This window comes from Paramormyrops kingsleyae, chromosome 11 (genome assembly GCF_048594095.1).
Source record: "Paramormyrops kingsleyae isolate MSU_618 chromosome 11, PKINGS_0.4, whole genome shotgun sequence".
Taxonomy (NCBI): Eukaryota; Metazoa; Chordata; class Actinopteri; order Osteoglossiformes; family Mormyridae; genus Paramormyrops; species Paramormyrops kingsleyae.
The window spans coordinates 16,247,955-16,450,446 of record NC_132807.1 but is presented as its reverse complement, the minus strand read 5'-3'; the positions used below and the strand labels follow the sequence as shown (position 1 = coordinate 16,450,446).

The window sequence follows — 202,492 nt, the reverse complement described above, 5'->3', positions numbered from 1 at the left end:
TTTAGTTTAAATATACTTCATCACTATATTTCTAGTGGGGAAGAATGTAGAACATAATAGTTGTGTATTCCTGCAGATATTTATTTGAATAGTTGTATCAATATGCAAGTTGCCAAGGAAACTGCCTCCATTTTTCAAAAAATCCTGCGATGGAAGAAGTCATATTGTCCTCGTCGGTCCTCATTAGAAATTCGGAGTGCATGACGAGAGCTATCAAAATGAGTAATACTGACAAATGTGAATGGTTGCAGCCTTTTAAAGGAAACGTGTCCGGGTTCCCTAAATTTGGCTGCATGTGTCATAAAGTAAAGATCCCCTATCTTTAAATTCTGTAGCTCCTGAATTACATAAGTCCTGCAATGTTTTTGTCGCTCAAACGATATAACACTATTTGTGCCGATGATAAACCAATATTATATCTACACACACACACACATATAAAACAAAGTATTACTTTGAATATTATACTGAATACACTTTAAGGACCATTATATAATACAATTACTTTTATACAGATAATATCCACAACCATTATAAATATTACTCCCATCTGGTAGCAACAATGTTTAGCTGTTCAGAGAAATGAAACCACTTGCTCCCATAGCAACTATAAAACTCCAGCAATAAATCCTTTGTTTAGCTGGTGGTTACCCAAAATATGTACAATAAGACAGTCATGTAAAATGGAAAATTACCTCAAGCTGCTACAGGATGGTTATTGAGGTCTGTACAAATGAGCTCGCCTATGCATGACCAAAATTGTAATGTAATTTCAGATATCTTTGTTAAGAATAGCATGCATAAATAGGAAGGAGTATAACATGCACATGCTTCATGTGGGTTTCACAGAGCTATCGGACCTGGGAAGCAGCTGCTTTGCCTTCACCTTTTTGTATGCATGTATGTCATTTCTGTATATAAAAGAGTAGCCCACCCTGGGTGTGGGCATGTCACACCAAAATGTACACAAGTGATCTTACTTGATCTTACATCTCAGTGATTATTGCCATCAGTCAATGAAGCATGTGATATCCATCAAATATAAAATATTGTAATAATGAGGGTATAAGTCAAATAATGAACATAAACTTTATAAAAGCAGTGCTAGAATTCCTGTAGTCTAAAAATATAAATTAGGTTTCAGTAAAACTGTTCGGAAAACAATGGAAATGAGTTGGGAAACCTATGTGTAGCTGCCAGGGACTATATACGTCATGCCCTGTGTGTGAACTGGTAAGATATGTCATGCTGAAGTAATAAAACAGCACGCCATTGTCTGAGTGAAATATAGGGCAAACTATCCGTGCCATACATTGGATTCTGATTTTTAAGAGTCTTAAAAGGCAGGGCAGGAATTACACATCACCAACTGGTCCAACATAGTTGGCCAAATGGCGTATTGCTACTGACATTTTCTAATGTTGTGCTTTTGGTAGGAGACATTGCCAGCTGCTTAGCATGTTTTGCTAACACTTGTTTCTCCAAACATGCTTTAAGAATACAAAGGGCTGCATTAAAGACATTGTAAAACTAAGAGATTTTCTCCATCAGAGAGTAATTTTGCAGTACTCCAGCCAATATAACAAATACAAAACACAAAGCAACAGACACAGTTTATCCATCCATAAATGTGTGATGGATTAATTCATTCTACAAAAGATTAAATTAGTGCATGAATTACAGAATCATATTATATTTAATATCACACAATATGTGGCCCTGTATTGCATAAATGGTTACCGAACATGGGTTCATGGAATATGTTGAATAAACCAGGAAATAAATCATCCAAATACAGTGCTGTCAGAAAGTCTTAGTATGCTTGCTTAATTCAGTTAAAAAATGCTAATTTATTGTTTTTTTAACAGAAATCATTATTTGTTTCTTTTGTTTTTTTTTTTACAAAAATATATATGGAATTAGAATCAACCAGTAGTTTTAAGTAATAAATTGAAATCCAAATTAGAGTTACTGAAGTGCTAAGTTAAAAAGTTAATTGATAAGCAGTCTCATTGGGTGCTTTTTGATTAGTAACACCATTGCAATAACATAAAGCACCTAACATTTGTGTTTAGTATCCATTTGGGAGCCAATGACTACAATTGCAATTAATAAAAAAATGGCAAGAACAGAACTGAATGAGACAGTCAAAAAAAAAACAAAAACTGACACTTAAGAAGAAAATGTCTGTGCGGAAGATATGTGCAGATGTTACACATTGCTTGTCAATGGGCTTATGAAGCCAATAAATTTGTAACATTGTTACAAAATTAAGCCTCCCAAGACTTTCAGTGAGCACTGTATTGTTACTTTATCGCAATATTGCAGCTTAGAATAGTAATTTATGTTCCAGCCCCAGATCATGCTGCATTTTCTTATTGTTTTAAAAACTGAGGTCATCCTTAAACATGACTATTTTCAATGGCTATTTGTGGTGATTGTTTTTTTATTTATAGCCAGACCCCTCAAAAGAGAAAAAAAAAACCTAGAATACATATTACTACCCATTAATTAATTGTCTAAACGGTACATGAAATATAATTTTTATTCCAAGTATTGCCTTTACTTTACAAATATACAAGAATAACAAAGAATGCTCTTCTCTGTTCCACCAAATAGAAAACAGCTATCTGCTAAGTTTACCCTCACTTAAAACAGCCATGCATTAGCAGACAGCCTGGAAGCACAAGGCTAACAAAAGAAAAAAAACACAGGGTGTCACAGACATCACGTGCTGGGTGTAGCCAACTGGGGAACATCAGTAATCTAATCCTGCAGGCAACTGTTGAGAATGAACAGCTGAGAATAAACAGGCCTGGATTCACATGGATGGCAGGTGTAAACCACTTCTACTTCAATACCTAAAATGCTTTAGCATTTTGAACTACAGTATCTGAATATGGACTTTATATAGCAATTGTTGTTTAATATTCATACATTACCATCCATGTTTCAGTAACATCAAGCATAGTTACAATAGTGGAATAGTTGCTGCTGCAATGAAAATATTACCAGATTCTGCAAATAATACACCTTTTTGAAATTTTTATGTAAATTTAAATAGCTTACTTTAGAGTCTACCTTTTCCAAAATTGTGTTGTTTTTTAATTTTATTTTACATGTCATGGTATCGGCTATGGTTTATTCCTGCACATTTCTGTAGTGTGAAAAGACAGTTGCATCTCTATTTGAATAGCATATACACTCATTCGCAAGACAGCTGTGTCTACTGACCATACTGCAATGACATAACCGGCTGTGTAGGAGGATCTTCCCGGGAAGAGGACACTTCACACCAACATCCAGTTACGATTATGGCTATTACACGTGTGGTGGAGCCTACACGCGTAAAGCACCCGTCACACCTGTTTCCATCAATCAGTTGGCAAATGAAAATTTCTGTGCGCGAGTGACAACACTCTTATTAGTTTCCATTGTAGCACGTGTCTAAATGACTCACTCTGTGATCCTTTAATACAGTCTGTTCCTCCAGTTTCATATTTCCTTTGTAGTTTTTTGCCACCCTCTAGTGTTACGAAAATGTAGCCTATTTCTCGTCAGCACTTTCATGGACGCGCCATTCGATTCGTTATGTATACTGTTACACTGACTCATTAGATATTGCATGGCTTAGTATATTCGCTAATTCAAAATCACTGAGGAATTTAACTGGGAATAAGACTGATGAGTGAATGATATGAAGCACATATCTCTCCTTTAATTTACTGTTGTCGAGGGTTATTGTTGAAGTTACTAGTAATACATTGGAATAGTACAATTTCAAAGACACCTACCTTCAAACAAGAACCTAATTCAGATGCAATAGAGGCAATATGAATAAACTGACTCTTGTTTGTCTAACGACGTGTCTAACAGAAGTAAATATATAGGATATGTTTTAACGAAAATAATTGTTCGCTAACGATAACCATGTTCTTTTGAATGAATTACTTAAATAACGCCATCGCAAAATAGTTATATGTATTACATGACCTTTAGGATGTATTGCAGCTCGTTTTGTAGTCTGAAACTCGTGATCTGAATCAACAGCATCAGTTGTCGAAAGTTGATCGTAGTTAAGCGCTAGTGAATTTTATCTGCAGTACTCTGATTGGCCGATGCGAGGTGCTGTTTTTAAGCACCGTCGGTACTGAAATAGAGTGAGGCGCCATTTTATCCCAAATGCTCCTGCGGCAGCGTAGGCATGCAGCTGTAGTTGTTTTGTTTTAATGTGTGTAGGTTTTAAAGGTTTACTGGCTGTATATCGGTGGCTTCTTTTCTTACTAAAGTGCTCCAATAATGTCTGCGGAAGGATCGTCCGAGCAGGTAGGCGCCTTTGACGGGTTTTTTTCCCAGATTTTCTCGGTTTCTCCGCTATGGCACCGCCTGAGGCCTATATTCGCAACCATGGCGCGGCCTTGGCGGAGCGGGCACAGCACTTAAGTTCTGGTCAGTAATACGGGGTTACAGTTATTACTGTAGTCGTACTCCGCTTGTATATATACACATAATATAATATACATAATACCGGTGTTACGCGTGGCGAGAGCAGCGCGGGGCCGACCCGCACATTCTCCCTTCCTGCTCATGGCCGCCGTTTATTCTCTCTCCTTTATCGATCGCTTACTAAGAGTCGCTTTAGCGTTGTGATCCGGTTGGGTTTTTATCACCGGCTGGCTGCTGTATGATCCCCGAGTCCTCCGCGGCGTCCCGGCCGGCTTGTGTTTCAGGAAGCCAACTAGGCCGCGGCATTGGCCTCGGCCATGTAGGGGGCATTTCGCTAGGCGGCTCCCTATGATGCCCAGGTGCTTCCCTTTTCGTACTTTTTTTTTCTGTGCTACAGGGCTTTGCCGCCCAGCTTCCGCGCTCCTTGTCCTGCGGAACCTACTCCGCGATGCGTTTTCCGCTGAGCGGGGAGTTCAGGTCTAATCGTCCCGAGGTTCTTAATGGCCATCGCGTGTAGTTCCCTTACGGCCAGTGTACTCTAAAGTGTTTCTATGGGTTCTGAAACCTGTTATTTGCGTAATATCACGAAGGTTTTTTTTTTTCCTTTTTTGGGGGGGGGGGGAACAGCGTTTCAGGCCCAGAAAAGTGATTTCAGCTGGTTCAGTCTCTGCATGGTCATTTTGTCACATTTGTACCCATTAATCAGTTTTGTTTGTGTTGTCCCATGATGCAACACTGATCTTGCTGGCATCTTTTTCAGGCAGCGGAGTACATCCCCGAAAAGGTGAAAAAGGCAGAGAAGAAATTGGAGGAAAACCCATATGACCTTGACGCTTGGAGCATTCTGATTCGAGAAGCACAGGTTTAGTGACGCAGGATTGCATTTCCTTCTACCTGGGGTCACGGGTCAGGGGTGGGCCGTGTGTTTTTTGGGGGTGGGTGGCAGGGTGGCATATGATGGGCTCTACAAAAGGTGGGTGTGTCACACAGAATAGTCTGTGTGAAGAGTTAAATTGTGTAAATGCCCTCTGCTTTTTAGAACCAACCTATAGACAAAGCAAGGAAGACGTACGAGCGCCTTGTTGCCCAGTTCCCAAGTTCTGGCAGATTCTGGAAACTATACATTGAAGCTGAGGTCAATATATTTTTTTCCCTATATTTTCAATGTTGTGTGCATGGGTGTGTGTATCCTAACAGTATCAACAATGTGAATTTCACACTACTTTGACAAAATACAAAAAGGTTTTGGGTGATCAAGCCCCAAGGAGCTAAAGCTTAACCACCTCTTTCCACAGCAGATTGTAAATGTTTCTGGCATTCATCTGCCTATTTTACTGCTTTGCAGTTCATGGGGTCAAGTGCACAACAATGTTGCATGTTGGTTCTGCAACAGCATTAAAACTATTTTAATAGTATTGGAGTGCTTTAGCCTTTATTCACTTGTCGTGTCAATTTATTGCCTCCTGTGTCATTTCTTTGAGGTTTTTTTATTTATTTATTATTTTAGTAACCGTTTCAACTCCACACATGTTTAGCTCTCAAAGTGTAATAGCCAACACTTCTGCAGTTTTCAAACACGGGTCTTTGCAGTTCCTTTGACAAACTTGTTCTACTATAGCACCTTCAGCATTTTTCTCAGTACAGCATACCCATGTATCTACCCACACAATGTAGTAGTAATGTCAATGTGCATTCTTGTCCCTTTGATCAATGTAAAGCCTCCCTCCAACCAGCCGTGTATCCTGGGTTAATTCCTTTCTGACCTCTCACTTCTAGTGTGTGACACAGTCATATATTTACTTAAACTCTTGAATTTGTGCCAGCCTATTGTTAATGACGGCATATCTGATGGCATAAACCTTTGAAAAGCAGCTGTTTGAGTGAATATTCCTCATACATTTACTAGTCGATTGGATTGTTATATTTGAAAATTTATTGGCAGTCTTTCTAAATGAATAATTAGGCCTGTTCTGCGGAAAGTAGAAGGAACCTGGAGATGTTGAGCTGGTCAGGAACTGAGATTACTATCCCTGCTCACCATCCTTAAGTTTTGATTTGATTTTGCTCATAAGAACTGCTTTGTTATAAATACAAAGACATTGTTACATTTAAACTACAAAGGTGAATTTTTAATGATTAATTTAACTGTTGTATTTGTTTGGTTTGCCAAGTGTCTGATTGGGGATCATTTTAATTCCATATCAGATTTTGCTTTAAGTGTAAACCTTTATGCCAGATGGGCCTTGGTAAGTATATGGAAACTTAAAACCTTCAAGGGCTTTACTGGACGTTACTGGACAATTAAGCTTATCTGCAAAGGTAAGGCAAGTTGCTTTTCTCTGCATAGAGTGCATGCTTCTATTTACCTGACCCGTGTTAATCTCATGGGGGCCAGGAGAAAAGCAACTGGGCCAAACTCTAGTAACAATTCACATTTTTTTCTGAGGGTTCTCAAATTTTTGATAGTTTTTTTTTTTTTGAGAGTTTGTCATTGGTAAAATGATTTAAGAATGCTTAGAATACAGTTGTTCTTGAAGATTAGGACACAAAGCCCCCCTTCCCTAAAGTGTGTTTTGCTGATGGTAATGTCTAACCCATGTGCTGGTCGCTAGTATTTTTTGTGTGGATAGCTGTAGTTGGTACACATCTAAACCTGAATATTAAGAATGATTTAATGAAATTCATGGCTCTAAAAAGTTTCCTGGTTTGAGTTAACACTTGTTTTGTTACCACATCTTTAAAGACAGGAGACATCTCATTTTAAATGCCACAATAACCTTTTCATGGCCTCGGAAGAGCTGTTTCCTAAAATACAAGAGGCCGCTTGTATACGCTGATGCATCTCTTTGCACATTTCCCGTTTAATTGTTGCGATATCTGCTCGACTTTTACCCTAATACTTTTTTGCTACCTATGATGTATATAAGCTTCGGTATTAGTCCTCGTCAAGGACTTTTTCATTCAGTTTAAATCTTTTGCTCTAATATAAATGTGAGAAACAACTCAATTTTGTGTAATCTGTATACAATACAGTAGTAGCTAAACTGTTCCAATTTTACAATTCAAAATGGAATCTCTGCTCTGTCTAAAATGAACATGGATAGTTGGAGTTTAATTTTGAAGACTGATGTTAGTTTTTTATGGTTTTAAATCAGACTTTCTTATAGATCATGATGGGGAAAAAAGCATTTAAATCAAATTTAATTATTATAATCTTACATTAGCGCATCTTGTTAGTTTTTGGTGGTGTCTCAATTCTGGAGAATGAGTGGCAATCATGTTCCCTTCAAAACATGTCTAAGGTGTACTTAGAGTTAATTTCCCCTGGCAGAAATAACTTTAGATATGATCTTTCCTGTTTTGGTTAATGATGTGCATGTATTTCTCTTAAATGATTAAATATTCAATATACCATCACATATGCACATAATCATGAGTTTGATATGCATTAGGAAAGTTCTAAATGTGTCTTAGGGCATCTTCAGTGTTATTTGTTTGACAGTAAATATTTCTGAACTTTTTTTGTTTCACAATTTTTAAAAATATTTAGTTTTTTGCATCATTTGTTAGTTTTAACAAGAACAAAACTCACCTTAGAGTCCATTACATTTTACAGATTAAAGGATGTCTTTATCCTCATTCTATTTTGCATTTTTATGTGTGTAGTCGTATGTGTCCTTAAGGTCTTAACTGCAATGTCAGTTTGACGACGAGCTCTTCGCATGTTGGGTTCTCCGTCTCATCAGTCTCCCACCTTTTTGTGCTGTGGAGAAGCCCCATGCATGCATGATAGCTTTTCCGCATTGTGCATGACTTTATGGGAACTTTTGTTAGAATGCACAGCTGTTTTTTTTTATTTTTTATTTATAGGTTTAGAAGAAAAGTTTCAAAGTTACATGTAAAATTAGTTTTATGGTTCACAGCAATGCTGGGGTCAATCCAGGCATTTAATTGCCCAGTATTGGTATTGATTTATTTAATTTCCCGCATCCACCCTATGTGTATCAGTTGTGCAGATTGTGAGGTTACAGTAAGCCTGAGGCCCATGGCTTGAAACTACAAACCATTGAGATTTCAGCCATGCATAAATTATTTAAACTGAAAACTTAAAGTAGCTGAACAGCTACCTGCCACGTTTGCAATGCCATCCTTTTGAGAGGAGGCATCAACAGTGTTGTGAATCTTATTAGGTACTTGCAGATGGATGATAAGGAAGAATACAGCAAAATCACAAGGCTTACTCTGATGAATAATGCGCATATATATATCTAAAGATGGGCTCGGGATTTCCTATCTGCAGATATAAATATTAAATGCATCAGATGAGGGTACCAAAAAAGTATATTGGCACATCCCTATTTTTTATCTACACTCTCAAAGTCAACGAACTCTAGAGATGGACCTTGAATTGTACCTTCGCTGGGGTTTTTTTTTTTTTACACCTGAGCTATAGTCTCAAATCCATTCATCAATACAACTCTGTGTTCTGTGTACTGGAGCTTTTATTCTGTGTAGTTTTCTGGTTGCTACACATCCTTCCAAAGTGGGACTTAAGCTTTAGCAAATGCCAGACTTCCTATGCCTCCATAAGAACACACACACGCTCAGAATTATTGCGGGTCTGATTCTGAGTGTGGTGCAAGACACACATGAAATTCATCTTCCACACTAACCGCATTTTTTTTGGTGCTGCAATATTCTGTGAAATATGGGGATGTTTCAGAAATGCGTTGTAGTGTTTCCTGCCATGTGGTTTTGACCCAGGTAAATGTGTTCCTCAGCATCTTCAATACTTTTAATTGCACCCCCAAATCCAATTTTGCTGCCTCGTTGAGTTACTGCCAAGAAATGAAATTTGAATTATGACAGTGTAATAAAAAATTACCTCAATTCTGTACTTTGAATTATTGCATCTTGCTTTTTCTTTATGGTGTATAGTGGTAGTTTGCGGTGTGTGTGTGTGTGTGTGTGTGTGTGTGTGTGTGAGTATGATTGGAGGAGAACCCCACCTCCCAAACCCTGTAGTGATACCTTCATGGTGACGAGAGCAGCGATTTTAAAGTTCTCTGCTGTATTTGGATCTTGAAGCCCTGTTATGCTTTATTACTATAACTGCACTTTCAGCATATGGCTGTGTCTTATGTTAAATGTAGGTGTTGTAATTGGTGTGCTATTGTATAAAGCAGCCTGAAAAGCAATTGATGATTGCGATGTTGAAATGGCAGGTTCACGTGCTCAGTGCTCTTCCCTAACAGGAAGTGGAGCTGTGTGTGGCTGCCTTTGCATGAAACGGGGCAGCATTTACATAGCAAGTCATGGAGCTTCCCGCTAAGTTGCTTCACAGGAACAAGCAAATCATTGTGTCCTTTAACAAGGATGTCCGGCTTCTCTGTCTCCTGTACTACTGTAAGAGTCGCCAACCCTCGTACTTGCCCGTACATATATAGCTGCTCTCTGTTACCAAATGTAAAGTGCGTAACTGGCTGTAATTGTTTCTAAATATTGGTCAGTTTTGGTGAAGTAGTAAGTTTTTTTTTTTTTTTTTTTTGTAGCAATAATACTGACTGCGCTTTGCAATTGCTCTGATTTATTTATCCTTTTTTAAAAAAAAAAAAAAATTCAAAAATAAAATTTTATCCATCAGTTTTTTTTTACTTCCTATTAGTTTCCACATTTGTTACATTACATTTTTAAAGAGGTATTTTAAGGTAGATTATTCAGCATTTTGTTTTTTGAACATTGGCATGTCCCGTGGAAAAATACTAGTACTTGGCTTTTTCTAATAGTTTAGAAGTTTCCGCAAGTGTCTCAAGATAATCAAAATGTGTGAACTTTTTCTGACTTTGTGTTTCTGACATCTACGGAGGAAATTCTCTTCTGGTTTTCTTTGCCTGTAGTGTCTGACATTTACTGGTAAAAACAATATGTTTTCTCAAAGTGTTTTACAGTATCTCGTTCTGAGCACCAGGACTAGTGAAGAATAGATTTTTTTATTTTTGTTTTATTATTTTAAGTTATTGGCTTTGGCACTGTATTAAGTGTTAGTTTGCTGACCAAGCTTTGATTGTTTTGGTAAAACATTCTTTAAATGAGGAAAAAGCTATTCAAAATATAATGTAAAAAGTGCCCTGGAGCTTCCTGAAGAATACTATTTAGTTTCTAGTACTCTTTATGTGCAAGGTTTAATGGTACTGGCATCCCATCTGAGGTGTCTGTCTGTCCATGATAAGTGACATGGATGGATGGATGTTTTATTGGTGATGGAGACTGGGTTATCACTTTTCATTTTGGTTAGAATATCACTCTTGATGTTCTCAGAAGCTACAGGGAGCTGATATCATGTTATAACTCGTGCTGTTTATTCTGGTAACTTGTAGATTTGACTTCCTGGGGACCTCAGTTGCCTTGTGGGTAGTGGTGGGAATGAATGCTGGTGCCCAGGGGACATTGCTGACTGCGAGCTGGGGGGCTGCATCTGGCACAGCATCTCACAGCTGCTGAGCTCATCAAAACCTTACAAATCTTTGCCTGCTCCCAGATCACTTGTGACCCTGTAATCAGGCTGACACTGGTGCAATTTCACAGGTCAGTGGCACACCATGAAAAACTGTGATTTATCTAATTTCAAACACCAATCTAACCAAAATACAGCAAATTAAAACTAACATCTGGTTTGGACCTTAAATAAATAGTAAATTTCCTCTTTTTCCTAAAATAACCTGCACAATGCAGAAAGCTCAGGGCTTTTCCAAGTAAGGTGTATGTTGCAGTTTAAAGCTACTTATGCTACAGCAGCTTGTGTCTGTGTGAACATTTGTCATTTTTCAGTAACTATAAGGTTCCCATTTTCCTGAATGTGAAACCTACTTGCCAGAATAGTTTTCTGGTCCACAGCCGGAAAGTTCAACTGCTTGTAATTTTGTAAGCTGTTTTTTTTTATGTGCAGCAGTGAGTCCTTGAAAATTGAGGAGCATTGATATACTATCCTGGAATCTTGTCTTTTTAAGCAAAAAGCAATCTGTTCAGTTGTGGTGGTGGTGAACTGTTATGCTGCTCTTAGACATTAAAGAATTCTTCAGTCATATTGTCCTTTCTTTGTGAAAACGTTTTTGCCCAGCACTGTGTGAACTTCACCTTGTTGATCTGAGTGCGTGTGCGTGGGTGTGCGTGCATCAGCGGATGTGTATTCATTCTTTACACATGTAATGACAGCCTTAGCTTAGTGTATTAACACTTGATTTGCAATCTGTTCACAGATCAAGGCTAAAAACTATGACAAAGTTGAGAAGGTGAGTGGGATGCTGGTTGCGGATTAGGAGCAGGCTTCTGTGCTCTGTCAGTGTGTAGGATTGGCAGCACTCCCCTGCTGCTGCCCGTCTTAGAGGATTGTCCTGCATGGTCTGTAACCATCAGCAATCCGCAGAATGCCCACAAAGTGGAAGGGCATGCGGTTGCCGGCAAGCTTAGAAATGTCACCTGATACAGTCTCTGATCTTTGCACACAGAAAAATACGACAAATGCATTTATAATACATATAAAAAAAAAAGTAATTAATGCAGTTGATGAATGATGTTGGGGGCTTGTGTGGATCAAGTCTAGGCTGACAGGATCAGTCCCCATTTCCTCACACTGGAACTTGGTGCTCATACACAGATTTACATCTGGGATATTCTGGTGATTGTCAACAACTGCAGATTCGACTTCCCATCAGTTTAAAGCACAGAACTGGGCTGTTACTGCAAGCCCGTTTTTAAGCGGGAGTCTGGCGTTCCTGATTTTCAGACATTTGGCATCCATGTTTTCCATTATCAGCACAATCAATCATCTAGATCAAGTGCCTGCATGCATTGTTTTCCCAGATTAGGATTTAAGCAGTTTTCTTTGGAATTTTCTTGGAATACTTCTTTAGCCCAGCTTGGTGGTTAATTTAATAATCTTATAAATTGATATAGAGCCGTTCGTGTCCCCCATTCTGGGTACTCCTGCTCTGTCTGCTCGCTCTCCTGCGGCTGCTCTGAAATGGGCCTTGTTCTACACCTTTCCCCACTCAGCTCTTTCAAAGATGCCTCATGAAAGTGCTGCACATCGATCTATGGAAGTGCTACCTTTCTTATGTCAGAGAGACCAAAGGCAAGCTGCCAAGTTACAAGTAAGATGGCCACTCTTTTCTGAGAATCCATGGTGCTCATTGTATTCCCATATACACAGTGTCAGATGTCTTTTTGTGTTAAATCGAATTCCATTGTTCCAGAGAAAAGATGGCACAAGCATACGATTTTGCCTTGGATAAGATCGGAATGGAAATCATGTCCTATCAGGTACCATAGTCATGGTCAGTTACGGTTATCTTCATGCCAAACTTTTATGTCGGATCTTAATTGTGTCCAATTTCTTGTCAGATATGGGTGGACTATATCAACTTCCTGAAAGGAGTGTAAGTAGGTTTTCAGTCATAGTTATGTGAAATGACCAGTCTCTTCGTGATGATTGGGGGAAGAGCTGACAGTATATACCCCATATCCTCAGTGAGGCAGTGGGTTCGTATGCAGAGAACCAGCGCATCACAGCTGTACGAAGAGTCTACCAGAGGGGCTGTGTCAACCCCATGATCAACATTGAGCAGCTCTGGAGGGACTACAGCAAGTATGAAGAGGTAGGGCCCCCTCTCTGAGTGGGCTGTTGGCTGCTATCTTGGGTCTGAGTAACACAGTACGTCCTAGATATTTTGTGTAGCCTAATTATTTGTATGAGGCTTGATTATTGGTGGGAAAAGTCATGAGAGAATTTGCGAGAATGAATGTTTTGAAAATGTTTTGTTTTAGGGCATTAATGTGCATCTTGCCAAGAAAATGATCGAGGACCGTAGCAGAGATTATATGAATGCCAGGAGAGTGGCTAAAGTGAGTAGTCTTCTGGGTATTTTTTTCAGTGATCATTTAAAAACATTTATGTGTAATTATCTGTTGTTGAGCATTGATTTTTCCTAGTGAAGTGGGCCTGTTTTATTACTGTTCTTAACCATGTGGCCATGAGCTGATGGTTTAAATTATCTTAATGTCACAGGCCGCAAAAGTACATTTCTGGAGTCATAATCCAGGAATGGCGAATGGGGCTTTAAAAGGTATTGAGGCCCATTGCTCTGTGCATGCAGGAGTATGAAACTGTGATGAAGGGTCTGGATAGGAACGCCCCATCAGTACCCCCCCAGAACTCCCCCCAGGAAGCCCAACAGGTGGAGATGTGGAAGAAGTACATCCAGTGGGAGAAGAGCAACCCACTGCGTACTGAGGACCAGACACTCATTACCAAGAGGGGTAGGCTGCGTACTGAGGGCCAGACACGCATTACCAAGAGGGTTTGGCTGCGTACTGAGGGCCAGACACGCATTACCAAGAGGGTTTGGCTGCGTACTGAGGGCCAGACACGCATTACCAAGAGGGTTTGGCTGCGTAGTGAGGGCCAGACACGCATTACCAAGAGGGTTTGGCTGCGTACTGAGGGCCAGACACGCATTACCAAGAGGGTTTGGCTGCGTACTGAGGGCCAGACACGCATTACCAAGAGGGTTAGGCTGCGTACTGAGGGCCAGACATTCACTGCCAGGAGGGGTAGACTGTGTACCGCTGTTTGAAAACCTTATGGATGATACACTAATGTTAAGTTTATATCTGTGTGCTGTCCTTAGCCAACTTTTTGTCATTTGGAAAAAGGGTATGAACGAGCTCGCATGTAGGTCAGAATAACATGAATTTTTATTAACAAGTTATTTGAATGTGGATTTTTCTTCTTGAATCTTTCAGTTTTTCTGTATTCCAAATATTTGCAACGCTCCATTCTACAACAGTTGAGCCCAAATAAAGGTCCTTCAGCAAGCGTGTTGCAAGTTTAATACATAATAAAGATGTTCCGAGATGGTTCGGTGGGGTCATCGATTTGCTGTTGCTCTCGTAACCATGCGTTTTTCTTATGTAGAGTTGTAGAGTGAAGCTCTGTGGCACTCTGCTCCCATCCGCCAGCAGTGAGATCATGGGACTGAATGTGTGCTGTCATTAAAACCTTTGACTATTGCACTGTTTAGTGCTGCTCCCCACAAATGCTTGTTTATCACATGACCATCACGCACACCCATGAACATGTGAGATGCTGAAGAGCAGATAAACCCCAAAGCGTGTTTGCAAGCGACACCCCCCACATCCCTGTAAGTGGCTGCTTCTCCCACCCACAGTTATGTTTGCGTACGAGCAGTGCTTGCTGGTGCTGGGCCACCATCCCGACGTTTGGTATGAGGCAGCGCAGTACCTGGAGCAGTCCAGCAAGCTGCTGGCTGAGAAGGGGGTATGTGTTCCCCGCCGAGACTCCCGATGAGGCCATGCTTTATAGGCCAAGTGTAAACGGGTGCATTGTCCCTCCCCGCCCGCGTAGGACATGAACAACGCCAAGCTGTTCAGCGACGAGGCCGCCAACATCTATGAGCGAGCCATCGGGAACCTGCTGAAGAAGAACATGCTGCTGTATTTCTCCTTTGCTGACTATGAGGAGGTGAGATTTCTGCTTATGCCCAGCTGGGGGAATCTGTGTTCAAGCAAATGACTCTTTCCAGCAGTTCAGCATATTCGCATGCAACCAGTTACTGATAGTCTGGTTTAAACATGAAGCCGTACAGAATGTAGTTGTAAGTACGTCAAGTAGAACTTTATACCGAAATCGAAATTATTTCTAAGGTTACAATTTGATATGTCAGTTGCAATGACCCGAGTACATAGTATACTACATCTTTGTAACATTTCAGTGTTCCAGTTGGGTGTTGTGTGTTTTTACCTATTCGCTAAATGATGTGGATTCCTTAACTGTATAACCATACAGTTATGAATAACAAATACACCCCCCCCCCCCCCCCCCCCCCCCAGAGCCGGATGAAGTATGAGAAGGTGCACAGCATCTACAACCGCCTCTTGTCCATAGAAGACATCGATCCAACATTGGTAAGATGCTTGACCAAGTCCTTCAGATCATGCTTGTTATTTCACAGTCCTCTATACACCTGGATAATCAATCACTAAAAGCATGGCCATGTGTGGAAGGCCACATGATTGCTGGGTAGATTTCAAGGTGTTAAAATGCCATTTTCCATCTTATCTGAAGACATTTAAAACCTTAGATATTAGGACCTTCAGTGCTTCAGTGTAAATTACCTCGTTTCATGGCAGGTTTACATTCAGTATATGAAGTTTGCAAGAAGAGCTGAGGGCATCAAATCAGGCCGGACGATTTTCAAGAAGGCGCGGGAGGACGCGAGGACACGCCACCACGTCTACGTGTCTGCTGCCCTCATGGAGTACTACTGCAGCAAGGTGATCGTCTTTTGCAGGCCCGTCACCTCTGAGGGCCGCCTGAGCAAGATGCCTCACGCCCCAGTGGCAGGGGCTGCATGTCCTGGGGGGTCCGGGTGAAGTAATTTTGTGCTGGGCTCAGGAAGTATACATGGCAGGCCTGCTCTCACGCTTCTCCTCTAGAGGCAATCACTGGAGTAAAACCACTAAAGGCTGGTTCATAGCACATCCACAGTAGGTTTGGACCAGTCCTTAAAAGTGGAACGGGTGGTGTGTATGAGCTGTCTCTCAGTGTGGTAGGTTTCAGTGATAGGCTACAGCGGAGCATCTCTTAGTGGTTTTCTGTTCCTCTTTCATTCCTTACAATTTTGTGTTATACAGGACAAATCGGTGGCCTTTAAGATATTTGAGCTTGGCCTGAAGAAATATGGAGACGTTCCAGAGTACATACTGGCATACATTGATTACCTCTCTCACCTCAATGGTAAGTTGCCATATCATCATCTTGGATCAATCATGATTGCTTCAGGTCAGGTCCAGCATTCATGTCCGAAATTTGCACAGAGCTGGGTGTCTGTATTTCATCTGGCATGGACCCAGAACCTAGCCTTGCTCAGCCGATGGTAGATCATTTTGCCGAAGGCTCTGATTTGTCAGAAAGGCTGTCACTCATGTTGGTGGGGGCAGTAAATAAGAGCGCTTCCTCCTCTGTAAGCCGGGAAGAGCAGGAGGAGAGTAACACCAAGCGGAAAAGGCCGGGCATGTTAGACAACACGTTTATTTTTCCCTGTCATGATCCATCCCAACAGAGGACAACAACACAAGAGTTCTGTTTGAGAGAGTTTTAACATCTGGAAGCCTGTCACCCGAGAAGTCTGGGTAGGTGAAGCTCACAGCACGTCTGATGTATCACTCACTGACTGCTTTCAGTACAGAGGTTAACTTAGCATCCCCTAGTGGTTCCCTGTTGATATGGCATCTAATATCTGCTGTTTGTGTGTGTGTCGCAGGGAGGTTTGGGCCAGGTTCTTGGCCTTTGAAAGCAACATTGGTGATTTAGCAAGTATCTTGAAGGTGGAGAGAAGACGATTCACAGCCTTTAAAGAGGAGTATGAAGGCAAGGAGACGGCGCTGCTCGTGGATAGATACAAGTTCATGGACCTCTATCCCTGCTCTGCCAGTGAGCTCAAAGCCCTGGGCTATAAGGTATAAGCCTTGTGCCTCGGGCCTCAGTCTGCAACCATCAGTATGTCTCTGTGACCTCAGTTTCACCATATAGGGCGTGATCACATGACTGTTGAGCTCTCGGTCTGTCCCTTGAATATTCAAAAAATAAATCGGTTCCAACCGCCTTTGAACATACCCTCTGCCTTTTCGTTTCCTCAGGACGTATCTCGTGCCAAACTCGCATCTCTAATTCCGGAAGCGGTGGTAACGCCGTCTGTGCCGACGCTGAAAGACGAGGCTGACCGAAAACCTGAATACCCGAAACCCGACACTAATCAGATGATCCCCTTCCAGCCGCGCCACCTGGCCGGTGAGTCACCGTGGAGTTAATGACCGCAGATGCGTGGTTTCATTTCCCAGGGCTCTCAGGCAGACCTGCTGTAACATCATACCTCTGCCCCGCATGTAGCACCAGGATTGCACCCTGTTCCGGGCGGCGTCTTCCCCGTGCCCCCTGCTGCTGTCATCCTCATGAAACTGCTGCCTCCGCCCATCTGCTTTACGGTCAGACACGACACCTTCCTCCTCTCACGCTGAACGCTACGGACGCCGCGCCAGGAGATTTACATGCTGATTTGTTCTGCACAGGGTCCCTTTGTGCAGGTGGATGAGCTGATGGAGTCGTTCCGAAGATGCACACTTCCAGATAGTGAGTTTGATTGTTCACGTCTATCTGAACAGTTACTGGGTACAACAATGCATGATTTTGCAGAAATTGGCACACAGAACTGCTGCCTAAGTGAGATATTAAAGCATTAATCTATCATGCCCTTATTTTAACCTCACTGTGTTAAATTCTCTTCATGTATAATATGACAGAAGATTTGAGCCAAAGATTTTGAAAGGGCTGGTCTGCTCATCTTTGAATCGTATGACACGGCATCCTGCAGTTAGAGCCAGTGTTTAACCCAAATTTCCTTTCTGCTGCAGAGAAGCAGCTGCCTGAAAGCTTTGCCCTTTTTTTTGGGTTATGTATTATTATGTGACTGCTTGTTCAATGTGACCACAGCAGTCCTACTGAGTAACTCTGGAAATGCCCTGAAACAGCCCTCCAGTGAGGTGTTACACAGGCTGTGTTTAGCCACGGTGCCCCAACACTGCCTCTGTTGTGCCCAGCAGTGGAAGCCGCCGTGGAGATCATCACCGGAAGGCAGCCAGAGCTCGCCGGCGAGGGAAACGGCCCTGTGGAGAGCAACGCCATCGCTAGCAAGGCCCTGAAGAGGCCCAACGCCGACTCGGACGAGGAGGAGGACAAGGGCACTGCCGCGCCCCCCGTGCACGACATCTACCGGGCGCGGCAGCAAAAAAGGATCCGGTAAGCTGGAGGGCGGGGCGCCCTGGACCCAGCTCACCCCACGGGATTTGAGTAGCTGTTCAAGACCCAGCCATCATCTGGCACGAGGGCAGGCCGCTGAGAGGGACCATCAGCAGCGTCTGGTGCCGCCCGAGCCGGAAGCCTGGCATCTCATAGATCAGTTTTTCCCCAATCCAGTCCTCAGGAACCCACAGCCATTCCACATTTTTGCTCTCCCTACCAGACAGTCCACATTTTTGCTACCAGGAGCTGGGAGGGAGCAAAAACATGGACTGTCTGTGGATCCCTGAGGACCAGATTGTGAAACACTGTCATAGATGAAGATTACTTGACAAGGACATTTCAGAGTCTGTATGCTATTCTTTGCATCGAGCTTTTTTATTTTATTTTTTTTAACAGTTTCTTTTTAAAAAGACAGTGGCTTATTCTGTACAAATTTTTAAAATCACACACCTTGGTTTACACCGCGTTGGCCATCTCTGTGTAGTTCTGAAGCTGGTGGCAAGGTTGATTCTTTCCTGTCAAATGGAGCAAACTCAGTTCCTTCCAATAAAAAATGGAAAAAAGCTCAATGTGGTTGCATGTTTTTATTTTTTACGCTGGTTTAAAAGCCTCATTCGTATTATTCGGGTAAGCACTCCAGGCAGTGTCCATACAGTAAGAAATGGCAATGCACCCTCACCTGCATTGTAGATAAACAATATAAAACATACACTAAGCCTCAGGATAGCATTGGGCAACGTGCAAAATAATGTGCAAAAGTTATACAAATCAAAAAACTGGCACATGATGCCCACGTAACCACATCATTGAAACATATTCATATTACATAGGCCTCAGTGAAACAATTCTGAACTCAACATAGCCAATACATTTTAGATGGTTGGTATTTGATAGTGGATTGTGAGAACTTCATGTAGTCCAACTGAAATGTATAATTTTAAATGTACAATTTTACCAACACCTCTGAATTCCTGTGCTCACCTGGGAGGACACAGCATCCACTTACTGTTTTTTTGTCTTTTTTCAAGGTTTCATCACTAATTTTATAAATTCATTTATACTTAAGCTTTATGGGACACTGAAGTGGAGGTTTATTGTTCCTTGAATGTTTATCAGTGAAGTGAGTGGATCTGTTTTGTGTGTTGTGACACTGTTACCCTTCGTTTTTAGATCATAGGATTCTGAACAATCCTCTTCAAATTAGCAGCAAAATCTCCAAAACAGTTGTTCCACCAAAGTAAAATATGTAACTAAATGACAGTGTTTGTTTGTTTGTGCACCAGGGTAAACACCAACAGGCTTAGTTCAAATGGTGTGCATAACTAATCCAGTCCTGAACTTAATGTACAAAGCACCAGTCCACACCACTGATGGGATTCTGGACATGGATCAAATCTGGCAGCCTTATATGATGCAGAAACCGGGATCACCAAGTAAAATTATTTTTGTTAGTTCATACATTCTGATTAAAATATGGCACCACAATGCTGCTATAACTACATTAAAAAGCTTGGACATGTTTTAAATAGACCATGTTTCTGGTGTTAAGCTAAATTTAGTAAGAACTATTAGGAGTGCTACACTGTATTAAGCTGCTGTTTTTCTCTTTAGTAACAGTGGAGTTTTCCTGTAGTTGCTGATTGGCAATTCTCAAACACTGAGACTGATCCATGCCACTTAGCCTATTGAGGTCCCCGTCCTCGCCGCCTCTTCCAAGACGTCCTGCAGGATCTTCTGGTAATATGGGGCAAACACCAGCTTGTTGTAGTTGACCAGGCGGCTGAGCTTCACTGCAATCCCTTCCAACTCCTTTTGAATTGGTGCCAAGCCCCCAGGCAGAGGTGGAATAGACCTTTGGGAACTGGATTCCAGAAATCCCAGCAGGAAGGTGTGGATACGCGAGTCTGGCACAGGGGAATGTTTAAATATAATACATGTAACATTTGTAATGGTTAGATCATTGGTACTAACTCTACCACTCATTAAATGTTAATATGGTACAACTACTACAGTAACACCTTGCAATAAGACTACCCTTATAAAGGGTTTATGAATGGTTTATAATAAAGTTAAATTGTCTAATAATGATTTATAAAATGTTACTTATGGATATTATATATGGTAATTATAAGCAGTTTTTTTTTTTATTATTTTTGAGTTACTACCATTTACAAGTGGCAACAGGGAGCCTTATTGTAAAGGGGTACTACTACTGCAGTAATCACCAGAAGAAAAATGTACCGATAAGTTTGCGAATGGAGTTGTCTGGACATCGGACTGCAGTGATCTGACCCTTCAGGGCACGCTGGCCATCAGGGGAGAGCGGAGAGAAGCTATGCTGGACCAGACAGCTTGCAACCTCTGCGCACATCTTCTCTGCTATGGTGGAAAAGACCTCCTCAGCTTCAAAGGAGCTGGAGAGAGACAGATAAATTTAAACAAATGCGTCCATTAAATTTAAACACACCTTAGAAGGGAGTAAAAATACAATACTGAACTTCTTTAAAAATCCAGGACGAGAGTCTAATTAATAAACTTACCACTAGGGGGCAGCTGCTTTGTATGAATCATTTTTAACCAACTCGAGGAGCACTGATATGACTGGACGCTGGTGGCCTAGTAAGCTATTTTTTCACCAATGTCTCACTAAGGTATGACATTTTTATGAAATACTTATGTAATACCAAAACAGATTGCTAACCCCTTGGGTTTCTTGCTGTTGGACCCTTTTGAAATATTAACTGGATTTCTTAAGTCAAATAAGCTGTTGCATATGTGAGTGCAACCATACTGCAGCTGGCTGACAGTGAGAGGCAGCCAGTGCCTTAGGCTGCTTTTCACCCTCAGGATCCTGAAGACAGCTGCCAAGCTGATCAAATTTCCAGATATGATGATAACTGATATATTTTATAACACAACATGACACACCCAGCCTTACAGAGCATCTGCTTTATGAATTCTTTGTTTCTGACTTGCTTCGCTTGGTATTTCTCTAGTAAGGTGTGTGCCTTGCTCTTACGGAGAGTGCATTGCCGCCAGCAGCACCAGGGCGGCGCTCTTCAGCCGCCTCATGAGGTCGGGCAGACCCGTCAAAGCGGCGCCAGCACTGTTGTAGACAACGAGCAGCACTGCCGCTGTCACGCCCAGCTGCTCCAGCTCCAGCTGCATCTCCTGAAAGCGGCTCTGGTCCATCAGGAGGGTCTGTAACCCGCACAGGGTGGGGGGGGGGGAGAGAATCATCCTCTGTAATTTCCTGATTACATGATATGATGCAACACTCAACAAATACACATAAACATGTAGCTTAGCCAAAAAAATACTTGCACGAGTTTTGTGCAAATGACCTAACGATAGAATACTGGCTAAGCTTAATCTCTAATTAGACACCTTGTATGAGTCAAACTTGCCATGTATTTACAAAGAAAGTTCAAAAGCCTCTCTTTTTGTTTCCTTATTACAATTTCAACTGTGTTTATAATAGCACACCAGAGTTTACTAGCTGAGTATCTGGAATGTGCTTGCATCCCTATTTCACAAATCTCTTACATCAAATATGGCTTCTTGACCTTTGGCCTCAATCATCCTCCTTAGAACTTCCTTTTGAGACACCAAACTAATACACACACAAACTCTTGTGCACTACAGTGTAACCAGAACACTTAAATGGACCCTGATTCTTATGCTGAGCTCTCCCGCTATCTGTGGCCTGTCGTGTACCTCAGGGAAGGGCGCGGCAGCATGGTCCCACTTGAGCAAACGCAGGTAAGCATGATTATGTAGGCTGAGGGGGGGCAGCATAGAGGCTCTGGGGGCAGCAGCCTCCACCCCAGGGCCCTGCTCCTCCCACCTGCAGTTGAGCAGGACTTTGGCTGTGTCCTGAAGCCAGTTCTGGGTGAAATCGAGGGCATCTGAAAAGAGCAGCATACTTCACGGGTCGTTCCAGGAATCTGTACATGGAAACAACACTGGTGCAAAACAACTGTTTACTGTGGTAACACAATCATAATGGAAGTCACTGCTAAATATTTTACTTTCAGGATTAAATATTTTGAAAATATTACACTAGTTTAGTACCGATGGCTTTAGTGGGTCAATAACAGCTGGACAGCAGCATTTTGCATTCTGATTGTGATTTCTCACGTCTGAAAAGAAGCACGACTGACAAAAAGCAGAAGTTCCTCACTAGGCTGTTTATCGAGGAACTCCTGGAATTTTTTCCGCTCATACTCGACTGACTGCTGCACGAGGTGTGGCCGGATGCTGCTGACGGCAAAATTGGCCATGTCAATCTTCATCAGGTCCAGCACTTGGAAAATGGCCCTGTGTCGCCAACCACAAAATGACCATTCAATCACATCTTACACATCAGACAAATCTCATAACATTCATATAATGCAAAGGCAACAAGAAAAGTGATCATGCTGTTTTTTTTCAATGTTCTTGCATGTACTCATGACCATAAAGTCCATCTATCTTTCCATTTTCCACACAGGTCATCCATCCATGTGTCCAGGAACACAGTAACAAAAATCCATAAAAATAACTAAGGTAAGTTTTATTATAGTATTAAATACTCCAAACTGTTTAAGTTAACCAGAGATGGCGAGAGAGTTTAAAAACACACAAAAAGCATCAGGAAGAACTGCTTATGCTGTTGCAATCATTCTTGTGACACTGTCATACCTGAACAGGGGCACAATGCCTGTGATGGCCCGCAGCTTCTGAATCTCCTCATCTCGAGATGGGGCGCACAACATCCCCATCATGCCAATGATGAACTCAGCCACATTATTGATGTCCAGGGTGCCTTTCTCAGCCTGCTGCTGGATCAGGGCCAGGTCGAGTCCCTCCTCGATCTGGTTCCGCAGGCGCCTATGTCCTGGCAGCAGGAAGGACAGCAGCGTCTGTGAACGGCGGAGGGTGGGTAAAGGTGTCGGGTAAGAGGGGGGTCACCTGGATTTGGGTACAGAGATGGAGATGGAAAAGGTACCTGCTCACTGACCACAATGCCTGGCCCTTCATCACCGCAGCCTATATGTGTAACTGGATGTCGCCTTGGTGACAGGTACAGCGGGGGGTGAAATCTGAGCGATTAACCTATAGCTTCTCTCAATGGGGAGGAGATGCCAGGTTTCGCCTACCAACCAAGCACATTTGCACTAACAGCCTGTGGATGCCCTCACTCTCACAGAAAAGTCAGGATTAACCCTGATCTGTTCATTCTTTCTCCAGGCTTCCAGGTCACCCATTAGACGGTAAGATAGATGCCATTATCTCTATACAAAAAATCAGTTTACTTTCCTTTGTCTTTGTAATACTGCCACAATACTTTCACTTTTATTTAGTTCCCTCTACTTTTAACCTACCGCTTTTAATTTATTAAAAAGATTGCACTCTTATTTAGTTATTACTTGCATATTGATTTCATACTCTATTCTGTGTTCTGCAGTTCTGTGTATTTTATTATTATTTATTACATTGAATGATCTCTATGTATTAACTTGTGTTGCCAATTATAATGACTATAATATACGATGCTGGAGGACAGTGCACCTCCTTGATCTCTCCCAGAAGCTTGATGGCGTGGTCATACATCGGCGGGTCCTCCTTCAGCTGAGCTTCCAGGCAGTCCCAGAATGCTCTGTGCATTATGTCCTTCACTCTCTTCTGCAAACTAGTGGGACATTTTATTGTCCATAGATATCGTTCGGCATCAGATGCCACAATAACAGCAAAGAATTTTAAATACATACATAGCAGAACTTGTGGTGGCAGAAACTATGAAACCAAGATTAATTTTACCGTTTATCATTCACCTATATTATTTAAATTATAACTAACTAAACCCTAATAACTAAAGCCTACTTCAAATGTTTCTTCATGCAGAACATTTCTGACCCTTTCTGGTGTCTCCAAGCCTTACCTGCCCTCTGCAGGCTGTGTGGGCTTCACCTGAAAGCTGCCATTCACCACGATCTCATGGGCCAGGGCCAGGTTGGTGACGCCTTTAGCAGTTTCCATTAACTCCTCTACCGACACGAAGCGGGGGGGGCTGGCTGTGAGGGACACGCAGACATCACATGAGATGAACACTGAGCCACAGACAGGAGCAGCAGGAGGTGGAGGAGACCACACCACATGGATTAAGGACCTTTGATATGTGATATACACTACGGAAATAGTTTGATTTGCTTGGGTCATGGCTACTCTTCTGCCAGGTCTGTAATGCACAACAGTTTCAGACAACAGTTAAGCTGTGATAAGGTATGTGAGAGTACCGCTTACAGTGCGGCGTGCTTTGGCGATCCCTCTTTCTGAGGGACTGCTCAGACGGCTCATGGGCATCAGCGCCCCCCACAGCCTGGCCGGAGTCTTTCTGTTGCTCTTCTTCACTGGGCTTATCAGTGGAGTTTGGCATGCTTGTCTTCTGCCAAGGAATGCTGTTGACAAAACTGAAGAAAACACAGGGTCCTTCTACAGCTGATCAATGTATATCGTGTTTATGGTATCAGATTATTACACTATCATACATATGCAAATACAACTATAATAAAATATTTCGAAACTTAACAGTACACTGCCTGCAGTTACACACACTATTTGGCATCTCCAGCATGATATTACACAATTAAGTTATTGTATATGCTCCATAAGCTACATAACTTACAAATATTGGTATACTACAGAAACGTAGTAATATCCATCCATTCATCACCGTAACCGCTTAATCCCAACTGGGGTCGCGGAGGGGGGGGGGGGGGTGCCGGAGTCTATCCCGGGAACAATGGGGGCAGGCAGGAACCAACCCTGGGCAGTCATCAACACACCGCAGGGCGCACACACTCACACTCACAAAATTACGGGGCCAAGTTAGATTCGCCAATTAACTTATCGTGCACATTTTTGGACTGTGGGAGGAAACCGGACCCCCGGCGGAAACCCACGCGAACCCGTTAGGCATTAAGCGGTTACGGTGATGGATGGAAAGTAGTTATAACGTTCCCTATATTTATCATTAACAAAATAAGCAAGCAGTTTCATACTCTCTGTGTAGCATTCACATTATTAATATCGTTATGGCGTCTATTACACTTTTATAATGGAGAATTTATAACCCTGTAAGGATATTCATTTCAAATCACTTGTAAGAAAGTGCTGGATATTATGGACCGATGGAACATAAAATATAAATCCGGTGCCTGCATCAAGTACGATGAATCCCTCAATGAAAAAGAGCTTCGCTTTACCATACGAGAGCTATGTCGCCCGTTTACCTTTACTCACCTCTAAATTTGGGAGCGTGATTCAATAATGTCCACGCCTATAGTCAGCTAGACTGATGACTGGATGCCTGCAGATTTCGGCGGCAGAAACGCCTCACAGCCGCCGACAGCAATCAATCGTTAGCGGTCAAATTATGGTAGAGGACTTTATAGGTATCCATGTGCCCTTTGCCACAATATAGCCTAAAGCATTAAATATATAAATAGCATCGCCCTCCTTCATATGTTCTACATGCTGCCATTTCTGTTTACGGAAGTGATCAGTTTGACTCTTGTAGTTTTTTGCTCGGAGTCTCGGTGTTGCTTGAAACGAGAACTGAACTACAACTACCGGAGGGCAGCTGATCGTCCGGCCAGATTTCCGCTCATCGCAGGGGGATTTTTTATTGCAGGGGGCAACGGCGTGGCTAGGAGTCTTCAGAGTGGAAGTGGACGACGCCTGCAGTGATTATTAACGTAGACTCCCAGCTTCATTGCACTTAGGACAATGGCTGTTGTCCAGTTGACCTATCAAATGAGGGGATGGTAAATATTCAGCTCGGCATGTAAAGATCCCGGACAGGCTCTTCAGATAAAATGTCAGCACATTTTATAAACGCAAAAAAATTAGCAATTACCGCGAGTAATTAGAATTGAATAGCATTACGACATTGTCAAACTCACTTTTAAAATTTAAATCCATATATGCCGTATGTGGGGCATAACTGTGTATTGATTTATACAATCACTTTTCATAATTTGATACTAAACTTGTGTAGATTTTGTTGGACAAGCTAACCATCTTATGTGGAACTGAATGAAATACAGGGTATGTATGAGCAAAGCAGGACTACAGTTAAGTATGGATACAGCAGCTATAAAATACCATACATTCCGTATGTTCAGTTTTTCAGATCCTCGCAAATTTTAGAGCTTTAAACATTCACAGTATTAATTTACATGGATACAGCACTATAAAACATTTTATTCAGTTATAACTTTAATTTACACATTGACAAAAACAGTTTATACACACACACACACACACATTACTTTGTACAACATATACCAGTAAATTTAAATTACATATTGACAGCTGAACTTGTGATTTCAAAATACTGCATGAAAATCTCAGGATGCCCTTTGTAAAACTGCCCAAGCAAACGTTTTTTCTCCTTTGTAGAATGCTTTGGGTTCTCGTGAATAGTCCTGAGTAATGCCCATAGCTCCTCCTTTGTAGCTTTCTGAACATTTTCTGTGTAAGTTTTGCTTGAGACTCGCTGACAAAATGCAGAACCTGTAGGTACAAAGATGTGCATCATTTAATGCTGGTTTTCGACAAGGCACAATGTCCTATGCAAATGACCATGGGACATACCTGTTACTGAATCTGGTTCCTTTCCTTGTAGGCGGCTTGCAAGCTTTTCACTAACCAGCTTGTGCAATGATCCGGGTATCTGTTAGGAAACAAAGCTAATCATAAATGTATGAAAACATTAACCCTTTAGAAAGGACCATAGGTGTTTTTTTGTATTATTCCAATGCAATGTAGCTAGTCTTTGAAATGAACAAAAGGGTGTCGATATTCACATGAAGAGCAGGAAATGTGCTCACCAGAGCTCATGATTTACTGGAAGAGTAAACAAAAAAGGGGGGGACAAAATGCCCTTCAAATAATTCAAGGTCAAGCCCACTGTTTGATTTAGAATCTGCTTGCTACCCAGTGTAAACAATCTCTGCTCTCTGACTGAGCAAATCCTCTGGCTGCATAACGATCAGATACGAGAGGTGATTTGTGGAGTTCACGTGAATAAAGTACCTTGAATAAATCACAATGATTGTCAAGCATGAAAAGCACAAGCAGATCCACCTTTCCCTTCGCTAGGTTTTTGTGGTTGACGACTGCCCTGGAAAATGCCCGTTTCACCGCCATCCTGTTCTCGATCTAGAAAATACAACCAAATTACACTGAATAATTCTAGGAACAGTCTGCTGAAAATATTACATTAACCAGGTGTTTAAATATTTCAGCAGAGAACCTTCTACAGGTGAGGAATGAGGGACATCACAATGAGGTCAATAGTGATGTGATTCTGAAGTGAGCCCACATCGACGTGTTAATCAGGATTCACACTGGATGTGCAGCCTCACCTCCCTGTGCAGTCGGACTTCAGCTGGGTTTGCAGCTGCAGCCATGAAGCACAGCAATCTACGCAGCTCCTCACGGCTGCGTTCGTTGAGCAGCTTCAAGCATAGCTGCAAAGCCTCCAGGGCTTGCTCCAGCTTCCCATTCACTGTGGAAAAACCACAAGGCGAAAAGCAGAAGTGGAGATTTCAGGACCTGAAATCTCTACCTCTGCCTAAAAGATCTGCGGCCATGTCAGCTACAGAACATGTGCGGGTCAAACTCCTCTGCACATAGCAGCCATGTTACAGTCATGAGCTGAAGAATTAAACGATAGGCAAGTGACTCAGTGCAGAGTTCCAAGCATGGGGTCAACTTTGAAAAAACAATTTTACCAACAATTCTACCTGAGCTTCTAATGAATGCCCCAAGTTGGAGCAGTATTGGAGCAGGAACAACATTAAAAGGAAAAAACAAGACCCTTAAAAGACTACTGTTCAGTCAGCAGAAAGTGCAAAACTCAGGGCATTCTGGGAGCATGGTGTGCTATGACGCTAGCCAAAGTGTTCCTGGAACAGACAGGACTTGACCAAGTCATCAGATTTAGTAGTAGGTTTAAAGCCATTTCTGTAATAGTATGGGAGTAACCAAAATCCTACTGCATGCAAATCATGATCCCACATCAGGAAATCACAAAAAATCCAAAAAATGTTTAGTGTTCAGTGTTAATTTGCATGACTTGCTAGGTTACAGGTTATCAGTGGGGTTGTGACAGTTGAGAGGCACATGCCTACCCAAGATTTTGTAAAAATGCATCTCTTAACCCCCCCCATTCCTCTCCATATTTCTTTCATGTACTGATGACTCTACACATCAGGTTGTCACACTGACATTCACAGCAGCTCAGAGGCAGTAAACAAGGTTAGCTGGACATCTTTGAATGTATAGGCTACACAAAGTTCTTATGTCGTGTGTAGTTCTGAAATGGTGCCTATTCACAAATTTGGTTCGTGCAACGCTGCACAGGTTCCACTTCCTGTTTAAGTGAAGCAGCCCCTTTGTTTGTCACATCATCAAGTCTAGAGCAGCATCAAGCCTGCTTCCTGAATCTAGTTTATGCTCTTATATACTTTGCAGTCTAACATCCCTCATTTAATCGTTTTAGGCTAACCCGGGTAATTCCTTTTTTAAAAAAATATTTGTCTATTTCACTTATTTCCCTAAAATAGACTATAATATTATTCAAAACTCAATTGCAATGAACCCAAAATAAAATGATGGTAGATCTCATGCAATACAATCAAATCTTAACACACCCCAGACACCAAGCCGCCTGGAGATGGACTCCTCAGAGAAAGACGCCCTTACCCAGCAGCTCTGCAACACCAGTATGGATATCGAAGAGACGGTTGGTGAGTAGGGGCGGCTGCTGCAGGTGGCCGTAGTGCTTGGCGAGGACGTCAAACAGCAGCCGCTTGCACTGCTGGGTGTCGTCCGAGCACCTTGGCAGACCACGGCTCACCTCCACCACCAGCCGGTCGGGCAGGAACTCCAGGCAGTTGACGGCAGCCGAAAGCCAGCAGTCTGCCCTGCGGAAGAGGGCAAACTCCAGTACTGAGACGACAAAATAATCACAAGGCTGAAGGGTCCAACAATGGCATGTAGCAGAGAGCGAAGACAGCAACAACATGGCAGAGCACACTGGATTCAATACCCATGGTGCAATTTCTAGGTTTCAGTGTCAACTGTGGAATTCCAATATGTGGAGTGGCTGATGAAAATGACTATGTGCATTTAATGAACATGAACAAACCTCAGTCCAGCTTGAAGACCTGGCACTGAAACTACCCACAATGCTACCGATGGGTTACAGAATGGAACCAAACTGGCACATACTGAGAGTCACTGAAGGCCTTCAGGATCTCCCGGTCCAAGTAGTTGCTGGTGTACAACAAGTCGGGGTCACTGTCCATGCTGTGAAGTTGGGGCTGGGGGCCTGGCTTGCTTTCCAACAAACTATCCAGAAAGGGGAGCTCTATCAGCTGCAGTAACCGCAGGACTGTCTGCTCCTGCCACACTTCATTCACCACTGGGGGGGGAATGGGGTGGAAAGGCAGAAATCCTGACGTTACACCACAAGGTCACCAGGAACACGCTATCAAGCAGATAACCAGCATGCAGCACGATGCCAGAAAACAGCTAAACATTAAGAAGTGACCAGAACGCAATAATTGCATAAAGTTAATTTTGTATTTAAAAGGCACACAAAACAGAAGAGGCATAGGGTCAAATTACAGTTTGTGTCAATGGTGTTTCAGATAGTTATGAGCTCCAGTCAAGAGAAACACTCACATGGCTGAGATAATTCTGGGTTCATAATGTGCGCCGTATTGTTCGGATTCAGGTTTAAGTTTCCCAAAAGCTCTTCAAAAGACTTGTCAGTTTTGACAGGCGTGGTGTTTGAATATAATGATTCGTCTGACCTGGTGATTCAAGAGAACATACACAAGTCTGGGTGTCATATAGCCACTGATCATCTAGCCCAGGTACTATTACAAACTGAAATTCGTTTCTTGCTCCTAGCGGGCTGGTGCATACAATTACCTAGCTGAAATACTACAGCTACTCAGAGTAAAGCACCAGTCGTGTGTGACTTGACTTTGAGTCTATATCAAACATACATGTAAAATCTAAGAACCATGCGTTTGACCAGAATAAATAATTAAAAATTTCTAAAATGTAAAATAAAAGCAAAAAAAGTATCATACCGTCCAGATGCAGTAGTGCACACCGATTTCTGCACACCGGAAGAACAATGACTGTTCGAGGAGGTTTGCGTGTTCAGAAACCTATACAGACTGCAGCTGCTGTCCTCAAACGTCATCCGCTTCTTCTCCTTGCCAAAGCCTCGGTTGCCCACCGCTTCAAACACCTTGCAGTCCATCAGAGCTTGGCACACTCGGACCACCTTGGCCCGGGGAATCTCGGCATCTCCAAAGAACTTGCTCTGGATGAGGTGAGCTAGGATGACGTCCACGGCTTCCGAGCCCAGGAAACAGTCATTGTGGAACCTGAGGTTGTGTCGCCTCCGCTTCACCTCCACGTTTGTCTGCAGATTGCCGATGATGCTGCTCCAGATAAACGTCGCACGGAATGGCTTGTTGGCCATCCCGTGATCTTCTAAAGAGAAAGTTACAAATGAACAATGGAAAAAAAAAAAAAAAAAAACATGCCGTTTGTCTGTCTTACTTAGAGACCAATGAGTATTCCGCACACAAAACATAAATTTTCAATGTTTTGAACATTTTCAAGGAAAGCAAAGAACAGCATGGGTTCCAAGCCCGAAGTAAAGAATATTCCATGCCAAAACCAACTCCTTCCATGTCCGATGAGTGCACTAGAGGGCCATTTCAGGTCCTGCAGGCTGCTCTGTCATAAGAACCATCGAAATACAGTACAATGACGAGTCTGTAGCAATGTCTCTGAGGCTTTGCTCATGTTCCTCAAGGCAGCACACAGAACAGACACTCGCTACAGATTCAGACATCACTAAACCCACCCCATTTTGTACGCCCCTACAATGGATGGCCCCAGTTCAAGTTCATAACATCTACCCACTTGATCAGAGCTTTGCTCGGTCAGCCCAGGGTGGGTGGTGGTTATAATACAGGGGAGAAGAGGGTTTTAACTATTTGTATACTTTATATTTGGGGTATAACGTACACAGACCTATGCTGACATCGAACAGGGAGGAGGTACTGAAAATTGTGCAAAATAAAACAAGACATCACTAAATGCTTGTATACCAGGATAAGGAAGAGAAATTATCAAGATAAAATTTAATTAGCAAAGTAGGGTCATTGGCATTTCCTTCATCTTGGCTAAAAAAATTCGCTGTACAATATTAGCATATACAAGTGCATAAACTCACCAACGTCAATGAATACTGATGCAGTTTACAACCATTAAAACAATGTTAGCTCATCTACATTCCAAATACTTTCTTGATCCCGGGGGAAATTCTGTAAAATCTGAATGACCAGCCAGTTCAACAAGTAACCATGAAATATAATGAATATCATTTTTAAAAGTTGTAATCTCAAATTGGTAATTAAAGTTAAGCTTCAGAGCAGCTCTTCCCCCAGCTGCCCGGACTGAGGGATTTAACTCAGCCAGCCGGGATTTAAACGCTCAGTCAGGGGTAACAACGCGCGGTTTGTTTGCACAACTACGGGTAAATAACCGCAAAGGGAGCGAAACTGACTTCACCGTAATCCCATAAGCGTCCGGAGGTTTTAATGTCGCGTCCGTGTGAGACTCTGCTTTAAGAACCGTCGCACTTCTCGGTCACTTTGTAAAGGCACTTACCCAGCGCTCTAATGTCGCGTCCGTGTGAAATATATAAACGATCCGTTTCATCAAGTACCTCACTCAGGTCACTTTTCTTGTAACCTACAGGACTTCGCTGTCTGCGGCACTGGCCGCTTTATGGTTCTAGCTCAGGCTAGAGTGGGTTGCTGGGTTAAGTTTATGATGGGCGGGTTGATTAACACTACTTTCTCCACTGACCGCGACCGGGCAAACCGGTTTGGTATCTTATCATGGAAACGCCACGGTTCCCGGGGAAAGCACGTCCCGCATTAAACGCTTATCCATAAAAGTTCAACACTAGTTTGTTTTTTTCACACTATAAAATATTCAGTTGTATTTGAAATGACTGAGCGGGCGCAACTTTTCAAAGACACAAAAAGTAGGCAAAGTAATATATTTCACTCTTTTAGAGAGAAATAGCATATGACTTCACCTCTGATTTCTAATACATGCATTTCTTCTGAACAATCATTCTACAATTATATAATTTATTTGATTATACGGGTTACGCATAGAGTTCATACAGCGGCAGACAAACGGGAATCTACAGAAATCATTAAATAGTAAACGCGGTATAGTCCAAACCCGACAAAGTTTGTTGCGACGCAGCGTAAAAAATTAAATAAAGACAATTTACCGGGTGGTCTATGCCTGGGGCTGAAAAACGCTGCGGAGAAACTGAGAGCAGCCGCTTTCTCCCGTACTGAAGCCATGGGTCCGCCGACAGCGGCCGCTACAGCGCCTCTTATAGGGCGGACAGGGAGCCAGCGGCCCCTAAACTTACTGTACCCTTACATCCATTAAAGTCACAGGCATCCGTACACATCAGGAGATATTAAACAGCTTATGAGCAAGAGGCAATGGCTGGAAGTCTGAAGTGGGAAGATTTGGAAATTGTAATATTTAATGGATCAATAGATCTTTCTTCAGTTCTATGTTAAACCCGATAATTTTACCTTTTTACCACTTTTGTGGCAATTTTTCCTCTGTTCCTCCAAAGGGACACCCAGTTAAAAGAGCCCCTGTATATTTTGCAACATACCTAAGGATTTTAGGTAGCTCCCAGACAAAAATTTAACAAAGAAAAAGATAAAGTCAAAATCTGCACTTACCTCCCGATCACAAACAGCCCATTGATGACATAAAGGTGTCCTTAGGGATAGAAACTTCAGGCCTCTGAGATCATTAAGATTATGTTGCCGTTTATAAGGAAGGGCGGGCCTTTCTGACTTTATTTAGGAATAACAGACCAATAAGCGTCACTGTTACAGGTCTAAAGACAAATACAAAGGAAAAGGTAACATGCAGTAGAACTGGTCTGACTTGAGGCGTCCTGAGAACTGCCATTCCTTAGAGTGTCAAACACATTCCAGAGAAAGCAGACCAGACCTGTCAGTCTTCCAAAGAAGCAAAATAGCTACATTTCAAACCGAAAAAGACTGACTACATAAACCATATGAAAGCAATGTGTTTGTATAATATTTCTAGTACTAGTAATTAGTAATTAACATGCATGTATAATGTAAATATCATCACTATAAAATAATGCCTTTATTTTGCAGTTGAGTACTAGTATAATTAAACATATTGCAGTAAACTGAAACACCAAATAGCTGAAAGCATGAGCGGAAGCGCGGTGTGCGGCTTGGATATGTACCGTAAGTGACCCAAACTGGCTTGACAAGCTCTCTTAGCTGCTCCAGCCCAAACGGAGATGTTTTGTAAATCGGCTTGTCTGTGTTGTCATCAGCAGAATAGTCAGGCCTGGTTATGGCCCTGGGCACCGCATGAGTGCCATCGAACAGGACTGGAGAGACCTGTGAGAACAGAGCTTAGAACTGTTTGTACGAAACATTGTGAGCAGTTTCAGACAACAAGTGAGAGCCTGATTATCCAGTGTCATCACAATACACATTATGGCTCAGTCAAGTTCATGATTCTAACTAACATCCTCATATTTTAGTGTTTGCTCAGGACAGGACAAAGTACTGAAGATCTGTTAAAAGTCATTCCAACTGGTGCAATTCTCAAAACATTTTTTTGTAATTATCAGCAATTATCAGCGAAAGATTTGAATTACTGTTATGTTAAAGGCCAGTGCAAGCAAAGAAAAATCCACCAGTTCTACACACACCCACAAAAGGTTTGTCAGGTCAAGCCCACTTGAGAAACTATGTACAAAATCGATATTCATTCATGTTCAGCTTCATCCAGAAATTTGGCTTTTAACAAACATTCATTTCTTCCAGTGACATAGAGTGGAATTCTGAGCTGGGCACTTGGGCAGACATTACCATTAGTGACAGTGCTCTCGTTGATTTCTGAGCCCGACTTGACAGATGTGCTTTTGTGTGCAGGAACTGGGAAGCGGCTGCATTGCGCCATGCAGTCATATTTTATTTAGCGTGTCCCCAGAAAGTTCCCCATTTACGACAAGGAAACAAGAATGCATAAATCAATGGAAATTAACTGGGGAAGCTGTTGCAGAAGCACATTCTCTTTAACAATATTGCCTATTATTTGAGTAGATAGTGCAGGAAAATATCCATAGAAACATTATAAAAGCTTCTGTGTTCTTTTTTTATTTCTTACTAAGAAAGGTGACAACTAACACTAGCACTAACTGGATGGCAATAACTAACTTCATTAAGCAGTATTGTTTCTGCATGTTGAAAGTTACCTTCAGATTGGAAGGGTGAGAAAAGGAAAGAGGCCTAGCACAAAATGCTACCAGCATCACACAATGCTGACGTAACCAGTTAGTCTCTGTCAACCACCAAGTAACACTGAAGAGAATAAACGAATAGATAGATTAATTGTGCATTTAAAGCAGAACTATTCAAATCAGTCCTCAGGGGCCAAGCACTGCTGATTTTCCAGCTGTCCTTTACCTGTGGGCTAGGTGAGAAACCTCTGGCCAATCAGAATCAATAATTATTTAACTAACTGCCTGGGGAAAACTGAAAACACAGGCTGGATTTGGAATGGAGTGCCGGATTTGAATAGGGTGGATTTAAAAGGAGGGTCACATATCCATACACAGTGACAGACAGGGCATTCTCTCGGGTCATTGTGTCACATGAGGGAGCCCATGGCTTAGTTTTCCAGAAAGTTATGCATGTGATATTGCCTCCCGTCTTCCACCACGGCAAGCTGTCGATATCCGATATTTCTAGATATTTAACGTTTGCAAACAATCTGATGGTCAGATTGCATGCAGACAGTGCTAATGTGAAGAAACGTGACACCACAGTTAAAAAGAGATGACATTTGTCTACAGGAGGCCATAAAAACCTATAGCAGCTTTAGGAAAAAATGAGGCTCAGGTGGTCTGGTTTAGTAGGAAATTTATTTTCATTTATCAGAAAATAACTGCAGTGTGTAACAAGGCTACACTTGTAAAGCAAAACTAATGCAATACTGTAAGCATTTTCTGGTTAAAATTGAGGCCAACTTTTAATAACAAAGAGATTATCTTAAGATATATAGTGTACAATAGGAAATAGACATATAAATGTATAGGGTCTATAACTTCTCTGGAGAACAATAAAAGTGTATTACAAAGTACATGGAACAAACTGGACCACAATATTTTCTTCTGTGAAAAATACACCTATTAGTGAATAAAATGTACATTTTCAAAGTATAAATGATTTTTTTTACTCAAACAGAGAAAATAGTTCAGGTAATTGCATTTCATTACAATAAAAATACATCACAAAAAAGTGGTATTAGAATTGCACCAACTCCATTTTCAGGTGTATAACCAGTGTTATATAATGAAAGGAGTCTTTGAAGCATCTATATTACCCATTGTAAATTTCTCTCTTTGACAATATACTGACAAAACTTCTCTTTACAAAATATACAATATTCTACATAAATTTGGCACTCCATTGTAGGAATGGATGTCTTTCCATACATCATGTGTGTGTATTAACATTACACATACACAGGCATTTATATCTACACACAGTCCTCACTTTGACCTGTCTGGATAATACACTGTGATGAGACATACTAATATAAAACCAAAGTGTTGATTCCTATGCTTGATCCATCATGGCCATCAAAATAAAAAGTCTAACAACCCTCCTGAAATGTGATTTAATGACTTTTTTTCTGGCATTAAGGCCTCTAATGACTGAGGCCAATACCAAATTCCTAAGGGCACATAAGACCCGGACAGCAGCACGCCGAGTTGGACCTCATTTCGTGTCCAATAGTGCTTTCAAAAAGCCCCGTCAGAGTGTGAAGTGCCTGTGTCAGTCACGGGGGAGGGGCGTCCCCACTCGGCTGAACCTGTGTCAGTCACGGGGGAGGGGCGTCCCCACTCAGCTGAACCTGTGTCAGTCACGGGGGAGGGGCGTTCCTGCTCTGCCTACAGACACGTCTGCTGCACCTGGGTCAGTAGGTGGCCAAACTTGTCAAAGAGGCTCTCCACCCAGCGCCGGTCTCGCATGCACAGTTGCACGGTCTCCTCCTGGCCCAGGTCCTGCCCCCCCGTCTGCAGGGATGCAATCTGCCCGGAAAGGGGGCATAATAAGGTATTAATAAATACATCAGCAGGTCAATCCAGCGATCGAATCAGCTACATATACACTAGACACAGGGCAAGATATGCTAAAGCACGGATGAGGATGAGACACAAAGGGACCAGGACCGGGAGACTCGTGGGGCCCAGGAACATGAAACGGAGCCACAGAATGGAACATGCTCTCTCACCTCGTCTTTGCACAGCAGATATGTGTGGTACTTGTAGTGCTGAAGCGAGTGATACAGTGAGATCCACTGTATCTTCTCTTTGTCCACTGTGTATTCCTGTACAAGATGGAACTACTCTTAGGCACTTTTTTTTAAAAGATTACAAAAAATACCTATTTAGAAAAACATTCAGGGAAACAAATATTCAATGTTGTTAGCTTGAGTTCCAATATGGAGAACATGGAAAAATGTATTCAGAGACACGGCTGCCACCTAGAGGCCAGACCTTGTAGTACAGGTATGAGAGAGGAACAAAGGTGCTACATTTGGGCAGCCGCCAGAAGTGCAAATTCAGGCATGAGCAATTTGATGACACTTATAGTTTTGCAAGATTTTAGTGCTAAACTATATTTGTATTTATATATTGACAGCAGCAAAAACCATGGATTTGCCTACCAAAGTGAATTGTTTTGTGTTATTTACCAGTGGTACTTTGCTGGCGGCTTTGGAAGGCCTCATGGTTTTCCTGTTGTAGGCCTTTCCGCTTAATCGCACTTTAAAGGAGGGGTTGTCTTCATCCTTCTTTGCTTCGGTCACCAGGGATAACTCCGGGAAGTTGTCCAATGCACTCTAACGATACAACGTTAGTCAATTTAGTGGCGGTGGGTGGGTAAATATAGGTCTACTGAGAATAGAAAATCAGCTACTAATAATAGGGGGCGCCGCACCTGCTGCTGTTCCAAATTCATCAAAATCACGGGTTGCACATTGCAACCCGTGCCCAACTCTAAATGCCCGGCGAAAGCCTGCCCAGATCGGTCTGGCATTTGGCAAACTACTTCAAACATTTAGATATGCCATCCGACCAGGAGCAATTCTAGGGCGATCTGAGCGTGAAGATTCATTTAATTTATTTATCCGACACATTTACCTAAAGCATCTTTCGGTTGAGGGAAGGGATAAAATTTGTGCGTCGCCCAAATTAGTGCGCACTCCCTGGGATTTGAACTGTTAACCTTTGCACTATTAGCGCAATGCTCTACTTGTTGAGCTGCCAGTAGAGAGAGAGAGAGAGAGAGACACCTTGAAGAGCTGGCCAACGCGTAGTTTGGGCAGCAGCCTCCTCCTGTTGTCTGTGATCATCCCATCCACCTTCTTCACGTGAGGAAGTAGGAGCTCATCTAAGTGGAGTGTGGAGAGACCACAGTGGTCAGTGCAGCATGTGCCTTCATAATATAGCTAGTAGCTAAGCCTCAGTGTACCATGTCATGGCATACTCTCAGGAGCAACACCTACCGCTCTCCTTCTCCAGTGCATCCATTACATCAGGATCCAAGGTCACACTAATCAACAGCTCCACGAAGCTCTTGAAGGTCTCCTTCATGGTTCTGGTGTTCAGGAACCGTGAGGCAAAGGGGACCGGAGGTGTGAACTCTGGGACATAAAACAGAGGAAACATTATATAAAAACTATATGAAAAAGGTTTGTTTAAATCAATACAAGCCAAGTATAAAACATACATCCATCCATCCATCCGCACTCAGGGTTGGGGAAGGATGCCTAATAGCATGTCCTTGGACAGTGGGAGGAATTCTGGGTACCTAGAGAAAACCCATGCAACATGGGAAGAACATGGCGACTCCACACACAGAGCAAAAGGTGGGATCTGAAGCTCCAGCCCTGGCCACATGAGCCAATGATGGTAACATCCTCACCAACAAAGCACGACACACGCGGCCGCAAACAGAGTAGGAACGCGTCTAGTTCAGTGTATGGACAGAGGATTCACATCTGAAATGAAATATATCAGGTGACAGGCATTTTCCGTTACCCTCAAGCTGTAAATGCATCCTGTAATGTTACTCCTTTGTCAAAGATCCTTAGTCTTGATTTAATGAAATGAGACCTAAGATTCAGTACCCAGAGATGACTACTGAACTCACCATCATCTTCACTCAGAGCCTCCAAGGAGGATTCCGAGGGAGAAGGAGAGAACTCCTCCTTCCACCTTCTCCTCTTTTTGGGTGGTGGCTCTGCCTTCACTTTGCTCTGCTTGGTTTTGGGCCGTGCCGACGGCCTGCTGGGTACGGCTTTCGGCACAGATGCAGCGCAGGCTGAACCCACTGTAATCCTGTGACCAAACAGGGCTTTGGCCTGCGACCCTCTGAACAGAATGAAACTAAGTAAGATCGGAGATGGAGTGAAAACGCAAAGGGCTTGAAGACTGTACACAAACATAAGAAGGATGACATTTACCTCATTGAGTGCATCGGCTTGCACCGTGGTTTCCTGTTGCAAACACGGACATATTCCCTCTTGTTCACAGTATCAATGAACTTCACATACACTCGTCTATACATGGTCTTTGCGTCTCCAAAATAGCCTAAATACTACAGGAAGAAATGGTACAAATTAATACTCAGAGATGTGAACTTGGTTTTCCATATAGAAAAAGTCCCTTTGCATAAAGTGCAGAATTTTTATTTTAATCTATTTAGCATGAATCATATTGTAATTTTACACATTGGTATCTACATATACACTGAATGCGTAGCAGGCTGATCATGCAGCCAATATTTAATATTTAGCCAATATTTAATATTTAAATGTCTCTTAACAGGATCTGAAGAGTACATCATGTTGGAACAATGCTACACTCATCAACATGTTCTTCTACTTACGCTGTTAGTAGCTGAAAACACCCTGGATCCGTCCCTTAATTCTGGCACAAACTTTTGCAGCAAGGCCTTCTGCACTTTCCAGATGGCGGGTGGCTCTCGCCCTGCTTTAAGGGTCATCTGCTTAAACACAACAACCCAAAAATGGATCCAACAGCTAACAGAGGAGAGACTACAACAAAGGCGGTAGAGTGTGACTACTCCCATTGGAACCTTCTAGCTAGACCTTCTAGCTATAATATGTTTGTAGCTTCCATTTCTGAAGAGTAAAATTAATATTATTCCAGATGTTTGACCAAACTAATATTGCATGAAGTGAGAAAAAATACTGTGTGATCTTATATTGTGAAAACAGCTGCGAAAACATAGAGGCCTGGAACTTAAAAGTTTGCAACACTGCAGATCATAACTCCAAGAAAGCTGGGATAATACTATTGTTTGCATGAGGTGTGGGTCAGGAAGCTAGCAGACTCAAATATTCAAATACATACATCAAAATTCCAGAACAAGTAGCAGCAAGACCTGTAAATACGTACAACCCTAGAGTGGCCCCCAGAAATGTTTGGCTTCAAAGGGAAACTTTTAGAAATAGAATAAAACATTATGTCTAGATTAATTTCTTTTCTTTTTTCTTTAAAAAGTGAGAAATGGGACATAAGTTGGAGTTGAATTGACAAAAATCATTTTCTCCAGATGAAAATAAGTTGAGGTTGGGTGGGTGACGACACACGCAGGCATAAAAATCCATATTTGCATCCTGTTTTACTCTCTGCCACATGGTGAGATCATAAAATGCCATTAAACAAAAAAAGGTACACATTTTGTATTGCATTTGAAGTATCTCAGTAAATAGGATACTTACTACTTACAGTTTCTTACGTAGTGCCACAGCTTGGTATGATTTCCTTTTTAAAATGTAAAATGTGCAGTTATTTAAAAGCCCGTAGCCCTAGATTCAATGTATTTTACCTTCAGGCACTCAATGTCCTCGATTTTCACGACAAACTCGTCCCGCTCACGGTACATCCCCTCCCCGCCACTGTCAGACAGCTCCTCGTCTGTTAAGCCTTCGATGGCCACGGACGTCAGCTTCATGGCGAGCTGATCCAGGGGGACGTCCTTCAGGAACTCCTGCACAGGAGCTTCTGAGGCTGTAGCATGAAGCTGATCTTGGGCCATTTGTTCAGTGAGAGGCATGCTGGGAGATTTCTCTGGCTTTACAGCGGCGCCGGGAACTTTATCTGTAAAGTGAAACAGCACGTGTATAGAAGTGGAAGAAAGGTGTTCAACAGAGGAAATTATTCAAATAGGAGAATAAAACTTAAAAAGATAAAGATTGCATCCCTGGTTCCGTTCCCACAGAGAGAGGGGAAGTACATCTCAGATTACAGAGTTTGCTGACCTATTTAAAAAAAAAAAAAAAAGATAATGAACTAAATCAAATGGAGTTTCCATTGTTACCTAGCTTGCTTCTTTTATCTGCACTTTCATCCAGGGCAAAGAGTGCAGAATTGATGCTCTTCTGAAGATCCTGATTTCTGCCCATAGAATCGTCCTCATCAGAAGAGAAGGACGGTAAGGTCTCTAGGTTTCTGTTCAGCTCATCATCCAGCCGCTTGGATGGACTTGAGCTGCAGGTTTCTAGTGACATTAGTGGCGTCAGTGGAGGTTGAGGCCTGGGAGGCAAGGGCAGAGGGCAGGAGGCCCGCCTGGACGATGCAGAAGGCTTCCTGGATCTGTTTGGCATTCTTATCGGTGGAGATGAGAACTGCTGTTTCGGTCCAGATTTAAGGAAGTCTAAGAAGGATCCAATGAAGCCAGTTCTGACCTCTGGCTGTTTTTCCTCCACCTCTCGGATCTTCTGACGCATCCTCTCTTGCTGCTGGTAGCCATCGTAGCAGGTATCAGATGTGGAGGGGGAGTTGGTGTCACTCCCACGGGAGTTCTGCCGCTTGCCCTGGCCACTGCGCTTTATGGACTTCGGGTGACTGTTCTCCTCCTCATTAGCTAGCTTTGTGGAACCTTTACACTTGTTTTTCTTCTTGGGGTAACCATCACCAGAAGAATCCATCATGAGATTCTCAATTTCGGTACACTGACTGTGCTCCTTACCCAGAGCCGGCTTGGTTTTGCTCACATGTCCCATCTGATTGCTCTCCTCACTAGTGAGGTGGATGTCATTCTCAGACACCGGGCTCTTGTCACTACTACCCTTCCCAGTTGATTCTATGCCATTTCTGTGGTTCACAGCATGTTTTTCTGGCACATCCTCATTGTCCTCTACTGAACCATGGCTACTGCTTCGGGGCTTTTGCGAAGAGCTGACCACCCTCTCGCACATAGAGTTGACAGTGGTTGCCAAACTATGCGAGTTTAACAAATCAAGTGCTTGGTGATCTGTGACACCTCCTTTAGGCAGGGAATGGAGGCCCATGGGCAAGTGGCCTCCATTTTGAGACATGGTAATAGTCTGAGTGTTGGAAATAGCTGAATGCTGTGAAGAAAAACTGGGAGACATGTGTCTGCTTTCCACCATCTGAAAGTGTCCCTTTGCATCTGTAGGGCTTGCTAATGATGTCATTTCCCCTTCAGAGGAGGTGGCTTTGACAAAATCCTGAGGAGTGACTCCACAGGCAGCAGCAGTGGCAGCTAAAATGTCATCAACATTGGACAAGATGTTCCTCTCATCGCCCAGAAGCATGGAGTCAGAAAAGCAGATGGAGCTGAGAGCAAAGTGCTGCTTTCCATCCTGCTGATTTGGTTGGCTGAAGTTCTCTTTCAGCATCAGGTGCTGATGGAGTGACTTTGATGAATCGGAAAGGTCCATTTTCAGGACATCAGAGTTTTGAGGAACAGTAGGTTGCTGTTGGCTCTGCCCACTGTTGGGGCTAATAATTTGATTGTCCATATGCAAGTATTGCATTGGAATTTGCTGCATCTGATTTGAAACTTTGGATGGTTCTGTGCCTGGGTGAAGATTGGTCTGCTGCAATAGTATCATATGTAGGTCACGCTCAGGCTCCAGCAGGACCTGAGCATTGGGCAGGCGAATAAACTGTGCAAGGTGCGGCTGTGCAGCGTGGATCTGACCATGCTGGATGCCCACAGCCTCAGCCTCTTGGCCTTGAGGCTGCACTTCCTTACGTTGACTCATTTCCTCTGCGCTCATGCTCAAATGTGAAGTTTGTAATTGAGGGGAATTCTTCTTGGTATCTAGCTCTGCTTGACTGGTTGCACTTAACATGTGATGTCCATGATGGCTCATGGAAGCCATTCTATTGTTCTTTTTAGACTCTGCGAGTGCTGGGTTCATCTGGTCCTCTGGACGCAAGCTGCTCCTGATCACGCTCGGCGAGTTGTACCGGTCATCCATCTTAGAGACGACATATACCACATGCTGTGCTCCCATGTCGCCGCCCACAAGGGTTTGAGCTGATGCCTCCAAGGAAGTCTGCTGTAGGGTCTGCAAATCCGGAACAGAGAACTCTGTTCCCTCCTGTTTAGTTGCATCAAATGATTCAGATCCTACTTTTCTCCTGTTGTAAGATCGCTTATACTCATCGGAGGATCTGTTGTTCTGTAAGGCTTCAGAAAGAGGGGCAGAGGCAAAAGAGGGAGGCTGAACAGTCACATACTTCTGAGGCTGTGGGGACACTGTGCTTTCCGTTTTCCCATCAGTGGGTGGATGCGCAAGGATGTAGTCCTGGGCTGGCTGCAGTGTTGGCATATTATGACCACGGGTGGAGGAAAAGGTGAGGGACTGAGACGACTGGCCTGAATCGTAACTCTGAGAGGGACTCACTGTCACTAGACTCTGGGATGGTGCAGAGTAGCTCACAGCAGGCAAATCCTGAGAGTGACCAGAGGGATACCTCTGAGAGGGGTTCCCCGAACACAGCACCTGTGCCTGAACTCCATAGTCCTCTCGGTGTCCCACTGGAGCCAAGCCCTGCTGCTGACTGGAAGAGTAAACTTGCACCAGGTTTGCAGAAGAGACACTGACAGACTGATCAGCAAAAGTGGTAGGGATCTTATATAAAGGCAACTTCTCGGACTGACTGGAAGAATACATCTGTGAGTGGTTGATACTGTTTGGCAAACTCTGGGATGTAACGTAGCTCTGTGAGGGACTGACGGACATCAAGCTGGGCAGCTGCGCAGATGTGTAAGCCTGCGACTGGCTGGCAATCACTGGGCTCAGCTGCTGGGTGGGAGAAGGGTAGCTCTGCAGTGGCTGGTCAGGAGAGGTGCCAATGGATGTGGGAACCTCAGGGGGAAGCGGAGTCTTTTTTGAGGAAGAGTCGTTGACTTTTGCAGCGGACTGCACTGGGGAAAACTTTGGGGACGGGATAGAAGAGGCATAGGCCTGAGTTTGCTCCAGTGTGGCTTGAGATGTCTTCTGTTGTAGTCCACCACTGCTCACCTGAGTAGAATCTCCTGAGGGGCTGCAAGGAACGACCACCTGTCGTGAGGGGTCCTGGAAGGGGGTGTCACTCTTGTCAGCCAGGTAGCCCTGCAGGGAATGCTGGGAGCTGCCGTGCAGCTGTGCCTGAACCGACGGGGTGCTGGAAGGCCGCTGATGGTGCTTAATCACACTACATTCCCGCTGAAGCGCTCTCTCGACGGAGCCCGTAAAGACGGACGGGCTGTAAGGCTGTGGGGCTTGTTGAGGGCCGGCCATCGCTGAAGGCAGTACGCTGAACTGAGGCTGAAGGAGGTGCGGCGCCGACTCTTGCGCGGAGCGATAAGTGGAGGACTGCGGTGGAACGCTGGCACTCAGGGCCGTCGCACCGAGGCGCTCATAGGTCAGGGTAGAGCAAACTGCACCCTGGGTAGACTTAATCTGCAGCAGAGGATCATGGGAGGATAGCAAGCCATTGGAGGGCAGGCTGAAGGCGGCATCCTGTATGGCTAGAGATGAGGGGGCGGTGAAACTCCGAGCAGAGAAGGTGTTGGGGTGCTGATAGGAGGGGAACGTTCCTGATGAAGGCAGGGCTCCAGTGACAAACAGCTCTGTAGCTGGAGATGAATTCATGCCTGACAGGGACACACAATACACGTTATTTGTTTTCATATATGTGAGTAAGCAAGTCTATAGAGAGACATCCAAATCCTGCAGAACTTATGGAAGCATGTTTTACACACATGGAATATTCTACCTCAGACAAAGACACACATGAACACAGACACTCAAGCAGCCATGCAGGTGCTCGTCTTCACAGGCTTTCCTCCATACCTGTCTGCCATGATGGCGCCCTGAACTGGGGAAGGAGGGAAGCAGTAGCAGGTCCAGCCTGGGGGGTTCGGGGCTCAATAGCAGACAAGAAGCTCATGACGGACGTTTCGGTAGTGTTACTACCTGTGGTGTGCAGACCGGGATCAAAGATCCCAGACAGGCCTGGGTGGACAGATACAAACACAAAGCATCAACAAGGAAGAACTAGATATGGACCAAGGCCAATAAGATCCAGTAGATCTTGGGACACCTCACCGATGGGGTGGTGGGCAGCGGCGTAGGAGGGGATCTGAGGAGTGGAAGTGTAGGTCTGCCGGTGGATGAGCTCAGGTTCTGGGTGCGAGGATTCATAGTTCAAGCTGCAGAGAAGATGACATTTATTAAGCAATCACACATTTGTAGTACAGAAATGGCAGTAATTAAAGATGAGCTGAAAAACTAACTAGCATTAACATGAAGAACATAGCTGGGTCTTCAGACCCCAAGAGTGAGACACCTCAGTGACAGAGGTACTCAGCTCTACACCCCGAGAGTGAGACACCCCAGTGAGAGGTACTCAGCTCTACACCCCGAGAGTGAGACACCCCAGTGAGAGGTACTCAGCTCTACACCCCGAGAGTGAGACACCCCAGTGAGAGGTACTCAGCTCTACACCCCGAGAGTGAGACACCCCAGTGAGAGGTACTCAGCTCTACACCCCGAGAGTGAGACACCCCAGTGAGAGGTACTCAGCTCTACACCCCGAGAGTGAGACACCCCAGTGAGAGGTACTCAGCTCTACACCCCGAGAGTGAGACACCCCAGTGAGAGGTACTCAGCTCTACACCCCGAGAGTGAGACACCCCAGTGAGAGGTACTCAGCTCTACACCCCGAGAGTGAGACACCCCAGTGAGAGGTACTCAGCTCCACCAGCATGGATATGGACCTAGAGCCTCAAGGTCATGTAATCATAGATGAGGCAAGACACCCAGGGGAACATATGACAACTAATTTTTCTAATATTAGATTTCAATCAAGATGTAATGCATAAATCAGTAAACAATGCAACAGTGCACTGTAAACTGAATTAGAGCATTATGAGTATTAATAAGACCAATTTTATGGAAGCAAGACCTTCCTCACAGCCAATACGAAACTGAAAACCAGTTTCAGAGGTGAGTGACCTCAGCAGGCATGAGGGCTGACCTAGAGTATCACCCACAACGGCACATCACCACACCGATGTAGTGCCACCAGCAATCGCTGTGGAAAACTGAGCAAATAACTGCTACATTTTACCATCATTCCAGAATACACAGGGACATGGAGTAGTTTAGAGTTAATACCCCTAAAATGAAAATGAAATTGAGCTTCATTTGCCATTTGTACAGGCTCAGGTACATTGGAATGTGTTTTCACATATGCCGTCATGTCTTTGTTATGCATGTGTGTATGTTTCTCTCATAAGTCAGGTGGGGACAGAGGGCAGGGCCAGCCGTCCAGGCCTACTACTCTGCTAGGGACCTGAACTGGAAACCTTCTTATCACAGGGAGAGCAGCTTAACCCACTGACCTGCACACTACCCCTGTCTTAGGTCTTCTGATGAGGCTGGTCTTCAACTGTCCAGTTCATTTCATACCCCGACATAATTGCTAACATGCTACCAGCTGTACTCGTCCTTCTCTCTGCTGAAAAGTTTCAGGAACATGTCCCAAAGCATGCATGTGGAGCCTCAGCAATGCAAAAGAGATTTGGTAAAAACCCAAGTTTAAAGGGGTTACTGCAGCTTTCCTGGGGGCTCAACAGAGAAACGTTAAAAGATATGGAAGGCTGGACAGGATCTTAAAACAGTCTGATCCAATGCTACGCATCTACAATTAATTTTTCAACAGGAAAATATAAGTGAAATTCAGACTAGGATAGTGTCTGAAGTACAACAGAGTGTACTGGCCAGCATCAGGCAGATAGCAGGACACCAAAGATACAGGGGACTCATGTTTAAATACAAACATCTGCTCTTCCCAAATTAGCCTGGAAACCATTTTCCTACATGCATGTAAAAAGGAAAAAAAAAAGTAAACACTGACCAGAAATTTAGAGTAAATAAAGTTTTCCAGAAGACAACATTGTGTGTTGGTCATACTGGTACTTTCATACAGCGCCGACATCTTGTGCTTGACCGTTCTGGGAGTAGGAAGCCTTACGATACACACTGTAGTTAATCACAAGGTGCCTTTCAGGTGAGGAACCAAAAATGGATGAGCTATAATGAAACTACAACAGCTAACTTTCTGGACAAGCTAACTTCTCAATTCACGGTGCATGTATCACAGTTCTCTAAAAAAAAAGAAGCACTTGACCTTCCTATGAACAGCATGACAGGAATTAAAGGCATGAAAGGCATTAAATATATATTCTGGTCTTGAACCAGAACCATGAAGCCATCCTAGTCTCTGTGCTCCTGTATCTGAGCTTGTGGTCCCACATAGAGGACTGTACTGGTGAGCTGACCTCACTGTGCTCGCCTTCAACAATTACACCTTACCTGGGGGCAAACTGAACGGCAACCTAAAATCCAATCCTCATAATACAGGGCCCCCCATCTGAAGACACTGGTCTCGATCGGGGCAAACCCAGGCAGGACTGTTGGACACATTCCAGGTTTATTTTAAGGTCCCCAAAAAAGTCTGGTGAAGCAGAAGACAATTTCCCTGACTCCCTTTTCATGTGTAATAATATCAGGCAAATTATTGTTGTTTGCTCTACACAAGTTACGGACAGCATGTCACAGCTAAACGCTTCTGCACACACATTACCTCGGCAGACATGTTTGGACACACCTAATGGTGTATGAAGCACATGGATATACTTCTATGAAAATGGCCTGCCCCAGCTTAAAGCTGCCAGCACATTTATCGCAGTCTGTTCGTCAATTATTTCAGATTTAATTATGCTGAAACAGCAATCATTCTTGGGCTACAGACCCTAAAACACCTACCACACCACTGCTATAGTTAGAAAATAACCTGAGCACCCACTTAAGTATTTTACTGATCAAAATACTAAAAATTCTTTCCCTCAGAAAAACTTGCTGTCAAACAGAAGCGTTTGCCTTCCTGCCGTTTTGTCCGTAAAGCCCTGCAGGTCATGCGGGAATCATTCCGCCCACCCAATGTTTTCTTAAGAAATTAAGCTGTGCTTCAAAACCCTGTGCAATAGCTCTGATTCAGCAAAACAAAAAAAGCTCAGCACTATCTGACAAGATGCCCCGAACCAATTATTTGAATATGTTATTAAGCTATAAGTAAAACACAGTCATTGGAATACCGGCTCACGTTGGTCATAACAGTAGTCAGGCGACAGGTACACTGAATGGCTGATCTGCCCCCTGAAAGTGTAGTATCACATTTAATGAGTGATATTGTGCTGTGCATTATGCCCCAACCTCTAAACCAAGCTAGTGACCTGGAACTGAGTTATCAGTCAAACATCTCTAGCTCAAAAGAGACTGCAACAAATAGTTATTTTATTAGTTAAAACATAAAATAATGCCATGTGGTATACATAGTTTTGTATCGTTACTGTGACACATATTAGACCGCGATCATTTAACGCTGCAGCAGAACTCGACCACGTTTAAGGAGAATGAAGATCAATCATCGCCGGTATTAGACTATTTACCGATTATATGCTGCAAATAGACACGAACAAAAGGACTTCTATCGGAGTTTAAGTCTCACCACACATGCCTCTTATCTGCATGTAAAATGATCAAAAGTGGGTGTAAACATGGTTTTACGGATTTGCCACAAGTACTCAACCAAAGCTAATACACGACACGTCAGCTAATGAAAAATCGAAATAGTGCTACATTAGTGAGCTGCACGTTATAAGCAGCTGGTAACTTGTTTTCTTTAGCAATGGGCCAGTTCGGTGCACTTAGTGAAGCCTTTGCCTCTCAAGCGCAACAAAATAAAGACGCGGATACGAGCCCTTTATCTCTGCTAATCAAAGCAGGCGCATTATATTTATATATCACCCAATGCACAGTGCTCTTTGCATAATGCCAATCAACTTCCAGCACTGCTATACATGTGCTACAATGGGTATGCTACTTATTTCACCAATCCTCCCATTTCCTTTTGCAAATTAGTTATTTGCGCTTGTTAAAATAATAAAAAAGTGCATTGATACGGAACGCCGGATGCCCTACAAACTTCAAAAGCTCAACACATTAATAATTTGTTACGCTAGGCCCTCCATCACCGGGCTTTATTCGGCAACCACACGGCCCTCCGCTCTCCTCTCTTCCATCCCTCACCTCGGCTTAATGCCCGCGGTGCCCCGATCGTAGGCCCAAGCTGCGGGCTGTGCTGTTGGAGCTGCCGGCTCTGCGAAGCTGGAAACCGGGTAATTCCTGTCCATCATCCGGCAGAGATGTGGAGGGATGCGCTTCCCCGATCGCCCTTCCCGAAGCAGGCACACATACGATCGCTCCGGCGGCCAGGAGCGATCACATTCTCGGAGGATAAACCGGGAAATACGCGCCGGCTGTCCGGCAAGCTTGGGGGATCTGCAAGGTTCCTCCTAATATCAGATTATTCTATGATTATTATTATTACTGTCTCTCAGTCAGTCATGGTGTCGGTGCTGCATGGTGCGGCTTGGATCAGATCCCCATGTTGCTTTATTTCCCAGGATGCACCTCCTACACATTGAGTTGGAAGTTTCTTAAATTATGTCACTGAATATAAACAGGTAAATCACTGAATTGTGTGCGTTTCGGGGGTTAAGAAGTACAAATTGGGAAAAAAACAGATAGGTAAATCATGAAAATGTGTGCGTGGATTAAGGATTTTAAACAGGATAACAACCAAACAGGTAAATCATGGAAATGTGTGCGGGGGTAAAGGAGTACAAACGGGACAATGCGCATGGGATTTAGTAACGTTTCACATGTACAAGAACTTACGGTATGCCAAATCATACCTCCTGAAAACGATTTAATTAGCGATCGGTAATTAACGTAAGCAATCGAATCTTGACACAGATCCATATACACTTTAAACAAAAACTCTCATCTTTAGATTAAACCTTGTTAATATATAGTATTAATTTAATAATAGCTGCAATATATACGTGATACAGCTCATCTATGCTCAGCTGATGCCATCGGGTATGCGGTACGGTGAACTGATCAATTTACGTTTTGTTTAAAACGTGTGGAGTTCTTAAACATCTGTGACATTGCGGCTTTTATTTTGCTTTGTCCAAGTATAAAAATATATACTATGTAATTATCTAAAGGTACTGAAATATTGTATACAATTGTGTCAATTTAGACAGCAAAACAGTCACATCCAGTTTAAGGGCTATATATCTTACTTTACTCTTATTAATTATTCGGTACTCTGGCTTTTTACTGCAGTCCAAAAACGGCCATATGGTGAAGTTGCATCTCTAAATTGCATCTCAGAGTGTGTTGGTACATGTGTGCACCCTGTGATGGACTGGCATCCCATCCAGGGTTTACCCGTGTGTTGTGCCCTGTGCTGTGAGGGATAGTCTTCATGTCCTCATACCTGTGAAGTAGTTATTTTCAAAGATGTGGTGACAGTTACCATTCATCCACCCATCTGCCCATCTTCCAAGCACTTATGCAGTACAGGGTAACATGATGAAGACAACACATTCTGGTCAAATTCTGTAGCTTTCTGTTTGTGCTCAATGAGATTCAAATATAGTAGAATTAAATAATCCTCAAATAAACCTTTAGTACATCATTTGTTAGTCTCCATATTATTGTGAATTAATATGGATTATTCAAAAACATAAGCTAGAATAAAATCAACTGAATTATTTTCATCATATCAAGACAAAAAAAATTCATACTGATTTAATAACATTCTGTTTATTAAAAATTCTCTATAAAGGTCTACTACTAATTCTTTAGAACAAAACCAACTTTTAGATAAACCAGAAATTGTCATCCTCATTAGGAGGGCAAATATGATTTAATAATTTACACATCAAGTTATGTTCCACTACAATGGACTATAGAATAGATAAACCATTTGTTACAATCAGCCAACCTCTCTTCCTCAAAGCATAAGCAGAATTAACAAAAATGATGCTGAGCTTTGAATCCTATGCACTGTACATTTCCGATTCTACAGTAAGGAAACCTAACACCTGCAAAACCCTGAGCATTTCACACGGCACTATAACATTAATAAATTCATTTAAAATACCCTTCATCAAGCAGTAAAGCCTTGTACAATCCTTGTATTTAAAATGGTACACAGAACATCTACTGCCATGTTAGAAATGTTGGGTGTGGGGGGGGGGGGGTTCTTCATACTTAGTTTGAATCAGAGACCCTAAGGTGAGTAGTAGTGTTTTATAAGAGCCGTGAAAGAAAAAGAAAAGAAAAAAAAAAGAAATAAAAAGGAACTGCCAGAAACATTTTATAGAAAGAGCCTGATCAGCATCTTAAACATGCTTCCCATTCACCTCATGGAATATTCATTGATGTATCAAAGTTTTAGCAAATGTATATATTGAAGCATTTTTTAAAAACTGCACATATTTACACTCATTAATATAAAAAGAGACAAAACTGAAATCCTCCAAAATGTCGCTCCGAATCACATCATAGGCTTCATTCTGAAAGACTCCCTGGTCGGGACCTAGAACCAAACCATGAGAACCGTCAGTGAATTCACTCAAAGCGACCATGGTAGCCAGGTCTGCTAGCATAATCCTGACTCATCCTTTCATGTTTTCCATGTATTACATATATATCATCAAAAGTCAAAATAATATACAGCTGGCCCGCTACTACAGTAATGATCTTGGCATCTCCCCTATATAAAATTCACTTCTGATGCCGCAAGAAGACACAGGTGTCGTTTTTTACGGGAAGCATGCCGTTATATACAGTTTGCTCTGTTCCTACCCTGGGTATGGTGGCGGAGCGGCATCGTGAGGCCCGCACGTTGCCAGGGCTTGCTCGTAGGAGGGGAGCCCGGGGGGGTGCATTTCCTCTGAATGTGGACCTACAGGCTGCAGGGAGATCTCTTCCAGCCTCGTAACCATTAGGGAACCATTGTTCCGCTGCAGAGAGACCCTGGGGGAACTGTGTCCCCCACGTAATGGCCATCAGAGCTTCATCATCACATTCTCTTCATTCTGAGTGTTAATAAGCTTACAATGGCATCATACAAATGAGCAGTTCCAACATTAACACTTCAATCCCGAAAGCACATAGTACAATACTTACCGAGGGAAGGCGTTTTTGTACTGCAGCTGGCAGAGGTACCAGATCAGCAGACCAATGAGGAAAATGGAAACCCCAGTCACTACGATGCCAACCAAAAGAGCAGTCACATCTATCCTTGATGGATGAGACTCCTTGTGTCCTGGATCAGATGAAGTACTTCAGTATTTTTATACAATTTATGTGTAGCCAGAATCTACTAAACCACTTGTTTCAGAAGCGTCATAACAAACATTAACTATATCTTTGCCGACAAAAATACATCTATCCAACCAATCATCTAAGCTAAACGTAAAGTCCACCCGTTAACTTGTCCCTTGGCGACCATGTGACATCAGCAGTAACTTTCTATCATGGCTCCAGTGTGAATGCAAAACCATAACAGATTACCATGTCCGAGAAGGGCGGAGGGGACTTCTCCCCTTTATTCACTATATTGATATTAGTTGGGAGTAAATAATACCCGATATTTTACCATTATGGAAGACTGAGTGGGAATGAAAATTTCTCTGTACTCTGTAGTTTTTACCTGATACATTAACGGGTTTTGTATGTGAAAGGGGATCACAGACTGGGAGAGACATGCTTCCCACAACAAACCCACTAAGTTTGACTGAGTCACATACAGAGTTAGGTTGTGTGCAGTGCAGTTCTTATGTTGCTGAATGAAGCACTGGAGATGGGCAAACTGTTGAGGATTTAATTTACCAACCGCTAAAAAAACAACAACCGTTGCTGAAAAATGACTAGCCTATATTAATTGTTAATTCATATAACTTAAGTTTTTATCTCCATAGACAACTATATGCTATCACTAAAAATGATAAAAAAAAAAAACGTAAGTACAACAATGGTCTAGTGCAGGGCTCTTCAAATCTGGCCCTCGATTCCAAATCCAGGCCTTGTTTTCAGTTCTCCCAGGTAGTTAGTTTAATAATTACTGATTCTGATTGGTCAGAGGCTTCACACCTGACTGACAGGTAAAGGAAGGCTGGAAAACCAGCAGTGCTCGGACCTCGAGGACCGTGATTTCAATAATATGGGTCTAGTGTCTGCATTTTTGTCAGTAGTAACAATGCCGTACCTGGAAAGAATGGATTGGGTAGACTGTACAGATTGGGTAGCAACAAATATTTAACAAACGCTGCCGCTAAGGGATTACTTTGGTCTACATCAGAAGTGCAGTGCTTGCTGGAAATTTTAGCTGACAAGAGTAGGAACAACTGGACACAGAACATAAAAACTCCGAGATATTTGGTAAAATATCTTCTTAAACATGCAACAGGATTAAATGAAAACCGCTGCACTGCATACTCAATATATCTAAGAGGGCCAAAACTACTTCAAATAAACCACAAAATAAGGACATTAATCATGAACTCCATTGTACTGTGTGATGGCGCTTTTCTTTCTGCGTTTTCTTCAACACAAAAAGTGTTGAATTTGCTAAAACCAAAGCCTACATTTTTAATCCTCACAAATCCACTTGAGTGGTTGTCTGGGTGAGCGCGAGCTATTAATGTATCATAAGGTTGTTTGGTTGCGTTGTGTGTGGTGGACTCAGTATAAAGGTAGCTAACTTAGTTTTTCTAGCTTTTACCAAACAAAATGAATATCCAAAAATTGATTTAAAAAAAAAAACCCACGACAGAGGGACCCGGGGACTAGCATATCAACCAGCACTGACCATCCAACTGCTCAGGTCAACACAGAACGCAAGCCAGAAAAAATGACTTTGGGAGAGCTTAACCCGGTTGTTGCTTAAAACACTAATTTGCTTTATGTCAGTAAACATTGTTGGCTCTGTTGAAAATCAGAGTATCGTTATCGAGATGATGTGGATGGTATGCATTTCATGGAGATTGTTGATCTGTAAGAGTATGTGTTTTGTAATGATGCACTTGTTAAATAATAAAGCTGTGTGCACAGCTGTCACCGCCCCCTTTCTGCATTTTCCGCTTGCGTCGGTTCCGCTCTCACGCGTCTGAAAACATCCTGACATAGGGGTTTGAGGTTATTTGTTGACTTCACTTTGGCATTAATTACCATAATTCCACACAAACTGGGCAGCAAGCTCAGCAGACTGGGGCTGGGAAACTCATTATGCACCTGGACTAAGGACTTCCAATCAGACAGATCTCAGAATGGACTTATGCCCTATGTTGTCTGTGAACGTATGCATCAATACTGCCAAAATAAACTCCTAGTACATACAGTTGTACCTGGCCAATAAAGTGAATTGTGATTCTGATAGGAAAACTCACTTCTTCCACACTAATCCTGAACACAGGAACACCACAGGGCTGTGTACTAAGCCCAATCCTTTTCATTCTCTTCATTAGTAACTGCACTCTGATAATCCCAACCAGCACCATAGTCAAATTTATGGGCTACACCGCCATAATTGGGCCGATGTCCAGCAACAGAGAGACAGCTGACAGGGAGGAGGTACAACATTTAGCAAAGTAGTTCCTAGTGAACATCCTGGCTGTGAACACCACCAAAACCAAGGAGATAATGCTGCGTTCCATTTACCTCGGATGTTGGACCTCGGAACTGGGAATGACGTCACACATGACCCCTTAAATGGGGTTTATCTTCGTTCACTTACATTTAGCTTGGACTACTTTAAATCTGACAATCACACTAAGCATCAAATCCAGTTCTAGCCCACTTGTGTTAGTGTTAGCCATTGTTAGCAATATCAATTGATGATAACACATTACATGGTGTTTTGCGCATAAAACTCTGTAGCAACACGCCCAGACAGTATTGTGTGTACGCCTGATTTAAGGAACCACAGATAAGATGCAAGTGCTAATAAACAGTATAAAACTACAACTTTCACTTCCGTTGATAAAGGGTGCAGCCATCTTGGATTCTGAGCTTGGGGATATGTCTATTCCTTGGACTTCATGAGTCGGAATTCTGACTTCAGGCGGAGTTCCAGTTGAAATTCTCGGAATTTCTGAGTTACGAGTTCAAATCGAACGCAGCATAACTGTATACTTTAGGAAAATTTAGCAGGCCCGCCACCTTCCATGGAGAAAGGGTCAAAAGCATGGAAAGATCTAACACCTCAACCCTTGCTAAAAAAAAAAAAAAAACTCAACAAAGCCTGTTTTTCCTCAAAAATTGGAAAAATTCTCATCTGCCCTCTCATCTGCTGATAGGGCTGTGTACTTGCACAGATGCCCGATTCGATTCTGATTCACAAGCTAAAGATTCGATATCAGTTAAATAGTAATGAGACATGAAACACTATATAGCAGCTTTCCATATTTGGAGAGATGTTAAAAAAGCTCTAAATAGATCACAAATTTACAAATGCAGAGTCACTGGAAACAAATTGTGAAAGCCACTAAAGAAATTCCAAAGGCTTCTATACCAAAATCTTTTTATATGGGTATAGTTCCTTAAAAACAAAACCAACCAGTCTCTTTCAAAGCACAAAAAGATTAAAAAGAACAGCTGAAAATAAAAATGGGCAGGTCTAAAATGTTAACATGCTACATTTCAGAAGGACCTCAACTTAAAGATGCGTGCCAAAACATAAATCAGTAATTTTTTTGCATGAGGAGAAGGCCTTTTTGAGCGAAATGCAGCCACAATTCAGATCGTTTACCTTTAGGCATTTAACCGTGTTTATGGTAGCTATTAGCTAATGTTAGAATTCTGCTGACATCAGGGCAAGTGTAATGTTAACAAGCGATGGCACATCATGTGCAGTGATACTTCTGTTGTCTGAACACCACAGGGAAAAAATTTCAATCAACAGCTCGGCATCTAAGTGGCACCAAAACCGACGTTGCAATATGGTCCGGTGCAACCCTATGTTTAACCATTGCTGAAATTAACTTAGAAAACCAGAAAAAAATGCCTATTAGCCTAAAAGATCCATCCATTAATTTTACAGAACAATATAGAATCTGATACATTTCTAAAAACGATGAAAAAACAATATTTTTGCACACCCTTACTAGTCCACTATGGGAAGCATACTTCATTACTGTCTGGTACTCTAGCTACACAACCAGGGATCTGAGGGACCTACAACAAGTTCTGAAAGCAGCATAGCAGGTCATCGGATCAGAACTGCCAGAACTGGACAGTATCATCATGGACAAAAACCCACCCTGTACACAGTCTGTGTTGGTCTGCCTTCTAGCAACCGATTCACAGTAATCAAAGCAAGCACAAAGAATGAAACACAGCTTCTTCCCTAAAGCTGTGTCCTCCATCCAACCACCCCATCCAGCCAAAGACAATTACCGCTCTGTCAGTGTCCCAAAGAATGCAATTCTAGAAAAGCCAAATAAAGAGGTAGCATTTACACCTGTTTGCATTGTATTCCACAAGTATTACCTTCGATGTATCCTTTCCAGAAGACATCCTGGAAAAGATTAAAACATTAAAGGATTTTACTCTTCGCGACATCCAAATACCCTGAGCGATCTTTGATCGGAGCGGCCCCTACTGTGTCTGGGTAATTCTCAAAGACTTCCCGGGCCTCCTCATAGTTGCAGATCTCCTCGAAGCATTCCCTCTCCAGGTTCCCCGGCGTGAAGGCCTCCAGGTCGAATCGATTGAACAGCAGATGCCGCCTTAGCACGTTGTGTGCCCCAGCCTCCTCCAAGAACACTACAAGCCAATAGCTAAATGATTAGTTTATTCAGATTCAAATCAGATTTTTTACTGAAATTCCTTAAATATATGTAACCAGCGTAATATGGCCCAATCATTCTCTCACACACAAATCAAAAGGCATTCATTGCAAATACTGTGATTTAAACCTCAAGAATGACTACCCTAAGTGTCATACAACGTGTTATTTCCGCTTATTTAACCCGCAAACTAACATGCGCTAGCGAATTTTAAAAATCACAATAAGAACGAGGGTTTCAAAATCCATCGTTTGCAACATAACTTTACATTTGAAATTTAGAAAGTACCAGCTACAGAAACTAAATCAGTTATTACAGTGTTCATTGAAATAACTCACCATTATCTGACCTTTCCACTGAGTTTCTGATTTGAGAGAAATGTCTTGAACATGCCGTTTGTCCAGATGGAAGAATTTGACACAATAGAAATAAATATAATAGCATTTCTATCCACCTGCGAAGGATTAAAAATCTTAAACTGTATGTAACCGAAGAGTAATCATTTGTTGTTTTTCAGGTATTTAGACATCAGTATCTTATCAGCGTACAAAGTATCTAAAGCACTTCGGTAGTTACGCAGCTACCGCCCTCTTCGGAAAACGTAGGTAAAAGGCAAAGTAGGCGGTATCGAAACAAGTAAGTTAAGTCCATTTAAAAAAGCTATATTTACACAAGAAAAGATACATTTAAAGATGAAAGACGCGAAAATACCAAGTAGCCTATAATGATCGCAAATAAACAGATTGTTTACCTCCAACTCCGGTGACCTCACCACCTCGGAGCAAGTATTTGTTCAGACCTGACTAATTGAGGTTCCACCTGGATAAACGGATTGCGACATACAATTGATCTTCCAACAAAACATTGATTTAGGGCATCTTTGTTATTCCTGCAAAACTGAAATAACTGGAGAGAAATTAATAAAGGTAATACGCGTGAAAGTGTGCGACATTTAATTGAATAAAAAAAATAACCTGTCAGTGAAATATGCAAACCTATAGGCTATGTAGCCTACGCATTGAACGTGAGTCGGCTAGAGATGTCAGTCTGAAACTGGGTGTAATTGTTCTTGCACGTCCGTTTCGCACTTAAAAACACAGTACTTTTTATGAGAACAAGTCTCCATAATTTCCGTTTACCTGGAGAAAAAATACAATATTGCTCATTTTAATCATTTATGTAAAAGAGGATGGCTGGACATTACGCAGTACAATGGGACTGTTGCCTGACACCCCTGGAGAACACGGTTCAAGCCTCCGCCCTGCCTCTACATGTGTGGAGATTGCACGTTCTCCTCGTTTCGTCGTGGGGTTTCCTCCGGGTTCTCCGGTTTCCTGTCGCAGTCCAAAACATGCTAAGATGGACTGTGGCCTGTACTACGAAGCGGGGTTACTGGCTTATCGGGGTAACTTGTCGGATTTAAGGTAGTCTGGGTAAAATGTAAGTGAGCGAATATGAAGTCCATTTAAACTGTGGTACCTTAAATCCAACAAGTTACCCCGATAAGCCAGTAACCCCGCTTCGTAGTGCAGGCCACTGGAGTTGCCTGGGTTATTCCCTGCTTTCCGTTCCGCCCATTGCTTCCGGGATAGGCTCCGGACTCCCGCGACCTCGCACGCAGGACAAGCGGGTGCCATAATTAACTTGATAATGTGTGGATATTACGTAGGCTATTAAAACGTATATTCTCAAATTAAATTAATTAAATATATTGTATACATAGCAGTGCGTTTTTGTATATGTCTTGTCAGAAACCTGAAACCAACTGCAACAATTCTAAGTAATATAATACAGATATCCAAAAATGCTTGTTTTCTGCGTTTAATGCAGGTTTTCATATTTATTAAAACTGCTGTAAGTCTGTTTTGTTTAAAACCTCGGCAGGACTTGACTAGGATTAAAAATCGGGACTGGACTTTTGGGGTCCCTTGACGACTTTTGCCGAGCAATAAATGTCGGCAGCCCACTGGGAAAATGCCCGGTAGGCCTGACAACCAGTCCCGCCCTGCTCGTCAGCTAAAGCGATCTAAGATAAAATATATTTTCACCAAAGTGCTTCTCAATAGCCTACCTTTTTCTAACACAAGATGGCAACATTTAGCTTTTTTTTCGCCTCCTCCTTTAACTATTTTGTTGTAGGATGTGCGTTTACATCAGAAAATTATAAATGTGTTTGTTATTTATGGGGGGAAAGGAAAGCTTTAATCACTTTAGGGAGTAATGGTTGTTATCACATGCAGAAACAGTGCTTTTGAGACCGTACATCATTTAAAAACGAAGATTCGTTAAACTTCAAGTCACCATCTACCAGGCAGAAACCCTGAAATACCAGCCGCACGGCGGCGTACACGGAAAATAATCGACGGTGAATTTAGGCTATATAACAATTATAACAGTAGGTTTAATGTTACAAAGTTGTAGGTGGTTTCTTTAATATAATATTATCGGTCTCGTATTTTACCAACGCTTGTAACTTGTTACCCTGCAAAAGAACTGTAAATAACCTTTTGACGTATTACTCTATGATTAAACCCGCCAAAAGTGTTCTCGCGCTAAAATCGCTGTGTTGCTTGACATTTGAAGGTAACGTTTCTTTGACAAGGTAAATAAACCTAGTGAAACTTATTGAAATTATACATTGCATTTCGGAAGTATTTTAAGACAACGTTGCTGGATTACTTGTAACATAATTGTGAAGCGAAGGCAGTGGTAATAAAGCTTGTTAATGTAACTCAAAATGTGTGAAAATGTGTAGGTTGGACAACTCTTAGGCCTAAATATACCCTATCTGTGGTATATTTGTTTCAGTTAACCACCGTTGGTGAGTTATAATGGCTATCTATTGATAAAACCGTTAAATCATGCTACTCATGAAACGAAATACAAGTACATATAATGATAAAGTCATTAAATTGTTCATTTGTGGCTGTGTATGAAACAGTTTATGGCCACGGTTACTTGATAAGCTAATGAATGCGGTATTAGCATATTAGAGAGTTGAAGCTGGCCAAAATGTGCGCTTCATTTTACGAGCATTAGCACACATATTTGTGGTTATTATATATCGTTTTTAAGTAGAGTGTCTGGTTCGTTATTGGTGGTCCAGAGACGCGCCACATAAGCTGTGCGGCATTGCTTGACCACCCGCTAGGCTAGTTAATGGTGCTTCTTTCTGTATCTAGGCTAATTCAACTGTTTAATCTAATGACTACTGTATAGCTGGTTAAGTGTTTGAGATTGCATTAGAAAACGCCATTGCTGAAAACGCTGCCAGTTTTCTTATTTCAACTTTTATTTCTTTAGCATTAGAAATATGACATTGATGTACATGTTGGTTTATCGTCTGTTTAAAATCTTGTATCTGTGCCTCATACTACTTTTTTATCAAATGATAATATCTACAAGAAACACAGTGTTTTACAGTATCAGCTGGTATTGATAATTTTATGGTTATTTCTTTGAAATAATAACATTTAATATTTTAGAGGTCTAAATAAATTCTACATAACAATTAGCCGTGTTATCCATATTATTCTTACTGCCTAGTAGAATGTTTTCAAAAACGTTACTTATGAACTATATATATATATATATATATATATATATATATATATATAGTTTGTTTATCGTTTTTTATTACAATTAGCTTTCATGACAGATGGAATTTAAAATGTGCTTGAATACTTTTTGTTATTACGCATAGGACCTTGGATATGCCTGTCTTTTACCCTATTATAATGCAGTGCGATATAGTCATATAACTCAGAAAAGATAATACAGACATCATGTTGCTGATAGGAATTATTCAGCTTTATGGATGATGTCCTTTTAATTTTGCTGTTCATGGCTTATAAAATTGTTTAATATCTGCTGAAGTGAATCAGTGGAGAAGCAAATAAAGACATTGGCCTCGGGTCACAATGTCATTTGTGGTAGTAGCAAATTCTAACAGGATCATTTATTCCTGCACATGATTGATAACGGCATGGGTTAAATGGAGAAAGGTTCTCTTCTATTAAAGGATCATCTTGAGTGAAGACCTCCCACTTAAAAGTCAGAGATGATGAGGAGACAGGGGACTATCCATAGGTCAAATTAAATAACTTATATAATTTAAGAGAAATGACAGTGCAATTTGTTCATTCACTGTTATTACTCTGACCCCCATTAGATTCTTAGGCCGGCCTCCTTTCCACCTTGATAAACCAAAGATACAGCTTTCAAAGTAGTAAATAGTGAGAAGAACACACATGAAAAGACTTCCTATAAGTTGTTATTTAATTAAACTTTAGTCAGCATTAGCTCAATTTCATATGTTGTGCATAATCTTTATGTAAGAATTGTGAGGATTTCTAGGTGAACATGATCCTCAAAAAACTCAAGATGAGGCATTTCATATTTTACTTTCAGTTAACTAACACTTTGCTGGTCAGTAATAATGAAAAACCACAATCTAAGTGTCAACTTAGTATTTCATATAATAATACTGACCTGTGCTTGGGTTTAATCCTCAAAGGTTTCTCCAGCATTGTCTGAGGATGTCTCAAGAGAGTTGTATAATCAAACATGAGATGGACTTTCATGCAGAAACTGCCAAGCATGTTCCTGAAGACAAGGCAAGAATATGTTCATTTTTAAAATTAACATTATAGCAGTATTATTTATCCAAGTTAACATTTTGCTTATTCTTAGATTGGAGAGGAGGGTTTTGAATATCAGCTGTTGTTATCTTATGCCCCACATGAATTGGATCAGAGTGATTTGGCTGTTCAAGTTATACAATTTAAAGCCAGTCTTCTTGAAGCAATGGAAGAGCTACGTTTTCATAGGGTATGGATTTCAGCACCACAAACTCTGTTTAATTATATATTTAGTACTGTTATTTAGGTGCTGTTTAATGACATAATTTGAAGAGAATCTGAAGAGAAAGCATTAATATTTTAGAAGAAAATGTGTAAATATGGTCAAAAATGGTTTTCTATATTAAATAATGTCTTGCATTTTCACATTTTAAAAGTTTAATAATAGCAGGTAAGTGTTTTTCAATTTTTAAGAAGTGTTTTAAGTGGACAAAGAATGAATCCCACCTTTTAATGGCAAACAACATAATCTGAAAATACTTAAAAAATAAAGAGACAGGGAACCATTTGCTAATGTGTGTCTTTAGAAAGGACATCATTTTACCAGGTTTCACAGTGTAGTTTTCCATATTGTCATTCAGTAGTAGGAACTCGAGAGTTATGGGCTCAATTTGGGCAAGTCATGAGGAGCTGAGGGATGTCATATTGTGGGAGGTGTATTATGAGTTTTCGGATGAAGCTAAACCTACTTTTTTAGCAATCAGCTGTAGTCAGACATCACATCAGTATGTGGTCACAAACAAAGGAGTACCTATTTTTGCTTGTAAAATGGTACCCTGGAGCAAACACTTTAAAAGGCTCTGAACATGTTTTAAAGGTTATAACAAATAAATAAATGATTGAATCATTTCTCTTTTATTGTTATGGTCATCACAAAAAACCATGAACGATTAAATAACTATGATCCCGAGGCATGCATTAGAAAAGCACTTGACAGTTCATTGTATTGTTGATATAGACTTAAACAAGAAGTGTATGTCTAAGCTAAACTGAAGTATTTCTTAGCTACAGAGGGTGTTATTAAAATATTCCTCTACTTCGGATATAACATACTTCTGTACAAAAGAAGGTGATTCGCTATTTATTAACACAATGTGTGTGGAACAATGGGAACAAGGAATAAACAAATACTTCACTTGTACTAAAATGATTTGAAATGCAATATTTTTTGTATTTGGATAGCTCATGAGCTGTCGGCACTCTATGTACTTTTTATACTGTTATGTACCATTGATGTACATAGGTTCTGCTTAAATAAGTGTAAAGACACATTTGACTCAAATAAATTAAAAAATAAATAAATTACAAAATATGAAAAGTATTTATTTTTTGGGTAAGAAAAAACCAACTGACATACAGCAACAGTCCCAGTGCACTGTATTTTATAACTATATACATCTTGTATAACATTTCTAACAGAGAAGAGCTGATCATCAAGTGTAATAAACTTAGTAACTTTCTGAGTAATTGTCTGCACTGAATTTTCTTTTGCTATCAAACGCTTGCGTTACTGATGGACTACCTTTATTAGGCAGTACTGCAGCCTTTATAGGAACAGATTTTTTTTCAAGAACTATTCATACTCTTTATTGTCTCTCTTTAAGTTGAGCAATTGAATTTGTGTTGAAATGTTTATTATTTGACCCTCCTTGTGAAATTTTTGTGATGATTGCAAAATGCATTTCTAATGTTGTTTTCACTAACATTAAAATAGTTATACACAGCAGACATTTTTCTAACTGTTTAGTACGCAGGTATGCAAAGCATTATGGATCACCATTTTAAAGGGAATTATCGACGGTAAATATCGTTGGAGCCTTTGGCGGATTGCTGCTGTATCAGCCAATACCGATAGTTGGCAGATACAATTGGTGCATCTCCAATTGTTGGTTTTTGGCTTATTTATGTATTTTCACATAATATTTGGAATTGTATTTCACCATGGATTATATTCCACTAGATCAGGGTTTGTCACTAATATTTACAAGGATAACCAAGTTTAATGGTGTCTTTACAGGACAAAAAAAACATCTATTCATTATTTCACTCCAAACTGTTAACTGCTTTATCTAGTGTGCACTTCTTTAGCATTTTCCATGCTGGGAGCACACTTTAATGGGAACTTATAAATAAACCACACAAGCCCACTCCCACATACATATAAAAAGTCACTAGATAGTAGAAAGCAATTGACTTTTACCTACCTTTGAGAGTTGAAGGCGGATAAGGATGGCTATGTGCTAATATTACAGGTCTAATGTCCACTATTTCCTTGAATGAACAAAGTCATGGGCAAACATTACATTTTGGCTTCATGTCGTATGTGGATAATCTGAAAGATGTTGCTGAAAGCATCCAGAGTACCACACAAACTGTAGCACTTTTGTTTAAACCTTAAAATAATGTTAAAAATGCATAAACTAACATGTTCACAAATGATTTGAGCATAAGTGAAATATCTTAAGAATAATGAAGAAAAATGTTAAAATGTGTATATTTAGCATATTTTGTTTTTTGAAATATTTTTTAGCAAGCTGAAATGGATTTTGAAGAGCGAATCAGTCAACTTTTGTTGGAGAAGCAAGAACTGGAATGGCAAAAGGTATATGCATGTTATTGTAAAGACACATAGTTCTCTTTTTAGTTTTCAAAATGTATTTGTGTATTGTACTGTCAGTTATATCTCTTTCATTGAACTGCTGTATCTGATATGATGTAGAATAGGTCCTTGATAGCACCTTAAAGAAGAATTCACCCTGTACTTTTAATTATTTTGCATATGGCATTATTAGTCATTTGAGACCTTCTGCTTGCATTTCTTACCAATATCTTTACACCTTACCTCACCATTTAGTATGGGAAGATGGCCTGGTCTATGTACTTTTTTCTGAATTATTGACTTAATTGTGTTTTAAGAGACTTTCATTTGCTTTTGTATTGGTCCCATAATCTGTGGCTTTTTTACACCTCTAACATTTAGTGTGTGTTCTTTTTTTCAGGAATCCTTCCAACATCAAACTGACATGTTACTAAACCAAAATACTGAATCTGTAACTGCTCTTAAGAAGAAGGTGTTGTATTTGTCTTATATTATATTTGACCATCAACTACCGATTAAAGAAAATACAGTGGTAAATCAATAACTAAAGGTAGTTGGTATGCAAAAGTGATACTACTTGTTGGAACATGCTCCCTAATTATCATATCTGCCACTGTTAGGCAAGTCTAGATGTACCTTGCCAGCTCTGTCTGTTTTGTTCATTTGAGGCACAAGATATATCTTACTGCACTTAGAACCCCTACTGGTCAAAAGGCGTCAGCCACTCACAGATCAGTGGAGGAATATTAATATAATATACTGAAATATGTGTATTTAAGTATGTGTTTGTGTATCAAAGAAAGGTACATAAATGAGTGGGATGGTTTGCATGTGTGGTTGACAAACACCTTAGAGTCATCTTCCTATGAGGCATAATAAACTAGTGAAAATATTTTCTTTAGGTTACATTAAGTACATCCTGAGAATTTTAGAGGAGCTGACTGTTGAAGAGAAAGTAATTTGTTTAAGTTTTTGATTCTCTTTCATAGATGCAATAATGTTTTACTGACAAAATAAATTATAAAGATTTTACTTATAATCCTTACAAAAATCCTAACAAGCAGTTTCAGGCAAGAATCAAGGGGCTGGAAGAAGAGAAGGTATGGCTGAAATATTTAGTGTTCTCTGCTAATGAGCATACTCAGTAAAGAAGTCAAATATTACTTTGTAGAGGTTCAATAATGTTAGCTAACTGTCAGATTGAATAATGTGCTTGTATAGTGGCTCAAACACAAGAATTGAGAAAGGTATTGAAGATTGCTTTATATTACATTTTATATTACATTTTGTTGTTGAACTTTGACTTAATATCACTTTATTTCGAAGGGAAAATACCAGGTAACTGTTGAACTGAAGGACAAGGAGATCAGAACTCTTAAGGAAGAGCTTAAATTGTTGAAGGTAAAACCTTTGAAAAAAATAACAAGCTCCCTAAACAGCTGGGCTGAGTGCAATTGCCCTTCTTCATTAACTCTGATGACTGGGAAAAGTGCTCTCATTGGCAACCTTTATAGTGGAGGCTGCTCTCTTGGCTGTAGCATGGCACAGGATGGCTGCTGTACTCTGTCTCTTATGCTCCATTGCACATATGAGCCATACATAGTGCTGCACAATAAATTAATTATTTGGCTCTTTGATTTTTAGAATACCATAATTAAATTTTTGTATAATCAGTAGTATATAGTACAAATAAATGATTTGCTGTTGTATTCATATTATTGTGGCTGTTATATAGACATTAATTAAGGGTAAAAAAGTTCACATTTGATCAGATAATGCACAATAAATATTTTAAGGTTATAGAATTTCCAGATACACAGAAAAATATAAAATTGAAAAAGATAAAATCTTTTGCTACTGTTTTACAGTTGTCCAAGTGCAGTTTGCAGAAGACATTAAGTGAACTGGTAAGGATTTCAGTGATATGAATTGTGTGGGAGTGGGAGGAACACAAGAGGGAACGGCTCATCAGGAGTAACGGATAGGGAGTGTGTGACATTCTGTGAACCTCGGATGCAGCATAGAAGAAATCACTATCAAAATATTTTATAACTAAGGCCCGCTCTGCTGAACCTCTGTGGTGAAGGAAAAAACTGCCTGATACAGACAATCAAACAATAATGATAGATATTAATAATAAAAAACTTCTTAAGCATCTTGATAAAAGAAGTTGCTGGTTTAAATGTTAGACAAAGATTGTATAAGATAGAATAGCAGTGAGCTGTGTTGTCCCCTCTATATCTGTGGAGAATCGTCTCCAGTTTGTATTTCATTGTAAAATTAAATGTTATTTCAAGATTCAAGATATTTTATTCATTACATACAGTTATATAAGTACAAACTGCAGTGAATTGAAAATCTGGTTCCTCTTTATACTGTTCAAAAGAAATTTAAATTAATTTAAAATATAATGCAATAAAGGAACATATGAAGTGAAGGGGGGTGAACATGCACATAATATAAATACAGACGTACATAAAGACTGTATTGAAAATATACATTCAATAGTGCAAAGGAGACAGTAAAGCACAAGTGGCATAGTCTTAAACATGGGTGTGCAGATTGCAGTGGACATGGAATGTAGTAACTGATTAACAGTCAGCTGTGCAATGGCACTTTTCAACTGGCATACAGGAACCAAGCTATACCCAAACTACACTAGTTACAGCGAGGTTCCAGTTTGTGTCGATTTTCCCCTGCAGAAGGTTTAAGTTTGGTAAAAGCGTTGCCAGATTTGGATAGTGACAGTGATGTAAAACTGAAGAGAAGCTTGTTTACTGTTCACATCATGATTGCTATTTTCCTCTAGCATGTCTAGAATTGTCGTGTTATGTTAGCATCAAATGCTAGCAGAATTAGCATTAGCTTATATTCATTATGAATAATCTTTATTATGAATCCATTATCTTCTGTAGTACATTTTTAAGTAGGGGTTTGCAAATTTTTATTTTGCAAAATGTGGTACTACTAATAATGGATAACATAGAATATGCGCTTTTTTCCTTCAGATAATCCATGCATATCGACACAGTGATCTGTGTCGAAACTGTTTGTTTCGACCAGTCAGATGGTGGTAATGCAACGAGCATGGTTTAGTCATGCTTTTGGCTCTGCTAGTAAGCAGGGCCATGTCAGGATGGCTATGGGTTGGGTACGGCCAACATAATCTACAATGGAAAACCATCTCTGGAAAAGCACCACAACTACATTATATTGCCAAAAGTATTGGGACACCTCACCAAATCATTTAATATGGGTGTTCCAATCACTTCCATTGCCAAAGTTGTATAAAATCAAGCACCTAGGCATGCAGACTGCTTCTACAAACATTTGCAATGGAATGGGTCACTCTCAGGAGCTCAGTGAATTCAAGTGTGGTACCGTGATAGGATGGCACCAGTGTAAGTCCATTCGTGAAATTTCCTCACTACTGAGTATTCCACGGTCAACTGTTAGTGGTATTATAAAAAAGTAGAAGCAATTGGGAACAACAACAACTCAGCCACGAAGTGGTAGGCCATGTAAAATCACAAAGCGGGGACAACACATGCTGAGGCACACAGTGTGTAGAAGTCGCCACCTGTATAAAAATTCAATAGCTACAGACCTCCAAACTTCATGTGGCCTTCAGATTAGCTCAAGATAAGTGCATAGAGAACTTCATGGAATGGGTTTCCATGGCTGAGCAACTGCATCCAAGCCTTATTTCACCAAGTGCAATGCAAAGCGTTAGATGCAATGGTGTAAAGCATGCCACCACTGGACTATAAAGCAGTGGAGACGTATTCTCTGAAGTGACAAATTCCACTCCTCTGTCTGGCAATCTGATGGACAAGTCTGTGTTTGGCGGTTGCCAGGAGAACGGTACTTGCCTGACTGCATTGTGCCAAGTGTGATGTTTGGTGGAGGGGGGATTATGGTGTGGGGTTGTTTTTCAGGGATTGGGCTTGGCCCCTTAGTTCCAGTGAAAGGAACTCTTAATGCTGCAGCATTCAAAGCCATTTTGGACAATTTCATGGTCCCAACTGACTGCGCACCAATGTACAAAGCAAGGTCCATAAGGACATGGATGAACGAGTCTGGTGTGGAGGTACTTGACTGGCCTGCACAGAGCCCTGACCTTAACCCGATAGAACACCTTTTGGATGAATTAGAGCGGAGACCGCGAGCCAAGCCTTTTTGTCCAAAATCAGTGCCAGACCTCACAAATGCTTTCCTGAAAGAATGGTAAAAAATTCCTATAAACACACTCCTAAACTTTGTGGACAACCTTCTCAGAAGAGTTGAAGCTGTTCTAGCTGCAAAGGTTGGGCCAACTCCATATTAAAGCTTATGTACAGACGCTCCTCTACTTACGGTCGTTCGTAATTTGAAATGTTAGTAAGTCGTTATTCAACATAATTTTAAGGGTATACGCAAGTACTAAGAACTAGGATGCTGGGAGTACGCATGCTACGCTGCTGCGCAGTGGGAGTAGTGGCCAGAAGTCGTACTAGTACTAATTGGTGCGCAGAAAAAAAAAAATTGATGTTGCGGACAGGAAACGGGAGCCCAATGAACATGATTTGGACTTACAGTCCTCTTCGTTCGTATGTCTGAAAGTGCGTAAGTTGAAAGCTCGTAAGTAAAGGAGTGTCTGTATTAAGAATGCAATGTCATTAAAATTCATGTATGTTTAAAGGCAGGTGTCCCAATATTTTTGGCAATATAGTGTATCTTTAGGCATGTCCAAGCTGAGAAGCCAAATGGCCTTAGGATAGAGGCTCTTCTTGAGCCTCTCTGTTTTGGCCATCAGATAGCATAGACGTTTGCCAGGTTGCTGAACAGGCAGTTACTGGGATGGGTGGATTTGTTAAGAATTTTGGTGACTCTGGTCTTGCAGTAACTGATGTAGGTGTCTTACAGAGAGGGGAGAGCAGATTTGGAGGTGTGTGCCACTAGGCAGATCACTCTCTGCAGAGTTTTGCAGTCCTGAACAGTACAGTTACTATACCAGGATGCAATGTTCATGGACAGGATGTTTTCCATAGCACCAGTGTAGAAAGTTTTTAGGACTGCTAGGGAGACATTGAAGTTCCTCAGCTACCCCAGGTGGTATAGTCTCTGCTGTGCTTTTGAGATCTAGGCTTGGACATGCTGGGTCCATGACTGGTCCTCAGAGAGTGTATCACTGGTGCTGAGAGGGGTGTAGTTCCTTTGCTGTTTTCTGCTAAAGTCCACAATTAAGTCCTTATTTTTGTTGACATTGAGTGAGAGGCTGTTATTCTTGCACCAGGATGCCAGATTACTGACCTCAATGAGATAGGCCTTCTCATCATTGTTAGAGATGAGACCCATCACTACAGTGTCATCCACAAACTTAACAATATAGTTAATGCTGTATCTGGCTACACGGTTGTGAGTGTAGTGGGAACACAGCAGTAGACTCAGGACACACCCTTGTGGAGCAAGAAAGTTGAATGCATGTTAAATGTATTTGGCAGGAGCAGAAGTTGTACTTGCAAATGCAAACTAAAGACAGTCAGCTAAGGCAGCTAAAAGAGGTGGAGAGGCGCTTGGAAGTTGTGACTCATCAATGTGCCACAGTGAAAGAGGCCCACAGGAAACTTGAACAAAGCGGTAAACAATCTACTGCGACCAGGGGGACATACAACCTTTGGATACTCGATAACAAGCTTTGCTCCTTACCCTTAATGCGAACATTGCCTGGGATGCATGAAAAGTTACAGAATTTATGTTTCAGTGAAATGTGAACATTGACAGAGCATTCCACTATCAGGCAGTTGTTCTTGCTTGGCTTCTGTCCAATATTTGGTTACATTAATATTGTATTTATGTCAAGTGGAATTTTATAAACATGTGTATCTGTTATTTCTAAACCATAGTATCATTATTTATTTAAAGCAGCGATATCGTCACAGTTGTCTCAGTACAGATAGGGAACATTTTTTACATCTTGTAAAGCAGGTCTGGATACTATTGCACATTAATGTTTACTGTGTAGGTCTGACAGGGAGAATCAGTCTCATCTTTTACACGCCCAAGTGGATGGTCATGGCAAATGACATACCATAGAACTTTAATTTAAGGACTTGGGGTAAACTGTATATAATAATAATCATAATAATTCCCACTAACAATATGATTAAGTGAAGGAAGTATTAGAACATATATGACTATTGTATAAAACAGTTGAGAACAATTTGTATATTAAGTATGTATGTGTGTGTTTACAGTTGGAGAAACTGTGAAGCTTAATAACAACCTATCAGCTCTGAATTACAAACATGAAGCAACTATTAAGTGCTTAAAACAGGTAAAATATTTTCTATGAATGAATGTTTTCTATGAATTATTTTTTTGACTTACATTTTTAAGGGAGGAATTAAGTTTTGTTTGAAAATGGAATACATGTTGATCTGTATTCGGCCACATTAATGATTACTTAAGTAAATTGTGGAGATTTTGTAATTGTGATTGGAAGGAGGGTGGTGGTATCTTGTTTTGTTATATCTTGAAACCAGTTCCAAACCCTAGTGCTAAAAAGCCCATCTTTGCCTTCCCCTAGTTCTGTGTTCCTTTTTGTCATAAAAATGCTTTGTATAGGTTGATATTAGGGTCTGCGTTGGCCAGGGCAATTTTACTCTATCATTCTCACATCTCGAAATATTTGCACATTTGTAGTCAGCAAATATTGTATATCTAAGGTAAAATTATGTGGTTATATTTACTCATTAGTCATTTGTCTTTTACATAGTCAGATGATGATCGCAACAAACCTTTATATTAAGAGTAATTTGTCAAGTTTCATTTGTATGTGTTTCACCTAAATGTGATTTTGTATGAACTGTCACAATGCAAAATGCTTATTAATATCAGACTATGTTATATTAATGAAGTTGCCAGATAAAATGATTGATAAACTGCCACCTTTTCGCAGTTCGTCTAAGTCACCTCTCAGTATTCTGTAGATAAAGAAAACCAAGAAAGATGAGGAAGAACAATTTAAAGATACCTGCTCTTTCTCATTTCTTTTTTTCTTATGGTTTTTGAGCCTGCTACTGAAATGTGAGGAATTTCATATTAAGGATGAACTCAGAGAAAAGTTAAAAGGACTGCATCACATGCCAGACGGTTCTATTAGCATCGTGCCACTGTGCTATGGAGGGGAAGCATAGCTGCTATCAGCATGGAGCATGTCAGTGTCCTACAGGAGAGGGAGGGGATAGGAAACAGCCAGCTATGCAACACAGAGGGAAAACTGGGGGAAAAGAGGCTATATCTGCAAGTGTGCCCCACAATCAATTACCCTTTAGGGAGATCAAAGCCAGCCATATTTAATTGTTACACCTTTCTGTTCTGCATAGAAATGTCTTTTGGAAGGATTATGGCTTATCAAGAGAAGTTGTGTCACGGGAACAAATATTAATGTCATAGTTACATCCCATCTTCTGAACTTAGATCTTAAAGTGAACTTTTGCTCATGCCTTGATATTTTAAAGTATCATTTTTCGTTGCTGGAAGAAAACTTTTTACTTACTGAATTAATGTGTTTGTATTTTGCTGGGAAATATTTTCCCTCTTTTTTATTCAGGACATGGAAAAACTAAACTGTGAATTTGTTAAGTTTAAAGTCATGTCGGTGTGTAAATCTGGAGAAGAGAGAAGTTCAGTTAAAGACCAGAAACAATGGCTGCACAAGCTACATTTGGTAATTCTTCTGAATTGTTAACATGGAAACATGTGTGCTTATTGAACCAGAATACATTGAAGCAAAAAATTATAAAATTTTCAGTAGGCTTATAAGATTAATCATTTTATAACTAGTTCTGCATTTTTGTTTCTTTTCATACTTCAAGCAAGCAGAGATGAATAAAAAACTCTCTGAGGAAGTTTCTGCTGTAAGGGCTGAAAAACAGGTGAGGATGGCTGCTCACCCATCGCGGGTTTTTGGGGTCATGCCATGCTTACGGTGTCTAAAAGACAACATTGGCTAAATGGTAATTAAGACTGAAAGGTGCAGTTGGACGGTAGTGGGGCGAGTGAGCAGGCAGGGATGTATGTCATTAATAGGAATCCCCCTTGTTGTCAACTGTGCTCAAGGAGGTGATGAAGTTGTTCCAACAAGCCCAGCGGCTGTTGCAGATGCAGACTGAGGCCGTCAGCAGATTGGAGCTAGAGTTGATCAGGCAAAGGGAGGACTATCAGGTCAGGGTCTTCCAAGGGTCGTTTGTCTGTGTCTGTCCCAACTGTAAACGAAATCTGGCCTTTATTGGCAGAAAACTGCTCCTAACGACTCTTGTAAACAGGTCTTTTTAAACAAAGATTGTGCTGAGATTTTTGTGTTTTTCATGGTTGTTCTCAAGATTTTCTCTTCCATTTTGATTAATTTAGAGTTGCTGGGCATTTCAGTCAATACTGTTCATATGATAATCAAAATCTTTTTAGAATTATGTTTCATTATTTGGAGAAAAAATTAACGTGTTCACATTAACATAGCATAACATTGTGTGTAAAATTGATCTGAAACACTGCCACAAAATAATTAATTCTTTTCAGTAATATAAAGGTATTTACACTTGGTCGCTACCCTGAAGTGTGTTTATTTTATTTTGTATTATTCATACTAAAACAATTTAGTATTAAAATGTAGTTTTGTTACTTTGAGTAGCACTAAAGATGGGCATGCAGTAATATAATGTCACATCCTGCCTACTACTACTGCCTGACCTTCCGGTCTCTTCCCTCACATGGCCTGATGGGCCACACCTGATGATTATTGTGTTTAAGCACCTGTTTGTCTCATCCTCACCTGTCTGGTCATTAATATTGCTCCTCCTGTCAGTAAATGTCCGTCCTTGTTCTAGCCCTTAATCTCCAGTCCCTGTTTGTTCAAGTTAAATAAAACCCCTTTTGTTTCGCCAAACGCCAGCCCTTAAGTCATTCCTGCATGTTGTGACATATAATATAAGGTATGTCACAAATTAATGTGCATTTTGTCAATAACTAAGAACTTTCTGTGCCCTGTTGGTGGGCAGGACATGATTATAAATGTGTATTCCCAAAAAACCTTCAAATCAGTACTGTGCAGCACTTTGGATGACAGGTTCTGTGAGTACTTGACAGTGATTATGGCATGAATCTATAAGGAGCAGGATAATGAATGAGGCCACTGCACATAAACAGGGCTATGTGGCTTATATATCATATTATACTGCAAGTTGGGAACTATGAACTGCAACTGAATAATTGCTAATGTTTTTCTCTTCCCATTTACTGCCTCTTCCTCTATGGAACCCATGTCCAGTCCTTCTGCACTTGGTTTATAGCATAGAGTCCCCATATATTAATAATATATATTGAGTTTGTGATGGTGACACAACCTGATTGATTCTGTAGTGCTCTCTTCATGTTTGGAATCATCTGTCCAGGTTAAACAAACATATTAAAAATTCATTATTGTATAAAATTTTTCTTGGGTGATTAATTTTACGACAGACTCTTAAGAGAGAACATGAACTGCTTCAAGCGAGGACTAGAGAGAAGAATGATAGATTTGCAAGCCTGAGGGGAGAATATAAAAGCTCCAAAACAAAGCAGGAAGAGGTATGAAGAATATTCTTAATTTTATTTGATATTCTCAATAAAATGTTTCAACCAATAGACAGATTTCCAAAATGTTTCAGAACTGTTCAGTATACTTTTTATTTAAATACCTATGCCTGTACAAATTGCTAATATATGCTGAAACTTAGGTACCTATACATCACTTGCATATATGTTTGTGTGATGAGCTACAGCATAGACTTGGAGAAGTGAATGAGAGCCATATTATATTTATGGAGAAGCAGATTATATGGAGAAGCAGATATCGCATTGTAGCAAATAGCTCATGGAGCACAGGCTGACAGTGCAGGGGTGTCCTGACTTGCAGCTTGTGGATCACACACAGACAGTGCAGGGGTTTCCTGACTTGCAGCTTGTGGATCACACACAGACAGTGCAGGGGTTTCCTGACTTGCAGCTTGTGGATCACACACAGACAGTGCAGGGGTTTCCTGACTTGCAGCTTGTGGATCACACACAGACAGTGCAGGGGTTTCCTGACTTGCAGCTTGTGGATCACACACAGACAGTGCAGGGGTTTCCTGACTTGCAGCTTGTGGATGACACACAGACAGTGCAGGGGTTTCCTGACTTGCCGCTTGTGGATCACACACAGACAGTGCAGGGGTTTCCTGACTTGCAGCTTGTGGATCACACACAGACAGTGCAGGGGTTTCCTGACTTGCAGCTTGTGGATCACACACAGACAGTGTAGGGGTTTCCTGACTTGCAGCTTGTGGATCACACACAGACAGTGCAGGGGTTTCCTGACTTGCAGCTTGTGGATCACACACAGACAGTGCAGGGGTTTCCTGACTTGCAGCTTGTGGATCACACACAGACAGTGCAGGGGTTTCCTGACTTGCAGCTTGTGGATCACACACAGACAGTGCAGGGGTTTCCTGACTTGCAGCTTGTGGATCACACACAGACAGTGCAGGGGTGTCCTGACTTGCAGCTTGTGGATCACACACAGACAGTGCAGGGGTTTCCTGACTTGCAGCTTGTGGATCACACACAGACAGTGCAGGGGTGTCCTGACTTGCAGCTTGTGGATCACACACAGACAGTGCAGGGGTGTCCTGACTTGCAGCTTGTGGATCACACACAGACAGTGCAGGGGTTTCCTGACTTGCAGCTTGTGGATCACACACAGACAGTGCAGGGGTTTCCTGACTTGCAGCTTGTGGATCACACACAGACAGTGCAGGGGTGTCCTGACTTGCAGCTTGTGGATCACACACAGACAGTGCAGGGGTTTCCTGACTTGCAGCTTGTGGATCACACACAGACAGTGCAGGGGTTTCCTGACTTGCAGCTTGTGGATCACACACAGACAGTGCAGGGGTGTCCTGACTTGCAGCTTGTGGATCACACACAGACAGTGCAGGGGTTTCCTGACTTGCAGCTTGTGGATCACACACAGACAGTGCAGGGGTTTCCTGACTTGCAGCTTGTGGATCACACACAGACAGTGCAGGTGGGCACTTCAGCAAGAACATCATCATAGTAACATAACCACAATTTGTTTGTGTGGAGAATTTCATAGCTTAGAATGTTTTTGAGTCATCTTGAGAACCTGCCATATATATAATCCAAGACTGATCATGAAATTGACACCAAAATATTATTTTTGCTATCCCTTGCAATTATTTAAAGGACAGTATCCAAGACTACATATCTGATCAAAAGGACACATCTGATGACAGCAGCTGTGAAACAAAGAATAAAGAGAGTGAATGTGAGCTTTCGCAAAATGGCAAGGAGCTGGTCCAACAGTACTGTCCAGCAAGCACTAAAGAAGGTCCATCAGATGACAATGGTAAGATTAATGACTAGATCTATAACTGGTAAATCTCAAAAAACACATAGTCCCTAAGTATGACATAATCAGCCAGAAATAGAAATCAAATTGTACTGCAGAGAGCAACAGGTCATTGTGTTCATAAGTATTTGTAGAGCCATCTCTTTGAAAACATTTGTCAAAACCTATACTCTTCCCCCCTTCCGGAATATAATTTGGTCTCTTCTTGAGTATGTGCTGTGTGATTTATCCACACAGATGAAGGCAGGAATCCTGGTCCCACCAGGCTCAAGGAGACAGTGAGCGATAGGCTTCCACAGGCAGACTACCGTGTAGTTATCCAAGCACAGGACACCACTGTTTACACTTCTGGACATGCAGACATCGAGGGGACCGGAAGGGGCTGCTGTGACGCTGACCTTGCCTGCGCAGCTCTCCAGCCGCCAGAATGTCCCGCTCGTTTGGCACGGTTCCCTGCCAAAGGGCCTCTGTCTGCACATACTGCTGATGCATTGGGTGTCGGTGGAGGCAGTACAGGTCAGCAGGCTCCAGACTCTCAAAACCTGCAGCTCTGCATGGGTAAAAGTCATCCAGGGCACAGTATATTTAATGAGAACTGTGTTTCCAGCAGCTTCCCATGTCATGAAGGTGACTCTATTAGCAAGTTGTCTGACTGCAGCACTCCAGTTGCAGGTGATGGAGAACAAATAAAGGAAGGCGGGAGGCAGGAGCAAACCAAGTGCATCCCAGTCAAGAGAGAAGAGCTCACCATTATACACAGTGACATCAACCAGAAAAGAACCTGGGCTCTAGGTTTTGGCACGGTTGAGGCTGCTGGTATTAAGAGATATCCAAATGAAAACCTAGGGGAATCTCTTAACTCCTCAGATTCATGCCGACCTTCAGATTTAAGTGGAGAATATTATCATGGAGCTATTTCAGAAGAAAATAACACCATCTCTGACAACCATGCTACTGTGACTGCAGACTCCCATATCAATCCTGAAGAGTCACAGACAAAGCTATCTGACAAAAGCACACATCCGCAAATGGGGGTGAAACATGCTTATGGCATAACAGAAGCTGGAGGAAGTTCAGACAACTCACTGACTTCAATACCTGAAAAACACACTTCACTAAACATCATGGCAGAAAATAGGCATCAGTATGCATCATTATCAAATGACACAGATATTACTTCAGGTAACACTGAAAGCAAGGATGGCGCACCACTCTGTGAAACTGAAATTACTACTATTTTATCAGAGCCTCTCAAACATGACATAAAGCACAATTCTGCTGAAAGTGACTGTTCATTTTTTCCAAGAAACAAAAGGTTTAGGTCATCATTCGATTTAGGAGTACCAGAGAAATGGAAATGGACGCAACTTGTGAGAAATTCCTTTGGTTCCATGATGCCGCTACAAGGGATTCAGAGCAATCAGGAGATAAATATTTCCTCAGCACCAGTGGCAGCTTCTCTTTCACCAGAAAAAATAGGATTCCTTTTAAGATGCCAGGGTGTTCCTTCACCTCAAGCAATATCTGAGCCTGTACTTCAAGATAAACTGAACAAGAAAGGTAATTACTACTTACATGAAGAGGATACAAATGGAAATGGAAGATAATGTCTTTTGTTACAATGCTTTATCTGTTCTCTGAGAAGGCAAAGTCCAACATCCTTGGTTTAAATGGGGAAATTTAGGTGTTGGTGTATTCAAATCTCAAGTTCTTTGATCATTAAAAGATTGCTTTTAAGCATAACACTTATGAAGCAAGATCAAGTTTTGTAATGAACTTTAAATCCCTCATTGAACTGGGGAGCAAGAACTGGTATTTTGACGAGTGCAGATCAAAGCCCAGCTCTTCACATTTTACTGCTGCATGTACATTATACATTTAGACAAGTATTTCTGTAGGTTTAAGGTAAATTTCATCCTCTCTGGCTTCAGTTTTTAATATGGGGTTAAAATATAGAGAATAGCGAGAACAGGCTTCCTACAGTGCAAAAACAAGCATTAATACCATTCCTGCTTGGCCAGGTAGAATAAGTGCATTTAGCTACCATTTCCTCTTTGTCATTCTGATTCTCCTACAATTAAAAGGACTGCTGACATGTTGAATGCTTCCAGGATCCACCCTCATCACAAGAGAGATATGCAAGGGGACTGGAATGTAATCACACAGGCGTTTTGTGAAATCTCAGCAGAGCATGTAAGTTGACCAAAGGTATTACAGCAGAGGATGAAGTGAATTAATTCCTAAGATATGTGTAGTTCTGAATAGGTCTGGGCCTTTCAGTTTCCAAAAATATTTCTGTGATGCAAGATGGCAGTATTTTAAAGCTGATGAGGAACAGCAGGATAGTCACATAATATAAATCAAATAGATGCAAGCCAGCATTTAGGGACCATGAAGGAAGGGAAGGGCAACTTGTTGATCGTGCTGAAAGCGTAACTGCCAAGCAGAACATTTTAAAGCGTTGATTAAATTCTTCCTCTTAACAGCCGTTGCCAAAAAATGCTTAAAATGAAAACACACTGGGATATCTGTGTTTTTGGAACAATTTAAATAAGCCATGAGTAGCACCAGTTGGAGTAATTTCCCAAAAATACTTGGCATCTTGTACTTTTAAGAGACAGGAAAGACTTACTTTTAAACACTTAAAAAAACTCACTTGGAAGCTTCATAAAGACACCTCTGGATGCATTGCTCTGAGATGAAGCTTGCTGACGATGGATCACCTGTGGGGACTAGCTAGCCTATAACCCTCATTACTGCACTGGGCCCGGACTCTCTCATATCCCACCACACTCTGTCGCTTTGTGCTTTATTAGAGCCAGATGCTTCAAATTGCAAGAGCAATGGGAGAATTTTCTGTGGATGAGAAGACAGCCTTTGGCCATTTCCTCTGACTGTTTTGGCACGGTAGAAGCTGCTGGTATTAAGGTTAAAAGAGAAACTAAACTCTCTCTCACAATGGTCTATTATTGTGATGGATAGATACATTTCTTATAATGTTTTTTGCCTTAAGATAGAACAGCAGAGTTGATGGTTGTGAGGGATGGGTTTTTCTCCAAAGTCACTGTTAAAAGTGCAGTTAAAAATCATTAACGTAGCATCAAATGAATGAGGACTATTTTGATGGCCATGTTCCTTTATCCTAAGAGACCAGAACTCAGATTTCCAGCTCTACACAACCATGTGCATTTCCTGTATACTCATCTGAGGGCATCAGCTCACTGCCGGATAACAGTTTCATCAAGATTTCCAATTCCACTTGGTGTGTCACTAAACCTGGGTTTGCAAACATTTCTGATTGCCTACAAATCAGACATTTGTATCCAATGCTCAGACAAGCACGGCAGAAGACAGACCAGTTTACACTAATTTCTCCCCAAGAAGGAGAAATTAGCCAAGGAGTTTTTAACTCAGCTGTTTAACGTAATGAATAAAGAGAATAAACAATTGTTCTCGAAGCCACTTTTATTGAGTAAATATAAAAATGTAAGATGCATGAACAGAGGAGCTCTATGTGGTGGTGGAGAGGGCCTGCAGGCTGGTCTTGACAGTGGCCAGGTTCTGTTTCCAGGAGCTCAGGGTGTCATAGAGCTGTTGCCACTGCTGCTTCCCAAAGGTGCGGTGTGTGCTGTGGCTGAGGACAAGAGACACAGCACTGGGTTACAGCCCACAGACAAATCAGGACCTGCAGCTACTGCTGACCTGGCTGCTACAAACCCTGACAAGAAATGAGGGCAGTTTCTTCTCTATAATTATCTTTCTAACTAAAGCCAGTTTTTAGTTTTCACAATAGTGCAGAAGAATATAATCTCACTCAAAAGCAGAAAAATAAGCATTTCGAATCAATATCTAAGCATCGCAATACTGTTTCCAGGCAGGGTTTTATACACACAGGGAAAAATGCCCTCCTCACTTCAGACAAAGCAGTGAATGTGTTTGTTAGAAGAAAGAAGAGAATATGACAGCTGCATTGCCAGTGGGTACATTAATATTCCAGACCAGGCTCTGTCATTAAAGGAAGTGTGCTGGAAAGGCTGCTTTCATTATAGCGGCTAATTACATTCAGGCTTACACTTAATAAACTGATAAATTACCAACTACAGACCACTAAAGTAGCACTAACAGCAAAGTAAACTAAATAAAATGAAACAGGAAAAAATGACCTACCTCACCACAACTTTGCGCTGTGTCTGGTCAATTTTGCAATACACCATCTTAGTGCGCACAGCTAAAAATTGAAGAAGGGGGGAGTTAGGGTGGGATATCCTGTGACAATTTAGGCACATCTACAACAATGTAACATTCCCATTAGACAGCCCTCAATACAAAAATGACACCCAATGTTAAAACCATTTCACCTTTGGTCCCCTGCCTTCTTTTGCTATATACAGACACATCCTGTTGTTTTCAGAGACACACACACAGAAAGAGCTTTATCCATTAACTAACTGGCATTACCATCAATGACAAATGCCTCCACATCATCTGCACCAATCTGCAGCTCTTGCTGCATCGTGTCAAACGATATCTCTTTGAATTCGACAGCCATTCCCATAAAAGTAAGCAGCCTCATTTTGGCCATGTTCTGATCATGTGAGAGACCTAGGGGGAAAAAAAAAGTTTTGTGAACTATATGGCCATAGGCAGCTTGAATCGGCATGAAATTCTAAAATACATGCTTAAAAAAAATATATCAAATGTCCGTTTATCAGGAACTGTGGAAATGTAAGTAGGGAAAAAAAAATAAAATCATTCAACGCCCAAAAAAGCAAAGATCCTTGACATGTCATATTTCCATCTGTATTCTGAAACTAACCTGAGCAATAAATACAGGGAAAGCACCTCAGACTAATTTTACAAGTTAATTAGCACTAATTACATATAGAACAATTTGACTGAGCATCAAGAGAAATTTAGTAGGGAAAACAGATCATTTCCAGCAGGATCAGCATGCACACCTATAACTGGGCTTAATTAAAATATACAAGCAACAAGAATCAATTAATGCACATTAACCACAATTAACAAATGCAAATGAGCTGCTCATTGAGTTTATGCCCTCCAAGGAGGCCTTGGAGACCAGAAGACACATGTTAGGGCGATACACTTGACAAAATATATTACTGCACCTGGCTCAAGTTGTCAGGAGCAATAAGTTTAGATTATATGGCTAATCATAAATGAATTTTACCAGTAATTAAAAAAGACCAAAAAAAAGCAAAATTCTGGAGCAAAACATATTGTTACAATGCTTATTTTAACTATCTCTTGTTTAAAAGTCTTACACATAAAGTGTTCTCTGATACAGGAAACATTATTTGCTTTCAAGAAATATTTTGCTCAATGCCAAACAGGAAATTAATCTTTTTTTAATACACAACATAAAGCATATTAATTCAATAACTCCAAGTTATATTATTTTTGTTAGGAAAGGGGGAAGCTTTCTACACCTTAAGCTCATCAAAATCAGAATACACTAACTCATTATTAATATGTCAAAATATTAATGCCCTCATAAAGAACCCTTATGTGTTTCTATGGCTCTTCCAATAGGGTTGACCCTTATCTTCTAGTGGGGGGGGGGGGGGGGCAATATGGAGAGCGTAATTTTAACACACACTAGATTATGAAGCATGGCTCCTTTGAAACAGTCAATTACACAGCAGTGAGGGAGGGCCTCAGTGTTAATTACTAGTCCCTTTTTATATAGTGTGTAAATAGAGAGGCTGCTGACATTGACATTCCATCACTGCGACCTGAGTGCCAAAGCAAATTAGCCGGGTCCGCTGAATGCTCCGCTGGTCTGAGCGGACCCCTTCACCACTAGAATAACACTCAAAACCAACTGCTGAGAAGTGAAAAAAGGATCATGCTTCTATACTAGCATCTTTCCAATTTTCATTCTGACAAACCAAAGTCTATTTACCAAATTCAGTATTTTAATTACTAAATCAATGTAGAGGTGTCACATACATTTTTTTGGGTGTTTACAGTCCAATAAAATTAAAGACAATACAGTACCATTGCATAAGAGACACTTACCAAGGGAATCAATGAAATCCTTGTTGTTTTGGTAGAACTTCACATATGCTGCAAGCTTTGCACTCACAAAGATGGTCAAGAGCTACAGAACACAGAAAGTACTAGTGTAACAAAACAAGGATTCTTACTGCTGGTTCATCGCTGAATTAAACAGCAGATGTATTGATTTGTATTAATCTGCTGTAATTTAGTACGGTATACAGTCAAACCTCGGATTGCGAGTAACTTGGTTTGCGTTTTGTAAGACGAGCAAAAATTTGTAATAAATTTTATCTTGATAAACGAGCAAGGTTTTGCAATACGAGTATTACGTATACACTTTGTCTGCCTAGCGTTACGTGATCACAACTGAGCCAATGGTTCTTCTCTCTCTCTCACGCTGCGAGATTGTGGGTAATCATCTCCCATGCTCGGTCTCAGTCGGCATCCCTCACTCATATAGTCAAAATTTAGCAGAAAAGCACCACCCGAATAAGGGTGTAGCAGTGCGAGCGATGAATCTGTTTAACAACAATGCAATGTCACATTTCTGCGAAATCAAAAAGGGGGCGAAAGCAGCTATCATTGGATAGGTTCCTAGTTAAAGTCACACAAAAAAAAGATTTCAGTGAGCCAACAAATAGCAGTGATTCCGTTAGTTACAGTGAAAGTTGTCCTACAAAATAACCCTCCTCTTCTCCTCTCTCTTGTCTCCCCCACACCATCCATGATTCTTTTCAAAGGTAAAGTGCAGGTTAATTTGTTTCATTTTACTTTATATTTTGTATTAATAATTTTTTATGAATATTATTTGGTTGTGGAACGAATCATCTGAGTTTCCATTATTTCTAATGGGAAAATTTGCTTTGATATACAAGTGCTTTGGTTTACGAGCACATTTCCGGAACGAATTATGCTTGCAATCCGAGGTTTTACTGTATACACTTTCTGCATATAAACTCTGTAAAAGGGGTTTAACAGAAATAAACCAATCATCATAAAGAGTGCACTCACATCATGGATCAACTCCCCTTCTAAGAAACGCACTGGTTTCAGGACCAGAAGGTGATCAAACAGGAAAGTGTTTGGGTCTTTCAAAGCTCGGACAATGCACCTAGTGAAAAGCATGAACATGGCATATAGATCATGGCTGTATACACAGAAACACGCAATGTGATGAAGAGACATGATGAATGTTGCATCACCTGTGGGCATCAACGCGTGCCTGGGATGCATTATCCTCGGTGTAACTACCCAGGAGCTCCACCATCACCTTAGCTGCAGCTTCACTGTCAGAACAAATAGATGTGAAAAAAACACAACATACAAATCACTTATTTCTGTTCCCATGTAGGATTAGTAAAGGGAGAAACCTTTTTTTGCAGTCCACCAAGGCCTCGTAGACCATTCTAAGGAGCGTGTGCTTTTTCTCAGTGTTCAGGTTCCAGTCAGTTATCCACTTCCGAACCTGAAGCAGAGAACACTATAAATGTTATGGGCGAAATTCATTTACATTTATTTACTATAACAAACTGCAAGCAAACAAACAAAAGGATTGAGAAACCATCATGACCTGAGAACCACAAAGAAATGCATCTTTAATTTCAGTGTAACATTTAAGATAGTCTCACTTAAGCTCTTGACTGAATTTGTCAAATTGGATACAACAAATGCGTTGATCAAAGAATCCAAGAACATAATCGGCAATTTAAAAAATCTGGTTTAAAAATTTCTGAAACATTCATAACAGTTGTGTAACTATTTTTAATTGGGAAATTCTGTTAAAATCAGGTTCATTATGGTTAATTAAGAACTGTGGAAAAGACCTTCATTCCATTAGCACCAAGAAACATTACAGTAAAAATGTAGAACTGTTCTGCAATCACTTGGTAAAACTCAAGTCTCAAAACCGCTTGCAATTCTATGGTGAAACAATTCAGAATCAGAAACAAGGTTTATTCACCAAGCACAAACAGGCACAAGAAATTTTATTTGGTACAAAAGGCGCACACACACACACACACACATCATATCACTATGCATAAGATGGTGACAGGGTGCTTGTGATTCAATTTTCTGCACAGTGATACGATTGGTGTGTAGAGTTTGGCAGAAGAGACTGTCAAATAAGTTTGGTGTTGCTGTGAGTTGTGCCAACAGACAAAGCAGTGCTAACAAATCACTTGCTTTTGCTCAATTTCATTTCAGTGAAATACAAAGTATTTCCATACAGCGGAAGACCAATGTCATTTCATGACCAATTCTTGTTGGCTTTTCTCCTTTTCACTCATTTTTGCTTGATGTCTCATAAACATGCCACACTGAGTGATTATGGTTGTCTCAGAGAGCTCACGCAGAGCTCATGCAAAAGCAGCGGCAGTAAATTTTATACTTTGTTTTTAAAAATCATAGCAGATAATGCTGAAAATGATTAAATTGCAAAGCTTGCAAAATTTTGTTTTCTATGATTGAGTAAGAATGATTCAGCGTAACTTATTGATGGTCTCAACCCATCAGACTACTGAGGTCTTTGTGATGTGACAACTGCATGTGCATGAAATATACACTATATTGGCAAAGGTATTGGGACACCCCTCCAAATCATTGAATTCAGGTGTTCCAATCACTTCCACAGGTGTATAAAATCAAGCACCTAGGCAGGCAGACGGCTTCTACAAACTTTTGCAAATGAATGGGTTGCTCTCAGGAGCTCAGTGAATTCAATCGTGATAGGATGGCACTTAGCAATAAGTCCATTCATGAAATTCCCTTGCTACTATATATTCCACGGTCAGCTATTAGTGGTATTATATCAAAGTGGAAACAATTGGGGACAACAGCAACTCAGCCACGTAAAATCACAGAGAGGGGACAACACATGCCGAGGTGCACAGTGTGCAGAAGTCGACAACAGTCTGCAGAGTCAACAACAGTCTGCAGAGTCAACAGCTACAGACCTCCAAACTTCATGCAATGCAAAGCGTCGGACGAAGTGGTATAAAGCACGCCGGCACTGGACTCTAGAGCAGTGGAGACATGTTCTCTGGAGTGACGAATTAAGCTTTTGTGTCTGGCAATTCGATGGATGAGTCTGGGTTTGGCAGTTGCCAGGTGAACCGTACTTGCCTGACTGCGTTGTGCCAAGTGTAAAGTTTGGTGGAGGGGGGATTATGGTGCAGGGTTGTTTTTCAGGGGTTGGGCTTGGCCCATAAGTTCCAGTGAAAGGAACTCTTAATGCCGCAGCATTCAAAGACATTTTGGACAATTTCACGCTCCCAACTTTTGCACAGTACTGTATAATCACATGTACTAAACAGTGTGATCCAAACACTATTTAATCCCAACCATGTGATCAATCTATTATTGCACTTTCTGGTCTATACAACTCCTGCCCAATTGCATAGCTTTATATTTTTTTAGCTGTATTTTTCATTGTATTTTTCTGTCACCCATGTCTCTGTATATCTGTTATGCCTTCAATAAAATATTGCTGAAATAAAACAAATATTGCAAATTATGATATTTCTACCCTATGCATGCCTCCGTCTGGCAATTTTTTGGAAACAAATTAAACCAGATAGCATCTCACGGGAAGCTTGTGTTAACTGAATGTTTTGGATTTGAATTCTGGGATTCTGTGCAATGTCATGACCTAAACCGTCATGTTATTAATCAGGAAAGAATACTATAAGGGTCTATTAAAATATATGCTCATACTATTCTCCCATCTTGCTAACAAAATACTGTATGCATTAACGCGATCAAAGAAATAACACATTATGACTTGAATGCAATGCATATACACACACACACACACACACACGAATGGATATACAGGTAACATGAATAACATTGATTTTCTTGTAAAAACAGCATGTCAAGGTTTGGGACATATTAAATAGCAAGTCAACATTCAGTGGTGAATGCAGAAGAAATGGGCAGGAGTAAAAACCAGAATGACTTGTTATGGCCAGACAACTAGGTCAGACCATCTCCAAAACGGCAAGGCTTGTGAGGCGCTCAAGGTCAGCCATGGTGACTACCTACTGAGAGTGGTCCAAGGAGGGTAAAACAATGATCCTCTGACAAGGTGTTGGGTGGCCAAGACTCAATGCTATCAGATTGAACCAACAGAAGAGCTACTATGGCACAAATTACAGATTATTTTGATGGTGGTTATGGAAGTAATGTATCACAACACACAGAGCATCAAACCCTGCGGTGTACGATACTGCACAGCTGTGGATTGGACTTGTTGTTCCAACACATCTCACAGATGCCCGACACGTACCCAGTCGTCCACATGATATAACCAAAAATGGGTTTCATAGGGCCAGGTGACCTTCTTCCATTGTGCCAAGGTCCAGTTCAGATACTTCTGTGCCCATTGCAGGCACTTTTGATGGCAGGCAGTGATTAACATGGACACTCCAATGGGACTGTGGCTAAGCAGCTCCATATGCAGCAGGGTCATGCATTACTCCCATGACCATCAATATTATCTGCCGAATATGCCTCTCTTTGTTCATACCACACTGGATAGCCCTCATTCACATCCCACATTGATGAATCTTGGCCTTCCAACACCCTGTTGACAGCTGTTCCCTCCTCGGACCACTCACAATAGGTACGCACCAAGTTGACCATATGCAGCCCACAAGCTTTGCCGTTTTAGGGGTGCTCTGACCCAGTCGTCAAGCCATAATGATTTGATCCTTGTCAAATTCATTCTTTAAACCTGATGATTTTTACTGCATTCGACACTGACGATCAGTACTGCATGTTAGCTTACCATGATATCCCAGATATTAATCAGTACCATTTTTTAATCAACATTATTGGCTTCATGTGGGGATGGTCATATTATTATATTTTATACACACAGACACAGATACACAAACACAACTTATTTATATCTTTTCCGGGGACCATCCATTAATTTCTATGGGCAAACCTTAATCCTAACTATGACAACCTTAACCTGGCCCTACTCAGCCCTAACCTTAACCATAAGGACCAACTTTTGGCAGTTTCAGTTTTTTGATTGCTACAGATGTTTATAAAACTGATTTTCTCCTTGTGGGGACCAGAAAAATGTTCCCACAAGGTAAAAAGTTACAGGTTTTTAATCACATGATTAAAAATCTTATTGCCACAATGTAATAAATCCGACACATACACACAAACAGAATCTAAATAAATATATGCAAGTATATCAGCACATATAAGCACTTGGCTTATTCCACTGATTCCTGTACACACCTGATCCAGTTCTGTGGGAATGAACGCAATGGCATTGCAGGTAGCAGCCACCTTGATCAAGCTGTAGTACACTGTGTAGCGCACAGGGGTGTTCTCATCCATGCCATAGAAGAGGTTGCTCAGCCTAGACTCAAAAAGAGATTCCAATTAGCGAGTAGCATTAGATCTTTAAAAGCCAGGTTCCCAGGCTCAACAAAACACTATTTGAGAATATCCAGGGACATAAAGCTTAAAAACAGCTTTTCCCCCCAGGCAATCTGACTGCTAAATAGTCTGGCCCTAGTCAAAGACCAGATCTCCTAAAAGGACCAACCTTCTCCCAACTGGATCATAAAGCTGTATCAAAAAATCCATACTGCACATTCAATGCTGCAACCATAATCTATTATTGCACTTTCTGATCCATACAAGCAGTGGTGGCTTGATGGTTAGGGTAGCGCACTTGTAATTGAAAGATTGCAGGTTCGAATCCCCCACCAGCAAGTCACCACTTAGGTACCCTGAACAAGGTACCGTCCCCAAGCACTGCTCCCCGGGCGCTTAATTAGCTGCCCCCTGCTATGTCACGAAAGTCACATATGGGTCAAATGCAGAGGTCACATTTCGTTGTTGCGCACTGTGTGCTGTGGTGTGTTGACACTGATCACTAAATTCTAATTCTCCTGCCCCATTGCAGAGCTTTATATTTTTTAACTGTATTTTCCTCTCTTCACCCATGTCTCGGTATATCTTGTTAAACTGTCAGACTCTCCATGATTAAAATGTCATTTATATTCTATTTATCACTGTTTTTACTGCACTATGAACAAGAAGATCATAATTTCATTTTAGGATATTATCCATGCATCATACAGCTGACAAAGGCCATAAAGGCACTAACTTTTGAAAACCTCCATGTCAAGAGTGTTTCAAACCAGCACTTCAGTAACAATGTAGGTACAGATTTATATATCATATGTGAGATATTAAGTACTGTTCATTTTATTAACTGAGTGACCCCGTAGCTCCTGGAGATTAAAACAGGAAACCAGGATTATGATGACATATTGCTTTACACCTTCAAACAGGCCAATAACCAAGTGTCCACCATAGCAGGAATCCTGGAAATGGGGATTTTGATTGGACACCGAATCGAAGGAAAATGGCAACTATTGAAACACTCACAACTGCATCCTCAGTGAGGGACGCTCCCCCTCTCTGAACTTAACCAGCTTCTCACACAAGCTCTCAATCAGCGCCTCCTGCTTGTCTGGCTCCAGGATCAGCAACAGAGACACAATGCTGTTCATTACGCTCTCCACATCTGCAAGGAGGACAGTTTATGAATACGAAAAATTATACCATTTAAAAGCTTTTCACTGTGCACATGTTCAATGTATGTTTATGCATGTGACAAAATTAGAAACATAAAAGACAACATACATCAAGTTGTTTTATCATATTAGTGATAATTTAATAATTACTGCAATTTTCAGTTTTTTTAATATAACCTTAGTCTGTGTATGTCAGTCAAAGTACATATAGACACCTACCTTTGTCATCATCTTTGAGGCAAACATCACAGGCTTCGATGATCTGGGCCAAATCCACATGAAGTCCACCTTCTGAGTTCTCTTCCGAAATTTCAGCCCCTTTTGATTTGAGGTACGCTCTGAGCTCTGAAGCCTACAGGCCAAACACAGAATTCAATGGAAAAACACCTTCAGTCTATTTCTGACTATCAGTCTGGTTTTCATACATGATCACTGGCACCATCTGGCATTACCTTTGTTCATAAAGTCTCACTTACAGCCTGCATCTCTTACTGAAGACCTTTCAGCAATGGTTTGACTATACCACATTTCCTTAATTTTGCACAACACCGACAGAGAGGATGACGCTGTATTAAGGCATCTCGAGACTATCAAAGACGGTTCTTAGCTACACGAAACGAGGAAAATCATCACTTCATGGATGAATGATCACACAGACAGTGATTTAGCGCACACATATACACATACAGATAAATGTTATGCAGCAGGTTTCCACCAGCGCTAGGTATGGTTAGGCATTAGCATCATTAGGTGACTAGCTACGTAGCTGCATCCTCGCGAACTCACGCGGCCTGACGCACGCGAGGCGCAGCAGCTGTATAACAGACAGCTGTTCGCGTCTTAGGTACACCGTAAGCGCAGAGTTCGGTTCCCCTTTTCCTTTCATTGCCGCACCTGGTCCTCCTCGGTTATGTCGATGAATGCCGGAACGCTCATTTTTAAGCAGGTTCGTGAACCTCGATCCACCACCAAATGTAGCTGCTCCGATAAGGCAGCAAAAGGGCTCCCTCAGCGGTAATCCGGCCAGATGATGTACTTCCAGGTCACGTCGTTAAAGAAACAGTGCCGCTTCCGCTGGCGATTAAGGATAAAAAAATTAAAATGTTTTAACATGATTTTCCACGGGTATATGTTCACTACCTAACCTTTTATGGAAATCTCTCAATTGTTACTCGCCCTTCACATTGAATTTCAGAGGAATATTCGTACAACCTTATCAGATTATTATCAGATTTAATTTTTTGTAATGGTCACCAATGTATTTTAACTGGACTTCGCGTTTTTTCTTAGGGAATGGATACATAATGTATAATCTATACATCCTAGAGTGTCTGCTCATAATTCAGGAGATACTGCTGAGTCACATGAGGGCGGTGTAAAAATTGCCGAGTGACTATTTTTGTTGATCTTTGACTCCGCAAATTTAAGGTTCTCAAGTTTTTCAGCTGAATTCTGTTTGGACAGCCTTAATCTAATTACCATTTTAATATCTGGGAAAACAAGTGGCAAATGGAGTGGTATTTGGAAAGTGTAGGTAAAAAGTATTACCTGATTTTTTTTTATCATAATAGCGTAGACTTGATGAAAAAGTGATTTAACTTATAAAACGCAGGATGTACCCATTAACAAGTTTTATAGTCATTGTGACATTTTTCCTTATGGCAGTAAAAATAATTTCCGTGTACAAGAACATGAATAAAGAATTAACTTATCCCAAAATTATAATGACTGTGAGAGAAGAAAATAGGGTAGTAATATTTAGCTAATTCTGTAAGTCTTCTTAAAATGCTTTTCTATACCCTTTGGTTATAGAGCTCTTTTTGTCATAATATGCCACTTAACTTCAAAAGGCATCATAATAAATTCAGCCAGGAAATCTTATTAAATTGAAGTGAAAATGTCCTCCAAGAGAAGTTGAGTGCAGTGTTGGCTGTGCAAGCCCTTCGCCTGCTTTAGTGATAAACCACAGCTGCTGGCCTATAAAACACGCACATAAACTTTTCAAACCAACATAAAGTGATAGAGCCTCACAAAAAAGTTCATCATATATCGTCATAGCAGGGATTAAATGGATGTTTTGAGATATTTGATTTTCACTATACTTTTCACAGCAGTCAGTCAGTCTTTGATATTGCGCTGCCTTAAACTAGTTTGCTGGAGCCTCAATGTTATAGTAATCTCTTCAGCTATAATGTAACATATTCATATTAAAATAAAATCAGTATGCTTCCATTAATCGTCTAAACTCAGTTTAATTGTCTAGTTTATGGGAAACGTCAAAAAGTGCTGTGCGGTAAATGTGACACATCTCCCTACTCCCTATCTCATATTACCATTTTGCGCAGGGAAAAATAACCGTCTGTTCAGCGTAGGAAGAGGTCGTCAGGGTTTAAAGTTTACAGGTCAAGTCATTCATCTGCTCATAAATAAGTATCATCGCGTTTCTTACAGTTCTTTCTTGTTTTCGTTCAGACATTTGAAGTTAATGACTCTGATCAGTGCGAAAAGTGAAAGTAAGCATAATACTCAGTATTTTGGAATAAATTATACACAAGAAGCCAAAAGTTTTTTTTTTTCTCATTTCATTTCGTTGGCACACGGTTCCCCCATGACCGCCGCCTGGATCTGGTGGCGTATGCATGATGGACCAGACAATTTAACAGTGAGTGAAGGTGCAACCAGAGCTGGGCTTTGCACCCTTTTCTTAAAAGGCGGCAGCCCATAAATCTTCGCATTATGCCTTTGTTGGGCCCCCAGTAGGGCTAATTTACCGTCCCTTTCATTGGCTGAAAAGTATCGTTTTCTTATCAGTTTTACAACAATGCTTAGACTTGATTATGACTTCATTTACTACAAGATATTGTCTTTTTAAATGCTTATTTTGAATAATTAATAATTGTCAATAGTAGGCATAATATATAGTAGGTCTATTTTAAACAGCTAGTTGGTATTCATTTATATTATAGGCCTACTGTTTTGTTTCATTTTGTATAGATTTTATGCAAGATGATAAAAGTAAGTAAAAGTAACTGTATAAAACATTTAGTAGATCTATCAATATACTTATAAATGTTTCACTGCAATTCTGGTTGATTAATATGAAATTAAAGAGTACTGAAGGTGACCGCGGCGATACGGTTGTAGAAATAACATCTCTCCAATAATATTGGATAAACACAGCAATACGATATTATTATTTATTCAATTTTAATACTAGCTATCGCATCGTAAAACAATTATCATGTTGATTTGAGAAAAAAATCCCGAAATAGCATAGCATTTCATTAAAATTCAAGGTAGAACAATCCCTGATTAGTGCCCATGCAGTTATATGCGTTTGAAAGGGCTCATCACATTATTACATTAAAACTTGAAAAACTACTAGTATGGTTGCAATAATAGTAATAATAATAATAAAATTGATTGATTCATTCATTGATCTAATGGATAATTCGTTTTGTTATTTTCGAGCCGTATCTTTTTCACGGTTTTATTCTACGATTCGTTGATTGCTTAGAGGTATCCCATGCACTTAAGTCAAAATAACACGCAGGTGCTTGCTTTTTTCACTTAGGGGTGGATTGTCCCATCAAACACTTAGGCTACGTAAAAAAAGCGCATAAACAGTTACGCACTTTTGAGTTAAGTTGTTCTCCTCTTATCAGCACAGACACTCCCACTGCACTTAACCCGTGCAAGAAGTGTCGGCTGCACACGGGGGTGCTGACGTATTTCCGGTAAAATTTCAGCCAACTAAATCACTTCTGCTATCCATACAGTTGCTGTTTTTGTCAAAAATGTCTCAGAAAAATAAGTTTAGGTCTGCCGTGACTTTGATTCACGCCCCTGTCCAGTTGGTGGCGAGTGTGCCTATTAATGTCACATTAATGTCACAGCAGCCAATAATTGTGACAGCCTTGACAATCTAAGTAAAAAAAAATGAGATGCGGTGGAGGATGTAGGACAAGGAAGTAATACTGATATCGTTTATCAGGGAGCAGCAGCTAATGTTACTGGGCAAAATGATTTGTTCATAGGCTATTTGAATTGTAATTGTCTAATTCTGTAAAACTGCATTGTTCATGTTTCGCAATGACCGAAGTTTTTAGTGGCCTCTGCTGTCACTGCGGGGAAAAAAATCATTCATCTTCTTTGTGTGGTATTAACATGAAATGATTGCACGTTCAATATCTCTGTTCAATATTTCCCTGCATGCCCTTATAAATACATAATATATAAGCATGTAGGCTATAATAATCATTAAAAATAAAAATGACTGAATGAAAATTAAATGACGTCTTATTAAAACGAAAATTTAAATGACGGGAAAGAGACTATGACGGAATTTCAGCCTTGCAATTAGACATCACGGAACACGCAAAGCAAGAGTCAAAGTAACGCGAATATCAACAGAAAATATTCTAAATGTACAAAGTAGGGTTGGGCCGATAGCCTTATCTGAATAGGCTATATGTGCATCGTGGATTATTGCCGGAAAAATATCAAGATTATTGATAATATCTAAACACATGATCATGAATGAAAATATGTGTATATAGCGTATTTTGCAAGCGTAGGTAATGTTATTTGTTAAAAATGCCCTTCAAACAGTTGTGTACAGCCTACAATGTCTAATATTTGGTTCACATGTGTTTGTAAAATCTGCGTTTCTATGTTACAGGGCAGGGATACCGCGCAGAGCACGTTACAATCTATAGCGAGATTAGCAGGTGAAAGCCACTTTTATCATGACACGAGTGCAAAATTACTGAATACACAAATAAGGCTTTCTTTTCACCTTTTATTTTCCCCAGTTGAAACAGTAGCAGAAAATGTTTCCCAAATAAACAGCGCATCGGTAGTATTCATTATTTTATAATGAACATAAACGATGCCCAAAGACTAAATGATGGAGTTTAATAATAACAATAAGAATCATAAAAAAGACAGAAAGGTATGCTGTCATTGCCATATAGGGGAATTAAGAACGATCGCTGTCTGGAAGATGAACTGAAACAGTAACCAGTTTACTCACTTTCAGCAAGAAACACAAGCATGATTACTTTGCTATGGATTAGATAGATAGATAGATAGATAGATAGATGTCTGCCCATGCAGCAGACATTACACAATATACAGAATAGTGACATAATTTATGAACTATAGGTGACTGAGGTGTTATAAAGTCTGTTGGCAGATGGAATGAAGGACCTGCGGAAGCGTTCCTTCTTGCATGTTGGATGCAGTAGTCTGTTGCTGAAGGAGCTTCGTAATGTCCTCACTGTGTTATGCAGGGGGTGAGTGGGACTGACCATAATGGATGTAAACTTGGCCAGCATCCTCCTCTCAGCCACCTCCTCAGTGGAGTCCAAAGAGCAGCCCAGGACAGAGCCAGCGCTCCTGACCAGCTTGTTCAGTCTCTTCCTGTCCCTTCCTGAGCTCCTACACCCCTAGCAGACCACCGCGAAGAATATAGCAGATGCTACTATAGTGTCGTAAAAGGTCTTTTTTCCTACACACACCAAAGGACCTCAGCCTCCTCAGCAGGTGGAGACGGCTTTGCCCCTTCTTGTACAAGGCATCTGTGTTATGTTTTGGCGGAATGTGCTTATCAGAGTAGCCTAATGCAAGGGGAAAATGGATTTGTTTGTTTTTTTTAATCCAATAATGAAGTTTGACCCAATGAAAACAGAATTCTTTACACACATTTTTCAATTATATCGATATAGTTGGAAAAAATGGATAAGGAAAAATGTGCCCATCCCTAGTATAAAGCAAATGTAAACATAAAACAAAACAAATCCCGGACATTTCAGGCATTTTAGGTCCTAAGATGGATAATGTGATCTGGTACCCTAGGATATGGAGAAAGTCTAACTCTGTTTCTGCTTCAAATGTATGGTTTGAAGCCCTTCTTTTTGTTCCCTGTCTTATGGCACGGTGCTTGAATAATAAAATTAGTCTGGGTTAGTCTTCAAGCAACCAAGTGAAAGGGTGGGTTTCCCGAAACCTTCCTAACGGTAAGTCTTTGGTAAGTTCTACCTTAAGTTGTTTCTTAACGCTTGGACATTTTTCCCGAAACGTTCTTAGTTAAGTATATCTTCCATTCTTTCATAAGGTTGGCCTGAGTCTCTCTTAGCTGTCTCTTATCGCTGTTGTCAGCTCATATTGCTCATTTAAAATAAGATTAACGTAGTTAAGGCTACAGTTTTATAACCAAATATCACTTAACTAAAAAAAATTGATCCATAGGTTAAAATGATTTTGTTTGATTCATGACTACAATCTTTGTTAGGTTTCATCCTTGTCCTCTGAATGCGCAGTGAACTGGCCTTAGTAATGGGTGGATTCATAATGAAAGATAAACAACGTGCTGTTAATTATGTTTTTATTTATTGATTGGGAAGGAAGGGGAGGGGGTTCTGCTGATATTGGAGTGGACATGATCCCCCTATATCCAACACCAATGGAATGCAGACACATGTCAGGGTCAGCACCTGTACCCTTCGTGTTTCTTCCTTGTTTGGCCAGCAGGTGTCGCTGGCCATCCCGTCCTGTCACTCCTCATCACATCCTTGTGTATTTTCTCTTGTTTCCCTGACTGCCATATAGCTCAATAGGCTGAATGTGTGGTTCAGGCATGCTGATCAGGGGTTTGAAGCTGCCTTTGAACTAACTTTGTCTGTTTATATTTCTTGAATTTTGTTTTTCAGTGTCTATTTTCTATATTAGTTTTCTTGCCCTTGGTTGTACTTGTGTTCTGTTCCTTTCTGGTTCTGTTTGATTATCCTTGCATTTTATTCCCGGTGTTTAATTCCCAGTTAATGTTACCTAGTTTTTGGTATTTGTAAAGCTCCCTAGTTTCTGTGCCCATTAGTTATTAGTTCCACCTGTTGCCCGTTTCCTTGTGCCAGTGTTTGTTGATTGGTTAATTGATTGTCTTACACCTGTTCCTTGTTTGCCCCAGTTTTCTGTGTATTTAAGTGCCTGCCCTGCCATTGTATTAGGCTTCTGTGCTAATGGTGCTCTGCGTGAGAAAGTGTGAGAATAAAGTCACAAGATAAAAGTCACAAGATAAAAGTCACTTTTTTGGGGTGCGGCCATCCATCCATCCATCCATCCATCCATCCATCCATCCATCCATCCAGCCATCCATTTTTGTAACTGCTGGAGTGTGGCCTTTGGTGTTATTCCAAAAAATTATGACTTTTATAACTTTATTCATGAATTATTCTGACTTTATTCTCACAAATTACAACTTTATTCTTGAAAATTACGACTTTATTCTTGAGGTTTTATATGTTATTTTTATTAATTGTAGCCCTTAAATGTTGATTTTGCCTCTTGTAGTTAATCGGTTGTAGAGTAAAACAATAGACAATACAAGAAAACTGAAGAAATTAACGTACGTCTTACTATACTCATTGATTATCTATTAGTAGCAAAGTTGAAAGATTTAAAAACATTTTAACTAGTTTTGTGTTTTTTGATCTTAAAACCCTATTTGGGGAAAATGGCTGATGAATCATTAAATCAGTGTTATAAATTACATCATTTTAATTTACTGCACACAATTCAAACACTGTATTTCACTGTAACATTTTGTTTTTGTCAAAGGATTCTCACAATTTGTGAGAACACCCAAATATAACCATATAGTACGCTACATCTATGCTTTCAATTTCCAAATAATAGGGTTTTGTGGATTTCAGTTAGGTTCACAATGTTAGTGAAAAGTCCATGTTCCACATTTTGCTTGTTGCAAGAATCATTGGTTATTATTATACTTCTTGCCCGGCCACAGCATCTTTTTCAGGTTAAGTGTGGTGGGCGTGTGCATGCTGATAAGGGGAGAGTATGCGTAGCTCAAACGCACATATCTTTTTAAGCACTTTTTTGACTTAAGTGCTTTGTGATAGAAATGACCCCATGGTTTGTTACGTTATGACATTTCAGTTCCGCGGCCTAATTCTATTGTTTAATGACTGTTTTTTTCTTAGGTTCAACGTTACGGGTTCTTCAGGAAGTAAAGGAATCAAATGTTATTTTTACTGTTATTTAGGATGATTAAGTTAAAACTGCAATTGCATTTTTTTCTTCTCTTGTCAGGAAGTGTAATAATAAAACGATTCATTTATGGGAGAATTAATATAAAGAATCACAATCTTTGGTAGCAATCTTCATCTGCTGTACAAGTAGACTAAAGTCAAATTTGAGATAAATAACCTTGTTCCTAATAATATCCCCAAGCTGTCTGCTCTACATTGCTTAAATCAACCTTTTTGGAACAACAGGAAGTGTTTATTCATTTAATTCCCATGAGCTTTCTGAGACAATTCTAGATCTGGTAAAGTAATGTTTTGAGGGCAGTTTCTTCAGATGATCTACAATTTTAGATTCACTTTTACTATACTGGCTAAAAAATACATGAATTTTCAAAAATAGTGGAAATTAGCAGGATGAATTCCATTATTATAACATCAAAAGGCACTTTGGAAGAATTCCAATGTTATATTTGGCCTGCAGTTTGCTTTTGCACCTGGAAATGGAGCCTCGAAAAGCCAAACACATTTATAGTAGCCATTTAGATTTTTCACAGTGTTGTTTTTGCATAATTAATTTGTTTTTAATGTAAACTTGGAAGGCTCCAGTTAAAACACGATTATTTACAATAATTGCCACATGCATTCTAAATAAATAGACCCACATCTGACAGTAAAGAAGGCTGGGAAACAACCAGCAATTGGTTGTAAATTTTTGACTGTTGATTGTGACAATGACAGTGCTGAATTGAAGAAAGCCATCATATGAATTGGCGCAGCACTCCTTACCTCCCATTTCCACTGCTTGCTCTACACTCTTGTTCATAAACAAGTCCTCAAAAACTGAGAACACATTCCTTTTGCTATACCAAAACATTACTAAGGAAGTAACTCTGCAACAATACTGATAAAGAATGCCTGAACTTCTGTCACTGTGACTTCTAAAGATTGTAGTGATTGTAATGATAGTGTTTTTAAGTAGCATTGAGGGAGAACTGCTTACTTTTGAGTTCAATGGGATGAAATCTAAACGGAATGTAAAGATGATGCAGAGAAGTGCTTTGCACTATGCGTATCTGGCAGGACTAGCAAGCTGCGTGAGCAATTTCGCTGGTGCTTTGATGTTAAGCATGTTATATATGGAAATTTATGATGGTTTGCTTATATAACATAAAGTATTTCATAAAGTGATATTATCCGCTGTTGTCAAGTGACCTTATATTTAACTGAAAAGAGGCTTTTATTTGTAGCTCCAGGTGCTTGTCACTTGGTACACAGCCATTGTTTTAATGCCTTTGGAGTCAGTGAAAAATGTCTGAAATTTCTGGAGGCTATATACAGTGTAAGGTGTATCAGATTTCCTTGACAACATTTTATGCTCGTGAACTTAAAATTACCTTGAGACAAAATATATTGATAATGACATAAAACCTCTGTTAAATGTGACCTTAGTCTGAGTCTTTTTTAGTTTGACTCAGAAGTAAATCAAAGCAATTTTGTATATGGTGGAAAGGAAAAGTCTTTGCTTTGTCCCAGTTCTTTCAGAGTGTCGGAGTGTCTGCCTCAGGCTGTCGGTTTACTGCGTACAGCCATCATACTAGAATGTGCCTTCATGTGTGTCACTGGAAGTTACGTATATGTCACCCCATCACCTCCCTGTTCTTATGAGGTAATGTTGTAGTATGGGGTTTGTCAGATGAGTATTCCTCAGTAGGAAGCCAGAAATCCAGGGTAACACACACATCTGAAAAGATGTGTGTGTCACCCTGTTTTGTGGTAAACCTACAGGATTGGTGAGTTCTGTGATATATTGCGTCTTATGTTGATGTCATGCTTCGCACTCTTGCAGTTCAGTGACTGCGGATGGTCCTTTTATTGTTCTTCTGTTTATTCATTTTACATGAATAAAATGGAAAATGGGGCGAATGTTCTGTCATATTGAAAAAGACCTGAGATCACGACTCATGGGTGCCAAGCTGGGCATACAGGCTCATAACGCCATTTAGATAAGAATGATGCGCTGTTTTCTTTGTCACCATGAGACGACAGGGGTGGGGGGGTAGACTCTTTGTGCTCCCCATGTCGCCCTACTCATGCGCATCATTAGTTTCACCCAGCGACCCTTGACTGCCCCCGGTTGATTAATGGGTCAGTCGGGCCTCCTGATGTCACTGGGACTCCGCGGTCTCTTGCTTCCTAGGCCAGGGATTGACCCTGGATGGCCAGTCTGCAGCAAGGAAGATGTTACAAGCACCGCTACATGCAGTTGACACTCTGAGGTCCCGTGAGACCAAAAACATGGGCAGATGACATTGGTAAAACTGACCAGCTCTCAGCTCATTTGGTCATATTTTATTAGAACATACTGAGGTCTGTGGAGCATGTGGCCTCGGCTTTGTGAATCGTGAGAAAGTGAGAAGAAGTGTGAAAGTGCTGTGTTCCTTATTTTCAACGTGGAACACTGAACATGCATGATGACTCTTTTCTTATTGTAAAATATATAAATATCATTGATCAAATATTATTTGACCAAAAAAGACACCAAGCCAAGCTGTGATAATGGGGGAGGACAAGGGGCATAATGTTTGCTTTAAAAACCTGAAAAAAGTCCTGAAATGGGCAAATGGTGAAAGGAGGTGAGCTGGCCGGACTGTCCATACCGTTCTTGGGGTTCCACGACGGGCCTCAGGCTCTCTGTTTCCCACAATTGCTCTGCCTGCACTCCACCGCCTCCCAATTAGCTGAGTGGGTGTCGTTTTTCATTGGCATGGCCCTGGTCTCCAGGTTCCCATCATGCACGGAGGATTTCATCAGAAGATGCTCCATCTGAGTGAGCGGCCGGTATGCTGCGTGTGGAAGGAACCTAACAGGCCCGGGTGGGTGAGGATTAATGGTGAGGAACCAGCAAACCCTGCAGGTGCTTTCGCTTCCTCCAGTACACTTTGTGACACGGCCTGGATATGGCAGAGCTCTTATGGAGCATGTACAGAGCAATATTTCTCTAATTTTCTACCCAATAACAATGGCTGAGTAGATGTTTTCTCTCAAAGCACCGCAGAGTGGTGACTTGCCTCCCTCCCTCCTAATGTGTGACTGTGAAATGCATTCCTGCATTTGCAATCCTCCACCTTGTTTGTTTTGCTCTCATTGGGTGAGTTATGAATGGGAGAGTTACGAAGGAAGTTTCTTGAACAGCAGATTTTCAGTGTTAATCAATCAATGTATCAAAATTGCTATATATATATATATATATATATATATATATATATATATATATATATATATATATATATATATATATAGAAACATACATTACTGCTCAAAACTTTGGGGTGACAGAAATTTCCTTGTTTTCTATGAAAACATACAAGAAATTACTTTGATTAAAAATATAGCTAAATAAATAGGAGATAGCGATTGGCAAAATTTGAAATAATTTTTAAAATTAAATTAATAATTCATTTCTTCAATCTTTGCTTTCATGAAATAGTCCTCCGTTTGCAGCTGTTACACATGCAGCCTTGCATACCTTGGGGAGTCTAGATGTCAGTTTGTTGAGGTAATCTGATGAGATTTCACCCACTGCTTCCTGAAGCATCTTCCACAAGTTGGATTGGCTTGATGAGCACTTCTTACGTACCATTCGGTCAAGCTGCTCCCATCACAGCTCAGTAGAGTTGACATCCAGGGACTGTGCTGCCTCTCCATTATACACAGAATACCAGCTGACTACTACTTCCTTAAATAGTTCTTACATCATTTGGAGCTGTTTTTGGGTTATTGTTCTGTTGGATGAAATTGGCTCCAATCAAGCACCGTCCACAGGGTATGGCATGGCCTTGCAAAATGGAGTGACAGCCTTTCTTCTCCAAGATCTCTTTTATCCTGTACAAACCTCCCACTTTACTGTCACCAAAGCAGCCTCAGACCATCACATTGCCTCCACGATGCTTGACAGATGTCGTTGAGCACTCCTCCAGCGTCTTTTCATTTGATCTGCATCTTACAAACATTCTTCTTTGTGATCCGAACACCTCAAACTTAGATTCATCTATCCACAGCACTTTTTTTCCAGTCTTCTTCTGTCCACTGTCTGTGTTCATTTGCCCATCGCAGTCTTTTTTATTGGTCATTCTGAGATTCTGTGGCTTTTTCTTTGCAATTCTGCCTAGAAGGCCAGCATGCAGGGGTTGCCTCTTCACTGTTGATGTTGAGACTGGTCTTTTGCGGGTGCTACCTAGTGAAGCTGCCAGTTGAAGACCTATGAAGGGTCTGTTTCTCAAACTACACACTAATATATTTATCCTCTCGCTCAGTTGTGCCCCGGGGCCTCCCTCTCCTCTTCCTATTGTAGTAAGAGCCAGTTTCCGCTGCTGTGTGAAGGGAGTAGCACACATTGTACATCTTCAGTTTCCTGAAAATTTCTCGTATGGAATAGCCTTCATTTCTCAGAACAAGAATAGCCTGATGAGTTTCAGAAGAAAGTTCTTTGTTTCTGATCATTTTGAGCTTGTTATTGAACCTAAACTTGCTGATGCTCCAGATACTCATTTAGTCCAAAGAAGGCCAGTTTTATTGCTTCTTCAATCAGCACAACCATTTTCATCTGTGCTAACATAATTGCAGAAGGGTTTTCTAATGATCAATTAACCTTTTAAAATGATAAACTTGCATTAGTAAACATGACATTCCACTGGAACACAGGACTAATTGTTGCGGATAATGGGCCTCTATACACTAATTCAGATATTCCATTAAAAAACAGCCGTTTCCAGCTATGATAGTAATTTACAACAATAACAATGTATGCACAGTATTCCTGATCAATCTGATGTTATTTTAATGGACAAAAAACTTTTCAAAGTTTTTCAGCTTCACAAGGGATGTTTTCAAAAGCAAGGAAATTTCTAAGTGACCTCAAACTTTTGAACAATAGTGTGTGTATGTGTGTGTGTGTGTACAGAGAGAGAGAGAGAAAGAGAGAGGGGGGTCTTTTAATGAAGGCAAAGGTATTTAGATGGAAAATAGCAGTTCCTGCCTTGCTGGTGCCTCTGTGCATTCATTCATTCTGTGATATGATAAGAAATATATTGTTTATTTGTGCAATCATAGAAACTGCAGCTGGAATTCTGTTTAATGTCTTTTGAGATGCAACTGCACATTTTTTTAATGCAAAGAATTTACAGAAAGGCACAATTTAAATCATAGATTGACCACAACTACAGAAACATACTAAACAAAAACTTTACATTCTGTTACATCTTTTATGTCACGGATACTAAAAAAGCTACTTTTTATACACTGAACAGAAACCTATGTTACGTTAAATGTCAATGATTTAATGGAGGAATGTGTTTTTATCTTAACCTGCAGAGCGAGAGCCACGACATTTCAGGAATTTGGATGCCGCAGCTTGGAGTGGACCAATCGCTGAGATGAATCACAGTTGGCTGCAGGATGACAGATTGCTTTCCAGTATTTGGAGAGTGTTTAAATCATTGTTGCTCACTAACTAAAGCCTGTGGCTCCAAACGAGATGGCACAGCACTCATCCGCATAGCTGCTGTTTTCTGAAATAAAGTATTGTTAGAAAGAAGCCCTGCTGTTCAAAATTCTTACACTCCAGTGTATAAAAGGAAATAATTATATAATAGTGTGTGGCAGTCTATGTATAAAATAGAAAGAGTGAGTAGTCATTTCTTTGACTGCAAGAAATTATTATGGCTTGCATCAAACTGATTTTTAGAAAAATAATAATGTTAAAGAATTTTATAGCTGGGCTTGAAGATTTATTGCTCAGTGTGTGACACTGCATTTCCATGTTATTAAGTCAAGTCCAGATAGAAAAGAAACAATAACTTTGGTCTATGAATAATTTTTATCGGTAAGCTGATATAAATTTGTGTGATGAAGCTCTCAATGAAATCCCCTTGGTGGGGGCAGTCCCTGGGGGGCTGGTGCCCAGGCTCCGCCTCCAGCTACAAGCCGGCAGCATGACTCAGAGCCACCTGCAGATGCTCTGATTCTGCTCAGCAGCTGACAGCAGTTATCAGGGTTACTTACTTACATGCAAGATCCGGCTCGCAGTGGCAAAGCCACAAAGACTTGACCGTGAACACATGAGTGAGTCCGTGTCCTTGGCTGGGAAATTTCTTTTTTCATTCAAACACTGTAACATTTTTAGCAAAGCGGTACCTTTTTCTCCTTTATTATGGCCAGAGTTTGATCCCTTAACCGAAAACAAGTTTGACATCTTCCTTGGCGTAAAGTGCGGGACTCTCTGTCAGGAAGGAGATAAGCACCCTGCTGTGATTTGTAGGCCTGCTATTTGATTTCTACTAAAGCAATGGCATAGTACTCAAATGTGGAGATGCTATCTTCACAGACATGTCCTGCAGAAACATCATTCCTGCTGACTTTTGGATCCTGGCCAGCCTCTCTTGAGTTTTCATCCCTATAAACTAGTGAAGGCTGAAATATTTATCTTCAAAAGATTGATTGTGTGTTCCAAGGGTATAGAAGTTGCCATTTTCTTGCTCTTTCTAGATGTTTTACTGCACACTGTTTGCAGACCAGAGGGGTTCTGAGGCCTCTGTCCAAAAACTGTCAAACTGGTTTTAACACCTCCCAAAGAGTCCATGCAACCAGTCTGTCAAACGAGACACACGGTCAGTATGTTCTGGGGTCGCGGCCCTGAACCAAAGATTTACTGATGGTAACCTATAAGGAATTTGGTGTTCTGCTCTTACCACGTCTCCAAGGTCATCGGTGCAGAATGCTGAGGTGCTCTAATTAATAGCTCTGCAGCTGATGGTACCACTCTGGTGCGCTTGCTATCCGCTATCTGCCGAGCGCTGCTCTGTTTAGCTAACGCTGGATGGCTTCCCACATCCCGTTTAATACAGAGTATCTCCCTGCTCAGCCTTTTGAAGAGAAGCCAGTTTTTGAAATACTTTAGAGTGTGTTTTACAGAGAGGTTTTATCTTTCCCTAATGTACCATTCTATCCCATATTGTTATAAAACTCCATGCTGAACTTTGCATTTTCAACGACTCCTTTGTCTGTCTGAGCTCTGGGTCAAAATCACCAAATTCTCTGATGGATAAATTAACTGATAACTTCAAAATTTATAACTCAAATATAACTTTCCTGTGGGTTATTTATGAAGTTTCATTAGTAAGTGTAAAGTATTATTTCTGAAGAAATTATCCAGATTTTTGATGTGCCTATTTTCCATTTGTAGGTAATGGAGTTTATATCTGCCCAGGCAACCAACACTGTCCCATGTGAATGATTTAATTTTAATTTTTTTCCCCTTTTTCTATCCACTGTGCCTTTCAATTGGATATTCAAACTCAAGTCTTCTCTCACTTTTTCGGTTGTTATATGTTGCCATTGGGTCTGTTGAGAAGTTTGGCTTGTGGCTGAGTTGAGTTGCTTCATTATGTTATAAAGAACGTCAGCTGGTGTGACACAGACTTATTGGTTTAATTAGAGCTGTTGATATTAAATTTAATTTTTACTTTTATGAACATGTAATTTGCTGTTAATAAGTGAATAAATGTGAGTATATCTATATCCAAAGTGGGCTGTACCAGTGGTGCTCAGTGCTGTTTGGCTGGAGCCTGTGTCCTCTGAGGGCTGCTTGCTCCTCAGAGTCGGTCAGGATGCGGCCCTTGAAGGCCGAGGGCCCGGCCCTGCTTCCTGTGTGCTGGCTGCTCCTCCTCGTTACGGGATCTGTGTCGGCTGAGGGAGTGACCCGGGCTCCATCGTCACACGGGCCCATCTCAAAGACCCGAACAAAAAGAGGCTTCATTTCACACAAGTATGCCCCCCCCCCTTTATCTACAGTGCTTATGCCCCATTTACTGTGGAGTGAGGACCATGAATGTGCTGGGGGGCAGGATAAGCGTAATCTGCCGGCTGGCTGCCGTGTCCTGCGCTCGCTCACGTGTGAACAGAGGCGTCGTTGTTCACGCTCAGGCTGAGCACCAACGTTTTTACATTGTATGCAGTTTGACGATAAGGAAGCACTGTGATTAAACTGCCTGCACATCTGTGGACGTTTTTCAGGAACAGCCTGTCACCCCCCACCCCTGCACCAATACACTCCCCAGGATAGATCCCACCTAACAATATATAGATCTCCCACTGATACAATAGATCCCTTCACATGATACACCCCTTCACAATAAATCCCCCACTGATACACCTGCCCAGAATAGATCCCCCAAACAATACATCCTCCCACTGATACACCCCCCCAAGACAGATCCCTTCACATGATGCACTCCCCCCACTGCTACATACCCCCTCCGATATCACCCACCATTGGGTATCCCCCTCATACATGCCTTCTGCTTGCTATGCTGTTCTGTCCCACCTGCAAAAAAACTTACAATAAATCATTTCATCGGGTGCCATCTGTCCTCAAGGAGCAACAAGTTGCCTCAAACACAGCATCCCTCTGTCGCCCTTTCTCCCGTGGCCCCTATGAGGCCCTTTCCGCTGTGGTCCTTTCCTCTGTGATTCTTTCTTCGACAGCCTTTCCTCTGTGGCCCCTTCCTCTGCAGTCTTGATCCTGTGGCCCTTTCCTCTGTGGCCCCTTCCTCTGCAGTCTTGATCCTGTGACCCCTCTGTGGCCCTTCCCTCTGTGGCCCTGTCCTCTGTGGCCCTTCCCTCTGTGGCCCCTCTGTGGCCCTTCCCTCTGTGGCCCTTTCCTCTGCAGTCTTGATCCTGTGACCCCTCTGTGGCCCTTCCCTCTGTGGCCCTTCCCTCTGTGGCCCTTTCCTCTATGGCCCTTTCCTCTGCAGTCTTGATCCTGTGGCCCCTCTGTGGCCCTTCACTCTGCAAACATTTGGGATAATAAAGGCTTGACGTTCTTCTTTATGTAAGGACTGTTATTTTAAACTCTGAGTTATCCAAAGATCGATCAGAAAAAACAGGGGCTTTTGGATAAAATAGATCAACAGGCGGAATGAATGTAGCAGTTTGGGTGTCAATCATAAAGAAAATCTGATTAAATAAAATTACTGATGGTAGATAACTTACATATTTTTCAGGTCAGTCAGATCACTTCTTTTGGAGACCTCTTGGGCAAAGCACAGTCAGGTTTTATTTTAAGACAATTTGTTGTTTGTGGGGGAAAAATGCATTATAACAGCCAAGGGAGTCATTATTTTTCTCTGCTATTATTTAAAAATGCCTCATCAGACATCTACTGAATGCCTCTGTGTTCCTGTGGGACACGGGGAGCCTGTGTGCCCTTTTCCAGGACGAGGAGCAGGGTTACCGAAGGGACCCGGAACTTTTGTTATTCCAAGCCCGGGCTCCTCCGCCGGAACACACATTAAACTTTCAACATCTGAAGATTAATTCAATTGACGTTACTACTAGTGTCATTCACGGTGCTGTTTATTTTTTTAGTGACAGCAATCATGAAAGGAATAAATTGAAAAAAGAAAGTGAACAAAAAAAAAAGGGATTTTAGGCACCAGATTGGATCACCACCTTCGTGTAATGTATGTTTCATTGTTTCTGACAGTGGGGTTTAAAAAGTGTCATAAAATTTAAGACATATGAGTATAACAAGAAGAAGTACCTTGGCAACATTTAAATCTTCAAGGTTTAAATTACTTTTATATAAATATATAAGTACTTGAATCACAGATTAAATGACTATACAGAAAGTTAGTATAAACAGTGGGCACAGAGCATGTATGTTTACTGGTTAAAACAGAGGTGTTCATCTTCTCCGCCATGTGAGTAAGATCGCCATTCTCCTCAGATTCTTCATTTTAGGCTAAAATGAAAAGTACTGTCGCAGAGCCACATGTCAGACACTTAAAAATAAGACCCCCCTGCTGTATACTTGGTGATACACAGCTCACCCCTTTGAAAACATCCAGCTACATCAGGATCTGTTGTTAGGAGATATTTATTCTCGTTCTGCACTAGCTGATCAAGAGAGATTTTTGCAGTGCAATACGGCACACAGAATCCGGGAGCGTGAGGATGCTGTTTGAGACATTAGTAAATGTAAAGGCCTCTGTCCTGTTGTCTGATTTCCCACTGTGGTGATTTAGCACACGAGTCCAGGTGAAAGGACCTTATTTTGTTTTTCATCACTCAGTATCTTTATGTACCCCCCAGTCCAGCCAAGAAATGGACTTTCTCCAAATGATTCTTTAATTCCCCAGCCAATGGCAAGATAAAGGACTTTGACACAGTGGCTTCTCTGACATGACAGCCTTTTTCTTCTCTTGCTCCCTTCCATGAGTTAGAAAGTTGAATCCTGGGTCAGTAGCTTTCAGCAGAAGCCCAGACTGGAATTCCAGATGGTGCATTCGACAGCGCAGCGGCAGCTCTCAGCTCATCAATTTCATGCGCACCGCATATCTGCACCCCGCGCAGGCTGAGCTGCGGGCCACTGCGGCCTAAACACAGAACAAATTGAGACACATCCTTACTAATTGGTTCCAGGATGACGACGATTTACACTGAACATGGGAGGATGTGTGTGTATGTGTACGTGTGTGTGTGTGTATGTGTGTGTGTGTGTACGTGTGTGAGTGTGTATGTGTGTGAGTGTGTATGAGTGTGTGTGTATGTGTACGTGTGGAAGTGTGTATGTGTGTGAGTGTGTATGAGTGTGTGTGTATGTGTACATGTGTGTGTGTGTGTGTGTGTGTACGTGTGAGTGTGTATGTGTGTATGACTGTGTGAGTGTATGTGTATTTGTGTGTGTCTGTGTTAGTGTGTGAGTGTGTATGAGTGTGTGCGTGTGTGTGTATGAGTGTGTGTGCATGTGTATTAATGTGTGTGTTAATGTGTGTGTGTATGAATGTGTGATTGTGTATGAGTGTGTGCATGTGTGTGTGTCTTGTGTTTTACGAGTAAACAAAGACATAAGGATAGTGTCCTAAACATTCCAAATAATATTCCTATAATCATGATATTAGATACTACAATTATTATATTGATTCTGGTTATTCTTCTTAATCTGTAGGTATTGTTAAAATATCAATGTTTTATGGAGCCCAAACCAATCTGTAGTTACATGAAGAGTGTTCAGAGAATGCTTTGAGTCTGTTACCCTTATGTTTGCTCCTCACGTTTACTATAGTAGACATACACACTAAATTGTTTCTGTTGATTTGCTAAGTAAATAAGTAAGCATTGTTTGTGTTTAATTTTCTTTGCATCATCAGCAGGAAAGGAGGTGTGTGTCACAATAAAATAAAAGTAGTGATAAAGACTGCAAAATAAACACCTCACTTGGTTTTGGACAGAAGAAATTATAGAAAATAAGCTTTGTTAAAAATATGTCATTGATCTTTAGCAGTTTGTCTGTGCTTTGCAAATTATACTTTTATAAAAATATCCGGCTATCAGTGGCAAAACAATATTTGCATTTATTGATTATGTATTCAGATTTTTTTTTGTTTGTTTGTTGTTGCTTAAACAAAATGTTTGCTAACATTTGGGGCCAAATAGTTTATTGTCTTGAAAATATGTCTGTAATTTTGACAATCCTTTGACTTTCTGAGAACGAAAGTGCCTAGATCACTTTGTGTAATTTAATATACACATGCTTTGAAATTTGCATGGCTCACATGCATTTAGCTGGACATGGTACCTTAGCTGTTCATCCTTCTGTCATTCAATGCTAGAAGCAAAAACAGCCATTCTGTCCTCAGCCTAAAGAGCTTCCTAACACGCACATGGACGCAAAATCTGCTTGCTGTATTTCTCTGATGATTTGCTAGGCAGGAACCCTCCCGTGTTTTCCAGTGTGTTTTGATGATCACCCCCCCCAGAATTCCTCATCATCCTGCTATGGGCCAAAGCCATGCCCCCCCCCCGCCCACTATTTATTACTGTGTCCATTTGATGTGTTTAAGATCGCATACATAGCACCTGCCAGACGGCTGGCTCCCTGACTGCTTTCACCCCGGTTGTAAGGCGCTCAAAGCCCTAAACAGAAACTGGGTAATGCTAAAGCTCCTGAATCTGCAGTAATACACTCATGCCATCCTCACAAAACTGGCTGTGCAGCAGAGCAATTACCCACAACTCTGCATGCCGTTCCTTCCCGTAATGTGTCGGCCTAACTCGGCACGCGGCACGTGCAACGTCACATGATTCGCCCCTTTGACTATGAAATATGCATGACTAGGAAAGTATGGACTTCCTGCATCTTCTGACAGCTAATTGAGGGCTTTGCAGTAGAAGCAGTAGTGCATATTAATGGCTCTTTTCTGCTAAAAAGTGAAATTCAACCAGTCCAATCAGACTGAAATTGTCACCTAGACCTGAAATGTATGTTACACTGTGTCTTTCATTTTGAGTGTAGGTGACAGATATCGCGTCAGTCGCATTGTGCCCGTGCTTTTATGTTTGTGATTTTGGCCTTGATCAGATATACAGATAGAAGGGAATATTGCTTTGAAATCACAATGCAAAACAAACCAAATAACCAGCAAATAAAAGAAAAAGCGATGGACATTGCGCATCTGATTCCGCTAATACATCCCTTTGCCGAATACAGACAGGCCACCTTGAAGTGCATGCAGAGCTGCCGGTGATCATTTTACGAAGTGCCGTTGTGGTATTTAATAAGCGATTTGATTTAAGTGTATTCAAAATACACTTTGTCTTATGCCGAAGCACATTAATCAGCATTAACTATACACTTTCCACTGAGGAGCAGGTGCCAAAATGTAATATACGGGAAAGTGGGTCGTATTAAAAGAACATCGTAGTCTATTGTGGTAAAACTTTAATATTTACCTTACAATTCTATTAAAATGTATTACTTTCGAAAACGTATTCCTTTAGTTTTCTCTTGTAACAATGTTTGATATAAAGATTGCATATTATTGACAATGACTGTATACTTGCTCGGTAAACATACATTTCTATAGTCTACATACAAAATAAAGAGAAATTTGAAGAATTTGATTTTACACATTTGTACAGCCGTCCCAGACTGCATACCTGTTAAAATAGCAAAATAATCATACCTTTTTGTTATTTTATTTTCGCATAATTAGTTTGCTTTAATTAAAGTTGATAATATATATATTGAAGAATATTTCAAATTATTAGTAAGGTATGGTTGTAAATTATATATGTATATCGTGTATAAAATTAGAATGTCGCCTTCTCTTGCGTAAATTTTTTTTCATGTTAATAATTTTTATTACCCCGTTGAGGAGTTTTAAGTCGTACAATTTTTTTTACTGAGCGTTTTCTTAAAAGACGTTTTTGAACGAAAATCTATCTATTGTTCAAGATTTGTTTCAGACAACAGGATTATAATTAACCTGCGTAGTTATACTTGTAAAATCATCACCATTACTTTTTATACTATAGCTATATACTGTGGCTATTAATAATTATTATCAGCAAAGATATTGCCCTTCCTAAATTTGTACAGAATTTTCTGTGTACTGTACATCGAAAACGCGAGTAATCAACTAGAAGATATATTTTCGATATTTGATATATATATCTATAGATCTGATATATATCTGATTCACCTCCGACATGATAAAAAATATCGAATGTTTATTTGCATTTTATATTCTTATTATTAGGCCTATTATTATTATTATTGTTATTATTATTATTATTATTATGCGTTTATAGTTTAAACGCTGTTATTTTGATTAGTACTGCTGTCGCTAATGTATAAAAATGTTGAGACGATTTTTTTCAAAAGCATTAAAAATTAAATTCCAAAAGAATTTTTTAAATCTAAAATCGTCTTCATTTTTATATTAGTTATTTTTTACTGAGTACAATGAAATATTTAAAATTAGCCTATATAATTTTAGACCACTACTTTTGCATATATATAAATAAACCCTTGACACGCTTTTATTTATCTATCTATCTATTTATTTATTTAGTTTATCGGCGTCTATTCATTGTGAAGTAATTGAAGTTATGAACAATAATTGCCTTTAGGCACGTTTTATGTCAGGCGTGACATCAGGCGGCCCGGAGCTGCGGTCGGCGCGCAGTGGAGCCTGTGCAGACAGTGATGGAGCGTGTGAATGCGCCGGGTCCGCGGGAATGTTAATGGAGTTGCTCGACATCCAGAGTTAAGCGCTCGCCTCTCATTTTGTTTCTACCATTTGTTATAGCTAGCTGTATGCTCAGAAAAGGAAAATATATAAAAAAGTACAAATTTCGATATTCTTAGTCTCAGTTATATGACTTTGAAATGTATGTCAGTTGGTTATTATTTAAGTACTTAACGGATTTCTGTTATTCTCCAAATACGTAGTTATCGTGTTTTCCGTTTATATAAGGTACCCAGAGAAAAACATTTTAATATTGCAAGCATATACATACGTACATTTTACCGTTTAGAGCCTGTGGTATCTGCTTCAGTCTTTCTGTTGTTCGAATGAGAATGGCATGAAATTGGACAACGCAAGTCATCATAAATCTGTAGCACAAGGAAAAAAATTAACATAAATAGCAGCACCCTTGACTCTAATCATGCAACTAAACATCAGCGTTCGCTGTAGCAGTAACACTTATTTTCTTAATTAAAATACATATACTGCGATTTCCCCCCCAAATGCATAGAAATTATTTCCATTATGAAATATACTTACAATTCAGTGTCAGAATGCACTCATTGCTTGTTTAACAGTAAGTTTGGTTGTGCTTGGAGTAAATGGAAAGATGTGCATACTAGGGCTGAATTATGATGACCCCCCCCCCCCCCTTCCTCTTTCTCACTCAAATGCACACACACACACACACACACACAGATACAGAAACACTCTCTCCTGCTCATGGTTCAGCGGGCCGGTGTGTGTAGATGGGACGTTGAGGGAGTGATGAGGGAGTCATCGTCCTTGCTCATTGGCCTTGGCTCCGCCTTCTGCCCCCAGAGTCAGGCTGTATTTGAGCTTTCGGGACTTCAGAGAAAAACACACATGAGAAAAGAAGTTGAAGGCAGCTCCTGCACTCTCACACTTCGCCTCATCGCCCGCACGGCCGCTTCTGCCGCACACGGCCACTGCACCACCTTAGCTGCTACATGCTCTTCGGTCAGACTCTATTGCTTTCCTTTGGTCTGTTTTCTGGTTTTTTAAAAGAATTGCTCCGCAGAGCGACTATGAAAGTTCCCTGGACTTAATTTCTCTCTGATTGCTGAGCTCGAGCTGCTTTTGGACACTGTCATCGCTGAGGAATCGGCTATTTTCTACGGCGTACGCCAACCCCGGCACCTCTAGCAGGCCCGATGGGATCGGATGTGCGAGATCTCAATGCTCTGCTGCCAGCGGTGCCCACCCTCCCGGGGGGCAACGGGAGCTGCGCCCTGCCCGTGAGCAGCGCCCCACAGTGGGCTCCCGTCTTAGACTTCCACGCCGGGTCTCCCTACAGCTCACTCTCCTCCCACTCCTTCATCAAGCAGGAGCCAGGCTGGAACACGGCCGAGCCACACGAGGAACCGCACTGCGGCCTCAGTGCCTTCACCGTGCACTTCTCTGGTCAGTTCACCGGGACGGGAGCCTGCCGGTACGGAGCGTTTGGCGCCCCTCCACCGGGGCAGCCCACGGCCAGCCAGCCCAGGATGTTTGCCAATGGAGCATACCTGCCCAACTGCATGGAGAGCCAGCCGCCACCGAGGAACCAGGGTAAGACATCCTGACGCCGAACTTAGGGTTAGGTGGTGAGGCCTTGCACCATGTCACATTTGGTGCCCTGGCATTGCCCTTCTGGAAGAGTCTGGCTCACTCTGCTGTGATGCAAGGCACTCATTTAGAGGGACTAAGATGCTGGTTGTCATTATTATTATTGTTGTTGTTGCTACATAACCCTGAGTGTGGCAGTTACACAGTTTCCATGTTTTGCTGTGACGGCAAATGTACACTTGTGTCATTGTCACAGAAGTGGATCCCCAATCCACTGCTGTGCTTTTTGTTACATTCATTCATTCTTTTTAAGGATGTATCATATTTCAAAACAGGAAACAGAAACTGTAACGAAAGCAGCAAAGTGCAATATATATTTCAGCACCATTAGGAGCAAACATTTTTAATTGTTCATCTCACCAGAATTTTTTTCATAGAATCGTCAAGATCATTCAATCATATCTATATATTTAGAGTTTACTCAAAATAACTATCACTTTATATTGTGTGTGAAGTGAAATATTATCAATTGCCTTCAAAAGCACATACATTTAATAACATGTTAATTAAATTGGCATCGTTTGTCAGACAATGTTAGGTTTTTCACTATGCATTTTAGATGTCAAACCAGATCATAAATAACATTTTTATAAATTAAATTTTTATGAAAACTAATAATTGCTCTTAAAACGAACAGACCAGCATTCAGCAGCTAATGCAAATTCAATAAAAAAAAAAAAACACAATTTTTCTAACTTTTTAAAATCAAAAGTGAAATTTTTAACAGATTAAAGTGCTAAAACGGAAACTAACTAAATATAATTTAGTTTAGTTTAATTTACTACAAGAAATAACTTCAGTTAATAGGTGTAACATTAAAGTATTATTAAGAAATAAATATGAGTATATATTTAGTGAAATTAATTGCTAATAATTGCTAATAAAATAAAGACACAATAGCAGCCTCATAACTAAATACATATAAAAGTAGATAAATTCAGTATCAGATATTTAGTGTTACTTTAATATAAAATGTATGTTTCTGTAAATGAGATGAGCACAGTACCACAGTTTCTGTCATATTCATATAATTTTATGGATTCATTTTATGGTCATTTTAGACACGACGGAAAATCTCAGTTCTGGAAGGCAGGTTGATGACCAGGTGATTCTTCAACTGGTTTATTGTGCTGTTGATTACCATTACGAGAATTATTCAGCCAAGAAGTATTCAGCTTGTGATCTCACGGGGATGAGTGCAAAAGGCTGTTCTGGGCCAGAGAGTCATCAGGCTTCTGTCTGTGGTACAGTGGCCCCCCTGTCTGGCTCCTCCTGGGGGTGGGCTGTGGGAAAAGTGTTTCTCAAGAAATGAAAATGTTTCCGAGCTTTTGGCCTCTGTTTCTTTTAGCCCCTACCAACAGGTCTTACCCCCATATCTGGATTCACTTGGGGGGGCACTTTGTAGAGATGGGTGTGTGTTCTTTGGAACTTTCCACACATCTTAATCAATTGCTGTTTTTCACGAGGTTTTATTAAACAAGCCTCGATATCACAACAGTCTGCCCCACACTGTGACCCCCGTATCACATTCCTGCGGGGCTTGGCTCGGAAAACACCGGAAAAAGTGGCCGGGAATGAGCGAAGGTCACCGGGGTCCGAGCAGTCTCAGTGTGTGTGTGTCCGTGTGTGTCTCTGTCGGTGTGTGTGTGTGTGTGTGTCTCTGTCGGTGTGTGTGTGTCTCTGTCGGTGTGTTGGTGTGTGTGTGTCTCTGTCGGTGTGTGTGTGTGTGTGTCCATGTGTGTCTCTGTCGGTGTGTGTGTGTGTGTGTCTCTGTCGGTGTGTTGGTGTGTGTGTGTGTCTGTGGGTGTGTGAGTTATTGGGCTGATAAGACCCCACCCCGGGCAGCTGCTCGCTTTGCATCTGACCCCATGATTCTGAGACCACACTTGCAAATATTTCTTTTCCTCAAGATTTACAATAGCAAGTGAAAGACGACCCTTTTGTTGCAATGTTGAAACAAGCATTGAACTCAAAATGTAATTATCAGGGCCAACAGACATAAATTTTAATACGATCTGCTTTGGAAATTACTTTTTTAGTTTTGCCTACTACCCCCTGCCCCCCCCCCCCCACCCCTGCTCCCTCAAAGGGAATTTTGTGAGCCAATATTTTAATTCAGTTCCACAATTTCCTATTTTTCTTATTTCATAATTTTCACTTTGAATTGACTTGAAGCAGATAAACATTATTCATATATTGGGAAAATATTTAAATAAATTTATGAAGAATAAATAAATGTTACTAATATTTATTCTTGCTTTTTCTTCAAAAGCCAAAAGTCTGCACTGGCCATGAGGTCTATAATGGATCCCACTGGCTTGTCTTACTTTTCAGGATATTTCACATGATTTTCCATCTTGATATAAGCTTAAAGTGTAAATTAATGACAAAACTTTTTTAAAAAATTCCCTGGCAAATTTTCCGCGGGGGGCCCTGATACAGGGCATGTGCTTTAATGCTGTGGATGGCAGCCTCCTGTGGAGGGTATTTGGAAGCTGAGCTGGTCGTTTTGATAAGGGAGTTAATGAGTTCCGAGGGTAATGTGAGGGCGCTCTGTCCCACCCCTCCGAAATTCGTGGGAGGAATCCCATGGTAGCTCACGGCCCCCTCCTTGCAGAGTTCACACCCAACTCGTGCTCCCGGGACATGGACGAGGAAAAAAGTCAAAGCTAATGGGGTGGGGGGGGGTGTGATGTGGGGGTGCCAGCTTCCCCAGGCTCGCTATAATAATGCCGCCCCGCCCTGGCGCTGAGAGGCCAGTGCAAGACAAATTGGGGTCTGTAATGAGTTTTGCGCAGAGGGCTGTTTTTAAGGAGTCAGGGAGTTATAATGAATAAATGACTGTAGCAGCCAGGTGGGGGCGCTGCTGAGGCCGTGCCACTGTGGGCTCGGAGACCGACCTCTCCGACGCTCGGCTTGGGTTCTGTCCCAGGGCGGGATGGTGTTCAGCTGTTTGGAGACCCAGAAGGAACAGGCCAGGACACGGCTGGCCTTCACAAAGCCAAGTGTCTCTGACAGTGACTGGGGGTGCGAGGAGGGTGGGTAAATTATACTGATATGGGGGGGGGGGGCAGATATGAAAATTAATGTGTCAGATGTATGTTGAAATTTTTAAAAAAGCTTTTGTACCAGTTAATTGTACTGAGATATGCAGTTGTAAGACAGATAAGTGAATGAATAGATAAATCAGTGTTTGACCGATGATGTATGGTACTTGAACTTATCAGTAACCCCCCCATTTTCACTGTTTCTACACAATACTGTATAGTCCTGAAACATCCTACAGAACTCTACCTAACCTACAGAACAGTACAGTCTGTATTAACCTGTGGAAGAGCAGAGTATGAATTCTTCTATAGTTGATGTTCTGAATGAACCTATAGAATTAACCTATAACATAAATTAACATTTAGAGGAATATAGTATGAAGTAACCTACAGAAGAGTACAGTATGAGGTAATCCTAAACCCAAACCATAATCCTAACCCTAATTTATAGAAGAGAAACTATTTTGTTGTCATAACGTTTTCTTCCACACATTGTCACTTACAGTACTTCTGTCCGTCTGTCTCTCTCTCCGCAGGTTACAGTGCCATGCCGTTTGACAGTGCAGCCAGCTACGGTCACACACCGTCCCATCATGCCTCCCAGTTCCCCAACCACTCCTCCCAGTTCCCCAACCACTCTTTTAAACACGAGGACCCCATTGCGCAGCAGACCAACATGGGTAACGTTTATCACATTCATGCCCAGCCTGCAGCATCTGGAGATTTCAGTATGCCTGAGTATGTGCAGCCATGGAGTAATCTGAGGAAATATCCCTTGTGTGTGTCTGTGCGTGAGGCCACTGGTAGCTTGGAGACATTGTGTGTGGCTTTTTACTGGGGTTATGGTTACCTCTGAGAAGTCATACAAAGGTTAAACGTTACACAGTGTGTTCATGTCAGGCTAATAAATGCACAATATCTTGCTCCAGCTCCCCCATGCAGTGTGTGAAACATCAGTAAACAACAAGGGCTATTTGCTATTGATATTGCTAACGTAAATCCTACATCGAAGGAAGGACGATATAAGAGCTTCCCAAAGGTTTAAAGCTGCCATGAGACCAATTCACAAAATTTGGCGGCAAGGAAAAGCAGCCATATTTCACTGTCGCTTTGAAGGCCTGAGTGGCTGGGTGTAGCTTTCGCTTTCAAAGAAAGTGCTGCTGTTTTCATAACTGCCGAGTCTGCAGCTGCATCTCCATCAGGGCTCCACAGGGACCGCGGCTTTCCTGAAGGAGAGCCGGGTCACTGCAGCACTGCTCAGCCACTGCTTGTATTTGCAGACGTTTTTAAAACATTTATTCTATCCCCAAGTAGACTTTCTGCTGCTGAAGCACTTCTGTCCAATGCTCTGGGATTCTCTTTTCATTCTACCTTTTCGAGCCCGTTGTCTGTGAATCGGCAAGTCGGCTTTATTAATGGATGTAGCGAATTGCCCTGGCGTTTAGGCCTTTGTCGGGCTCACAGAAGGCTTGTTGTGAGGGCATGGGGAGAGGCGGGGATTAGGTGGAGCTAGGGCAGAGCCTGGGTGGGCGGGGCACCGGCTTGCCATCAGAGGTCTGACGAGGTACATGTTGTGTGCAGGTGAGCAGCAGTATCCCGTCCCACCCCCCGTCTACGGATGCCACAACCCATCGGAGAGCTGCGCCGGGAGCCAAGCGCTGCTCCTGAGGAATCCATACAACAGGTGACCAACGGGGGCGCGCCATCAAGGTTAGGGTTAGGTTTAGGGTTAGGGTCAGGGTGGGGTCTCCCTCCCTGCCAGTGTTTTCTTTTTGTCTGACTGACATGTTTTGGGTCTCGCTGAGCAGAAAGCTGAGGATTCATTGGGAGAAACTCATTCACCATAATTATTATGATATTCTCTGAAGGGAATATAAATTTAGCTGAAATAAATGCTTGAAATAGATTTTTGGGGGCATTGCGGATGCACCCAGCAGAAGTTTGGACCTAATGCCCAAGGTTGGATATCCAGCACGGACGCCAGATCCTCTTTGGCGTGATCTGGTGGAAGGGAACTGGCAGCTTTTAACTGGAGTCCAAATGTCAGGCTGCCCATTGCAGAGGAAGGAGGCAGTGAGGTGAAGGAGGAAGGAAGCGGGCCGGTGCGAGCCCGTGGACTTCAGGAGACCTTCACGTGTAGAATTATCTCAAGAACAACAGCTGGTAGCTACACAGCAAACGGATAGAGCCGCGCCGCCCTGATTAAATCGCTGCGTTCGTATAAAAATAGAAACTCAGTGAAACTTCAGTGAAACTCGTGCTTGATTACATTGTTGTTCCTGTTTTTTGGAACTTCTTTTTTAGCTGGGTTAAGGAAACACTTTCCTCAAATTGCAGTCACAATTGTAAATTCAAGGCTGAAAACAGCAGCATTCCTACGGTTCAGATTTATGATGGGTACTTTCCGTAACTGAATTTCTGTGTCCGAGAATGACAGCACCAGTATGATTCACAGTCTGCTGTAAAAGTATTAACTGCCGCAACACTGAGAAAAAAAAAAATCAAAATTGAGTTTTTCATTTTTTTGTTAATAATTCCTTTTATCCACGAAATGGACGCTACCATGTCTGCGCTTGAAGGGGGGGGGGGGGGGGGGGGGCACATCAACAATGCCTGTGATCGCAGTGTTTGCTGGGCATCTCTTGCAATTCAGACCCTACCTGGGGAATGGACCACATCAATTTAAATCTTAGCCCTTAGTACAACTCTGTCTGTGCAAAGGTCACAGGCTGCACAGCTGCGCCCAGGGGGCCAAAATAAACTCTGCATGATCTACTACCGATTTCCTTCAGAATTCTTATCCCGATTAGCACGGGGGGGCCTCGTCCCGGTCGGGCCTGCACCGGCGTATTATTTATACGCAAAAAGCCTGAGCAGCCGCTAAATTAGCCAGCATTCCTAGGATGCCGCTAATGTGCTGTTTTCAGCTGGGGGAACAGAGTGATTCCAAAATAACCATCAGGCGTTGATAAGCCTCCATGAGTCAGCGGCATCTCTGGCGCTGAAGTCCGTTCCCGAGGGCTCGCTACTTCCCCTGTCATAAACACACGATAGCAGTCGAAAGTGTGCCTGGGAGTCCTCAGACCCACCGGCGATGCCTGGTACGGGCGGCACTGCACGCACTTTGTCAAGCTGAAATGGGCTCCATTAAACACACAGCCACTGATCTACTTGGACACACTGAAATGCGGCACTTCTCATAAACCGAGCCGAAGAAACCGAACCGGCCCGGAAACCTGTCCAATAGGGCGGCGGTGCCCTTTGACCCTGTGAGGATTACGGATGACAGATGATGAAGGTGCCCCTCATCTTCCTCCAGCCCGAGCGTTTTGCTGCGGGCCCAGTCTAACGGCGCAGTCAGCATAACGGATGACATCGTCCGCGCCTGTGAGAAATGAGAGGCGGCATGCTTGAAGGTCTCAGCTTAATAAGGCTCACACAACGCGGCCAGGAATGTGCCCCCATCCAAAATCCCATCCTGATAACGTTCGATTTAAAGCCTCACTGTATTCGGAGTACCAGGCACCAAGCTGCCTCATGCTCTCCCATGTATTGCTGAAACACTGAGATATAAAGCTTCTTATGGGAGATACATACATACACATACATACATACATAAACATACATACATAAATGTCGTGTTAGAATCTGCCAAGTTAACTAATAACCCTGCAGTTTGCCCTTTAATAACGGATTGGTATTTGGCTTGAACAAGTGGTGAAAATGGATGAATTTCTCACACGCTGTGTGGATTTTCCTATTTATATAGCACATTTATTAACAGTTACCCAGCATGCTCCTGCGCTGGGCGTCATTTTTCAATCGTGGCGGCTTTTGTCCAGTTTTCCTGCGGTGTTCGGAGTATTGCCTGCTTATACCCTGGCAGTGCTGAAATGAAACTGACCATTTCTCCTGGCTGTTTGTTTGGATCCCGGCAGTGATAATCTATACCAAATGGCGTCGCAGCTGGAATGTGTGGCCTGGAACCCTGTCAACTCGCTGGCATCCACCATCAAGAGGTACGTCACTCTGCCCGCACTGCTTCACAGATTCTTCTCAAACTGGAATTAGCATCCATTAATCTACTGTAAGCCCCTCTACAGTAGGCATTTCATTAAATCATGCACTCCGCCAATTATGTTGATGAATCATATGACGTGTGCCCTGCATACTAATGACCCAGGATCTGTGAAATTCTTATGCTTCATTTTGTTTGCTGTCCGTTTGGCCCTAAACTCATCACACTCTAATCACGTCCCGGTTTTGATATCGTTTGTTATCTGAACCAATCCATCACATCTCCCTGCCACTCTGGCAATGTGCGCCATCAAAGCCACTGGTGCCAGTGATCTAAGGTCCCGTCAGCACATGACTGCCTGTGACTCTGTGGCCCGCAGGCCGCTGACACGTGCTGATAGCCGGCTGGTGGCCCGTCCAGGGGTTATCTCCAGTGCAGGAGGTGGTCGTGACTGCTGCCACAGGGTCCTAGTGCAGGTCCCCACCTCCCTGTCGCTCCCTGTTCCTGGGACCACGTGCAGAATTAGACAGTGTTTTGTCTGTCCTCCGGAATATATCCTGTGATATATTTCCTGAAGCACACATCAGCCTTGACCGTGCTCCAAGATGTAATGGAGGAAGAGGTCATGCCCGGAAAGCCGGCAAGCAGTTAGCACACAAGCCAATGACTCTGCACCGAGGCCCCCTGAGAGCACCCAGATCCACCCCGGGTGGGGGGAGGGTCTGACCCCGATTCCACCCCACCGGAGCAATGACTGAATGAGTAATCTGCTGTTAAGTGTGGGGACGACAGTGTTTAGCTGTGGAAAATCAGCCCTAGACGTGGTCTCATCTCTGGGGACACAAGCCAAAGTTTTTATGGGTGTTTTCCAGATAAATGCCACAGTTCCCAATCCCTCAAGTCAGAGTTGCCATGAACCTGAGGCGTTTATCTGCAGAATGAATGAATGAATGAACTGTGTGACGATTTACTCATGCAAAGAGCTCCTACCATCCCAGGTTTGGCTGTCTGGATAAAGAGAGCTTTATGGCACTGGAATCATGCAGGAGAGGGGCTGAGAGAGGCCCTGAGACCCTCTGTTAATGTAGCCACTTCCTCTCTCTAATGTAGTAACAATCCCTGCCGGTCTGGTTGTGCCGGGTGTAGGCTGCAAGTCAGTCTCATGAATACTCAAAGAATACTCAAAAAATACTCAAGCATCAAGCTGACTATGTTTATGCTACTTCTTAGAAAATAAGTTTTTTTTTCTGTTTAAAAAAAAAACAAACAACTTGGTTCATTTGCGCATAGTGGTTGTCCCGGGTTACTGTTTTTACTTGATTGTGCTGTCCAAGGTGACTCCAATAATCCGTTTATAAAGATACCTCTGTTAATAAGTTACTTTGGCTAGTATAGATCCTGCAAAGCCAGGCTTGTGTGGACTGGCTGTGGTGGAAGGTGACATAATGTCATAAAAAGAAAAACTTTTTTTGTCATAATACGTACATTTAGTGACTTTAATATTCTCTAACATTACAGATAATCTTTGAATGATCTATTTTTCTGTGATGCAAAGTTGATCATTTACCTTCCAAGAACACAATAGGCCATTTCACCTGAAGTAGAAGGAAAGTTTTTTTTTTTTAATGTGACGTTCCTAATATTCCCCTTGTGCTCAGTATCTGTAAATAACCAGATGCAGCTTGTTGTTTGTTAGCTTTCCCGCTCGGCACAGCGGAGACAAAAAGCCCAGCGTGCAGTATGAGGTGGTGAAGCGGCTGCATTGTTTCCCTGCAGCCACGCCTCGGGATACGAGAGTGACCCCAACACGCCCATGATGTACAGCTGCAGCACGCAGTACCGCATCCACACCCACGGCGTCTTCCGCGGCCTCCAGGTCAGTCGCCGCTCCGCCAGCGCTCCGGGGTTCGCCTGGAGGTCGCCTCCCCCCCCCGAGCCTTTTGTTCTTCCAACATGCCCAAGGTCGAACCGCAGACCATGGCGATCCCGAGTGCCGATCCATGGTCGGGGCTTTTGGGGGCTGTCCCCCTGCCCCACAGGCTCACTGGCACGGAGGCCCGGCCGGCCGTTTGGCCCTGCTGCTTTACAGAAACTCTAGAACGAAAATAGATGGGAACCACCTTAAGAAAGTCCATTAGCAATAAAGATGCATTTCTGTGTGCATGCCAGCATTAATAAATCATTATCTCTTAATTAATGCACGTCGGAAGGCAGCTGCTCTCCAGGGAAAGCTTTGGAGACGTTCTGTGTGACAGCGCCGTATTTACTCTAGTCCCTAGCATTGTTTTTTTTCTGAAATGAAGTTAAATTGGCCCTGGGCGGAATATTTGTTTTTCCATAAGTGTATTTTAGGCCAATATGTTTGCAGTCAAAAATAAACGCCGTGTGATGTAGCAACAAATGTGACGTAATGGAGATGGGCAGATGGCTTTGATTTGAGGAACCCAGACTCCTGCCCTGACTTTGGTGTCGGCCCCCCAGTGGGGTCACCAGATAATCCACGAGGCAGAGTCATAAAACTCTTTAGTAATTTACTTATCAATAACTTCCAAAGTGCATTAATTACACCGCTGGGGCATAAAAAGCCCATTATATTAAGCTGCCGCTAATTAAGAGCAGATGGGGTGCAGCGCAGGGCAACACTGCGCACCCGGGCAGATTGGCCGAGATGGGGGCTGCCCAGTGTCCGTGACGAACGGCCCCCATTTAAATAACAAATCAGCTACATAGGGAAACTCGCATGATCTTTTTACAGCTAATTCTAACATAATGCGGCCATTAGGAAAGATAAATAGATTTGTTCTGGAGCTGGAGAGCATCGCCATGTAGCACTGTCTGGCTGTCTGTCTCTGGTGGCCTGATTAACGCCCCTTAGGCTGCATGAATTGTAACTGCGCGTTTAACACGTCTGCTGCTCTCATACGCTGCAACTGCGCATTTAACACATCCACAGAGCTCACACCCCATAACTGCGCATTTAACACGTCCGCTGAGCTCACACCCCATAACTGCGCGTTTAACATGTCTACTGTGCTCACACCCTGTAACTGCACGTTTAACACATCCACTGCACTTGCACCATGTAACTGTGTGTTTAACACGTCCTCTGTGCTCACACCCTGTAAATGCACATTTAACACTTCCACTGCGCTTGCACCTTTTGACTGCACGTTTAACACATCTGCTGTGCTTGCACGCCATAACTGTGTATTTAACACGTCCACTGCACTCAGGCTCTGTAACTGTGTGTTTAACACGTCCACTGCACTCGCACACGTCCACTGTGCTTACACCCTGTAACTGCATGTTTAATGAATCCACTGCATTCACATGCCATAACTGCATGTTTAACATGTCCACTGTGCTCAGACCCCATAACTGCATGTTTATCAAGTGCACTGGGCTCACACCATGTAACTGCCCATTAAACACATCCTTTGCACTCTTATCCTTTATCTGCATGTTTATCACATCCACTGTGCACACATACTCTGCAACTGTGGGTTTAACATGTCAGCTGTGCTCACACCAGATAACTGCACCTTTAATACGTCCATTGTACTCACATCCTGTAATAGCACATTTAACATATCCACTGTGCTTGTGCCCCATAACGGCACATTTAACATGTCCACTGTGCTCATATGCCGTAACTCCATGCTTAACACAACCACTGCACTCACACTCCATACCTGCCTGTTTAACACGTCTGCTGCACTCATACTCTGTAACTGTAGATGTAACATGTCCACTGCACTCACACCCTTTAATTATGCAATTAACACGTCCACTGCACTCACATCCCATAACTGTGCTTTTAATATGTCCACTGCACTTACACCTCCTATCTGCAGGTTTCTGCAATCACACCTAGTAATTGTACATATAACACGTCTGCTGCTCTCACATGCCGTAACTACTCGATTAACACATCCACTGTGCTCACACCCTGTAACTGTCCATTTATACATGGAATGCCACATCATCACACCACATGTTCATGTGAGGTGGCTCCACCTGCTCACAAGTGCCCCCTTCAGCAGGACGTGCGGCGGGTGCCCGGTATCACACCTTCCATTGTGAGATCATCGGAGACCAATGAGAAGAGACCATTCATGTGTTCCTACCCTGGCTGCAACAAGAGATACTTCAAGCTGTCCCACTTGCAGATGCACAGCAGGAAACACACGGGTAAGAGGAAGATGCAGGAAACACAAGGGTAAGAGGAAGGTGCAGGAAACACCGGGTAAGAAGAAGGTGCAGGAAACACACGGGTAAGAGGAAAGTGCAGGAAACACGGGTAAGAGGAAGGTGCAGGAATCACACGGGCTAGAGGAAAGTGCAGGAAAAACACGGGTTAGAGGAAAGTGCAGGAAACACACGGATAATAGGAAGGTGCAGGAAACACAAGGGTAAGAGGAAGGTGTAGAAAACACACAGGTAAGAGGAAGGTGCAAGAAACACGGGTAAGAGGAAGGTGTAGAAAACACACGGGCAAGAGGAAGGTGCAGGAAACACACGGGTAAGAGGAAGGTGCAGGAAACACACGGGTAAGAGGAAGGTGCAGGAAACACGGGTAAGAGGAAGGTGCAGGAAACACTCGGTAAAAGGAAGGTGCAGGAAACACACGGGTAAGAGGAAGGTGCAGGGAACACTGGGTAAGATGAAGGTGCTGGAAACACACGGGTAAGAGGAAGGTGCAGGGAACACTGGGTAAGATGAAGGTGCAGGAAACACACGGGTAAGAGGAAGGTGCAGGAAACACGGGTAAGATGAAGGTGCAGGAAACACTCGGTAAAAGGAAGGTGCAGGAAACACACGGGTAAGAGGAAGGTGCAGGGAACACTGGGTAAGATGAAGGTGCTGGAAACACACGGGTAAGAGGAAGGTGCAGGGAACACTGGGTAAGATGAAGGTGCTGGAAACACACGGGTTAGAGGAATGTGCCGTAAAAACACGGGTAAGAGGAAGGTGCAGGATGGAAACACACATGTAAAAGAAAGGAGCCAAAAATGCACGGGTAAGTGGAAGATGCCGGAAACACACGGGGAGGTGTGGTTGCTTACCAATACAGCACAAAATCCTAGATGGCAACGAGCTTAGTGTACTTCATAACCATGAGTTTAATGAGCTTTTCACAGATGAATTTTCCATAATGTAACCATGGGGGCGGCATGGTGGTGCAGTGGTTAGCACTGTTGCCTCACACCTCTGGGATCAGGGTTTAAGTCTCCGCCTGGGTTACATGTGTGTGGAGTTTGCATGTTCTCCCCATGTTGTTGTGGGGTTTCCTCCGGGTTTCCCCCCACAGTCCAAAGATTTGCTGAGGCTATTGTGAGTTACTAAATTGTGAATGGTGTGTCAGTGTCCCCTGTAATGGGCTGGCTCCCCATCCTGGGTTGTTGCCCACCTTGTGCCCATAGTTTCCATGGTAGGCTCCAGACCCCCTGTGACCCGGAAGGATAAGCAGTTTGGAAAATGGATGGATGTTGTAACTGTTACATATTCAACAGGATAGATTTGTAGAGCACACAATTCACAAGAAAGGCCAGAATCAGTATTTCTTAGTTTTTGTATGAAACTTTTATTTAATTGCCTGCTTATAGCTCTGCGGCCTCAGGTACTCGGATCTGTGTCCATTTCCAGCAGGCACTACTTGGGAATGGTGCAGCTCTGCTAGATTCATTAACGCACGTCATTTCTGGAAATGTTCATCCAGGGTATGAAGACGACCAAATAACTTTTAGATGAGTGTAAACGCCACCAGCAAAGTTACTCTGAGGAGCCACTTAATCTCATGCTAGATCTCATCCATATATCAGTCTCTAGCCCTGAGGCTTATTCTAAACCTGACTCCTCCTTCTAAGGTGAGAAGCCGTATCAGTGCGACTTCACCGACTGCGGCCGACGCTTCTCCCGATCCGACCAGCTGAAGAGGCACCAGCGGAGGCACACGGGTCAGCACATCTCCCGCCTCGCACACACTCGCACACACTCGCACACACACGCACACACACGCACACACACGCACGCGTGCACGCTCTCTTTGTCCTCATCATGTGCCTTCCACCAACACTGACTACAGTATCACAGGGAACCAGGACATTACAGAACATACAATTATATTTTACAGCCGGTTGTTTTTTACGGTTTGATCATTAAATCATTCCAAAGTTTAATGCAGGATTTGTAACTTATAAATAAATTCTCAAGATGAATTATAATCAAGGTAATAAATGTTTCCTCATCATGGGTTTGCCTCACTGTTTGAAGACAGGCGCATGATTTCATGGAAAATAGAATATCATATGAAGATAAAACAATAAATTGGAAGATGGAAACGTTCCAAGTAATAATGAGTAATACATTTAAATACTATAACATTGTATTGGTAAATTTAAACTTAATAAAATTTATTACAAATAGTTATGGTTAACTGCGATGGGTTGGAGCCCCATCCTGGGTTATTTCCTGCTTTGCTCCCATAGCCTCCAGGATGGGATCCGAACCTCCCTGTGACCCTGAATAGGACTAGCGAGCATGGGAAATGCATGGATGTTAGGGCTAATATATTTTAAAATATTTTATATATACATACATCCAGTAAAAAAGTCTCACCTGTCACATAAAAGCACTGGAGTCCGTCCCCCACAGTCAGTGGATCGGCCCCCATCCGGGTCGATTCCTGTTCTGGACGTGTCTCTCTCCTCTTCTGTGTGTGCGTAGGAGTTAAACCCTTCCAGTGCGAGACGTGTCAGAGAAAGTTCTCGCGGTCTGACCACCTTAAGACCCACACCCGGACTCATACAGGTAAAACAAGTGCGTAACATTTTTATTTTTCACATTTATTTAAAACCGTGGTGCTTTAAGGAGCAGAATCCCAAACAATGAAATGGCTTTGAAGTCATGTCATTCTCTTCAAGATGACATTGAGTTTGAAACATTTTAGAGGAATCATTTAGGTTTCCTAGCAAGTCCATGTAAATTTTGTACTAAGATATTGTATTTTTCAAAAAGCAGTCTCTTCAAATCAGCTTGAATGTGAAATTACATAGCCTCAATACAGTATTATAACTATTTGTGTTATTCCGTAAACTTTAGTATTGTTTTAGTGTTATTAACTTTTTTAATGTTTTCTCAATTAAATAAATTTTTAATGACTAACTTTATTAGACTGGTTCATAGTGAAACTATTATTCCCACCCCAGGTGAGAAACCTTTCAACTGCCGGTGGCCCAACTGCCAGAAGAAATTTGCGCGCTCGGATGAGCTGGTACGGCATCACAACATGCACCAGAGGAACCTGAGCAAACTGCAGCTGGCACTGTGAGGAGGGGGACCCACCCAGCACCCGCGGCTTGCCGGTGAATGGGGGGGGGGGTGGCTTTGTGTATGGTGCAGCGGTGCTCAGACCTGACCGGGACCCAGGATGCCGGGCGGCTGTCCCCACTGGCACCAAAGTGCCCTGTTTCCTGTGCATCCTTGCAGTGACAAAGCTTTGCATTTTGTTTACTTACTGTTACTATGGAAATGCAACCTGCGAGCCCTTTTATATAGCTGTACGTGTGAGAAGTCTAATACTAACTTATTTAATTTTCTAAATTAAAAATTCTGCAAAAACAGTTCGCAAGGAGAACTTCTCTTATCCTTGGGTCTCGACATTACTTCGGGGCCAGAATGATTGCGTTTCCACATGACAATAATCGATGATGATGACTCTAATACCCAGCACCCTAACTTACCCCGCTGAAATACGTCTGTGATGCAATTTGGGGAGAGCCTCTTTCTTTGATAAGTAATTGTATCAAAAGTCGACAACATTCTCTAAACGTGAAGTTTGTAAAATATGTGAAAGTCACACTGGATATGTGACTTATATTGTCGTGCGAATTGTCATTTTATGAAGTGCTGGTCCACGGATACCGTTTGACAAACTCCCCATACAAAAATATAATTTAAATCTTAAATTTATGGAGCTGAGCTATAAAGAATACATTGATAGTGTGAGAAAGAGGTATTTCGGTTTTTAACGTGTATTTTACATAGGTCACTCAAAATTATTGTCTATATGTCTGATAACACCAATTATTAAAACGCTTTTAATTTTAGAAGGTGTATTAAATGTAGAGCACATCAAACTGTTTGTCGTTGCCCATAAATGTATCCATGTCACGGTTTTAAATCTGTAAGCTGCGTTTGTTATTTTTTTCACCAAGCTTTGAATTAAAGGCCACTTTAAGGGAGCACTTTTGCGGGCAGCTGTGTGGGCTCCCTGCCGGTGTTGGATTTCCGCCTCTGCGAGTCACTGACCAGCAAGTAACCTGGCCAGGTCTTGACCGCACTCAATTCACCTGTCAGGAACAGGCAGGGGAGAGGGGGGTCACCTCAGTTAGATTTCCTCATAAATAAAATGTCTTACACTGTCTTTGTCCCTGTGCACAATGTCCAGCAGAAATACCTCCTCGCCACTTCTTCAGCCCCCCCCACCTCAGTCCAGCAGTGCGGCTAACTGCATATTACTGCATACACCTTTTCTCTGTAGTCATATTTGCCCTCCACCTGCAAAATAAAACAATTTCTTTGTTAAGTACTTTTTTAAGAGCCACAAGGGAAAAGAAGAATAAAAGGCTAGTTTGCTTTCCGATATTAACTGTTTCAATGAGCTTTTTTCAAGCTCATTTCCCTGGAAGGCTTGATCTACATTACTGTTCTCCTACAGATGTATTTATGGAATCCTTCTAATAATTCACAACTCAGTGCACTAGTACTGTGTAGATCTTTCTGACTCCCCCCCAATTACTCATCCAGCCCCTCCCCCCACCCCACCCCACCCCAGCAGCCCCTACCCCCACCATATCTCCAAATGACAGTGCATAATCTCTGTCCCACATTTCTGGTCCATGTCCTCGCTGAGCTGCCTTTGAAGAAAGATCGCTGCTTTTTGTTACCACAGAGCATTCCTCTTTTAGGGATGACTGATAAAAGGCCCAATTGGTAATAATGATCAGAAGCCCAGAGAGCATTCTGGGTACTATACCACATACTGAGGTAAATGACAAATGTAGGAGAAAGGCACGGCATTGGTTTTACTAGAAGGACATTTCAATGTTCTCAGGCTACCAGAGTGCCTGACTGACAATGCAACATTTATTTTAGGACATGAAAATCTCCTGTCTCTATGCAAACTTCAGCTCTAAGCAGATTTAACTGATATACAGTGTGATGCTAGAAGCCTGTGGGGAAAAAAGACAGGATGAGATCACCAAAACCCAAGGCCTTCTGGATGACTAAAGGAGCTTAGTCAAGACGCCCATGGTTATCGGAAACCTATCCCACAATGCATTATCCCGGGAGTTCATATCTCTTTCAAGGTCAAAGGTCATCACACAAGAGAAATACAGAAGTACAAACTGCTGTGATTAAACGCCTTACATCTGCATTTTGTATTGTAATCTCCCCACAAGTTAGTGTCTAACCACATTAGTATTGGACATTTGGCCAAAAAATGTTGCATCGATTGCTACATAAAACACATAATAGTGATACAAACTGGTTCCATTAGATTCTTCCATGGATTCAAAACCGCTTTTGATTTTCCTTCCTCATCCCTCAGCATAAATACCTAGCATGTGCACAGTATATTCTCCTATAACACATGTTATGAAAATGTGAATTTGCACCACTGCAATAATTTGCACCAATCAGTGAATAATTGCTGTATAGTGTGATGTCCAGATTTGTTGATGTGTGATTTCAGCAATGAGAATGAGGTGAACACAGAAAACAGCCCCCAGATGAACCGACGTGTGTCAAAACACCCGGTTCTCACATTATCTTGTTATTTATTTTTTTTTGCTATTTTTCCACATTTGTTGATTTGTTAACTTCTATAGGAAAAAAGAGGCTCATAAGCCATACAAGCGGCTCGTGTATGTGATGAGGGCATTGATAAAGCAACAAAAGCTGGATTTATATTTTAAAACACATCAAGAGAACAATGAACTGCAGTCAACTGTATCTTGTGTTACAACCAATAATGTGCAAGCAGAAACCTTCTGACACAAACTTCCACCAGCAAAATTCAGGCTATTTATTGTAGAATTGATCTATTTATTATTTATGACACTATGGTATCATTCTTTTCAGGCTCCTGTCTTTTATCGTGTCTACTTACAAAGTTATAAAATTTTCCCCATAATCCCTCATGTTTCTATAACATACATTTGCTTAAGTTTTTCCAGGAATGCAACTAATAACTAGCATTATACTTGAACACACTACTTACTACTATACTTAACTACCTGCACTTGCTATTCTACTATCCAAATTCAGTGAGTCCAGCAAGTACTGTTGATAATACTCCTTTCGTGTGCTATGTTCCTGTTATTCTGAATATATATTTATTGTTGTTTATTGTTATTTTTGTGTATATTCACCACTTTACAATGAACAGAGGCAGCAAATAAGTACAGGTCTCAGCTTTTAAGAAGTGACACTTCATAATCAACTTAAGGGACTAACTCTCACATCTGCGATGCAACATAATTTAAAACAAATTAAATATTGTGGCTAAGTCTCATGAACATATTCAGTTCAATTCAGTTCAGTTTATTTGGTAACACTTTACTTGGGGGCACAAACAATGTCATGAGGCAAGAAGTACACTCTTACTTATTCAATTAACCAGAAACTAAGTGTTACTTACTGATCCATGTTTGTTCATTAATCAGTCAAAATGGTTCATGTATTCCATGCAGTTTGTATATATGTTCTTGATTTGTACTTGAGTAGTGAATTACTAAGTTATTTGTGCCCCCTCAAGTAATGTGTCACCATTTATTGTATATAGCGCCTTTCACAACAGTCACCCCAAGCCCCTTTACATGGGTTTAATACATCACTACATCATTTGTACACAATAATTTAAGAAGGAAAAAAACTTCAAAAAAAAAACTTGGTTGAGGTTAAAGCCAAATTCCATCAATGATTCTAAGATACAGTACATTGCTGAAATCAGAAATGATTCTGGAACTGGCGCCTTGAGTATCTTGTGTGTCTGCGGCTGGAGCAGTTTCTCCAAACCAAGTTAAACCAAACCTAATGGTAGCTGTAGTGTCATTTGGTCTCTGAGTTACCAAAATGCTGAGGGACGTCTCAGGCTGTCATTTGTGCGTGAATGAAGAAATAAAAAGTAGAAATGTTATTCACTTTGTTATGCAGTGATGAGACCCTTTACAATTTCAAGCAAATTAAAGGAGGAACAAGACACACACGTCGCAATGCCTAAACACCACAAATATTATTGTAAGCTTAATAAGCACAAATAACAAAAGCAAGAAAATACCAAACAAAAAATGAATACTCTATTGTAACATAAGTTGACTTGTCACATATCATCATATGCATGTATGAACATATGGAGTGATACTGAGGGATTTGCACTAATAAGTAAGACTGAGTGATTTACAGTTCAAACATCTAAACCGGGTGACTCATTTTCAGCTGATTTTCTGTAACGCTCTGCTCTTGCCGAAGTGGCCAACCGCTGTGGTGATACTTGGATGATTCATCAATTAGTCTTAGGTCTGTCGAGTTCATTTACTGTAAGTATTTGTGGGAAAACATACTGTGATAAGAAAAACACTCACACAGGCATACGGTTAAAGCGTGAAACACCCACACGCCCTTTGTGCAACCTGAGCAAGATTCCAGTCTGTAGAGGTAAGAAACAGCGAAGGAAAAGTGGAAGAAACATCAAAGCAAACTCTACAGGTGCCTGATAATCTCAATTTTATCTAGAGGTTCTGAAGTCAATGAACAGTATTTAAAAAGGCACAAAAATTCCCCGTGATCACGACAGTACGGGTGATACCCTACAACTGGGGCCCCGGTACCGGTAATACCCCACTATCGGGGCCCTGGTATGGGTGATACCCCGCAACCAGGGCCTCAGTACAGGCGATACTCCGAGACTAGGGCCTTGGTACGGGTGATACCCACCAATTGGGGCCCCGGTACTGGTGATACCCCACTATTGGGGCCCTGGTACGGGTGATACTCCACTATTGGGGCCCTGGTACAGGTAATACCCCACGATTGGGGCCCCAGTATGGGTGATACTCCATAATTAGGGCCTCGGTATGGGTGATACCCACCAATTGGGGCCCCGGTACTGGTGATACCCCACAACCAGGGCCTCGGGACAGGTGGTACCCCACAATTGGGGCCCCGGTACAGGTAATACCCCATCATTGGGGCCCCAGTACGGGTGATACCCCATGACTAGGGCCTCGGTACAGGTGATACCCCATGACTAGGGCCTCGGTACATGTGGTACCCCACAATTGGGGCCCCAGTACGGGTGATACCCCATCATTGGGGCCCCAGTACGGGTGATACCCCATGACTAGGGCCTCGGTACAGGTGATACCCCATGACTAGGGCCCTGGTACGGGTGATACCCCGTGAATAGGCCCTTGGTACGAGCTGCTGCAGCTGCACTCTGTCAGTTTCTGACAGTGAAGCACCACTTCATCCTGCCGGCTTGCGCAAGGCTGGCTTCTCTGGCATGGTTCCCACCCGGCGAGGCCCCAGCGCGGGGTTACTGTGGCGTACCATGCCGTGACTGTGCCTCATGACTAAATGAAATGCAGTATTTCGCTTTGACATGCTGCAGTGCTGCTGCCCTGACCGGTGCGCTAATCGTGGGTGTGAGGTGATGTGTGCACCAGTCCCTGCGGTGAGTGCGTGGTGCACTGGGCTGCTTGGGGTGTTATTCACCTGGACCGTAATTAATTATCCCATCAGTCATGCTGGAGGAAGCGGCTGAGACTTAAACCAGAAACCCACAGGATCGGACCCACTGAAAATGAATTTATATCCATGCCATGTCTCTGTGACCACAGGCGGTGTGAACGTGCACCCTGCAGTAGGAATAAAAGCGTCAAATACCTACAATTGGCAGGCTTTTGCTGGTGCTCTCTTTGTAATTAGTGAAGTTGATAACTTCCTGGTTGTCAAGAAATTTTGCACAATACCAGGCAGTACTGCTGATCACTAGTGCAACTGACTTGGGATCCATTCACTTAACGCTGAAGACGATCCAGGTGTTAGGGGGAGTATTTCCTGTGTGTTTCTGAAGAGGTGACCTTTGTGAGGTGGATGAAAATTTTTTCAGCTTTTGTATTTTGTATTTGCATTTGAGGGGCTCCGGAAATTAACCAAACGGACAGTAAGAAATGATATTAGATCCACCGAACAATATTAACTATGTTATTTTATAATCAGCCTATATTAAAATTCCATTATTAGTTTGTCAAATGAAAACTGCTGCAATAGATTTTGTTGCGATGTGAATGTTTTCTGATACACTGGTATTGTGGATCTTAATGTCTCTCCAGAGATAGCTGTGGGAGGAGTGGGCAAAGTTACTCAAAGTGGATCCATACTGGCACACAGGTGGTACCTCACACGGGCCTGACCTACCGGGTGCCACTGCCCACCTGAAAGCCCTTTCGTGCAAAGTGACTTACAGTGAGGAAGATAAGCAGATATTTTCATTCTTTACATAATATGATTATGCTACTTTCAGACCTGCTTCAGTTTGCCAGTTTATTAATCTTCCACAGAGAGTGTTTACTGTTGTTGTTAAATAGATTCACTGAGGAGCAGAGATGCTATCCCTGTTACTCCTTCCTATCATCAGTTCTAAGCTCCGATAATATTTGAACTGCATTTTTTGATTGTGCCACAAAATTAATGATTTAAAAGGGAATGACAGGTGGGATGGTGGTAAACAAATTACAAAAATGCTTGCAGGAAGATGTGCAGCATTGAAGCCACATAGGTGATGTGTTCCCCGTGCATCTCACTGCACGTCCCTTTAAGGATGGTGCCGCTTTTTTAGCTTTCACAAGAAGGAGCAGGTATTACCAGTGAATTCACATCCCCTCCCCTGCCCCCAGAACACAGCACCAGCTTGCAGCTGTATTTGTTTTACACGCAGGGGGCTAATGAATTACCCCCCGAGGAAAGTGAGGAACAAAGTGACTGGGCTGGCCGTTGATTTAAATGCCTTTTAACATTCCCGTCTCTGGTGGACGAGAGCTTCTCCCTCTCGGCTCGGGTGCTGGTCTTCATCAACGCAGAGACGCTTCCAGCAATGCGTGTGAAGTCATCCCTTAATGTCGAAATCGCAATCTTTCTGAATAAAGTGTGTGATACGCTCAGATATTTCCTCCGAAATGCTTCATGGCTGCCATAAAAACTAACCAAATTACTTATTAAAAAGGAAAAATGAACAGCAAATTGTACAAATATGCCTAACCGTCTTTCTGTATCTGAGCTTATGTTATTTATTACAACTAATTTGTAATATAGTAACAATTTATAATGGCCCAATGAGGTATAATTTGTTAAGAGGCTACAAAGGACACTATAAGGAAGCCTTATCATGACACGTAACCTAAATCCAGTCTGTGCATTTCCTAAGGAAATCTTCCATGGGTTTCCCCACTTGTACCCATGTAAACAACCACAAACATGCATGTTCAGTCCTCCTTTTGTTGCCAGTAGCAGTGTCTCAATATCACAGCACTGATCTGTTATGTTGGCACATTTTCCCATGTTTGTCACTAACTAAAGTTACCAGATAATGTCTCCAATAATTGTTTGAAATTGTTGAAAAACCAATGATTTATCAAAAATGTAGACCATGGTGCATTGAAAAATAGAGCATGTAGTTCAGAACAAAATAAGCCTTCCTCTGTAAAAGCTTATGAGGCATTTAAGAGTCCCATAGCAAAGAAAAAGAAGTTTATTTGCTAAGCTATTTTGGTGTGTTTATGTAGAAAAAAAAAACTAGGTAATATGGTTGCATAGGGACTACATTTTATTTTATGTTATTTTATCTTAGTTCTTGACATAGATTTATGTTTTTGAAGAATTCTTGTTATCAAATGAAAAACAAATGTACTTCCTATTGATGATACAAATCTTTTTAAAACACACTGTTTTACATTTTTTTTTCAATTCCTAAGATACATTCCGCAATACTGAAGTCACATTCTCAAAACTCTACAGCCACCAAAACAGTTAATCCATGAATCAAAAATCATTCCATATAACATTAGCACCTAATATCTTTCTAGAAGGACAATATATCACATACAAAAGAATGCTATACAAAACAGCAACAACAGGCAGCATTACATAAAGTATAATATGCATCATGACTGAGAATCATTTGTAAAGTAGTCATCTGTCATTTGCATTACAAAACAGAACACTTTTTCTATAAAATGTCCAGGAATGAGCAAATTGTGTTGTAACATATTTCGATGGCCTTTATTTGTTATTGTAGTGTAATCAGTCATTTTTAAAAATCAAAAAACACAAAAATGCAAGATTTCAGGAAATACTACAGAAACAAAATACAATGTGCATATACACACATATACACGCGTGTTTATATATATATATATATATATATATATACACACACACATACACACACACACACACAGATAAACACATACTTGCCGTTGGTATAGTAGTACAGTAGTACTGCTAATCTATCCTCTCCTCTGGATTCAGGCACACGTTCTCATCTACATCACATCTGATGTCCTCTCTTAGCGATACAAGTAAGGAAGCACCTCTTGACAATACACACCTGATTAGGTAATCACCTGGAATAGTTTGGTCTCATTTTAATTCTATTTATTTAATATCATGTCAGTTTTACGATATATTTTGGAAGGGTCTTGATAGTACTGTATAAATTGTAGTCATTCAGTTTTGAATGTATGATTACAGTTTTTTTACAATTGCTAAGATACATTTTGCAATACTGAAGTCATGTTCTCAAAACTCTTCACACATGCAGTTCCCACATCAGTTTATATAGGCCACACTGTGAATCATTTCTCATTACTTTCATATAAAACTGTAGTAGTAGTACTACATACACACACACACACACACACACACACACACACACATGTACAGTATGGCAACTGTGTGAAGAGTTTTGAGAAAGTGACTTCAGTACTGCAAGAAAGCAGTATTTCAGGAAATTTGCGCAGTGTTTTTTGTTTCTGTTTTAATGTTGATAGTAATAGCAAATTGCAGTCATCCAGTTTTTAATGTCTTTTTAACAGTTTCAACAACAGTATGTAAGCATGTGCAAAATGGCCTCTAAAGACATAAAGTTTTGATGATGATGGATTTTGAGTGAGAAACGAATCCATGAATTTTAAAGCATTTAGTCACTGAACGCATTTTGTATGAAAGTAATGAAAAATGATTCACAGTGTAGCCTATATAAACTGATGTTATGGGAATTGTGTGAAGAGTTTTGAGAAAGTGACTTCAGTATTACAGAACATATCTTAGCAATTGAAAAAAACTGTAATGATTCATAAATCATATGTTGTATAACAATGTATCATATTTGCATGATAATGTAATGTTAACATTTAACATGAGTCTTATGATATGATGTTACGAAAGGACCAGCTTTGGCTGTTAAAGAATACAGTCATATGCCACACATTTAATTAGTGTTGTTTTCTGGCTGCCAAAGGGATTGCTATATTTCTTAATGGAATGTGGAATTTACTTGTGACTAGTTACTGAATGAGATGTCTCATGTGTCTACGTAGCTTTTCAGAACTTCAGCAGCTTGTGTAGATTTCATTTTTGTAATATAAACTGTTAGACGTTTTTATATATAGGCCCTCTTGCTCAGTGGTTGGGTCTCCATCCAATCAGAAATGCAGGTCCTTAGCAACTGCTCCAGGATACGTCTTTGATGTAACTAATCTTATATGATGTTGACTGAGCTCCTTGCTAACTGTTGCAGTTTCTAAACCACATCTTTGTTTTGTAGGTGAACCCATACTGAGGCTTTTGCAGCTAAGGCATAGTGTTGTGCCATATGCATAAACTGTTTTGTGTTTGTTGAAAATTTGATAATGAATATTTTGTAATTACACTGTTAAAACAACAGGCCACTGAAATACACTGCAACCCAAGTGAAGAAGGGTTCTGTTTTTAATTCAATGCTTATGAAAAATGAAAAAAGTTACTTTACGGATGATCCTTTACTGATGATCCATATTATATTTTATGTAGTGCTGTCTGTTGCTAGTGTTTTGTATGCCATTAGTTTGTGTGTAATATAGTGTTCTTTCATTTAGATATTAAGTGCTACTGTTTTGGTGGTATGAGTCACTTTTGAGACATGGGTTAACTATCTTGTTGGCTGTAGTGCATTTTGGAGGAGAGATTAACTATTTGGACAAGCTGTGTGTTGGTACTGTAGACTGTGTGAAGATTTTTGAGAAAGTGAGCTGTCTTGCAGCGTGTATTTTAGCAATTAAAAAATCCGTAAAATTTAGTCATTATCTCCCCCTGGTGGTAAGAATTTAAGGTTAGCAAACAAGGTACAGGTATTACAGTTTTTCTCGATTTTGTAATTGCAATTTTATAGCAGGCTTCTAGCAAGACTGTACATTCCTACGCTATTTTGCCAATTGCCTTTCCACATTGACAACAAAGAATGAAAGATTTAGCCTAGTTTCGGATCTTCCTAGCAGAATTTTTTTTTTGTTTTCTTCTACTGTATTTCTGTTGTTTGAACAGCATTAGAACATTTTGAAAAGAATCCCCTTATTTGTATCGATAATGTGTAATGTTGGGAATTTTGAAAAATATCCCCTTATTTGTAATGTTGGGAATACACATCTGTACTTTACACATCAGGATACCTGTGAGTATGTGTGTTTGCTACATGAAAGAGAGCATTTTGTTTGCAAACTGCTACGCTCTGCACACAGACAAAGCTAAAGCCACAAGTGTTTTCATTTATACTTTCAGTGAGTATAAATGAAATGCTGCATGTGCAAATCCAGTTGATGGTTTATGTTACTGCATTGACATGAAAAAACAATTTTTTTAAAGGGCTTTAAGCAAGAACTGTTTACCTTTTCAAGCGATTTATAATGATTTGCTGATTTGGTATAAGGTTTTGTGGTTAGTGTGTCGAGTTTTGCAAATATAGCTTATTGTTTCAAAGATAGTATCTAAGCAATCAGAAAAAACTGTAATTCATGTCTCAAAAGCAAGTAATTCTCTCAATAAATTAGTCAGCGCCACCAAAATGAAAAGTGCAATCTGCATCGTTTTAACCATGAGAGTCAAAATACTTATATTGTCAAAATGTATGCTCTTGAGCTCCAAAATTCTGAAAGTCTTTTCCCACTTTCTCATTATCACTGATCGATCATTCTTCTTTAGCAAACTGATACTTATCATGTCTAAGACACCAGTTACAAATTTGCTAAGCTCAATATTACAGTATGTAAAGTTCACTGTTGAAAGTACTCACATGCATTTTTCAAATCTCAAAACACAGCACAATAGCAAACAAAAAAGTCACACAGCACTGTATAATGCATAAACAGCAATTGGCAATACAAGAATAACAAAATGGCAACAAAATCATGTACTCTGGGGACCAAAAACACACAAATGTTGAATCACTGCAAATTAAGGAATATTTTTTTGAAAGTTCAGTGAACTGTTTTGCATGTGGTGGCTTACACGACGATCGCGTACATATATAGTTTTCAGTGTAAAATGGTTACAATGGGAAATCTATTTTGACCAACAAGACTAAAGCAACTGAAAATTATGCCAAATGGTGACAATTGTACAAGACCATTTGGATACATGTTCTAAAACTTTTGAAAATTTGTGTGAAACAACGAGAAATGATGTTCTGCTGTGCAGAAGTGGTATTATAGCGTGGGGATTACACTGGCTGTTTTGCAAATGTTAATTGTCATTTGAGAGATGTGCGAAAATGAAAGTTAATTGTTTTGGGTAAGTTACAGGCCTTTTCAGGTAAACCATAATGTCGTGTTGTGCTACATGCATAAACGGTTTTGAGAAATTCTTAATCTCACATGCACACACACACACACACACACACACACATGTAGGGTAAACATATCCTTATGGGGACCGCTCATTCATTTCAATGGGAAAAATGCTAACGCTAACTATGACAAGCACACACACACACACACACACACACCCTTATTAGCAGGAACAAGCTTGTACCGCCATCTGCTGGCACGGCATCACAGCTGCACCTCAGACAGCTGACATGCCAAACCATTGACCCCGGTGAGTGCAGCTGAGAGGAGGGGTGAAATGAACCCTCACCCAATGCCTGCTCTAGGAATACAAAGGGTCAGGCTTCGGCCCCCAGTGGAATGTGCTGGGAGGGGCCCGGTCACACAGATTGATGATGTAAAGCAGCAGACCTTGCCAGTGCTCAGCTCCATCACAGCGGCCCCCACTGGCAGTGGCGCACGTTGATGGTGGTGGAGATGAGGGGGGAGGTTAGGATTCTGTCCCCCATAAATGTGCATTAAAGGCATTTTCATAATTATAAAAAAATACAAAACACAAAGCAGAAAACAGCAAGACACACACAGTAATGGAGAAGCTGTATATGAGCTTTATATATCCAAAGAAAGTCTGGCAGAGGACTGAAAAATAACATGTGGTGATTGAGCCAGCCGTCTTTGGCGTGAAAAGGCCCAGCAATCCCTGAGCATCTCGCCGTCTCCCAGGGGTCTCGTCCTCGCTGTCCCCGCACTGCGATTGTTTGTGTAGCTCAGTGAAAGTTGGACAAGTGTAAGCGTCAGCGCCATCTGGCCGCTCACCCTCATCCGTCACGCCCGCCTCCAGGCTGCCTGTCAGGAAGAGCAGCGGCTGAAGCCATTTTGTCAGTGGCCCAGGGGTCAGGGGTCAAGGGTCAACCTCTGGGGTGTTTATATAATTTATTCATTGTCGGAGGGAGCATTTAGGCAGGAGATTAGCTCGAACACGAGGGCAGCACGACAAGCTGATGCGGTAAGGATAATGTGGTTGATGGGAAACAGCCCCTCCCCCCCCCAGGCCCAGGTCCAGGCCCTGGATCCTCCTGTGCCATCTCAAGTGCCGAGTTAAGTACTCAGCACTGATGTTCATTTTCCAGCGACATGTTCTGTTTCACTGTTTATGGTTATTTGTATATGTGTGTACATGTAACAGCCAAAATAATCCATTTTCAAAATAACCAATGATGTACTTTTATAGTTCCATCATTCATAGCAAGTACTAAATTCATTGTCATGAGTGTATGCATTCTGTGTTTGACAGAAGGAAATATGTAACAGTTCGATTTTACAGAATTCCATATTTCTCTGAGAAAATTGTAATGAAGGAGATTTAGAGACGACTATTGAGACTATGCACCAGAAATTGAGTGTGCGTGTGACAGAGGTTTAGGTTGTTTTGTGCATATCTGCATGTTTTTGCGTGTTTGCATGTCTGTATTTGTGCACAACTACATTTTGCACATTGTTACGTGTTTTACAGTGTTTCTTGATTGCTTTGGTACATTTCATGAAACATATTTACAGTTTTGCCCAGCTGATATGTACATTTCCCAGAATACTGCACAACTTCCCCAAAACAATATACAAAAACCACAATATGAAATAGCAGTTTCCAAAAATTGTAAAAACAAGAATAAAATCACTTTTTGCTGAAAAAAACCTTCCTACAGTCCTCAAAACCAAATCATGCAGTCAAGAATCATGCACTCTACAAAACTGTAGGTCACAGTGAGCACTAGTTAAACACTGTGTTGTGAAAACAAAAGCCAGTGTATTACTGCAACTATGAAAATTCTATAGAAAATATAGGATATTACATCTAATGCCTAAAAAGAATGGTTACAATTTATTATGTAACAAAAATACAAATATATTCCATATATACACAATAATGAGACATAAACAATTGAATTGTGACAGTAAATAGTTTTCAGTAATCAAGAACACAAACAAAAAATGCATTATGCCTATGTGGTCTAGCATAGCATACAATGTAGACAGTGTAGTGGAAAACAGAGCCTAGGCAAAAAAACTCTTCAACCATCTTCCTGCTTATCATGTGGATTATGCCACCTGCTTTCACCTACATCACAACAAATGTTCTCCCTGGCTAAACAACATGGGAAGTAACGTCTTTAATGATGGATCATCTTTGACAATACTCTGGTGTGATATCATCACAGGCTGCATGCATTGCCTCAAGACGACTCATTTGCTCATATGGTTCCTATCATATACCTTTCATCGGCAGCTGGAAAAAAAGGTTAAGGGGAAATATGGTGGAAGGAAGATCATTTGGATATGTGGATGGGAATCAAACCATTCTTGGATGAACCCTGAATGACGAAATCAACATTATCCCGCATGACAGTGTCTGTAGCGTTATCTGGAGTCCTGTGCTGTCTCTGTGGAGTGGGAACAAAATATCACATAGCCCACTGAGGAATTCCACAAGCAGGGCTGTGTGATGCAGTGATGGGTCACCCCTTGTAGACTAAAGGCGGCACACATTGCTACATTTCCTCCTCTTTGGCCAGGGACATCCACTGTAGCTCTTTCTCCTATGATGTTCCTGCCTATGCAGCACCTTTTGGCCAAATGGAATCCAGCCTCATCATTGTATATGTATTTATTCTGGTCGGCATTTGCATCAAGCTCAAGTATTTTATGGAAGACAACACATAACAAGGTTACAGTGCTGCAGAACAGTGAATATGTATATAATACTGAAATACAGTGAAAAAGCAGAGGGCTGTACAGTACAATAATATGTACTTGTACATATGCATGTTGCATTTCTTTCACATGATCAGAATTCCTCTCAAATGGGACCCGATATATTTGTTTCAAACTCATCTTATGTCTCATCAATGGTTGATGTAGACAGTCAATATGTTGTGGAATATGCCGTTGTCTTGTGTGATTCATGTCTGTATTTCTCTAAGTATGATGCCATTATTATTATTATTATTATTATTATTGTTATTATTATAACACCACGTTGATGACTTCTGCATCTTGCTTCTGACTGAAGTGTCGGTTTCGTGAATTCTTCTGTGAATTCTACCGAGCAGAGTTCAATTACACAGTCAACACGATCTGCTGGATATCCAGCAACCCTGGTAATCCATAATTGTCTAGCTATGCATTCGGACTTAGCTGTTCTCAGTGCAAATAGTCATAATGATTCCAACTACAGTGTAACGGCTCAAATTGGGCTGGACTGTTAAGCACAGTTGCCCCTTTTTCATTTGCAATGTCTTGGTTTCTGCCTTGTCCTAATCTATTTTGCCCCAAGTCATTGTGCTATGTTTGCATGGTTTTAAAGAGAACAGAGTAGGTAATTGTGATTCACTGCGTGTGTGGCCCATTGGCACATTGAATTTTAATTGGTGACTGAGGTGTTTCTGCAAATTACAGAGGTGTGGTAAAACTAGAATCTGAGCTATTTGGCTGTGAAGTGTGTGTAGGGTTTTGAAAGATGAGTGCACCAGATTTGCAAACTGTGTAGATACCAGGCGATTGTGTTTTTCACTGTGGGGAAACAATATTTCACTCTGGAATGTTAACATGAGATACTGTATTCTTGGTGCCTACATTCAATCACAATGTGCATTTGATTGGGAAAAACTGTAACATTCTCATGGCTATAAGAACATTACTGAAAACACTGTGGTTTAGCTGTAAAAGCCTGTAACTTACCCAAAACAATTAACTCATAATTCAGATGCAAATAATTCCACCAATTAATTAGTCAGTGCCACCAAAATGAAGAGTATAATCGGTATTGTTATAACTGATACAGCCACAAGTGTTTTCATTTATACTTTCAGTGTGTAGTTGGTGCTACATGTGCAAATTCAGTTGGTGGTTTGTGTTACTGTATTGACATGAAAACACAATTTTTTAAAAGAGCTTCAAGAGTTTTGCAATGTTTCGCTAATTTGGTGTAAGATTTTGTGGTTAGTGGGTAGAGTTTTGAAAAATAGTCTGTTGTTTCAAAGACAGTATCTAAGCAATCAGAAAAAAACTGTAACATGTCACAAAAGCAAATACTGTAATTCTATCAATCAGTTAGTCAGTGCCACCAAAATGAAAAATGCAATCAGCATCGTTTTAACCATGAGAGTCAAAATGCTTGGATTTTTTTGTCAAAATGTCAGTCTAAGTACACTCCTGAGCTCCACAATTCCAAATGATAGTCGATTCCTACTTTCTCATTGTCACTGACTGATCGTTTTTCATTAGCAAATTGATTCTTATTCATTTCAAATACATCAGTTTCAACATTGCAAGGCTCAACATCAGTGGTTCTCAACCATTTTTACCCAATTTTTACCATGCCAGCTCAGTCGTGACCCTATATCAAGTGTAGGTTTACATTTACGCTATGATCAAGCGTGCAGTGCCCTCTGCAATTTACACCAATCAATGCCTATCGGACAAATCTGATTGGATGTGTCAGTGAATTTTAAATTAAACATCTGTGGTTTGGCTTCTTGGATTGGTTGAGTGTTCACTAGTTTTGCACTAAGCAGTTGCAGACCCAAGACCCATTTATATAAGTTAATTCTAGAATTGGGGCCGGGAAATCTGATCGTGGATCAGCACAGGAACGTGCTGGTTTTAAAATGCTTACATTCCCAACTCTGCCACGTGACCCGTTCAGAACTTGCCACACCCCAAATTTTGGTTGCAACCCCTGGGTTGAGAATTGCTGCTCTACATTATAGTATGTTAAGTTCCCATGGCCAGAGAAAGCATTTGCATGAGATTCTACAAATCTCAGGACACAGTACAGCAGAAAATGAAAAAGTCAAACTGCACTTTATAACACAGAAAAAGCAAAATAGCAATACAAATAGTCAACATAATCAGGTACTGCGGCAATAAAACACACAACAATGTAGTATCACTGCAATTTTTGGAGCATATTATTAAATCATTTTGAAAGTTTGGTTTACTCGCTGTTCACATACATATATTGTTTTGGGTGTTGAAGTATTACAGTGGGAAACTACATAATCTATTTTGACCAACAAGACTAAAACAACTGGAAAAAACCTTTTCCATATATATATGTATGAATGTGTGTATGTGTGTGCATACTAAAATGTATGGAAATTTGTGTGAAGCAATGAGAAATGATGTTCTGACTTTATGGTGTGACATTATGGTGTGCGGATTGTTGTTTTGTAAATATTAATTGTCATTTAAGAAATGCTGGAAAGCAATTGAGAAGAACTTTAAAGGCTGGAGCCCCCAAGCAGAGCCCTCCTTCTATGGGGCCCCAGGCAGAGCTCCCCTTGTTATGGGCCCCAAGCAGAGCCCTCCTTCTATGGGGCCCCAGGCAGAGCTCCCCTTGTTATGGGCCCCAAGCAGAGCCCTCCTTATATGGGGCCCCAGGCAGCGCTCCCCTTGTTATGGGCCCCAAGCAGAACCCTCCTTCTATGGGGCCCCAGGCAGCGCTCCCCGTGTTATGGGCCCCAAGCAGAACCCTCCTTCTATGGGGCCCCAGGCAGCGCTCCCCTTGTTATGGGCCCCAAGCAGAGCCCTCCTTATATGGGATCCCAGGCAGAGCTCCCCGTGTTATGGGCCCCAAGCAGGGCCCTCCTTATATGGGATCCCAGGCAGCGCTCCCCTTGTTATGGGCCCCAAGCAGAGCCCTCCTTATATGGGATCCCAGGCAGCGCTCCCCTTGTTATGGGCCCCAAGCAGGGCCCTCCTTATATGGGATCCCAGGCAGCGCTCCCCTTGTTATGGGCCCCAAGCAGGGCCCTCCTTATATGGGATCCCAGGCAGCGCTCCCCTTGTTATGGGCCCCAAGCAGAACCCTCCTTCTATGGGGCCCCAGGCAGGGCTCCCCTTGTTATGGGCCCCAAGCAGAGCCCTCCTTATATGGGATCCCAGGCAGAGCCCTGTTTGACTCACCAGGAAGTGCTGAACTGGCCCGTTTTGTAGCCAGCTAGGAGCCCTAGGGTCCAAAGACGTCTGGCATGCAAGCAGAAAGAGTCGCTCTTTGGCCAAAACAGGCAGCCCCTCTGCTCTTTCAGGAATCTTCCTGCTGAGGGCTGCATGCTTGGAGGCAGCTTGCATTCCTTGCAACAGCTGGCGGTTCGCATTCCCTGCGATGGCCTGACTTCTCCCAGCAGGATCTTGGAGAAAATCACGGCTGCACTTATAGCCAATGGACACATGGGGGAGATGTTTGTCTTCTCTTGCTCTCAACTTTTAGTTCAGCTAATTGAGAGCAGCGCAGAAGCTGGAGAAGATGGGCAACTGAGAGACCATAAAACACGCGAGAGACAAGAAAGAGGAGCTTTAAAAATCATCATGTGGACGCAGTCAGATTGTGTGCAGCTCAATAAATAGAAGAATAATTAAGCTATAAGAGACTGAATATAATAGGCTGCTGCTTCTCTTCACACCCTCAAACTTACTGTAAATAACAAGCTTAATAAAAAAAAACTGGCCCTCCACATAAATCCAGGAGGATAGTGAGCTTTAAATATGTGTGATGCTGTGTTCTAAGGTACATTTTCTTCAGCTGCAGGCTGTTCATCTCAGAAGCGGTGAAGCATCTTGCGCCTTCTATTAAAAGCAGACATGACACATGTTTAGGCATTTCGTGACATTGGAGAACCATCTCTAAGGTCTGGAAGTGAAGATTACAGCTTATGAAGGCATTACAAAAAAGTGACACCACTGCTATCATCACATGGACCTCAATGATGATAGATAGATAGATAGATAGATAGATAGATAGATAGATAGATGATAGATAGATAGATAGATAGATAGATGATAGATAGATAGATAGATAGATAGATGATAGATAGATAGATAGATAGATAGATAGATAGATAGATAGATAGATAGATAGATAGATAGATAGATAGACAGATAGGCTAAGAGCGTAAGGCAGGTAACAACCCAGGATGGGGCGCCAACCCATCACAGGAAGCACTCACACACCATTCACATGGTCACACCTACTGTACAGGCAACTTGATAACTCCAATTCACCTCAGCATATTCCTCAGCATATTTATGGGTTGTGGAGGGAAACCGGAGTACCTGGAGGAACCACAGAGATATTGGCTTATTTATTTGTAATAAAACATTTTGACCATTTGGAATACAATGATTACTGCACTGAAGAATTTAGCAGTTATGATTACTTACTGCCCTGTACTGACATGCACCATAACTGTGGCTCTGTTCTGTCAAGAAATAATTTGTTAAACATAAAATGAAATATTTGTGTGTAATCATGAGTATGTGTCCACAATCGTGTGGTATTGCATTCTAATGCCAAAGACAAGGGTGAGACTGTTTGGCAGTGAGAGGCCCTGTCTGTGTGCACATTCCTCTCTAAGCTGGCAGGATGGGGCAGTGGGGGTGGGGTTGTGCCCAATCTGGGCCCAGCGTGAGCTCCCAGTCTTCGCTTGATGTCAAGTAATTGGTTGAGGCTGCAATTTGGGGCTTGAAGTTTGCACATGCTATTGGAATAATGAATGTCACTCTCCTCGGGCCCTTGGCGTCGTTATCGCAATGCGATACTGAGCGCCAGGCCCCTTACCCGCCCAGGTAGCGGACTGTGCCGCTCAGCGTGCTGAGTATAAACAGTTTGCCTTTTCTCAGGGCGAGACATGCCGGGATGCCAATAACCGGGCAGCAAAAGACACAGGCGGCAAGAAAATCCTCACGCTTTCAGCACGGAGCACTCTAGCAAATTTGTCAGACAGATTGTAAGAGAGGAGGATGATAGTCCCCCCGGCGTCTGTGACGCTGCCGTTCTACGGCAACGACACAAACCTGAGGATGACTTTATGAAGAGCCCCCTGCTCTCACAGGAGCCGCTCGCGTGGGCTTACAGGCCGACTGCCTCACTCCTCCTGCAGATCAGTGCTTTAGGCTCAGGACCTGCGCTTTTCCATGGTTATTAAGTCACTAGACAAACTTTAAAAGAAAAGCTGGAGAAAAAACAGGGGCGTGCTGGCAGTAAAATTCTAGGGGGGTTGGGGTGCTTGCAGTAAAATTTGCTGAAAGGGGGTTGGGAGGGAGGTGAGAGAGGGGAGTGCTGGCAGTAAAAAAAATACTGAAATACTGAAATTGGACCCAGCAGTTGATAACACTGTCTTAGCACATATATACTATGAGGAGATATCCTTTCTCCTTATGGGTCAAAGCAAAAGCCATAGCATGCTATTATTGGGTAATTACAGTGGCAGAGGTGTGGCGTCATCAGCCACAGGAAGTGGACATTCTGACAGAGCTAAATGCAGCCATGTTGAACTGCATTGCTTTGCGCCCCCACACAGGTTGGTGTGTGGGCTGTGATGAGCTATAATTCTCCAGCTCAGGGAAACACTCTTTCTTCTGTTCCCATCCCCCTCTCTGGAAGTTTCTAGATGGGAGTCTCCCTCCATGATGCTGTCTAGGCACTAAACAAGAGAAACACTAGCTGAAAATGTTACGTTTATTTCACCAGGAAGTCCCATTGAGATTAAAATTCTCTTTTACCAGAGGGACTTGGCCAAGGTAGCAGCCATACAAACTTATAACATGTTAAAAATACAACATATACCAAGGAAAAAAATTCCAGACATTACAGTGTTATTTAAACACTCTGGCCTTTCAGGAAAAACAACTACATGTCTCCTTTGCCAAATTCTTTATGATGCCCTTAAATTCATTAATGGAAATTGATTTGGCTAATTTTAGGTTGTTCCGCAGATTATTCCAGGTCCATGATGCATAGTAGGAAAATGCAGGTTTCCCCAGATTGGTCAAAACCCAGGGTACAGCGTAGAGTACCCACCTGGGGGAACGTAGCTGCTGACTACCTCAGCTGAGACAGAGTAGGTTACAGAGGTAAGCTGGCAATTTACCCAGTATTGCTTTATAGATACAAATATACCAGTTCTGTGTTCTGGTCAATGATGTCCAGCCCACCCAATCATAAAGAATGCAATGATGAGTAAGAGACTTTGCATTAGTAATGAAATGCAGAGATGATACACTCAATCAGGACTCTGGAAATCGGAGGAGGATGCATGCATATACAATACGCCATCATAATCATTCACAGGCAAAAAAGTAACTTCCACAAGTTTTTTCCTGGCACTGACAGTAAAGGAAGATTTATTTCTAAAATAAAAACCTTTTTCACTTCCAGCTTCCTGACTTATTTAGCTATATGTGCATTAGGTAAAACCTTGTCATCTATCTAAATACCCAGATACTTGTATGAGGGCACCCTTTCAATGGATTTACCATCAGTCGTGAGAATCCTAACATCATCAAGCAGTTGTGAACGATCTTATTGGGGGAACCATGAATTTTGTTTTCTGAGCATTACCAATTTTAAACTCAGCAGAGTAGTCTGTAATGACTGAAATCCTGCCTGAAGCTCTTGCACTGGCTGTACTATAGAGGGAGCATGTGTATAAATGACAATGTTATCAGCATACAGTAGAGGTGTGTTTTTGCTTGAATGTCCTTACCCAGGTCGTTTATAACAATGTAGAACAGAGTAGACCCCAATATGGAACCCTGGGGGACGCCTTGGTTTAACTAGTGATGGACCTGAATTCTTTGGGGCTTGCAGTGCCTGTAATACCACAGCCGAGGGTTTTGCTGTAATAATCGTTAGCATCATGGCCGACAGCTTCCTGTGTACAAACATGTACAGTACCAATTGAAGGTTTAGACCCACCTACTCATAGAAAGGTTATCTGTACTATTGTCTACATTTAAAAATAATCATAAAGACAACAAAACTATACAATAAAATATATGGAATTACACAAATTATATGTTTGGGGGGGGGCAGCTCTGTGGGATGAGATTCAGAAGGCTGCTGGCTGGGTCATGTGATGCGACATTATCACTCTCCTTGGTAGGTGGTTTGGCGTGTCCAAACATTTGACTGGTACCATACATCATGGAGGCTAGGGAAGAGTCTTGAGAGTCTGTGCTCACAGTATTTAGAATGAATAAGGGCTCATGACTTCTTGTGGGATTTTTCAGCACAGAGCTGATTACTGACTGCTGCCAATGGGATTTATGCTTGGACGAGGTTCAAATTATTGTTGTTTTAATGGTTTCTTGTGTCAAGAAGAAAAAAGAAGTTTGTGTAATCAGTTATGTGTTGATGAAATTCCATCAAGGCAACAGCTACAAATTATGGTTTAATCTGAAATATGGAGGTTCCCCAGCCTCAATAAAACACCCATGGAAATAAATTTGCTGAGGAAGGCACAGATTTTTCAAGCCTGTGGGGAGCCTGGTAGGCAGGCAGCTGCTACAACTGACCTGTGGGAAATCCACCTACAGCAACAGTAAAAAATAAATACAGAGAATCCCTTAAAAGGGGTCCTATGCTGGGGATGCAGTGTTTACACATGCTAAAGGAAGCACAGATTATAGACATTTATGCAATCTGTTATACCATAAAATTTATGGGGGGCAAAATAATTCACAGAAAGAGGCTAAAAATAAGAGCTGGTAAAAGATTTCTGAAAATAATAAAATGATCATCAATTTCTGAGAGGTTGGAGGCAAACTAGAAGCAAGGATACAGAGGCTCCAAAGGATGGCTGAGCAAATGCCACGAGCCACGTTGTCAGTATGAATTGTGATGTGAGGATATAGAAGCTCTGGAGGACAGCTGAGCAGATGCATTGAGCCACAACGTTGTGATAAATAGTGAAGTGAGGATATAGAAGCTCCAGAGGACGGCTGAGCAGATGCATTGAGCCACGACATTGTGATAAATAGTGAAGTGAGGATGTGGAGGCTCCAGAGGACGGCTGAGCAGATGCATTGAGCCACGTTTTCAGTATAAATAGCTCTGGAGGATGGCTGAGCAGATGCATTGAGCTACAGCGTCGGTATAAATAGTAAAGTGAAAAAACAGAAGCTCTGGAGGACAGCTGAGCAGACGCATTGAGCCACGATCTTGTGATCAATTGTGAATTGAGAATATGGAGGCTCCAGAGGACGGCTGAGCCGATGCATTGAGCTAGAGCGTCGGTATAAATAGTGAAGTGAAGAAGCGGAATTTCTGGAGGACAGCTGAACAGATGCACTGAGCCATGACGTTGTGATAAATAGTGAAGTGAGGACACAGAGGCTGCAGAGGACAGCTGAGCAGATGCATTGAGCTACATCGTCAGTATAAATAGTGAAGTGAGGATACGGAGGCTCTGGTGGATGACTGAGCAGATGCATTGAGCCACAGTGTCAGTATAAATAATGAAGTGAGGATACGGAGGCTCTGGTGGATGACTGAGCAGATGCATTGAGCCACAGTGTCAGTATAAATAGGGAAGTGAGGATACGGAGGGTCCAGAGGACGGCTGAGCAGACGCATCGAGCCACAACGTTGTGATAAATAATGAAGTGAGGATACAGAGACTCCAGAGGACGACTGAGGCTCCAGACGCATCGAGCCACAACGTTGTGATAAATTGTGAAATAAGGATATGGAGGCTCACAGGAAGACTGAGCAGATGCGTTGAGCCACGGCGTTGGGATCCTCTGCAGCTCTGGCATCCTGGACCCAGTACATCCTTTGCAGCTCCAGCCTGCTGGTTCTGCCACATCCTCTGCAGCTTCTACCAGCTGGTCTTACGCTCATCCTCTGCAGCTCTGGCCTACTGGACCCTCAACATTCTGTGCAGCACTGGCCGGCTGGACCTGCCAGGTCCTCTGTGGTTCCGCCTGCTGCATCTTCTGCAGGTCGAGCACTATTCACTACTACATGGCATCGTCATGCATAGATGCCACTGGGTGGCCAAGGAGTGCCAAAATATCGTGTCCCTCAGGGTGTGTGATGTGGGTGTATCTCTGGTTTTACTCCAGTGCGGGTGTTAAATGTGAGTCACTGCCCATCAACATATCCCAATACACATTTCATCCTGCATGACATCACAGCAGGTTAAAGCAAGAAGCCTCACTGCCACAAGAAAATCAGGACACTGCTAATGATTTGGCTACACTTTAGGCCAACACTTGCAGTCATAATTAGGCCAAGGAAATTCACAGCCTAAATTGGAATTGAAATAGATCTTGCTATGTTTGAGAAATGGTGCCCCTCTGTCAGGCGAGTGTAGCCTTGTATAGCCTCCTTATCTCTCTCCAAACAAACGAGTGTCTGGTCATACACACGAGTGATCCAGCCATTGCTCTGAAGGAACTATGGGTAAGATTCAGCCCCGCATCCAGACTGAGATCCTTTTTCCCTCTGATGAGGCAGCGTGATTAACACATCCTCTGCTACGAGAAACACATGGAGCTTTTAATTTACAGAGGACTCCTGGGCACCATTATCATGGCCTTTGTGCACAAACGCCCATTGCTGATGTGACAGGCGGAGAGAGAGAGATAGAGAGAGAGAGAGAGAGAGAGAGAGAGAGAGAGAGAAGGAGAAGAAGACAATGTAAGGGCAGAGGAGGGACAGACGTAGGAAGAGGGGCAGAGAGAGAGAGACGCTCCTCGCACTTGAATCCTGGGCCGCATCCAGCACAGTTTGGGATATTAATTAAATGTATTAAACAAACGTGGCAGTGGTGCGTGGAGGCAGGGGTCCATCTGCTATGTGCGCGAGCGCTTCTCCGCGGAGGACCGGCGGAGCGCTAGTTAAAGTTCAAGAGCGGAAAAGAACAGATGGGCTCCTGTCCCTTGGGGGCAGATTTGGTGGCGGTCCAACTGCTTCCCTGTGCCTCAGGCTTTTTCCTCTTTCCCTTCTCCAAGCTGCAAGAGGGGGGGGAGAGATGGAGAGGGGGGGAGGAGCGAGGAAGTGTGAGTGAGAAGGGCAAAAGAAAGAGGAAAGAGGAGGGATGGGAGAAAGGCAGGCATGGAAGGGAAGGGTGGGGCCTGGGGGAAGAGGGCGATGTGGGGGCCGCCCCCCCCTGCCCTCCGCCGCGTTTGTTTATCCGAGTGATGCCTAAGTCTGATTGATTCCTCTGGAGCAGTGAGTCACAGCTGATCCCACACGGTTTCTGTGTTGTAAACCTCAATCAGAAGATAATTAGTCAAATGTAATCCCATTGACTTTACACCTCTCCAGAGTCCCCCTCTGCCTGGCCAGCCACGGCGCTGCAGAGAGAGGCCAGCTCCGCTCCGGCACGGCTCTTTGTCATGCTGCTTCCTGCTCTTTAACGTTTCCATCACATGCGAAGGAATTAACCTTGCTTTAGTAGATAAATCTCAAAATGTTCTTATGTTGTGAAAAATGACACAAATTACATTCTCACAGTTTGAAAGGGACTCATCTCCTGTCACGGCCTCTCCAACGGGACTCTGCAAAGGAATTTCTTCTGCCTGCTTGTGAGTTCATGGGTGTTTTTTAAGGATTATTTTCTCGTTTCTCGTGGATTCATAGGCCTCATGGCTACATTACCGCTTTTGAGTGGTTACTTTGATCAGCTCCCATTGGATTTTTTTTCTATAAAACTCCATAACTCTTATTTAGAAATGCAATACTTCACTGAATACTTATGCAATGAATTCACTTTTCAAAAAGCAGAACAAAGGCCCAATGGAGAAAGCTTCATGACATGACGTTAGAGGTCATCTATATAGACCATCCCAATTCGCCTGGGTACCTACAGGAGGTTTACAAACTTTTCCCTTCAAGGACCTGCCCTCTCCCCCTGGTTCTGAGGGTGCTGTGAAGTGGGGATACTTTCTGAAGGGCCTTCCTTTGACAAGGCCTCTCCCAGGGTGATTGATAAAAGTGGCCTGTATGCTGTGCAGCCCCGACCTGCCAAGATGCTGGAGCGGGCCCAAGGTCGGAAACAGAGGTTAATGGGGTAATTATATTTCACCCAGGTTGGAACAGACCGTGTAGTACAACTGGAAGTCAACGCAGTGCGGAGAGCTGTGATGGATTATGGGGCTGGAAGAAACACCTTGGCCACTGCTTTGCTCTCCTCCAGGGAGGGGAGAGCAAGCAGGGTAACTTTCACTAAGGCGCAAGGACTCGTGATGATGTCAGACGGCCGTCTTCTGAAGTTTCTGTTGAGCAGTTTCAACAAGAGTAACCCGCATTCTCTGGAAATGGCTGAATTTGCCTACAATGGCCCAAATCATTTGCCATCGAGAAAGTTTGATCAAAGTTGATCAGGACAGCGAGCAAGAGAGAGACAGCCTTCAAAGTATAACTTGCTCATTTCTGCTCCCTCTTGCAGGCTCTCCTTCAGTGCTACAGTACCTCAGCCAGAGTGAGCCAGCTTTGAAGTGCCTTTGATATGCCCGCAAATTAAGATGTCTGGGAATCTCTTTCGCCGAGCTTCAGCTCTTTGTATTTGCACTACATGGCTTCATTTAAAAGAGCAGATTTCAAGAGAAAGAAGATGAGGTCCAAGTCCTTAGGAGGAAACCTCAGATCTATATTCTTTCACATTGAACTGTAATTATGTTTTATGTCAGCTATAATTTTCTCAGATGACGTTCTGCCCTGAGAGAGCCCCAACAGGTCACCATTTGATTTCTAAGTATAGTCCACAGAAACGTTCTTCCAGTTCTAACTGAATTAATGTTGTCAAGTAATAATGATGAGAGGTTATTTTCCCTGTTCAAATGAATACAGATTCAGACAGCAGCCTTTGAAGCTATATTACTCTTTCAAATTGTCAGGATGTTCCTCAGACGCTGAGTCGAGAGAAAATTAAAGTTGAAAAAGGACTTGCCAGTTACAGGTAACCCTGAAGTTCACTGTCAGCCATTATGGACTATAGAAACACTGGTCCTCCATTGACTGGTACTCACAGTGGGCTGCCTTTCTATCTTTATTGATCAATCTATGGCAGGTAAGTAGTTTTACAAGTCACACTGCTGGTGTTTGCTGGATAAAAGAGATACATTAAAATAGATTTTTAAATTGCCGTTCATAAGACCAATAAGCCAAAGATACACGTTCGACCAAAAATAAATAAAAAAAACCCTTCAAAAACAGGGTTACCTGTGGCAAGTCAAATCACTGAACAATGACTGGATAAAGGAACTGGTGTATTTGGGGAAATTCAACACAAAAATCACACAGGAATGTTGGTGACGCCAGAAACATCTGTCCATCTGTCCTGGTCCAATCAAGCTTAACCACCTGACTCCAAACTCTGCACAAGCCAGAGTAATTGAAGATTAAACCTCACCTTTTATGTCCAGGTCAGTAGAGACTCATTTCTCTGAGAAAGTTGCTTATAGTCTGTTTTTTTATATTCTTCTTTTCTCTGTCACTGTTTTATTATGTAGGGTTTGCATGTTGGCCTGCCTGTGCTGGAAATAAGAAGCTTACTTTAATTACAACTCCTTATCGTTCATTATTATTAAACAAATTTCTATTTTATAAAATGCCCCTTCACTACACTTCAAATATAAAAATATCTGTGAATCCTCCCCCCCAAATGCTTATATTTATGCACCAAAGTGTACCAGTGACTAAAACCAGAAACTTACTGATTATGCATCACTTTGCAAAGTCAGATTTATTCTTTCCATAATTTAAGAGACATGAGCCTTTCGCATGAAACACTGTGATACTTCCAAGTCTTCCGTGATTTTGGCGGAATTGAAGTTTCCTTGTCTTAATACACACTGGGATATCATATGACTGAGTGTGACCCATTTAATGAAGTAATATTCTATGCTGTAATGATGTTTTTGGATACTTGGGTCTCCAGAACATCATAGTTCAGAGTCTAAACCCGCATATCTCAGCTATTTCCATTGAGCTAAACAGAAAAATCATATTCAGTGAATCTGTCTGAGAACAATTATACCAGATTGGTGCATTATAGTAAGGCAGTTTCTCTGTACATATTCTACTTAATCATCGCTTTTCGTTCTATGTGGCTGCGGACACCGATTTTGGTTTACCGAGCAGAGTCGCTGTGTTAGAATGACAATGGGCAGGAACTATTGTCTCCATTATCGCCTTGTTCTGTCAGTTTGCGTGGCACGATGTGTCATTCACAGCTGCTTATTGCTGTATTTGCTGCCGCACAGTGAGTGCCCAGCCCTGCAAAACAACCGTGAGAAAGAGCAAGGAAAATCATACAAGGGAAGGATGCGAAATACGGCCGGGCGAGAAAACGGTGAGAAATAATGATGCAGAGACGCGGTGAAACATGGAGAGTGACAGCCGGAATAAAGACGCCAGGCTTAACAGGTAATTATGATGAAGCGTCTGAGCCGGACATCATAGGCCGTGGTCCTCCGGCATGGAAGCCGCTGAGCACTGGATGCGGTTTGCCGTGTGGGGAAAAGGCAGCCGGGCGGTAGCTGCAAGGAAGGGGCTGAATTAACGACAACAACCATGATAATAAACATTGAAAACAGATACTGCACCATGAATGAGATTTGTACATTATGAATATTTCTGTACATTATGAATATTTCTGTACATTATGAATTTCTCAATATTCCTAAATATTATATATAGTAAAAGATTTTTACTTTTTATTCCTTGCAGAAAAACAGGGTGCAGTTCCGCACTTTGAGTTCTCTTTTTTCATTTAGAATAAAACCTTCATTTAGAACTACCTATTTAACACTTCACATTAACTGTACCTTTATAATGCCTTAATATGCCTTATAATGCATCATAACATACCTCAACAACTTTAATACACATTATAACAAACATTATATGATAATAATGAGTATTACAACCGTATGGTCATATAATGTTATTATATAATGTTATGTATATTAAAGTTGTTTAGGATGTTAAAGTATATTACATGCAGCTCAGCTTATGAATGTGTTATGAATGCATTTTAAAGGCATTATGAAGGTACAGTTAATGATCGATTAATGCATTGTGAAGGCATTATGAAGGTACACCTAATGTAAAGTGTTGGGTCTCAGGGAGCTGCTGTCAATTTGCAGGAGACTCTCAGAACTTCTGGGAGAGATGGGAGGTCTGAGTTATAATGTCTCGCTTCTGACTTCCTTTTCTTGTTGTGATCTGTTGCTAAATGTAGGCAGAGGAGGTAGAAAAGCCAGGGTGTTTTCACATGTGCCCTTGGGAAACTTCCAATGAGTCAGTGCATCAGACACAGCCTTCCCATGAGCCAGTGCATCAGACACAGCCTTCCCATGAGCCAGTGCATCAGACACAGCCTTCCCATGACTCAGTGCATCAGACACAGCCTTCCCATGAGTCAGTGCATCAGACACAGCCTTCCCATGAGTCAGTGCATTAGACACAGCCTTCCCATGAGTCAGTGCATTAGACACAGCCTTCCCATGAGTCAGTGCATCAGTCACAGCCTTCCCATGAGCAAGTGCATCAGACACAGCCTTCCCATGAGTCAGTGCATCAGACACAGCCTTTCCATGAGCCAGTGCATCAGTCACAGCTTTCCCATGAGCCAGTGCATCAGTCACAGCCTTCCCATGAGTCAGTGCATTAGACACAGCCTTCCCATGAGTCAGTGCATCAGTCACAGCCTTTCCATGAGTCAGTGCATCAGTCACAGCCTTCCCATGAGCCAGGGCATCAGACACAGCCTTCCCATGAGTCAGTGCATTAGACACAGCCTTCCCATGAGCCAGTGCATCAGACACGGCCTTCCCATGAATCAGTACATCAGACACGGCCTTCCCATTAGTCAGTGCATCAGACACGGCCTTCCCATGAGTCAGTGCATCAGACACGGCCTTCCCATGAGTCAGTGCATTAGACACAGCCTTCCCATGAGCCAGTGCATCAGACACAGCCTTCCCATGAGTCAGTGCATCAGACACAGCCTTCCTATGAGCCAGGGCATCAGACACAGCCTTCCCATGAGTCAGTGCATCAGACATGGCCTTCCCATGAGTCAGTGCATCAGACACGGCCTTCCCATGAGCCAGTGCATCAGACTGAGTCTTCCCATGAGTCAATATGTTAGACACAGCCTTCCCATGGGTCAGTGCATGAGATACAGCCTTCCCATGAGCCAGTGTGTCAGACACAGCCTTCCGAGCACACTCTGCAAACCCACGCAGACCGGTGATGCCCGCCGCTCCGCATGCCAGCGTGCATGACGTAGCCACGGCCTGTTCTGTCTTGCCAGCTGCCTGACTGTAATTGCCTTAATCTCAGCTTGTTATCTAATTATCACCTTTGTGAGAGGAGAAGTTCCCCAATGCACACTGATTGGAGTGGCCGCCAGCTGTCATATGAGTGATGCCTGCCTGTCTGGACTCAGGGACGTCCCACTCTGGGCCCATCCTGCAGGGAGGACAGGACTGCCTTGTTCCTGGCAATGGCTTCGACCCAGATAAAGCTGGCCTAGCCGGGCCTTTCTGTAAATGCAGCTCAGAGGCAGTAGGATGCTACTAATTGGGCACTAATTACATTTCCCCACTCAATGAGTGGTAATTAACCCTGTATTAGCATTTTGGGTTATGTGGGGGCCGCAGTTGTTGAACCTGGAGCTGATGCGCCGCAGTGCTCTCGGCGGCTGGCCCCCACCCCCCACCCCCCATCAGGCACTGCTCCTGTATTTCTGCCACATCGGTCTTTTTGGGGAGACCTGATTTCACAAACATTGTGTCTACAGACAAATTACACTACAGGCCCTAATGCACATTCATGTTTTCTGTTTTTGGTGCTTTTCAAGGGGTCACCAAGGCATGGTGAGTGATTTAAGGCAGGGGAGACTTTGAGATGGATGGAGAGCATGTCTCAGCATACTTGCCTGTAATGAGACCTCAGTTGGATGGAGGAAGACTGTGGCAGGGGGGGATGGAGGGGCCTGGGAAATTCATCTGTTAGCAGAAGCACCATCAGCTAGCAGAAGCACCATCCTGATGCATGATGGAAGTTGTGCCATGGGCTTGCCACCACTGGGTTTACCTGGGAAATGGTATCTTTTATGGATGAGAAGGTGATTCCTCCCCTTTCAGGTTCATGGTAAATAAAGCCTTTCTCATGCACAAACTTCAGACATCATGTAGAGAATCAGGTCTGGAAATTTTACGAAGTTGCCTTTTCATATATGTGGCACACAACTGGAGATTGTCCAAGTCAGATGCATTCAAACCTGCTAAAAATACTCCGACTGGATTAGATGAGGGGTGGCGCTTGGGTAGAGCTTGCAGGAGGCATGATGTACACTGTGGAAATTACAGTGTCTTGTTTACAGCACTACTGGCAGAAGTTCCTGAAGCTTGTCATCTTTCCAGGTAGGATTTTTGTGTACATGACCCTTCTTCTTCACCCTCAGATGTTTGTATACTTCAGTTTTTGTGCCAATCACATGAGAGAAACATCATCGACATGCCCACTTGCTTGTGGTGAATTCTCTTGAATTCTCCATGCTCCATTCACACATGGGGATCATTCGGAAATTACCCGGACTTTGTCTAGGGAGCTAGCAGGGTAAAGTCCGTTTAATGTCCCGTACGACTGATTCGGATGTTTGCGTTCACACATACAGCCCCTCTGTGTAATCACTGTAATGTCTAGAAAGGTTCAGCGCGGCAGTTCATGTCTGATAGGGACTTAAATGAACACATACAACGGGATTCCCATTTACTTAGCCAGACGAATGAACAAAGCAGTCACTTCTGCAGCCATCTTAAGTACATTTCTGCTTCCTTATTAACATGTGGGCAGCTCTTTTCACCATGTAGGTAAATTGGTTGGGATCACATTTGAATATTGCTGAAGCACAGCAGCAAACCTATTTAGTCTGTAATGTAATGCAGAGTGAGGAGTCATTTTCCTTTCGTTGGCTTTCGGTTGATGAAAATACCATCGTTTGTCCACTGAATAATTTATGGGATTTTCCAGGAGGTGATTCACACAGGATGGTGAATGCAAACAGTCAGAGACACAAACGTGTCAGAGGGTGACGTGCGGTAAGAATGACTTTTTGTTTTTAGTGTAAAAGTGAATAAAAGGAGATGTATTAGGTCTAATTTAAGGACTCAGAGGCACGAACAACATGGTTGTCATTTGATGCTGAATATAAGAATGGGGACAGGGTCAAAGGTCAGCTATCTCTAGTGTTAGGGGGTTTTCCTTCATGGGAGGGAATTTAATTGAGGCTATTAGTTAGATAACACTATGTCCCCATTACCTAAAACCAAATTATCACTTATATGGCCTCTCAAGACAACCTCGCTCGTTAACCCCTTACTCTTGCGACGCAGTCTGGCTGTCACGCGGCCATTTGGCAGTGAAGAGTGTGCGATGCTGGTGGGATGTTGCTTCGGAGATGGGTGGTCCATGACAGCGGCCTGCCAATCTGACTGAAGATGAGCTCCTCATTAACGGAGCGCAAGAAGAACTGCGGGATGAGTGACGGGACACATAATGACACTCATTTCTCTGCCGTAATGGGCGCTGTGTGCTCCACCGCCTCCTACTGTCTTCCTCCCACTGTAGCCTCTCATTACTCCATGATGTTGCTGCTTACCCACAGCTGGAGGCTAACAGAAGAGGCCAGCCGCTGAAATCCCACTCCTGCAGGCCCAAGGCAGCGTGGCATCATCTGAGCCTCTGATAAAACCTTTCTTCGGTTCAGCATGCGGTTGCCGTCTGTGAGATGGCTTGTCTTTTATGAATGACCATAGCAGATAGTGCCATCTGGGGGCAAAAGGTGGGATAGCACAGAAATAAAAAGTGCCCTCTGTTCACACTGCAGACAGCTGTGGCCCCCAGGAGAATGACGTCGGTCCCCAGTCCCATGTCAGACTGCTGTTGCTTGGCCCATTGAGCCTGTTCCTGCTGGCAGGAGGGTGTCACACAGTCCTACCTCGCCCACCTCGGCCACTGTGACTCCCCTTCTCCCCAAGACAGCACCAGGGGTCCGCTCCCCACCCCACACACCCTTCACCTCATGCCAGATGCTCCATTAGCCGTGGGCGAGCAACGCACCATCTCCAAGCCGTGGCACACGAAATCTCAGGTGACAGTCACCTGGAAGCGCTTAGCCGACGACAGCTGCAGCCCCTTGATTACGTCGTCTGCCTCCACCATCCGGCGCCTCGGCCAGTATCAATTGCGTGTCAATTCCGCTCAGGTCGGACTGTGGCAGACTGGGAACCGAGGGGGAAGAGGCGGCCGCGCGCCAATGGTTCGAATTAATTGCTACATAAGGAAAAACTGAGAGATAATTATTTTTGCTCTCCTGTCAGCATTGGAGGGCAGGTGACCTCATTAACTTGCAGCTTGTACACAATTCAATTACTGGAATATGGAAAATACACTTTTAATTACATTTGCTGCAGATCTGTGCTCAGGCCTGCTTGTGTTCTGGTTTCTCTGTGTGTATTTTCACCTGTCTCTTTAGAGATCGTGCAACCCTGAAGTGATAGGCAGGCAGGCGGTGCGGGGAAGTGAAATGGGGCTCATGGGTGACAGGTGACAGGCTCTGAAATGCGATTCCACCTACGCCGCCATCAGCTAAAAGCAGCAGCTCCCTGGAGTGTGTGTGTCTGAGAAGACAGCACTGGCCTGGTGGGCCCCGCTTTAATGTGCCAACATATTTCACTCCCATTGACGGGGTGAGGAAGGATCCTCAAAACATGGCTCTGTTGTACTCTTCCTCACTGGTGTGGACCACCAGGGCACCACGCGAGAAGCTTGGTACTCCTAGACGTGCTGAGGGGCCATCAGGGTGCACACTTGCCTGACTGAAAGGAGAACAGTCAGTCAAAGCAGATGCCTGCATTACTGTGAGAATGTGAGAATGGAAAGGTGAAATGAACCAAGAGGCAGTAGTGCCCATCCAAAGAGAGGCAGGTGTGAATGAGAGTGCTGCCTAAGAGTCCCTCCCATGAGTGAAGGTACTGCCTGATTCTGGTTCTCCAGTGAGTGAGGGTGCTGCCTAATAGGTCCTCCTGTTAGTGAAGGTACTGTCTGATAGGTTCTCCTGTGAGTGTGAGTGCTACCTAACAGGTTCTCCTGTGAGTGAAAGTTCTGCCTGATAGGTTCTTCTGTGAGTGCGGGTGCTGACTGACAAGCTCTCCTGTAAATGAAGGTACTACCTGACAGGTTCTCCTGTGAATAACGGTGCTACCTGACAGCTTCTTCTGTCAGTGAGGATGCTACCTGACAGGTTCTCCTGTGAGTGTGGCTGCTCCCTGATAGGCATCCCTGTGAATGAGGGTGCTGCCTGACAGGTTTCTTTATGTGTAAGGGTACTACCTGATAGCATCTCCCGTGAGTGCTCATTGCCAGGTTCTCCTGTGAGTGCGGGTGCTGACTAACAGATTCTTCTGTGAGTGAGGGTGTTGTCTGACAGATTCTCCTGTGAGTGAAACTACTGTCTGACACCTTCTTCAGTGAGTGTGGGTGCTATCTGTCAGGTTCTCCTGTGAGTGAGGGTGCTGTCTGACAGATTTTCCTTTGAGTGAGGGTGCTGTCAGGCAGGTTCTCCTGTGAATAAGTGCTGTCTGATAGATTCTCCTGCCAGTGAAGGTACTACCTGACATCTTCTCCTGTGAATGAGGGTGCTGTGTGACAAGTTCTTACTGTGACTTCACAAGTACTAATGTACACCAGGTTTCAGGCACTTCCACTTTCCCCACTGGATAATGACATTCTGCAGGTGTTAAAGCAGGGGTGTCAAACTGCAGTCCTGGGGGGCCGCAGCCCTGTGTAGCTTAGTTCTTTCCCTGTTCCACCACAAATGATTCAGCTCAACTGCTATGTGGTAATTAGCACAAGAAGTTGAATCAGGTGTGTTAAACAAGGGGAAACCCAAAAATGTGCAGGGCTCCGGCCCCCCAGGACTGGAGTCTGACACCTGTGTGTTAAAGTCTGGTTACCTCTCAACCTAGAAACTTCATGTTATCCCCATGCTCTCTTTTATAGGCTTATATCAGATTCTTTTAAAATAAATTTAACCAAAACACACTGGCCTCCTTGCTGATGGTGTCAGTGATTTTATTCCCACAACTGCACAGTTGTAGAGTGAGAAAAAAGAGCGACAACATTTGCACTGTCAGCGTTCAATACAGTTTTACGCTCATTTCACAGGACTTACCTTGTGACCAGCACTACGGTCCGCTTCAGCCGGCTAGCACACCAGCTAGCTGCGGTTTCCACAAACAAGTCCAGACAAATGAAAAATAGCAGTAGAAAAATTCCATGGAGACAATCCATGGACACAGCAACAGCAAAGCAACCTGACCACTTCCCCGAAAAATGCCCCAATGTCCTGCTGCAAACTTGAAAAACTTAGTTCCAATGCAACCTGCTGATGTCATCACCTAGCCGACCTCCCACCACTCTCCCGCACTGCTGTCCCAGTACAGATAGATTAAACCCCCCACCCCACAAACACTACCACTCACAAATGCAATTTCCAATACTTTACAGAACACACACTACAAGTTCACCAATACAATAAAACACAACACGCTTTTCATCCCTTGTTACCTGGGCAACCAGTATGTCATCTATCCTGCAATGTATATGTAATACAGGTATTTGTCAAATGTGCACTCTTGACACAATGCTAGGTATTACAACTAACTGGAAATGTCATTATGTGTCTGTGTATGTGTGCATGTGGGTGTCCGTGTAACTTACGTGATGGGCTACTTTGTCACAATGAAAGGTTGGAGTTCTTGTAAATTAAAAATACTAGCTGTTAACACATGTATATGACTTAGACTTGGCGGTTAGCAAGTAGCTTGTACTATGTACCATTTGATGTATTCTGAGTGGTCCACACAGATCCTATGGACATCTATGCTGAGTGTGTCCCAGAATGTACCCTAACATACTCTGTTTACCCATATACAGTATACCGGTACTCTGTTTACCCATATATACTCTGTTTACCTATATACAGTATACCGGTACACTGTTTACCCATATATACTCTGTTTACCCATATATACTCTGTTTCAGCTCCCTCCCCTTGCTGCTTCTGGTCTGGTGCTCTGCTCTGTTCATATTATGGTGATATTTATCAAAACGCCTATATTTAGTCATGTATTTTAAATAAACTTTCCAGAAGGTAACTGCTGATAACACAGATTTTGGCCTCAGAACAACCTTAAAGTAAAAGGATATTAGTTTAATAGTGCCTTTAATAGGACCTTATATGCAGCAGTTTTGTGCCTGTGTTGGTATTTCCCCAGTAGGGGTCAGTTTGCCATCACACTATCAGGCGCCGCTTAACAGGCCAGTGAGCCTCATCACTTTGTCCATCAAAGCCTGTTTGGTGAGCACACTTCCTATGTAATAATGTGCTTTATATGGCGGCATAACATCAGGCACATGTGGGCTGTGTAGGAATGGGGCACAGCAGTGCTTCAGTTTTTACTGTATGTTAGACCAGTAAGGCTGCATCCACACGGCAAGCGATGAACTGTTTGGTGCAGGTAAAAAATTTGCTTATGTGTTCACACTGCCAGAAATGAACCACCCAGTGTTTGCAAAAGGCACTAAACAAGTGAATATTACATCATGAAAGAGCGCTTGCCATAAAAATGAGAGATTGTAAAGTATTTTTCAGCTTGAAACAAAATAAGTTACATTATTGGTTTACACCACCAAGCAGATTTTTTCAGAATTAAGTCTCGATATGACTTTAAGGTGTTGTTAAATAATTCAGGGTACTGGGACACTGACATTATTAGTTTCTCCTCCATGTTGCTAAGTGGTTTGGTTTCCAAGTTGCTGAACCTACACATTAGAAATTGAAGATTACATCTGATTGGATGCCACTTTGCTAGAAGTCAGCGAACTAAGTGAAAGTTCAATCGATTTGACCTTTGAGAGGCACGGTAAAGCGGGAGAAGCCTGGAAGCTCATGGGGCTCGAGGCAGCGCTGCGTAGCTGGGGAGCGACGCCACTCTGCCCATTGACATACAATGGTGCAAAAATTTCACCTCTTGCTGTGTGGACACAGCCTAAATTGTATCTATGTATGTGTTCATTTTTGTGTGTGTTTCATTTGAAATCACACAAATTATCTATAGAGTTTCTATTTAGTCAGGTCTATTCATATGTGCTCACAGATGGTGATTGTTTACTTGAAATGTTGCCACAGTATGGAAAAATCCAGAGACGAGTATAAACGCTGCTTGCTGTATTATCCCCAGTGAAAAGCTAATGAGCGAGAGGTTTTTCAGCTTGTCTTTGCAGGGCATCAAACGCATAATTGGCATCTTCAATTGGGATGCCCCCCACAGTGACTATTAGCGCTGTCTGTCTTCTCATTACCTAATGAGGGGTAAATGCCGAGCCCTTCCTGTTTGCCCCCAAATAGACGCCTGTGAGTGCAAGGATGTTACACGGCCACTAGGGGGACGTGGGCAGTGTGCTCTGTTAAATGGGGGAAGGTGAACCTCTGACCTTTAGGCCTAAAAATAAACTTCCCATCGTGCTTGGTGCAGGATCATGTGATCTATTGATCTGTACTATTGTGTTCTCAGTAACAGAGCAAAATAGCACAACATCTTTATGGAAGACAAGTTGAATCCAGCACAGGCTGTCCACAGACCAACACCAGGAACACTGGTCACCGCACAGATCTGAAATGCAGAACTGCTGTACTGCTGCCTCCTACAAGAAATGGGTTTTGACCCTTTCCCTGGGAGGATGGCAAGGGCTCAGACTGACTTGCTCAGGCTAATCCATCCCATCCAAGGAGAGTTGGCAGGATGAAAGGCTGGAGTTCCTGGAGATGAGAGGAGCATCTGAGAGGGCAGGATGGATGATGGAGCCTGGCAGTCTGTAACCTCCCTAGAAACAACAAAAGAAGGAGGATGGTTTATTCCAGCCATCCTTTGATCTAACTGTTTATTTTGCTCAGGCTCATAACATTGATATAAGCTACAGGAAGTCCCAGTGATCCTGACTGGGAAATGCAGTTAGAAGATGCATGGATGGATGGATGGATGGATGGATGGATGGATAGGAAATTCTGTATTACAGTTTCATGACAATTTTCATGTTTCAAGACTAAAATGTCTTCCATGATTTGTTTCAATATGCGATTATAATTTATGTTACAATATGCTTTATTTGTGAAGCCGACATCCACCGTGTTCACAGTCGAGGGGGGTATGTTACTTGAATGTGCCCCTGGCATACAGAGGCCCTTCAGCCAGCTGCTGTCTCTGCTCCCCCCATACCCTCCACCGTGACCCATATTATTTCTGGCCAGGAGGCAGGGGGGAGGGGCGCTGCTAGCCACTGCTGAGCCAGAGCCAGGCTCTCAGGGGATGCATCAGGCCCAGGGCATGGATCTGTTTTCTCTGGTCAGGCACGAGGTTGGACTGGCAGGGAGGACAGCGTCATGTGAGAGGTGGGAGATCTTGCCTCACTAGACCTTCTGGGGATGGGATTAGGAAGGGAGCAAGAGAAAGAGTGAGAGGAAGAGTGGGAGGAAGAGTGAGAGGGAGAGTGGGATGAAGAGCAGGAAAGGTAGCATGAAGAAGAGTTGGAGGAAGAACAAGAGGAAGTGCAGGAGAAAGAGTAGGAGGAAGTAAGAGAGGAAAAACAGAGGGAAGAGTGGAAGGAAGAAAGAGAGGAAGAGCAGGAGGAACGCAAGAGGAGGAAGAGTGGAATGAAGAGCAGGAGGAAGAGTGAGAGAAACAGCCGGAGGAAGCACGGGAGGAAGAGCGGAAGAAAGAATGGGAAGAAGAGTGAGAAAGGTAGTGAAAGCAAGAGCAGGAAGAAAAGTGGAAGGAAGATTGGGAGGAAGAAAGAGAGGAAAAGCAGGAGAAGGAGTGGGAGGAAGAAAGAAAGGAAGAGTAGGAGTAAGAACAGGAAGAAGAAGAGGAAGAGCAGCAGGAACAGTGAGAGGAACAGTGAGAGGAAAAACAGGAAGAAGAGTGAGAGGAAAAACAGATGGAAGAAAGAAGAAGAGCAGGAAGAACAGTGAGAGGAGGAAGAGCGGAAGAAAGAGTGGGAAGAAGAGTGAGAAAGGTAGTGAAAGCAAGAGCAAGAAGAAAAGTAGAAGGAAGATTGGGAGGAGGAAAGAGAGGAAGAGGAGGAGTAAGAACAGGAGGAAGCACAGGAAGAAGAAGAGGAAGAGCAGCAGGAAGAGTGAGAGGAAGAGTGAGAGGAAAAGCAGGAAGAAGAGTGTGAGGAAAAACAGATGGAAGAAAGAAGAAGATCAGGAAGAACAATGAGAGGAGGAAGAGTGGGAAAAGGAGAAGGAGGAAGAGTGAGAGAAGGAGCAGGAGGAAGAGCATGAAGAAGTGTGGAAGGAAGAGTGGAAGAAATGGCGGGAAGAAGAGCGAGAAAGGTAGTAAGAGCAAAAGTGAGAGGAACAGCAAGAGGAAGAGAGGGAGGAAAAGCAGGAGGAAGAGTGGGAGGAAAAGCAGGAGGAAGACTGGGAGGAAAAGCAGGAGGAAGACTGAGAGGAAGAATAAGAAGGGTAGCAAGAGCGAGAGGAAGATCAAGAGGAAGAGTGAGAGGAAGACTGTAAAGAAGAGCAGAAAGGGACCTCGTATGAAAATGGAGGCATGTTTTCCCGGGACCAGACAAATTCCCAGGTCAAGGGGACAGATTCCTTTAAGTCACTTTAGATACCTCACATGGTGCCATATTTGCAGTTATGTTAAGCATGCATTTTAACTGCAGGCAGGAAATGACAGCGCGCTGCACCACAATATGTCCTTGGACACTCCAGCATGAACAGGAATGTTGTAGGGTCTTCATATTGGCTGCATTGTTTGCAGTTTCCAGAACCTCCAGAAAATTACAGTCTGATGAATCCAACCTCATCTGCCCCATTTTGTCTCTGTAAACGTCATTAAATGATATTGTTGAAATAAGACAATGGGTGTGCTAATCATGCTCTGTGCATGTGCATATTAATGTCCCAGGAGAAAGCAATATGAATTTTACCAACATGTTAATTCTGTGTGTTAATCAGCTGCTGAAGGCCCAATGAATGGATCAACTATGTAAAATTGTTTGATATTGAATGAAGTCCTCATGACCCTCTCCAAATTGGCTTCATTCCCCCAAAGACGGTTAAAGTTAATTAAGCACTCAATAGGTTTATGGTGTTTAAATTAAAATTTATTGCCCCTCATTGTGTAGTCATCAAGGGAGAGAAGCATTCGCCTCCTTGCTGCTGGACTGGCTAATGGGCATATAAAAATTCATGATGTAAAAGGAAAGCTTTGCCGTGGCAGACAAGCACCACTTTGAACCCTGTCATTCAAAATATGGCTGCGCATGTCAGTCAGTTTACCACCAGGGGGAGTTGAAGCCTGTGACAGAGAAGCTTGGTCCAAGACTTCTGATTGCCCTGAAATTTACAGACGCTTCACTGAAGATTTATTCTGCCAGGCATCCATGTCTCTGTCAACGCACCTTCCAGAAAGTTTCAGCTTAATTGTCATAGATGCAGATACTTCATATATGTCTTAAAAGGAAGCAGTTGGGCACCTTAGACAGTGGATCCAGAAGAATAGAAAGGAATTCATTGTATCTTCTCAGGTCGGGCTTTTTATATAACCGAACCAGCTGTCATGTTTCTGAAGTGGACATATCGCTTTGTTTGTTTTCAGTTGTCATTAACAGGCTTCGTTCATTGAGTTAATAAAACCTTTATTGCAAAATGTCTTTAAGATACTGTAATATAGCATTTTCAGTGTGTGCCACAGTGGCCTAAGCCTTTAAACCAGTGATCAGAAGCTCGCTGGCTTGAGCCTGGCCTTGGTAGTATAGTCATACATCCATGGGTCCCTGAGCAAGGCCCTTAACCCCCAGCTCCACTCGTGCTGCAGGTGTCTGCCCTTCACTGTCACCCCCAAGCTTACTCTCTTCTGTGGCAAAACAGGAATTTCCCCACTGCGATCAATAAACTATCATTCTATTTTTATTTTCATATTTGGCCGTGGCTCCAGAATTTTACTGTTTATTGTTTTTTTTTTGCACAGTGTTTTACTTCGTCTATGCTGCATTTATGTAGCTGTCAGACCCCATAGAATAACACTAATCCTCCATTCAGCAGACAGTAATCACTGGCCATGTGGGTGAGCGCCCTTCTGTCCGCATGCAGATCATCTTGTCACCCTCTAGAAATCAGCCTCCTGCACGGTGGGGATTTGCTATGAAACTTCCAATTTCCTCACGGTCCCCTCAGCTTCGCACGTGTGATTATTAGTGTCTGTTTCTTAAGGCTCATTTTCTGTGACCTCACAGAAGGGGGAGCTTCACAGTATGCAAATGCTTCATAAAAAGCATTAATATACGTGCAGCCCATGTATGTGGTAATATTTTACAAGGGATCTCTGTAACATAAAATTGCAGTCCTAACTGGTCATTTTTCACCTTGAGCTAATGCAAATCTACACCATAAGTTAATGTATTATCATGTCCTCCCTATATTAAATTTATGCTTTAATAACCCTAGATTTCTATTAAGGTTATTAATGTCTTAATATATAGTCTGTAATACTGCAATATCTCCCCTTGAATTTATTTAGGCTATTCTTGCTTTGATTTAAGAAGCAAATTACCAGCTTCATCTGATGCACATGTAAATAAGGTGGCAGTATGGGGGTGGGGGTTGGGGGGGTCCACTGTAGTGTTTGAACCATCGCTCTGCACGCGGTGAACGTGGCTCTGCTGGAATTGTGCTGTCTTTAAAAATAACCACACACAAATGGACCCCCCCCCTCCCCCCCCCCACCTACCAAACTCACGATTTCTCCACTTTCTGGGGAATTATTCAGCCCAGGAAGCAGGGATGCAGAAGATTGAGTGGCATAGTTCCATCCTCCCAAAGAAGGTCGCTGTTGCAGTAGGAACGGTGTGAGGATTCATGGCATGTGCTTAACTCACACGGGTGTGGTGGTGTGTCCTTAAATGTGACAACTGTGACAGGCAGGAGGAACCCAGGAAGGAAGGCCACCATCCTGAGCATCTTCTGGAGCTGCAGGATTGAGTAGAGGAAAGCAGCCTGTGATTTCACGGAGAGCTGCTGCACCACTAAACTTTTAGATGATTCCAGGAACAGGACATCAGCATGAACCTGCCGCATTCATCTCCCGCTCTCCATCCTTCAGATCAGCTCCTAAATGCAATGGGATCTTTAGCATGTTTCGCTGTAGCTGCTACAAATGCATTTCCCTTTTTGTTGTGCCTTTTTCCTGTTCAGTCAGTTTCACTTGCAGCAGTGACAATCTCTGTACATCACTCCCGTCATACAGATCCTACAGACTGATCTCTTGTGATCCATCAAGACGTCAGCTATCTAAATTTAAATCCAGCTCATTCTAGACCCCTACAAACTGGCTTTGTGTGTTTACTCCTTTTCTGCTTTAGTGGATTGACTGCCCACGCAGACCCAAAGCAAGAGGCCACCCTGACCTCATCCCAGTTTAAATCCCATTAACAAAATTATCCCAATATCCTGATTACAACAGAAATGGCCCATATGGAGGACGCTGCATTCAAATATTAATATTCAAATTAAAATATAATTTATTACATTATCATGCTCCTCAGACAGACTCCTTAATTTTTATGGGAGCAACGGCGTGATTTACAAAGACATTCATACAAGACCTGTCCGCAGTCATTAAATTAGCCCAGCCTGAATTATTTGATACTCATCTTAAATTGAGTCACATTTAAAAATAACAGCACGGTAAAGTTGCTCATTTTCAGCCGGCTGCTGCCTCCCACACAATCAGGACACTCTGCAGAAAGCGATAAGCTGTGTTCCCTGTCAGGACCCATTAAGAAACACTGCCATCCGGCAGTCAAATTATTTAAATGCTTGAATTCTCAGGGAAATAAGCAAACTGGAATGGGAGCGTGAAGCCCAGATCCCACTGTGCAGTTTAACCTGCGTTAGTGAGCGCTGGCTTTCAAAGCTTATCACTACACGCTGAGCGTGTATGTCACATATATGTCACATATGACACATGCAGATGAGATGCTTTGTACCAAACAGTGAGACATGACCTTTCATTATTGTGTAAGCCCTTAAGCTTCAAAATATAATAAAATTATATTTCTGGGTAATTCATTTAAACAGAGAACACTTGTTTGTGAAATAAGAGTCTTACTTCTGTGCAAAGGAAATTGTAATAATAATGAAAGATTTCACACTACATGCTGTGACATTTACATTAATACGCAGAGGACAGCAAGCCCGGTCCATGTCTGGGCTGTCATTTTGTGAGGTAGGGCAAAGTCGTTCTGTTTTCATCTGAATTTTAAAATGCTGCCTGTCTGAAGCATTACTGTACTGAAACCACAGTGTGTCTTGGGCTCAAAAATTAATTTGCGTTTGCCTGTGAATTTCAACCACTGCATTATTCCCGTTTATTTTGAAAAGGACAGGCTGAATTTAGGTCTTTTCATTTTGTTGGAGACTGTTTAATTGGAGTGGACAGACACAGAGAGCAGAGACGGATCCCAAGAGGATCCAGCCCACAACCTCCCATCACAAATGTGCAGTCACCTGTAAGTCAGAAGCAGCACTGGAGAGATCCAGCAACTTCGACATTCCCCTGGATCGTATGATCACTGCCACAGGGTAACGGCGGGCGCTACCAGGCAGGCAGCTTCCACGTGACGTTTGCTCGCATGCACACGGGTGTGAGGGGACACTCTGTATGCCTGCGGAGCACTTAACTTATAATCCCCGAGCCCGATGGAGACCCCGTGCCCCACACTGGCTCTGGCAGCACCTGCTGCTTCCACCTTCCCAGAACTTCTCATTGCGACCAGTACCACAGCAGCAATGCTGGATGACACAAGGCTACGAGTCAGAGCCACCGTACAGCAGCACAGTTTGGGGGAAACCCATTACTGTGGTCACATTGTCTCTATAATCTGGCCTCATGTTATTATTTACATAGAGTGCTCATATAAAGAACTGGGACACTTGCTTAATTATGTTAAGATTTATTGGTTTCATAACAACAATCCATTGACAAGCAATGATTAACAGATCTGCACATATCTTCTGCACAAACATTTTCTTTTCATTAAGCATCAGTTGTTTTGACGGAGTCATATAATTCTGTTCTTGCCATTTTGCTATTAATAGCAATTGTAGTCACTGGCTCCCAAAGAGATACTAAACACAAATGTTTGGTGTTCTATGTTATTGCGAAGGTGTTACTAATTAAAAAAGCAATCAATGAGACTGCTTGTCAATTAACTTTTTAACTCAGAACAGCTCTTTTACAACTCTAATTTGGGCTTCAATTTATTATTTGAAATGAATGTTTTACTTATAACTACTGTTGTTCCTAAAGTGATATATATTTTTATAAGAAATGGGGAAAAAATTGTTATAAAACCAGTAAATTTGCAATGGTCTTACTGAATTAAGCAAGCATCCCAAGACTTTCTGTGAGCGCTGTACAGAGAAAAACAGACGTTAACATGAAAGGTATTGCGGGGTAATGCGGAGGGGGGGGGGGGGGCTTCCCAGGACACTCATCCTCAGAGAGCCAGCCGCCACACGCAGCTCCCAGGAAACAAAGCACTCTGCTTCAGCACCAAACATGAAAAATAGCAAAGAGTAGAGAACGAAGTAAGACTTTTTTCTGTGATAAAATGAAACCAATGCAACTGCATGCTGGGGACCCAATGTTACACTTAGATTTTAACTCTGGGAGAGTTTCAATGTTATCATTAATAATACTTAACTGTGGAAGAAAATACATGGCAGTGTGAAAAACAAACATTTGTAAAATACTGCACATCAGTAATGACTTTAGATCATCAACTCATATGTAACCTCAAGATTAAAGCACTAAATAAATTAGTGTTTACTGGCAGCATGGCACAAATATCAAAAGACCCCTCTGCATTCCTACCAGAGATATTTCACATAACCTTTCAGAATTAAAATATAAAAATATGTAACAAATATGAAATATCTACAAATATCCTTTGCAACACCCCAGAAATCCTGAGGGTGTCAACCTGGAACATGTAAAATGATTGCTGGTTAGTCCTTGGAGACGTTAGTCAATCTCACAGATAGGAAAAGGTCGCTGTGACCTACAGGAGGCGCCGATGGGCCACATAGACCCTTTGACGCATGAGGTAGCACTGCAGCAAGCTCATGGCTGCACGGGCTGCCCAAAATCAGCACCGGTGTCATTTCTTCTGCCTGTAGTGTGGAGCAGCTAGCAGCAGGGGGCGCCACCGCAAACATCACAGTTCGTCGTGGTTCTTAGTAAGATCCTCCCCATAGTTGGTAGCCTGGCTGCCTACAAACATGTTCCAGTTCTCCAGGATCTCCTCTTTGGTCAGCATTTGATCCTGTAAACAGACAGGTGACACGTCTGTCTATAGGCATTTTACACACTGCAACGCGCTCCGAAACCACAGCACCTGAGCCCGCTAGAGCAGACCGAGGAGCCTATAGGACACCTCCCAACCCCCCAACGCATTTGTCCGCACCTTGTCCTGATCCGACTCATAAACCAGATGCCGTGCCTCAGCCAGGGCGTGATCGTAATCCTGGGGCAGGATCCAGTGCCGGATCTCCTCTCTGTCCATCTTCCCATCCTTGTTGATGTCCCTGAAGTCTGAAAACTGGTCTCGCTCCGTCTTTACCCAGTCTGGTTCTGGTCCACCTTCTTCGTGAGCAAACATATCAGCTGTAACACGCAACACAGACGCCCATGTTAGCCATTCTGCTAATGCGGCTGTTGACACGTCTGATATGATGTGAATCGCATTTTTTAATATTTAGTTGCTTACTGCTCCACACAGCACATTAGGAAAACTAACAACATCCACCAGACAAAAGTTACAATCTGCTTCCCCATCAAGGCCAGACCAGACCAGTCTCCCGGGGGAGGAGTGACATGGGCACCGGCATGCCCCCGACCTGGTGGCAGACCCTCAACACGGGGCCTCTGCAAAGGCACATCCACTGTGTTCAGGCTTCCAGCCAGGAGACAACACTTGTTCAGGCTATAACAAATGCTGACAACCAGCTAGTAATTATATGGAGGTAATTTCCCTGAATGGACTTTAATTACAGTGGAAATGGTACTTGTCCATTGTGTTGCCGGCACATGGCGTGCGTTCCAATTGGGCCTCCTAAATAGGCATCAGCCAGCAGATGAGAGCTGTCATCATTTTTTCCTCCTTCCGCCGTTAACTGCTAAGGGTCATTATCAGGTAATTTTTAATCACTGACCTGCAGTAAGCTATTAATTGTCTTCCTGTGCATTAAGATAATTCTAATTAGCTCGCAGTAAAGAAATAAGTCTTGCATTTGTGGTTCGGGAGACAGAGAAGGTGGCTTAGAGCCCAGCCATCGAGAGCAGACATTGTCCCCGATAACACAAAGTGAGGGACACCACAGATAAGCACAACTGCCTCTGCCGCAGATTTACTCTGCAAAGGGTCATTAAGACAATAACTCAGGCTCAAAGGCAGAAGAAGCTGATAGGCCTTTATGGCCATTACCGTCATTCCAAAAGCAGCCAGCACAAAGAAACCGGCCCATCGCCTTTCATGGGCTTAGGTAGAACCCGCAAACATACCGATGTACTCATCTTCATCCACGTAGCCATCCCCGTTCTTGTCTATGTCCTCGAGTGTTTCCTGCAAAGACGGAGAGAGATGCTGTGAGGATGCCATCCCTGGGGTGTGACCCTGACGCGGAGAACACAGGCATGCGGCCCCTGCAGAAGCCAGTCGAACACAGCAATTACGGGGCTACATGACAGATGCAATCTGCGAGTGCGTTTTAGCAAAGCCATTTGATGGTGCTAACATTTCACGCTTGAACATGCATTGTGATAAATCTGTGTGTTTGCATTTAATATAAGCACAGCCATGCCAGGGATCAGCGTACAGCTCCCAGGACAGCGCGTTAAGCTTTTTTTAATGTGTCAATTTATCCAGAAGCCAACAGCTTGCCCACAATTTGCACACAACGAGGGTAATCAGAGATTTTTTAATAAAGGAAACTACAGAAATTGATCGCTCTTTTCTTTTTTTTTCACCCACACCACCTCTGCCAAAAAAAAAGATGAGTATAAAGTATAACGGCTGCTTTTAGTGCAGGATAAGGCTACTGTGTGTGTGGGTGGGTGCCTGTGTGACAGAGCAGTAGGACAGTGTGACAATCAAAGGAGGGCGAACGGTAGACAGTGAGATAGAACCAAGTACAAGCACTTCTTTACACAGCGTGTAGTTAGAGTATGGAATAGTCTTCCTGCTAGTGTAGTGGAAGCTAAAACCCTGGGTTCCTTTAAATCAGAGCTAGATAAGATTTTAACAACTCTGAGCTATTAGTTAAGTTCTCCCCAAATGACCTTGATGGGCCGAATGGCCCCCTCTCGTTTGTAAATTTCTTATGTTCTTATGTACAACATTAAACAGGCGCAAATAAAGCCAGTTACCAAAATGTACCTAGAAGACAAAGTCTCAGAGCCACACTCCTCTATGAAGTCAGTTAAATACCTTTAAGTTCAAAGACTCATCAGACAGAGAACCAGCCAAGGAATGCACATCAAATTATTTGAATTAATGACAATACACTACTAGGGGACTGTTTTTATTATGTGATAAATATCAGTGACCATGAACACTGACCTGTTAAATAGTTTGGTAGTAAGATGCAGTTAAATGCCATTAGATCCCCTTCAGAGGTATATGGGGCAATGACAACAATGTATTCCCCAGACAGCCCCGTGAACCCCACTTGCCATCTAATCCTTACTCCTCCCACACTCCCCAGTCTCTAGCCCTCCTACATACTCTTTCCACCTCTCCAAAAAAATTTCCATAAGAGCCAAACTTTGAATGACTTTTCTCAATGTAATCAGGTTCACCAGATCTGCATCTTTTGTCTTTTCATGTGCCAGTTTAAGTGACACTGTTTCATTTTTAGTGCAAGTTTCTCTAAATGAAATGAAGGTGTAGATCTTCATCCATATTATGTTTTTCTGAGGTGGCAACAATATCCATTCTCATACTTTGGTTCAGTTGCAATTTGCAATTCCAGTGCAATTTGATCATTTCAAACAATGTAATACTATGTCACCTGGCTGAATTGCTTGTTTGTGCTACAATGTAATTTCCATTTCACCTGTCAAAAATGAACAAGGAAAAATATTTATTTTTGTTGCTATGTAAGTTACATTGCCATATTTTGTACTCACTTTGGTACAGAATCACTCTGTTCGAAACAGACTACCTCTATCTTCAAGAAAATGTACTTTGAATATAATGAAAAACCTCATTTAAAGGTGAAACATCAGCCTACAACGAATGCGAAGAAAGTTAAGCAAGCAGATGCAACCTGAGAGTCACAAACGAACGACCAAAACACATCCTGAGGCAGAGGAGCTGAGAGTCACAAACGACCAAAACACAGCCTGAGCCAGAGCAGCTCAGAGTCACAAACGAACAAACCAAAACACATCCTGAGGCAGAGGAGCTGAGAGTCACAAACGAACGACCAAAACACATCCTGAGGCAGAGGAGCTGAGAGTCACAAATGAACAACCAAAACACATCCTGAGGCAGAGGAGCTGAGAGTCACAAACAAACGACCAAAACACATCCTGAGGCAGAGGAGCTGAGAGTCACAAACGAACAACCAAAACACATCCTGAGGCAGAGGAGCTGAGAGTCACAAACGAACGACCAAAACACATCCTGAGGCAGAGAAGCTGAGAGTTACAAATGACCAAAACACAGTCCGAGGCAGAGCAACTCAGAGTCACAAAACAAATGACTGAAACTTTCACTTGGGAACCGAGACACCCATGGTTCTCCTTGGCCCATGGTAGTTTTGGTTCTCCTCCCACGGTCATTTCAAATCGAAACCCCTCCTCTTTCACAATGTTGTTTTGCATTTTTACTTATTGTGACATAAATTGATCTTTTCAGCACAGTACCCTTTGCACATACACACACTGGCCGTGCACAAGGACAGCTCCTTAGAGTCACAGAGTCAGGGTAGCGACAGTATGTGCATGTAAAGCTCCAGAGCGATATTCCCATATCCAAATGGAAAGCACTTCACTTAAAAAAAAATTGGAAATGAAACATCCAGGACATAACTACCCGGTTAGCACACAATATGCTCAAAAAGTTTTGCATTGCATTAAGTTTACAAAGTTTCATTCCTGGGAAGATGGAATATCAATTTTAAACAGGAAATGTAGATCATCATAGTAAGAAAATCTCAGCTTTTTCTCTGTTAGGGTTAACAGTAACATTTTTGTAATCATGAATACTTAACATGAGTGTTATGAATGTTATGATTTTAGAAGCCTGGTGCATTAGGTTTTGTGTTTGCCATGGGATTTTACACATTTTATGGAAAAGAAGGGGTTTGGGACCACAGAACGCCCCACTTAAAGAACAGAGGGGAATACAAATTGCCCATTTGCCTAGGTCCAGTAAAGGTGGTGTATATTCTGAGGAACTGGGGTGGATCACTTCCTTTGTTGTGGGCACCATACCAACACTGTTACCCTTGGCCTGTGACGGCCCCTACAGGACGGCTGGGCAGAATCTGTAAATGATCTGACTCACCAGGACCACAATGTCCTTCATGTGCTCAAACTCCTCTGGGTGCAAGAAGGCTGTGAACTCCTCACGACTGGCGTTCATGTCACCGTCATGGTCGGCCGCTTTGAAACGCCTCTGGTCACGGGGCAGCATCTTCTTGAAGCTGAACTGATCAGTGGCATCATCAAACTCCTCTGGGTTGGCTGTGGACAAAGCAGACACTGTAGCTCTATCTAATAACTCACCAGATCAAAACATAACCCCTGATTCACACATTCCACTTAAAACAAATCATTATAAAAACACACTGCATTTCTTGATTATGTGGTAGACTAATAACAAAATATTACCATCAATAATATCATTTGGTACACTTATAAATAGGGGAAAGCTTGTGAGATTATCCGCTGGAGCTAAAAAGAGTAGCTTCAGATCTTTTTAAAGCTGTCACTAAGCACAAATGCATAAGGCATTACTGCAGCTTCTTTATGCAGAGCACTCTCTGTTGCCAATATCCTACCAAGATAATAGCCGTATGTAGCCTGCTTGTACTCCTCCCAGGAAATCTGGTTGTCTTTGTTGAGATCGTAGTCTGACCAGACCTTTGCCACGTTCTCGTAGACGTAGCGCTTCTGCACCCTTTTGATCCAGGTCTTCAGCTCACTGGTTGTAACATATCTGTCATTATCGCTGTCTATCTTGTCCACTATTTTCCTGCAGCACAGGAAAACATGACACATTAAAAAAACATGGGAGTTTGATCGTGGAGTTTGCTGATACCTGATACGCGTAATACCATGTGAACATTATTTATATCATCGCCACGTCGCGATCCTCCCACCGTAAGTCCCCAGAGGCCAGGCCAGCGTGGGAGCTCGCCTTCATTTACCGGTCGGTCTGTTCTCTCACACGACACACATTAATCAGTCGTTAAATTTTAACAGAGGATACCTTAATTCCACTCAACAGACTTGTTTGTATGTTGTACATTTTGTAAACTTTAAAGATAGTCGCCATTCTCAAAAAGCAGGTGCTATCAAGATTTGACGTAAATGTCACACGTGTAAAAACCTGGTAACCTTTCTTGAAAAGTAATCTTACCCAAGCCTCTCCTTGCTTTCCTCTGGTGTCAGCTGGTCGAAAGTAGTGGCCTCCTCCTTGCCCAGAAAGGCCTCATGGTCGTACTGGTAGCTCTGGTTGTCCTCATGCAGCTGTCTGCTGAGCTCGGCTTCGTGGTGGACGCGCTCCTTCCTTAGCGTGGGTTTGCCGGACACCAGGCAGGAGAAGAGCAGCATGAAAGAGGCGAAACCACACGCGTCCATCGCCAGCAAATGCAAACTGAGTCCAATGCACAAACCAGAATGAGAGAGTCACTCTGGAAGAAACGCTACTGGGTCCTATGCACAAACCAGGACACCTCCAAAAACTTACAGAAAACTATACTGTGCTCTACTACCACGATATAAAAATATACTGTATTACTTTTGAGGTGCATGCATTTAATTACTGGAAATCTTAGCTAATACTTGTATTTACATTTCAAACGTGCCCGGTTAATTCCTATCATTCGCTAGCCGACACAACCAAGTACAGATTTCGTGCGTTTCACATACAGCCATTCAGGTTTCAGGTAACACGACACGTCTTTCTGATTTCATGTAAAACTCTCTGCTATTGGTTGCCGTCATGCCTGTAATGCGAGCCGGCCATAGGCGCCACGTTGCAGCCTGACACGCATTATAGTTCGTGCAGCGCGATGCGAGTTTGGGGCGTTGCTGGGGTCCGATAATGGTCACGTGTACCTATAATGAAAACTTCCGAAAATAAACTAGAGAAACCTGTTATTTATCTGAACCGTTGCATTAATGTATCTTTTATTTGGCATCATGTAGATAACTGAAAGCTGCGCAATGACACTACAAACTGACTTTGAATTACGTGCTTTGTATGGTTACGACATGTTTTTTGCTGTGCAGGTGCATGTGAAACTATATCATCATTAAACAGCAACGCTAATCTGTGGCTGGCTGATACTTTGGGCTGCCCCGTGCTATGAACAGGCAAATGTATCAACTACGAACAACAGCAATCACTACCCCTAAAAAGAAGCCAGATAGACCAGATAAAATGTTTCCTATGGGAATCAGGAGCAGCAATATTAAGAAAAGCAATGTAGCCAAAGTTGCGTGAGACAAATAACCATGCATCCATCTTTATTCCGTACCTGCTTGTCCTATGCAATAAGGATGTGCGGATCGGTAGTGAAATACCGATTCTTTTGATCTGAGTGTTTCATTTTGAGAATCGATTCTAGCGTTGAAATACCGTTTTTTTTTACCTGGTAATTAAAAAAAATACATTATTATCTATGAACTACTACCTGACAAGATGGGGTGAAAGGGGGAGACAATCAAGGACTCGGACATATAGGGCGTCGTAATTATACGCGTATGTCCCCCCTTCCCTCCCAAACGAGAGCGTGTTACAGTGGCAATTTACGAAAAAAAATATATCTAACGATGTTTGCAGTCATATGGATCAGTTTTTTTTTTACAGTTACGTTATGTTTAGATGTGAACCTGTAGCCTAAACAGCCTATGAGAGTAAGACAGGAAATAACCCAGGGTTATCATTAATGAAATCTAAAACTATAATAAAACATTTTCGAAATAAACGAAAACTATACATATTGCTTCTGAAACTAACTAAAATGAAATAAAAACAAATGTCAAATACCTTCCGTTATCGTTTTAAAATACTGTTTAGCTGAAGTAATGATTTATTTATGTTTAATTACCATTAATAATACCCAGAACGTTTTGCATGTTTTCAGAACATTAGTACACAATGTACACTGTGTATTCATGCAGAATTCAATAAAGATCAGACACATAAAATCCCTAGAAATAAAATTAGTAAAGCTTAAACTGAAACTAAAATATCCATGCCCTATATAAATATCCATGCCCTATATAAATATCCATGCCATATCCCTGCCTGTCTTCTCCCTCTCATGGCCCCAACAAGCCACACCTACACTCTGAGAAATGTACCATCAATGGTATAGAAATGTTTCTCAGAGTCCATTTCTGTACCTTAAAAGGTACAGTTACCTACAGCTAAGGGTACAATTGGCAGACCCTTGAGGGTACAGCCCCAGTAACAAACAAAGGTTCACATTTTTACCCTTTTTTCTGAAAGTGTATCCCTCTCTTCTTGCCTCTTGTTGATAACCCTCATATGGAAATCACTCTGTGCTGCCTCTCGTTAGTTCCTTCATTAGTCCCATATATATGTGCTTCCCAGTCCTGTTTTCCCCAGTCCAGTCATTGATATAAAACCATCTGTTGCCCATCCTTGGTCCATTATGATCGCTCACAATCCTTTTTATTTCTAGTCTCTGTTCTTTGTGTTCACGAAACCCTCTTTTGTTTTATTGCAATGTCTACCTTAGAGTACTTCGTCCTACATGTCGTGACACATGCATGCATCCATCCATCCATTGTCTACTCCTTATTGGTGTGATGGTTATGAGGTGAAATATTCTGAACAGAGATGCTCAGACTCCCTTTAGAGGGATGGTGTGTGGCTCAACAGGCTAAGCCTCTGTGTCTCTGATCAAAAGGCTGCAGGTTCAAGGCACAGGCTCACCAGAATTGTTAGATGTCTGTGGGCCCTGTGCAAGGCCCTTAACCCCCAGCTCCAGGGGTGCTGCATGCTGGTCAACCCTTCATTGTGCCCCCCCCACAAGTGTGTGTCTCATAGAGCATAAGATGAGGTTGGCAAAAGTTCATTGGGAATAATACAGTATCCTCCCAGCCAGCTCCCCCAGGGAGATATCTAAGCTAGTCAAGAGATCTATCTCCAGCATGTCCTAGGGCCTCAGGGTCAGTTGGACATCCCTGATGCAGCTCCTTAGGAGGATGTCCAAGATGCACCCAAGCCAGATGCTTAAACCTGCAGATTTTGCACCTCAGCTGGTTCTTTTCAATGGGGAAAACCAGTAACTCTGCTTTGAGCTCCTCAATCTCCAAGGCTGAGTCCAGCCACCCTGTGATGGAAGCTCATTTCCACCAAATGTATCTATGATCTCATTCTTTCAGTCACTACCCAGAGCTCATGATCACAGGTTAGGGTAGGAATGGAGATTGACTGGTAAATCGACAGCTTTGACTTTTGGCTCAGCTCTCGGTTACCCATCTAACTCTGTGCAATATCTGTAAAACTGCCCAAGCTGCACCGATCCGCCTGTCAATCTCCTGCTCCATTCTTCCCTCACTTGTGAACAAGACCTGTAGATACTTGAACTCCTCTTGAGGATGTAACTCATCCCCAACCTGGAGGGGGCAATCCATACTTTTCTAGCTGAGAGCCTTAGCCTCATAATTCGAGGTGCTGATCTTCATCCTGACTGTTTCACACGCCGGAGGTCACTGTTCAATAAAGCCAGCAGAACCATATCATATATAAAAAGCAAAGATCCTGATGTCCCAAACCGGACCCCCTCCACCCCTTGGCTAGAACCTAGAAATTCTGTCCACAAATGTTATGTCTAGAATCTATGGCAAAGGGCAGCCCTGGCAGAGTCCAACATCCACCAGGAATGAATTTGACTTACTGCTATCAATGCAAGCAAAAACTCCTGCTCCAACAGTGACCTGATGACCCATTACAATGGACCCTGTACCCCATACTCCCGAAGCCCCCCCCACAGAACCCCCTCCCTGGGACATAATCGTATGCCTTTTCCAAGTCCATAAAGCACATGTAAACCGGTTTAGCAAATGTCCAAGAACCCTCCAGGATCCCGTCAAGGTGAAGAGCTGGTCCAGCGTTCCATGACCAGGACGGAATCCGCATTGATCCTCCTGGATCCGAGGCCTGACCAACAGACAGATCCACCTCTCCAGCACTCTGGCATAAACCTTCCCATGGATGCCGAATTAAAACTGAACTGGATTTCAAATGAAAACTGAAAATAATATTTGAAAAGTTGAAAATAATACAAAAATAAAAAGCTAAATTAAAAACAATCAAAGTTGTAATAACACAGGACAAAGCACCACCTTACCCATAATTTGGCAACTCTAGTTTATCTAAACATTTGGACCATGAGGGGTAACCCCACGACAAGAACCCCACACAGAGAAGCAGGGCAAAGACTCAAACCTGTGCCTCTAGAACTGTGACTCAGCCATGCTAGCCTCTGCACCACTGTGCCACTCGTGAGGCAGCTCTGTTGCTATTTATATTTTACTGTTAGTACAACACATTGTACAATTTTGCTTCCCAAAGTACATAGTTCATGTTACAAATGTATATAAGCTAAATGAAGAGGACCAGGTTTTCACAATAAAGACTGTGAGTATCAACACAACAGCACCACTGTGATACACACACCTCATACTTCAGCCATGTCCAGCAGACATTCTGCTGCAATATTTACGGAGAGTGACTATGTAGGCTACATGTTCATAGAGCCCAGGACAATGGGCAGATTAGCATATTAGCATATTACAGAAAGGATGCAGCTGGGAGCTGCTGATGAAGAATATGAAACATAACTGCTGCTTGCTTTTCGATAGAATAAACATACCCATGTTATTTATCCATGCAGTAAAAATACAAATTTACATATGTAGTAATATGCAGGAGCCTTTTAAATATCGAATATGCAATAAGAATGTACTTTGTCATGTTGCATTATAGCACATCGCTTGGTTTTTCTCTGTGTATTGCACTGCGCTCTGATTACGAAATCTCCCTGAAGCAACCGGCAGTACAATTCATTAATAGATTGTTAATGTATTTAAATGAGGTCTAGGTAGTCAATTTGAATCTGTGCACCAAAGTAGGATGGAGCAGTACACACAGGCGGTTTTTCCAATTTATACCTCTGGATTCTCTGTAGAGCTTCCAATAATGATGACATTGTATATATGAATAGTCTTATTCGAACCAGTCACTTTTCTGCTTTCTAAATCAGCTCACACACTCTTGCTGTCAAGTAGACAAATGATACGACATAAAATGTCACTAATCGCTTCAACGGATGACAGAGCTTCAAAACTGCAGTGAGCAATGAGCAGAGATGAGGGAAATATCACCATCAGAGCCTGTGATTAAGAGTTTGACAGGAGACAATAGCAGCACTGACATTATGTTAGTGCACAGGATAAATGTGTTCTTTTCAGCATGAATATTTAAGGAGTAGGGAGGGAGGAGTGCCGGGGGGCTGGGGGTGTGGGGGGGGGGGGGGGCTATAGCAAAATGCACATGGATAATTTAATTAAGGCAAACTTATGTTAAAGACATAAATTGATAATATTAGGAGCAGAACTCTTGGTGTTGCAGAGCTGCTACATAGTGTACTATCGCAGTGCTGGGGGTACGGACACACACAGTCTGGACCCCTGTGCTTAGGGCCCAGCTTGTCAAGTTTTACAGGTAACACCCCACCCTTGCAAGTTTTACCATCAGTATCCCATGCGATGCTTAGCAGATTATTGACGTTACATGTCTTTAATTCTCTCTCCTCTCTGTTTAGGCTCATAAAATAGCTAATCTGGCCTGTTTGGGGTGTCTCCAATCATGTCAGCTTAGGGCCCCCAGAAAAGTTAATCTACCCCTGTCCATGCAGGTGCTGGACCCCTGTGCAGGTGCTGGACCCCGTGCAGGTGTTAGACCCCCGTGCAGGTGCTGGACCTCCGTGCAGGTGCTGGACCCCCATGCAGGTGCTGGATCTCTATGCAGGTACTGCACCTTCATGCAGGGGCTGCACTTCCATGCAGGTGCTGGACCCCCATGCAGGTGCTGGATCTATATGCAGGTACTGCACCTTCCATGCAGATGCTGGATTTCCATGCAGATGCTGGACCTTCATGCAGGTGCCGTTCTGGCCTGAAGCCTGGCTGAAACTGAATGCCTGTTTAATGCAAATTTCATTCTCTTTCAAGAGCTACATGCAGCTTGTATCTGGCTCTTTTGCACTGGTTGGTTCCAACATTGCACAGTGTTAGTGCTGACTTTGGAGTCCATGACACATGCATGCAGCTATAAGAGCAGTACAGTCTTCACTGATGTAAAGAGGCTACATACAGCTTTGTTTGTGGTCTTTGTGCTGCTTAGATATCTGCCCTTCTTAATAAGATCTTTATAATCAAAGGTCAAGTGGTTCCTAAAATAGGAACTGAACAAGACCAGGAAATGGCTATTTTGAACTCGTATTTTTTCTTCAGTACACACTTTGCTAGATTTTTTTTTCTAAATGGATAAATTGTTTCACTGACAGTTTGTCAAGCACAGCAGCAGACAAAGACATATATTTATTGGACATTTACAGAGACAGGAAGATGTGACAGCTGAAGCTGTGGTGGCTTAACAGACCAAATTACATGTATGCATTTGATGGCAACAGTCCTGAAACAAGAAGATTCTCTGACGGTACAAAGCATGCGGTTCTCTGTACAGGTGCAGTTTGGCCACATAGTGCCGGATCAAATCTAAATCAACTTTGTTGTCATTGTGTGCATGTACAACAAAATGTTCCAGAATGACACATAGTAACAGTGTTAAATCTGACAGTAGAATAGAATAACAGTGAAAAAGTAGTTCAGCAATTTGTTATATCTGACTGAGCAGTACGGCAATAGGTCTGTCCGGTGTATCGTGTCTGATTGTGAAAATCTTCAGATGAAAATGAAATATTTGTTATTATTTATACCTAATATATATAGTGAATAATATAAAAAAGGAATCCCTGTGTCCAGTCACACAGCCGTTGCTTTCCTTGTGTTTAACTTTAGCCATAAAGCAGGAAATCCCTAATGACACTCATGCTTTTACATAACAGCTTGTAATTAATGGAAATGAAATAAACAGTGTCACTCCCGTCCCCTGGGAGGCCCAGTAATGTGCTGTTAGATATGCACAATTGTTCATTAATTGCTTAAGAAATGACTGCTAAATATAAATGTGATGTGTGGCCTGTGTAGTCAGGGAAGCCGCCTCAGAGCCTCACATGAAACGCTGAATCGTGCATTTACATAAAAACATACAACTTGCAAGCCCAACCTAGAGCTGCATAGTTCACACTGGCACCTTTAATAACTCCTGCATCTTTTTGACCTATCATAACCCCTGCTTCTTTTTGACCTATCATGACCCCTGCTTCTTTTTGACCTATCATGACCCCTGCTTCTTTTTGACCTATCATGACCCCTGCTTTTTGACCTATCATGACCCCTGCTTTTTGACCATGCCCATTTCCATAGGGAATGCAGTGAAGGTAACTACCTTGTAGCTGTGTGTCGTTAGCTAATTTACCCCACGGTCATACATCCATTTTCTGAAGCTGCTTGTCCTATTCAGGGTCTTGGGGGGGTGTGGAGGCTATGGGCGCAAGGCAGGAACAACCCAGGATGGGGTGCCAACCCATTACTGGGCACACTCACACACCATGTACTCACACATGTACACCTATGGGCAATCTGGCAACCCCAATTAGCCTCAGCATGTCTTTGGACTGTGGGGGGAAACCGGAGTACCCGGAGGAAACCCCACAATGACATAGGGAGAACATACATACTCCACACACGGAAACCTGGTGGAGACTTTAACCCAGGTCCCAGAGGAGTGAGGTGACAGGACTCACCACTGCACCACCATGCCGCTCCCCCCACAGTCATATTACTCATATTTGACCTCATGTGGTCATATTTTCCGTGGAGTGTAGAGTGTGATGATTAAATTGAATAAATTCAATGTAGTCTGTGTAATAAAAGTATTAATAAGGCATGTTAAGGTATGCAGCAGGATGTAAAGGTCAGCCTGGCCTGGCATGTTTATGACCATCATAAATTCAGGCCGAGCCAGTGGGCCAGAGCTCTTGACAAGCTCTGTCCAGGTGATGCAACTCCTATGCCCTAATCATAACCGTAACTCCATGCCCTATCGCCCACCTCTGCCCAGGCGATGCCCTACCCATACTCCCTAACCCTCACTGTAACCTCATTGCCCTACCCCTACTCCCTAACCCTCACTGTAACCTCATTGCCCTACCCATACTCCCTAACCCTCACTGTAACCTCATGCCCTATTGCCCACCTCTGCCCAGGCGATGCCCTACCCCTACTCCCTAACCCTCATTGTAACCTCATGCCCTATTGCCCACCTCTGCCCAGGCGATGCCCTACCCATACTCCCTAACCCTCACTGTAACCTCATTGCCCTACCCCTACTCCCTAACCCTCTCTGTAACCCCATGCCCTATCGCCTGCTTGATTAGGGGGCACCCATCGCCTCATCACAGCCCCACAAATGGGTAGATTCCTCTTCGTACGACCCCTCTCGGAGCTGTTAATAAACTTCCCATCAGCTCCTCTATGGGGTGGGAGGGGGGATGCTCTCTTCTTTTTTAATTACTACTGTAAAATGGAAGCAATCACAGGATCCTCCTCTGACATTTTGCGCTCCCGCATTTCTGCCTGCGGGATGGCAATGGCCAGGGCCCTGCAATCGAGATTGAGTTTTTCATAAAGTCATTACTTCTGTCACTGGGACCATTTCCAAATTGAAAAATCGGAAACAATAAATGATGGCGAAGCAGTTAATAACTGTTAAGAAATCACATTTGGAAAATTGCATTTAAGCAGTAACCTTTCTCCCCGTAATTAAATGACAGAAAGGTCCTGGTTTTAATTAAGTCAGCAATTTATAGTTCTGCAGCCATACTTCACTATGCAGATTAGCGGCTGGTAGGTCATGGAACACCCTGAGTGCATTTTTAGTAGAGCTGATCTGGTAATTACTCTGCCGTTCAGTGGTGACCATGCTGAAACCTCCAGATTAAACCCCCCCCCCCCCCCCCCCCACACACACACATACCCCAGCTTGAGATGTATGACCACAGATCAGTCAATGTACCAGCACGTCAAGCATCTTTAAATTACAATGGATTTTAAATGAGGGGCATCAAAAGAGGAAATAATGTTTGAAGAACATGGTGTGGGCAAGATCGTTCCTCATTGGGGGTGGGGCTTCAGCTCCTCCATTCTTGTTGCCTACAGGTTTATGTGGAAGTGAAATGCTAATGTGAGGGTATTTATAAACATATATGATATTGTTTTGTTTATTATTTATTCCCCCACAGCTGAGCAGCATAGCCCATGAAAAAGAGATTAAAAGTAGTTTTGAACACCAGCGGGGATTCATTTAAAACAGCATCCGTACATTATTTAGCTAACCTCTGTGATCTGTATTACAGCATGATTATGCGACCGCAGGCAAATTTTCAAAGTCTTCCTCAGGCCTTCTGCTGTCGCACATGCAGTGTGATTTAGGGCCAGCGTAATTGTCCACTTGGAGGACTGTTAGCCTTACGTATCGGTAGCCTCTGGGAATGTGACATTCATTAAAATGAATGAAGATGTTTCCACTGTGAGTATGTGCAATAAAACATGACATTTTTCCGACACCTTCATTAGAAGAATTCAAGATGTGTTTGTGATGCCTGGTGTTAATTGCAGGCTTGTATCTGCATGAGGCTGCTGTCCCATAGTTGGGATAATAGCCCTTTGCCTCTTTCCTTTCATGTGTGAAAGTGCTATGCTAAATATTATTTACGTTGGGTCCGATATTGTCGCCGATCTGGACTGGTCCAGATTTGTTTGTTTACTCTCAGATAATCCACTTTGGCATTCCTCTCTGTCACACAAACACATATTTTATAGTGTAAATATAGTGGGTACTTGCTGTTTACCACTATTAAAGGATGGACACGGACAGCATAGAAATGAGTTTGATCTGCAGCATATTGTCTCGTCCATGCATGCAGTGAAATGCACATCGGCTGGCCTTTCCTTGCAGAAAGCTTTAAACATTTTGGCTGGAAGTCCTTGGATGAGGCTGTAATTACAGCCGGCGCGTATGTGTGGCTTAAATGGCAGCTTTGCGAAGCCTGGCCGCCTGTGCTGAAAAGCCAGGTGAGCAGGATCTACAATTAGCCGCGTAATCATGCACGGGGCCGTACCCTGGGTCCCCGCCATACAGCATCAGTGCCAGGCTGGGGGACTGCCTCACACCGGGGGGGGGGGGGGTCCTCAGCAGAGTGAGTGTGGGGGTGTGCTGAGGGGGTGGGGGAGGGACACAACAGGGGCTGGAAAATGCCGGAGACGCATGGGAAAGGGTCGTTGGGGGGGGGGGTATGGGGGGGCAAACAGGGGTATGCAGCTGTGTCTCTGACAGGGGCGAAGGTGCAACACCAGCAGCTTGGAAAGGAAAGGGGAGGCTGATATAAGGACTGGCAGAGGTAACCCGGGACAATGCCGAGCACACGGTCAGCACACATACCCGCTTAGAGACGGCGACTTAAAAATCAAGTGTTTGATGACTTCGGTCGAATGAGAACACAGATACCACACAGAGTCAACCTCCAGGCCGGACACAGGAACCCGTAAACGGCCAGGTGGACGGCGGCGGCAAGGGAGCAAGAGGCTCAGGGAGCGAGAGCCTCGGGGAGCGAGCCTCGGGGAGCGAGCCTCGGGGAGCGAGCCTCTGGGAGCGAGCCTCGGGTAGCGAGCCTCGGGGAGCGAGCCTCTGGGAGCGAGCCTCGTGTAGCGAGCCTCTGGGAGCGAGCCTCGGGGAGCGAGCCTCTGGGAGCGAGCCTCGGGGAGCGAGCCTCTGGGAGCGAGCCTCGGGGAGCGAGCCTCTGGGAGCGAGCCTCTGGGAGCGAGCCTCGGGGAGCGAGCCTCTGGGAGCGAGCCTCGGGTAGCGAGCCTCGGGTAGCGAGCCTCTGGGAGCGAGCCTCGGGGAGCGAGCCTCTGGGAGCGAGCCTCGGGGAGCGAGCCTCGGGTAGCGAGCCTCGGGGAGCGAGCCTCGGGTAGCGAGCCTCGGGGAGCGAGCCTCGGGTAGCGAGCCTCGGGGAGCGAGCCTCTGGGAGCGAGCCTCGCGTAGCGAGCCTCTGGGAGCGAGCCTCTGGGAGCGAGCCTCGGGGAGCGAGCCTCTGGGAGCGAGCCTCGGGGAGCGAGCCTCTGGGAGCGAGCCTCGGGGAGCGAGCCTCTGGGAGCGAGCCTCTGGGAGCGAGCCTCTGGGAGCGAGCCTCGGAGAGCGAGCCTCTGGGAGCGAGCCTCTGGGAGCGAGCCTCGGGGAGCGAGCCTCTGGGAGCGAGCCTCGGGTAGCGAGCCTCGGGTAGCGAGCCTCTGGGAGCGAGCCTCGGGGAGCGAGCCTCAGGGAGCGAGCCTCTGGGAGCGAGCCTCGGGGAGCGAGCCTCTGGGAGCGAGCCTCGGGGAGCGACATGGCTGGAGGACATGGGTACCATGTGAATCATCCCAAAGCCATCATGCATGCGTGTGTGTGTGTGTGTGTGTGTGTGCAAACAGCAGGCAGCTATGAGTGCTGAGCAGTGAAGCATCACCAGCAAGCCTGGCGACTGCACATGTTAGGCAGCACAACGTGGCTGTATGTGCGTGTTTGTGTGTGTGTGTGTGTGTGTGTGTGCGTGTTTGCATGTGTGAGTTTATGTGCGTGTTTGTGTGTGTGTATGTGCGTGTTTGTGTGTGTGTATATGTGCCTCTCCAAGCACCTCAACCCCCAACTGTCTCTCCACATCTCCAGCTTCCCTGACGTCCTCCTGTTTTTGTGTGATGAAGGTTCCAAGCACATAGGTTTGGAAAGGCACCACTAAAAAAAAGGTGAGAATCAGAAATCCAGTATGCTGAGTGGCAGGATATTGGGTTTGACCAGTGGGAGCTCAGGGCCACAGTCCTTTAAGGGTGGCTGCAGCCTCAGTTTATGATGTAGAACATTCTGGAATAAGGATCTAGAAAAAACAACCCTGCAAAAAGACTCTAGGCTTACACCAGCTGTCAGGCTAACAGGTTGGACCCAAATGTTTCTAAGACCAAGGAGATGGTCTTGGATTTCAGGAAGGAGAAGCAGAGGAGGTACACACCCCTGACGATTTTCAGGACTCAGGTGGAGAAGGCCAGTATCTACAGATACCTTGGAGTACACATCTCTGTACACATCACTGAGGACCTGACATGGATAACCCACACATCCATCCTGGTGCAGAAAATTAGACAGCGACTGTATCACCTGAGCCAGCTGAGGAATTTCAAAATCTGCTCTGTGCTGCAAAATACCTTCTGCAGCATTTGTGTGGGGTCTGTGCTTCCCGGGAGCATCACTGCCTGCTATGGCAGCTGCAGGTCCGAGGACTGCAGAGCCCTGCGGGGGGTGATGTGTAGCGGCAAGCAAATCACCAGAACAAAATTGCCCCGCCTTTCAGGACATCTACATCCAGCGGTGCAGGTTCGGGGCATTAAGCATTATCAGAGACACTCAACACCTGCGCCATGGACTGCACTCATGCAGGCACCTCCAAAATATAATTTAATATAATGAGCTACAACTGCAACTTTTTTCTCTTTACTTTTTATATTTATTTGACATATTTCATATTTTTTTTAAAAACTCACTTTTTTTGAGTCCTTATTTTGTTAACATATTTTATTTTATTATCCTTCTACCTCGTTTGTTGCATAGTCCAGACCAGCAGCTTCGTTTCACTGCTGGTGTACCACTACATTCATGCATGTGACAAATAAAGATCTTGAATCCTGAATCAAATAACAGAATACAAACAGAATTTGAGCAGAGTAGAGTGGTGGAGCCTGGGTGAGCGATGGGGTGACCGTAGAAGGCCCAGGTGGTGGGGAGGGGGTGGGGGTATCGCTGTCCCCCGCACTCACGGAGCTGCGTCTCCAGCCCCCACATCAGGACTGGGAGGATGCTCACCTGAAGGAAGACCATCCTCACCAGCGTGAAGCCAGCATGACTGAGAAGAGCAAAACACACAAGCATAAAATACTGCCATTGTTAATTACAAGTTGTGATTCTATCTTTTCAAAGGTCACCTTTCAAGGAAAATATAGACTCTAACCTCACAGGTTACAGATTTCACCCAAAACATTAATGTCAAAGAGGTTCAGAAAAAAGCGTCAATGGCAATAAAGACATGAAGAGTCGCCGTAGTCACGCTGACAGCGCAGCCAATGGGCCCTGATGGCATACGGGAGGCTTCACATCAACCTGAAACAGTCACCCGTTCACTCCGCCCGTCCCGCAGAGCCACCCTCGCTGTCTGGTTTATATGCAGAAATGCGCCATTTGACCACCGCCTGCTATTTTATGAAGTACTTCAACCATTGTCACTCAGTGCATTATGTGTATATGTGTAACAGGGAGAAATTATTCTTCGGCAACTTGGAAATATGGTGCAGACTTTTCATATGGAAATTTCTGGAATACTGGCAGCAGCATGCTGTATCTCATTGAGATCCCCATTGTGTCCTCTAACATTCTGCCTCCTCCTTTCCAATGCAGGCTGGTTGCTGTGGACTTGGCTGCTGGTTCCGGAACCTTCCCCTGGGTCGGAGTGTTGTTATTTTCTGTACAGCTGGAAATATCAGGGACAGATGCTCCCTGCTCACTTCCAAGAAAAACATGGAGGGAAAAGACAAAAGACAGAAGACAAATCACTGCCGCTTCTTCCTGTGGCCGGACTCAGATGGGCACGCGACCATGTTCTCGCCTTCACCATTCAGCTTTTAACGGCGCCTTTGAGGCGTGCGGTGTCGGACTCCAGCGCAGGTTGTGTCTGTGTGTTTGTCTGAGACAAGAAGGTATGCTTGTGTGTGTGTGTGTGTGTGTGTGTACGTGTGTGCGAGTGTGTGTGCATGCGTGCTGGTGACAGATGGGCGAGGTGCAGGCGAGAGGACGGAACAGACTGGCACAGGCCCGCCTGGCACAGCGAGGGAAGCGGGTACAGCTGTGGTGGGCTCTGCTGTCGACACTCACCGGCCGGCCGATCTCCCGAAGCTGCGGGTGGCCACGTGGGGCCCCGTGCCCTAGAACATTCTGCAATGTCTGAAGTAAAGCATAGCAGCTGAATCTCTGGTGCTCATTAGCCAGGAGCTAACCCTAACCCCCCAATCACAGGAACCCAGCTTCTATCTCCATTCCAGGCAGCCAGCCTATTGTTCCAGATGTGGCCGCATACCCTGAATGCCGTGGTATCCGCAGCGATTCCCATGGCTCGTTCTGCGGAAAGATGACGGTTAAAAGCCACCACACCCCCCCACTCGGGGGTGAGTGACGAAGGTGCGGAGGATGCAGGACAAATCGGCGCCCTCGCACGTATTTCCCCGGGAGCGCGCAGCCTGGCACTTCCTGAGGTGCGGGGGCAGCGCGGGGTGTGTGGGTAGGGGGTGGGGGCCAGCCGCACATCTGCCCGGCAGCTCAGCGCCGCGCCCGGCGGAGCCGGCGGCAGCTCGGCATCTGCTGCCTAGCGGGTGAATCCGCTTTTGTTCCAAGTTACACTTTCGCTCTCTGCGTACGCCTCTGGCATGTTGAGCGGCAACATGGCCGTGACCTTAGCCTGTAACCTGGAAGGAAAACTTTGCTGTAGAGGTCAAACACTCACTCCGTGTTCAGTGCAAAATGCAAAGCAAAGTTAAGTAACAGCCAAACAGCATAGTAATAGAAAGACCACAAGAAGAGGCTATATTACAGTCAGAGATTCGTTTAGGGTGTAAGGGTGACTGCTTGGTATGGTATGGTACGGCACAGTGATGTTTGACATGGTATGGTATGGTATGGTATGGTACAGGGCTATTTGGCATGGTATGGTATGGTATGGTACGATATGGTATGACACAGTGCTGTTTAGCATGGTATGGTATGGTATGGTACGGTACAGGGCTATTTGGCATGATATGGTATGGTATGGTATGGTACAGGGCTATTTAGCATGGTATGGTATGGTACGGTATGGTACGGTACGATATGGTATGGCACAGTGCTGTTTGGCATGGTATGATATGGTATGGTATGGTATGGTGTGGTATGGTACAGTGTGGTGTGGTATGGCTTGCAGCGATTCAGTGCTATGTTTCTGCATGTGCTATAAGCACACAGACTCACATATAGTGGCTTGTAGTAGTTCAGTGATGTGTTTCTGCATTTGCCGTAAGCACACGGGCTCACATGCAGCGTCTGTAGTGTTTCTGCATTTGCCGTAAGCACACGTGCTCACATGCAGCCGCCTGTAGTGTTTCTGCATTTGCCATAAGCACACGGCCTCACATGCAGCTGTCTGTAGTGTTTCTGCATTTGCCATAAGCACACGGGCTCACATGCAGCGTCTGTAGTGTTTCTGCATTTGCCGTAAGCACACGTGCTCACATGCAGCCGCCTGTAGTGTTTCTGCATTTGCCATAAGCACACGGCCTCACATGCAGCCGTCTGTAGTGTTTCTGCATTTGCCATAAGCACACGGGCTCACATGCAGCGCCTGTAGTGTTTCTGCATTTGCCGTAAGCACACGGCCTCACATGCAGCCGTCTGTAGTGTTTCTGCATTTGCCGTAAGCACACGGACTCACATGCAGCCGCCTGTAGTGTTTCTGCATTTGCCGTAAGCACACGGGCTCACATGCAGCCGTCTGTAGTGTTTCTGCATTTGCCGTAAGCACACGGGCTCACATGCAGCCGCCTGTAGTGTTTCTGCATTTGCCGTAAGCACAGGGGCTCACATGCAGCCGTCTGTAGTGTTTCTGCATTTGCCGTAAGCACACGGGCTCACATGCAGCCGCCTGTAGTGTTTCTGCATTTGCCGTAAGCACACGGACTCACATGCAGCGCCTGTAGTGTTTCTGCATTTGCCGTAAGCACACGGGCTCACATGCAGCCGCCTGTAGTGTTTCTGCATTTGCCGTAAGCACACGGGCTCACATGCAGCCGCCTGTAGTGTTTCTGCATTTGCCGTAAGCACACGGGCTCACATGCAGCGCCTGTAGTGTTTCTGCATTTGCCGTAAGCACACGGGCTCACATGCAGCCGCCTGTAGTGTTTCTGCATTTGCCGTAAGCACACGGGCTCACATGCAGCCGCCTGTAGTGTTTCTGCATTTGCCGTAAGCACACGGGCTCACATGCAGCCGCCTGTAGTGTTTCTGCATTTGCCGTAAGCACACGGGCTCACATGCAGCCGCCTGTAGTGTTTCTGCATTTGCCGTAAGCACACGGGCTCACATGCAGCCGCCTGTAGTGTTTCTGCATTTGCCGTAAGCACACGGGCTCACATGCAGCCGCCTGTAGTGTTTCTGCATTTGCCGTAAGCACACGGGCTCACATGCAGCGCCTGTAGTGTTTCTGCATTTGCCGTAAGCACACGGGCTCACATGCAGCCATCTGTAGTGTTTCTGCATTTGCCGTAAGCACACGGGCTCACCCACAGAAACCCAATACTGGCCTGTACTTGTATCTATCTCTGATAACCACTTCATTTTACATGCTAAGCGTGCCAGCCCTGACCTGGGAAGGGCCACATTACTGCCCAGCCAGTGATCAGGCCCGTGTGTGTGTCTGTCTGTAATGAATGTTTCTGAAAGTATGAGTTTGTCTCTGTGTGTGACTGTGTGTGTCTCTTGTGTGAGCAGCTGTGTCTCTGTGTGAGTGTGTTTATGTCTGAATCTGAGTGTGTGTGTGTGTGTAAATCTGTGACTGTATTTGTGCATGTGTCTGTGTCTGTGTATCTAAATATGTAAGTGTGTGTGTGTATCTGTCTGTATGTGTCTGAATTTTTGGGTGTGTCTGTGACTTTACATGTTTCCTCTGTTGCTCATACAGTAATGAGCAACTGAATAAAAGCTGTTAACACATAGCTGCACATAAAAGGATCTCCATTCCAGGATGTCCCTCTGCTGCCCCTGCTTTTGCCTCTGGTCTCTGCCTCTGTCTCATTCACTGTCCCTGTACCTGCCTCTATTTCTCTCCCAGCCTCTGTCTCTTTCAATGTCTCTGTACCTGCCTCTGTTTCCCTCCCAGCCTCTGTCTCTTTCACTGTCCCTGTACCTACCTCTGTCTCTGTCCCACTCTGTCTCTGCCTCTGTCTCTTTCAATGTCTCTGTACCTGCCTCTGTTTTCCTCCCAACCTTTGTCTCTTTCACTGCCCCTGTAACTACCTCTGTCTCTGTCCCAGTCTTTGTCTCTTCCTCTGTCTCTTTCAATGTCTCTGTACCTGCTTCTGTTTCTATCCCAGCCTCTGTCTCTTTCACTGTCTCTGTACCTGCCTCTGTTTCTGTCCCTGCCTCTGTCTCTGTACAGAGCTTTCACACCTTTAGCTCTCTGTACATGTTGTCCTGAAGCATCAGAATACAGCACATCAATCAGCATGATGTTTTCCCTGAGCTCTGGCACAGCACTTTTATTACAAGTTGTATGAGTGACATCGAGTATGTTAAATTGCCTGTTAAATTGTCCCAGTCCTGGCTATTTTAAGTTTTGATAAAAACAGACTGGCTTAACACAGCACTTAAAGGAAAAAAGTCAAGTGCTGCCAGTCCCTCAGATTGCATTGCACCGACATGCTGCATTTCAATCTTTTTTCTTTTATATAAGTCTTTGAAAATAAAAAGCACAGTTTTGTTTCTAAAAATTTCTAATGTTTAGTGTTATAGCGGATCCTTCAAATTAAATGTTTCATTTAATAATGCATAAAACTAGGGCTGCAACAACTAATAGATAACGTCAATAATAATCGATCATAAAAAAAAAACTGTCTTCAGTTGGTTGCATTTTTGCAATTTACTGTATGATAATGATATATAATGATGTCATTACCTAGCAATGCTTACACTGGTGTGTTAAGTACAGTTATTACCAAGCTAAATATGGCAGAGACAACCGGCTTATCTGTGGAGGGTCGATGTAAGGAATGTTCCAGTTTGTCATGCTTTGATCTTTGTGACTTTAAATAAAGACTCTCTACACTGTGTACAGTTTTTATTACAACTGTCACTTACAAATACCTCTTGAGTTTTTTTTTTAAATAAAGCATTTGCACTATTCTTTAAACCCTGTGTTTTGACCCAACTGATTATTTGGTCACCTAATCACATGATAAATCCATCCATCCATCCTTCCATCCATTTTCAGTAACAGCTTGTCCTATTCAGGCTCGCAGGGGGTTTGTGCCCATCCTGGAGGCTATGGGCACAAGGCAGGGAACAACCCAGGATAGGGTGCCAACCCATCGCGGGGCACATGATAGCTGTTATCAAAATAATTGTTTCTGCAGCCCTAAATAAAACCCATCTCAGTTTTGAAAGGGCTAAAGGAAATCTTATAATTATGCAGAAACACAGCGTCCGGATTCACCTCCAAAAGTGACAGAAGCCTTTCCACACAGCAGCATGAATTTTGGATGGGGTGGGATGCTCCAGTGACAGGTCACTCTGTCATTCCCCTTTTCCCTTCTGGGGGGGGTGGGGGGGGTGGGGGGGGGGGGGTGGAGACTAAATGACAGCAGTGTGGCTGGAGAGTGCCCTGGAGGGGTCAGTCTGCAACATGGATAATAGGAGGAAGTGAACTTGTTTGCTGTGTCCATCTTCATTTGGTGTTTGAGGAAAGTTTCTCTTCACAGGGAAGTATTGATACATGGATACTGTTCCTAGAAACCAACTTACTAACCAAATCTGTGAGATGCTCGCATACAGAGTAATGAGGAGGGTGTTAAGCAAAGCTGCCATTCTCTCTCCTGTGGACACAGCATGTGCTTCAGCTGGGTTGTACAATAAATGGCCTTTAATAAGCAAATAAGGAAAAGCTGAACTCGGACATGAAATTGAGAGAAATTAATACATAAATCATTAACTGTCTCCTACAAAAAATGAGATATTTTAATTGCATTTCTATTTTTTTCTTGAATGCGTTCATTAGTGGGGAAAATAAAGATTAACCTTTCAAATTCGAGTAGCATTTTCCTCTGTACCCTCAAATGTAGAATTAATGCACATTTTTTAGTCATTAGTGTAATTTCCAGGATGATACTTTTGTTCTTTTGGCTGTTGAACTGTTACGGACATTACTAACCCTTCAAATTGTTTGCTTCATCCAAGCATTCTTTTCTGAATAATTCATTAAGCATTATTACCCAAGCGTGGAACACTTCATTTAGCGATGGTGATCTTTTCCTTATGTGTGCTTGACAGGCAATCAAAGTTTTTATCAGTGCAGAAAATTTGCAATTCAGAAATATACTCACAGCAATTAGTAGCTATCAGGTAGCAATGCAATGGCAGGTTAGTGAAAGAGTGAGGATTAAATTAACTTGACTCATATTAGCATACTACCCATTGAACAAAAGAAAATGCTTGCTTCTAAACTCTGTCAAATGAGAGGTTTCCTGCACTGAGGGATGTCCTTCACCATGGTCCTGTACTCTAAGCAACATTGCTGATCTCTATGGGTTGCTCTAAACTTGAAATGATCTATTTTAACCTCTAAATCCACATTCTCCCTCTGATCATCATGAAGCCGTTTCTCATACAAAATGAAATGTATGTAACCCAAAGAAGCAGGGTAAGCTCAGGTTCGCGCTTTGTGAGTGACGGTAAGCACCACCACTGTGTGTAGACAGTTGTTTCACTGGGTAACCCGCCGAAACACAGCATTCACAGTTAACAACAACAAGGGACAGATGTCTGTCTACACAGCAGAACAGGCAGCGTGAATTTTGGATGGGGGAGGGGGGATTGTTACAAGTCACAGGTCACTCTGTTACACCGTCTTACATCAAACAAAGCCACAATTAGATGTCAATAGATTGTATATATTATACAGGCTGAAAAAATGCATTTTTGATGGGTGAAGTAAGTAGCTCAATTGAAATACAGTGACAGGCATTAGCATGATATCTGCTATAATTACTTCGACAGCACACAGTGTCCAGTCTAAGGTAAACAGCACAGGCGTAGTCACTGCGATTATGTAAGGCAACCTGCACTGCGCCCCTCACTGTGCAAGGCTGAGTGCAGATCAGCCGGCCCCAGGGGTGTGAGGATCACCAGGGTGAGACTGCCAGTCGCTTACACGCCTGCGTCCTGCAGTAAAGATGTCAGACACAGCAGTGCTGCTCTCTTTAGCAGGTAGCCCTCCATGTCCTGGGATTCAAACTGCAATCTTTTCATTCAAAATCCAAAGCTTCATTCCGTTTTATGGCTTGCAAATCATTTGATGCACAGATTTTACAATTACATATATTTGGCCCCTATTCTGTATCTATAATAAAATAGAAGTGAGAACCTGGCCCGTGTCCAGTAAAGCCCAGTGGAATCAGGCTAGAAATAGTACATAACACATTTCTTATTAAATTAGTTCTCAGCGTTCTTCTTAAACCTTCCAATAAGCTCACAAACAAAGAATAAAATGTACAATGATTTATATGAATGAGATCACTGTGCTGGTCTCTCTGACAGTGCTGACAGCTTTTATACTTCGAAGTGCTGGAATTTTAGACACGTGTAACAGAGTGGTGACACACCCATCCCCCCTAAAAAAGATTGATATGCTGTATAAATTAACACACAGTCTATTTCAAAGGAATCAAATTATCCACAAAACTTGGGATGTTGTTGCTAAATGCAGAATTGAAATCGAACTTCGTATAAAGGGTGCACTTTTTGTAACACTACAGATTTTTTTTCCCCGTCTTTGTGGTTCCCGACGTTTGCTGATGCCTTTCCAGCAAAAGCATGGAGCTGTCCCTTCAGCACCACAGATTCCCTACAACACGAAAAAGTATTTGTGTTTACTTCACGTTTTCCCCTTAAGCGCTTCTCCTTTCATTACAACAGTTACATCAAACAAACTGCAGGACGTGTTTAATAAATACGCATTCAGTGATGCTTCCTAAAAGCACATGTCGCACTAGAAAAATTATTGTATCTCAACGGTAAGATCTATTGGATCTGCTCAATTCAGATCAGTACGCTTACGAACTTTCTGTGTGACGGTGGGAGACAGATAAATATTTGGGTCAAGAGAATTTTAAAAACAAAAAACAAGGCGACAACTCTGAGGTGCAGAATGCATCAGGTCGTAAAACGTGCAGGAACAGTACTGTTCGAAAACATTGATTTATCCAATAAACCTCAATTACTGTAAAAAAAAATTAGATAGATAGATAGATAGATAGATAGATAGATAGATAGATAGATAGATAGATAGATAGATAGATAGATAGATAGATAGATAAACCTGACGCTAGAGGGCGATCACGCACTGTGAAGCAAAGGGGATAAGTATGACAACTGAACAAACTGTGGGCGGTAAAGATAATACCAACAAAAATAGGCAGGAATAATAATAATAATAATAATAATATTAATAACAACAAAAAGAAGCAGAAGAGGAGGAAGAAATCTTTGGTATTTACTAAATATATTAATTATTAAAAACAAATAACTAACAACTGAGCTGTACAATTTCTATTCACTGAGTAATTCATTTTAGCGCTACATTTTAAAACTCCCTAGATTTCAGTCACTTTAAGGAATCAAAGGTTGTGGTCGTCATTTACCCAACACTAACCAGCAAAGAGTTTATTTGGCTTTTAGTAGTAATAACCAGTTTTTACAGGCAATAAAGGAAAACACTGTAGTCTACAGATAAAACACACACACAAGATAACGGTTTGATAAAACTGCACCAGAAACCATTGCTTATAGAAAGGGTTGGTTTACACCCGGACCAAATGTTAATAGGCCTATTCTCTGTTTTATAGATTTTGGTAACATCCGCGTTTAGGGACCGCATAGAGCCCAACGTCAACTTTGCGCTAAGACGGGACACTTGAAATGGAGCCAGTACGTTTCGGTCAGTAAAGATGTTTAATGTGTGTGTGTATGCAGATCGATTGTACAAAGGGTGCAATAGATTTTCTTCGCACCAGAAGAAGAGAAAGCTTATTCCCGAAAGTTTACTTTGAGTGAAATGATTAATGAAAAGGTTATTTCTGAAAAGTAAGGTTGAAATAAATGTCGCTGAATACAACAGATAAATTCTGGCGAGGAGACCTTATATAGCTCGGTGCTGAAGCTGAACGCGTCGCCTGTCGAAATCGTGACTAAAGCAGTTCTGATCTACAGCTCTATTTTATGAGCACACTGATACTCTGTTATTTATTAAAACAAGTTAAAACCCTTCCACGTGTTCCCTGACTTGCCCAAAAATCTGGAAAAAAAAACCCGTATTTGCATTAGGCCTAAATGGTATGCCGTGAAAATTAAAGTACAGCTCTACGCTGAATAAACGCTATAGGAATGCGGCACTAGACTGTTAATTAGCTGGCAGAATTCTAGTCGCAATTAGAGTTATTTGCTATCCACGCGCTGAGCTTACGCCAACATCCAGCTATAAATTATACCGATGCTGACCAACTGCATGAACGTAGAAGCATTTACTGTAAATTAATGTATCTAGATTCAAATTTCTGCCCAATGGAACTGCAGTTCCGGGATGTAACCTATTTTCGAACGTCATAATAAAATGGAAGCTTATATGCTACAACTGATTGAATTTAACAAACGTATAACCCAAAGAAGCAAGTGAGTATGTTTACATCTGAAAGACACATTTATGAAAGTGAATAAACGAGGCATACATAGTGAGAAAAAAACCTAACCGTTGATAAAGTATGCGCTCCCCAATAAGGGGATAAATTGGAAAAAGCATCTTAGATGAACAACTAAATGTTACGTATATATTTCTCTAAAGTTCTCTGGAATTAATTCCTCTATACAATGTGTCGATATTTTTAGCACATTTCAGCAACATGTGTTGCTCGAAAATGTTTTTTTTTTTTTTATCTTTTAGTCCTGTTGATTAAAAAAAATAATAGGCCAATTAAGATGGACAAAAGGGAGTTAAACTATACCACTGCAAAGCCTCGCGGAATCTCAAATAATATAACATTTTATGTAATACAAGGAGGGCAAGTTTTTCGGTACACGGTTAAAGCTCAAAGACTCCGTCTAGCGCAAAAATATCATACTTGACACATGCAGAAGACATTTCTCAAACATCTGGAGCACGTTTCTGATTTTATGTGGCGGCGGCGGCGGCGCAGTTTGTACAGTCATTAAACCTGCCTAATTTCAGAGTCAGGAGTGATTTGTAGGCTACATGCTGCCATAGTACAACAAATAAAATAAGGTCTGTCTATATAACGCGAGCCGCTTCTGTGGAAAAACGAAGGTATTTCGGTACTGAAGTACACATCTGCACTGATGTCCACATTAACGGGACGGTATTAAACGGACCACATAACTAATTTGGTAATCAAAGGGCGTAGTTAGTCGAACTAATATGAGTTTGATATATAATCATTTAATATAGCGACATATTTAATCATTACTTCAATATACTCATTAACCTACATTTATTGTGCTTTTCCAGTATTTTTCTCCAGAAAAAAATATTAACATGATTGGCCTATCACTGCAAATATTATGATGACAACAAATAAATACAGTCACCAAGAAGTCTTCATGAAGACTGTTTTAAAAGAACAGCATTTTAAAAGAAATAAGAAACCAAGAAGAAAGATTTAACTTTTGTTAAGCATTCATCGTCCATTTCATGAATAGACTAAACGTGTTTTAATCCGAATAAGAGAGTTCCCGCTGGTTTCAGGATTTTTAAAAATGTCAAACTGAGGAATTATTCCTCCGCCAGTTTCACGTATCCAAACACAAAAAAGAACGGACATACATATATAATTCTAGACGACATAAAAACTTGTAAAACTTTAAAAGACCAATGAATTACAAATTCTCAACTTAATTTCAGCTAGAATTTGTTTACTTCCAATATTGCTATTTTTAATGCAATGCACATAACGTCACAAAACACTGAAAAAAGCTTAAATAGGACCGGTGCTTTCGATCTTAATGAAGTCGTGCAAGTGCTCGTCACGTGCTCTCCCGACCTGTCTCGAGCCTACAATGCTCGAGCTATGCCCTTACGCTAATATATTGTGACTGCTCCTCTCTCTTGTGACAAAGCCTTACATCTGCCTCCAAATCAATAGATGTCAAAGAAATATGAAAACAATCCTGACAGAGAACTTAAATCCGAGTCTATATAATGAAAAAATGTGCTTCAATTCTCAAGACGGGGGATTAATTAATCTCAAACTTTTGTCAGATTTTATTTTGGTCGCTTTTCCCAGCAGATAAAGCTAGCTACATCTGTTGGGTTTGTAGTGTAATTTGTAATTACTGCCCTTCATGGGGTCTACTGCCTTGAACCGTCTTTAATTAAAAGCATAATTAAGGGAAGATCTTAAGCAAGAATATAACCAGATGGTTTTCTATCAACAATAAACACCGAAGACTTCATTGGCTGTTATGTGATACTGCTCACATTATTGTATATAAAAGCAAAAGCCATGGAAGAAGGATAAAACATAAAAAACAGTGTGCTTTATGTCCTTTCATTTTTAAATTATAAATATAGATGTGTGACACACTTTAAAAGTAAACTGATTTGTGGGTTTGACAACTTTCAGAATGTTAAACGAACACATTTTTGAAAAGTGACAACTTTGAAATGACTGCCTGTAATCAGCAATCACCCAAAATCATTACAAAAATGTAACTTATTTGCAGGAACTGTCTGAGAAACAATCATCAAAGAACAGCACCCCAAAAAACAGCATGGCAATAATCTACATGCTTCTTCATTTTAGTTTTTGCAAAATTATATTATTAATATTAAAATGTCAATATTATCCCCATTACATCAGACAGAAATGCAATATAAGAAACCAAACATCAACAAATTATCCACAGAATTATCCATTACAATAAACTCCGTAATGAACTTTGACATGAGGCCAAAGTTTCCATATCTACTATTTCATATTTCTGAGATGCTATTTGTCTAGACTCTAGACCTTCATAAATATTGTATCATGTTATAAGCGTGGGGTTTGTATTAATATACATTTCCCTGTCTTAACACCTAACACCTCTGCGACTGATTAAAATTAAAAGTGTGCGTCGTTCAAGAACCTTTCCTGTACTCCTGATTCCCCTTAATATGCCGGAGAGCAAACTTTGTGCTTTATAATCAGTTCAGTCATCTCCAAAATATTTACTTCAGGATAAAATGTGTCGTCTTGATGAAAATGTAAATTCTCGAAGCTCCATGAGTTCATTTTCCAGACGGCTTGTCGTTTTTATTGCTTAATTTAGTGTGTGTTGCTTTACGTACTGAGTTATCTCTGCACGTTCACACAAACTCCGCTGCTATATTCATTCACATGTAACAATGGCTTAAGTGCTTGCATTAGCAATTTTTGAGATTCCATTTTTGACTTTTAACTATGGAACAGAACCTGACAAGTTTTATTTGCTGCAACTGTGTCCAACTTTATCCACAAGAAAGTCGTGGATGTAAAGCATCCCCTCTACTGCCTCGGGGCGTCAACCTCTCATATTCTACATTTTAGGTACATTTTTAGAAATATATAGAATAAATTTTGACTTACATGAATTTTGAAAGAAAATGGACGTGAACATTTCTGGGTACAATACACAGAAATAAACATATATGATGGTGCACGTGAATTTACATGAAAATCTATAGTTGTATCATCTCCACAGGGCCAACAGACCACAGAGCCCCAAAACTAAGCGTTTCTCAGCAGAAGCTGTATATCTCGGGATTTTACTGATCCATTCTAATTCATGAAAATATATTTATTTCCACATGTGCGCTGTCAGCAGCTTCTAGTTAGTATACATAATAAGATCACTATTAATAATTTCTTAAAATGGCATTGATTTAATTACTTCAGTGCAGTGGGGCTCCGTATTTAATCTGTTTGACCATAAACCTGATTTCATGAGAAAAATGCTATTTTAATTTCATGACCGTTTGCTGTTCGCCCTGCTCTGGCACACAGCAAGCGCCCGTCTGCTGGGCAGCAGCACCTGGAGATGGCGAATTAGCATTGATATAGATTTAGTTGGAATACAATTCTTTAAATCTTTGCACGATGCGGGCAGATAATTACACTTTCAGCGAATTGCCAGGGGTCAGCCTCTCTGAGGACCCAAGAAGTTGATTCACTAACAATGGTGTGTACATGGAAGAAAGCTGCTTCGCAGATTATAATGTTAATGGAGGCAGTCGCTGGGGAGCGGGAACAGGCAGAAGCTAATTCAGTGCTACGCGCCGGTTCCTCTCACTCTGCCTCACATTATCTGCACACCCAATTTGGGGGGGCCGGTTCACATGTAATTACAACAAAGGCAAAGGAAAGAGATGTGCTTAGATATTTTACAGTAGCCTGCTTGCTGCTCTCCATTTTGAAATTATATATGAACAGTTGATTTGTTCCTAGTCAGCTAGAAAGCAATCAGAGTAGAACACAATACATTAGCTTTGAAAACGCAATGCAGGCCTTAGCTGACTTGGATGAAATGGTTGCTTCTGTGTAAGTTTACCAAAAGCAA

At 42.4% G+C, this 202,492-nt stretch overlaps 9 protein-coding genes and 3 long non-coding RNA genes across 43 annotated transcripts; 4 read left to right on the top strand and 8 right to left on the bottom strand.

The window, feature by feature from the left end:
• The first annotated feature begins 4,148 nt into the window (after window positions 1–4,148).
• cstf3 (cleavage stimulation factor, 3' pre-RNA, subunit 3) lies at window positions 4,149–18,891 on the top strand. Of its 2 annotated transcripts, none has more exons than XM_023816774.2 (21): window positions 4,149–4,326; window positions 5,207–5,308; window positions 5,486–5,581; window positions 11,703–11,735; window positions 12,499–12,596; window positions 12,699–12,765; window positions 12,847–12,881; window positions 12,974–13,100; window positions 13,270–13,347; window positions 13,599–13,761; window positions 14,673–14,782; window positions 14,870–14,986; window positions 15,355–15,429; window positions 15,655–15,798; window positions 16,159–16,261; window positions 16,587–16,656; window positions 16,788–16,983; window positions 17,164–17,314; window positions 17,414–17,508; window positions 17,593–17,653; window positions 18,124–18,891. In XM_023816774.2, the coding sequence occupies exons 1-21, from the start codon at window positions 4,300–4,302 to the stop codon at window positions 18,321–18,323; spliced, it is 2,148 nt and encodes a 715-aa protein (XP_023672542.1). In that variant the 5' UTR covers window positions 4,149–4,299; the 3' UTR covers window positions 18,324–18,891. The 2 variants fall into 2 exon arrangements, with proteins under 2 accessions (XP_023672542.1, XP_023672532.1); XM_023816764.2 differs by having other exon boundaries at window positions 18,121–18,891.
• Window positions 18,892–25,883, bottom strand: tcp11l1 (t-complex 11, testis-specific-like 1). The gene is made up of 10 exons (XM_023816841.2): window positions 25,607–25,883; window positions 24,608–24,774; window positions 24,246–24,378; window positions 23,876–23,996; window positions 23,006–23,226; window positions 22,506–22,642; window positions 22,040–22,230; window positions 21,342–21,523; window positions 20,564–20,736; window positions 18,892–20,226 (listed from the first exon to the last, which is right to left on the bottom strand). Exons 2-10 carry the CDS (start codon window positions 24,738–24,740, stop codon window positions 20,000–20,002), a joined length of 1,518 nt encoding a protein of 505 aa, XP_023672609.1. The 5' UTR covers window positions 24,741–24,774; window positions 25,607–25,883; the 3' UTR covers window positions 18,892–19,999.
• A 666-nt stretch (window positions 25,884–26,549) lies between these two features.
• depdc7a (DEP domain containing 7, paralog a) lies at window positions 26,550–33,323 on the bottom strand. 6 transcript variants are annotated; one of them, XM_023816818.2, is made up of 9 exons: window positions 33,193–33,323; window positions 30,478–30,886; window positions 30,062–30,192; window positions 29,606–29,798; window positions 29,078–29,298; window positions 27,736–27,878; window positions 27,404–27,529; window positions 26,963–27,041; window positions 26,550–26,881 (listed from the first exon to the last, which is right to left on the bottom strand). In XM_023816818.2, the coding sequence occupies exons 2-9, from the start codon at window positions 30,876–30,878 to the stop codon at window positions 26,667–26,669; spliced, it is 1,509 nt and encodes a 502-aa protein (XP_023672586.1). In that variant the 5' UTR covers window positions 30,879–30,886; window positions 33,193–33,323; the 3' UTR covers window positions 26,550–26,666. The 6 variants fall into 6 exon arrangements, with proteins under 6 accessions (XP_023672586.1, XP_023672573.1, XP_023672555.1 ...); XM_023816805.2 differs by having other exon boundaries at window positions 30,478–30,889; window positions 33,193–33,322; XM_023816787.2 differs by lacking the exon at window positions 33,193–33,323 and adding an exon at window positions 32,718–32,812 and having other exon boundaries at window positions 30,478–30,889.
• A 2,087-nt stretch (window positions 33,324–35,410) lies between these two features.
• qser1 (glutamine and serine rich 1) lies at window positions 35,411–49,372 on the bottom strand. Of its 2 annotated transcripts, none has more exons than XM_023817958.2 (13): window positions 49,001–49,372; window positions 44,954–45,057; window positions 44,699–44,860; window positions 40,924–44,499; window positions 40,432–40,703; window positions 39,466–39,585; window positions 39,041–39,174; window positions 38,728–38,948; window positions 38,081–38,218; window positions 37,868–37,965; window positions 37,268–37,414; window positions 36,806–36,901; window positions 35,411–36,602 (listed from the first exon to the last, which is right to left on the bottom strand). In XM_023817958.2, the coding sequence occupies exons 1-13, from the start codon at window positions 49,105–49,107 to the stop codon at window positions 36,462–36,464; spliced, it is 5,316 nt and encodes a 1,771-aa protein (XP_023673726.2). In that variant the 5' UTR covers window positions 49,108–49,372; the 3' UTR covers window positions 35,411–36,461. The 2 variants fall into 2 exon arrangements, with proteins under 2 accessions (XP_023673726.2, XP_023673733.2); XM_023817965.2 differs by having other exon boundaries at window positions 39,466–39,582.
• Window positions 49,373–50,571: 1,199 nt separating this feature from the next.
• Window positions 50,572–57,441, bottom strand: prrg4 (proline rich Gla (G-carboxyglutamic acid) 4 (transmembrane)). 2 transcript variants are annotated; one of them, XM_023816319.2, is made up of 7 exons: window positions 57,374–57,441; window positions 56,961–57,076; window positions 56,436–56,599; window positions 56,324–56,351; window positions 51,962–52,100; window positions 51,638–51,817; window positions 50,572–51,368 (listed from the first exon to the last, which is right to left on the bottom strand). In XM_023816319.2, the coding sequence occupies exons 2-7, from the start codon at window positions 57,064–57,066 to the stop codon at window positions 51,341–51,343; spliced, it is 645 nt and encodes a 214-aa protein (XP_023672087.1). In that variant the 5' UTR covers window positions 57,067–57,076; window positions 57,374–57,441; the 3' UTR covers window positions 50,572–51,340. The 2 variants fall into 2 exon arrangements, with proteins under 2 accessions (XP_023672087.1, XP_023672069.1); XM_023816301.2 differs by lacking the exon at window positions 56,324–56,351 and having other exon boundaries at window positions 56,404–56,599.
• Window positions 57,421–77,035, top strand: ccdc73 (coiled-coil domain containing 73). Of its 21 annotated transcripts, XM_023816185.2 has the most exons (17): window positions 59,016–59,224; window positions 61,139–61,238; window positions 61,315–61,452; window positions 63,793–63,864; window positions 64,262–64,333; window positions 64,926–64,961; window positions 65,188–65,262; window positions 65,730–65,768; window positions 69,345–69,480; window positions 70,098–70,177; window positions 71,456–71,572; window positions 71,721–71,780; window positions 71,965–72,069; window positions 73,360–73,467; window positions 75,127–75,289; window positions 75,530–75,808; window positions 75,959–77,035. In XM_023816185.2, exons 1-17 carry the CDS (start codon window positions 59,145–59,147, stop codon window positions 76,897–76,899), a joined length of 2,601 nt encoding a protein of 866 aa, XP_023671953.1. In that variant the 5' UTR covers window positions 59,016–59,144; the 3' UTR covers window positions 76,900–77,035. The 21 variants fall into 21 exon arrangements, with proteins under 21 accessions (XP_023672022.1, XP_023671982.1, XP_023671916.1 ...); XM_023816214.2 differs by lacking the exon at window positions 59,016–59,224 and adding an exon at window positions 57,435–57,548 and having other exon boundaries at window positions 61,378–61,452; window positions 75,530–77,035; XM_023816148.2 differs by lacking the exon at window positions 59,016–59,224 and adding an exon at window positions 57,435–57,548 and having other exon boundaries at window positions 75,530–77,035.
• Window positions 77,036–78,739: 1,704 nt separating this feature from the next.
• eif3m (eukaryotic translation initiation factor 3, subunit M) lies at window positions 78,740–88,940 on the bottom strand. The gene is made up of 11 exons (XM_023816289.2): window positions 88,783–88,940; window positions 88,108–88,240; window positions 87,740–87,878; window positions 86,576–86,699; window positions 82,687–82,781; window positions 82,519–82,602; window positions 82,328–82,427; window positions 81,335–81,416; window positions 79,751–79,894; window positions 79,460–79,520; window positions 78,740–78,926 (listed from the first exon to the last, which is right to left on the bottom strand). Exons 1-11 carry the CDS (start codon window positions 88,822–88,824, stop codon window positions 78,803–78,805), a joined length of 1,128 nt encoding a protein of 375 aa, XP_023672057.1. The 5' UTR covers window positions 88,825–88,940; the 3' UTR covers window positions 78,740–78,802.
• Window positions 88,941–90,437: 1,497 nt separating this feature from the next.
• On the top strand, window positions 90,438–101,526 carry LOC111846278 (uncharacterized). Its single transcript, XR_002838850.2, has 3 exons — window positions 90,438–90,550; window positions 98,715–98,847; window positions 101,304–101,526. It is a non-coding gene; the product is annotated as an uncharacterized lncRNA (long non-coding RNA).
• Window positions 92,676–100,230, bottom strand: LOC111846281 (uncharacterized). Its single transcript, XR_002838852.2, has 2 exons — window positions 99,460–100,230; window positions 92,676–98,793 (listed from the first exon to the last, which is right to left on the bottom strand). It is a non-coding gene; the product is annotated as an uncharacterized lncRNA (long non-coding RNA).
• A 3,800-nt stretch (window positions 101,527–105,326) lies between the features above and the next one.
• Window positions 105,327–110,687, bottom strand: LOC111847535 (uncharacterized). The gene is made up of 3 exons (XR_002839125.2): window positions 110,564–110,687; window positions 110,299–110,391; window positions 105,327–106,366 (listed from the first exon to the last, which is right to left on the bottom strand). It is a non-coding gene; the product is annotated as an uncharacterized lncRNA (long non-coding RNA).
• Window positions 110,688–110,758: 71 nt separating this feature from the next.
• Window positions 110,759–127,140, top strand: LOC111847525 (WT1 transcription factor). 4 transcript variants are annotated; one of them, XM_072718136.1, is made up of 9 exons: window positions 110,759–111,595; window positions 115,236–115,379; window positions 116,281–116,383; window positions 118,638–118,718; window positions 120,494–120,593; window positions 122,758–122,908; window positions 124,585–124,674; window positions 125,444–125,527; window positions 125,926–127,140. In XM_072718136.1, the coding sequence occupies exons 1-9, from the start codon at window positions 111,199–111,201 to the stop codon at window positions 126,045–126,047; spliced, it is 1,272 nt and encodes a 423-aa protein (XP_072574237.1). In that variant the 5' UTR covers window positions 110,759–111,198; the 3' UTR covers window positions 126,048–127,140. The 4 variants fall into 4 exon arrangements, with proteins under 4 accessions (XP_072574237.1, XP_072574238.1, XP_072574236.1 ...); XM_072718137.1 differs by having other exon boundaries at window positions 122,761–122,908; window positions 125,926–126,960; XM_072718135.1 differs by having other exon boundaries at window positions 122,761–122,908; window positions 125,444–125,536; window positions 125,926–126,960.
• A 40,930-nt stretch (window positions 127,141–168,070) lies between these two features.
• On the bottom strand, window positions 168,071–176,755 carry rcn1 (reticulocalbin 1, EF-hand calcium binding domain). The gene is made up of 6 exons (XM_023819233.2): window positions 176,228–176,755; window positions 175,647–175,840; window positions 175,151–175,329; window positions 172,141–172,201; window positions 171,044–171,243; window positions 168,071–170,902 (listed from the first exon to the last, which is right to left on the bottom strand). Exons 1-6 carry the CDS (start codon window positions 176,446–176,448, stop codon window positions 170,795–170,797), a joined length of 963 nt encoding a protein of 320 aa, XP_023675001.1. The 5' UTR covers window positions 176,449–176,755; the 3' UTR covers window positions 168,071–170,794.
• Between the last annotated feature and the right edge of the window lie 25,737 nt (window positions 176,756–202,492).

Coding starts and splice junctions, on each gene's coding strand:
- cstf3 (XM_023816764.2), top strand. CDS start 4,300: ATGTCTGCGGAAGGATCGTCCGAGCAG. Junction 5,582..11,702: donor AACTATACATTGAAGCTGAG/GTCAATATATTT, acceptor ATCTGTTCACAG/ATCAAGGCTAAAAACTATGA. Junction 16,984..17,163: donor TCAAAGCCCTGGGCTATAAG/GTATAAGCCTTG, acceptor TCGTTTCCTCAG/GACGTATCTCGTGCCAAACT.
- tcp11l1 (XM_023816841.2), bottom strand. CDS start 24,740: ATGCCAAACTCCACTGATAAGCCCAGTGAAGAAGAGCAACAGAAAGAC. Junction 23,227..23,875: donor TTCTGGGAGAGATCAAGGAG/GTGCACTGTCCT, acceptor CGCCGTTCACAG/ACGCTGCTGTCCTTCCTGCT. Junction 20,227..20,563: donor CTCCATTCGCAAACTTATCG/GTACATTTTTCT, acceptor CCCCTGTGCCAG/ACTCGCGTATCCACACCTTC.
- depdc7a (XM_023816787.2), bottom strand. CDS start 32,793: ATGGCTTCAGTACGGGAGAAAGCGGCTGCTCTCAGTTTCTCCGCAGCG. Junction 30,890..32,717: donor CCCCAGGCATAGACCACCCG/GTAAATTGTCTT, acceptor CTTTCTCTTTAG/AAGATCACGGGATGGCCAAC. Junction 27,530..27,735: donor AAGTCCGACTGCACAGGGAG/GTGAGGCTGCAC, acceptor TGTATTTTCTAG/ATCGAGAACAGGATGGCGGT.
- qser1 (XM_023817958.2), bottom strand. CDS start 49,107: ATGATGGACAGGAATTACCCGGTTTCCAGCTTCGCAGAGCCGGCAGCT. Junction 44,861..44,953: donor CGCTGCCCACCACCCCATCG/GTGAGGTGTCCC, acceptor CTGTCCACCCAG/GCCTGTCTGGGATCTTTGAT. Junction 36,902..37,267: donor CCGCCAGCAAAGTACCACTG/GTAAATAACACA, acceptor CATCTTGTACAG/GAATACACAGTGGACAAAGA.
- prrg4 (XM_023816301.2), bottom strand. CDS start 57,066: ATGCTATTATATTTATTTCTATTGTGTCAAATTCTTCCATCTGGACAA. Junction 56,600..56,960: donor AGTGGAAAGGTCAGATAATG/GTGAGTTATTTC, acceptor ATTGGCTTGTAG/TGTTCTTGGAGGAGGCTGGG. Junction 52,101..56,403: donor CCGATCAAAGATCGCTCAGG/GTATTTGGATGT, acceptor CATCTGATCCAG/GACACAAGGAGTCTCATCCA.
- ccdc73 (XM_023816117.2), top strand. CDS start 59,145: ATGATTAAACCCGCCAAAAGTGTTCTCGCGCTAAAATCGCTGTGTTGC. Junction 71,573..71,720: donor GGCTGCACAAGCTACATTTG/GTAATTCTTCTG, acceptor TCATACTTCAAG/CAAGCAGAGATGAATAAAAA. Junction 75,290..75,529: donor AGGTCCATCAGATGACAATG/GTAAGATTAATG, acceptor TTATCCACACAG/ATGAAGGCAGGAATCCTGGT.
- eif3m (XM_023816289.2), bottom strand. CDS start 88,824: ATGAGCGTTCCGGCATTCATCGACATAACCGAGGAGGACCAG. Junction 88,241..88,782: donor ACATAACCGAGGAGGACCAG/GTGCGGCAATGA, acceptor TTTGGCCTGTAG/GCTTCAGAGCTCAGAGCGTA. Junction 81,417..82,327: donor AAGGGGAGTTGATCCATGAT/GTGAGTGCACTC, acceptor TGTGTTCTGTAG/CTCTTGACCATCTTTGTGAG.
- LOC111847525 (XM_072718134.1), top strand. CDS start 111,199: ATGGGATCGGATGTGCGAGATCTCAATGCTCTGCTGCCAGCGGTGCCC. Junction 118,719..120,493: donor CTGGCATCCACCATCAAGAG/GTACGTCACTCT, acceptor GTTTCCCTGCAG/CCACGCCTCGGGATACGAGA. Junction 125,537..125,925: donor GACTCATACAGGTAAAACAA/GTGCGTAACATT, acceptor TTCCCACCCCAG/GTGAGAAACCTTTCAACTGC.
- rcn1 (XM_023819233.2), bottom strand. CDS start 176,448: ATGGACGCGTGTGGTTTCGCCTCTTTCATGCTGCTCTTCTCCTGCCTG. Junction 175,330..175,646: donor TACATACGGCTATTATCTTG/GTAGGATATTGG, acceptor CTTTGTCCACAG/CCAACCCAGAGGAGTTTGAT. Junction 170,903..171,043: donor ATGAGTCGGATCAGGACAAG/GTGCGGACAAAT, acceptor GTCTGTTTACAG/GATCAAATGCTGACCAAAGA.